This window comes from Rhodnius prolixus, unplaced genomic scaffold (genome assembly GCF_049639745.1).
Source record: "Rhodnius prolixus isolate KJV_2025 unplaced genomic scaffold, Rpr scaffold_16, whole genome shotgun sequence".
NCBI classification, from domain to species: domain Eukaryota; kingdom Metazoa; phylum Arthropoda; class Insecta; order Hemiptera; family Reduviidae; genus Rhodnius; species Rhodnius prolixus.
In genome coordinates this window covers 989,424-1,277,781 of record NW_027411616.1, presented here as the reverse complement: position 1 = coordinate 1,277,781, position 288,358 = coordinate 989,424, and the positions used below count along the sequence as shown (strand labels likewise).

The 288,358-nt window shown below is 33.1% G+C and overlaps 7 protein-coding genes and 3 long non-coding RNA genes across 34 annotated transcripts in view; 5 read left to right on the top strand and 5 right to left on the bottom strand.

Annotated features, from left to right (window-relative positions):
* Positions 1-12,353, top strand: part of Rilpl (Rab interacting lysosomal protein like) — a 15,292-nt gene extending 2,939 nt beyond the window's left edge. The window contains exons 3-7 of one of the 2 annotated variants that reach the window (XM_074134547.1): positions 1-84; positions 413-616; positions 6,597-6,769; positions 9,046-9,168; positions 9,919-12,353. The exon at positions 1-84 is cut by the window's left edge and continues 44 nt beyond it. In XM_074134547.1, coding sequence (XP_073990648.1) covers positions 1-84; positions 413-616; positions 6,597-6,769; positions 9,046-9,168; positions 9,919-10,042 — 708 coding nt within the window. In that variant the 3' untranslated portion in view covers positions 10,043-12,353. Of the gene's footprint in view, positions 85-412; positions 617-6,596; positions 6,770-9,033; positions 9,169-9,918 lie in introns of both variants that reach the window. The other variant, XM_074134546.1, reaches the window with a different exon arrangement.
* A 10,192-nt stretch (positions 12,354-22,545) lies between these two features.
* Positions 22,546-26,942, bottom strand: LOC141457504 (uncharacterized). The gene is made up of 2 exons (XR_012460397.1): positions 22,902-26,942; positions 22,546-22,826 (listed from the first exon to the last, which is right to left on the bottom strand). It is a non-coding gene; the product is annotated as an uncharacterized lncRNA (long non-coding RNA).
* Positions 26,943-49,492: 22,550 nt separating this feature from the next.
* LOC141457502 (uncharacterized) lies at positions 49,493-56,550 on the top strand. Its single transcript, XR_012460395.1, has 3 exons — positions 49,493-49,641; positions 49,729-49,909; positions 55,864-56,550. It is a non-coding gene; the product is annotated as an uncharacterized lncRNA (long non-coding RNA).
* Positions 51,090-99,869, bottom strand: LOC141457500 (uncharacterized). Of its 9 annotated transcripts, none has more exons than XM_074134586.1 (9): positions 98,459-98,642; positions 98,256-98,352; positions 95,153-95,195; positions 76,064-76,154; positions 72,368-72,571; positions 67,683-67,824; positions 64,797-64,996; positions 62,668-62,820; positions 51,090-53,619 (listed from the first exon to the last, which is right to left on the bottom strand). In XM_074134586.1, exons 3-9 carry the CDS (start codon positions 95,184-95,186, stop codon positions 51,939-51,941), a joined length of 2,505 nt encoding a protein of 834 aa, XP_073990687.1. In that variant the 5' UTR covers positions 95,187-95,195; positions 98,256-98,352; positions 98,459-98,642; the 3' UTR covers positions 51,090-51,938. The 9 variants fall into 9 exon arrangements, with proteins under 9 accessions (XP_073990687.1, XP_073990686.1, XP_073990688.1 ...); XM_074134585.1 differs by having other exon boundaries at positions 98,275-98,352; XM_074134587.1 differs by lacking the exons at positions 98,256-98,352; positions 98,459-98,642 and adding exons at positions 82,630-82,732; positions 96,972-97,120.
* On the top strand, positions 65,522-67,815 carry LOC141457503 (uncharacterized). The gene is made up of 2 exons (XR_012460396.1): positions 65,522-65,622; positions 66,123-67,815. It is a non-coding gene; the product is annotated as an uncharacterized lncRNA (long non-coding RNA).
* Positions 99,870-101,384: 1,515 nt separating the features above from the next.
* Positions 101,385-185,232, bottom strand: LOC141457498 (uncharacterized). Of its 13 annotated transcripts, XM_074134573.1 has the most exons (28): positions 184,883-185,223; positions 175,345-175,503; positions 174,543-174,770; positions 174,251-174,453; positions 173,649-173,810; positions 172,229-172,428; positions 170,489-170,703; positions 168,412-168,546; positions 163,309-163,539; positions 162,780-162,986; positions 161,096-161,306; positions 160,835-161,013; positions 156,715-156,939; positions 155,464-155,739; positions 153,183-153,515; positions 152,127-152,360; positions 150,473-150,655; positions 139,538-139,837; positions 138,057-138,242; positions 136,124-136,294; positions 134,234-134,568; positions 130,910-131,049; positions 130,059-130,217; positions 126,041-126,281; positions 125,860-125,957; positions 125,344-125,547; positions 122,720-123,041; positions 101,385-102,361 (listed from the first exon to the last, which is right to left on the bottom strand). In XM_074134573.1, the coding sequence occupies exons 5-28, from the start codon at positions 173,660-173,662 to the stop codon at positions 102,358-102,360; spliced, it is 4,803 nt and encodes a 1,600-aa protein (XP_073990674.1). In that variant the 5' UTR covers positions 173,663-173,810; positions 174,251-174,453; positions 174,543-174,770; positions 175,345-175,503; positions 184,883-185,223; the 3' UTR covers positions 101,385-102,357. The 13 variants fall into 13 exon arrangements, 11 of the variants coding, with proteins under 11 accessions (XP_073990674.1, XP_073990672.1, XP_073990671.1 ...); XM_074134571.1 differs by having other exon boundaries at positions 174,251-174,770; XR_012460393.1 differs by lacking the exons at positions 174,251-174,453; positions 174,543-174,770; positions 175,345-175,503 and having other exon boundaries at positions 101,385-101,885; positions 102,240-102,361.
* Positions 185,233-193,366: 8,134 nt separating this feature from the next.
* Positions 193,367-222,266, top strand: LOC141457487 (E3 ubiquitin-protein ligase TRIM71-like). 2 transcript variants are annotated; one of them, XM_074134550.1, is made up of 8 exons: positions 193,367-193,546; positions 194,851-194,968; positions 195,121-195,521; positions 197,104-197,581; positions 203,139-203,437; positions 203,533-203,758; positions 205,428-205,771; positions 209,569-222,266. In XM_074134550.1, exons 3-8 carry the CDS (start codon positions 195,147-195,149, stop codon positions 209,572-209,574), a joined length of 1,728 nt encoding a protein of 575 aa, XP_073990651.1. In that variant the 5' UTR covers positions 193,367-193,546; positions 194,851-194,968; positions 195,121-195,146; the 3' UTR covers positions 209,575-222,266. The 2 variants fall into 2 exon arrangements, with proteins under 2 accessions (XP_073990651.1, XP_073990650.1); XM_074134549.1 differs by lacking the exon at positions 209,569-222,266 and adding an exon at positions 206,382-209,556.
* A 2,095-nt stretch (positions 222,267-224,361) lies between these two features.
* SH3PX1 (sorting nexin 33-like protein SH3PX1) lies at positions 224,362-248,388 on the top strand. The gene is made up of 11 exons (XM_074134554.1): positions 224,362-224,520; positions 226,133-226,297; positions 227,645-227,771; positions 230,718-231,007; positions 231,140-231,254; positions 231,394-231,481; positions 232,166-232,312; positions 241,798-241,979; positions 245,049-245,221; positions 246,366-246,572; positions 247,973-248,388. Exons 1-11 carry the CDS (start codon positions 224,506-224,508, stop codon positions 248,015-248,017), a joined length of 1,554 nt encoding a protein of 517 aa, XP_073990655.1. The 5' UTR covers positions 224,362-224,505; the 3' UTR covers positions 248,018-248,388.
* A 711-nt stretch (positions 248,389-249,099) lies between these two features.
* On the bottom strand, positions 249,100-282,412 carry PRAS40 (Proline-rich Akt substrate 40 kDa). 3 transcript variants are annotated; one of them, XM_074134566.1, is made up of 8 exons: positions 282,077-282,412; positions 275,301-275,468; positions 269,405-269,501; positions 267,009-267,162; positions 258,211-258,298; positions 254,297-254,429; positions 249,396-249,515; positions 249,100-249,324 (listed from the first exon to the last, which is right to left on the bottom strand). In XM_074134566.1, exons 1-8 carry the CDS (start codon positions 282,173-282,175, stop codon positions 249,305-249,307), a joined length of 879 nt encoding a protein of 292 aa, XP_073990667.1. In that variant the 5' UTR covers positions 282,176-282,412; the 3' UTR covers positions 249,100-249,304. The 3 variants fall into 3 exon arrangements, with proteins under 3 accessions (XP_073990667.1, XP_073990665.1, XP_073990664.1); XM_074134564.1 differs by having other exon boundaries at positions 249,100-249,304; XM_074134563.1 differs by having other exon boundaries at positions 249,100-249,304; positions 249,382-249,515; positions 282,077-282,411.
* A 5,655-nt stretch (positions 282,413-288,067) lies between these two features.
* The window catches only part of LOC141457491 (NADH dehydrogenase [ubiquinone] 1 alpha subcomplex subunit 9, mitochondrial-like), a 12,190-nt gene continuing 11,899 nt past the window's right edge, over positions 288,068-288,358 (bottom strand). Inside the window, exon 7 of the mRNA XM_074134560.1 lies at positions 288,068-288,358. This exon is cut by the window's right edge and continues 269 nt beyond it. The gene's annotated coding sequence lies outside the window, so the exon portion shown is untranslated.

Below are 288,358 nucleotides of genomic sequence, written 5' to 3'. Positions count from 1 at the left end.
TCTCGTGCATCTATTGACAAATTAAGAGATCAGTTGAAACTGAAAGATAGGGAAGTGAATGCAAAAATAACTGAAATTGAAAATGTAAGTAGAGAAAGTTTAATAAATAATAAGTTGTTGAAATTTAAAATCTTTTGACTAGTTCCTTATTAAAAGTTTGGTTATGCGTATCACCAAATATGATGAGCTTGAGATTGTTGATATTTCAGTGGCTTAATGAAGCCACAACATTCTGATGGTGACATAACTTTTTTATGATTTATAAGATGTGGCTATTTAAAGCTCGTAAATACCTGTTAAGGATTTATTTTTGTGTATTAGACATCTTTTTATGATTATTTTTACCAATTTGTTCCCAACTTGAAAACTTTATTACATATTATTTATTAAATATCCTTCGTTTTATTACTAGCTTTCAGATCAAGTTGACAGAGTAATGGGTATTAATAAAGAACTCCGCAAGAAATTAAGAATATCACAGGGGCAAGTAAGAAATCTTATTGATGAAAGAGCTGATTTTCTGACACAATTGCAAGATCAACAGCATCAGTTAAGTTCGTTGCGACAGAGGCTAGGCATTGCTGAGAAAGAAAATGAGGATTTAGCGCAGTCTCAGGTGTGTGTTCAATAAATATTTTTGTCAAACAGTGGCAGATATTAGAGGAGGCGAATAGAAAATAACTACTGTAAATTTCTCACACAAATGCATTAAATAAAATTAAGGAAGCGAACCCAAAACCACAATACATGTTGGCTTGACGGTCTGCGCTTCTATACCCGCTGCTGTTTTTATTATAATTTTCTTTTTATACTGATTAAAAGTAAGAAGTTTTGTGTCAGATATTTTACTTACAAACAGGTAAATAAATTGATATCCTTGAAAGTAAAACAATGAAGTACATATTAGCGAACAAAATTTATTTACAAAAAATAAAAGAAGGAAGCACAAACATGAGTCTCCATTAATTCTTTGTCATCGCCCACGAGTACCGTTTCTAGTCAAAATCCATCTGCCGGAAGTAGTATTTAAGTTATAGTTTCACTATCGAACTCAATTATTGATTGGGAATATACGTACATGTATTGAGGTCACTTGAATAAATGAATTAAAAAAAGGAAAAGAAAAGAGAATGTAACACGTGTTTACATTAAAACTGTCCGGTAGGACAGTTGTACGAGGGTCGTTTGAAAAGTCCGTGCAAAGTCAGAGAGATAGCACTACTAGCGCGTATCGAGGTTATGTTTAGTTAGTAGCATCTCTTGGAAGAACACACACCAAGTTTCAGCCAGATTGCTCTATTTCTTTGTGTTTGGCATTAGTTTGAATCGAGGAAGTCGAGTGATTTTCAAAAAATGGACGAAAAAGAATTTCGTGTGTTGATTAAACACTACTTTATGTAAGGCAAAACGCCTCAGGAGACTAAAGAGAAGCTTGATAAACATTATGGTGAGTCTGCACCTTCGATTAGAACAGTTTATAAGTGGTTTCAAAATTTTCGGAGTGGCCATATGGGCACAAGTGACGCTGAACGTTCTGGACGCCCTGTTGAAATTACTACTCCAGAAATCATTGATAAAATCCATGATATGGTGATGGATGACAGAAGAGTGAAGGTGCGTGAGATTGCTAGTGCTGTGGGCATCTCGAATGAACGGGTACATAATATTTTGCATCAACATTTGGACATGACAAAGCTATCCGCAAGATGGGTGCCGCGATTGCTCACGCTTGACCAAAAACGAAATCGTGTGAAGTGTTGCAAGGACGGTTTGCAGCTGTTCCAGAAGAATCCGCAGGACTTTAAGCGTCGTTTCGTCACTGTGGATGAAACATGGATACATCACTACACTCCTGAGGCCAAAGAACAATCTAAACAATGGGTTACCAAGGGGGAATCTGCGCCAAAAAAGGCGAAGACCGTTCCTTCGGCCGGAAAGATTATGGCGACTGTCTTTTGGGATTCGCAAGGAATAATCCTCATCGACTATCTGGAAAAGGGTAAAACTATTACAGGTGCATATTATTCATAGTTATTGGACCGTTTGAAAACCGAGCTGCAAGAAAAACGCCCACGATTGACCCACAAAAAAGTCTTTTTCCATCACGACAACGCACCAGCTCACACCTCAGCAGTTGTGGTCGCAAAATTAATGGAAATAGGGTTCCAACTCGTTTCACATCCCCCCTATTCTCCAGACTTGGCTCCCTCGGACTACTATTTGTTCCCCAATATGAAAAAATGGCTGGCGGGAAAAGATTTTATTCAAACGAGGAGGTGATTGCAGAAACGAATGGCTATTTTTCAGACTTGGACAAATCCTATTATTCGGAAGGGATCAACAAACTAGAGCAGCGTTGGACGAAGTGTATAAGCCTAAAAGGAGACTATGTTGAAAAATAAAAAAGGTTTACCCCAAAAAATTAAGTAGTTTTTATTTTTGCACGGACTTTTCAAACGACCCTCGTATAAGGGTTGATCGTCAAAAACTGCACGAAAAAGTGTAACGTTGAAAAACACCCAACTTTGACAATTTTTTTCTCTTTTTCTATAATAGATAAAATTCCCAAATTTTCTTTATAATGTAGGGCAAATCCTCCTTTATGACTGTAATTTTTTTGCAACCACCCAGATCTAATAGATTTCGAGATAAAAGATGTAAGGTTCTTGTTCTTCTTGTTGTTGTTACCTTTTTTGTAAACTGCGTAGCGCCTAAACGCGTGAACCGATTTTCATGAATGAGGTATCATTCGATTCGGAATTTTATGTAGATGTGCCTTTTGGGGGTCTCGATGCTGTACATCGAATGGGAAAGGAGTTAGCCCCCTTTATGTAAGGCCCCCTCTAAAATTATTATTACTAATTACTCTGTAAATCTGGGCCCGATTTTGATAAAATTTGGTAGGATGATAGGGTTAGGGCTCCCCTATGTAACATTAAAGCGACGATCTGCTCTTACACTAGTTAAGGGGAAGTACAGCAATCGTTTCAAATTATTGACAAGTGAACCGATTTTCATGAATGAAGTGTCATTCGAATCGAAATTTTGAACAGATTTACACTTTAAAAGTCTCGACGCTATGCTTCATATGGAGGGGAGTTTGCCCCACCCAAGTAAGGCCCTTTCTAAAACTATTATTACCAATATTTCTATAACGCTTAGTCCGATTTTGATAAAATTGAGCACGAAGAAGTGATTAAAGCTCCTCTACGTGGCAGTGAAGTGCTATCATGCTCTTGCACCTACTAAGAGGAAGTACTGCAATCGTTAAAATTATCAATGGGTGAACCTATTTACATTAATGAATTGTCGTTCGATTCAAAATCTTTGCCTCTTTGCCTCTTAGGGAGAAGTACTGTAATCGCAGTTTATTTTTCTTACTTCTCTTAAAAGGAAGTACTGAAATTGCAGTTAAATTTTACTTTTTACGTACAAATACCTTCCTATGTTATTCAAAACGCTTTTTCAAAAATATTGTTATTGAGGATGATTTGGGGGAAAGCAACTATAATCATTCTTTAAAAAGATCTCTCCAGTGGTAGTTACGGTTCCGACTTAACACCTTATCAGATTATAATGATGGAATAGCTTATTCCAAATTTTAAAAAAATCTGTAAAGCAGATATGTAACTTTGTAAAATAGACAAAAAGGAAAATCTATCCAAAAGGTACAAAAATCTCCTTAACAAAAACTTACAGTTTAAAATGTTAAGTATAAGGGTTGATTAAACGCCAAAAGGTACACAAATCAGCTAGTACCCAACATTTCATTCATGCTTAGTTGATATAATTTAAGTAATTTTGCTGCATTAACTTTTCCTTCACATTTTTTAGAATTTATTAGATGTCACAGACCCTTATGCTGGCCAGTTCATTCATAATATTTTTTGTTATAATTATGATATCTTCGTTATTAAATAGGTACTTTATTTTAACTCTATTCCAAATTATTCTTCGGATTTATCTTTAATATGCCCTTTATTCAGAGTAGTCACATACACATGCATGTTAAACTTGAAAAAGACAAAATTAGAGTCGGCTACTGTTTAAATTTGAATCACGGATTTAAAAGAATATTTCAGTCTTAAATTCGTCTTACCGAAATATTCGTGAGCACAAATAACACACAGTTAATAACAAGTAGATAATTCAACAACAATTATTGATTTCTCAATTGTAATTTAATTTAATCCCCCTAATTTTACTTATAGTAAAATACTGGAATAATTAGCTGTCTTAAAAGTATGCATATCTTATTTATTTTATATTACATACCTGTATACACAACATTGTGAGAAGAACAGCTACATTGAGAGTGTAATTGAAGAAAACTATATTATTTGCGATAAAGCCAGATTATTACCTGTTATTATAAACGTTTGACTACTACATAAAATAACAATTAATTTAATCGAAGAACGAACTTAAACAGACGATTTTTATTAAAAATAAAATAAATAAATAAAATAAACAAAATCATTGATGTATGTTGATGTAAGCATTTTTTAAAAAAAGTTTTTGAATTTTTTAGCCTCATAATTTTTTTTATTTTTATAACGTTTTTTTTTTAACCTGTAATTAATAGTTTGATTATTATAGATAAATAGATATTACAATGAATCTACAGTGCTACTTGAACAAATATTTTGTAGATGAAAATGGCCAGCGTACATCTATGACATCTGTGACATCTAATAAATTCTAAAAAATGTGAAGGAAAAGTTAATGCAGCAAAATTACTTAAATTATATCAACTAAGCATGAATGAAATGTTGGGTACTAGCTGATTTGTGTTCCTTTTGGCGTTTAATCAACCCTTATACTTAACATTTTAAACTGTAAGTTTTTGTTAAGGAGTAGATATTTGGTTTAGAGATCTAAACGTCTTGAAAACGAAAAATATTAAAAAGCTTTTCTGTTTCTAATGTTTTTAGCTTTACGCGTAAATAGCTCTCATGATCTTTTAACCTCGAATACTGTATACGTACTTTGAGGCCTTTCTTTAGACGTCCCAGTAAACTTGATTTTTTGGTAGTAATAGGAGAAGTTTATTTTTCCTCTCCTGAAAAAAGACAATTCAGCTGTGATGTGCTGTGTGATATATAATTTTACATGTAGATTTAAAAAGTTTTGGTGTAGCAGACATGAGCGTGGACTTTTTATAAGTGGGAAAGTTCGAGACCCGCGTGCAACTATATAATATTTGTAACAATAATAATTATTATTTTAATACAATATTTTTATTGGTTAGAAAAATGTTAATAGTAACGTATGTGCTTCTGCCTTCGTCCAGATACCTAATGTAGTAGATGGACGTTAAGCTTGCGTAAAAAATAGGTTTTACACTAGTTAACATTTCACCTAGCAGATTTAACGTTTTAATTATCTTACAGCGAGTTTGTAAAATTTTGGTAAATGAGGAAGGTGAAATATTCTAGGTCTGGCTTTGAAAAACTGTTTTTAGTTCAAAACTGCATTTATTTTTCTACGTTTTCGCCTTTTAATTCAATGCATTTATCCCATGTTTTTCCAGTCTTGAAGGTTTTCAAAATACCCATACACGGCTCTCATTCCTCTTCATTTGACTCGATACGTTTTCCGCTTTAAAGTTCTTTGGATTTGGGAATAGATAAGAGGCAGAACGTCCTGGTGCGAGTCCTGGTATAAGTTAATGTTTTTCTTTTGAAATCTACTCAAACCTCTTCTCCCGAAGACGTAAGTTGGTTCAGAAGATTGCGGGTACTCGCCAGTTTTATTTTACTTTTGCCAAAGTAATCAGTAAAACGAATTAATTTTGCTTCCCAAAAAACACTGGCCATGATCATTCCGGCAGAAATTAGACCTCTATTTTTTGTTTCACCTATTACTTTGATTGCTGTTTCGTTTTTGACGGGTAGTGGTGGACCTCGTCTTCTTCACAGAAACAAATAGGACACTAAGTCAGTTCGCTTTTTCTTAAAGAGGTTCAAACATCTCTGCGAAATTAATATCTTTATTTTCTCATTTGTTTTTCGGTCAACTTTTAGCAAATGCAGCACCTCTAACTGAAAGTTTTCTTGAACTTAATTCTTGTACAATGTACCTTACCCATTCTGCTCTGTGCCTAAGTGTCATCTACTTTATACACCTTCAATCGACGATCCTTGAATTGTGCACCTTATACACCTATGAGTTTTTATCCGTAGTTGTAGTTTTGAGCCGTCCTTCACGTCGATCATTTTTAAGAAGAGTACAACTATTTCTAAAAGTAGTCGGCTGATTCTCCACTGTTCGTTATAAACTTCCAAAAATTTTTACGGAATGATATTCTAGGTTAACCATATCAGCAAAATACATACAACTCCTTAAAAAAGTCGTGTTGGAAAAACTATTGTCACATTATGTTGACCACCAATGTTCGTTGTGGCTATACGTGTGTCAATATAATAAAAATACTTTTCCGTTGATAGTAATACCACCTCCAATCTCTGACCGAGAACTATATGCATGTGTAATTTATGTGCCTAATATTTTGTAATGGGTTCTCCTTTAGATTTATTGTGATATGATATAGTGTGTTATGGTTTGCAAGTTAGTGAATATTGCGCATATTATAGGTGGATAAAATTGATTTAAAAAATAAAGCTGTGTTTGACTTGGACGATCCTAACAGACCTAGATTCACTACAGAAGAACTGAAAGAAATTTTGAGGGAACGAAACGAATATAAAGCTCGGATAAGTGAACTTGAAGAAGAGCTCCAATTATATAGGCCTAAAGATAGTACCATGTAAGACAAATTTACTGTTTTTTAATTGATTTTTATTTATGTATTTTTTTTATTAACTTAAGTTATGTTCTCTGCATGTATATAAACCTTAGTTCTTGTTTGACATTGGTTCCCGTTTAGTGAAGGCTCAAAAAATGTATAAATTTGGTGCCATACGTATACATACCCTTTACAAATATATTTATATCAAAGTGCTGAACTTCAAGTTCATACTTATATTTATAAATACGTTCTCTGTAATTTGATCACTTTTCCGCTCAATTAACAATTGAATTTGTATTTCATTACCATCACGAAATATTTCAACGAATCTTTCTCACTAGAAATGTTTACTTTTTTCGAGGTCCGCTTCGGGAAAATCTTGATCTTTGAGCTAATCTTGCTCATTCTCTTCATCTAGCTTATTATTTTATTCATTTGTTAGTTATCAAATTTGCGGCGTGCCTGATGCAGGCAAACAGGCGGCGCGTGATCTTGGGTTCCTTTCGAGAGAACGAAACTCTAGCCCATGTGCAGGGAAGCTGGCCCAACAACATACTGCTTGTGACTTGCTGGCACCAAAACGTTAAAGAACTATTTTTAAATTGCAAATAAACATTTCTAAATAACATAAATAATAAATAACATAACGAATAACTATAAACTATAACTATAACAATAAACTGTTAACGAAAACCTCAAACTGACATTTATTTACAAATGAAAGAAGATTTTTTTTATTAAGTTGTAAATCATTACACAATAGACATTTAATGGAAATTAAATACCGATAACACGTCTCCTGTATCCGTTTAGAAAACCGTTTTAGTAAAATTAAATAAGGCCGGCAGTTTTTTGCGTTAGACTCCTTCCTAAAGTCCAGTGCTCAAGCAAATTAATTTAAACCATGTTCGACGAAAATCTTTCAGAAATACGCCCTATTCTTCTGACATGTTATTCAGGGATCACTTGTGTCGCCCGTTTGTCTCGTGGCAGTGTAATTTGCCTTTGGTTATGTCCGACATTAAACTTTATTTTCGTTCTTTATATTTTTATTGTTAAGATCAGCTATTTATAAATGTTATGAAACGTAAATTCCTCGTTTCTTTTATATATTTATTAAAACTCTGACTTCATGTTTTTTTGAGCCTTCTTTCTCTGTTTCATATGAATAAACTTTCTTCACATCAAATTAAATTACATACACATTTCTGACAAACCATTAAAAAAAAAATTATATAAAATAAAAAAATTAATAACATGCTACCTGGTGTAAAAATATTTTCTGTTTTTTTTCTAACATGTAATCTGAGGGGGTGAAAATGCAGAAAGTCCCTATAGGACTTAGTTTGGCCGCTATTTTAATAGAGAGAGCAGAATTCGCCAGAGAATTTTTATCCCAAACTTTTATTTTTTATTTTACCGCGTAAAATGAAAGCAATACTTATAAGTCAAACAATTTTGTATTTAAAAGACTAAAGAACTTTTATTTTGTTAAAAGTAACCTCCACTATAACAAATATAACCACAGTTAATTTTTCTTTCTTAGATTTTTACGTATTGACACTATTCAAAGATAAAAATGCACAAAAATCCTTCGTTCTTGCTGATTGATAACTTCCAAAATTTGATTAATGAGATTGACTCTTTCCTGAATTGTTTTTTTAAAGTAGTTCGACCTAATTTAATTCTCCTTAGCATGTTTAAAATTAAGCCGTTTCCTGCACAAAACAATTAACTCCACTTTTTTAAATCGTTTAAATTCAATTGTCAAAGCACTTGGTTCAGTTATAGCTTTTTATATTAATAATAAATTTCCCAAATAATAAATATCAACACCAAAGCCATTTTGATTATCTCTGTGCTCTAATGTAAATCGTTGCAATAATTCAACTCAAATTCGTTAATGCTATATGTAAGTATTTATGCTTATGTGATATAATTTTAAGTGTAGATTTAAAAAGTTTTGGTGTAGCGTACATGTGCGTGGACTTGTAATTGGGAAAGTTTGAGACCCGCTAAGCTATTAGCGCACCAAGTTTACAGCAAATCGCTTGACTGGAATAAGTGACGTTTATCCTTTCAGTAAACTGTTATTGCTGTGTAATTCAGGTTACATATCTGTGTAATGTTAACGTCAACTTTATTTAGTGTTAATGCCAGCCAAAGAAATTCTGTCACTGAGAATTAGTCAACTTTATTTAGTGTTAATGCCAGCCAAAGAAATTCTGTCACTGAGAATTAGATTCGTGCATTGCACTAAAAAAATTCGCAGCAGAATTTAGTTTTTGTTTTAGGTGTACTGAAGAAGAAGTTGATGTTGAGGAGTACGACGAAGATGATGCGCCAGTACAAGGACCTTTACCTAACGAACCGAATGATGCACCTTGGCGTAAATCTGAATCTCGCATAAGAAAGCTGTAAGTAGTTTTGACATCTCTTATCCTAACAAGAGCTAGTATGGCAACCGTGGAAAATTTTCAATTTTTGGTTATCACCAGAAATACATAAATGTTTTGGGGCGTTACAATAGCGGAGCGGTTAGAAGCGAGGACAACCATCAAATGAGTGTTGCTGCGCTTACATTGGTCTTAGTCGATTTTTCCTTTTATGACAACAAAACATGTCTTTTAAAGTTAAGGTGGCCAATCAAACAAAAAATACTATTTCTATGAAAAAGCCAAAAGGCTACGCTATACAGTGTAGAGTTCAATTTATTTAATTTTTCGAAATGTTCAAATCCGATAAATAAATAAAAATATGGTGTGCATGGCTGACTGAATTAGTTTGAATTGCCCATAGACCATTTTGAAACTATAAGGAAAACAGCTTTTCTCCCTTAAATTTAATTTAATTGAAAGAAATTAGCAATAATTGTAGAAATAGATTGAAGCTTTGTATCTGTAGCTTCTAAAAAAATATAGATTAAGGCAATTAAATTAATAAAAAGGATCTTTCTAAAGTAGTCTAAATGATATAATATTATTTAATTAAAAAATTCTCAATATACCTTATCTTATTCAACGGAACACACTACAACTGTATAAATATGAAGCACAACCTGGCAGTGACACACAAAAAGATATGATGTATAAAAAATATATGGATTTTTATTACTGAATATACGTATATGTATATACATATATATATATATATTTTTTTTTTTTCAGATTCCGAAAGTTATTTAATGAGACCAACGTAAATATCCTTGGGTCAAGTCCCAAGAGAAGTTTGTCATCATTTTCCAAAATGACACTTGCTAGTTCTGCAAACACTGCTGATACATCTTTATAATAGAATTAAGCTGTGGATCATTTTTCCGTTAAAAACACAAAAATGAAGTGAAATAAAAAAGAAAATTAAGGGGAATAACATATTGCATCAAGAAAAATTTATTTTTATATTGTCAACATTTTACAACAGGGATCAGCGTTTCTAATTTTCTTTAATCAAAAAAACAGAAACAAAACTACTCAACAACAAACCAATTGATCTAATTTAAATATCATTGAAATTGAGCTTTTGATTAATATTAAGATGATTCAGCAGTCTCACAGTACCACTCATAGTGTTTATTCGTTCTTATAAAATAATATTGTCTTAGAGGAGGAAGGATGATCGGCAGTGGCCAGAGCAAGTTCTTGTAAAAACGTGTTAGAATGTGTTGAAGGACATCAATAATACCCAAAACTTGGGTAACCAATTAAAATTCTGTAAAATTAAATTCTTCTCTTGCCATTGCCAAAAATCCTGTCTTCTATTTAATTAAGGGCCTAGTAAATTTGAACCATATTAGTGGTGATATATTTCATTTTCATCAGATTGGCTCTTAGAATTTTATGAAGCGGTTTCTTGTAACATAAACCTAATATTGTATAAGTAATGCAAAATGTCGAACAGATTTATTGTCTTCTTCAGGGTTTTCATGAGCAAAGGTATAACTGAAGCGAATTGACTGTAAAATAGTAAATCCACAGCAAGCACAGTTAAACATTACCGATTATTACAAGTGTTGATAATGTTGCAACCAAAGCATAGGCATTGAGGCACCCTCAAAAACGAAATTTTAACAAGGCGGTTAAAACACGTAATGTCCGTTTTTAAATAGTAAGTCAATGTTTATTTAACTTTTAACATTTTTGCGTCCGTGTAGGCATAACAGCCAAGCAACACAAACAATGTATACACTGTTCATAGCGCCTTCAGAGAATACGGGTTTGGTACGGCGTTGTGAGCTTCCTCAGTAGCTTAGTTACAACAGTTACTAATTTACAACAAGAGTTCTCACCTCTGGCAGGAAGTTTAGGCATCAGTCAGGTGATATTCTAATTTGCTATTCAATCTCTTTCTATAGGGCTTGAGTGGTTGCCATATGTTGTAGCAGGATATTGCATTGGCGGAGGAGTGTCTGGCACCAGGGAGCAGTTATCCCTTAGTTGCCTACGTGGTCTCCAGGATTGGAAGTCAGTATACCCTCAGAACTTATTAGTCAAGGATACGTTTTTTTATTTTTAGAGAGAGCGTTACGGGTAGTGCTGTATTTGACTCCAGGGAAATGTGTTATGCCTAACGGACAGCAGGTTACGGGTAGTGCTGTATTTGACTCCAGGGAAATGTGTTATGCGGGTTCTCTAAAACTTTACTGGAGAACCTGGGTAAGATGCCTCATCTGATTTATCATCATTGTTTCCTTAACTTCTTGATAAAGTTTATCGTCATTATGTCCTTAATATATATTATCCAACGACGAGTTTGGTTGAGCTAAGTTTCTGTATAATTTCTAATATTTAACCAATTTAAATAAATTTTACTAACCTTGAACACTTATAAATCTTCCTTTAATTGCACGCGCAGTATTATAACATGGAAAGCACAGTAAAATCTATTTTGCATTTATAGGAATCCCACCAAATTCTATATTATGGCATATACCGACTAGTAAAAAAAGAAGGAAAAGAAAAGTTCAGCACTACTTATGATTTTTTATGTATAGGTCATTCAGCATAAAATAAATAAATCGTGTCTAACCGTCTAGAGTCTAAATGTGAAAACGAAAATGTCGAGCTGAAATCAACCCGGGATGTGTAAAAGCGAATAATAGTAGTTGTAATGTCCGTTAAAAGATCTGTTGTAATAAGAAATATTTACTTTTTAGAACGAATTTGGAAAATACTCATTTAAAATCCCCTTAAAATTAATAAACTGTTTTTTTTGTGTGTTAGCGAAACACGAAACCGATAAGTTAAATGTATATATAAATCATTTTCAGTTTAGGTTTTAACAAGAAACACGAAATTAAGATTTTGGTTGAATTAGGTCTTAAGAATTAGAATGTTTGGTAATAACACAGATCAAATAGATTTCCGAAAATGGGCAAAAACGGAGTTTTTAGAAATTATTTTTATTTTTCTTCTTGTTACTTTTTTTTTTTGTAAACAACATAGCGCCTAAACGCGTAAACTGATTTTCATGAAAGAGATGTCACTTGATTTGGAATTTAATGTAGATATGTCTTTTGAGAATTCGTTGCTGTACATCCTACATGCAGTATGTATGTAAGGCACCCTCTAAAACGTTTATTACTAATAACTTTGTAAATCTTGCCCGATTTTGATAAAATTTGGCAGAAGAAATGGTTAGATCTTCCCTACTTAAAAAAAAAGTGCATTATGCTCTTTAATTGGATATTTGGTTCTGAGAAATCCATGATATTGATGTCAAATGTATGTATGCGTGGGCATCTAGAACCACAAGGCATTAATAAAAAACCCTATACTTGTAGTAAATCGGCCTAATTATTCCCAAAATCCGAATAATTATTCATCACTAGGTATATAAATTTGTTCCAATGAAGGAAGAAAAAAAAAATCTATTCAAAAGGTTCAAAAATGTCCTTAACAAAAACTTAAAAAGTCAAGTATAAGGGTTGTTTAAACAACAAAACAACAAAAGGTACACAAATCATCAAGTACCCAATATTTCATTTCTGCCATTAGTAACGTTCGAAAAAACTTGTTCATTCAAATTTTTATATTAACCATTTTATCATTTGGGTAAAAAAAAAAGCATTAGCCTACATACAGTAAAGAAATTACTATTATTAATTTATTTTTTGGTATTTAAGACGCGTCAACTGCTATTGTTAATGGCAACAGATTTAAGTGCAAGTTTAGTGCAACAGTAGGAAGTAAACATCGTCGGTTTTAGTTCATTCTGCAGATTGCTACTTCCATTCATTTAGTGATTAACCGTTCAAATTAATATGTAATTTAGTTTGTTAATATTAAATTTAAATGTAGTTTTCTAGAAAATTATATTCCAAATGTAGGTGTTCTCCCCACAAAATTTTGTATACAGGGTGTATACGGAGGAGTGGTCGAAACTTCGGGAGGTGATTCTGCAGCTCAAATGCAACAAAAAATATTCTATTTATTCTGGCCCGATTCTCAATAGTGTCCAAGATATTTGCATTTTTAACTTTTCCGTCGATAATCGCGTTTTTCGCCATAAAAACGGCCGTAACTTTTCTATCCTTTATCCTAAAACAAATCTGCTTATTCTAAACGAAAGAGCATTAAATTTCCTATAAATCTGCTTGGTACAGAGCCTCAAAACGATTCTTATAACAATGAAATTTTTACTTGAATGTCTAAAAATTTCGTTCTCGATGATTTTTGTTAAAATTTTCAACTGCATTTTCTCAATGGTTAATAAATCAAGGAATCACATAATTTCAGAAAAAGTTGCGCATTTATTGAGCTTCAAGATCATATAGATTTTTTTGGTTTTTAATAAAACCCTACCCGGAACAGAGGGGTGTAAATGCAGAAAACTGGGATTTTGCAAACTGACTTTTCATTACTAATTTACTCAAATGTCAATTTTTACCATTTTAGTAACATTTTAGTTTAGAACAATTATTATTTTATAAAACGGAAGTAAAAAATAAAGTAGCAATAAAACACAGAAGTGAAAAAGTACAATAAGCAGGTGCCCAGTTAAAATTGCTACAAAAATCGTTCGAACTATTCAAACAAGGAAGTGGGAAAGAATTTTAGCAAATTTTTAGTTTCTTGACTACAATTGTTTGTGCAACATATTTTAACGACATAATGGAGGTTTTTTTTCATCAAAGTTAATTAATAATAATTCAAAACTAATCAATTTTTGGAGAAGGAACAAAAAGAATATAACCATTTTATTTTTGAATTATTATTAATTAACTTTGATAAAAAAAACCTCCATTATGTCATTAAAATAAGTTGCAGAAACAATTGTAGTCAACTACTGCATTTTATTGCTACTTTATTTTTTACTTCCGTTTTATTAAATAAAAATTGTGAAAAACTAAAATGGCTACTTTTCTTTTTGTTCCTTCTCCAAAAATTGACATTTGAGTAAATTAGTAATGAAAAGTCAGTTTGCAAAATCCCAGTTTTCTGCATTTACACCCCTCTGTTCCGGGTAGGGTTTTATTAAAAACCAAAAAAATCCATATGATCTTGAAGCTCAATAAATGCGCAACTTTTTCTGAAATTATGTGACTCCTTGATTCATTAATCATTGAGAAAATGCAACTGAAAATTTTAACAAAAATCATCGAGAACGAAATTTTTAGACATTCAAGTAACAATTTCATTGTTATAAGAATCGTTTTGAGGCTCTGTACCAAGCAGATTTATAGGAAATTTAATGCTCTTTCGTTTAGAATAAGCAGATTTGTTTTAGGATAAAGGATAGAAAAGTTACGGCCGTTTTTATGGCGAAAAACGCGATTATCGACGGAAAAGTTAAAAATGCAAATATCTTGGACACTATTGAGAATCGGGCCAGAATAAATAGAATATTTTTTGTTGCATTTGAGCTGCAGAATCACCTCCCGAAGTTTCGACCACTCCTCCGTATACACCCTGTATATCAAGTTGTTTAATTCATTGAAAACTCTTTTAGATGGGCCAGTAATCAATTTTTAAAGTAGATTGTCTTAAAATAAGGAAATCAAAGGTTACAAATTACCTTTTAAACATTTACTTCTGATCTCACTGAAATATTTGAGAAAATCTTAGGAAATATTTCAAACAAGTGCTATTTTTATAATCGAAGGTTAATTTGCTTAGTTTCAAATAGGGTACAATAGAAAATTTTGTAAAACTAAGTCTAGCAGATCAGGGAAGTTTATTTATAAGATACCTAGTTGTATTGGTTAATTCTAGATTCCGATATAAGGATTATCTGTTAGTGGGTTCAAAGGGTTGTTAAGGCTTCTTCACATTCTTATCTTTTTCAACAGTTATGTGTGAAATTGTAATTTGGAGTAAATACAAACTATATGAATTTTTGTTTAAGTACTTGTTTGAAATATTTCCTAACATTTTGCTAAGCAATTCTGTGAGATCAGAAGTAAATGTTTAAAAGACAATTTGTAACCTTTGACTTCCTTATTTTAAGACAATCTACTTTAAAAATTGACTACTGGCCCATCTAAAAGAGTTTTCAATGAATTAAACAACTTGATAAACTAACACTGTTAAGTGCTCGTGAACACGTTTTCTTGCAAAACAAACGTAATTTCTCACACAAAGATAAAAGGAATCCTGGAAAATGATATACCGTTTGAAAGCCCATTAAACAAGGAAACTTTTATGAAAAGTACTAGCACCTAGGTCTGATAATGATCACATAAGGGCCTAATGAGTTTTCTTAAAAATTTCGATTACTTTTATTTTTCCAGCATTCGGAGGAAGATTGAGGCTGTTTGGAGAATTACTTATGCTTCGAAATTGTATCAATTTTTACAAAATTTATCTGTCTTTCTAACCGTGTTATCAGAAACGAATTCGGACTAAAACTTTCTAAGTAATAACATTTTTATTGGAAAAAAGTAATGATTTAAAAAAAAAAATTAAAGTGACGTCACTCAAGAACAGTGGAAAATATGAAGTTGGCCAATACGTCATTGAACTCCACTTTAGATGTACTACACACAGTAGGCCTATGGACATTAGTTACTGGTTCAACCTGTAAATTTATAAATATATAAAAGTTATATATATGTAGCATAATATAGATGTAGATTTATATATTTTTCGGATACTCGATTAAAGACCTATACTAATTATTTGATTACAACTAGTATTATTCTTTATAAGTTACATTTAACTATAATTTAGATTAGAATGATTACTACAATTACTTATTCATTTGTTAGTAACTGTGTGTAAATAGTGCTTTCATTTTCTTCTGTAAGACTGAAATGTCGTTTTAAATTACGACAATTACAAAGCAACTCTTAACTTTTTTTTATAGTAATGTGCGAATGTGAGTGATGATTATTCAGAATAAAGAGCTTTATGAAGATAAATCAGAAAAATAATTTGGAATAGAGTACATATTTATTACAATTTATGAAGATGTAATATATTTTATCATTATTCTATGGCCAGCATAAACTCATGAGACATTTAATCAATTCTAAACAAATTAATGATAATTTAATATACTTTAATGATATCAATTTTTATAAAATTTGAGTAAAATATGTAGGCTGTTTTGAATGTTTTTATATGACTGAAATTACGGGCTGAAGTATGAATGAAATGTTGGGTTTTTCTGACTTGGGAACCTTTTGTCGTTTAATTAACCCTTATACTAAACATTTTAAACTGTAAGTTTTTGTTAAGAAGATTATCTGATTAGTACTAACGCAATATCTTGATGAAATTCCTTGTGTGATGAAATTGGCGTAAAACTAAATAATCATGTTTTAGTATAACAATGTCATCTCATTACTTTATCTTAAAATTAATTTAGAGACTGACTTTTTATTAGTGAACATTTCTCTAACGTTGCAACTACCAATGTAGCTAAACTCGTAGTTCTTCAAACACAATAGAATTAGCGATAAGAAATTCGTTATACTAAATTTAATTACATAAAAGATGTTAGTATGTTTTATCATTTAATTTAATTAACACTTTGAATGCTTTTTTAATTCTTAAGAAATGGTTAGAAAGAATACCTTTAATTGAGGATTATTTTTAAATCCTTTTTCAGTTCGGGCTTAGAACGATTGAGTGATGTGGGGTAAGTCGAGATCCAAATCTCATATTTGACAAAAGCTTTATATATTGGAGATATACAGTCAACCCTCCTATAACGCGGTACTCTCTGAACGCGGTTTCCATATAACGCGGAGCTGAAATTACGACAGCCCTCCTATAACGCGGTACTCTTACAGCGCGGTTTCCGTTCAGTTCTTTCCGTGCACCCAATGAATGATTTTTACTGGATATGTTTATATAAACATTCAAGCTTATCTCTTAGCCGTTTACGACATCGGTTTCAGTCGTCTCAGAGCTCTTTCACAGTACGTTTCGTTGGTGACCAATTCTTTCTAAAAATTTTTTGCTGGCACTGTTCTAGCGACAGCGAAGGCGAAGAAGCGCAGAATCGCTCCGTGGCACTCAAACGGTTTATTTGTGGTTTATAATTAGACAATATTACACAATACTGCAAGTAATATTCTTCTTCAGCGAAGCGAGGCGAGTGCAAGTGCAAATTGCCGAGTGTGAGGAAAATACTTTACACTCGAGTTAAATATTATATTTTTTCTGCAACCATTAGGGTTATTAACTAAAAAAAAAAAACTAAACAGGAATCACTAGAATCCATTTTAAATTTCTATAAGGTAACACTATAACCTTTTTAACTGTTATAATTAAAAATATCTAATAGTTTATTAAAATATTATTTTTATTTCTATATTCCTTTCAATTTTTGTTTCATTTTTTTTTTTATCATTTCCTTATATGAACTCTTCAATTCAATAAAAATATATTATAATTTATCTTGTCTTTTGTATTTATTGGTCTCCATATAACGCGGTACGAATGATGTGATTTGTACCAATTCTGAGTTACTTATAGCACGGTTTCCATACAACGCGCTACGAATTAGCCTGGTTTGTACAGTTAAATCCGAGTTTCTTATAGCGCGGTTTCCATATAACGCGGTACGCACTCACCACGTTATAGGAGGGTTGACTGTATATCCATTATCGTGCCTTGGGAAGGGATGCTAGGAAAAAAAGTGGAGAGGGAAATTCTTTTTCTGGCCTTCTGCAAACCCTTTAGCGACATTAGCTTTAACTCCCTTATTCTCTATAGCGTTGCACAATCGTTAATATGTATAAGAGCTGCAAATAAAGGAGTTCTGATTTTATGGTTTCGAGTGCAGAAAAAAGCAAAATTATAAAAGAGATCACGCGTTATAACATACGTACCTATGGGTCAACGTTATATTTGCTAGTAATTTAAGGTGAAAGAAAAAAAAATCTGCATGTAAAATTATCTGGAATAAGCAACTTGTAAATAGGCCGGCCCCTGTTGATGATAGATTTAACAAATATATACATATTTAATAATAATGACTATTTAAAAAAAAAACGGTAATTGATAGTTCTGTTAATGACCGTAAATAATATCACATTTCGGCAAAATTTCCTTCTTTAGGATCTGTACAAAATAAGTATACAAATATGGAAAGATGAGTGGTAACATTATTTTTGGTTCTTTCTGCCTGGCGTTTTGTGCCTTGAAGGACTTTGCTTCCTCGATGTCATTTTACCAATCATATCGAAGTTTTTGACAGCTCTTCTCTTCTTTCTTTTATAATATTTTTAGACTACGATCTGTCAAGCCATCTCACCCTCCTAGCTTTATTGGTTCGATTGGATGACAGAGAAAGAGTCGTTTCCCTTGTTACTCCTTAGCTACTTCTGCCTTCCATATTTACAAGGCTAAATTTGCTCTGATCTGTTTACATTCATCTCATTCTGTGGCATTCATCTCATCACAAATGGTGCCATTAAGTCTTCCAAATTTTCCCCTCTAAACAGGTTCTTTTTAAGAGCCCAAGTTTAACACCGACACACCATCATTGTCTTAAAATCTACTTATGGAGTAACAACTTAGAATAACAATATTGAAGTGATCAGAAACCTCCTGTTCCTATCTGAAATCCTCGCCTTTATTTCTTTCTTTAGTGGCAACTTTGTCATTCGTAACAAGCGACTCGAAGAATTTAAGATTTTCGTCTTGCATGCAGCGTTGACTTGTGTAACTTGTAGTTTCTCACAGTGGTCTGTCTTGATTCATTAAATATTTAGTTTGTGAGCTGCTTACTTCCATAGTGAGCTTATTTGCTGCTGATTAGTTTTTCAAAAGTACCTGCAATTACTGCGATGTATTAAGCATATAAAATAACTGATTTAACCTACTGATGGTGCTATTGGGACTGGTATGTGGGTATGTAAGTATTGCTTTTAACACTTTTTTTAAAAATTAAATTGATATTAGGGCGTAGATCTCTCTGCCTTCACATGAAATGAATTGGTTTGTTTTTTACTCTCGGAAATTTATACAAGGTTAAAAAAAAATGTGGGAGTTGGATACTTCTTATTTTTACATTCGGAACTGTGTTTTGTTGGATGAAATTTCAGAAGATATCGTATGAATTCGTGCCGAAGACATAATCCAACAAAGTAAGAGTTTATAATTTAACAAAAATTGTTAAATAAAATTACTGCTTTTTATTTATTATTAATAAAATTTTATAGAATCTGCGATTTTTATTTTTTTTCTTTATTTATTTTATATCAAATTTAGTTATTATCTTATTCAAAGTGTAAATTAACAAAAATATAAACTTCCTTCTTAATATAGTATAATGTAAATAATTTAAAATTGTGATAATACCTAGTAGTGAAAGTAAATGTTTTCAAATTGTTTATGCTACCTAAATTTATTATAATTTACTTATTTTAATGTTAAAATGTAAATAATAAGCATTAATATTGCAATTAGATAAATATTAACTGAGTTATTAAAATGAATTAATAAATTACTAGTACTACTTATTGTGATTTGATGTGCAATTTGTCTGAATTAAATATGCACCTCTGAAATAAATAATCCATTGTAACATTTCTTTGGTGAAATATACATACATATATAGATATGTACATATATATTTGTTTTAGTTTGTGTTTAAATTATATAATTCTTATATCATTTATAAGAATGTGAGTCCCAATTGATTGTTTGATTTACAAATTTTGAATTTCTGTCAGTCAGCAAATGTGGTTTTATAGATTGTACGTAGGTATGTTGTCATCATACGCTAGTTTTTATGCGAATGGCTAATTTTGAATAATTGATTTCGTCTTAGTAAATTTTTTTTTTCATCCGGGAGAGAGGAAGACTACGGGTTGACAACTAGAGATGGAGATCTAGATCTCAGTACTAGGAGTAGGAGCATGAACTCAGTGGCAACAAAAGCGGGTCATTGTGTGGATTCGGCTAATTACTTAAAATCAAGAAATGAGACATATTAAAAAGAAGTCTTTAATAACATACATATAAGTTAACATTACAGTCTTTGGGGCAGCTACATGGGCCCAGAGAGACTTTGGATGGCGTATTCTCTGCCCATGATGAATGATGACAAAAAACAGTTCATCCTTCGTTCATATTTATAAATTGCAAACATTACAATTATATATTACATATTAAAAATTAGAACGAAGAATAATTGAATCAAATATATATTTAAAAAATGAGATGAGTAAGTAAATTAGACAATTTGTACGAGGTAATAGTAAAGTCAATCGGTATGAAAAGACTGTCTTCCAAAATACAATAAACAATAAAAGTATATTACTATAAATAACATGCCAGATTTTCATCATTCCGTTGTAGAGTTGTTGGTTACTACCTTGAGAACTTCCAAATCGTGGCATCTAAAGTACCCACATCTCACACCGCGCATTTTTTTCATTTTGGGGTACTTTAAATTGTTTGTTCTGTCATAGACGCATTACTGCTGCTGTGGTGATCATTGACAGGAAAATATTGAAATATACGTATATACACTATTTATTTATTTATTTATTGTTATAGTGGTCTTGTTTGCACATTAACCAATTACCGTATATACACTAAATTGGACTGTTATTTTGGACTTTTGACAGATGTTCTGTGTTGCAAAAATAGTATGATTTTTTGTTGTTTTCTCTTTTCTCAACTGTAATCTTTGAAAGATAAAGTGTTTTCAAAATGAATGAATAATTTATAGTAGTCGACATATTTACATTTGAACAAACTTTCCTAGTGAAAATACTATTGGCTGACATCGTGTGCTTAAATAATATAGAAAAATATTACTTTTTCCGACCTGTTAAATGTTTAGTGGACAGGTTAGATCAAAGTAAGTACATCAGAGATAGATTGCTTTTTAGATTAAATATAATGTCCTAATTAAGTCACGGATCTCAAAAGGTTTGGCGAAAATCCAGTGCAAAATCTCACACTGATTACTAAGGCTTTCTGATTTTTTGAAAACAGCTGCAACCATTTTCTTAAAATTTAGTATAATAAGTACACACAAAAAAACATTTTTTTAATTTTTGACATTTCTTTCGTCTCCTCCCGAAAAATAGACACTAAAAACTAGAATACTAGACCAGAATACTAATTTTTTTGGTATTCTAGGGTGCCCCTGAGAAGGATCTTGGGCTTGAGGTTGATTGCCGTACAAGTTTAGTTAGTAGCGCGGACGATAGATCTAATCTTATCCAGAAACTTTAATATGATCCCGTAACCTATATTAATCGTTTAAGTTAGATTTAAAATTGAATTAAGAAAAAGTTGTGTGGGTTTTTAAAACAAAATTAGAAGTTTTTGGCTCCGTAAAGACTAGAATCCAACAGTTGTCTATAATTGAAAAAATATTTGAGCACAGATTGATAAAATTTATTGAAGACTCAGATACAAAAAGGATGGCCGTTAATGTGAAAAAATTCTTACTGCTACCACTATGCAATTGAAAGGCCAATTAGACTTTTTTGTAGTAAATCCCATCTCAAAAAAGAATTGCAAGTTGCTAAAGTATCGTTTAAAATTAGATCATTGTATTACGAGAAAAATAAGTATTTGAGCACTTTCCTTTTTAAACAACCCTTTTTTCATAAAATAATACTTTTTTAATTACTTAAGTGATTTGGTTTTTTATTACATCTTTTTTTATTGACTATTTACTAAAGTTAGACGCATCTACACTTGTTTTCACAGCAGACGTTATTTCAAGTTTATTAGGAGAAAACTCATTTCCAAAATTTAATTCCGCTTACTCAAAATTCAAGTAAAATTGTAAACCAACTTCATTGCGGGGCTTCAAAAGTGTATTTTCAAATAAAAATGAATATTAGGAATGATTAATTTAGATCTAGAAATTGCATTTCAACAGTGAATTTTATGCTATTTGGAGAGTGCAATTTCTCTACAGTAAGTACACATGCAAATCTAAAAATCCCACTCCAAAAAAGAGGTTAAAACTGACAAATTTAAGTATCCATTACATACATAATTAGAAAAGTTATTTTAATGTTGTAACAAAATATGAAAATAAAACGTTAATAGTCGGAAAATTTATTTATTTAATTATTTATTTTTTAACTGTTCTGAGATGTACTAGTGCAATTTTAAATTTTGTAATTTTTTGAAATACAATACATTTGTGGACCAAAATGGATCTGACATGGAGAAGGCGACAGTTGAATAAGTCACACTTTACTGAAATCTCAGTTTACTTTGTTTTAAATTATTAAAAGAAAAAAGATGTAATGAACACAAATGATATTTTACTTTCTCTTATAAGTCTAACTTAGCACCCATCCTTTGCAGAGCCATTATCGCGTTCACCGCTTTTATCCATCTTCTCTTCACGACGTATCTTTTCAGTTTTGTTTTACTAAGAGCAGTCTCAGCAGCTTCTTCTTTTAACCATTTATGCAATAATGCCTCTTTTCCTGACATTCTTGTTCTATAAACAGATAGAAATGATTATTCTCTTGTGTATTGCAATAGTGTTAATGAAAATGAGACGTAGTGAAATCAACTGCACTTACTGACATCTAATAAATCATGCAAGTCAGCGTGACAAGCGATGACTGGCTTAATTGCAAAGAAATACATCAATTTTTGCTAATAAAAAAAAAATTTAAGTGATAATAGATTGAATCCTAGAAAAATAAAACGACTGTGAACGGCTATAGAAAATCATAACACAAATTTTTCAAAGAGTAAAATTAACATACTTTATTTAACAAAATGTAAAGTGATTTTTAAAACAATAGTCGAAAATATAATATTAAAATACAAGTAAATTACAAGAACTACTGCGTTAACAACAAAATCGAAAACTTAATAAATAAAATGAATACACTGTACAAATGTAATATATGTGTCAGTGTTGGCATGAGTTGCACATAAATATATGAAATCTAAGGATTTGTTAAGACAAAAACCAAGTTTAAGAAGTCAAATATATGAGTTAATTTAACGACAACAAGCACACAAAATTATCAAATCCTTAATTTTATTCATATATCAGTCAGTTAAAAACGTTCGAAAAAGCTTGTGTTTTATTTGAATTTGTTCCTAATTTTTTCTCTATTCTTCTGAACTAATCCTCTTACTACTAATGGGGCTTTCCTAGTACTTCAACTTTGAAGTATAAATTCGCTTTTGAATATATTCCTGAATACTTCCTGAAGATATTAACAACATATTCAAATCCATTGTAGTTTTGGAAACAATTGATATCATTTAAATAATTTTGCTGCATAACCTTTTGAATAATATTTTTTAGAATTTATTGCATGTTAAAGACCCTAAAGCTTGCCATTTTCAACTGTTAAATATTTGTATTTAGTGAAGAGTAGTACTCGCAAATTAACTTAGATTGATTATTAAAGGGATTAAACTGTAAATGCGCATTTTTTTTATGAAACTAAAAAATAAACAAAAACTTTTTAAAAAATGCGAACACCAACATGCATTAACAAGATTATTTATTTATTTATTTATTATGTACATTAAATTCCAGTGCTAATTTAGTACTGCAGTATGAAGCTAGATATCGCCGATTTAAGTTCTTGCTTTAATTAAATTGAGAAGATGCTACATTTAATCAAGTAGTTAAGCGTTGAAAATTAAGGTTAAATAATAATTATCACACTTTCTCTATTTTGCCTTATTAATTTATTTACTTATTTACGGTTGCCCTATTACAAATGATACGTATATATAATTGATAATAATCAAGGTTATAAAATGAAATGGCTAAAATACAATTAACATTTTTGCACTATGTCCTTTGCGAGCACCAAAATTTAGTGTTACACAATTTTGACAAAAATCCAGACTATAATATATTATATTACAGAAAAAAGATATTTAAGAATAAATATACATATATGATGCTAAAAATACAGGAATAAAACTCAGGTCAGTCACAAAAAAATTATATTTTAGATCAGTGTTTCGTACTTAAGATATCCAAGTTTTACTAATTTAGATCAAGTTTTTGAAATACTTGCATACAACTTGCAAAATACCGAAATTTGTATAGCTGTTTACAGTTTGTGTGGTATGAGGTATGAAACTAAATTTCATGTAATTAATAGAGAAAAATAAAAATTTTATTATTAAAACATTAAACATTAATATAGTTTCTTTGATATAATCTTAATCAGATTATGCACATAATTAATTACACATTTTACGTATATTTTAAAATTAATTTATTTTTTGATGTACGTTCGTTTGATTGTTTTTATATGTAACGTAGTCTGTAAAGACGTGCATACTTTTATGATGAACAATTATTATTAAAGTACTTACTAATTACTTCATTATCCAGCTTCTTTACATAGAATTATTACAAGTACCTACTCAATTTAAGTGACTACATAAATGATAATTTAGGTAAGTAATAGCAGATGATTATAAGTAATTTTTTATTTGTTATCAACTATATAATTTGTGCTCTCGTATCCTGTTGTGAAAGGAAACTAGGATAGATATTTTGTTACAAGTCCGTGATTCAAATTACGAAAGTGCCGACCAATTCCAATTTTTTTTTTTTTTTTTTCTATTATAATGTATGTGTGTAAGGCGATTATTTAGAATAGAAAGCACAATATAAATTAGTCAAAAGAATAATTTGGAATAGAGGTCAACTCTACGATCATATTACTTCTTTAAAAAGAAGGGGGTAAGAAAATTATATTTACATTAATTTGACTTAAAAGGGTAAAAGAAATTACACTGTGACTGTATTTACACAGTACTTCTTCTTAAAAGAGGTAAGAGATAGTGAACTCTTCTAGTACACTATTTCCCATCAAATTGCATCGATGTCATTACTTTTGAAATTATGGAAAAAATTAAGAGTTAGGTAGGTGGATGTCAACCATAAGTGCATCTGTACAGACCGGTTCTCTCGAATTTTATGTAATTTTTTTCCAGACTGCCACCATCATATGAACTCGGATAAGATGTATGTTAGGTCTAGCCGTCACTTTGGCGAAATGTTTTTCTGGAATATCGATACAGAGCAATGAGCGACAGTATTCAGTCATTACAGTAAACAGGTATCATCATGTCATCTTCTTAGACTCATTCTACATTTCAAGAAAATTTAATTATTTAAATTGAGACTTGGTATCAACTTAAGAATGACCTGGTTCACTAATCGAAAAAAAGAACATTTTGGCCTAAAATCCAAAATAATATCCAAAAAATTACATAAAGTATACATTGCTTCTCTCCCAATCGTGAAGCACGTATTGATAAAGAATTTTGTTCTCGTACACTTTGTTTTTCTCATTTATAAAGTGTTGTTATTTTGTGCACAGATCTAAAAAGGTAGAAGATATAAAGGGTTGAAAATTTTTTGGGTCATGAAATTCTGTAAAATTATGGCCGTTTTATATCTCCCACTGTGAAGCACGTATTGATATGGATTTTTTTTCTATTATACACTTTGTTTTTCTCAATTATAAACTAAAGTTATTTTGTGCACAGATCTATAAATGTAGAAGATATAAAGAGTTGAAAATTTTTTGGGTCACGAAATCCTGTAAAATTATGGCCGTTCTATATCTCCCACTGTGAAGCACGTATTTATAAAGAATTTTGTTCTCTTGTACACTTTGTTTTTGTCATTAATAAAGTGTAGTTATTTTGTGCACAGATCTATAAATGTAGAAGATATAAAGGGATGAAAATTTTTTGGGTCATGAAATTCTGTAAAATTATGGCTGTTCTATTTCTCCCACTGTGAAGCACGTATTCATATGAAATTTTGTTCTCTTGTACACTTTGTTTTACTCAATTATAAACTATAGTTATTTTGTGCACAGATCTAAAAAGGTAGAACATATAAAGGGTTGAAAATTTTTTGGGTCATGAAATTCTGTAAAATTATGGCCGTTCTATATCTCCCACTGCAAAGCACGTATTGATCCTTAACAAAAACTTACAGTTTAAAAAGTTAAGTATAAGGGTTGATTAAACGCCAAAAGGTACACAAATCAGCGAGTACCCAACATTTCATTAATACTTCATTAATAGTTAAGTAATTCTACTGCATTAATTTTCATTAATAAGTTATTTTTTAGAATTTATTAGATGTCACAGACCCTTATGCTGGCCATTTTCGTCTACAAAATATATGTTCAAGTAGCACTGTAGATTGACTGTAATATCTAGTTATCTATAATAATGAAACTATTAATTACAGGTTAAAAAGAAAAACGTTATAAAAAATAAAAAAAAAATTATGAGGCTAAAAAATTCAAAACTTTTTTTTATAAAAAACTTACATTAATGATTTAGTTTATTTTATTTATTTATTTTTATTTTTAAATAGAAATCATCGGTTTAAGTTCATTCTTTGATTAAAGTAATTGTTATTTTATGAAGTAGCCAAACGATTATAACAACAGGTAATAATTATCTGGCTTTATCGCAAATATTATAGTTTTCTTCAATTACATTCTCAATCTAGGTATTCATCCCACAATGTTGTATATAATATCGGTAAGACGAATTCAAGACAGTAGCCGACTCTAACTTTGTCTTTTTCTACTTTAACATGCATGTACATATTTATGTGATTTATCATAATTATAACAAAAAAATATTATAAATGAAGTGGCCAGCATAAGGGTCTGTGACATCTAATAAATTCTAAAAAATAACTTATTAATGAAAATTAATGCAGTAGAATTACTTAACTATTAATGAAGTATTAATGAAATGTTGGGTACTCGCTGATTTGTGTACCTTTTGGCGTTTAATCAACCCTTATACTTAACTTTTTAAACTGTAAGTTTTTGTTAAGGAGATTATTGTACCTTTTGGATAGATTTTCCTTTTTGTTTATTTTACAAAGTTACATATCTTCTTTACAGATTTTTTTAAAATTTGGAATAAACAATTCTATCATTATAATCTGATAAGGTGTTAAGTCGGAACCGTAACTACCAATGGAGAGATCTTTTTAAAGAATGATTATAGTTGCGTTCCCCCGAACCATCCTCAATAACAATTTTTTTGAAAAAGCGTTTTGAATAACATAGGAAGGTATTTGTACGTAAATAGCAAAATTAAACTGCGATTTCAGTACTTCCTTTTAAGAGGAGTAAGAAAAATAAACTACGATTGCAGTACTTCTTCCTAAAAGGCAAAGAGGCAAAGATCTTTTAATCGAACGACAATTCATTGATTTAAATCGGTTCACTCATTGATAATTTAAATGATTGCAGTACTTCCTCTTAGTAGGTGCAAGAGCATCAGCAACGTAGAGGAGCTTTAACCACTTATTCGAGCTGAATTTGATCAAAATCGGACTAAGCGTTATAGAAATATTGGTAATAATAGTTTTAGAAAGGGCCTTATTTGGGTGGGGCAAACTCCCCTCCTTATGAGGCACGGCGTCGAGACTTTTAAAGTGCAAATCTGTACAAAATTTCGATTCGAATGACCCTTCATTCATGCAAATCGGTTCACGTGTCGATAATTTGCAACGATTGCTATACTTCCCCTTAACAAGTGTAAGAGCAGATCGTCGCTTTAATGTTACGTAGGGGAGCCCTAACCCTATCATCCTACCAAATTTTATCAAAATCGGACCAAGATTTACAGAGTAATTAGTAATAATAATTTTGGAGGGGGCCTTACATAAAGGGGGCTAACTCCTCTCCCATTCGATGTACAGAGTCGAGACCCCCAAAAGGCACATCTACATAAAATTCCGAATCGAATGACACCTCATTCATGAAAATCGGTTCGCGCGTTTAGGCGCTACGTTGTTTACAAAAAAGGTAACAAGAAGAAGAAGAAGAAGAAGAAGAACAAGAAGAAGAAGAAGAAGAACAAGAACAAGAACATTTTTTGAAAAAGCCGTTTTTGCTCATTTTTGGCAACTTTTTTCTCGAAACCTATTAGATCTGGGTTGTTGCAAAAAAATTACAGCTATAAAGGAGGGTTTGCCCTATAATTTAAAGAAAATTTGGGAATTTTATCTTTTATAGGAAAAGAGAAAAAAATTGTCAAAGTTGGGTGTTTTTCAACGTTACGCTTTTTCGTGCAGTTTTTGATGATCAACCCTTATACAACTGTCCTACCGGACAGTTTTAATAAAGAATTTTGTTCTCTTGTACACTTTGTTTTTCTCAATGATAAACTATAGTTATTTTGTGCACAGATCTAAAAAGGTAGAAGATATAAAGGGTTGAAAATTTTTTGGGTCATGAAATTCTGTAAAATTATGGCCGTTCTATATCTCCCACTGCGAAGCACGTATTGATAAAGAATTTTGTTCTCTTGTACACTTTGTTTTTCTCAATGATAAACTATAGTTATTTTGTGCACAGATCTAAAAAGGTAGAAGATATTAAGGGTTGAAAATTTTGTGGGTCATAAAATTCTGTAAAATTGTGGCCGTTCTATATCTCCCACTGCGAAGCACGTATTGATAAAGGATTTTGTTCTCTTGTACACTTTGTTTTTCTCAATGATAAACTATAGTTATTTTGTGCACAGATCTAAAAAGGTAGAAGATATAAAAGGTTGAAAAATTTTTGGGACATGAAATTCTGTAAAATTATGGCCGTTCTATATCTCCCACTGTGAACCACGTATTGATATGGAACTTTTTTCTCTGGTACACTTTGTTTTTCTCAATGATAAACTATAGTTATTTTGGGAATAGATCTAAAAAGGTAGAAGATATTAAGGGTTGAAAATTTTTTGGGTCATGAAATTCTGTAAAATTGTGGCCGTTTTATATCTCCCACTGTGAAGCACGTATTGATAAAGAATTTTGTTCTTGTACACTTTGTTTTTCTCATTTATAAAGTGTTGTTATTTTGTGCACAGATCAAAAAAGGTAGAAGATATAAAGGGTAGAAAATTTTTTGGGTCATGAAATTCTGTAAAATTGTGGCCGTTCTATATCTCCCACTGCGAAGCACGTATTGATAAAGAATTTTGTTCTCTTGTTCACTTTGTTTTTCTCAATGATAAACTATAGTTATTTTGTGCACAGATATATAAATGTAGAAAATATAAAGGGATGAAAATTTTTTGGGTCATGAAATCCTGTAAAATTATGGCCGTTCTATATCTCCCACTGCGAAGCACGTATTGATAAAGGATTTTGTTCTCTTGTACACTTTGTTTTTCTCAATGATAAACTATAGTTATTTTGTGCACAGATCTAAAAAGGTAGAAGATATAAAAGGTTGAAAATTTTTTGGGTCATGAAATTCTGTAAAATTATGGCCGTTCTATATCTCCCACTGTGAACCACGTATTGATATGGAACTTTTTTCTCTGGTACACTTTGTTTTTCTCAATGATAAACTATAGTTATTTTGGGAACAGATCTAAAAAGGTAGAAAATATTAAGGGTTGAAAATTTTTTGGGTCATGAAATTCTGTAAAATTGTGGCCGTTTTATATCTCCCACTGTAAAGCACGTATTGATAAAGAATTTTGTTCTCGTACACTTTGTTTTTCTCATTTATAAAGTGTTGTTATTTTGTGCACAGATCTAAAAAGGTAGAAGATATAAAGGGTTGAAAATTTTTTGGGTCATGAAATTCTGTAAAATTGTGGCCGTTCTATATCTCCCACTGCTAAGCACGTATTGATAAAGAATTTTGTTCTCTTGTACACTTTGTTTTTCTCAATGATAAACTATAGTTATTTTGTGCACAGATCTAAAAAGGTAGAAGATATAAAGGGTTGAAAATTTTTTGGGTCATGAAATTCTGTAAAATTGTGGCCGTTCTATATCTCCCACTGCTAAGCACGTATTGATAAAGAATTTTGTTCTCTTGTACACTTTGTTTTTCTCAATGATAAACTATAGTTATTTTGTGCACAGATCTATAAATGTAGAAAATATAAAGGGATGAAAATTTTTTGGGTCATGAAATCCTGTAAAATTATGGCCGTTCTATATCTCCCACTGCGAAGCACGTATTGATAAAGGATTTTGTTCTCTTGTACACTTTGTTTTTCTCAATGATAAACTATAGTTATTTTGTGCACAGATCTAAAAAGGTAGAAGATATAAAAAGTTGAAAATTTTTTGGGTCATGAAATTCTGTAAAATTATGGCCGTTCTATATCTCCCACTGTGAACCACGTATTGATATGGAACTTTTTTCTCTGGTACACTTTGTTTTTCTCAATGATAAACTATAGTTATTTTGGGAAAAGATCTAAAAAGGTATAAGATATTAAGGGTTGAAAATTTTTTGGGTCATGAAATTCTGTAAAATTGTGGTCGTTTTATATCTCCCACTGTGAAGCACGTATTGATAAAGAATTTTGTTCTCGTACACTTTGTTTTTCTCATTTATAAAGTGTTGTTATTTTGTGCACAGATCTATAATGGTAGAAGATATAAAGGGTTGAAAATTTTTTGGGTCATGAAATTCTGTAAAATTATGGCCGTTCTATATCTCCCACTGTGAAGCACGTATTCATATGAAATTTTTTTCCCTTGTACACTTTGTTTTACTCAATTATAAACTATAGTTATTTTGTGCACAAATCTATAAATGTAGAAAATATAAAGGGATGAAAATTTTTTGGGTCATGAAATTCTGTAAAATTATGGCCGTTCTATATCTCCCACTGTGAACCACGTATTGATATGGAACTTTTTTCTCTGGTACACTTTGTTTTTCTCAATGATAAACTATAGTTATTTTGGGAAAAGATCTAAAAAGGTATAAGATATTAAGGGTTGAAAATTTTTTGGGTCATGAAATTCTGTAAAATTATGGCTGTTCTATTTCTCCCACTGTGAAGCACGTATTCATATGAAATTTTGTTCTCTTGTACACTTTGTTTTACTCAATTATAAACTATAGTTATTTTGTGCACAGATCTATAATGGTAGAAGATATAAAGGGTTGAAAATTTTTTGGGTCATGAAATTCTGTAAAATTATGGCCGTTCTATATCTCCCACTGTGAAGCACGTATTCATATGAAATTTTTTTCCCTTGTACACTTTGTTTTACTCAATTATAAACTATAGTTATTTTGTGCACAAATCTATAAATGTAGAAAATATAAAGGGATGAAAATTTTTTGGGTCATGAAATTCTGTAAAATTATGGCCGTTCTATATCTCCCACTGCGAAGCACGTGTTGATAAAGGATTTTGTTCTCTTGTACACTTTGTTTTTCTCAATGATAAACTATAGTTATTTTGTGCACAGATCTAAAAAGGTAGAAGATATAAAAAGTTGAAAATTTTTTGGGTCATGAAATTCTGTAAAATTATGGCCGTTCTATATCTCCCACTGTGAACCACGTATTGATATGGAACTTTTTTCTCTGGTACACTTTGTTTTTCTCAATGATAAACTATAGTTATTTTGGGAAAAGATCTAAAAAGGTATAAGATATTAAGGGTTGAAAATTTTTTGGGTCATGAAATTCTGTAAAATTGTGGTCGTTTTATATCTCCCACTGTGAAGCACGTATTGATAAAGAATTTTGTTCTCGTACACTTTGTTTTTCTCATTTATAAAGTGTTGTTATTTTGTGCACAGATCTATAATGGTAGAAGATATAAAGGGTTGAAAATTTTTTGGGTCATGAAATTCTGTAAAATTATGGCCGTTCTATATCTCCCACTGTGAAGCACGTATTCATATGAAATTTTTTTCCCTTGTACACTTTGTTTTACTCAATTATAAACTATAGTTATTTTGTGCACAAATCTATAAATGTAGAAAATATAAAGGGATGAAAATTTTTTGGGTCATGAAATCCTGTAAAATTATGGCCGTTCTATATCTCCCACTGTGAAGCACGTATTGATAATGAATTTTGTTCTCTTGTTCACTTTGTTTTTGTCATATATAAAGTGTAGTTATTTTGTGCACAGATCTAAAAAGGTAGAAGATATAAAGGGTTGAAAATTTTTTGGGTCATGAAATTCTGTAAAATTGTGGCCGTTCTATATCTCCCACTGTGAAGCACGTATTCAAAAAGAATTTTGTTCTCTTGTACACTTTGTTTTTGTCATTTATAAAGTGTAGTTATTTTGTGCACAGATATATAAATGTAGAAAATATAAAGGGATGAAAATTTTTTGGGTCATGAAATCCTGTAAAATTATGGCCGTTCTATATCTCCCACTGCGAAGCACGTATTGATAAAGGATTTTGTTCTCTTGTACACTTTGTTTTTCTCAATGATAAACTATAGTTATTTTGTGCACAGATCTAAATAGGTAGAAGATATAAAAGGTTGAAAATTTTTTGGGTCATGAAATTCTGTAAAATTATGGCCGTTCTATATCTCCCACTGTGAACCACGTATTGATATGGAACTTTTTTCTCTGGTACACTTTGTTTTTCTCAATGATAAACTATAGTTATTTTGGGAAAAGATCTAAAAAGGTATAAGATATTAAGGGTTGAAAATTTTTTGGGTCATGAAATTCTGTAAAATTGTGGTCGTTTTATATCTCCCACTGTGAAGCACGTATTGATAAAGAATTTTGTTCTCGTACACTTTGTTTTTCTCATTTATAAAGTGTTGTTATTTTGTGCACAGATCTATAATGGTAGAAGATATAAAGGGTTGAAAATTTTTTGGGTCATGAAATTCTGTAAAATTATGGCCGTTCTATATCTCCCACTGTGAAGCACGTATTCATATGAAATTTTTTTCCCTTGTACACTTTGTTTTACTCAATTATAAACTATAGTTATTTTGTGCACAAATCTATAAATGTAGAAAATATAAAGGGATGAAAATTTTTTGGGTCATGAAATCCTGTAAAATTATGGCCGTTCTATATCTCCCACTGTGAAGCACGTATTGATAATGAATTTTGTTCTCTAGTTCACTTTGTTTTTGTCATATATAAAGTGTAGTTATTTTGTGCACAGATCTAAAAAGGTAGAAGATATAAAGGGTTGAAAATTTTTTGGGTCATGAAATTCTGTAAAATTGTGGCCGTTCTATATCTCCCACTGTGAAGCACGTATTCAAAAAGAATTTTGTTCTCTTGTACACTTTGTTTTTGTCATTTATAAAGTGTAGTTATTTTGTGCACAGATATATAAATGTAGAAAATATAAAGGGAGAAAATTTTTTGGGTCATGAAATCCTGTAAAATTATGGCCGTTCTATATCTCCCACTGCGAAGCACGTATTGATAAAGGATTTTGTTCTCTTGTACACTTTGTTTTTCTCAATGATAAACTATAGTTATTTTGTGCACAGATCTAAAAAGGTAGAAGATATAAAAGGTTGAAAATTTTTTGGGTCATGAAATTCTGTAAAATTATAGCCGTTCTATATCTCCCACTGTGAACCACGTATTGATATGGAACTTTTTTCTCTGGTACACTTTGTTTTTCTCAATGATAAACTATAGTTGTTTTGGGAACAGATCTAAAAAGGTAGAAAATATTAAGGGTTGAAAATTTTTTGGGTCATGAAATTCTGTAAAATTGTGGCCGTTTTATATCTCCCACTGTAAAGCACGTATTGATAAAGAATTTTGTTCTCGTACACTTTGTTTTTCTCATTTATAAAGTGTTGTTATTTTGTGCACAGATCTAAAAAGGTAGAAGATATAAAGGGTTGAAAATTTTTTGGGTCATGAAATTCTGTAAAATTGTGGCCGTTCTATATCTCCCACTGCTAAGCACGTATTGATAAAGAATTTTGTTCTCTTGTACACTTTGTTTTTCTCAATGATAAACTATAGTTATTTTGTGCACAGATCTATAAATGTAGAAAATATAAAGGGATGAATATTTTTTGGGTCATGAAATCCTGTAAAATTATGGCCGTTCTATATCTCCCACTGCGAAGCACGTATTGATAAAGGATTTTGTTCTCTTGTACACTTTGTTTTTCTCAATGATAAACTATAGTTATTTTGTGCACAGATCTAAAAAGGTAGAAGATATAAAAAGTTGAAAATTTTTTGGGTCATGAAATTCTGTAAAATTATGGCCGTTCTATATCTCCCACTGTGAACCACGTATTGATATGGAACTTTTTTCTCTGGTACACTTTGTTTTTCTCAATGATAAACTATAGTTATTTTGGGAAAAGATCTAAAAAGGTATAAGATATTAAGGGTTGAAAATTTTTTGGGTCATGAAATTCTGTAAAATTGTGGTCGTTTTATATCTCCCACTGTGAAGCACGTATTGATAAAGAATTTTGTTCTCGTACACTTTGTTTTTCTCATTTATAAAGTGTTGTTATTTTGTGCACAGATCTATAATGGTAGAAGATATAAAGGGTTGAAAATTTTTTGGGTCATGAAATTCTGTAAAATTATGGCCGTTCTATATCTCCCACTGTGAAGCACGTATTCATATGAAATTTTTTTCCCTTGTACACTTTGTTTTACTCAATTATAAACTATAGTTATTTTGTGCACAAATCTATAAATGTAGAAAATATAAAGGGATGAAAATTTTTTGGGTCATGAAATCCTGTAAAATTATGGCCGTTCTATATCTCCCACTGTGAAGCACGTATTGATAATGAATTTCGTTCTCTTGTTCACTTTGTTTTTGTCATATATAAAGTGGTTATTTTGTGCACAGATCTAAAAAGGTAGAAGATATAAAGGGTTGAAAATTTTTTGGGTCATGAAATTCTGTAAAATTGTGGCCGTTCTATATCTCCCACTGTGAAGCACGTATTCAAAAAGAATTTTGTTCTCTTGTACACTTTGTTTTTGTCATTTATAAAGTGTAGTTATTTTGTGCACAGATCTATAAATGTAAAAAGTATAAAGGGGTGAAAATTTTTTGGGTCATGAAATCCTGTAATATTATGGCCGTTCTATATCTCCCACTGTGAAGCACGTATTGATAAAGAATTTTGTTCTCTTGTACACTTTGTTTTTCTCAATTATAAACTATAGTTATTTTGTGCACAGATCTATAAATGTAGAAGATATAAAGGGTTGACAATTTTTTGGGTCACGAAATACTGTAAAATTATGGCCGTTCTATAGCTCCCACTGTGAACCACGTATTGACATGAAATTTTTTTCTCTTGTACACTTTGTTTTTCTCAATTATAAACTATAGTTATTTTGTGCAAAGATCTATAAATGTAGAAGATATAAAGGGTTGGCAATTTTTTGGGTCATGAAATTCTGTAAAATTATGGCAGTTCTATTTCTCCCACTGTGAACCACGTATTGATAGGGAACTTTTTTCTCTTGTACACTTTGTTTTTCTCAATTATAAACTATAGTTATTTTGTGCACAGATCTTTTAATGTAGATGATATAAAGGGTTGAAAATTTTTTGGGTCATGAAATTCTGTAAAATTATGGCCGTTCCCACTGTGAACCACGTATTGATATGGAATTTTGTTCTCTTGCACACTTTGTTTTTCTCAATTATAAACTATAGTTATTTTGTGCACAGATCTATTAATGTAGAAGATATTAAGGGTTGAAAATTTTTTGGGTCATGAAATTCTGTAAAATTGTGGCCCTTCTATATCTCCCACTGTGAACCACGTATGATATGGAATTTTGTTCTCTTGTAAACTTTGTTTTACTCAATTATAAACTATAGTTATTTTGTGCACAGATCTATAAATGTAAAAGATATAAAGGGTTGAAAATTTTTTGGGTCATGAAATTTTGTAAAATTATGGCCGTTCCCACTGTGAACCACGTATTGATATGGAATTTTGTTCTCTTGCACACTTTGTTTTTCTCAATTATAAACTATAGTTATTTTGTGCACAGATCTATTAATGTAGAAGATATTAAGGGTTGAAAATTTTTTGGGTCATGAAATTCTGTAAAATTGTGGCCGTTCTATATCTCCCACTGTGAACCACGTATTGATATGGAATTTTGTTCTCTTGTACACTTTGTTTTACTCAATTATAAACTATAGTTATTTTGTGCACAGATCTATAAATGTAGAAGATATAAAGGGTTGAAAATTTTTTGGGTCATGAAATTCTGTAAAATTATGGCCGTTCTATAGCTCCCACTGTCAACCACGTATTGGTATGGAACTTTTTTCTCTTGTAAACTTTGTTTTTCTCAATTATAAACTATAGTTATTTTGTGCACAGATCTATAAATGTAGAAGATATAAAGGGATGAAAATTTTTTGGGTCATGAAATTCTGTAAAATTATTGCCGTTCTATAGCTCCCACTGTGAACCACGTATTGATATGGAATTTTTTCTCTTGTACACTTTGTTTTTCTGAATTATAAACTATAGTTATTTTGTGCACAGATCTATAAATGTAGAAGATATAAAGGGTTGAAAATTTTATGGGTCGCGAAATGCTGTAAAATTATGGCCGTTCTATAGCTCCCACTGTGAACCACGTATTGATATGGAATTTTGTTCTCTTGCAGACTTTGTTTTTCTCAATTATAAACTATAGTTATTTTGTGCACAGATCTATTAATGTAGAATATATTAAGGGTTGAATATTTTTTGGGTCATGAAATTCTGTAAAATTGTGGCCGTTCTATATCTCCCACTGTGAAGCACGTATTGATAAAGAATTTTGTTCTCTTGTACACTTTGTTTTTCTCATTTATAAAGTGTAGTTATTTTGTGCAAAGATCTAAAAAGGTAGAAGATATAAAGTGTTGATAACTTTTTTGGTCATGAAATTCTGTAAAATTATGGCCATTCTATAGCTCCCACTGTGAACCACGTATTGATATGGAACTTTTTTCTCTTGTACACCTTGTTTTTCTCAATGATAAACTATGGTTATTTTGTGCACAGATCTAAAAAGATAGAAGATATAAAGGGTTGAAAATTTTTTGGGTTTGAAATTCTGTAAAATTATGCCCGTTCTATATCTCCCACTGTGAACCACGTATTGATATGGAACTTTTTTCTCTTGTACACTTTGTTTTTCTCAATGATAAACTATAGTTATTTTGTGCACTGATCTAAAAAGGTAGAAGATATAAAGGGTTGAAAAATTTTTGGGTCATGAAATTCTGTAAAATTATGGCCGTTCTATATCTCCCATTGTGAAGCACGTATTGATATGGATTTTTTTTCTCTACACTTTATTTTTCTCAATTATAAACTAAAGTTATTTTGTGCACAGATCTATAAATGTAGAAGATATAAAGGGTTGAAAATTTTTTGGGTCACGAAATCCTGTAAAATTATGGCCGTTCTATATCTCCCATTGTGAACCACATATTGGTATGGAATTTTTTTCTCTTATACACTTTGTTTTTCTCAATTATAAAGTAAAGTTATTTTGTGCACAGATCTATAAATGTAGATGATATATAGGGTTGAAAATTTTTTGGGTCATGAAATTCTGTAAAATTATGGCCTTTCCCACTGTGAACCACGTATTGATCAAGAATTTTGTTCTCGCATACTTTGTTTTTCTCAATTATAAACTATAGTTATTTTGTGCACAGATCTATTAATGTAAAATATATTAAGGGTTGAAAATTTTTTAGGTCATGAAATTCTGTAAAATTGTGGCCGTTCTATATCTCCCACTGTGAACCACGTATTGATATGGAATTTTGTTCTCTTGTACACTTTGTTTTACTCAATTATAAACTATAGTTATTTTGTGCACAGGTCTATAAATGGAAAAGATATAAAGGGTTGAAAATTTTTTGGGTCATGACATTCTGTAAAATTATGGCCGTTCTATAGCTCCCACTGTGAACCACGTGTTGATATGGAACTTTTTTCTTTCGTACACTTTGTTTTTCTCATTTATCAAGTGTTTTTATTTTGTGCACAGATCTATAATGGTAGAAGATATAAAGGGTTGAAAATTTTTTGGGTCATGAAATTCTGTAAAATTATGGCCGTTCTATATCTCCCACTGTAAAGCACGTATTGATATGGAATTTCTTTCTCTAGTAATCTTTGTTTTTCTCAATTATAAACTATAGTTATTTTGTGCACAGATCTAAAAAGATAGAAGATATAACGGGTTGAAAATTTTTTGGGTCATGACATTCTGTAAAATTATGGCCGTTCTATAGCTCCCACTGTGAACCACGTATTGATATGGAACTTTTTTCTTTCGTACACTTTGTTTTTCTCATTTATCAAGTGTTGTTATTTTGTGCACAGATCTATAATGGTAGAAGATATAAAGGGTTGAAAAATTTTTGGGTCATGAAATTCTGTAAAATTATGGCCGTTCTATATCTCCCACTGTGTAGCACGTATTGATATGGAATTTCTTACTCTTGTAATCTTTGTTTTTCTCAATTATAAACTATAGTTATTTTGGGCACAGATCTAAAAAGGTAGAAGATATAAAGGGTTGAAAATTTTTTGGGTCATGAAATTCTGTAAAATTATGGCCGTTCTATATCTCCCACAATGAAGCACGTATTGATATGGATTTTTTTTCTATTATACACTTTGTTTTTCTCAATTATAAAGTAAAGTTATTTTGTGCACAGATCTATAAATGTAGAAGATATAAAGGGTTGAAAATTTTTTAGGTCATGAAATTCTGTAAAATTATGGCCGTTCTATATCTCCCACTGAGAACCACGTATTCGTATGAAATTTTTTTCTCTTGTACACTTTGTTTTACTCAATTATAAACTATAGTTATTTTGGGCACAGATCTAAAAAGGTAGAAGATATAAAGGGTTGAAAGTTTTTTGGGTCATGAAATTCTGTAAAATTATGGCCGTTCTATATCCCTACTGTGAAGCACGTATTGATATGGATTTTTTTTCTCTTATACACTTTGTTTTTCTCAATTATAAAGTAAAGTTATTTTGTGCACAGATCTTTAAATGTAGATGATATAAAGGGTTGAAAATTTTTTGGGTCATGAAATTCTGTAAAATTATGGGCTTTCCCACTGTGAACTACGTATTGATCAAGAATTTTGTTCTCGCACACTTTGTTTTTCTCAATTATAAACTATAGTTATTTTGTGCACAGATCTATTAATGTAAAATATATTAAGGGTTGAAAATTTTTTGGGTCATGAAATTCTGTAAAATTGTGGCCGTTCTATATCTCCCACTGTGAACCACGTATTGATATGGAATTTTGTTCTCTTGTACACTTCGTTTTACTCAATTATAAACTATAGTTATTTTGTGCACAGGTCTAAAAAGGTAGAAGATATAAAGGGTTGAAAATTTTTTGGGTCGTGAAATTCTGTAAAATTGTGGCCGTTCTATATCTCCCACTGTGAAGCACGTATTGATAATGAATTTTGTTCTCTTGTACACTTTGTTTTTCTCAATGATAAACTATAGTTATTTTGGGAACAGATCTAAAAAGGTAGAAAATATTAAGGGTTGAAAATTTTTTGGGTCATGAAATTCTGTAAAATTGTGGCCGTTTTATATCTCCCACTGTAAAGCACGTATTGATAAAGAATTTTGTTCTCGTACACTTTGTTTTTCTCATTTATAAAGTGTTGTTATTTTGTGCACAGATCTAAAAAGGTAGAAGATATAAAGGGTTGAAAATTTTTTGGGTCATGAAATTCTGTAAAATTGTGGCCGTTCTATATCTCCCACTGCTAAGCACGTATTGATAAAGAATTTTGTTCTCTTGTACACTTTGTTTTTCTCAATGATAAACTATAGTTATTTTGTGCACAGATCTAAAAAGGTAGAAGATATAAAGGGTTGAAAATTTTTAGGGTCATGAAATTCTGTAAAATTGTGGCCGTTCTATATCTCCCACTGCTAAGCACGTATTGATAAAGAATTTTGTTCTCTTGTACACTTTGTTTTTCTCAATGATAAACTATAGTTATTTTGTGCACAGATCTATAAATGTAGAAAATATAAAGGGATGAATATTTTTTGGGTCATGAAATCCTGTAAAATTATGGCCGTTCTATATCTCCCACTGCGAAGCACGTATTGATAAAGGATTTTGTTCTCTTGTACACTTTGTTTTTCTCAATGATAAACTATAGTTATTTTGTGCACAGATCTAAAAAGGTAGAAGATATAAAAAGTTGAAAATTTTTTGGGTCATGAAATTCTGTAAAATTATGGCCGTTCTATATCTCCCACTGTGAACCACGTATTGATATGGAACTTTTTTCTCTGGTACACTTTGTTTTTCTCAATGATAAACTATAGTTATTTTGGGAAAAGATCTAAAAAGGTATAAGATATTAAGGGTTGAAAATTTTTTGGGTCATGAAATTCTGTAAAATTGTGGTCGTTTTATATCTCCCACTGTGAAGCACGTATTGATAAAGAATTTTGTTCTCGTACACTTTGTTTTTCTCATTTATAAAGTGTTGTTATTTTGTGCACAGATCTATAATGGTAGAAGATATAAAGGGTTGAAAATTTTTTGGGTCATGAAATTCTGTAAAATTATGGCCGTTCTATATCTCCCACTGTGAAGCACGTATTCATATGAAATTTTTTTCCCTTGTACACTTTGTTTTACTCAATTATAAACTATAGTTATTTTGTGCACAAATCTATAAATGTAGAAAATATAAAGGGATGAAAATTTTTTGGGTCATGAAATCCTGTAAAATTATGGCCGTTCTATATCTCCCACTGTGAAGCACGTAATGATAATGAATTTCGTTCTCTTGTTCACTTTGTTTTTGTCATATATAAAGTGGTTATTTTGTGCACAGATCTAAAAAGGTAGAAGATATAAAGGGTTGAAAATTTTTTGGGTCATGAAATTCTGTAAAATTGTGGCCGTTCTATATCTCCCACTGTGAAGCACGTATTCAAAAAGAATTTTGTTCTCTTGTACACTTTGTTTTTGTCATTTATAAAGTGTAGTTATTTTGTGCACAGATCTATAAATGTAAAAAGTATAAAGGGGTGAAAATTTTTTGGGTCATGAAATCCTGTAATATTATGGCCGTTCTATATCTCCCACTGTGAAGCACGTATTGATAAAGAATTTTGTTCTCTTGTACACTTTGTTTTTCTCAATTATAAACTATAGTTATTTTGTGCACAGATCTATAAATGTAGAAGATATAAAGGGTTGACAATTTTTTGGGTCACGAAATACTGTAAAATTATGGCCGTTCTATAGCTCCCACTGTGAACCACGTATTGACATGAAATTTTTTTCTCTTGTACACTTTGTTTTTCTCAATTATAAACTATAGTTATTTTGTGCAAAGATCTATAAATGTAGAAGATATAAAGGGTTGGCAATTTTTTGGGTCATGAAATTCTGTAAAATTATGGCAGTTCTATTTCTCCCACTGTGAACCACGTATTGATAGGGAACTTTTTTCTCTTGTACACTTTGTTTTTCTCAATTATAAACTATAGTTATTTTGTGCACAGATCTTTTAATGTAGATGATATAAAGGGTTGAAAATTTTTTGGGTCATGAAATTCTGTAAAATTATGGCCGTTCCCACTGTGAACCACGTATTGATATGGAATTTTGTTCTCTTGCACACTTTGTTTTTCTCAATTATAAACTATAGTTATTTTGTGCACAGATCTATTAATGTAGAAGATATTAAGGGTTGAAAATTTTTTGGGTCATGAAATTCTGTAAAATTGTGGCCGTTCTATATCTCCCACTGTGAACCACGTATGATATGGAATTTTGTGCTCTTGTAAACTTTGTTTTACTCAATTATAAACTATAGTTATTTTGTGCACAGATCTATAAATGTAAAAGATATAAAGGGTTGAAAATTTTTTGGGTCATGAAATTTTGTAAAATTATGGCCGTTCCCACTGTGAACCACGTATTGATATGGAATTTTGTTCTCTTGCACACTTTGTTTTTCTCAATTATAAACTATAGTTATTTTGTGCACAGATCTATTAATGTAGAAGATATTAAGGGTTGAAAATTTTTTGGGTCATGAAATTCTGTAAAATTGTGGCCGTTCTATATCTCCCACTGTGAACCACGTATTGATATGGAATTTTGTTCTCTTGTACACTTTGTTTTACTCAATTATAAACTATAGTTATTTTGTGCACAGATCTATAAATGTAGAAGATATAAAGGGTTGAAAATTTTTTGGGTCATGAAATTCTGTAAAATTATGGCCGTTCTATAGCTCCCACTGTCAACCACGTATTGGTATGGAACTTTTTTCTCTTGTAAACTTTGTTTTTCTCAATTATAAACTATAGTTATTTTGTGCACAGATCTATAAATGTAGAAGATATAAAGGGATGAAAATTTTTTGGGTCATGAAATTCTGTAAAATTATTGCCGTTCTATAGCTCCCACTGTGAACCACGTATTGATATGGAATTTTTTCTCTTGTACACTTTGTTTTTCTGAATTATAAACTATAGTTATTTTGTGCACAGATCTATAAATGTAGAAGATATAAAGGGTTGAAAATTTTATGGGTCGCGAAATGCTGTAAAATTATGGCCGTTCTATAGCTCCCACTGTGAACCACGTATTGATATGGAATTTTGTTCTCTTGCAGACTTTGTTTTTCTCAATTATAAACTATAGTTATTTTGTGCACAGATCTATTAATGTAGAATATATTAAGGGTTGAATATTTTTTGGGTCATGAAATTCTGTAAAATTGTGGCCGTTCTATATCTCCCACTGTGAAGCACGTATTGATAAAGAATTTTGTTCTCTTGTACACTTTGTTTTTCTCATTTATAAACTATAGTTATTTTGTGCACTGATCTAAAAAGGTAGAAGATATAAAGGGTTGAAAAATTTTTGGGTCATGAAATTCTGTAAAATTATGGCCGTTCTATATCTCCCATTGTGAAGCACGTATTGATATGGATTTTTTTTCTCTACACTTTATTTTTCTCAATTATAAACTAAAGTTATTTTGTGCACAGATCTATAAATGTAGAAGATATAAAGGGTTGAAAATTTTTTGGGTCACGAAATCCTGTAAAATTATGGCCGTTCTATATCTCCCATTGTGAACCACATATTGGTATGGAATTTTTTTTTCTTATACACTTTGTTTTTCTCAATTATAAAGTAAAGTTATTTTGTGCACAGATCTATAAATGTAGATGATATATAGGGTTGAAAATTTTTTGGGTCATGAAATTCTGTAAAATTATGGCCGTTCTATATCTCCCACTGTAAAGCACGTATTGATATGGAATTTCTTTCTCTAGTAATCTTTGTTTTTCTCAATTATAAACTATAGTTATTTTGTGCACAGATCTAAAAAGATAGAAGATATAACGGGTTGAAAATTTTTTGGGTCATGACATTCTGTAAAATTATGGCCGTTCTATAGCTCCCACTGTGAACCACGTATTGATATGGAACTTTTTTCTTTCGTACACTTTGTTTTTCTCATTTATCAAGTGTTGTTATTTTGTGCACAGATCTATAATGGTAGAAGATATAAAGGGTTGAAAAATTTTTGGGTCATGAAATTCTGTAAAATTATGGCCGTTCTATATCTCCCACTGTGTAGCACGTATTGATATGGAATTTCTTACTCTTGTAATCTTTGTTTTTCTCAATTATAAACTATAGTTATTTTGGGCACAGATCTAAAAAGGTAGAAGATATAAAGGGTTGAAAATTTTTTGGGTCATGAAATTCTGTAAAATTATGGCCGTTCTATATCTCCCACAATGAAGCACGTATTCGTATGAAATTTTTTTCTCTTGTACACTTTGTTTTACTCAATTATAAACTATAGTTATTTTGGGCACAGATCTAAAAAGGTAGAAGATATAAAGGGTTGAAAGTTTTTTGGGTCATGAAATTCTGTAAAATTTTTGGCCGTTCTATATCCCTACTGTGAAGCACGTATTGATATGGATTTTTTTTCTCTTATACACTTTGTTTTTCTCAATTATAAAGTAAAGTTATTTTGTGCACAGATCTTTAAATGTAGATGATATAAAGGGTTGAAAATTTTTTGGGTCATGAAATTCTGTAAAATTATGGCCTTTCCCACTGTGAACTACGTATTGATCAAGAATTTTGTTCTCGCACACTTTGTTTTTCTCAATTATAAACTATAGTTATTTTGTGCACAGATCTATTAATGTAAAATATATTAAGGGTTGAAAATTTTTTGGGTCATGAAATTCTGTAAAATTGTGGCCGTTCTATATCTCCCACTGTGAACCACGTATTGATATGGAATTTTGTTCTCTTGTACACTTCGTTTTACTCAATTATAAACTATAGTTATTTTGTGCACAGGTCTATAAATGTAAAAGATATAAAGGGTTGAAAATTTTTTGGGTCATGACATTCTGTAAAATTATGGCCGTTCTATAGCTCCCACTGTGAACCACGTATTGATATGGAACTTTTTTCTTTCGTACACTTTGTTTTTCTCATTTATCAAGTGTTGTTATTTTGTGCACAGATCTATAATGGTAGAAGATATAAAGGGTTGAAAAATTTTTGGGTCATGAAATTCTGTAAAATTATGGCCGTTCTATATCTCCCACTGTGTAGCACGTATTGATATGGAATTTCTTACTCTTGTAATCTTTGTTTTTCTCAATGATAAACTATAGTTATTTTGGGCACAGATCTAAAAAGGTAGAAGATATAAAGGGTTGAAAATTTTTTGGGTCATGAAATTCTGTAAAATTATGGCCGTTCTATATCTCCCACAATGAAGCACGTATTGATATGGATTTTTTTTCTATTATACACTTTGTTTTTCTCAATTATAAAGTAAAGTTATTTTGTGCACAGATCTATAAATGTAGAAGATATAAAGGGTTGAAAATTTTTTAGGTCATGAAATTCTGTAAAATTATAGTCGTTCTATAGCTCCCACTGTGAACCACGTATTGATATGGAACTTTTTTCTCTGGTACACTTTGTTTTTCTCAATGATAAACTATAGTTATTTTGGGCACAGATCTAAAAAGGTAGAAGATATAAAGGGTTGAAAATTTTTTGGGTCATGAAATTCTGCAAAATTGTGGCCGTTTTATATCTCCCACTGTGAAGCACGTATTGATAAAGAATTTTGTTCTCGTACACTTTGTTTTTCTCATTTATAAAGTGTTGTTATTTTGTGCACAGATCTAAAATGGTAGAAGATATAAAGGGTTGAAAACTTTTTGGGTCATGAAATTCTGTAAAATTATGGCCGTTCTATATCTCCCACTGTGAAGCACGTATTGATATGGAATTTCTTACTCTTGTAATCTTTGTTTTTCTCAATTATAAACTATAGTTATTTTGTGCACAGATCTATAAATGTAGAAGATATAAAGGGTTGAAAATTTTTTGGGTCATGAAATTCTGTAAAATTATGGCCGTTCTATAGCTCCCACTGTCAACCACGTATTGGTATGGAACTTTTTTCTCTTGTAAACTTTGTTTTTCTCAATTATAAACTATAGTTAATTTGTGCACAGATCTATAAATGTAGAAGATATAAAGGGATGAAAATTTTTTGGGTCATGAAATTCTGTAAAATTATTGCCGTTCTATAGCTCCCACTGTGAACCACGTATTGATATGGAATTTTTTCTCTTGTACACTTTGTTTTTCTGAATTATAAACTATAGTTATTTTGTGCACAGATCTATAAATGTAGAGGATATAAAGGGTTGAAAATTTTATGGGTCGCGAAATGCTGTAAAATTATGGCCGTTCTATAGCTCCCACTGTGAACCACGTATTGATATGGAATTTTGTTCTCTTGCAGACTTTGTTTTTCTCAATTATAAACTATAGTTATTTTGTGCACAGATCTATTAATGTAGAATATATTAAGGGTTGAATATTTTTTGGGTCATGAAATTCTGTAAAATTGTGGTTGTTCTATATCTCCCACTGTGAAGCACGTATTGATAAAGAATTTTGTTCTCTTGTACACTTTGTTTTTCTCATTTATAAAGTGTAGTTATTTTGTGCAAAGATCTAAAAAGGTAGAAGATATAAAGTGTTGAAAACTTTTTTGGTCATGAAATTCTGTAAAATTATGGCCATTCTATAGCTCCCACTGTGAACCACGTATTGATATGGAACTTTTTTCTCTTGTACACCTTGTTTTTCTCAATGATAAACTATGGTTATTTTGTGCACAGATCTAAAAAGATAGAAGATATAAAGGGTTGAAAATTTTTTGGGTTTGAAATTCTGTAAAATTATGCCCGTTCTATATCTCCCACTGTGAACCACGTATTGATATGGAACTTTTTTCTCTTGTACACTTTGTTTTTCTCAATGATAAACTATAGTTATTTTGTGCACTGATCTAAAAAGGTAGAAGATATAGAACTGCCACAATTTTACAGAATTTCATGACCCAAAAAATTTTCAATCCTTTATATCTTCTACATTTATAGATCTGTGCACAAAATAACGATAAAGGGTTGAAAAATTTTTGGGTCATGAAATTCTGTAAAATTATGGCCGTTCTATATCTCCCATTGTGAAGCACGTATTGATATGGATTTTTTTTCTCTACACTTTATTTTTCTCAATTATAAACTAAAGTTATTTTGTGCACAGATCTATAAATGTAGAAGATATAAAGGGTTGAAAATTTTTTGGGTCACGAAATCCTGTAAAATTATGGCCGTTCTATATCTCCCATTGTGAACCACATATTGGTATGGAATTTTTTTCTCTTGTACACTTTGTTTTACTCAATTATAAACTATCGTTATTTTGTGCACAGATCTATAAATGTAGAAGATATAAAGGGTTGAAAATTTTTTGGGTCATGAAATTCTGTAAAATTGTGGCAGTTCTATATCTCCCACTGTGAAGCACGTATTGACTCCTTAAGAAAAACTTACAGTTTAAAATGTTAAGTATAAGGGTTGATTAAACGCCAAAGTGCACACAAATCAGCAGGTAACCAACATTTCATTCATACTTCATTAATATTTAAGTAATTTTACTGCAATAACTTTTTATTAAATTTTTTAGAATTTATTAGATGTCGCTGACCCTTATGCTGGCCATTTTGTCTATAAAATATATGTTTAAGTAGCACTGTAGATTGACTGCAACATCTAGTTATTTATAATAATCAAACTGTTAATTACAGGTAAGACGAATTCAAGACTGAAATATTGTTTTAAATCCTCCGTGATTGAAATTTAAAAAGTGGCCGACTCTAACTTTGTTTTTTTCTACTTTAACATGCATGTATATGTGACTACTCAGAATAATTCATCACTCATTTTATCATAATTATAATAAAAAAATATTATGAATGAAATGGCCAGCATAAGGGTCTGCGACATCTAATGAATTCTAAAAAATTTAATAAAAAGTTAATGCAGTAAAATTACGTAAATATTAATGAAGTATGAATGAAATGTTGGTTACCTGCTGATTTGAGTGCATTTTGGAGTTTAATCAACCCTTATACTTAACATTTTAAACTGTAAGTTTTTGTTAAGGAGATTTTTGTACCTTTTGGATAGATTTATTTATAGTTTTATAGAGGGTTGCAAACAATAACATATTTACACAGCATAAACATTTATGAATATATCCTCCCTCTCCTGGCTCTGCGTATAGTTAGCCTTTAGATCCTGAAACATAAGTAACTCCGACGGACCCCTCATCCTTTGTCACCTGGGCTTGGGACCGGCTTGGCGGACTTAGTCCGTCAGTTAGTTTAGTCACATATAAAAATAAAACTACAACGCATATATAATATAATAAAGTAAGAGCAGACCATCGCTTTACTGTTATGCAGGGGAGCCCTAACCCTTTCATCCTCCCAAATTTTATTAATTCGAGCTAAGATTTACAGAGTTATCAGTAATAATAATATTGGAGGGGGCCTTACATACATTGGGCGAACTCCCCTCCCAAATATGCACAGCGTCGAGACCTCTAAAATGCAAATCTACATAAAATTTTGAATAATATGACACTTCATTCATGAAAATCGGTTTACGCGTTGATAATTTGAAACGATTGCTATACTTCCCCTTAACAAGTGTAAGAGCAGACCGTCGCTTTATTGTTACAAAGGGGAGCCTTAACCCTACCATCCTACCAAACTTTATCAAAATCAGGCCAAGATTTACAGAGTAATTAGTAATTATAATTTTGGAAGGGGCCTTACATAAAGGGGGCTAACTCCCCTCTCATTCGATGCACAGCGTCGAGACCCCCAAAAGGCACATCTACATAAAATTCCGAATTGAATGACACCTCATTCATGAAAATCGGTTCGCGCGTTTAGGCGGTACGCAGTTTACAAAAAAGGTAACAACAACAACAACAAGAACAACAACAATTTTTGAAAATGTTGTTTTTCGCAATTTTCACATTGCTTTTCTCGAAAACTAATAAATCTATGTTATTACGAAAAAAATTACAGTTATAAAGGAGGATTTGCACTATATTTTAAAAAAAATTTGGGAATTTTATGTTTTATAGAAAAAGAGAAAAAAAATGCCAAAGTTGGGTATTTTTCAGCATTACGCTTTTTCGTGCAGTTTTTGACGATTTGATAATTGTTGTTGAATAATCTACTTGTTATTAACTGTGTGTTATTTGTGCTCACAAATATTTCGGTAAGACGAATTCAAGACAGTAGCCTACTCTAACTTTGTCTTTTTCTACTTTAACATGCGAACCGATTTTCATGAATGAGGTGTCATTCGATTCAATATTTTATGTAGATGTGCCTTTTGGGGGTCTCGATACTGTACATCGAATGGGAGAGGAGTTAGCCCCCTTTATGTAAGGCCCCCTCCAAAATTATTATTACTAATTACTCTGTAAATCTTGGCCCGATTTTGATAAAATTTGGTAGGATGATAGGGTTAGGGCTCCCCTACGTAACATTAAAGCGGCGATCAGCTCTTACACTTGTTAAGGGGAAGTATAGGAATCGTTTCAAATTATCGACACGTGAACCGATTTTCATGAATGAAGTGTCATTCGAATCGAAATTTTGTACAGATTTGCACTTTAAAAGTCTCGACACCTAAAATAAAAACCACACCTCCCCATTTGAAAAAATGAAGTTGGTGCCTGTATCTCGCTTCTGGAATCACCGAAAAAAATTTACAAATTAAATTTGTATAAAACTAAGGGAACTCGTATTTTTTAGTTTTTTTCTAGCTATCTTAGTTTCCGAGAAAAAGTCGTTATCCATATAGCTTGGGACACCCTGTATATGAGATATGCCCATTTCAAAGAGCAGCCATTGAAATCTAAAAGCAGAAGGCATGGCTGGATGTGGACGTAGTCGCCATGATTTTTTTTAGCTTCTGATTGGCCAATGCAACCGCCCATATTTTACAACTCTTTCCCTGCATTCTCTCGTAGGTATATGATTAGTTATCACATTAAACAATATAAGTTTCGCATAAAAAGCATTTAAATGTAATTTTTATTAATTTATTTTATTTATGTTTAAGATTTATAGATAATAAGAAGATTTATATATTTTAAGGAAAAAGAAATTTACTTTAATGTGGATTAGAAGTCCACCAAGTTTTGATGTTAATATAGTGGACATGTTTTACTGAAAACTGATTTCCTAAACATTATTGACTAAACGTGAGTTTAAGAGGTATTGTTCATTGGCACTTCATGTATTTATTTATTGTACATACTTATAATAATGATTATTTATCTTATCTATCTCTCTGTTTAAAAGGTGAATGGTTGTTCTGTACTGTCATACCCGAGCAGTAAGCAATTCGGATAGTATCTTTGTGGGAAAATACCACAAATTTTGCAATAAAACGATCTTCCAGAGATCATGAACCTGTTTTCACATCTAAAGGTGAAGAGACCAACGGGATAGCCTCTTTTTCCCAAACTCTACAAAAGCAAAGGTATGGTATGGTCCTCGTAATGAAGATATATCTTGTAAAACCATAATACTCAGCAAGGAATTTAACCAGGAATCTGTAAATCGCCTATGAAGACTTAGCAATTTCTTAATACTTAAAACAAAATTTTGTATCTGCCCACTCAACTCGGCGCTACGAACGACAAAGAATGAAAGAATTATGGCGTAGTTAGTCCGGTGGAATGTTAATTGCAGAAATTACAATAGATCGTAATACTCGCTCAAACTAGGAAGATAGAAATAAAGAAATAATAATGTTTTATAACATATCTTGATCGAAATTTGATTTACTCTTATGTTTCAAAGTCTCGGGTATTAAGTAGCGGCAGGCGGCACTTGTGCACAGCTGCTTTAATGGCACTTCAGCGGCTGAACTCCTCATTTTTCTTTTTCTTTCTTCCTCTTGTCATACAAGAGGAAGTATTGCAATCCTGTCATATTTTCGGTTTTGAGTTTTAAAAAAGTATTTACTTTAAAAATAAACAAAAATCGCTGCACCGTTTTTGTACACCTATTAATTTTAATAACTGAGGTTTCATGAAATAATGGAAGAAAAAGAGGGTTGTGAATGCTTCATATCAGACTTTAAAAATCTAAAAAAATTTCTTCATCTTAGAATTTTTACTTAAATTAATATTAACCACTCCCAATAAGCAACTTTTAATGTTTTAAGCCTCCATTGAATTTTAGCTTCATAGACATCCTGAAAAAATATTGGAGCCACCTCAAACTTCACCCAAAAGTACAAAAAGGTATTCCAACTCAGCTTCTTCAGATGTTGCTCAAAATGTACAAAGCCTCATCAAGATATTTATTAGCAGAAGTAACCTCTTTTGCTTGTTTAATGCATCCTCAGGATCACCTCAAGGTCCAGTCCTAGGTGTCCTGAACTAATGTTCACCCTGTTTTTGATCGTGGGAGGCTTCTTCAGGATAATGCTCTCTTAACTTCCTTCTTATTTCACAGCTCTTTCCAAAGAAGAATTCCTATGGGATCGCTTGTCCCACAAAAGTGGTTTGTTACATTAAGAAGGTTGTAACGCTTTCTCTTGTACCATCCACCCAACATGCTGGGGCACTGCGGCACTAATTTTAAATTTTGAATCTTTAAATAATTAATTGTCTTCAATGATAAATTAAAACTGGGTGACGAAGAAAAACACATTAAAATTTGCATGCTTTTATTTATGAATTATTATAAACCTCCAATCTTAAGGCATAAGTACTAAAAATTCTTTTGTTGAGAAACTAGCCTTCACTTGTTTAATGAAGCATAAACTAGACTAACCTTATTAATTCTTTTTTTTTCAGGTTTTACTTTCATACAATTATATTCAATAAAAATGTACAAAATAATACAATTTGGAATTTTAGGCATTCCAGATTAATGATTTGCTTTTTTTCTTACGGTTATTTTCTTAGTTTCTATTAATGAAAACCTACTATATATTACAAAAATTCATTACATCAAAGCATAGTTTTTTTTAAAAGCGTCTGTAAACCACAGCACCAAATGAGAAATGATCCAAGAAGTCCCAAAGGCCTTATTTAACATCCTACCTCTATATGAGGAAAACTGGACTTGGATCTAGAAGCAAGGCTTACAAATCAGTCTCCCTTGAAAAAACTGACATTATTCTGAATAATGTACGAGATCTACTCGACCTAATTCCAAACTGGAATGGAGTCATTGAAAGCAAAAGAGACAAAGCCGTTTTTCCATTTTTGTCTTGCATACAAAATGCATCAGCAAAATTACTGGCTTCTATACAGCTCGGATATGATCGATTTAAATCGAAGTTTGAATATAAATGGTTGCAAGGCATACGTAAAATGAGAAAATGGTCCACGTTGAACTAAAATATTTAAAAACAATTTCTCTTTAAAATTGACTTTGCACAGATCTTTTTAAATGAGGATTATTTAAAACTTAGTACAACTAAAGAACATAATACAGGAACCATTTGAAACGGATAATATTAATCAAAAACATTTTTATAATTTTCGATCAACTTATTCATTTTCAGTACTGTTGGTCCTGATTGGGTAATTAGATTTATTAAGTGATATCTCTTCTACAGTACTTGAATGTTTCTGCTCATTAAGAACGTCTGTAATGTTTGCACTGTAATTTGTTGGGCATACAAAACGCCCAATATCGAAATTTACAGGAGTACCTAAAGGTACATCTCTATGCGTGCTAGTAAATTTAAATTTTCTTCTAACATTTGTTATTTCTGTTTCCTTTGATTTTTCTTGCATTTCACTAAACCATGGTGGTGTTGATTTTAATTTAGGTTTTAAGAAAATATCTTGTAGATTACTATTAATACTAGATTGAAGTGACAAACTGCGTTCTGTATTTGTTTTCGTCGCCTCTTTTGTATCAGTCAAGTGCCTATCGGTACTTAAAGTTGGATTCTGTAGTAAAGTTTTACTAATATTTTCTGCATTTTTCCACTTATCATTAATACTTATTCTAGGTGGTAAAGCCATTAACTTTTTACAGCCACTGTCATAACTTTTTATAGCATTAGAAATATCCGTGGTGCTGGAAGATTCTTTTCCCATGGCACTTTGAGAAATTGTTATAAAATTTTCATTTTCAAATAGATTATACGATAGAAAATTCTTTTTATTACCTACATTTCTATCATATTTTATTACTGTATTTTTTATTGAAGAACTATTCTCAGATATATTAGTTGGTTTATTATTAAAATTGTTACTGCTTAATTCGTTACCAAATCTCTCCTTTTTTTTCATAATTGTTATTAATACTTCAGGCCATTTAATGTCTTTATTTTCATCTTTTATTACAGTTCCTTGATTTTTATCCATACTGAAAGGAAATGGTGTTTCACATTCTTTATTATTAAGTAATGTTATTGCTCTATTCTCGCCAAATACTGGTGGTATTACAATTCTATGTTTAACACCACCATTTAGGTTGCCTGATTGTGACTGTGTAGTATTATTGGTTGAAGATGAATTTGATGGTAAATTTGATAGACTTTTTATTGATTCATTAAGTGATCTTTGATGTATTAAGCTAGTTTTTTCAGCATCAGTGAAATTTTTACTAACTGCTATTTGATTCTCTAGTATGGCTTCCAAAGAACTAATATTCGTTTTGCTATCAGTTTCATTTAATTCTGAACTATTAATATTTTCGACCAGTTTTTTTACAATAACTTGCGAGTTAGTTGTGGGAAAGAAATTATTTTCTTGTGTTTGTAATAAATTGATTGGTTTCCCTAATGGTGTTAAAGTCATTTTATATCTAACAGGTTTTTCAATATTCATGTCATTGGTATAATTAATATCATTGAATGAATTACTATTTTCTATTAAATTTTCATTATTTTGTATGGTAATTTGTGATCTTATAGAATGTTTCATATTATCATTTGAACTATTTCTTGAACTATTAATTAATGAATCTTTCCTAAATGGTCTTAATATATTTTGATTGATATTTCTTTTATCTGATTCAATAATCTGCAGTATTGGATCCATTCTGTTTTTATCTTCTGCTTTATTTATGAAATTGATACCATTGTGTGGTGTGAAGTTTTCTACATATGTTCTTAAATTTTCTTTAGCTGGTTCTAAACACTGTATTTGCAGTTTTGGTGCTACCTTCTTCTGAAGCCATGGATGGGCCAAACATTGGCTGGCTGTCATCCGATATCTGGAAAAACATTTTTTTTTTATAAGTTGGTTTGGTTGGAAAGATAATAAAATATGTGCTTTGTTTAATTTTTCTAAAGCTTGGTAGGACCTAAAAATTCATTTAACAATGAAAATGGAATGATAAGAGCAATGATGATACAAGAACAGGATAATTAACCAGACCACATTATTCGAAATTATCGAATCTAAAAATCGATGCGACACCAAAAATTTTAATCAGAGGGGTACTAAAGTAAAGTAACTGCCTATTTTTGCAGGCGGGCTGTACGTCCAACTCCAATATGTCGTGGATGGAGGCGATTAGCAAACATACTTTTACTGTAAATTTCTTTTATTAACCATTAAATAAAATCCAAGGCCTAAGACCGGGAACCGAACCCAGTATCACAATACATATTAGCTTCGCAGGTCTCACCTCTAACAGCTCGGCTAACATGGCGCCTCAGAGAGGTAGTCTAGTACCCCGTAAGTAGTTTTCGCTATCAGCCCTCAACTAACTAACAAAGATTTTCTCATTAGACTACATGAACATTGCTCGAGAGCTCTAGGGAACCAAATCCTCAATTATCACACCAAAATGAAGAGCCACACTTCACTTCGCTAAGTATGGGTTTCGGAGAGATTTTTGCTTGTGCCATCCTAATGATCCTGGCAGTTATTTTTCTTACTACCCGTTCAAATCTATCTCATAATCTATCTGTTTAAGCAATTATAGAATCTAATCTAGAGAAGATAATTCATTCACTTAAACCCAGCATTCTAGACTGTCAGGAGATGAATTGACTCTTCTCCAACTTTCAACATAAATAGGCGAGACCATCATTCTAAGCCTAGCTACTTATGGTGATGAAATCTATAATCATAGTTGGCTAGACAAGTCTTGGCCTTTCTCTTCAGGGAATGTTTTCCAGAGCACAATACTATTGATACCCACCTAGTTTATAAGCTCCTCTTGTCCCGAAAAAAGATGTTTTTTCCTTACAGGCGAGTAAATCATGGCGATCTCCATTTAGGAGAGTTAAACCCATTAGTGAAAATGGACTAGCCACCTCTTTAAAGATTTTGGAGTCCCTGTGTGAATCCAAGTGCAACCCTTACATTGACAGCTCCAACATTCTTACAATACGTAAGTATAAGACGGCTACAATAACTGATTTAAGCATCGTACACTTGTTTACATTAACATTTAGGGCTCTTCAACACAATACATTCTATCACAATAAACCAAACATGGATGAAAACTGTTAATCGATTTCTATATTCGACCAAGTTAAATTTTACGGCACTACAAGTGAGTTAATAATACTTTTTGCAAAAAAAAAAATTTGTTACATTATTAAAATACCAAAAAATTAATATCTTATTGAAAACAAATAAATAAATAAGGAGAAAATAGTGCATGCACATATAAATTGCTTGTTGAATATAATTTGTAACACTCCTGCGGAATTAAAACAAATCTTTTAACTGAAGATGTTAAAATCAGTCAAACGAAAAAAAACTTAAAGAAAAATAATTTTTATTTAGAGGAAATACAGTGATTAAATTATCTGTAAAATGATGTTATTTTTTGGAGTAACGTTTTATTTTATCTATGACCGTCATACAATTAGGCCTGAATTAAGATACATATGTAGCAGGTTACAATCGAATGACACTAAAAATACGTCCCTGTTCTTAAGGTTTCCAAGCATAGCTAGAAAACTGTCTTATTAATGAAACAGAGGACTGTAGAATAGAATACTTATTTAATGCCCATCTAGACTAATTAAAATACATATAATTAAAAGTGCACAAGATGTGCTGCATTCTAAAACATCGAATAAATTAAAAATAGATTAGAAAATAAAATTTAACAATTTTGTACAAGGACTTAAGTTTAAAAAAAATAAATAAATAAAAGAAAGAAGTTTAAAATAATAAAATGAACTTATTTTCTAAAATAAAAGAGGAAAATAAAAGGTTATACAGTCTATTCTTAAAGGAACAGAATGTACATATATCGCCAATAGACAGCCGTAGGAAATTCGAAAATTTCTGCTAGCTACAGTAATGAATGGGCCTTAGGTTACTAAGGTAATGCGGGGTGTGAATATAACGAGGCCAGTCCTAGTCAGTCGTACAATGGCAGTAGAAACGAGAAAGAAATTATACCGAAGAAATATTTTTATTTTTACAGTTCAACCAATGGTATGATTTGAAAACATGGAGAAATGTGTTTTTAATTTTTTTTTAATTTAAGGTGCGACAACATCTAAGGTCATTTGGTGCCCGGACTTTTTCCTGTACACTACTGGCTTCTAGACAGTGTTCTCTCGTTGCAGACCAGACCAGTGAGTTGTAAGAAGCTCCTAGGAAAAGAAACCCTAAGGGCCAGCAGCTGGATTGGAATCCGGGATCTACGCGTTTGAATCCATTATACCTTCTAACCATAGAGCTAATCCCTTCCCAGGAGAAATGTGTTGGTCTTTTTAAGATGGAAAATAAAACAAATGCAAGTATTCAGAGAGTTTATTGTTCTGGTGATAGTGGAAAACTAGCAGAAGTCTAGATGAGGAAGAAATATTCGAGTGCAGAGATTAGCAATTTCAGAGATCTGTACAGTATTTGCGTATTATATATTAACTGGTATAAAGTTTGGATAGCGTCAACTCTAAGTCAGAAGTCTGGGAGAGATCTATCAACCTACACAACTCGCTGCTGATGTACGATGTTCGCTTTATTTAAAAAAGTATCATAATTCGATTTAAAAATTATAAGAGAAAATCGAAGGGCACCAGTGGCCAGACACAAACTGACACCTGCGCGTCCAGAGCGCTACTATTTTCTTCCTTTTTCCTTTTTATAAAATCCTTTCCTTTTTATAGAAAAGAGATACAAATAGATTATTATTATTATGATAATAATTTGCTGGTGGTTATAATGAGAACAAAACAATAGATGAACTGGGAGTTTCTAATTAGAGAGTCAAGTTCCCTTCTAATAGTTTGCCTATATATGCATATACAGGAAGTTTAGGCTTACGCAGCCATCTTAAGCCTAAATCAATGATTCAACAATGTTTTAACCCCCCCCCCCCCACCATAGCAACCTTCTAGTATTATTCTGACTGGTTTTACGAGATCTGTTTTTACCTTCTGAGACTGCATTGCAGAAAGAATTAATGTATTGAGTGACAGTTATTTGTATATGTAAAAGTAAATTCCCTTCATCTGCTCAACCAATCTCTGAAGTTGGATTTAAATTCGAAACCAGTGAGAATGAAAGAAAATAACCATGCTAAGTTACACTAAATACCTGTCATGTACCCAATAATCGCAATTCTTCTAAGCCTAGATTCTTCAGAACATTCGTGTGTCCAGTGTCTCCTAACGAAACCTGTCAACTCGCGCAGCCTTTAGTTGCTCAGACAGATGCATGATCTTCTCCGAACATAGTTGGGAAGTTTTATCCTACCTCAGTTCGAAGAGGGTTCCCCTACAGAGTACTCTTGGTTTCCTGTCTTCTTTAAGTCGTTTTCTCAACCTTATTAGATCACCTCAAAGACTACATACTAATTCGTATTAACTGAAAAGTAAAAAGTTGTTCACTGAAAAGCCCTTTCAAAACCAGTGGAGCACACTGGTCACTATATTATGCGAGAACAAGGTACTGATCAAAGTTATAACCTTAAGCTTAATTTTTTTTTTTAATGATTTAAGGCGCGTCAACATCTAAGGTTATTGGCGCCTGGAGCATTTTTCAGTGCACTGCCGGCCTCCAGACAGTGTTCTCTCGTTACAGACAGCACTATCCATCACCGGACAGTGAGCTGTAAGCAGCTCCTAGGAAGAGGAAATCTAAGGGTCAGCAGCTGAATTCGAACTCGGGACCTCCGCGTGGGAGTCCAGTACGCTAACCGCATAGCTAATCCCTTCCCCCCTTTAGCTTAATAAAATTCATTTTACCGGTCTCTAATCTCAATTCAGGATAGGATTTTTCTCTCATTATGCAGGTGCTTTTTACCGAAAGGAAGTAGTTTAAACAATTATATTATTTTACTCCTTATCAAAAAGTTTAAAAAGTCAAGCATAAGGGTTGATTCATTCAAACATTGAATCTGAACAGAGAAATTATTATTAAATTAAACATTAATGATCAGGTGCTTCTGACCACTTAATAAATAAGTAAAATCTTAAAAAAATCACTTCAATAGCAAAAAAACATACTTATGTACTCATGATGTTATACGAGTATATGACGATCAACCCTTACACAACTGTCCTACCGGACAGTTTTAATATACGAGGGTCGTTTGAAAAGTAAAATATTATGTACCCGTTCATTCGAGATGCCCACAGCACTAGCAATCTCACGCACCTTCACTCTTCTGTCATCCATCACCATATCATGGATTTTATCAATGATTTCTGGAGTAGTAACCTCAACAGGGCGTCCAGAACGTTCAGCGTCACTTGTGCCCATATGGCCACTCCGAAAATTTTTAAACCACTTATAAACTGTTCTAATCGAAGGTGCAGAGTCACCATAATGTTTATCAAGCTTCTCTTTAGTCTCCTCAGGCGTTTTGCCTTTCATAAAGTAGTGTTTAATCAACACACGAAATTCTTTTTCGTCCATTTTTTGAAAATCACTCGATTTCCTCGATTCAAACGAATGCCAAACACAAAGAAATAGACCGATCTGGCTGAAACTTGGTGTGTGTTCTTCCAAGAGATGCTACTAACTAAACATAACCTCGATACGCGCCAGTGGTGCTATCTCTCGGACTTTGCACGGACTTTTCAAACGACCCTCGTATGTATAATGTTTTAGTGAGGTTTGCTTTGCTGTGTTTGTGTGTTAGGTGCGGAATAACTTGAAACAGCTTGTTCGAGTTATTGTCAATTTGGCCGTTCGTAATGTAAAAGAATGGCCCTCACCTGGAGCTAGTACTGTACCTTAAGTTATATGGTGAAAGGCAATATAAAGATGACATGGAAAAGAAGAGATTTTGAAAGCTGCATATTACTTATCATGACTTATGGCAATCAAACATGGCCCCTTACAAAAGCCTAGGAAGCCAATATTAATGTGTGTCAGAGAGGGTTAAGCTGAGCATGATGAGCATTAAAAGAACACACTGGATAGCAACAAGAGATCAGGGTTTTCCAGAATGCAGTTAAAACGGCAATTGTCAGGATGTGTGGTAAGAAGCAATGATGCAGTTACCGTGTGGTTCCCGTAGGCAAACAAATGGAACAGATGTAGGCAGTTCAAGAGATGAATGTAGGTGGATTGTAGAGAAAAGGAGACAGACATCAAAGCAATGCCCAGCCCAGAAAGGCTGAGCACCACGGGAACCTATCTCCGCAAGGAAGACCAACTTAGTGAAGTCTGGAACTGAAGTGTCGTAGATCAGATCCAGTAAATATTTGTATAATTTTGAATAATAAGGGTTTATTCATTTATTTTTATTATTTTTTGTAGAAGTACGTATTATTTTTCAATGATAATTTGTTTGTTCAGTTGTTGTACCCATAAACTGTGAATATTGAGAGCTAATAAATAAATTATGTTTTTGTGAATGGTTTGTGTTTGCACATTTTGTTTATCTTAGAAATATACAAACACAAACCTATACATATAAATATGAACGACCAAATTACCTATAACTCGGACATGCTGTTTAAGACATTCCATGCCAAACATACAAAAACACACAAAAAAACATGAATTTACGAGCATGTAGCTGTTTTTTTAATTTTTTTTTTTTTTTAGGCTTTCACTAATTTATAAAGTGATAAGAACCGCATGTTCACCAATATTTAATTTAACAAGAATCATTTCCCAGTACAAATTCAGTATATCCTGCTTAAATTCGCCGCCCTTTCGTATAAAAAAGGTTTCATTAAATGTAATTAGCTATTTTTACAAAAATGTTTTTCTGTTCATTAATATGTATTTTACATAACACTATCCATGTAACATCCAACATTCAGTCGGCAAGTGTAGTGTGAGACGGAAACATATTTGAGGAAGTGAGATTCTCTGCACCAAACTGATAAATCAACCTCTGATGATGAATAAAAGTTTGAAACTGGTCAGGAATATTAAATAGATGCGTGCTACGACAAATTAAATCGCCGATATTATCCAGCACTACTGATCTAATACGTTTTCGTAGATGTACATATTTGTGTATATTGATTTTTAACATTCTACTAAATTTAAAATATTCAATTTTTATTTTGTTTAGTTATGTTTATTACTTAACAAAGTAAATTTGGTTCATAAGACATATTTTTGATACTGCAAGGCAAAAGGTTCTTTTATAGCAAAATAAACTCATACCACAATGTATTCTTTCGACAAGAAAATCAAAGAAAGAAAGAATCAAATAAATACGAGAATAATGAAATTTCCCTTAGTGATATTAAAACTGATCTCTAAAATTGCAAAAAAATCAGTTCCAATGATTTTATTTTTATTCGAATCAAATTTTTTCTTTTTAATACCAAACAAATGCTTGAAAATATTTATCTTGGCCTATACACATATTCTGTTTTATCCTGAAATATTATTAATTATTATTGGGAATATTATAAATGTTTAATAGCCAAAATAACTAAGCAAGCAAATCGTTTTAAGCCAAAGAGTTAAACTGGGACACAGCAAAACACAAAGAAAGTAATGAATTAAGAACACATAAGTTTGAAATACTTACCAAAAGATAATTTAAAAGAACGCTCTAAGAATACTCTTATTTATTTTCTCCTTTCATACGTAGTAGTGTACATAATTCACTTACTGCATCATTACCCGGTTCATCAAGCCCCCAATTATAATCAAGATGTATAATAAAAAATTATTTGAAATTGAATAATCATTTTGACCTAATCGTTATGTATTGCAGCAACTTAATATATTCATACATAAACCTTACATTTTTTAGGTCTAGTGTCAGTTATTTTAGGTAAGTAATTTTGCCTGTTAGATAGGTTTTTCATACTGTATTGGTAAATGGCTACGTGATAACTAGTCAAAGTGAATATTATTTGCCTAAAAGCTTTTTCCAGGGATGAATGTGGTTTTTTATGAAGTTCTTTTACCTATGTACCAAAATATTTTATATGATTTTCATATTTTACGTTATTACATAAGATTTCTTAAGACCTCTTCAGTTCTAGTTTTCTCGAAAAGTTGAGTTGTCAGATTTATGAAGCATAAATGTATTTTTGTATATGCCTAAAATAGTCATGTATGGGATCTTCCAGAGATCTAAGGATCAGTACTTTTTCTTTTTTTGCCAACAGACTCAAATAAATCATACGTGCCATAAATCTGACAAGACTTATAGGCAAATTCTATTTGCCTAAAATAACTATTTGCTTACAACACCTGTTGTAATATACATAGATATAAATATATATACATATCCTATTACAAAATATGGAACATCAAAATGTACTGAGTCATACGGAGTCTTCGAGGATATTCGCAAGTAGTTTTACATTTATTATGTTTACGTTCACAGAGGAATGTTCATTAGGATAGCTATAATTAATTAGTTTCAAGCAGCACCAATAAGCACGAAAATTTGATAAATAAGCAAAAAATGTATTTTTATAAAAACTAAAAAAACGTCTAGGAAATAGGTGATAACTATATAAATGACAAGTGTATCTGGAAGCGTACTTTGTCAATCAATCCTACGGACAGTTTTACCACTCCAATAAGGTGAGAATGGTAAAAAAAGTGTTGTGATCACCATTTACTTACTCTTATAAGGATATATTGTTTGAAATCCGAATTTTCACTAATTACTATATGAACTTCTATCACTTTGATTCAAAAAACATTTCCAAGAAATATTGAATGGAAAAATTCGTTCAGGAAAATAATTTTTGTTTAGGTTTCTTATTTGCCGTGAGAATAAAATGTACTTGTATAATATTAATAGTATCTCTTCAATATTAATTTAGTTGATCAATAGTATTTGAGGAAGTTTTATTGATGAAAGAATCAAGGAAAAATTCCGAGCCTTAAGGAAATTTAAAAAGTAGATTGTGAGTCAAGTAATTGGAAGCTCAAGCTGAAGAGGATGTATCAAATAATTGGTAGAAAGTTACTAGTACTACGAGTATTTTATAATCAATCGTACTTTATAATCAATTCTCTTATTGAACTTCACTACATAGTTTGAAGGCTAGATATCGCGACCTTTATTATAAAACAAAGTTTTTTTGTGCTACAAGAAGTTAATTTTTAAAAGATAATAAATAAGCCAAGGGCAAAGGCTTTCTCGGAGCTTGTAATGCCAGTAAGTTTTAATGCTTGTAAATAATCTATTATGGTTTATTTTCTGATATATTTGAATTATCATCTACAGTAAATAAATAAAATATTGAAATTTATAAGAAAATGACATATCTAAGGAAAATTCAATTTTATAAACATTATTTTCTAATATTGTATTATTTTAATAGATTTCAAAATATATCTAAAGTGATTGTTGTAAACCATCTTTAAGCTAGTTATTGGATCTTCTTGCTGACGCTATTCTAGGGTTCAACCAAAAAAAGACCGCTCTAGTTTCTACTTTAGTGAAGTCCGGTAATTAGCTGGACCTAAGAAATATTCTATAAGGCGGAAGTAAAAGACTCCTTTCAGTTTTTAAAGTTTTTAAGTTTTAAAGTTTTTTTTAAGAAAAAAGATGTTTCTGCCAGAACGTTCCATTACATTTGCACTAAAAAGTTACCCAAATACCCATTTTTTTTTCCTCTACTATAAATATTTGTATGTATAAATACAGAATACAGAATAAATTTGTTCGCGATGGACCGGAAATGTTTACGCTAGTTCACTTTAGAATGTATTCACAATTGTACAGACTTTTTAAAAATAAGAAATAAACCATTAAGGAAACTACCATTATGTAAATTAGCAATAATATTTAAAATCAATAGTATTGTTCTCTTTTCAAGGCATAACGTTTTAGAATAGGGTCCTGTGTTTGTAATAAATAAATAGAAAAAAATTATCTATCTACTGACTAAAGACTTACGCTTGGCTCTTCGTCAACAGTTTAGCGATGAAATCTTTTGCCTCAGCAGAAATATCATCGAACGCCTCATCATCGAAGTCATACAATGCTAATGTAACATTTGACATAGTCTGGATGTCTGTTTCTCCCATGAACGGTGAAAGACCAGATAATCTGTAAAAATAAAAACAGAAATAGTGATAACAGAAATTAGTATGCGTACCAGTTTTAAAATATTACTTCCATTGTTTGCTAGGCTTAGCATACTTGTCGTTTTGGCCGGGACTCACCGTTTTGAAGGCTCCTAGCGACCCAGCAAAGTGTATCATTTTGGTTATTTAATATAAATCGAAATGTATCAAATATATTGGCTGGACGATTTACGCACAATTTGATTAAAAAATCATTTATAAAATAAATTTTCAGCGTGCTAGGTAAGTGTGCACCCGTGGAAAGGATATTTTCGATATCCTGAAAAGGAGGTAGATCGGTTGAATCTACAATTAAGGCTTTATTAGGCTGCAAATTCAATTGAGATCTGTCTTGAACTAAATTCTTCGACGCAGTTAAAATGAAAAATTATATGAATCAACAACTTTTTCATAACATGTCACGTCATGTATCTTCTTTATTTAAAAAAAAAAAAGTAGGAAAATACTATTAATTAAGTACAGTTTTACCAATCAGGTTAAGTTATGTTCACTGCATAATAGAAACGAGAAAGAAGATATTTTCCATTTTATATCCATATGCACTATTTTAAAAGAATTTCGGTTGAAATATATATATGTAAAAAAAAAGCATATGGACTTACTGTGAATTTAAGGACTTATTAAATAGTAAGGATTCGGACAGTCTGGGAAGTTTGCTAAGACAGCATGGAAGTACGGTATTCTCTGGTGCAGGAATTTAATTATTGAGTAATAGATTATTATTTTCTTTTTTGTTTCTTTGTTTTGTTTTTTTGAAAAAAGTTGTGTACATAAAGTATAATATTGGAAGGAGACTACTACCTCCGACGGATCAGTGAGGTATGTCTAAAATAAAGAATGTATTTTGTTTTTCATTTGTTTTGTAAGAGTATTCGAATAAAGACGAAGTATTATTATTATACTATTGATGCTAATTTTTTTATGTTTGCTTTATCACTTCAATTTATCACTGGCTGTTTGTTAAGTTTGGAAGAACAGTATATTTGGCAGCTCAGGTTTTAGACATAGTCTATCTGTTATCTTTCCGAGTCGCGATGGTGTTGTCCTGCTTCTGTAAATACTAGCTTTTCTATAAATGTGTATTGTTCTGTCCATAAACTTTTATTGTGAGTACTTTCAGCTATCTGCGTAAGTCCACAAGTATCTAAGTATACATGTATAAAAGAGTCTAGAGCAATGAGGTTGCGACGTGTCTGTCTGTCTCTCCTAATTGTCCCAGTTTGAGAAAGAAAATATGGTAAATACTAATTGCAAGCCCTACTAAAATCTAGAACAATTTATTAAAAAGAAGTGCACAATTTGCTTTTAATCCACTATCGCACGTCTGGCCAAAAATTGGAAAGGTGGATTTCATGTTGGTTCCTCCTATGAGATCCCTTACGATTTGGAAGGGCGTCGCACCCAAGACTTCCACTTTGTGCGGGGTGATTATTATTCTCTCACTCTGCTGCCAGCGTAATAGTGTATTAAGAAATACTACTTGAAAGATAAGGGAAGCATTTGTGTATTTTCCAAAATTCAACTAATGTTCTCTTATTATGGATACAGTTTCTTTTACAAATTATTTGTTGGCAAATTATATCGAAGTTAATGTCCTATAATTAATTAGGAGGATAGAATATTGCAGACCAGTATAAATAAAGACGCGTCAACATTTGAAGTCATTAGTAACCGGAGATCTTCAGTGCACCTCCGCATAGTGTTCTCTTGTTGAATATAACAACCATAACCAGGCAGAGGGCTGTTACATGCTTCTTAAGATGCCAGCAGTTGTACTCGAAACCGGTATCGGCGTGAGAGCCCAGTGCTCTCACTAAGCTAATCATTTCTTTTTTAATTTAGTCATTTAAATAGTTCTTAAAGGTCCTAAACAAAAGCTACAAACTCTCATAACATGACATCAAAACGCAACCATTGAAAGAGCAAGCAACTACTTACAGGACGTAGCAGATGACGCCCACAGACCACATGTCAGTGGCAAATGAGATCTGATCAAAGTTGACAACCTCGGGCGCAACAAATTCTGGCGTGCCAAAGAGTACTTGTAATTTTTTATCTGGTTCATATTTACGGGCTAGTCCAAAATCAATTATCTTGATACGGTTTCCAGTTTTAGTTAAGCATAAAATATTTTCTGGCTGGAAAAAAATGATTAGTATTAGGGTGTAACAAAATATTTTTTCCCATTTTAATTTTGTTCTAGTTACAAACTAGTTTATCAAAAGTTAATTATTAGGTACACCATTTAAGATTTTTTTTTTATTGGTTTATAAAAGAATCAATGCGATTTAAAAAATGGTTCAGTTGAATCCAGAAATTTAGGAGATTTTGCGTCACAATTATGTAACGGCGCTTCTTCACTTCGAGTCCCGCTTGTAGCTACTTTTTATTTGTTGGAAGAAGAAGAGTAAAATAAGAGTTCCTGCCCACAAAACAAAACCTAATTTGGTACTACCCAGTTGAACGTTTAGCATAGTAGACATTTTTTATTAAACTTAGAATGTTATTCCTTTGTGACGTTTGTTTGAAACAATTTTCCGAAAGTAATTATTTTCGTGTGTTTTGAGAGCGATAGCTGAGATTTGAAAACATACTTACGAAATTATTGGTGGTGGGAGGTTGTATAACCTCCAGATAACTTATCTGCCAGATTAATTGTAGCAGGCCCTCCCACACACATTCAGTAAAATTCATTATTAGTAGACGATTGTCATTGATTAGAAGATACAATTACCATTATATCAACGGGACAAGAGAAAGTAACGTGAGTGTTAACATCAGAGTTATTTGTCAGCGAACCACCTGTTTTGGCTGTAAAATATCCTTCTTTAGTTAATCAAAAAAGGTGTATTGCTCTTTTTGAATACACACACGTTCCTCACTAATAGAATATTTGAATATTAAGCTTCTCCCTCACCCAGTTCGCACCCTAGTTCTGGCTTCCTCTGAATTGCCAATTCATCCATCATTACTTAGAAAGGTGAAAACGGGACGTATGCAGATTTTTCTTTCAAAAATAGCTACTGGAATGCCATCACGTTGATGGCTCAAGATGGGTCCAAAGTACAGAAAATGATGGTCTTCTAACTTCCTGCAATTAGCTTAATTGCTGAATAAGACTCACATAAGACTGATTTATTAGAAGAAGCCTCACAGACTGTGCCCCAAGTAATGTTATTAAAACTGTCCAGTTGGACAGCTATGTAAGATTCATCACCGAAATTTTATTTAAAGTTGTAAAATAATGTCTAATTTTTCTGGCAGGCTTCCCAAGACATGCGAATGAAATACGGTGTAAAAACAGAGACTGTTAAATTAGGAAGCAACCATTAAGTTTGAAAGCACTTCAAGGACAGGATTGATCAATCTCAGTAAGAAAGAAGAAACAGCATCTCGTATCCAGTTTAATTGCATTGCCATCGCTGGGCTGCGGTACCTCTGGCAACCTGAGACTAGAGTAGATCATATCGCAAAAACAGTTAGTGTAAAAGGCCTTGAAGACTTTGCACATTAGACCTTCAGGGAGATAGCATCTTTTTTTTATAACCAGTCCCATGTTTACCTTAAGTACAAAAAAATGATTTAAAGTTAGAACTGCTTATTTGGTTGTGAATGCGTCAGCATAACGCAGAAACTAAAAATCGTAAAAAGTTGAAATGCTATTTTTGGTTTAGGCTCCACATGGAGAGCCGACAATATGTTATGTTTTTAGACAAAATCAGTCAACCGTTACTTTACTTTACTAATTACAATAGATCATGCAGTTGTTTGAGCATTTCACTTCTGAGAATTGCAACGTGAAGAAACTTTTATTTGAAACCTATTTCAGAAAAATTTTGAAGTAAGAAAAAAATATAAGCAGTAGAATTTCTAAAATCTATGTTTTTGCCCATTTTCGGTCATGTTTTCTTAAAATTTGTTTGGCCAGCTTGTTCCAAAAAAATTATACATAGTTAAGAATAAGAATATTCCCTTTTGTTTAAAAAAAAAAAATGGGAAATTTATTTTTAACAGAAAAAAAAGGAAAAATTATCAAATTTGGGTGTTTTTGAAAAATGTTGAACTTTACCCTTTATCGTGCAGTTTTTGGCAACCAGCCCTTTTACAACCTAACAAGTATAAGACTACAACCTAACTTAAAAATTTTACCGAACAGTGTTGATATGTTCCTAATTCTGAGCTGAGTGACGTGGGGCAGGCTATTACGGCTTTTTTTAGTCGATCCTGTGCCCACGGCCTTCATTGTCTTTTACTATGATTTCCTGACAAGATCGTCATAAAGAATTTTATATGTGCAAAGAGTTGTACTAAGTACTAGCTAAAGTAGCCGGCGTTCCTCGAGGGTTTTAGAAAACTAAAGAACATAACTATTCACTTACTCATTACATTCGTCAATTTCTATGAGAAAATCTGCAGTGGCCTCGCATTACTTTCTGTTTTCTATTCTGTTTTTAACTTTCTTTTTTTTCAAATTAGAAAATAATTTCTATATAATGCTTAACAACTAAAAATTACACCGAAATGACACTTTAGGGGGAAGCCTACCACATCACCCGCAGAACTGCCTTAAACCAATTTTCTAACATAATTATTTATATAAATTCATTTTATTTTATGAATTTAAGTAACATATTTACAAAATATAATGCAAATCGTAGCAGCTGTGTACAAGAAAATCCTAAAAAAAGTGAATTACTAAATTAGCACCAAGCTTGTGGTCGTAAACGAAATATAAAGTTCATTTTTTATGTCGAGTGTAGCACATACCATTTCAAAGCCATGTGAGTTTTCAGGCAAGACCAGGTTATATCTTAATAGCTTTACCTTAAGATCTAGGTGGAGTATATTCTTGCGATGTATAAACTCTACTCCTTCGCAAATTTGACGCATAAATATTGTGCAAGCTTTTTCTGTCAGTATGAAATCATCGTCGATGACGCGTTCAAACAATTCACCTCCTTCTATCCTGAAACATTTGTTAAATAATTTCTAGTAACCCCTTGAAATGAGTTACTACACAATTCAGAATAATAATCATAATAGCGATTTAATAAAACAATATCCACTCCCTCCTCTCTAAGAATAGATCGATGAAACAAGAGGCGATGTGCGAAAAAATATTCTACAACAAAGGGCGCCAGCCTACCTACTAAGCAAAGCTCTGAGAGTCGAAACTAAAATTGCATTTTAAATTTGTCGTTCCAGTTCGAATGGCATCAAAAGAATGAAAAAGAGTTTTGGGACGTTAATCACCATCGCAACTATTGGCCCGCTCAAAACAAACAGTTTAATCAATTAGAAAGCTTGACTGCAATTGAGTTATTGAACAATGAGTAAACAGATATTCAATAACGTTTCAAAGCGATCCTCTCTAAATAGCAACAATAGAACCTTATTTTAATTACTAACTCTGAACTTAATTAGAGGACAAACACGTCAAACGGTACAGCTATAAAGGCATTACAAATTACACCAATGCTCAGCTTTTTAAACTTTGCGTTAAATATAATTCATTCATTTATTCAGTTTCAAAGATCTCAAATCATTTAAGTACTGTTAACTATTATCCACATTCTTCACTCTGTTTATAAAAACTCTAATCTGTTTATATAAAAAAAATCTAATAAACTGAAAAGAATGTAAAATAAATTCGTTCTTAATGTAGATTTAAGGGTTAAAGATAATAATAGTAATAACGCCCGAAAGAATTGAAATTAGAGGCAAACAAATTAGTTTTCTTAATTCAAGGTAACTGTCGAATTTCAAAATCCGCATTTTATTAATGACTGAAGCTATTCATTTATTTAATTTCTTTTTATACTTAAAATAAGAATATTGCAACAAAATACTAGTTTTTGAACAAAGAAATTAAATTAACTTCTTAACGTAGCTCATTTATACTGAATGAAACTTGGTTTTACAAAATATGGAAATTAAAAATGTGGACGAATCTATTAAAACATCCGCATTACAAAACTTCAGAAATTAGGAAAGCAACAGAGGTGATACCTTCATGCGATCAGCCAAAGTAAACTAAATTCGCACTTTCTTAAAAATAGAAATGTTACTTATTAATTTATGGATTACAAATTATTAATATTATATTATACGTCTTATTAAATTCAAACTGAACTTGGTGGCAAATAAATCGTTATTGATATAGTTTTCTGCTGGTACAAATGATGGTGAAATTTTTGGGAACACCATCATTTATTAAAAATAATTGCAGGAAAAGTTTTCGTTGATTTATGGCCAAAACAAAGCTTAAAATATTTAAGGAAAAATTTGTTTTCAAGAATGTTGTGAAAATGAAAAATATAACACAAAATGTATTATTAAATCTTATTGTCACAATTTGTCTGAATCTTATTTTAAAATAGACACGCTTGTAAATACAGAAATCAGTTTTAAAATTTATATAATATGAATTTTACAATTCAATACTGCATGATTGACTAAATAGATTTAATTATTTTGCGTTTTTTTTTGTCTTTATTATAATTCAGTACACATCTATACAATACAAAATAATCAAACTTGAACTAAAAAAAAAAACTCTTTTTAAACAATTTTTATAGACATATATAAAAGCATAATTATTTTATATTAAATAAAAAAGAAAAATGGAAAAAAAATATGACTATAAAGACAGCTACCGTGGTCACTGACCGTTGGGGGAGTCGAATTTACAATAGACAAAAAATAAATAATAATAATATTAATAATAATAAGGATGATATTACAATAATAATATGCCAATATATAATACATGCTGTTGCAATAACTGTAACCATAATAATTCAATAAAAAATAAATTAATAAAACAATAATTCAGCTATTTTTCTAAATTCATACTCCCAGGAGATAAAATTTGAGTATACTGGCACAATATATCGTACATGCAATCATTAATCAGTTGAACTTGTATAACATCACAGCAGGATAAACTAGTGAATTTCACTAACCTATTGATTTTATCTCTTAACACCAAACACAAGCCCACCGAGAGCTCTTCCAGTTGTGGCAGTTCTCGATGCTGCAACCCATTTTAGTGAAAACTCCGGAAAAAAACAGCTGAAGTAGCCCACATCTTTCTCCTCTACAAAAGTTTCGAAAAGTAAAAAAAAACATGGAAATTGTTCAAATAATTCACAAAATTTCGATCAGATAAAGCTTTTTTCAATCCATGAATGTTGTAAGCCACAATTTTCCCCCCTTCAAGAACGGATGATTGCTATGTCTTCAGCCGTGTCGGTGTTTCTTGTTGAACTTGTTTTTTATCATGATTACCGGATGAAGTTTGAGGCTTATATGAGAGACGCTCTAAGTTTGATTTTATGTTTTCAGTCCTCTCAGTTTTATTTTTTTTACTTGAAGCAATATCTGTAACCTTCACTTCCTGTTGTTGCGCCATAGGGGGTGAAGTAGACAACAAACGCTTTTTATTTGCATTTTTGGAGTAAACATCATCCTTAATGATGAGTTTATCATACTCTAACCACGTCTTTTTACCTCACGCTCTTTTCTAGCCTCTAACACTTGGGGCCACAAGTGTTTCCTCTTTTCTCTCACCTCCTTTGCAAAATCATTTGAAATAAGCACTTTCAGACCTTTTAATTTAAGGATGTTTCGCATAACAAGGAGCTTATTACGAAAAGTTGCAAATCCTACAAGGACAGGCGTGTTGTTTTTATCTCCTCGGCCTAATCGCCTAATAAAATCGATGTCATTAACTGCAATGTCAACTTCAAGTTTTTCTTTAAATAGATCGCATATGTATCTCTCCATTTCCCAATAATCTGAGAAATCCTCATTAACATCATAAATTACAATATATTTTTTCCCTCACCTCTCTGTCTACATCTCTAATTTTCGTTTCTACATCTTTAACTTTAACGTCTAAGAAAGAAATGTGTTCTTTTATCTCTTCAATAATATTCGATATAGTTTCCTCAAAATCTTTTTTTAACTCAAGACGAAAATTTTTAAATTCTTCTGCAATCGACATAATTGCTGTTACTATTATTTATTATATGGTTTCTAGTATTTTTAAAATCAGTTTATATGTAACTTATGGATAGAAATAGCCAAATAAATTTCTCTTACTGTTTGTTAATGTTTGCAAATAGCGAAGTCCAAGTAACTATGATGTTCAATTCTCTATCCCTACTACCACCAAATTTAATCTTGATTGTTACTTGCTCAAATCTGTTTACTAAAATTAATAAATGAATAATTACTCACAAATTAAAAACTGTCCGGTAGATTTTGTTGAAAATTATATCAATAACCAGAACTATAACAACAATATTTCTACAAATTTTCAAATCAGTACGATTCCTTTAAACCACTTTTTAAAGAACAAACAGCAAGACACGACGTTACACCTTCAACAGTACAAACACGACTCCTATTTTGCCGTTAAGAAAAGTGTACAAAATCAGATGTCATATTGTCAGGTACACTTCCATTTTTAATGTGAAAGATTTTTTTTCTAAGAATTGAAAATTATTATCCTCAAATTACTACTGATATTCACATAAGTTTATATTAAATAGGTAAAAGATAAGATTTTATTTTGACTTTGAAATTGAATGACATCGCTCCAAAACGGCGCCCGAAAAACTACAAACCCAACGGTGTGTCTTCATATTTACATTAAATGATCTCAGAGCCAATTTTGCTTTAGATGAAACGCAGAGTTTCCAGGCAGGGTGGAAATTGATAATGAAAACTAAACGAAAAGGGAGGGGTGGTAAGCCTGGAGTGAAATTTTCTATACCGACTGGTAACCAGATGTAAATCGAAAGGAATATTGATGTCCTTATGGCAGGTAAGATAAGAGCTATAAAAGGAAGTGTCAGTGAATTGGAGGAGGATTTTGGATTGGGAAATCTGAGTGCAACGGGATTAAGAAAGGTTGGTTGAACTACATAGTAAGTAGACATAGATCGTATAATTGCTTTGTAAATAAGTTTTTGGTTTTAAAATGATAGTTTTAAGTGTTTTTCAGTAAACGTTACAGTAGTTTTAGTGTTGCAATGTGCGTCGGTGAAGGGAGTTAATCGGCGTTCTAAATAGAATCCCAGGTTTCGTATTTTTTTCTATATACGTGATGGGGTTTCGCTTTATAACGATAGAAGCAATTAAACTTCTTAAAGTAAAAGAGATACAGTTACCTTAACAAATATCAACCAAAATTATAGCTATGCTATTGATGGACAAAATCGTTATGTGACCTCAGACAGCACACTTCAGGATGATGACTCTTAGCTCCGCCTCCGAGGATTCATAACTCCTTCTGCAGGTATAGGAGCCACGACTTGTTTTTATGTATTTCCGATTGGATGCCGGGCTAGTTTTAGCTAAATATGTTAGTATGATTTAAATCAATAGTGATTATCAGTACGACTTCTCTCACAAATGGTTAGATGAGTTATTGAACAGATGCAGAAAAAATAAAAAATATTAGAAGATTTATGAATACCTGAAAAACATTTAAAACTTACAATTCTAGAATGACACACATAATGTTGTCTGCTTCAAAAGCGTCATAAAGTTGAATGAGCCGTGGATGTTGGAGTGTTCTCATAATCTCAACCTCGCGTTCCACATTCTTCCGATCCTGTCTTCTTTCTATTGGAATAAATTTAGCTGCCAACGTTAATTTGCTGCCTTTCTCTCGACACTTAAATACAGTGCCAAATTTTCCCCTGTAAAAGAAAATACTTATAAAATTTATTATAATAAAACGGAAAGTATGGAAACGATTCGCCAGTTTTTCCAGAATCAGAAGAAACTCAGCCATAAATTGATATAACTAAGTCATATCAGTTCGTCGAAATTTGGAACCAGTAATTAACGTTTTAAAAAATTCTAATTATTATCTAGTGTGGACAGTGATAGTAAGTTTTTTCCATTCCGGATTTAGGAAAATGTTTGACTGTATCGATAGTTATCGTCTAAAAGTAGGCTCGTTAATGTTTTGCCTCATAGCATTACGGGTTCAACATCTACATTCTAAGCTTGCTGTCTACTTCATATTCCGAAAGGACTTCATCAGAAGTTACGGGCGCTCAATATACGGAATACAATCCAAACTATGAAATTTACAATTAAAATACTACAATTACTATTAAATTTACATAGATCTGTAGGTACTGTTTTAATTATTCGTTAATAATTCGATTAAGGACACTTATGAGGTCGGCTCTTCTCTAAAGTGCCATTGCAGTACAGTGCATGCTCACTTCATCTTAAGGATTAAATATGATGGTACGATTCCAAGAAGAAATTACTCAACCCAAATTTTCTCTTTTCTGGGCAGATTTTTCTGCTTTTAGATTTTTTTCGTATATATGTATATGACTTTTACATATTTCAATAATTTACTCAAGAAAAATTGTTTTAAAGAGAAAGGGTAGACTTCAAAATTAAATTTTTAGCGTAATGTAACGGGTTAACAAGTTGTATGTATGAGCTAGAATATTGAGAATTATAGTTGGAGAAAAACTGACAGATTTTTACTTTTTTATAATACAACGCAAGAAGAAATGCTGTACTACTCGTATTCCAAATTTAGAAAATTGAGTTTCCAAAAAAGTGTTTCTACAAATAGGTCTGCAGGTTTGTGCGAGACTGTGTCTATGAAGTGGATAAAATCAGCATAACTCAAAAACAAAAAATTACAGAAATTATAAAATTGATATTTGATTTAGGCGCCGATAGAGATCACGGCAATAAACGTTTAAACAAAAGCAGTCAATCGGAAGTGCCACTTCTGATATATCTGAATAACTGATTTTTCAGTTATTTTATATTTTCTCGAAAATGGCTGCTTTAAATTTTTTCAATCTTGGAAGCCATATTGCGTCAAATAGTCCTATAATTTTTATTTCGAACATTTGGCCATTAAAATTCGATTAAGCACATTTCTTGGAGAGGAAGTGTTAGGACTCCCCTCTAAAGTACTATTTCAGTGAAACTCATAGACTTGTCACTATTAGGATGAAATATTTAACACAAATTCCAAATTTCAAAAAATCGACTTGCTGTTCGAATTAGTTAGAGGATAGATTTTCTAGTTTTTTTTTTTTGTTTTTCTTAATTAGTTCCTTTCAGTAAGCACGTATATTTAACTCGATTCTTTTTTTAGTACAAATTTTAAGTTGCTATAAAATTCATTTGCCTAGTATAATGTAGTATGAGAAAGCCGGTAACTATTTGTAAAAGATTTGTTTTGTTTTTTTTAAATTCTGTAATTAAATTAGAAATGTAGGGAATGGTATTGTCAGATTCTGTACTAATATTTATATGGTTAAAATTTATTTAAAGAATATATCTCCGAGAATACAGAAAGGAATAATGGAAATAAAAGTGTTATCGGGTAGGATTATGTTACAGCTATGTAACCAATGGTTGTTTGAGTGTTATGTTCCAATTAAAAAACTTTATTTATAAGTGAGCATGTTATAAAAATAGATCTATCGCATTAGTTAGTATTAATTTTATTCATTGTGCGCAAGTTGTAGTACTCTTGCACCAGCTAATCCGTAAAGGTTACCATCTGTTTCTACTAGTAGCGTATCCCGAATGATGATTTGAGCTTTGAAATCATATTATTTACAAACATTTTAATAGCAAAGTTCTACAACTTTATAAAACTGAAATTAACTGAATTTAAATGAGAATCAATTGCCACATAGAAAATGCACTAACATAAATGCCGGCGTAATCAACTCCTTAAACGTACAAAAAAAATTGGATGAATGAACAGTTAGCTGTTTAACTGGTATAAATAATAGCAGTGTACTAGTTACTATCGCTTATGAAATATAGAAGGTTAAATTTAAGAGGTTTTCAAATTCATTCAAATTTCAAACCTTTATATCTCTTTTGGTATTTACTAGATTTCAATAACTTCTATACCGAATTGTAAAGAAAATTTATCTATATAAATGGTATAAATTATAATGTTTTAGTGATAATATTAATGAAATATAGAAGGTTAAATCCTTTTATTTTGTTCAATGAATTCTATATCGAATCCTAGACAAAACATAGCTGTATAAGTGGTATAAATTGCAATGTTTTAGTCATGATAGGTCATGAGAAGGATAAATTTTAGAGATTTTCAAATTCGTTAAAATATTAAACCTTTATAACTCTTTCTATTTATCAGATTCAAATGAATTCTTTACCGAATCGTAGAGAAACGTTAGCTGTATAACTGGTATAAATTTCAATGTTCTAGAGATTATCTTTTAGGAGATATAGAAGGTTAAATTTTGGAGGTTTTCAAAACCTTTATAACTCTTTTTTTATTTATCTGATTTCAATGAGATCTTTACCGAATTTCTCTCTACAATGAGTAATCTACAATGAAGCTGCTAGAAAGAGAAGATCTATGGGTCAGCAGCTGGATTCGAACCCTGGTCCTCCGCGTGGAAATCCAATACGCTAATATTGGACTTCTACAAAAATCTCAAGTTTATTTTCCGGTAGTTATTGGGGAGTTTTTTTATTATTATAATTATTATTATTAGTTACTTTATAGCGATTAGTGTTTCCTAGATTTTGATTGTACATTCCATTAGAGAGAAAAGCTAAAAGTATTAAATGCTAGAGTAATTTTCAATGGCACATAGTCTCTCTGAACTCGAGAACATAACACTCTGAAGTCGAGAAAATATAGTTGAGAATTGGAGGTTATGCAACATTAATCGTTCACCGATTCGGTTTTCGAGTTAAAGAAAGTTACCTGGCCTTTTGAACTCGTTATGTTCTGTCATTATTATTATTAAAGAAAGTACTAACCGCCATGTGGTAACCGAAAAACAAATGAGCAATACTTGGAGAGACAGGGTTCAACGATATAATTCAATGATTTAGTTTAAAAGAGAGAACACTATCCTTCAATATGAGACAAGATTAAGAGGCTGCCAATGGACGTATTGTGGGAGGTATGATGAAGAATACGTGTATCACCAGTCGAGCATCATAAACTGGACTAAAAACTTTTATTTTAGCAAGCTGGTTTATCTGGTCCACTTCTCAGGTAATGAAGTGAATAACGCTGCCTCTGCATCGTAATCCTCCTCTAATTATCTTTAATAAGAGGAGCTGGCCGAAGCACGGGGTTCTGGAGCTGAAAGTCCGATGCTACGGTTCTAGAAAAGTCAGATTATAAAAGGTGTGAGAATTACCTGCCAAGTTCAGCTTCTAAGTCGTAGTACTTTTTTACATCCTCTCCTTTTTTAATTTTGACATCTCTGTAAGGGAAACTAGCCTCTAATTCTGAAACAAAAGGAAAAATAAGTGTTAAATATACTACCTATATACATGGTAATTATCGTTAATATTCAACGTACTGTTCTACAAAGAATGGGTCGGGAAAATTTGTTAAAACGGCAGTGAGTTTTTTTATACTCAATCGCATTTCGTTCTGTTCACCACCAGTGATACCAAATATTTTGTATTAGATACCCTTTTTACTTTTCACCATTATCTTATGAAAATGTTAAATGATCGAGTTGAAATAAATTTCGGGCAGTTTTGATTGTCTACTTTTAACAAGGCTGTAACACCACAGTTAACGATTCCGAAATTAAAGAAATAAGAAGTGAATGAATTTTTGAACAGGTCTGTCCAAAAATCGCAGTCAGGACGATATAAGCCTCGAAAGTAAGTTTCTTACAAGACATGCTGCCACTAGCTGAAGAAACGCTTAGTTACACTAGAAATCTTTTAAATGAATTAGGCGTGTTTCAAGCAACTATGATAAAAGCAGGCATGGTTCATAGAAACTACCGGAGAAGTGATTAAGCTCCAGCATCGAGCGTCGATGTATCATCAACTTGCCTAATTTAAAACGGTTTTTCGAAACCGAGTGATATGGAATTCATCATAAAAACTATTAATAGGGTCTTTGCGTTTTTTCTTTTTCTTAGTTGAATGAATAGTTCATACATTCAGAGCATGTAACGCACATCATCACAGATTTCACTTTTCCATAAGTAAAATTATGAAGTCAAGTTTTGATTGTTTTGATTTTAAAATGAAAAATAATTGAATTAAAAATGAAATTGAAGCATTATTTTAAAGAGATTATATAGCAATATATGCAGCTTGATTATAAAGTTAAGGAAGCTAATAATTTGTGAATTCATGCTGCACATTATTGAGTTAAAATATTATAGGGACGGAGATATGAGGCTTGAATGTAAGGCAAGGACGTGGCATCTACAGTCCCAACACCGCCCAATTTGCACCATTCAAATAACCCAACATTTCATCTTCCGATAAGTACTGTGCACCAAAGAACCTCAATCTTATCATTTTAAGAGTTATACAACGTCCCAAGAAATGGAAAACATCTTCGACTTCTTTAAGGTCACACATAGAGAAATTGTAATTTCCCCTAACAATTGTTATGGTTTGAAATTCAAATTGAGGGCTTCAGCACTTACTTTAATCAAACTACTGACTTGCGACCTCTCCAGTCCCAGATTCAAATAATCCACTTCCAGGGACAGTCTCTTATATATATTGTGGTAAATACCATTGGAGGCTCGTAGTTTGCTAGTCGACTGGTAATAGGGCATTAATTCTTCCCTTATAACTAAGGAACGGATTTTTATGTATTTAAAAATGCCAAATATTTAATTAAAATATGCATTTATTTTCGTCAATTATGTGGAAAATATGTGATTTTCTTAAAATATTTTCTGGAATATTTAAGTAAAATGGACTTTTTTTTTAATGAAAATGGATTTTTTTTTGGGGGGGGGGGGGTGTAAGTTATAATTATTTATACAAGAAAAGAACATTTTTACAATTTATAATAATTTATTAGGAACAAAATAATTTGTTTTTACAAGTTATAATGATTTATACAACAAAGAACATTTTTACTATTTATAAAAAGATGTTAAATTTTCAATTTTGAAAACTTCACTCTTCGAAATTGTTTGCAACCACATGATATTTCAAATGTTGGAACGTAAAGTGACGACGATCTGGGCGTAAGATGGACTTGTAACGACTAAAAGATCGTTCAACATCTACAGATGTTATAGGTGCCTCGCTGAAAGAAGTTATCTCGTTGGTTGTAAAGGGTACACGATGTTCTGAGGTGACTTCTGTTCCACTGATAATATCAGAAATCTGGCAGATGGTCTCCCACCCTTTGTTCTTGCTCAGTACTTCTACCAGTTTTGATCTGATCAGATCTCCCTTACTCCCAGGTATCCCTTCCACCTTTTCGGTGACTTTTTTAACGTTGGACACGTTTTCTGCCAGTCGAACATTTTGAGACTCAAGTTGGGTAATGGCTTGTGCAAGAAATACGCAATTGTCAGAAATGAATGCAAGGTCGTTCCTTAAATTAGGTTTCTCGAATAAAGACTTGGCTGTATTTATCGCTACTGCTTCGTCTTCGAGATGTGAAAGGACATTCTTGATTTTATTGTAGTTTTCATAGTAATACTGAGCTGCTTCCAGCCAAGTACCCCATCTTGTCAATATTGGTTTTTGTGGAAGGCACAAGTCTGGATAGAGATCTTTTAGCATTTTAATGCGACTTGGTGCTTTTAAGAACACTTTTTTAACCGAGGAGATTAAGGAATCTACGTCACTGAACAAAGATCGGACAGTTTCTGCTATTCGATGCAAGGCATGAGCAATACACGTCACATGAATTATCTTAGGATAAAATACCTGAATAGATTGCCCAGCCTTGACCATGTTGGGGGCAGCATCAGAGAGAAACAAAAGAACTTTTTCGTTCAAAACTCCACTGGGCCATAGGATATGCATTGAGGCATCGAAGAATCGTGAAATGGTGGAATGATTGCATTTTTCGAGAACCTCATTGTTCAAAAGGAATGGCTTTGAATCCACGTCAGCATCACTGTCAAGTTTTCCAATAACTGCATTGGCAATATACCTGCCCTCAACGTCAGCGGTTTCATCAATTGACACCCAAATCGGTCCATCTTTGATATGTTCTCGAATTTTGGTTAGTGTAGCTTTATAGATACGAGTATCTTCCAGGTAGTTTTTCCGCAGAGAGCTCTCGTCAGGCATTTTTTTCCCAATATAGGTCTCTAAGAATCCTTTGAAATGACGATTTTTAAATTTGTGGAAAGGGATATCTGCTCTAACCAAAGCCCCACACAAATCTGTACTCTGTGCAGTAAGAGTAGACTTACTTGATGATGGAGATGTAAGGAAGGCTTGATAGGACGTCCTCTCTTTCTTTCTGTTTTTATTCTCTATGTGCGATCCGGTGGCAATATGTTGGGTGACTTGGGAACGTTGAGAGCAAGAAACGTGCAGTACAAAATGTCTCCATCACTTCGAAAAAGTTCTGCTGGAAACTCGCGAAGATATTTAGCAACCAGTTGTTTGTTTGAGGCCGATGTTCGTGGCATTTCACCCAAAAAAGAATACACTAAGTGACCGAACGAAATGAATTGGACACTTCAACGAACGAGCTGAAAGAACAGACAACGTCAGACAACTTCAAAGAACTAACAAGTGCCCGTCACTGTTTAGCAGCATTCTGTGTAAATTACAATAACCATTGTACCCACTGTGATTCACAGCCCTACAGTCTGGGTTCATAGTTCCTGTCAACCACCTCCCAATTATGAAAATATGCCCAAAATGAAAAATATGAAAAAATATGTACATATTTTGATTAAATATGTAGAAATATTTATTTATTTTAATCAAATATGTATAAATATGCGATAACATCCAAATATGTGGAAATATGTGAAATAAAAGTAGACTCAAACGGCTTAAAAAGTGTCAGTATAAATACTTCTAGTTGAAAAACGTCTGTAAATTGCCTAGAAAAAAATATGTAAATACATACGAATCCGTTCCCTACATAACATTCATTTCTTTTTCCAGCTGTTCGACTGAAACACAAATTTCGCTATATAAACACATCCCAATTTATTAGCCAAATTCATCCATTCCCTGTACCACAGTATTTTCTTTTTAACTATTTCTTTGGCTATTAAAGAGGTAATTTAGTATTTTATTATGTATTTTAAATGAAGACCAAATGTGAAGACATGAATAGGCACACATTTAGCCTCTAAATATATCCGGGATATTCTTAGGAAGTCTGAAGAGTTTTTTAATAAAGGTCCTTTGAACTGTTTCTATTTTATCTACGAAACGATAACTCCAGAATTGGCAACCATAAGTTAACACAGACCGCATCACCGAATTAAACAAGCCATATTTAGAAGAAAGGAGAATAAGATCATTTAGAAATAAATTAGACCAAACAGAGTTAATCCCCAATAAAGCATGTCGAGAGCATTCAATAAAGTGGGAAGTCAATGAGAGAGTTGACGATAGCATTATTCCTAAATATTTATAAGTGCAAACCACTTTAACTGGCTGGCCATTAAATTTCCAACACTCTATTACCTAGCCTCCCTCCACCCTTCCTAAAAACCATAATATTGGACTTGGCAAGATTTACCGTCAGATTCCACATTTTAACATACTCCTCCACATCTTTTATCACATAACGAAGGGCTGCCAAACTTGTCCGCTAAAACAACTATGTCGTCTGCATAAAGTAATAATTTTACTTTATAACCCTGAAGCCTAATTCCTCCACTAATATAATCTCTCAGATACCCATTTGGTTATTTCCCCCACACTTGTAATTTCTCTTTTTAAATTTATTAATTTGCAACCAAAATTCATTCGCATTATTGACCTCCTTAATAGCGATAGCAGCCTGGTTGTAATAAGTTTTCCGCTTATGCTCACAGAGATTTTTATATTTTACTTTTTCCATCATATATTTATCTTTTACTAACCTTGACTCTGTTATTCTAAATAAATTTAATAATCTAAAAATTCTATGTCTCATCTAAAGCACTCCCTATCATACCAAGGCTGGATTGGTTTAAAAGAATCCCCAAAAGACTGCATATTCCTGGCGCTTGCTCTTACAGCTTGTTTTACTACATTTAAGTCAACTCTCTCTATATTTACTAATCTCTCTTCAACAGTATTTCTGTAAGTCTCCAAACTACAATTTTTCCAAATTAACCTGGCATCAATGGTAAAAGACTCTCTATCAGCTCCTATAAATCTATTTTCAAATTCAACTTTATTGGCATATGATCAGACCAAAATTCATTAATTACATAGAAGTCTTTAATTTTACCAACGCCTAATCAATTACAGAGCAACCCCTTGGTCCAATGTAAGTACATTCTCCACATTCATCTTCAGATGTCCTCCCATTTATAATTAAAAACCTGTGCTCATCAGCAAAGTCAAGAACAACTTTAACCTCAGAATTAAGCTTTTTGTTTCTTGAACTTCTCTTTTCATCACAATTTTCAAAATTTAACAACCCCTCATCAAAACATTGGTATTCTCCTACTCTAGCATTCCAATCGCCTAATAATAAGAACTGCAAATTATTATTTTCATTTACAAAATCAGTAAGGGAACTCACTGTTTCTTTCCAGTTACTCGGACCTAGATAAATTGGCAAAAGGTATATTTTATTTATTTTATTAGTTTTAATTTCTACTAAATCAATATTATTGTTTACAAATTTACATAAACCTTTAGAGATAAGTTCCCTTTTACAACAGATCAACAAACCCCCAACTTCGCAACTATAATTTGAAACTCTTGTTGCTGATACCCACACTAAATTACAATCTAGAAAATAATTAGAAATAAAATTTACATCTTTATCTTCAATAAACGTTTCGCAAAAACAAAGAATATCATAATTTCGAACAAAACTAATGAAAAAGCTATCTTTATCTTTATTTTTTATACCACAAATATTATAACTTAAAATATTCAGAAATTTTTTACTTACAGTAGAATCATTAGGAATTGAAACAGTTTGACAGACAGCCGTTAGCTGCTACTTAGCATCAGTACTCGTATCTCGAGAAGTAGTAGGCCGGTCTGGAACAAACCCGGATGCCGATGCATTCAACAGCTCCTTTCTTTTCTTCACTCCTCTTCGTCCCCCAATAGGGCTTTTCATCCTTGTATAAGCAATGTCTACTCTGATCTTCACACAGTTTTCCATAATATCCCAATAATAAGCTTTATCGTCCATAAATAGAGTATCATTTCTCACTTATATTCTCTTATTTCGTTCCTGCTGAAGCTTTTCCCTTTTAAATTGAAAAAGTTTCTGCTGCTTAAATCTCATTGCCTAAGAATAATCTTTATTAACCAAATACCCTGTATCTCTGAGCTTCTTTGTATTATTTAGTATATTGCGAACAGTATTATTTTTATTAAATATAACTTTTATTAGCTTTTTCTTTTTACTGGACACATTGATGGTGACTGCTTGATCAATACCATTGCAGGCTACATCAACTCCCAGTACTTCGGAATTGAAGTTACTAACAATTTCTACATTTGAGCTTTTTAAGTCATCAAGGGCTGAAAATATTAAATTATTTCTTCTTGAAAAAGTCTCTAAAGAATCTAGGCGCTTTTCCAACAAATCATTTCTAGACACCAAATCCTGAACTGTACTTTTTAGGTTATTATTTTCTACTTGCAAAACTTGAATATAAGTCTTCAACTCATTAATATCCTCCTTACGAGTTAAATTTTTAGCGTCAATTCGAGAGCTAAACTTTTGAAGTAAATTCTTCATTGAGATTTTACCAACTTATAATTCATCAACCATTATAACAACTGCCTCATCAACTAAACTAGCTTTTCTATGTTTAAACTTTTCTACCTTTAATTCTGGAGAGGACTTTTATCACTTTTGATGAAAGGTGTGTAGTTTTTCTACCCAAACACTCCAAAACAGTTGGTAATGCCTGGTCAGTTTGCTCTTCCTGAAAAAGTTTGAGTAAAGATTAATGCCCTGCGTGGGGCGGAACTTTGAGTGGTGCATATTGATATGGTTTTTCAGTATTGACTAAAATAGTATGACCAAATTTCTAAGTGGCATTATAGCATTGGATATTCTTAATCCTTAAGTAATTATAAATTGGACGCCTGGTTGGCACCTCCCGCCAATTTTATCATCACTCCAACTAAATCAAATAATACTATTTATTTGTACCCCTTACTTGCCTAAAGCTATATTTCTTTCGGCATTTAATAAATTTGACCTAGGCTAGCACAGGTTCACAAGGTCTTTGGGACTCCGGTTGAAAGCTTTATGCGATTCTGGAGTTTAGACGGCAAGTCAACCCTCACTTACTCGTTAGTGTGGACTGGTAACGTAGTGTTTTTGATGCCGCGGCCAACGGGGCTCTGACGGGTCGGTGTGTCTCCCCTACCGGCTTCCCTTTACCCTTTCCTTGTTTCCCTTCTTCTCTTTTCCTTTCCCGCCTTAGTCTGGTCCTCGCTTGCGCAGTGCTCGTCTCCGGCGTTGCTGTTGTCGGGTCACCTTCTGGGTGGATGGCTCGGGTATGGCTCCACTTGTTGGATCTAGATTAGGCCTCCTCTGGTTGGTGCTTGGTGGGGTCGCTAGAGTCTGTGAGGCCTGCCTTGTACGGTTTCCTCTCCCTTTTGGCCTGCCATGGTTGCGGCTTCGTCGGTTTCAGGGTTTCTTCGTGAGTAGGCGGAACGTGAAGGCGTGCTGGGCTCATTGGATAGCGGTTTGCCTCCTTTTGGAGGATCCGTTCCTGGTGATCCTGGCCGTCCTGATCGGTATGTGAGGACTGGCATGGGATTCCTGGGTGGCAGCGACTATCGTGAAATCGGCACATCTCTCGGGTCCCCGTCCTACCTTCTGCCAGAGGGTACCGAAGATAAAACTGGGGGGCGCCCTGGGCTGGATGGAAGGAAGGGGCCCGTTGCTACGTAACCAGGTAGAGATGGCTGCCCTGCTCAAAATGCGAAAATCCCTCATTTCGAGTAGCTCCAGGTGGTGTCTGGGTGGGGTCCTGCTCGTTAAGGGAGGGGGCTCTTCTGAGGCCACTGGGCTCGGGGTTCGGTGTTTTTCCCCGGTGGAACGGAGTGCTGCTATTTGGAGTTCCTTTATTCTGTCTTATCCCTTCCATGGATTTTTCTTTTTTCAAATATAATGGATGACTTCGGTAAAAGTGATAATTGTTCAAACGCATTAAACCCCCGTGAAGCGGCTGTGCCCGCTAATATAACCCATCCCTCCGGATCGGAGGGAAATAGTAAACGGCGTAATAAACGCTTTCGGCGACGGGAGCGCCAAAGAATTGCTAAAACTTTGGGTGCGCTGGATTTCAGTGGGGATAATCCCGCTGACGAACCTGCTGTCGGTGTGAGCCTTCAGCAGCGGGTGGTCAGCGGGAAACGGCCCAGGTCGGAGGGTAGTTCCCCATTGGTTGCGGTTAAAAAACCGAAGGAGGCTGCTGTCTCTACGGCAGGCCCCTCTAATACACGTCCATCTTATGGGCAGGTTGCGGCGTCAGACTCCATTGTTCGGGTCCTTTGCAGGGATAGCGGCTCGGAGCTGACCAAGGGAGATCTCGATTACTTAGTTAATGCGGTTGATCTCGCTATTCTTAAAACGGATGGCTCGGTTTTTCCGAGAATCCGTTCTAATATATTGAGGCATGGGTGTGTCCGGTTCGCATGTGCGGACAAGGAGACACTTGATTGGCTCAAACCAGTTCTGAAGGGAATTGGTCCACGGGTGGAGGGTCACCCTGGTTATTGTGTGATCGGACCTGGGGATCAACCCCTTTGAAGAAATTCTATAGCTGGCTACCGCAGGATGTTCATCCAAATACGGTACTGGAATTAGTTGCTAAATGTAACCGGGGTATGGAGCGAAGAAAGTTTTATATTCGCTCTGTTATTCCCGGCAAGAAGGGCAAAACAGTTCTCGTTGGAGTGGAGCCCGATATGGTGGAGTTACTCCAACGGGAAAATTTTAAACTTTTGCTGGATCTGGAAAACAGATCCACTTTAAGGAAAAACGTTCGCGACCGGTTGTTGGTGAAGGGGGAATGCGGCTGGGGGTCCAGATGATCAGCAGCCCCCAGTTGCGCCCATACCTGATTCCACTCCGGCAGCTACTGTTCCTGACCTTACCCCTGTCCCAATACTTCCTACACCCCTTCCTCCATCCCGTCCTTCTACCCTGGTGTTTATTCCACCACCACCCCTTAATCAAATCTCCTCGGAGGCGTCTGGTGAGGACCGAGCGGTTGGTGAAACATCCAGTGCTGTTCGGGTTCCCAGTGCTTACATGGAGTTTATTTGTGACGAGAGTCTTGACCTTCGGGCGGACTCTCGACTTTCTGCTGGAATGGGAGCATGCCCCGGGATAGGGCCGGATAGATCTGGCAGCGGTCCTGAGGATGTTTATCCAGCAGAATAAAAAAAAAAAATTGTTGAATTTTTACCAGCTGAATCTGCACCGTTCGAGGGCTGCGTCATATAACCTGGCGGCGGTCCTGGGTGATGCGGATCCTTTTATTGCCATGTTGCAGGAGTCCTGGACTAGAGAAGAGAAGGTGTTAGGTAAACCAGCCGGTACCAGAGTTTTTGCGCAGCATGGTGCTGGTATACGACCTCGCGCAGCAATTATTGTGACGCGTGTTTTGCATATTAGGTGCCTGGCTGAGTTTTCTTCGGAGGATTCAACCGCGGTTTTGGTAAGTAACTTACATAGTTTCTTTTCACCTAGTTTTAGTGTCCTTGTAGCGCCTGTGTATTTTCCTCATGATGATGAGTCTCCCCTTTGGTGGTTAGAAGACTTATACAGTACTGTAGTGAACGTAGGTTGCCCCTTGTCCTGGGTTGGGATGCGAATGCGCATCACTCAGCGTGGGGTAGCTCTGACGTTAATTCTAGAGGTGAAGCTCTGTTAGAGAACCTCATGAGCACCAACTTGGTATGGTGCAATCGTGGACATAAGCCCACCTTTGTTACCAGAAGTAGACGGGAGGTCCTGGATTTGACTTTGGTCTCTACTGATATTGTTGACTTGGTCTCTGGGTGGGATGTCTCAGATATTCCCTCATTGTCAGACCATTGTTTAATAAAATTTTCCCTTCGTGGGGAGGTTGAACTACCTGTGGTTGAACAACCTTGGCCCATCAAACAGACCAATTGGGAAAGTTTTCGATTGAGTCTTGCCTCTACTATTGGAAACCTGAAGGTGGAGGTGGGCACTGAGGTCCGAACCGATATGATTGACTCGGACTGTCAGCGAATAACTGAAGCCTTAATTACTGCATTTCATAGCGCCTGTTCTTTACGGACTGGTTTTAGTACTAAGCGTACTTGTGCTTGGTGGTCGCCTCGGCTGGCCCAATTGCGTAGTCAAGCAAGGCTGGCGCAGAGCCGTGCTATGCGTACCCAGTCTTTGACTGCCTGGGTATACGTATAGAAGTGCTCAGAGCCTATTTAAATCTGAGATCAGAAGAGCTAAGCAGCTCCCCTGGAAAAATTTGTGTAGTCCGTTGGATGGTATTCAGCCTTTGGCTAAGCTTCAGCGGATTTTAAAAAAGGACTCGTGTTCCTCTTTGGGACCGATTGAAATAACCCCTGGTCGATTTACCTCTACACCGGCGGAGACACTTGAAGCCATGCTTAATAGCATGGTGTCTGAAGAGGACTCATCCTCGACGTCCTTTTCGTGCGATCTTTCGGTTGACCGCTCGGCTGCTGTTGATTTAGCGGAACGAGTGTTTGACCGGGGTCGCGTGTGACATGCGCTGAGTATGTTTAAACCATATAAGTCCCCTGGGGCGGATGGGATATATCCCATCATGCTTCAGCAGGGACGAGAACTTTTGATTGAACCACTTCTTGGAGTGTTCAAGAATTCCTACGTGCAGGGTTATATCCCTTTTCGTTGGCGCAAGGTGAAGGGCGTTTTTATCCCCAAACCTGCTAAAGATACTTATCAGAAACCTAGCTCTTATAGGATGATTTCTTTAACCTCCTTTCAATTTAAGTTGATGGAGAGGTTAGTGCTGTGGTATCTTTTGGAGCTGCCTGCACCAGATGGTTGTCTTCTACCCAACCAGTTTGGTTTTAGGGTCGGGGGCTCTACGGAAGCGGCGCTGTACCAGTTGGTTACCAGGCTGGAAAACACTATTATCAATGGTGAATATGCAATGGGACTCTTCTTGGATATAGAGGGTACATTTGATAATGTATCCTTGGTGTCCATCAGAGATGCTTTGCTCAATTTTGGCGCTGCAGCTGCGGCAGTGAATTGGATATGCCATATGGCGTTCGGTAGGTTATTGTCTGTGGAGTGCCTTGGTGTGGTCCGAGAACGAAGGTTGTTCAGGGGATGTCCTCAAGGTGGGATTTTATCCCCCTTTTTATGGAACCTGGTAATGGATGGCCTTCTTAACGGTCTTGCCGGTCGTCCGGGATATGCTCAGGCGTATGCAGATGACCTGGTGGTACTTCATGTGGGGAAGGAACTCGGTACCCTTCTCGACCTTTCGCAGCAGAGCCTTTGCTTTGTGGGCTGAGGGAAATGGACTGAGATTCAGTGCTTCTAAGACCCAGGTAGTATTATTCACCTGGAATTGAAAACGCCCGCAGCGTGGTCTTACGCTTTACGGAGAGGAAATCCAGTTTTGCTCAAGAGAGAAATATCTTGGAGTGATCCTGGATTCTAGATTATCTTGGACTCCGCATGTCAAGGAACGTGCGAATAAGGCCACCTCAGCACTCATGCAGTGTCGCAGGGTGGTTGGCAAGAGATGGGGAATTTCCCCTAAGCACATCTATTGGATGTATGCGGCCGTAGTGCGTCCTATTTTAGCCTATTGCTGTATTGTCTTGTTGAATGCTACTCGTCAGAAGACGCTTTGTAATGTTTTGCAACGCGTCCAGCGGCTAGCATGTTTATTGATTACCGGAGCATTGCAGAGTACTCCTACTGCCGCTCTGGAATTTATGTTACGGCTTCCTCCCTTGGATATTTTTCTTAGAGGGGAGGCTTTGATGGTCGCGCGTAGACTTGAGAGTGTCGGCACGTGGGCATCTACGAACTTTCTCGGTCGGAAAGGCAGGCTAGTCATGCTGATCTGGTTCGAGAGGATAAAAAGCAAATTGTAGTGCTCTCCATGCCGGGGGACTTCATCCCTGCGACTCTGGACTTCCGTAGGAATTATGGGGTTCAGATACTCGCAAGGGAGGAGGCTTGTGCTTCGGCTGTCGAGTTATCAACAAACGCCATTTCTGTTTTTACGGATGGGTCATTGATGGATAGGGCAGGTGTTGGTCTCTGCATCTGGGGACCCCAGTTTGGGCTCAGCTGGGAACGCACCTGCCTTGACCTTGGTAATTATGCATCTGTTTTTCAGGCGGAGTTGGCCGCCATTGAGATGGCAGCTACTTTACTCCGCTGGAAGGGATTTGCCGATACTGATATTAGGTTCTTCACGGATAGCCAGGCTGCAATTAAAGCTCTGGCCTCTCCTAGTAAGAATCAAATCTCGGTTAATTCTTGCCATGTTGCTCTCAATTTGTTAGGAGCTCTGAATACTATTTCGGTTGCTTGGTCCCCTGGTCATTCTGGGATTCCGGGTAACAAACTTGCTGATGAAACAGCAAAAGAAGAAGCTGCGTTGATAACAATAAACGCATGCAGAATATTTTTGGTGATAAATCAAATTCGAAAATCTGAATGGCTGTATTAAGAATAGTATGATCGTGATGTAGTATTAGAGGAAGGTTTGACATTAATTGCAAATGAACAGAGACTCGACTGAAATAAAAGGTTGGCAAGTAATCAATTCGCACCCACGATCTCTGGATGTCGCCACGTATATTAGGAATTAATTTGGCGCCCTTTCTAGACTAATGGCAGATCTGGCTCAGTTCTTAACTCTATATTAATTAAACCAATTTTAAATCACACGACTTTCTTTTATGGCGGAATTCCTCGCTAGACGAAGAGGACTAATGTTTCTTCAGGAACCCTGGCGTCCCAGCGGGAACTTAGCAATACTTAAACGGTCATATCCTAACTATCACAGAATCACAGACTCCTGCACTGATTAATCACTGATTTCTGATTAATCTACACGCTGTCAGCAAGTGCAGCGCGAGTCGGAAACATAAGTGAAGTATAACTATTTAAACCAAACTGGTTTATCTACCTCTGATCAAGGATGGAAATCCGAATCCGGTCTGGGATACAATAAACATCGTGCTGCGACCGATAAAATCTAAGATATTATCCAGCATTACGGACCTAACCACATTTTCAATAATATCTATCTATACTATTTTATGATTATAAAATCATACCTCTGTTTTCTCATTCATTTTTATATGCATCACTCACCACTATGATGTGGCTGTCAAGAAGCCTGGATCGCCCGAATAGTATCTCGCCCTGTTGGAATAATACATAGTAAACTTATGCGAGGGGCTAATTCGTCCGTTTTTGGAGCACCTCTCCTGCTTCATCTGTTTTGTAAGTCTGAAGCGACCCTGGTAAAGCCACGCTTTTTTGGCAGCACTACTGTGGCACATTACTATCCTGTAAATGACTCAGGCCTCTAAGGAGGCCATGAGAACCCTCTCGGGCCAGGCAGGCTACTCCACTTTTGTTCCGAATGCTCGGACACCAGTCAATGTGTACCAATACTCATCAAAATGTCCATGCAGGCAATATTGCAAAACCTCGAATTAATTTTGTAAGACTTGATAGCCGCCTGGCAGTCTGAGAAAATTAGGACTCAGATTATCCTTCTCTTATAATCTCAGCATCACAAATACGTATATTGCAGCTAACTTTGTTTGAAAGAGGAGGCCATTTGCGCTAGGACTAATGATGTATCTTGAATTAGCGTCGTACTCATTCCTCACCCCTCCTTCTTTCAAGGAGAATTCATATAGTCATAAGATTGAAGTAATTATTTATTATTGTTTATTTTGTTGCTTTAAGAAAACAAGTCGCCTAAATTATTTTGTAAACATATTCTCAGAAACAATTCATTAAGAAAGTGATTGAGCTGTAGTTTAAATGAAAGAATAGTTTTAAAAAGAAAAGGTAATGACTCAATTTTGTTTCCACACCGAAATAAATTTAAACTTTCTGTTAAACACTTTTCTTAAAACTCAGGTTTTTAGCCCTAACGTATTTATTACTCATAAATGTAACATACATGTTTAGTGCAATTCAGTGAATGTCACTTCAGAGGAAAGAAATATTGTGACGGCAGGTGCCTCTGAAGAAGTGACTAGTCCGTGAAGAAGTTTCAGCAACATGAAGTGACTAGCTCACTTCCTCCACCTGAATACTAGGTGAAAGAAAAAAAAGAAGACAAGGCAATATTTTTGAACTGAAATGATATACTCATTAGATTTCAAAGGCCATGATGCCAATTAATTATTTGTTTGTAAATATAAGAGCGCCTTGAGCGCCAGTTTGTGATTCGCTTGCCTTGCCAGGCATTTTAAACACTTAGAGCTGAAATTTTTGGCAATGTGGGCTCTATAAGACGTTATTTTGAATTATTAGTGTGGTCAGTAAATCTTGAACACAAGACCGGTCTAAACATCCCACTTATTCAGTCCTCATTAAAGCAAAAATTTTATGTAATAGACCCATACCTCTTTGTTCTACTCTATAATTCCTTTGATAATTAGCAAATTTTTCCGTAATCTTTGATAACGAAATTAGTATTTGGTAGCATTAATACAAACCTGCAGTGACCAATCACAACTTTTTCTCTTATTCACTGCTCTATTAAATTTTCTTCTAACTCTGAAAATAATAACAAAAGAATATTTCTATTTCAACGTCATTCAAGTATATTATCGTCTCAAAAAAAGTCATTCTAAATAATTATTAGAGAAGATTTAAGTGGAAGTAATCAGATGTCAAAAACAAAAACAAAATAAAACACGTTGGTGTATGTATTTTTAATTTTAACGTCAAAACAATTATATTTTTCATTAACCTTTTTTTTATTTTTATTTAAACCTGTGCATGAATAGCTTCTTTCACAATCTAAATTAAATGGGCGCTAGTCATTACTGAACAAATATTTTATGCATGACAATGGCTTATTTGTGTACCTTTTGGCCTTTAATCAACCCTTATACTTAACTTCCTAATTGGTAGTTTGACGTAAAGCCCGACTGAAAAAATAGACAATTACTTTACTTTACTATACTTAACTTTTAAAACTGTAAGTTTTTGTTAAAGGGGATTTTTGTACCTTTTAGATAGATATTTCTTTTTGTTCCTTGGTTGAAACCAATTTATACATCCAATGATTTTTTAAATTTATGGGTATCGGGAATAATTAGTTGGAAGATCTAGGATGGAAAAAAAACTAACACAAGTTAAGGGGGAATGGTAAAAAGTTGGTGGGTAGAAGAAGGTGAGTGGAGAAGTGTGGAATTAAGTGATGAATAATTACAACCCATTAAGAGGGATAATAGAAAGAAAATTGCAATTACCAGTACCTTCCAATAAGAGCAGTAAGATAAATTTTGATAAAACTACTTCCACTTAAGGGATGTAAGAGAAAACATGCTGTGCTCACAATATCTTCTAAAGAGGGGAAAGAAAAAGGATGACACTTAAATTTCACACATTCTAAATTCTTCTTCTTGCTAATTTGATCAAAGACGGGCCAAGATTTACAGAATTATTATTAATAACCGTTTAAAAGGGGGCTTCATTTACATGGGGCAAACTCCCCTCCTAAGTATACGATATACTATCGAGACCCCAAAAAACCGTATCTACCGTATCTAAAATTTCTAATTGAAAGACAATTCATTCATTAAAATCAGTTCGTTCAGTGATAATTTGAACGATTGCAGAACTTCCTCTTAGTAGGTGTAAGAGCATGATGGCACCTTAGAGTCACGCAGGGAAGCTTTAAACACTTCTTCGTGCGAAATTTTAGCGTTGTAGAAAGATTAGTAATAATAGTTTTAGAGAGGGTCTGACCAGCGTAGGGCAAACTCGTCTACTAAAGACACACAGAGTCGAAACCTATAAAATGCAAATCTACTTCACTTTTTAAACCAAATAACACTTCATTGAAGAATATACGTGCACGAAACGATAATTTTAAATGATTGCAAAACTTCCCCTTAGTAGGTGTAAAAGCAGAACCTAGTTTAATGGTACGCAGGAGAGCTCCAACCCTTTCATCCTGCCAAATTTTATCAAAATCGGGCTTAGATTTACAGTCATTAGTAATAATAATTTTGGAGGGGGCGTCATAAACATTGGGCTAACTCCTCTCCCATTCGACGTACAGCGTCGTGACGCTCAAAAGGCAGATTTTCTGAAAATACCGTTAGCAACTTATTTATCGAAATCTATTTAATCTATGTTGCTGCAACAAAATTACAGTTATAAAGGAGGATTAGCCCTACATTGTAAAGAAAATTTGGGAATTTTATCTTTTATAGAAAAAGAGAAAAAAATTGTCAAAGTTGGGTGTTTTTCAACGTTACGGTTTTGCTTGCAGTTTTTACGATCAACCCTTATACAACTGGCCAACTGGACAGTTTTCATATCCTTTAACTAAGTAAATAGCCTCCTTACATAAGGAGAACCCTCTTGGAGAATTGCGCGCTTCTCACGTGGTAGGCCTGTAGGGTGCGTTCCACTAAGCGCTCACAACGATCACGCTCACGACCGCGGTTTTGCCCGTTCCACTTGCTTATGAACGTTACAATCGAAAACCCAAGTGGAATGGTCTATGGGCGTTTTAACCGTTCATGTAAACATTACAAATGGTGGCCTCGAAAATAAGTTAGAAGCTTGAAGAGGTTATTTTTTAATTTTAACCCCGTTTATAAGCAGTTTATTAATAAACTTTATTAATTATTTGTAAAGTTGACTTATGTTAAAAATATATATAAATTCAATTTTTTATATTACATTTTAGTAGAGTATTTATAAAATTTACATTTAAATAAAATTAAAATGTCTTTTGTGGCAACAGTTGGATATTTATTATTAATGCTTTAGAAAGTTCTTTATCTAGTTGCGATGAAGAGTGGAATGCAATTTTACAAAATCGCATTGATGAAAAGCGAAAACTTAGGCCACGTATTATTAGCTATCAGTGTAATTGATCTTTATTCAGTGAAGAATTTAAGTTATTTCAGGAAAATGATTTTGTGTTAATCAGTGATTTAGTATGTAAAGGGATAAGTAATTATTTATTTATTTTTTATAGACTTTCGAGAAACACATTCTATTATTTACATGAAATAATACTTTCACTTACATGAGATAATTTTTTCGGTCGCCATCTTGTTTTAAAAATTGCGCCAATTTCTGAACGCCCACTTCGACCCAGCTCTTAAGGTGGGGTGTTGTGGGCTTCGCGTGAGCGAAAATAGTGACGTCATTAGTGACGTTTTCGCTACGACCACAACGACCGCGGTCGCCAAGTGGAACGCCTGAAGGTATGTTTTGATCGTTGTGAGCGCTTAGTGGAACGCACCCTTTATTTAATCTGCATTACCGTAATATTTGACCTGAGCTAGAACATTGAAACAGCCTTAATGTTAAGTTTAAACTGTATTGTTGTTCATTCTTTTTGGTGACTGATCCAGTCCATGAACAGACAAGATAGAAGACACACCAACCCTGAAATGTAATAGTATTACTTTCTAAACTAGCCCTGAAGATGACCTAGTCCCTAGGTCGAAAGCTCGGCAAAATAAATTTTACCAGACTGAAATGGCAGTTATTTTTTCAATCCCATTTAAACTGTATGTAAGTAAAATATCGATAATTACTCTGATTCGAGTGGCGTCTAAAAAATTTCCGGCATTATACATAAATGATAAGAAATATAAGTTTAATCTAGATAAAAATTGCATAATTTGTAAATCATTTTTATTTGAACTGCCTACCTCTAGCATCTTTACGTGAAAAGTGGCTGCCTAAATATTTGACTCATTCTGTCAGATATGAAAATCTTTTAGATGTAAACTCCAGAGAAAAAATGAATATTTTTATTTACACTATTCAGGTATACGTGTGCTCTTTGTACATAATCATTAAATTAGAAGTTAATTCAATGTTCTTTTTCTGTTATTTTAATTTTAGAAACTGTAAATTTCTAGTTATTTTATCAGACTAAGTAGTTGTTCTTTTTGTTTTATATTATTCGTTATTAAATTATGCCGAATAAACAATACTCATTTCCCACATTTTCTACATGAAGATAACTCCGCAGGCACAGTTATAACAGTGCGTAATTGGAGAGTTTATAGTCTGCAGCGCAAGTAAACCTGTCCCTGACGTATTTGAAAGTATTTTAACGAGTCTGGTAGGTTTAAGAGTAACTAGTGTTAAAATTGAATGTAAGAATTGAATGAATGGGTTTTCTATTGAAGGTCCTACTACATGTTGCTAAGGTCCAGTGCCTTAGAGTAACCTATGTATACTTTAAATAACAGTCATTTTCCATTTTTCCTTACATGTTTTTCATTTCATGCTTTCTTCACAACCAAGTAAGTTAAGAAAGACAGAGGTTCCATTAAAACCTCAGTTCAGTTTTTGTTGTCCATTATAGCCATAATAGATATCAAACTCGAACTGCATTTACTTCTAATAATTGATCTCAAATAATTTTCAAAAAACAACCTAATTGTGTCTCTTAAACTTGAGCTATTGACGTAAAAAATATATATAACTAACAAGGCAAGAAAGCATCAAAACACATATCCTCAACTGATTTACGAAATTTCCATAGTACAAAATCGGTAATATTTTCTTACTGTATTTATCTTCGTCTTTCTATAAATACATGCGTTGGCTGGTCTCAAGCAAATAATTTACTTAATTGCCCATACAATGAAAACTGCACGAAGCTGAGACAACTCACAGTCTTCGGTGTAGTTCGTGAATGTGGTTTGGATTTTTTAAAAATTGTTTGTGGAAGATTGTATCGGACGAAAGCTGCATGTGTAAGCGGCAAACAAACGAACATAACAAAATCAATGTTTCCTTTTTCGAAAAATATTTTGGTTAGACTCAACATTGGACCTTAGTAGCAAGCTACATCGCCAGAGGAAAAGTTATGAGGTTTCAGAGCAAGGTTTTCCTTGAAAGGTCTGCGCCCCTTGGTGCGGAAACCTAATTTAAATTATCCATAATTTTTTTTTTTTAAATGTTTTATTATTTACAATGAAACTACGAAGTATTTACAGAAGTACCAATAAAGAAATTCTAGCTCCTACACAGTCTTAGTATTATCACACAGGCTAAAAAGGAAGTAAAATATCCATAAATTTCGCAAAGGAGCGAGAGCCCTAGTCTTATTATCATTACTATTATTTTGAGATCTTACCTCCTATTGGGTCATTTTCATCAACTTTTATCATATCTGCCACCTGCAACAGTAAGAATACATTGTATAAATAATCCGGTATCTGGTGTCATTGGACTATTGGAAGTATAACAAAAAATAACCTGCAATAAACCTTTTAAAAACTACAGAGAGCCACTTAAACTGTTAGACTATGCACATTTTTTTTACCTATACAATATTTGAAGCTGTTAGTTCAATTGTGAACTTTTTTTAAATAGCATGGCTAAAAAATATTAGTAACTTCGAGTCTCTTACTAGGAAAAACACTGTACGATATCCAGTGCTCTTACGCGTACCTGTCTGCAAAAATGTAATACTGCGAAGAAAGTAAGCCCGGTGGCCATCATGTAACGGTCATGAGGCTTTATGAAAAGCGTTGAATTATATTTAACTCCACAAGGATTCATGCACTTACTACACAAAAAGTATTGTCTAATTACTTAATTAACTTACACAATAATAATCAAGGGGGTCGTCAGGAGGGGGCTGGCTAATTGGAGCAGAATGCTTCTCCAGAGAGTTTATGGCGAATTGATAATAAGAAAAAGAAGAAAAATAGAACCTGCGAAAAAAAAACAGTGGAAAAAAAATAAGGGCGCTGAAATTAAAAAAAAAAATATTCTTTTCAAATTTTCCAAAATAAGTTATAACATAATAATAAAAAAAAAAACACTTAACCAGCTAACTAATCAACTTTCCCGTACTCATTACCACTACTCACCCTCGCGATCTATCCAATACGATCAAAGTATATTTCTAAACCTTATATCAATGGAATTTCTGAAGAAATATTTACAATTTATGGGAAATCCTGTGTGCAAGAGGTCAACAACAACACTAATTAAAAGACGACACATAAACTGTTATTTTTTTAACATAAAATACAAAATAAATTGTAATAATTCTAATACCACGCGTCAGCAAGGCATTTTAATATTTAAACGAAAGATTATATTAATATATTTTGTTAAATACAAAAATCTAAAGTCCCAAAGTTCTATTCTCGGGTCCCTTCAAATTATCATTTACTCATCAAATATCCCACAAAACAACATCTGTCGCGGATGACACGTAATCCTTTCTCCGATTTCTGATCCCGTTATCTCTCACTGTTCACTCCAGTCTTGTTGCAATAATCCGATGACTTGTCTCCGAAAATTGAAAATCAAATTAAATGAAAATAATTGCAAACTTTTCAATACAGGCAGCAAACACAGAGTATTCTTCTTTGGATGTTCCTTAATAAAATACTTTGAGTTGTAGCGAAAGAACGCTTTGCGTTGTTTATTCATTTCAGAAGCCCCACACAAACAAAAAATAGTAGCAAAAAGCAACAGAACATTATTCTCGGAAATGTTACAATAATTTCTATAATGGATTTTCTAGATTGCAATTTTTGTGAGAATGGCAATAAGGAAGGAATTAGCTATGCGGTTAGCGTATTGGATTCCCACGCAGAGGTCCCGGGTTCGAATCCAGCTGCTGGCCTTTAGATTTTCTCTTCCTAGGAACTGCTTACAGCTCACTGTCTAGTGTTGTTCAGTGTTGTCGGAACGAGAGAACTTCTGTCCGGAGGCTGGCAGTGCCCTGAAAAAGCTCGGGGCGACAATAACCTCACGGGTGTAGATCTATCAATTTTATTTGAAATATTTGTTCGTGCTTTTGTGCGAATACTCGAACTAACATAATTTAACCTGCTTCAAAATACATGTTTGGAGAAAATGTTGGCTTTCTCTCTCGCGAAGTGAGCGTGATGTGTTTAGAAAGTGAGAGCTGTAATTCAAGTAAATGTACTCACCCAAATATTTGCAGGTAGCCTCAGCAAATCTAAACACAACTAGCAACCGAACACTGACTGGCTGCGCTGGTTCGTTATTCAAGACAGATATAGCACTGGCCTCTGTATCAATATGACGTCACTAGTTCACACGGAGTTATTCCTAATGCCAGTACATCTTACATAGGCACCCAACACAAAATGTTTAGTTCCTCATAGTGAAAAAACAAGAAAAAAAACATTAACATTACAATGGGAGTGCAGTTGGTACTGTCGCAGATTTAGTAGGAGATAAAAGAATGAAACTATGCTTTTCAAGATCACTTTTCCCGGGAAAATTATTCAATAAATTTGAATAATTATAGTATAAACTTGTTTATTCAGGACGGAGTGGAAAGTTCATGTGGATAATAATGACTATGTACGATAGACCTGCCTTAATTTGAAAACTGATAACTAAAGCACAGATGTCCTGCAAGGGGAGGGTTTATTTTTGTATACATGGTGTACACGGAGGAGTGGTCGAAACTTCGAGAAGTATTCAACAGCTCAAAAGCAACAAAAAATATTCTCTTCACTTTGGCCCGATTCTCAATAGTGTCCAAGATATTTGCATTTTTAACTTTTCCGTCGATATTCGCGTTTTTCACCATAAAAACGGCCGTTACTTTTCTATCCTTTATCCTACAAAAAATCTGCTTATTTCAAACGAAAGAGCATTAAATTTCCTATAAATTTGCTCAATACCGAGCCTCAAAACGTTTCTTATAAACAATGAAATTTTTACTTTAATGTTTAAAAAATTCGTTCTCGATGATTTTTGTTAAAATTTTCAACTGCATTTTTTCAATTATTAATGAATCATGGACTTACATAAATTCAGAAAAAGTTGCGCATTTATTGAGCTTCAAGATCATATGGATTTTTTTGGTTTTTAATAAAACCCTTCCCCGAACTGAGGGGTGTAAATGAAGAAAACTGGGATTTTGCGTAACCGACTTTTCACTACTAATTTACTCAAATGTCAATTTTTGGAGAAGGAACAAATAGAAAAGTAACCATTTTAGTTTTTAGCAATTATTATTTAATAAAACGGAAGCAAAAAAAAAACGCAGTAGTTGACTACAATTGTTTGTTAACTTATTTTAATGACATAATCGAGGTTTTTTTGAACAAAGGTAGTTAGTAATAATTCAAAAATAAAGTGGTTTTTATTTATTCATGCATTTATTATTATTTTTAATTCAAGGCGCATCAACATCTAAGGTTACTGGCGAAGCTTTTTCAAACATATTATCTAAGAACCTTCAGTAAAGATGGCAACCTGTCTAGGAAGGTGGGACTTCACTTTTTCTCAAGGCAGTCCCAGTCAGATTACTTCTTCGGCAGAATTATTATTACACTGTTATCAAGCCGTAAATGGTGTAATTAAGTGTTGAAACAAAATAATTTAAATAAATTTGAAAATTCAATTTTAATACTTCAATGTACAAATGAAATTTTTGTACCTTTTCGTTTTGTCTAGTTTTTAGAATATTTCGTACGTTTTAATAATTATAACGCTTTCATACTTCCTCCTTCGAAAAAGTTAGTATATCATTGTGTTAACAGAATAAGGGAATTAAGAAAATTATAATTAGTATGTATTAAAGAGCTAATATTTTTTAGAGTGTGGTCTAGGTGACCGACACTGGGTCCAAGCTCTTCTATGAATAGATGGCCAGATTTGAGGGTGGGGACTTGGCTGATTATCTATCCAAGGTCCGCTACTACAGCCAGCTAGAGGAAGTTGGCAATCGGCCCTCTAGAGCGCCATTGTCAAGGCTCTTGTTTATTGTCTCAATTAAATCTACACTCACATCATTATGTAGCAGCTTACACTTCACGCAAAATATGTAATGTGCTTACATGATTTCAGTTTTTGAGTTGAGCTTACCATACACTACTTTTACGAAATTCAGGAACCTCAAAAACCAATTAATTATGTGACTCCCCTTACAAGGAATAAGAAATTTATTTATTTATTTTTAATAAATAACATTACAACAAAAAAATAAATTTAGTCTTTACAGAATATTACGGAAAAAAGAAAGTTTTTAATATTTGATAAGGTAAAATTATTTTATCCTTTTTTTGTTCTTGGCCTGTCTCATGGTCACTCGTTCGTCTGAGGGTGAGAATGCAATCGAACTTTCTAAGACTAAACACATTCGTTAGTCACTGGGCTTTATCTTTAAATTTTAGTTCTTTTCCATTATTTGACATGAACATTTTTCAGGAACTAATACTTTTTAATAAATTTTAAACAAACATTATAAATAGGGGTTGCATACACTTGCAAGGTACTAAAGCCACCAGATTCATCACACTGCAGAATTTCTTTACAATGTCTAGCGAGCAAATGATAGTTTCAAGTGTACTTATACTTACTCAGGTGTACTTTGTAATTATACGAATTTCGAAGAAACCCAGTGGTTGGTATTAGAAAAAATCTCAACAAACTAAAGACCGATTTGGTAGGTTTACTAACTGTGGAGATTCTAACTTGAATTGAAATATCAGAATAACCTGCAAAACAGTTTTTTTACAGCGAAGTCAGATGTTCTAAAATCTGAAAATCTCCTATTTAAGAAAACCTTCTACAATTTCTTAAAAACAATAACACTATGGGTGCGTTCCACTTGGCGACCACAACGACCACGACCACGACCGCGATTTTGGCCGTTCCACTTGCTTGTGAGCGTTGCGATCGAAAACCCAAGTGGAACGGACTGTGGGCGTTTTAACCGTTCATGTAAACATTGCATATGGCGGCCTCGAAAATAAGTTAGAAGCTTGAAGAGGTTATTTTTTAATTTAAACCCCATTTATAAGCAGTTATAATAAACTTTATTAATTATTAGTAAAGTTGACTTATATTAAAAGAATATATATAATTCAATTTTTTATATTACATTTTAGTGGAGTATTTATAAAATGTACGTTTAAATAAAATTAAAATGTCTTTTGTGGCAACAGTTGGATATTTATTAATAATGCTTTAGAAAGTTCTTTATCTAGTTCCGATTAGAGTGGAATGTAATTTTACAAAATCGCAATGATAAAAAGCGAAAACTTAGGCCACGTATTATTAGCTATCAGAGTAATTGATCTTTATTCAAATGAAGAATTTAAAAGTTATTTCAGGTAAATGATTTTGTGTTATTCAGTGATTTAGTGTGTAAAGGGATAAGTAATTATTTATTTATTTATTTTTTGTAGACTTTCGAGTAACACATTCTATTATTTACATGAAATAATACTTTCATTTACATGAGATAATTTTTTCGGTCGCCATATTTTGTTTTAAAAATTGCGCCAACTCTGAACGCCCACTTCGACCCAGCTCTATAGATGGGGCGTTGTGGTCGTTGTGTGGGCGAAAATAGTGACGTCATTAGTGACGTTTTCGCCACGACCACAACGACCGCGGTCGCCAAGTGGAACGCCTGAAAGCATGTTTTGGTCGTTGTGGTCGCCAAGTGGAACGCACCCTAAATCAAACATTGAAATTGTCCTCAAATAACAAAAAATATCCTGTCAGGGTTGCCAAAAAAGTTTAGCTCTCCAATCAAACTACCCGCTTTATCTTGGATACCAGGTTCATATAATTTAGAAATTAATTTTTTTTTCAAATAAAACTGATTGTTACTATTAAATTTAGATGGAAACAGGAAAAATAAAATAAATTATCACTAATCGTTTAAATTAACTTTTGATGAATGTCCTTTAAAAATACAAGCTTGTATAACAAGCTTAAATAAATAAAAATAAAAAAGCCTTTGAAAACCCTTTTTTATCGTATTTTGTGATGCAGCAATGAACTGCCTGAAAAAAAAAATGTTATTTTTCTCCTCAACAAAGTAACTCTCAACTGGACTGATATGTTATTAAAAAGTTGTTGATTTATATCACTCGCTAGCATGAGCTTTTTAAAAAAAATCTTCATTTTAACTTCGTCGAAAAGTTAGTCCAACTGAGTTCACAGTTAAGTTTGCAAGCAGTAAAGCTTTTACTGTTGATTCAACCAACCTAACATTCTACTGACACTCTGTTACTCGTTACAGAGAATATCCTTTCGAAGTTAATAGAGTTTCAAGTATTTATTTGGAAGTTTTAGATCTTCATTAAATAACCGGGACAAAATGATCATCTGGTCAGGTCGTCGAGACAGCATATTCAAATTGGAACAGCAGTTCCAGTCAAAACGGGACATACCTAAAGTGAGCCTACTTATACTTGAAGTTACTGAGCAGATTAAACTTAAAACTTGTCTTCCATATTTAGCAAGATCCAGATATTCAGCAACATTGCAGCGCATCTTATTCACCCACAGCTTCTTTCAAGAAAACCAGGAAAAACATTTAATAGAACATATACATATACAGTTATGAATACTTTCATAATGAACTATATATTTTATGTACAAAATACAAATATACAATATAAGAATTTTACTGAATAATTAACATGTTAAAAAAAATTAAAAATTATGTTTTTATTTTTAAGAAAAAAGTTTTTTTTTTGTCAAATTAATATTATTTATACATATTATTTTAATTCTATATAATTTTTTGTATCCATGCACTTTTCAAAATGAACCAACATATTTTTAACATTTTTTAATTAAGTACATTAAAAAGAAGACATTTTGGTAAAATACAACTTTTTTACATTTATCATTTATATTATCATTATTATTTTATTGCATCAGCTCAGTTACACAATTCTTTAAAAACAAAATACTTAATACATTCGGGCGTAAAAAAAATAACACCTTTTTTTATTTTATTGCGACAACTGATTAAAAATAACTTTCTCTAATTTCTTGTTTTCTTTTATCACATCCAAGGTATATTCATTTATATTTTGTTTCTTTAAAGTTTAATTCATCTTCTGTAAAGAACTGTTTAAATTAGAAATAAATACATGATTCCCTCTTTAAAAAATAAATAAATAAATAAATAAAGTCTCCAACCACTTTTTACTTAAAAGTTATAATACATACACCTTAAGAGTGCGCCCAAGCGGCAATGTTGGAAAAATTCAGTAGTAAACGAGTTATATATAGCAAGTTTGTCGCATTGCAGCCCAAGAAACGTACAAGGAGTATGTTCTTCCGGGTACAACTTGAGAGAGAAGTAACTTAAGAAGGCCCTTTCGGTTCCAAGCATTAGGGAGAATAACGAATGAGATACGAGAACGTTTCATAGAGCAAGGGGAAGTTTCGAGACCACTTGAAGTACTTACTATAAGATCATCCAAATCGCACTGCAGAGATCGTTAAGTACAGGTAGCAAATTAAATGAAGAACAGGTTCCCTTCGGACCCACAAGGAGACGAAGAAGGTTGAAAGCACCGCTTTAGCTTACCTGCAAGTAGAATTGAACCTATCATTCAACATCGAATATTTTGAAATAGTTATTGGGGCCAGAGAAATAATGGAAGAAAAGCCTTTTTCTCAGATGAGTTCTGTGCCTGCCTTAGTCAACAAATATATGGTCAAGAATGCGAAAAGATCTGAAGAAGGCCAAATGAGATTCATCCCTTCACTTTTCCCCCTAGAATATCTATTTAAGGCAGATCGGTAACAGTAATACCTCAAAGAAGTAGGGATTTAGTTTTCTTTGCACCCGAGTGTATCATTTACTCTTTTATTCCTAGTTTACTTACTAAAAGTATGGGAAGAAATCTTGTAAAAACATTTTTATATTTCGCACGCACCCGACCCACTTCATTATTAAATAATTTTTTTATTCGTTATGATAATGTACAACAGCAAACTAACGGATTTATTCCGTTTTATTTACTTATTAATTATATCTATCTTTTAAAATTATTACTGTACATAAAACGATATTAACATACGTTAACTTAATTTGTCATTTGATACTATCTCTTTAACTTTCCACGAAAAAAGTATTTTATTTTTTCAATCAAACGTATCAATTATTTTTCTTAATCTTCTATAAGGTTCATTTATATATATATAAATATATATATATATATATATATATATATATAGGGTGTTCATTTTAAGACGGCTCAAATGCATTTCATGCTTAAACGGTTGATCTGAGCGAAAAATGGTAGAGGAAAAATTTGTTGCCCGTCACCTCTAGTTTCAGAATATGTGACTTGATTTTAGATTCCTGCCCGCATACGCGGCTGACGCGCGACCAAAAGTGAGGGTTCGCAGTTGACCCCCATTTTCATATACATAATTTTAAAGAGTATAAAAAGTTATGAAAGAAACCGGAAACCCCAATTTCGCAAGCCAGGTTAGCCAGGAGGTTATCAACTGCTCTCTGTATCTGAGGAAGCACCTTTGAAGGCACAGTACATGCTTCACAAGTTGAGTAAAGTGCATTATTTGATAAATTAAGGAATGAGTTTGATCCTTTACATGAAAGATATTGATCACTTAAATATGTGGCGGAAGGTTTCCTCTTTTTTTGGGTAATTAAACGCAACTCTCCCAAAATTACCAAATAATTATTAAACCTTCTTGTTTGTAACAGATGTAAAATTAATTTTTAGCCATTTTGTGTATGCTTGAGAACATCTAAAGCTCTTAACATTTGATTTTTCTTAGAAAACTCACTCGGACAACGACTTATTTACCGATATTAAGAAAAATACTAGCTTTATTGCCTTGGCAATATTTTTAGTAGAAAGGGGACGAAAAAATACATAAAAATGATCTATCACGTGCTCTTCTTTCTCTTTGATAACAAGTTAAAAAATTGAAATACGATTAGAAAATACCAGGTTTTGAAATGGCCTAGCACCTTTAATTTTGAAGATATCAAATTGGGGTTTCCGGTTTATTGTGTATATGAAAATGGGGGTCAACTGCGAACCCTCACTTTTGGTCGCGCGTCAGCCGCGTATGCGGGCAGGAATCTAAAATCAAGTCACATATTCTGAAACTAGAGGTGACGGGCAACAAATTTTTCCTCTACCATTTTTCGCTTAGATCAACTGTTTAAGCATGAAATGCATTTGAGCCGTCTTAAAATGAACACCCTGTATATATATATGTATATATATATATATAATATAATATAATATAATATATTATTTATATATATTTATATTATTTATATATAATTTATTATATATATATAAATATATATATATTTATATATATATATATTATTTATATATAATTTATTATATATATATATAAATATATATATATATATATAAATATATATACACTGCTCCACAAAAAAAGTGGCGCACTTTAAAAATGCGTTATTTTTTCTCTGTAACTTTTTTGTTCTACATTTTATTTTAGTTAGCAAATATAAGAAGTATAAAGTTACGGGAGGGCTAAAATAAAATAAAAAATGATCTAAAAGAAATAAAAACCTTTAATTTAACAAAAAAGTACTTCTCAGCAAAAAAAGAATTTGAAAAAAAAATTATTTCTTCCGATTAAAAATAGAGAAAAAGAATTTTAGTAACGTGTATTGCTCGCATTACTGCATCCAATCTCCTCGGCATACTCCTCATTAAATTTCTAACGAAATCTTGTGTTAATTCCTCCCACATCTCCACCAGAGCACCTCGCAATTCTTCTAAGCTCCTGGGAGGATTATTTCTCCATCTTAATCGCCTACCGAGCTCATCCCAAAGATTTTCAATTGGATTTAAATCCGGGCTGCGTGCTGGTCATCTCACAACACGAATGCCAGTATCGTGGAGATATTGAACACAGGCGGCAGTGTGTGATCGGGCATTATCTTGCATAAAAATAAAATTTTCCCCAATAAATGGTGCATAGGGTATCACATATTGCTGCAAAATTTCCCTCACATACAAATCTGCATTCAAGATTGCCCAGTTGAACACGTGGAGCTCAGTTTAAGCCCCCATAGAAATCCCAGCCCACACCATCACTGAACCACCTCCGAATGGTAGTCTACCAGAAATATTGCACGGAGCGTAGCGCTCCCCAGGCCTTCGGTAAACTCGTCGCCTCCCATCAGGTGCGTAGAGAGCAAAACGGGACTCGTCTGAAAAGAGAACGTTTCTACAATCGTTCTCAGACAGTTGCGGTGTTCCCTAGCGAACTCTAGACGGGCTCTCCGATGGTCTACGTTGAGCAATGGTCCTGTGGCTTGCTTCCTAGGGCGTAAATTCATTTCAGTGAGCCATCTTCGTATGTTTCGGCACTGACTGAAACTCCACGAACAGTAAGCAGTGTTTGAGCTGTTTCAGAAGCAGTTGATGTACCATTTCTTAGAGTGTGAATTCTAATAAATCGGTCATCAAGTGCTTCTGTGGCTCTTGGTCGACCCGAACCTTGTCTGCGAGTGCAGAGGCCTGTCTCCCGGTAACGATGGATGGCTCTACGGTCGGTGGTCTCAGGCAACCCTAACGTTCGTGCTGCGTACCGCTGACTCCGTCCATCTTCAACTAATGCAATAATACGGGCCACTTGCTCTGCAGTAATCACCATTTTCTGAGAATTTGCAATGCTTTCAGCTTGAAAAAAGTCGAAACGCAACTGTAGAGGTCAATAAATTTATTTATGTTGAGGTAAAGTTCATGTTGTTGTTTACACAAAAAGACCGAAGGGGATTAAACGAGAAATTGCTTCTCTATTTACAAGAAGAGCCTTGTTTCGATTAATTGTTCCCTGACAGTTTATGAAAATACTTAAAACTAATAATCTTTCCCCAAAATGTGATAAAACAAAAAATAAACGCTTTTTTCAAAGTGCGCCACTTTTTTTGTATATATATAAGAACAACTGATTAAATATATATATATAATTTTTTTAATTTCTGAAGTTCGATGCATGAGGATGTATATTTATTATCATTATTTTAATTTAAAGTGCGCCAGCATCTGAGCCATTGGTGCCGGCTTCTGGACAGTATTCTCTCAAACAAAATTAGTTTTTTTTAATGAATTAAGGCGCGTCAACATTTGAGGCTATTGGCGCCGGAAGCTTTTTTCAATGTTCAGCCGGTCTCCGGACAGTGAGCTGTAAGAGTTCCTAGGAAGAGAAAATCTAAGTGCCAGCATCTGGATTCGAACCCTGAATCTGCTGGAGGGAATCCAGTACGCTAACCACTCAGCTAATCCCTTACCTCAAACAGAATAAGTTAAAATTAACATAATTAACTGTAAAGACCCTAACAACAAGCACATGATGGTGGTCATTTTTGTAAACTCTATCCGTTGCTAGGACAGAAAAGGGCGCGTAAATATTCTGTTAAAAGTTTTAAAACTAATTTTCTTTAATCTCTATTAAGGAGCATAAGTGAAAAAAAAATGAAAATTAGTGAACATAAACTAGAATAGAATAGCGCTTTTTTATTAACAACCTAGCAACAATAGGGCTAACAGAAACGTCCACCAGCGTGTGCTGCTTGTTGGGTCCTATTCTACACTTTAACCAATTAACAAATATTTAACTTACTGTAAGTAAATTTGGTAATCTCTTACTGTTGTAGAGAGGAAGTATTGCGAAATCGCGTCGAAGTTGCGAATATATTTAAAACGTTTTAATTTCCCTCATATAACGTTTAGGCTAAATATTGGTCCTGCCGTTAGCCTAGATTCCACACAATATATCAAGGACATACATATGTTCTTTAAAAATTCAAACCATCTTAAATTAACTATTTCTATAAAATCGTTTTCAATCAAAGTGATAGAAAACATGTTGTAATTAATGTAACTTTAATGGAAATTTATACGATACGTTTTCGAAAGGATTTACAAAATAAAATAAAATAAATAATTTGCAAACCTGCAACATGTACTGAAGATTCGCACTTTACATTATTAATTTTCTTCAATTTTGGCATTCAATAAATATTTTTAATATAAACACACCTAACAGATTAAACTGTGCAACACGGTATTTTTAATTACTTCTTGCTTAGTCGTAGCAGTTCCATATGAGTCCCCACCTGCATCAATTTCCTCGGAAAATTTACCAATAAAAGCGACAATTCCGGCTCAAGAGTACTTATTTTATTATATTATGCTAAAGGAATCTCCAATATGTGGTTCCTACGATTTTCGTCGTTTTTCAGAGAAAAAAACAAATTCATTTTCAGAGAAAAGTACATAAAAATTTGACGTAATCGCAATACTACCTTAACTTATTAGTAAGAGAAAGAAAAATATACATTTTTTTTTTTTTTTTTAGGAATAATTTATGCAATACCAATATTAAAAGATATTTTAAATATCTTAAAATAACAATATTAAAATAAAATTAAATTAAAAACTTTTTTTCCTTTAGACAACTTTTTCACATAAAATATACACTCTAAAATTTATTTACATACAACTGCTACTGTTTAACAATCTTCTATGGAGTTTTGATCATATGTGGCTAAGTTTACCATTTATCCAAAAAATAAAATCCAACAATCACATCTAATAAATTCAAATATAAATAAAAATACTAATGTTTTAATTATATTGATCAACACAAAAAATAAAATCAAAAAAATGGGTTCCAGTGTACATTATAATTATCACTAAATACTTAAAAGTTCTTATTAATCGTATGCATTCTTTTACAAAGATATATGTATTATGTATTTATTTATATTTTTATTTTAACCTTATTATTTCTCAGATTCTGTGTTTCAATAATCTTCTTTGATTTTTCAAATATTTATTTGATTTTTTGTATTTTTTATTAAATTAGGAAGTACAATTTGAGATAACCCGTAATAAATTACACTTCAAACATTAACAGTGTCTCGAAAATATTAAAATCTTTCTTTGTTAATGCATGTCTTGGAAGAACATCACTTAAGGACATGAAACATCGAAATAGAAATCGTCTAATAATTGATTAATCAATCCGCACTTTCCAACTGTGCACGTACTGTAAGATTCAAATTCTTTTCTTACTCTAAGGCATGTCAGTTTAATTACTTACACTAAACAAAGAAATAAAACAAAAAACAAGGAGTGTATGACATAATTACCTTAATTATTTTTTTCAATATTTAATTTAAAAAATTTATAAGATTTAAATATGATTTATGTGGAAAAAAAACTTTTGATGTAAACCACTCACACGACTAACCCTTGCGGCAATTCTCACAGTATTACTGGAAAAGTCTGATAATTTATAATTGGAAAAGTGTGGAAAGGTATAACGTTGCTAAGAATACAAAAAATGCTTTCCTCTTCTGCAATGTTGTTAAAGATACTATTCACTTGGAGGTAAATAAAAACAGAATTTCAATCGTGAAGAAATAAGTTTACAAAAATATGAACTTACGTGTTACATTATATCATTGAAACTCATATATTTCTAGAAAAACTGATGGAAGGTTCTGGAGAATCCGTGAAATAAGATTCAGTGAAATAATTTATTCCAATATATATGTACAGGGTGATCCATTTTAAACCGCACCAATCTCTAATAACTTTTTAAGAAATTGGAAATCCGGAAAATCCCATTAAATAAACTATACGTTTTTTTGTCTACTTTTCAAATTTTTCACCCCCGATGCTGCATCTTCATTTTTAGCGGAGTTACGGCCAAAAAACCATTTGGGGTTTCATAAGGATCACTGGTTTTGACAATGATTATGAATACTACATTAAAAAATTGTGGAAAATGACGTTGACCCCGTTTCAATATCCCTAATATTTGTTGAGATATTTAAGATCAAAGTTTCCATTTTATCTATTCGTGATCGGTTTTCAATATTAATTTTCCACCAGAAATACACGTTTTGGGAGGTCCTCTAACTACAAAAAATGTTATTTGTGACGCAAAGAACAAAAATAATAATAATTGAAGAGTTTAAAAAATGTAGTGTGATGTAATGGTTGTGGGTGAATCAGAATAAATGTTTTATCTTCAAATAAAAACAACTATCATATCATTTTAATATACCCTGTATGCAAGATTTCTTGACCTATCATTACGGTAAGAATATCTTGCCAGGGTGTTGGTCTAGTAGTCATGAGCGTGGCTTTGCTAGTGAAAGACCCTCAGTTCGAATCCCACGTACGCAGTCATTCACAATATTTAATATATCATAATACTTTTTTTAATAAAATGTCACACGCGGGATTCGAACTGGGGACCTTCCACTTACAAAGCCACGCTCTTGACCACTAGATCAACCCCACCTATCCTTGGCAAGATATTCTTACCGTAATCATAGATCAAGAAGTCTTGCATACGGGGTTCATTAAAATGATGTGATGATTTCTTTTATTTGATGATAAAACATATTTATTCTGATTCTCCCACAACCATTACATTACACATTTATTTAAATCTTCAATGTTCTTTGCGTCACAATTGGCTTCTTTGCAGTCAGAGAACCTCCCTGGTGGAAAATTAATATTGAAAACCGATCACGAATAGATAAAATGGTAACTTTTACAAATATTAGGGATATCTAAACGGGGTTAACGTCATTTTTCACAATTTTTTATGTAGATTTCATAATCATTGTCGAAACCAGTGGTCCTTATGAACCCCAAATGGTTTTTTGGCCATAACTCCGCTGAAAATGAAGATATAGAAAGTAGACCAAAAAAAACATAATTTAATGGGTTTTTCCGGATTTCCGGAAAAGTTATTAGCGATTGGTGCGTTTTAAATGGACCACCCAATATCTAAATCTATATATATATTTGATGGATATATGTAGTGTATTATACGAGGGTGGTTTGAAAAGTTCTCGGAATCACCGCTAGATGTCTGTGCTAGAGCAACGAGGTTCCCGCGCAATAATCACACATCCTTTGTGAGTGAACACGTGGCGCGTCAGTGCTCTTGCTGCAGGAGAGTGGTAGTGACGACTCTTTGTTGTTGTTCCCGCGTAGTGATTTGTGACAATGGAAAAAACTGAGATTCGAGCAGTGATTAAGTACTTTGTAAAGAAAGGTATGAAAGCAAAGGAAATTCATGCCGACTTTCAGAACACACTGGGGGACTCTGCTCCTTCATATTCAACTGTTGCCAAGTGGACCAGCGAGTTTAAATTTGGTCGGGAGAGCTTAGATGATGATCGCGTAGTGGATGGCCAAAAAGTACTACTACCCCAGAATTTATCACAAAAGTGCACAAAAAGGTCATGGAGGATCGTCGACTGAAAGTGCGAGAGATTGCTGAAGCTGTAGGGATGTCATCTGAACGGATATATCACATTTTAACCGAAGAATTGGGAATGAAAAAATTATCCGCAAGATGGGTGCCGCGGCTCTTGACATTGGACCATAAACGTACCAGATTGGAAATGTTCGAACAAAGTCTGGCCCGTTTTCAGCGCAACCAACAAGAGTTTTTGCGCCGGTTTGTGACTACAGATGAAACTTGGGTCCACTACTGTACCCCAGAGACAAAACATCAGTGGAAACATGCTGAGTCACCACCACCAAAGAAAGCAAAGGCAGTACGGCCAGAAAGGTCATGGCCTTAGTTTTCTGGGATGCAAAAGGCATTCTGCTGATAGATTATCTTCCTACTGGCCAAACAATTACGGGGCAATACTATGCAAACCTCCTAGACCAGGAAAAGATACGCGAAAAGAGGCCTGGTTTGGTTAGGAAAAAAGTCATCTTTCATCAGGACAACGCCCGCCCGCACACAAGTGTTATTGCCATGGCAAAACTTCATGAACTGAGGTACGAATTGTTGCCACATCCACCTTATTTGGCACCATCAGACTTTCATCTCTTCCCCAAGCTGAAAATTTTCCTCGGTGGACGGAGATTTCCTACAACGGAAGAACTGACAGCCGAATTGGAGAGGTATTTTGCAGGCCTGGAGGAATCTCATTTTCGAGATGGGATCAAGGCATTGGAACATCGCTGGACCAAATGCATTAGTCTACAGGGAGACTATGTTGAAAAGTAAAAGCAGTTCCACCGAGGTAAGACATTTCTTTCTAGTACATTCCGAGAACTTTTCAAACCACCCTCGTATGTGTATAAACGTTTTTGCTAATGCTAGTTTGAAAACCTCATGTGAACTAGTTTTATGTAATCCTACCAATTTTTCTCAAGTGCTTTTATAGTTTTAAAAGAAATGTTTGAGGAAATTGTTAAATAGAAAAGTAGTAAATGTAGTAAGAGTAAATTTGCGAATGTATTACACAACAGTTCTGCTTTCCTTACCTAAAAGCAGAGTTCACGTTCAAGAAACAAACCTAGGATATTGTGATAGGGGGCTAGTACAGACATCTAGGTTATTATGATAGGGGGCTAGTACAGGGAATCTAGTCGAAAATCTTAAGTAGACTAGGAATTTTTAAGATATATTTCTTATCTTAATTGAAACCATTGCGTAGAGAAATGCTACTTTTAGCAGAATTAAACTTCTAAACAGTCTTAATTTGAACAAATAATCTAGTTCAACATAATATTTCAACTATTAATTGGAACATTAAAATTAATATGGATATTAACTCTTTGATGGATAAACAAATTGTTTTTTAAAAAAAAAATTTTTAAAAAAATTGAAACATGTTGTGTCCTTAATGTCAAATTAGTAAAACTAAATTATAAAAACTGAGAAAAAACAAATCTCAATATAGAGGTTAGCGAACCCACTAGGCTTCTAGCCGGCTGCAGAGAGCTGAGACCATCTAAAGAATAAAATGTTTAAACATAAAGCTCCAACCCTATCCACTACGTAAATGTTTCTATGTACTATTAATTCCTGTATTAGATAATAAATTTCATATCCTACTTCAGTACATAACAGGAAAAAAATTGTTTGAAGGACTTTTAGAGTGAAGCTTCCCTTTTTTCCCGAGTGAATAACCCAGTCGCTGTTGGTCTCGTTCAAGTCCAACCTGAGGTTCTTCCTGCCAACACCTGCGCCACACTTTCGTGGGACCCAAACATGGCCAAGAACAGGTGGACGAACGCAAAGGATAATCTTCGGGGATAATTCTCTGGGAACTTATGCTCCCAATATCTCAGCTAGAATTACAGTCTTACTCGAACAGTACTTCGTCAAGATGTGAGAGCGACTTCTTTTCCTCGGTTTAAGGTGCAGTTTAACTGCATCAAGTATACCTCAACTCCACATCACAACCTACATCTCATATACTTCATTCACACTCTCGAATGTTTGCCATGAACTTGTGTCGTGGGGAAATGAATTCCTGGTGATTGAGGGTGCAGGTTTCGCTATAGGCAAGGACTTGCTGCACAACACGTCTCTTAAGGTTCCGGGTTCCGTAAACAGGAAACCAGAACCTTACCCAGTTCTTATCAATCAACTAGCGTATAGCTCGCATAGGTTACATCACTAAATTGTGGGCCTAGGCTTACAATTCCTTAAAGTATTTTCTGGTGTTTATTCAAAGCGTCTCACTTGATGCGCTGGTTTTTACCAGCCTGTTAAAATTAGAACACTTTTGACTGGATTCTACGACTTTTTGAGCCCACCTGGGAGAGAAGGCACTTCAAGCCTATGAGGTTGTCTTAGGTTCTCATACTGACAAGGATGTGATTCCTGAAGACAAATATATCAGCTATGACTGCTGAAATCTCTTGCCATTCAAAATAAACTTGATGTAAGCCGGCAAGGAAACGTATGGCGGCAGGAAATTTGAGCTCGATATTTATTTTTTTCCTCCTCATTTTTTCTAAATGCTCGCCTCCTGTCTGGTTAGTCATGAAAGGTATCTTATTTCTTCCATACACTCATCTCTAAAATAGCTGACAATCCAGTAGCAAAGATGCAACAACCAACAATGTAATTGCATTGCTAATTTCCATATGTATGTTCCATTAATTCCAAAATCTTACTCCTACATTGATTAAGTTCAAGGCTTAAGTGATGCTAATAGCAGGGTTATTTTAATAGGTGATTAGGGCATTCCTAGATCATGTATTTGTCTCAGTAAAGATGTGTACGGTTCTGTTCGGTTAGTTTTTTGTTTGTTTTTTTTTTTTCAAGGATTCGGTGGTGGCGAGGGCTGGTGTGGAGATCGGTCGACGGGCCTTGATGTAGTGGTGGCTCGGCCTACCATTTTAGAAGTATCCCTCTTCAGATAGTGACGGACTTCTTCGGTTAGGTTTTCAGATGGTTAGCAACATATCTATATGATTTAAGGATTTAAAGCAAAGGTTCATCACGTGGGCGCTGTTATAGACTAATTGGAAGGCTTGAATTTGGAGGTTGTGAACCACTTTTTATCCTGGATTAGAAGGCACGTTACAATTTTATACTTGCTTTAAGGAATATTAGTAACCTGGTTAATGAGGAAGATCAGCACTGGAGCTCATATCTCTGGCTATATGATAAGGTTTTCTTGGGAATAGATTTAATGTCATTGGAATATTACAGGAACATCAAACGGATTGGTACTTCTACTCTAGACTTCTAAATGTTGAATTCATTGTCCGACAAGGTGCTTTAGGGGCCGTACTTAAATTACGTAACGCAATTTAAAGAGCTTTTTAATCCCTCCCCCCCCGATGTAACAGATCGTAACAAAATGTCAACCTCCCCTCCCCCCCTAGCCAAATGTACGTAATTTTTTGTTATGGAATATCGTCATTGCATAGTATTTAATTAAAATCAAACATATATTTTTTATTTATTACTTATTTAATTACATTATCACTTAGTATGAAGGTTGGCTATAGTAGAATTTGGCGCGAAAAATATCGTTAGTATTTTTCCATTAATGACCAAAAAATTATAGATTCAATTGGAAAAATTACGTACAAGCATTAAAAAAACCCCTCCCCCGAACCATAACGAATGGTAACAATCGAGCCTTACCCCCCTCCCCCCTTGCGTTCGTTACGTAATTTAAGTACGGCCCCTTAGGTACACTACTGAATTGAAAAAGGAGGCTGGAACTTTCTATGAGCACATTATGAGATGAGTTGTTCGTCCAGCTCAGTTGGTGATAGTAGCAATCCCTGGTTGCCTTCTTTTTTGGAGTAGGTGAGGAATCAAATTAGAAGCTCCCTTAAGAAACCTCTCCGAAAAGCCAAAAGTGAGTCATAGGAAAAACTCAATTTTTAGAAAAAGGCTCTTAAACACGCTCTTATTTTATTTTAAAATAGTTTTTTAACTTTTAATTAATTTTATCATTCTTTTTATTATTCACTATTAGATTCTACATTACATAGAACGGGATTTTCTTGTTCGCCATTATAAACATAAATATGTATTTATTTCCAATTCAAAGTAATATTACTGTATAAAATTGCAGGACATTTAAATTAATCCAAATTTTAAAAACTCCCAGATCGTACCTTTAAAGCCAAAAAATATGTATGACTTAGCAAGTGGGAAAATTTTAAAACTTTCATAGCAACCGGCATCATTAAACATTTAGTAAAACAAAGAACGGTTATAAACACAAAATCGTATTTTTTTATAATAGGGAGTGGAACACATCAGATTGTTAAGATAGTAAGGTTATGATATAAAACCTAATATTCCTTGCCAAAGAATTATTATTAGGTATTTTTGTGCTTTTATTTGAATGTGAACTGTTCGTATGAAAATTTAAAAAATTATACTTGAAATTTAATATTTCTACGTAATTAACCTTGTATGGCTTAATTTTTCCACAGAGATATGATGTGTATGAAGAGATATTACTTGACGATCTCGAAAAATTACGGAAGTACTCTATAAAAAATATTTTTAGAATACCCTAAAGAATCTAAATACTTGATGACTAGTACACCTACTCTGTTTAAGGTTTCTGTTTCGCAGGAATTGGAACAAGCTGTATCTGAATCTGAGTAAAGTACCGAAACTCAGAGAATCCTAAATTAATTAATTTATAAACATTCATATTTCGTTTTTTTAATTGAGAGAAAAAAGTTATGTTTTGTGTTAGCAGTCAATAAAAAGTTACATAATCCTAACTATGTCTAAGACTATGTCAACAAAAATTTACAATGACCCTTTGAAATTTATTAAAACATGCAACGAATGTCATGTTTATGGTAGGCCAATAAAGATACGGGAATTAAACCAAAAGGTTAAGAAAATGGCGCTATTCATGAATTGACCGCAAAGAGCAACGTTACAAAAATTGAGATAGAAAAATGCAAGGAAGGAAGTTTCCATTTCATCCACATCGCGAACAGTTGTGTGCAATAAAAAATTTCAACGGTTTGGGATGCATGAACTTTTTGCTTCTCTTGCGAAGGATCAGTGGGACCTAAACTGTCTAGTTTACTAGCTAAATGTGGGGATGCGGCTTCATATGTATCGGTGAAGTATTTCAAAACATTTATTTGATGGTTCAAAGCGTTTCTGAACTAATTTTCTAAGACATACCACAAATCTTCTTTCGGGCCTTACATTACCATTTTTTGACATCAAGTATCAGCATTAATTTTCGCAAAAAACAAAACAAAATCTTAAAAAAAAGCACGCAATAATTTAAGAGAAAATAAATTCAGCAAGAACCGCTTATGACATTTTATTAAAAAACAGTATTATGATGTAATGGGTTGGGGAAAAATAAATCCATTATTTTCTCGGTAGATGGCTGTAGTGACCGATATCTCGTAAAGTATCGATCAAACAATTTCAAGTTTATGCTCGTTGTCAAGCTGACACTTCACACTAAAAAAATTCTTTTGCTGTTTTTTGTTTGTTCCATTCATTTGTGCGTTACAGGGTGTTAACAATGGAAGTCAACAAAGAGAAAATTCGGTACATTTTACAGTTTTTCTTTGATAAAGGCGAAAATGCAAGCCAGGCCGCTGAAATTGTGAATGGTGTTTATGGTGCCGATACTGTAACAGCTAATTATGTGCAATTTTGGTTTCGTCGATTCCGTTCAGGCATTTTTGATGTTAAAGTGCACCTCGCACAGGCAGGCCCGTCGTCGAAAATGTCGATAAAATCACAGAAATAATCGAAGTTGACCGGCATGTTAGTCGTAGCATCGCCCAGAAGCTAAAGATCGACCATAAAACAGTTTTAAACCATTTGCGCAAAGCTGGATTTGAAAAGAAGCTCGATGTTTGGATGCCACACCAATTAAAACCAAAAAAACATGATGGATCGAATTTCCATCTGCGAAGCCTTGGCCAAACGGAATGAAATCGACCCACATTTCTTAAACGGATGGTGACTGGGGATGAGAAATGGGTCACATACCACAATACTGTGCGAAAACGATCGTGGTCAAAGCGTGGTGAAGCAGCTCAAACGGTGGCCAAACCAGGACTAACGGCCAGGAAGGTTCTACTGTGTATTTGGTGGGACTTGAAAGGAATCATGAGTTGTTTCCGTATGACCAAACACTAAATTCAGATCTCTACTGTCAACAACTGGACCGTTTGAAGCTAGCGATTGACCAGAAACGACCAGAATTGGCCAACAGAAGAATTGTTGTGTTCCATCAGGACAACGCAAGGCCGCACACGTCTGTAGTGATTTGCCAGAAACTCCGGGAGCTTGGTTGGGAAGTTTTAATGCACCCACCATATAGTCCGGACCTGGCTCCAAGCGATTACTACCGTTTTCTCGCATTGCAAAACTTCCTGAGTGATAAGAAATTGGGATCAAGAGAAGATTGTGAAAATCGATTACTAGATTTTTCCGCCAATAAGGACCAAGACTTCTATGAGAGAAGCATTATGAAGCTACCTTTAAAATGGCAACAAATTATACAACAAAATGGTGCATATATTTGACCTAAATCGGACAATCCGAAACATCTTAAGTAAAGTTTTGAATTTCACGTAAAAATAATGGATTTCTTTTTCCCCAACCATTATTAAGATTTATGAATGACAGCATACGCGGGATTCGAACTGGGGATCTCCCACTTACAAAGTCCACCGTACTTGATCACTAGACCTACACCCGCCCCTCCATGCCAAGATATTCTTACCGTAATCACAGGACAAGAAGTTTTGCATACGGGGTACATTAACATGATGTGATAAATGCTTTTATTTGATGATAGAAAAAATGTATTCTGATTCTCCCACAACCATTACATTACACTACATTCAAAACCTCAAAACGTTTTTTATAAACAATGAAATATTTACTTTAATGTCTAAAAAATTTGTTCACGAAGATTTTTGTTAAAATTTTCAACTGTATTTTTTCAATGATTAATGAATCAAGGGATCTCACCCAATTAAAGAAAAAGTTGTGCATTTATTGAGCTTCAAGATTATTTGGATTTTTGTTTTTAATAAAACTATACCCAGAACAGAGGGATGTAAATGCAGAAAACTGGGAAGTTTCGTAACCGACTTTTCACTGAAACGCAAATAATTAATTTACTCGTATGTCAATTTTTGGAGAAGAAACTATTAAGAATCGGGCTAAAGTGAATTGAATATTTTTTGCTGCTGAATCACCTCCCGAAGTTTCTGGCCTCTTCTCCGTGTACACCCTTTATATGAAGAATTAGAATATTTCTGTTTTTCCATTTATAAAATAAATGATAATGATATAATTGTATTAAAGTTGAATATTACATGTTAATGTAAATTCATTAGCCTAGTTCATAAGTGATAAAATGAAATATAACAGCAAATTTATTTAGCATCGGCTTTAAGGAGCGTTTTCCGCACTATATCTTCCTAGTATACGAGCTAGTATCGATACAAACTTGGTTGGTGCATAGCTCTGATAAAATTGAGACCATCGACGCCAGTTTCTTGCATGTGGTGTTTGGAGCAAAGGCAGAGCGAAGCGATTGACGGGTGTATAAAAGTGGGTTTTATTATAGAGTGCAATTATGCCAATGTAAGTATTTACTGTCACATAAAAATGTGTGCAGGAAAAAGACCATCATATACAGAAATACTAATCCAAGCGTTTACGAGATCATAGAAAGGGAGGTTTTTACGCGATTTTTTAATACCTACCATAGTAACGAAAAAAATTATAAAAACCTACACCAGAGAGTGATGGGTATGAGGGTACCATTCTGCAGCTTTACCAAAAAATATAGACCCCCCAATTACCTGAGAAATACAGTGTGAATGTTTGTAATGATTCAATCCCGCTTTTGCTGATATAATGGTTTCTTTACTTTAAATACATAATTGTTGCTTTAAATTTTTTTTAACAAAATGTCTTCACCACTTCACAACAAATCAAAATTTCAATTAAAGAGAAAATATTAAGCAATATTCACGAGACAAAAAAACAGTACATATAAAATATCTCTACATAAAGATTATTTGGTATGCATAGTTACCAAATAATATAATAAAAGTTTTATATATATATATATTTATATTATTTACTACATACATCATTCACGTGGTAACTGCCAAACAGTAATCTTACAAAATCGCCGAGACGAAATTATTTTTGGCAAATTCTACTGTTTGAAAAAATTCTAATAAAAAAATACTAATTAGCACAGCCTACCAATCTTTTTGGATATTGCAAAATAGTCTTCTTATATTTATTTATTAACTTTTTTAATGACTTTATTTAAATTTACTTATTAATACTTCTAAAAGGGGAAACACTGAAATATTTGAGGATAACATACAAATTAAAAAATATAATAGGTCACTCGGTAAATAAAAAAAAAATAATGAAAAAAAAATAAATAAAAAAAAAATCGATTATAACTTCTAATGCATAAATCTCTTTTACATTTATTAATCACACTCTTATCTCTTATTAATTATTGATAAGAAATAGTACAGTGGTGTTTAATAGCAGTTTCTCAGCGCCAAGAAAACATTTACCAATCCAGGTAGATTAGTACCTTAAAAATAAAATATATTGTACCTACAATATAATTATTACGATATATTCTGTTTTAAATTAACTTGTCACAATGTGTAAGTGAAAAATTCGTATCACAGTGATCACAAATACCCTCTAGACTCAGTAGAAATATGGTCCAACCTGGTTGTTTGACCCGCTATCGACGTTTAACTGCCAAATCAGCTGAGATGATTAGGAGGATATCTGCAGCTTACGGAAGCTACCAAGTCGCCAATTTGTCCTAGAAAACGGGAGTTGAGGACATGTGTGGCAGAGGAAACACAGAATGAAATAGGTGGGAGAGTGGTAAGGTAAAAAAAACATACAAGAAAACAGTAACAATAGTTTTGCTGTTAAAAATGTATCTAGTACAGGGCGTTTGTCACAAAGCAGCTTAAAGTACAGTAAGGATTGTGAAACGCTAAAGAAAAATGAAGATGTAGCAGCAGATGCCCCAGTTCAAACATTAGGGAGATTAACGAACGAGCTTCCAATATTGTTTTATCGTACATAGGAATGCTTCCGAGGCCACTAATAAAAACTGCTGTAAAGATCACACCAATTCCTTCTGAGCTTTGTGGAGTTCAGTTGCACAAAGCCCGCATTTTAAAATATTGAGCCAATGAATATTTGAGCCCATGGAGGTCTCAAGCAGTCCTGAACTTCTCATTTAACATCAAATACCAAGATTTGTTTGCTCTTTAGAGTCCAACAATGAGGAGCCTCTTTTTCAGATGATTCCGATTTTTCTTTCACCATATCAGCGCATAAAGTTTTAGAAAAGGCTAGGTCATTTTCTCTATTCAAGGCAATATCTCGAACAAGCAGGATGCTCCGTTTATTACTATTATTTTTTTTATTATTATTATTATTATTATTATTATTATTATTATCATTGTTAATATTATTATTACTAGCACATCAATATCTGCAATATTTGGCACCCGGAGCCCTAAGTACCTCTGAACACCTCTTTCTTTATCTATTCCTACTCTTGTTACAGACATTGTTCATCACTGGAAAGAACCCTGAAGAGGCTCGTAGAAAGAGAAAATCTAAAGGCCAGCTTGGACACAAACCCGGGACCTCCTCATGGGAGTACAGTAATCCCGGGATTAATCTCTTAGCTAATCCTAATTTGTACACTTAAGGATTTCATTATTATGTGTCACTTTTGTATCCGAGTGAAACAATAAACGTATTAAAAGGAAAAAAATGAATAATTTTATGCAACTATTCTAAATTAATGAAATAATTATAATAAATTTAAAAAAAAAACAATACCTCTGCAATATCAGTCAAATCCCCTGACAAACACGTGGGTGTTTCTCCATCAACAGATTAAAAGTTTTATTTTTAAATTTGTATTATCATTGAATGGATAGCAAGATAATTAAAAGGTAAACTGAGGTTTGTTCAAAAATGACAGCTAGTCAAATTCTTCTTGAATACTTTAAAATAACAAAATTTATATTTATAAAATACATACATACCCCAGGAACTCACACTGTCTAAATCCACGTAAATTTTATCTCAATCAATCTATTTGTGATACCCTCTGTCATACACTAGTATTGGCTAGTTGGATAACTTACTAATCAATCTATGTAACAGCATGATTAAAAAAACCGAATGAAGTAAAAGTACCAGACTTTCACCCTATGACTGAAGCTATTGCTCGCCAATAAAAGTCAACTTAAAAAGTATCACATTTAAATAAAGAGATGGCTAGCACGTTCATGAACTTAAAAAACAAAGGGTTCTTGAGCAATAAATTCAATCTTCCTCTTGTAAACGCGAAAGTCAAATTATACTCCCAGTGCACAACAAAAACAAAAAATAGCACCTTGGTTATTGAGATTATCAGATTAATAACTTCCTCCAAGTTTTTATTTATTTTTTTCCCATGAGTCACTTCAGCGTTCACTATAACTATATTGACTAAATTTAATTTTGCTCTTATTTTGGATTTATAAATCAGACAACCTTCTTAGTTTATTCTTAACAGAGGAGTGACTACATCAGAGATGACACCTTATATGAATAAAATTAATACATGACTGACTTAGCGGAGTCAAGAACCTGCTACTTCAAGCATTTCTTTTCATATTGCAATTCAACTTCCTTCTCTGGAAGGCTTCATAATATCTTACTCCCATGTACTAGGCCAGTCTTGCTTACTGACCAGTTTAGACTCCATTCTTGATAGATGACCGTCCTATCTCAGCCGGTTTGATTATTCCAATTCTGGGTTACATTTAGGCTAACCATAATGTTCGGATTCCTCGCTCTGTCTCTTCTTTCTTTACTCTTTAGTTTTGTTAACGAACCTCGACCTAATCTCACTTTTAGACATTATTGTCCAGGATTCAGATGAGGTTAGAGTAGAAGTAAACTTCGATGTATAGTCAGACATCTTCGTTTGCTCAGAAACTTCTCAACAATTTACTATTTGCCCTCACTAAGAAGTTAAAGTGATCTTTGTAGCAGTTTTGAAATCGGTCACAAAGCGTTTCATCTGAGATAAATTCGAATATTATGGCTAGTCCGAATAGATCACGGCTTTAGTTTGCTCTTCGACATCTGCAACCAACTGTTACTCTTACCACTAGTACGCTTCTTAAAAATTATTATTTCTTTAGTAAGTTCTACACTTCACTTTCAATTTTAATTATTTTTTCCACTTTTTTGCTCGGAATTATTTTAATTAATTTATATATAATATAGTTTTAAGTAGTATACTCAATATTACTTTGTGCTTTATAACTTAATTTATAAATACTGTATTCTTCAGTTTGCTGCCTTTATTACTGATATTTACCTTGACTTAAATACATGTGTATTTAATCTACTTATTTTTTTTTATCCCGCTTTTCTCGGTTACACTAGACTGGGGCTGGAAATGGTAATGGCCAATCGGGAATGTTTTTCAGACCTGTCTAAAAATAGAGCTTTTAATTATTTGGTTTTGGCTGATTTATTACTCTATCATACTCTAGACCTAAAAACAAGACCACGGGCATTAGTCATGACATCATTGGGACGTAGCGTTCATAGAGAAAAAAGTAAATTTCACAGATGAGTTCCTTTATTTTAAGTTTATCTTCAGCCAACAACAAATTGACTACAAAGGTTTGGAGTAATGGAATTTTTTTTGCGCCAGTTTTTTATTTTAAATAATTTTTGTCCTCCTCTGCCATTAGAGTACGCTGCTGAAAGGCATCCAAAAATAAAGAAAGAAAATTGTGGACCAATGTTCTCAAACTTTCATTATGTGTGTTCCAAAAAAAGTTCTGATGGAAATTTAAATTAAATAATTTTTAATGAAAATTAATGAGAATTTCAATATTCTCAACGGAATGCTATATGTAAACCATTAGTACCGATTAGATTAGTCTTATAAATACACGCATTTATGAGTCATCATTTCAAATTTATTTATCTCATAAGATGACTGTAGAATTTGTTTCATTTCTGTAATGAAGCATTTTAATCGAAACTTTGTTTTTGTTTTATTATTTTTGTCATTTCAGAATTATAACAGAATAATGGTAAAAAATTGTTAATATTTTCTAATTTTTAAAGAAGTACACATAGCCATAATTTACATTTTATCTTAATTATTATTTTAACATTTTCATTGTTTACGATTCATATAATTTCATTTATTTTTGCTAATTTCCATCCCAATTTCAAAACAAAAAAGTTATATCGAATATACCTAACATTATAGTGATTTTTGACCAGTTTTAGTATAAAAACAAGACAAAAAGTTTTTAGTCAGATTTTTAAATTTTTCAAAGTTTTTTCCTTAAAAAAAAATTAAAACATCTGTCAAGTCAGTAACTTACATGTATGGTAATAGTTTAACTATTTGCCTTAAAATGAACTGGCCAAATAAATAATTCACTTGTTTAAGAATATATATATATTCACAATAAAAAATATTCTGTTATTCATTTTTAGTATTGCCGCAAAATATTATTAAATAACAAAATTAATTGGTAGTAAATATAACTACCTTTTTCTATTAATAGGCTGCTGTTGCCTGATATTCGATTGTGTAGTTGTGTTGCTATTTTTTATTTTTTGACCAATGTCTGTTGCTTTCCCAGCTATTGGTGTTGTCGAAGTAATTGTTGTACAGTGACTCACCTGTGTGGCTGCTATATAATTCTGACTAATATTATGATCTATGTTTTCCTCTTGGTGTTGATGTAGTTCATTACCACTACTTCTACCCGTACTTGTAATAGTTTTTATAGTTTCTCTTCTTGCCGGTAAACCATTAGCATACTGACATTCTCGTTTTAATGGTGGACAACTGCTTTTTAAAGATGTTCCTACAAAGGAAGCAAACATTAGGTTTTGACAGTATTATCTTACGAATAATTACGAGGTCAAACATTTACAAAATTTAGATTTTTATTGACATTAGATTGTATTCACGTAGCACGCTTGTTTTTCCAATCTTCATCAATCATAAGGAATACATGAGGGAGGTTACGTTGTTTTTTGTTGTGTGCATAACTATGTGTAATAGTTTTGGGGTCAATCGTACACATATAAACGATTATATATTATTATAATATCATCAATTTCATTATTATTAATTATATAACGGTTATATATACAAAGAAAAATAAAGAGAACAAAAAATTAAATAAAAATAATCAGAAAAAAAAATTAATTTAATCCTCTTCTAAGTCAGGTTTGTGGGCACTAACCGAAAAACACCATTTTACTGACAATAATATACTTCCTTAGACAATTACCTCCTTCTTTAAACTCCTTTATACCTTTTATAATACCAAAAAATAAACTAAAAACAACTTTTGAAAAATGCACAGTCAAATTGTCCTTTCCGCCATTATTCTCAACTGACTACACTACTACACACTGTTACGTAATCGACAGTCGCCTCATCGATACCGCCGTCAAATCGATGTGTGCACCGATCCAAGTATTTAATTATGCAGGGGATGCCATCACAGAATTCTATTTTACAGATAAGCCGTTCAGCGGGTCATTCCCTCGAACGTTAGATCCTCCCCGTTTTTCATATTGCTTCACTTGTACTGGTTGCCTTGACAACTTCACCGTCACACCGACCCTTTCCCTTGACCTTAACAACCTTAGGCCCTAAAAACAAGCTGTCTAATTTGGGCGATTGACCACACTGGGTCCTCCGCATCGCCACTACATTTCCTACCTTGTAAATAGTTGTTGTTTTTCTCTTCCGGTAGTAAGAATCTGCGCCAAAAAAGGCGAAGACCGTTCCTTCGGCCGGAAAGATTATGGCGACTGTCTTTTGGGATTCGCAAGGAATAATCCTCATCGACTATCTGGAAAAGGGTAAAACTATTACAGGTGCATATTATTCATCGTTATTGGACCGTTTGAAAACCGAGCTGCAAGAAAAACGCCCACGATTGGCCCACAAAAAAGTCCTTTTCCATCACGACAACGCACCAGCTCACACCTCAGCAGTTGTGGTCGCAAAATTAATGGAAATAGGGTTCCAACTCGTTTCACATCCCCCCTATTCTCCAGACTTGGCTCCCTCGGACTACTATTTGTTCCCTATATGAAGAAATGGCTGGCGGGAAAAAGATTTTATTTAAACGAGGAGGTGATTGCAGAAACGAATGGCTATTTTTCAGACTTGGACAAATCCTATTATTCGGAAGGGATCAACAAACTAGAGCAGCGTTGGACGAAGTGTATAAGCCTAAAAGGAGACTATGTCGAAAAATAAAAAAGGTTTACCCCAAAAAATTAAGTAGTTTTTATTTTTGCACGGACTTTTCAAACGACCCTCGTATTGTTACCGATTGAAATCGGCAACATTAAAATAATTGTAAAATTTCCAATAAAATACATTTAAATTAAATAAATAGCGAATGTATGCCTAATTTATATTTAAAAGAACATAGCATCATAATATTTTTAGTTTTATTATTAGTAGTGAAGTGGCACCGATATCAATTAACAGTCAAATGTTTAACAAAAGAAAAGTGTCAAAACAAACAAACAAAAACGTCGTCCTGGTACGATGAGAGGAGATTAGCGACGAGTAGCGCTGAGAACATCTCTTATTACATAGCGTCTTATTACATTAGGAATTACTTTTGATTTTACATAAATAGGTAACTATTACACGTGCCTAATTTATTTTGATAACCACTTGATATATTTCTGGTTGAAATTACTTCTTTTTTCTTGCTTATTTATTATAATTTGCAAAATTTGGGTTCTCTTTTTTTTTCATCCTCTCTTATATCCGTAGGTTCGCTATAGTACGGAACCGGAATAAACATTAATTTTCTTATATAATTATTATTAGTTTTTTTTAATTTCTACCCACCCCGTCACCACTTTAGCTAGGCCGTGGACATGATAATATAACAATATTATATGAAAAATGAGTACTTTACAATAAGTATGCATATTTCATCAGTTAGACAGAGGTGATTAAGTTTCAACACTGTGAGTACTTCTATTGAATGATTAGACAAACTTGTAAGTTATTTCAGTTTGTAAATTGATTATTACAAGGATTCAATCTCAGGCTTTAGAAAGGATATACACACTTTTCACAAGGCTGCTGGATATCCAATTAGATTAAATAAAAATTAATATTACCTTTTTCTGAAGAAGAATCATCTAAGTCTGTATCATCGGAATCTGTAGCATAGAGACCTATTTTGCGTTTGCGCGTAATTTGAGACAGAGGAGTTATGGTTGCTGAGCCACTGGTATTCACTCCATGTCCATGCTGTGATCGGCCATTTTCACCAATGCCTGGCCACCAGTCGCACTCGCTTCCCGTTTCTGATTCTTCCTCCCCTGTAGCACAAATAAAACCATGTCGTAAAACTTCCTCTGGCTGCAATTCTTTGTATAATTTTTGAGAATGACAAATTTTGCGTCAAACATTTAGTTTTCTTCAAATTATTAATAAGGATGGTTGGAATACGGTTGATTTTCTTTGATTTAAAAAGAACTAAGCATATTAATACCCTACAGTATAACAGCCAGTCACGCCCCATAACTTGCAAAATGAATTAGGGAAGAAAGAAGATGGCATTGGATAAGAACGTTTGAATCAGCTTGCGCAGTGTGGAATTATTAATAAAGAAGTAAAAACTATTTAAATACCTGGATCACCGTTTAGGGGTGTGCTTGGACATGACGAATCTGATTCCTGTCGCTTTCCTAACAACCTGCTAGTCATACCTCTCTTTTTCCACTGGTACCTACAAGATCAGTAAACCATTTTTATTATTATTTTCAAAACTTTAAAAATATCAAAAAAATATTGAAATTACAATAAAAATACCTAGGAGTAGGAGAAGAATCTCGACTAGAACTGGAATACATTTCATGGAGAGAATCTCTGGAAAGAGGATCAGTATCTAGCAGCAGTTCAGCTTCTGGAAACAGATCTGACGTACTAGGTTTATCTACTCCAAGGTCTTCACATTCCTCAGAAAGTGATTTCTGTAGTCGAAGATCCCTAGATTTCCTCCATGAATCAGGTGTTACGGCAGATGATACCGGAGTTGGAAGGCGTCGGCCTACTGAGAAATTACCAAAATTGTTCAATTATATAAGCAAATAGCACTCCAATGAAGATGACAATGGTTAAAAGCCGTCTTCCAAAAATAAATAAATTTAAAAAAAAAAACTTTTCCGTCAGGTACATACAATGGGTAGACCAATTTTCTTCATTCTTAACAGTCTAAGAATAATAGTAACGGTAGGAAAGAGATTAGCTATGCGGTTAGCGAATTGGATCCTCACACGGAGATCCCGGTTTCGAATCCAGCTGTTGGCCCTTAGATTTTCCCTTCCTAGGAGCTTCTCATAGCTCACTGCCCGGTGTAATGGGCAATGCTTTCTGTAACGAGAGAACACTGCCAGGAGGCTAACAGTGCACTGAAAATGCTCCCGGCGCCAAAAACAGATGTTGACGCGCCTTAATCATATATAACAAAACATAATAAACACCTTAATATTCAATAAATGCTACATCTTTACCTTATACTGACGACTTTTAAAAATAAGCTAATTACCAGATATCAAATAAAAAAAATTCCATAATTCAATTTAAACAAGTAATCAAGTTCCTAAAGCTTAACCTTTAGCTTCACATCAATTTGGGACTTGAACTGTTTACGGGCACACATTTTCTCCAATCTAAAATACATCTGGTTATTTCAGAAAATTGGCCCTCTGTACTTGTCTTGTTACCGAGATATGTATATGACATTTTCCACTCTCTTTATCTGGTTATTATTCACAATCATTTTTCGGTGTACAGCTAAAAGAGATGAGTTGGATTTTGGACGGGTTTTCAGTCAAGCCTATCAGTTCACATTGACGTACGTATTTACTCCTTAGCCATTTCTTTCAATTCTCTTGCATCTGTTGATATCAAAAGATCATTGCACTCCATTAATAAGAATTATATTTGTCTATTAATTCTTCAGTAATTAGATAAATAAGAACTGAAGATTGGCCATTAGATGTTTGGTCATTGTATTGACCAATATTATGATATTATACTTCTACTGTATGCAGATGATCTTATTCTGTTGGCGGACTCTCAAGTTGGTCTTAGGAAAAAAATTAATATATTAAATAACTTTTTTGTTTTAAACTCACTCAATGTTAACCCTTTCAAGTCTAAGGTTTTATTTTTTCCTAAAGGTCCAGCTAGTAATCGAAAAGAGCATTTTGCCTACGGTGAGGAAGAATTTCAGTTGGTAGATAAATTTAATTATTTAGGAATAGAGTTTAGTAAATCTTCCTTATTGGCTGAAGTCACAAGTTGCTCAGTTAGCAAAATGAATATAGTCTAAGAATAATAGTAACGGTAGGAAAGAGATTAGCTATGAGGTTAGCATACTGGACTCCCACGCGGAGGTCCCGGGTTCGATTCCAGCAGCTGACCCTTAGATTTTCTCTTCCTAGGAGCTTCTTACAGCTCACTGTCCGGTGATGGACAGTGTTGTCTGTAACTAGAGAACACTGTCCGGAGGCCGGCAGTGCACTGGAAAAAGCTCCGGGCGCTAATAACCTCAGCTGTTGATGCGCCCAAAAAAAACAAAAAAAAATAACCGTTTAAAAGGGGGCTTCATTTACGTGGGGCAAACTCCCCTCCTAAGTATACGATATACTATCGAGACTCCAAAAAACCGTATCTACCGTATCTAAAATTTCTAATTGAAAGACAATTCATTCATTAAAATCAGTTCGTACAGTGATAATTTGAACGATTGCAGAACTTCCTCTTAGTAGGTGTAAGAGCATGATGGCACCTTAGAGTCACGCAGGGAAGCTTTAAACACTTCTTCTTGCTAAATTTTAGCAAAATCGGACTAAGCGTTGTAGAAAGATTAGTAATAATAGTTTTAGAGAGGGCCTGGCCTGCGTCTACTAAGATACACAGCGTCGAGACCTCTAAAAATGCAAATCTACTTCACTTTTCAAACCAAATAACTCTTCATTGGAGAATATACGTGCACGAAACGATAATTTTAAATGATTGCAAAACTTCCCTTCAGTAGGCGTAAAAGCAGAACGTAGCTTTAATGGTACGTAGGAGAGCTCCAACCCTTTCATCCTGCCAAATTTTATCAAAATCGGGCTTAGATTTACAGTCATTAGTAATAATAATTTTGGAGGGGGCGTCACGTACTTGGGGTTGACTCCTCTCCTATTCGATGTACAGCGCCGTGACTCCAAAAAAACTCAAATGTACATAAAATTTCGAATCGAACGACACGTCATTAATGAATATCGGTTCGGGCGTTTAGGCGCTAAGTTGTTTACAAAAAACGTAAGAAGAACAGCAACAAGAACATTTTCTGAAAATGCCTAATTTTTGCCCATTTTCAGCAACTTATTTTTCAAAATCTATTAGATCTAGGTTGTTGCTATAAAATTACAGTCATAAAGGAGGGTTTGACTTGTATTTTAAAGAAAATTTGGGAATTTTATCTTTTACAAAGAAAGAGAAAACAATTTTCAAAGTTGGGTGTTTTTCAACGTTATGGTTTTTCATGCAGTTTTTGACAATCAACCCTTATACAACTGTTCTACCGGACAGTTTTAATATACAACAGATGTGTAACTCGACTCTTTGTATGGGTTATGTAACTTAAACAAATAAACATAGTAGTAGTATATTTTTCTATTCATGCTTTAATAATGAGATAAATAAGAACGGAAGATTGGCCGTTGGATGTTTGATTTGTTGATTGATTGATGTTTGATTACATTATCAGACTCTCTAAATTCAAATTTATTTTTTCAATTTACCCGCATTTTTCTAAATTGATTTCCCTCACTATTTGGGCTTTTTTAATACTGTAACTTTCGTCTTCAATGTTTTCATAAATCCTTGCAGAAGCTATTAAAACACGTAAAATCTATTGTACTTTTAGACATTTTATTGTAATTGATATCTTTTAAGAAGTTTTACTACATTAAATGTTCATTAATATCTTTTAGAATGTATTGCGTTCATAGATAATTATGCTGGCTGTTTTTATTTATAAAAGATTTTTTGCTACTATTTATAAAATATAAAAAATAGTAGAGGGCAGCTTCAAAAAATGTTTTAATTCTGAATCATTATCTCATACACGTCCAAATTAAAAGTTAAAAAAAAGAGAAAATTAGTCCAAGTGACTAATAATTCAAGCCGTAATAGTAATTCAGTGTCTTCTCTTTAATTGGCAACCTGGCCGAGCAAACGCGGAGTAAAAGAAATTACGCTATGATTACAGTATTTCTTTTTAAAAGAGGTAAGGCAGAGTAAACCCTGTACTGCCCAATAAAAAAAGCAACAGAAATTTATTGTGAATAGAGGGATGAGAGAAACTAAACCGCGACTAGACTACAGTACACATTTATTTTTAATAGGATCATATTAATATATTTTGAATCGAATGGTGCCTCATTCATTTAAATCAGTTCATGCGTTAGGGGCTATGTTGTTCACAAAAAAAAGTAACAATTTATGATTCCTGTTTTTTTTTTCTTTTTTTCATTTTTATCGAAACCTACAAGATCTGTGTTACGAAAAACGAAAAATATGACCTTTATTTTATAGAAAATTGAGGATTTTATATTTATAGAATAAGAGGAACAAATTGTCAAAGCTGGGTGTTTTTCAACCACATGCTTTTTCGAGCAGTTTTTGATTTTAACCCTTAACCACTGTCCTTCCAGACTAGTTTTAATCCACTGCTAGATAGTTCAGTAGTGTGACTCTGGGTCGTAATTTTCCGCTCCCTCACATGATATATCACATCCACTATTGAAAAGCAAAAATTTAGATTAACTACCTGTAGGAGTAGATTTAACACTTAAAACAGTCGCTGAAGGAGGTGTAGAAGTCATAGAATGCCAAACTCCATCAGTTTTTTCGTTATTTAAAGATGGTTTGACCTTAATTACTGATTCCAAGTTAATAAACTTCCCTACATTATCTTTTGTGCCACATCCTGAAAATAAACAATTTTCAATCACGTAAAAAATAATAGTAGTAGTGAAACATTTGTACAAGACTTTCACTTTCTGAAATTCACAGGTTTTTCAGACATTTTGTGTATACTTTGAATTTTTCCAAAAGCTGTAATATAAATTCACTGTAATAAAACAGTACTTTGAGAAAATTGAGTCGTGAAAAGTTCCTAGAACTCTTGGACTGAAAGAAAACTGCTGGGGTAAACCCCCCTTTACCGTCCATGAAAATCTGAAAAAAATAAAATAAACAAGTCGCTCTTCGGACAACTAACTTTTTTCTAACTCAGAATGTTGCCAATTCTTTTGATTCGTAAAATTTTCTGAAATGAAAATTTACTGGAAATCCTAACTTCATCCTCCCTCAACAAGGTAATAAAATTTCTCGAAAAAATGTTCAATTAAATTGATAGACCTTTCGAACTGACGCCCACAACGTTTAAATAAAGCCGAAGCCGTATTTGACCCACACTCCACAAAGTTATCTCGCAGCCTCTAAAGAAAATATTAAATTTTAAATTTTTGTCAATTTCGTTTTGTGAGTTACATTGATTAGAAACCCGGTGAGGGGACCTTAAAATAAGTACTTCCGGTGAAAAACCAAATTTTAAAATATTTCCAGCAGTAACAGAAAGTAATACAAGAATAATACTCGTAGAATTTTTCATCTTACCTTTGTCGGAAGTCGCAACATCTTCTTTTCTTTCCAAAGAACCCTGATCATCTCCCACTTTAATTTCTCTGAGTATGTGTAACCATGGTTGTTTTTGAACTCCTCGTTCGTCGACTATTTCTCCGCTTCTATTTACATACCTGTTTTAAATAAAATACAATAAATGACATTATTGTTAGATATTCATAAGTTAAGATATAAAATGGCATTCCGTATACATTTTTTACTTTACTTATGTAGTTTAATAACCTAAGAAAGGTGGACTAAGTAACCAGGATTGTTATAAAGCTCTCCACAAGATGGGAAAATCGCTTTCAGAATATTAGAATCACTTCATCGTTTCTGTGTGTTAGTCGCATTTTTATTACACTTACATTAAAGGTACAACGAGTATTTGTTTGGTCTTACAGCACCCATTCTCCCGAGCATTATCGTAAAATTCGTACATATAGATTGTTATTAAACTTGTGGCAGTTCAGACAGTAAGAGAACAAAAACTGCTATAAAAAAACATGACAGATAAACAACCGCACCGTCTTCACAGAAAATTCACTGACGGAACACACTTTCTTCTCAGAAGAAAAGTACTAATGATGTTTGTATCACGAGCAATTGCATAAATTTGATGCTACCATTCACGGTCTTAGATATAGGCAGTGATCACAGACCTGTAGGAGCAAGGGTGAAGGACAACAAATTTTCAAGGAAAAGCATTAGAAATAAAAAATACCAACCTAGTTCCTCCTTTATAAGTTTGAATAAAGAGGAGTTCGAAGCCAAATTGAGTGAAGGATTGCAAATGAAGTCAGATAGTAAAATAGGAAGTAAATTAAATGATTTCAACAAGGCATTGTTAGAAGCAACAGATATTCTAGAAGGTGTAAGATGTAAGGATTTTAAGTGAAGGAAACTACCTAATAGGGTAAAAAGAATGTTTGAAAAAAGAAGGAAAATGAAGAAAACGAAAACTGAATGCGTTAAGTATACAGAACTCTGCAAAGCTACTCGTATTAGGAAAGAACTGTCAATATAGTTGCTGGAAAACAGAATAAACAATATAGTGGAGGCATTGCAGGGTTCAGGTAAACTAAAGTGTAAGAGAAGCATTAAAAATAATCTACTTAGTATTAATAGTAAGAACGGAGAAGAGCTTAGAGGGAATCATCTTATTCTAGGAAGGAATAAAGAATATTTTGCTTATCTCTACAAAGACGAAGATGTTAATTATTCAGCAGCGGTGTTAAAGCCGGAAATTAAACAGGAATTGGAACCCAAAATAACTGAAATAGAATATGCAATAAAATCTATGAAACATGGCAAAGCAGCACGGGTGAATGACGTCCCAGCTGAAGTAATTAAAGCAGGAGGCAAAATAGTATTGTCTTCCTAATTCAGTTTTATAATGAATGTCTAGAGAAGGCAGTGGTACCTAGCCATTGGGCTAAACTAATAATACCATTCAAGAACGGCGGTAGAAAAGATTTAGCCAACTATAAACAAATAAGTCTTCTTTCTACAACACATAAAATATTTATGAATATTTTATTTAACAGGCTGAACAGTAAATAGACCGCTACTTCACAATAAAACAAGCCGGTTTTAGACCAAAGTTCTCTACCGTGTATCACACATTTAATTCATAAATCAAAGGTTTACAATTTTCCCTTATACCTACTTTTTATAGATTTCCGTAAGGCTTTTGATTGTGTGAAAATTGAGAGAATTATCAAATTCATTAAAGGAGAAAAACACTGACTACAAAATAGTTAAATTATTTAAGATTTATACAAAAATGCAAAAGCCATAGATGAGGCAACGGGATTTAAGTTCCCCGAAATTGTTTGCTTTGCTTCTTCAGGGTGTTTTTAATTATTTGGATTGGACTGGTAAAGGAATTCGAGTGGATGGTTCTTGGTTGAATCACTTAGACTTAGCAGATGAAACCTTTTTAGTTATCTAAATTGGAAGAAAAAGAGAATTAAGAAATTAATGCATCAATGATAAGTTTGACTGTAAACCCGTCCAAAACTCAACTCATCTCTTTTAGCTGTCCACCGGAAAACATGATTGTAAATAACATCCAGATAAAGAGAGTGGATGTCATACATTTCCATCACAAAATAAGTACAGAAGGTCAGTTTCCTGAAATAACCAGAAGATGTATTTTAGGTAGGAGAAAATGTATGCCCTTAAACTCTTCTTCAAATCCCAAGTTAATGTGAAGCCAAAGGTTAAGCTTTGGGAAAAACTTGTATTGCCCGTATTGTATGTCTGGAGACTTTCGATACGAGAACAATGAATAAATTGATAGCTGTACGAACAATGGTATATGCTGGACATAACAAAGCGGCATCGGAAAAGGAACATTTGGGTTAGAATCATAACGGAAATGACGGACATAATAGAGAGTTGAGAGAATTGAGATAATAGAGAGAATTGAGAGTGGCGAGAAGGAAGTGGAAATGGGTAGGACACATTATGTGAGGAGAGGTAAGGTGGGCGAAGATGCTAATAGAGTGGACTCCTAGGTTGTGGGAAAAAGGAAGAGGACGTCCAACTACCGTTTGGGATAAGGAAATGAAAAAGATTTGCTGTGAAGCAACCTGGCCTAGGGTAGCTAGAGGCAGAACAGAGTGGAAGTGAATGACGAAGTGTTTTGCGGAGTATGGGCAAACGAATCCCATAAATTAAATTCAAATTAAAAGGCTTATTATTTGACATGAAAGGTTTTGTTTTACTTGTGTTGAAAGTAAAAAAGATAACATCATTCACTTCATGCTGGAATGTTCTTTCTATAATAAGTTATGAACGAGAATGTTAAATAGGTATTTTATTATTCCCCCCCCCCAAGTTTGGAAGTAATGGGGAGTGCCTATTTCTTCTCATAAATGTTATTACTAGCAAAGGCTAAACTCTAGCTATAGAAATGTATATTATAAGCAACAATACAAATAAATAAATATTTGTTTAATGTATATATAGATTGGTTATTGTACTTAATTGTTTATTGTAAGAAACATAAATTTTTTGAATTACAACTTCTTAAAACTTCAGTTAAGGCTGATTTTGTGTAAATAATAAAAATAATAATATTATTAACATTAATAATTTAAATAAAAAAGGAGCAAAAAAATAATGTTAATTTCTGTATGAAGAACAAGTTTGTATAATTTTCTTAAACACAAATAAAGGTTTATTATTATTCACGTTCTAAGAGTAAGTACAAGAAACTTCAGGACAGATTCATTTAAATACATCTACATTTATAACAATTGCCTTTTTTATTAAAGAAAAAAGTGAATAATATGAGAAATTGCCACTTACTTTATTTCACTATGATTTAAATTGCTATGCGTTTGTAAAGCTTGATCCTGCGTAAAAACATGGTCATGATGACTAGTCATTGTGGAAGAAGACGTTCTATTGCTTCCACAAGTAGCTGCAGTGGCTGTAGTTCTCTGTAGAAGACTAACAGTTGCTCCTGAAGAGGTTACACTAACACCAGCGTTATTTGATGTGCCATGTCCACTAGTATTCACTAAGATAGTATTATTATCTAATACTAATGATTCTCCATCTAGTGTGAACGATTGAGAACCACCAGGAAGTACTACGCCGCCAGTTCCAGTTATGCCAGATACTTGTACAGGTACTTTAACCTATTTAATACAAAAAATAGAGAGTTTGGCATTAGCAGTGGTTGAGTGAACATCGACTCTGTGTTATTTTTTTTTTTTTAATAGTAGAATTTGTGCTATTTAAATGAAAAAATTTGCAAACCATTAGTTTAAATAGGGAAATTTTATTTAGCAAAGTTTGAAGATTTTCTATTGAATAGTTTGTTAATAATTAGAATTAAAATCATTTTAATTAATAAAATTCAGTAGCTAACAGTGAACCAGGGTCTGGTGGAGGGGCAAAAGTGTTTATCTGAACTTTAGATAGCAAAAATAAATACTCTGACTACAATACTTAGCTTTATTTTGTCTGTTTCCTTTCTATTGTATGGATTTGAAATTTGTATTATATTTTAAAATATTGAGTCTTATTGAAGTGCACTTTTCCAGCTGTAATACATATTAGAGGTAGATGTGGCTGATTCTACTCAAGATGCATATGTTATAGGAGGAACTTCTCATCCGATTGTCAAAGTAGAATACCAAAGTAAGAAGACAGTAATAGACATACTGGGAAGTAGAAGGAAACTGAAGGGCACAAGATACTAGATTGATAAAGATTATACTTGGGATACAAGGATGAAGAGAAAGAAATTACTGATGCTCAGAAAAGAAGTACTAAAGAAAAATCCGAAGTTAAATGTGCGATGATACGTTGCTGATTGAGGGAAAGAAGTTCAAGTTGGATGCAGGTGAAGGGTTGAGGGGGTGCTGTGAAGAGGATGAGAACTGGCTGCAGAAGTTAAGAAATGCAAAGTGAGATGATAAAACAAAAATATATTAAATATATTTAAATAAAAAAAATTAAATTATTTATACAATATAAATACGCTAAGCAAGCGGAAGAATATAGAAAATTGTTAGCTGACCAAATTAACTATAATTAATTTTTTATTTTACTGTTAAACCTAACTGTTGACAACTGCTTACATTGATATCGTCATTCAAAACATTTACATGTACTGGTACAACTACTTTCTTTTGTACTTCGGCCTTAAATAGTTCTGTTTTTTGGTATAATTATTTAGTATAATAATAATTTAGTATAATAATTCTTTCTCAAATAATTTTGGTTTCTATATAAATATATATACATATATAATAGATTTATTTTGTTATTAATTAATGAAAGTAAGAGAAGTAAAAGGAGAAAAAAATAATAAAATAAATCGCACCTTTGCTCTAAAGTAAAAGAACTTTTTCCTGTTTAGATTTGTTAATCATTAAAATTGTTTAGTTTTATTTTCACTTGGTTAAGCGAAACTCTTTGCAGACGGCTAGTAAGCCATTGCCTATCATGCTTAAGTTAAAGAAAACGAAGGCGTTTTCGCTAAACCGCAAAAACAGTGAAACACATTATCAGTAGAAGGAGCTGATGACCTAACCAGTCGAAGCGCAAAAAAAAATCAGTAAAAAAAAATGCAATTTTTTTTTTCTTCTTGCCACATTCTACATATTGTCACATTATAACTCGGTTGCCGAACAAAAGTTACTTTTTATTAAAAACAATAAATAAATTTAAATAAAACAAACTCACTTGTTTTACTGTAGTTTTGTTAAGACACATTTGCCTCAAGAGTACAGCGCCACCAGTTGATGCAGCTATTAGTGGAGAATTTCCAGGTACAGTAACCTGATGAACTCGGTACATTTTAGGTACTTTCGCAACCACGAAGGGTCTACCATCAGTCGGCACAGGAAAAATTACCTTAAATCAGAAAGCAAAATTCTGGTGAGTAACAAGCCTTTAGTGTTCATAATTTTATTTCTGATTTAATTTTGATTTTTGATGTTATTTTATTTTATTATCTTAATTTCTTTTTATTTGCCCACTAATAAATCTGTTAATTTCTATGTTTTCTTCAATCCTAGTTAAGTTAATATTTGATTTGGAATTATTTGAATTTTTTTTTCAGTTACTTTGTTATTAATTAAAACATTACATCTTAATAAATAAAATGTTATTTAATTTTAATATTATTTATAAATTAGTAGTAACCCAACGGTTAATTACTAAGTAAGTAGCACTTTCACCGTGGCTTGACATTTAATTTTAAGTAGGGCGATACTTCCCGTCAGGGAAATATCTAGTCTATCTATTTATCTTCGCGGTATAAATAGGGTATGCAGATGATGTGGCTGCTCTAATTTCGGCGCGGGTCCTCAATGTAGCCCAGCCGAAGTTAAATCAGGTTATGCGCAGGGTAAATCGGTGGATGGCGGCACGCGAATTGACACTGGCATTGGCGAAGACAAAGTCGTAATGCTCGCCAAGAGGCGGATTGGGACGGGCTTACCATTGAAGGTGGGAAAAGAGACGATTGTCTCTCTAGACACCGTCCAGTATTTAGGAGTGACCTTGGATGCCAAATAAAATTTCGGCAAGCAACTGCAGAAGCCGCTGATAAGGCGTCGGAATGAGTTGGAAAGTTAAGCAGGTTGCTGACCAACGTAGGGGGCCCGGGGGCTCATACCCGTAAGTTGCTAATGGGAATGGCGCACTCCATACTGTTATACGGGGCTGAGATTTGGGCGGACGCGCTCCAGAAGGAAGTATATAGAGAGAGGCTGGCGCGGGTCCCGAGAGTTGGCGCGTTGCGGATTGCCTCTGCTTACCGAACAAGCTCTGAATCAGTCATTTTGGTGATCGCGGGAGTTACCCCCGTCGCGCTATTAGCTAGTGAAAGGAAGCGGCTCTTCGAAAGAAGATGGGAAGCTGATAGGACAGCAGCCGCCCGAGAAGAGCGAGAGCGAACTATGGCTGCGTGGCAAGCTGCGTGGATGGAGGAAACCCGTGGCAGGTGGACGGTAGCCCTGCTCCCAAATGTCACAAGTTGGGTTGGTAGGGGTTTTGGCGAAGTAGATTACTACTTCACCCAGCTTCTCTACGGGCACGGTTACTTCCGGGAGTTTCTCCGGAAGATAGGGAAGCGGTCAGAGGAAAACTGCCCCCACTGCGTAGGAATGAGAGACGACGCTCATCACACATTTTTTGTGTGCGAAAGATGGGGCGTGCCAGAAGGAATTTGGAAAGAAGAGTGGGCGAATGGGTTTCCGAGCGCTTCCAAAGCATAATGCTCTCTGGCAGGGCGCAGTGGAATGCTGTGGCAATTTTCACAAGGGAAGTACTAACCCTCAAAAGGCGAGATCTGGATGGAGAGGAGGCTAACTCCTAGGGGGTAAGGAACAGGAGCCTAGCCTGAAGTAGTGCTATACAAATCCAGGCTAGGCCTGGCAGTAGGGGGCTAATTTAGCCGGTAGGCCGCGAGGGAGTCCGGCACAATGTGCGTAACCTGCATTTCACCCCTCTTTAAAAAAAAAAATTATTATTATTGTTTATTTATTTAATTATCTATTTATTTATTTGCCATTAAGACTAAAGCACAGAGTGAAATTCGTGGAATATTTACATGAGTGATACATTAATAATATTAAATGAGCAAATACATGGTAGATATGGAGTGTGCTACCTGTTTAAGGTTTGCAGCCGCTGGAAGGGAAAGGGTCAGAGGCACAGTTGCTGGCGTTCCCACGACAAGCTGTTTACCAGACAACACTTTTGTCGCCTGCTCAACATTTAGTACAGACCCGGCGTGCAGACTCTCCTGAACAAGTAATCTTCCAGTCACAGTTTGCTGTTTTTCTATTTGTTGATTCTAGCACAAATATTCAAGATTTAAAATAATAGCAAGAGTAGGAGACAGGCAGTTTTACTTAAAACGATCCAATGCCAATATTAATTGTAAACACGTTAATTTAATAAACTATAATTCAAACTTGAATGTCACAGAATATGAAACTGACCGACTAGAACCTTAATTATGAAAAATTTATCGGTTTAAATTATTATTATTTTTCAGAACGTGCCAACGCAATGTGGAAAAACAATAGTAACTTAATTGACAAGTGTATAGTACTTCACCCCTCGAGTTAATTTTTTAATTTTTATTTATGAATTTGTTTGGCAGCCTCGTCAAATTAATTCTTTAATTATTTAATTTACATATAAACCCTTCTGTACATACGAGTACTGTTACATTAATTGTAATTTCCCAATTACATTAATGCTATTACATAAAAAAGAACGATATATGTCTCTAAACGTTTTTCAACTTAAAGGTAAGTAAGGAGTGTTCACGGATTCGTTTTCTTTCAATTTATTTTTATTTTATATATGTTGTAATCACCTTTTTCTCAGCAAGTTCATAGTGATTTTGTTATAACAAAACATTTTTAGTTTAGTTTGTCAAAAGTTGTCCATATTGACTATTAAGTAAACTTGCAATCCTTCCTACAAAACCTTTAGCAAGAAATCTAACGGAATATGAGTTAGTTACGACCAAGACATTACTTCGACTTGTTAAGTTTATGAGAGTAGCCCACAGCTCCAAAAAAGAGCTTCCACATAAGTTCAGGAGTATGATTCTTATTTGAGCCCTGCAAAGCTGCCATATCCGAAAGGGTTATTAATTATTAGATATTAATCTTTTGATGCAAGCTATTAGGATACATAAATTGTAATAAGTATAAATATATATATTAGTACATATATAAGTACAGAGTAACATTTATTTTGGTCGTACGATTGGCAGTTATTTTATGTTCTGTAAAAATATAGACTTCGGTAAACTTACAGACTAATTACGTTTTACTGCTATCAGTCAATCCCCAAGGTCACAAAACAAGTGATAATTTCTTTTCTATCATTATTTTTAGGATAAAAACAAATTTTCAAATATTTAATCGATAAATATTTTTCATAAATTCGAAAATTTGTCTTCAGTTTCACTTAATTTATTTCTTAGCAAAGGGCCAACCTATTTAACATTCTTTCACCAGGGGATAAAAGTGTAACCTGATGCACTACTTTTAATTTCTTATTTGTTGCATATACTTAACGGTTGCAAGATAATAAAATAAAAATGTAAGATAAACAGAAAATGGCTCTGACCTGTGGTTGACAAGTTTGTCTAACTGCAGACTGATGCTGACTGCTATTAGAAGGTGATTGTTGTATTGTTTGCGTTGTAACTTCCTTAGAATCGGTTGAAGATTCACAGGTCTCTGATGAAACGTCTTCCGCCTGGAGGTGAGCCGGAAGAGAAATATCATCAGTATGACGAATTGGCGCAGGAGTTGCTGGTGGTTCAGTTGAACTGTCTTCACTTCCGAGTGTCCTAACATCTTCGCAACAACCATCGATAGGACTTGCGTCCACAGAACAACATCCAGTACTCTTCTTGCTTCCCTTCTTTAAAAATATACAAATTATGTACAATAATCATTTTTTAATTATTAATTATAATGAAGGCTATATCGAGGTAAAAATTAAGAAATCTAAAGTAGTACACTAACACGTCATTCTCTTACTGCAAGGCACAAATTCCACAATTACAAAACGCCTTCAAACTGAGTTGACTATGATACAATCGTAATTTGAAAAAAATGACTTCTCAGAAAAGTAAAAATATTTAAAAAAATCAGGCAGAAATTCAATGTTTTCGAAAAAAAATTATAAAGAACCAAGTACCAACACTTTTCCCCATTTTTCGCTTTTAAGTGACTGAAATCGTTAGGACGAAAAAGGACTAAAAATTACTACCTACGTACCATTAAAACGACACTTATTAAGGGAAAGTTTTGCAATCATTTAAAATTATCGTTTCGTGAACCTATTTTCTTGAATGAAGTGTTATTTGATTCAAAAAGTAAAGCAGATTTGTATTTTTGACGCTGTGTATCTTTAGTAGACGAGTTTTCCCCACGCTGGTCAGGCCCTCTCCAAAACTATTATTACTAATCTTTCTACAACGCTAAATCCTTTGCTAAAATTTAGCACGAAGAAGTGGCACTCCCTACGTCACTCTAAAGTGCCATCATGCTCTTAACCTACTAAGGGGAAGTACAGCAAGTCATCAACACTTGAACCGATTTTCATGAATGAAGTATCAATTCTAAATTTTGGGTTAAATATTTTTTGGGTTATTCTAAGATTTACTTTAGGGGTCTCGACGTTAAACTCGTACAAGCTACAGGAGAGGAGTTAGGTTCACCAATTATTATTATTAATTAAAACTGTCCGGTATAACTCTATAAATCTGGCCCGATGTTGTTAAAATTTGGCAGAAAGAAGGGATTAGGGATTCCCTATTTAACATTAAAGTGTCATCCTGCTCTTACACCTTCTAAGGAGAGAGATTGCAAACGTTTATAATTTTCGTACCGATTTTTAGGAATTAAATTTCATATTATTTGTTTTAAGATTGAATTTATAGATTTATATTTTAGGTGTTGTTGTTACAGAAGCTGTATTATATACCTAACATTAGGCATTAGCCTCACGTAAGTTGGATCTCCTCAAATACTACCGTCAAAATAACAATTAACGCTGTCACTCATAGCCCGTTCTGATAAATTACTCAGTTTAAAGAGGGTAGTATTTCTTTATTTCAATGCAAATGCAACTGATCAAAGTTTTAACTCGAATTTTCATCTGAAATTACCCTTTTAAGAACCCTTGAATCTGAAAAAGTAGTTTTTAAGCAATGATTTATATTTTTGAGTGATATTAAGGTTTGAAGAAAATTTCTAAAAGAGTGAATTTTATAACATTTTTCTATTTATCACAATTTATCAAAAATTATTTATCATCATTTATCCAACAATTTTTTTTTGACTTTGTAAATTATTAATCCATCTAAATACCTATGTTTTCTTTGACTCATCTTCCAGAAAAATTAGTTTGCGGTACGCAGAGAATAGCAACTTGAAGCCTACTTCCAACAATACAACAATATCAAGTAATATTAAATACATTGCTATTATTCAAAATGTAAAGAAAATCAGTTAACCGTTAATGGAACTTTACTAAAGAATAAACTTTTCATGTTATTGTTTAAATTTCGTGAGAAAAATGTATTTTAAAAAATTGTAATTAACTAAAAAAATTTCGTTGTTTTTAACGATAAGTTTATGCAAGTTTTCAGTTAAAAAAAAAAAATTATTATGAAAATTAAGAACTAGTCAGTTATAGAGCTAACATTTCATAACATTTTGGTAAAGCTTTCATTATAATCGAGTGAATAGGAGAAGAGATATAAAGGTTTGAAATTTCGATGGAAATGAAACCCTTCGAAATTTAACCCCCGATATCTCAGTACCTATAATAATGAAAACAATGCACTTTATCTCAGTTATAAAGTAATCTATTCTTAACAATTTGGTAAAGGTTTCATTGGATTCGAATGAAGAGGAGAAGATATATATAAACCTTTAAAATTTCGTTAAAAATGAAATCTTTTAAACTTTAACTTCAGATATTAAAACTGTCCGGTAGGACAGTTGTATAAGGGTTGACCATCAAAAACTGCACGAAAAAGCGTAACGTTGAAAAACACCCAACTTTGACAATTTTTTTCTCTTTTTCTATAAAAGATAAAATTCCCAAATTTTCTTTAAATCTTGCTCCAAACCCTCCTTTATAACTGTAATTTTTTTGCAACCACCCAGATCTAATAGATTTCGAGAAAAAAGTTGCCGAAAATGAGCAAAAACGGCTTTTTCAAAAAATGTTCTTGTTGTTGTTGTTGTTGTTGTTGTTGTTGTTGTTGTTGTTGTTGTTGTTGTTGTTGTTGTTGTTGTTGTTGTTGTTGTTGTTGTTGTTGTTGTTGTTGTTGTTGTTGTTGTTGTTGTTGTTGTTGTTGTTGTTGTTGTTGTTGTTGTTGTTGTTGTTGTTGTTGTTGTTGTTGTTGTTGTTGTTGTTGTTGTTGTTGTTGTTGTTGTTGTTGTTGTTGTTGTTGTTGTTGTTGTTGTTGTTGTTGTTGTTGTTGTTGTTGTTGTTGTTGTTGTTGTTGTTGTTGTTGTTGTTGTTGTTGTTGTTGTTGTTGTTGTTGTTGTTGTTGTTGTTGTTGTTGTTGTTGTTGTTGTTGTTGTTGTTGTTGTTGTTGTTGTTGTTGTTGTTGTTGTTGTTGTTGTTGTTGTTGTTGTTGTTGTTGTTGTTGTTGTTGTTGTTGTTGTTGTTGTTGTTGTTGTTGTTGTTGTTGTTGTTGTTGTTGTTGTTGTTGTTGTTGTTGTTGTTGTTGTTGTTGTTGTTGTTGTTGTTGTTGTTGTTGTTGTTGTTGTTGTTGTTGTTGTTGTTGTTGTTGTTGTTGTTGTTGTTGTTGTTGTTGTTGTTGTTGTTGTTGTTGTTGTTGTTGTTGTTGTTGTTGTTGTTGTTGTTGTTGTTGTTGTTGTTGTTGTTGTTGTTGTTGTTGTTGTTGTTGTTGTTGTTGTTGTTGTTGTTGTTGTTGTTGTTGTTGTTGTTGTTGTTGTTGTTGTTGTTGTTGTTGTTGTTGTTGTTGTTGTTGTTGTTGTTGTTGTTGTTGTTGTTGTTGTTGTTGTTGTTGTTGTTGTTGTTGTTGTTGTTGTTGTTGTTGTTGTTGTTGTTGTTGTTGTTGTTGTTGTTGTTGTTGTTGTTGTTGTTGTTGTTGTTGTTGTTGTTGTTGTTGTTGTTGTTGTTGTTGTTGTTGTTGTTGTTGTTGTTGTTGTTGTTGTTGTTGTTGTTGTTGTTGTTGTTGTTGTTGTTGTTGTTGTTGTTGTTGTTGTTGTTGTTGTTGTTGTTGTTGTTGTTGTTGTTGTTGTTGTTGTTGTTGTTGTTGTTGTTGTTGTTGTTGTTGTTGTTGTTGTTGTTGTTGTTGTTGTTGTTGTTGTTGTTGTTGTTGTTGTTGTTGTTGTTGTTGTTGTTGTTGTTGTTGTTGTTGTTGTTGTTGTTGTTGTTGTTGTTGTTGTTGTTGTTGTTGTTGTTGTTGTTGTTGTTGTTGTTGTTGTTGTTGTTGTTGTTGTTGTTGTTGTTGTTGTTGTTGTTGTTGTTGTTGTTGTTGTTGTTGTTGTTGTTGTTGTTGTTGTTGTTGTTGTTGTTGTTGTTGTTGTTGTTGTTGTTGTTGTTGTTGTTGTTGTTGTTGTTGTTGTTGTTGTTGTTGTTGTTGTTGTTGTTGTTGTTGTTGTTGTTGTTGTTGTTGTTGTTGTTGTTGTTGTTGTTGTTGTTGTTGTTGTTGTTGTTGTTGTTGTTGTTGTTGTTGTTGTTGTTGTTGTTGTTGTTGTTGTTGTTGTTGTTGTTGTTGCTGTTGTTGTTGTTGTTGTTGTTGTTGTTGTTGTTGTTGTTGTTGTTGTTGTTGTTGTTGTTGCTGTTGTTGTTGTTGTTGTTGTTGTTGTTGTTGTTGTTGTTGTTGTTGTTGTTGTTGTTGTTGTTGTTGTTGTTGTTGTTGTTGTTGTTGTTGTTGTTGTTGTTGTTGTTGTTGTTGTTACCTTTTTTGTAAACAACGTAGCGCCTAAACGCGTGAACCGATTTTCATGAATGAGGTGTCATTCGATTCAGTATTTTATGTAGATGTGCCTTTTGGGGGTCCCGACGCTGTACATCGAATGGGTGAGGAGTTAGCCCCCTTTATGTAAGGCCCCCTCCAAAATTATTATTACTAATTACTCTGTAAATCTTGGCCCGATTTTGATAAAATTTGGTAGGATGATAGGGTTAGGGCTCCCCTACGTAACATTAATGCGGCGATCAGCTCTTACACTTGTTAAGAGGAAGTATAGCAATCGTTTCAAATTATCGACACGTGAACCGATTTTTATGAATGAAGTGTCATTCGAATCGAAATTTTATACAGATTTGCACTTTAAAAGTCTCGGCACCGTGCCTCATAAGGAGGGGTGTTTGCCCCACCCAAATAAGGCCCTTTCTAAAACTATTATTACCAATATTTCTATAACGCTTAGTCCGATTTTGATAAAATTCAGCTCGAATAAGTGGTTATAGCTCCTCTACGTTGCTGATTCTCTTGCTCCTACTAAGAGGAAGTACTGCAATCGTTTAAATTATCAATGAGTGAACCGATTTAAATCAATGAATTGTTCGATTAAAAAATCTTTGCCTCTTTGCCTTTTAGGGAGAAGTACTGCAATCCTAGTTTATTTTTCTTACTCCTCTTAAAAGGAAGTACTGAAATCGCAGTTTAATTTTGCTATTTACGTACAAATTCCTTCCTATGTTATTCAAAACGCTTTCTCAAAAAAATTGTTATTGAGGATGGTTTGGGAGCCGAAACTACAATCATTCTTTAAAAAGATCTCTCCAGTGGTAGTTAACACCTTATCAGGTTATAATGATTGAATTGCTTATTCCAAATTTTAAAAAAATCTGTAAAGAAGATATGTAACTTTGTAAAATAGACAAAAAGGAAAATCATCCAAAAGGTACAAAAATCTCCTTAACAAAAACTTACAGTTTAAAATGTTAAGTATAAGGGTTGATTAAACGCCAAAAGGTACACAAATCAGCCAGTACCCAACATTTCATTAATACTTCATTAATATTTAAGTAATTCTACTGCATTAATTTTCATTAATAAGTTATTTTTTAGAATTTATTAGATGTCACAGACCCTTATGCTGGCCACTTCATTTATATTATTTTTTTGTTATAATTATGATAAATCACATATACGTACATGCATGTTAAAGTAAAGATAAAGTTAGAGTAGGCTACTGTCTTGAATTCGTCTTACCGAAATATTCGTGAGCACAATTAACACACAGTTAATAACAAGTAGATTATTAAACAATAATTATTCATTTCTCTATTGTAATTTAATTTAGTCCCCCTAATTTTACTTATAGTAAAATACTGGAATAATTAGCTGTCCTAAATATATGCATATCTTATTTACTTTATATTACATATATACAACATTGTGGGAAGAACACCTAGATGGAGAATGTAATTGAAGAAAACTATATTATTTGCGATAAAGCCAGATAATTATTACCTATTATTATAAAAGTTTGACTACTTCATACAATAACAATTACTTTAATCGAAGAATGAACTTAAACCGACGATTTTTATTTAAGAAATAAAAATAAATAAATAAAATAAACAAAATCATTGATGTAAGTTGGTGTAAGCATTTTTTTAAACAAGGTTTTGAATTTTTTAGCCTCATATTTTTATTTTATTTTTTATAACGTTTTTCTTTTTAACCTGTAATTAATAGTTTGATTATTATAAATAACTAGATATTACAGTCAATCTACAGTGCTACTTGAACATATATTTTGTAGACGAAAATGGCCAGCATAAGGGTCTGTGACATCTAATAAATTCTAAAAAATAACTTATTAATGAAAATTAATGCAGTAGAATTACTTAAATATTAATGAAGTATTAATGAAATGTTGGGTACTGGCTGATTTGTGTACCTTTTGGCGTTTAATCAACCCTTATACTTAACATTTTAAACTGTAAGTTTTTGTTAAGGAGTCTCAATAACTGCAATCAAAAAAACAATGCAATTCATATCAATTATAGAGATAACTAATCTTAAAATTTTAGTAAAGGTTACATTGAAATTGAGTTTGTACCTTTTGGATAGATTTTCTTTCTTGTCTATTTTGCAAAGTTACATATCTGCTTTACAGATTTTTTTTAAAATTTGGAATAAGCAATTCTATCATTATAACCTGATAAGGTGTTAAGTCGGAACCGTAACTACCACTGCAGAGATCTTTTTAAAGAATGATTGTAGTTGCGGTCCTCAAACCATCCTCAATAACAATTTTTTGAGAAAGCGTTTTGAATAAAATAGGAAGGTATTTGTACGTAAATAGCAAAATTAAACTGCGATTTCAGTACTTCCTTTTAAGAGGAGCAAGAAAAATAAACTGCGATTACAGTACTTCTCCCTAAAAGGCAAAGATTTTGAATCGAACGACAATTCGTTGATGTAAATCAGTTCATTCATTGATAATTTTAACGATTGCAGAACTTCCTCTTAATAGGTGTAAGAGCATGATGGTACTTTAGAGTCACGTAGGGAAGCATTAACCGCTTCTTCGCGCTAAATTTCAGCAAAATCGGACAATGCGTTGTAGAAAGATTAGTAATAATAGTTTTAGAGAGGGCCTAACCTGCGTGGGGCAAACTCCTCTACTAACGATAACAGCGTCGAGACCTATAAAATTGCAAATCTACAACACTTTTTGAACCAAGTAACACTTCATTCATGAAAATCGGTTCACATGTCGATAATTTGAAACGATTGCTATACTTCCCCTTAACAAGTGTAAGAGCAGATCGTCGCTTTATTGTTACGTAAGGGAGCCCTAACCCTTTCACCCTGCCAAATTTTATCAAAATCGTGCTATGATTTACAGAGTTATTAGTAACTATTATTTTAGAGGGGGCCTCACATACATGGGGCTAACTCCTCTCCCATTCAATGTATATAGACGAGACCCCTTAAAGGCACATCTACATAAAATTCCGAATAGAATGATACCTCATTCATGAAAATCGGTTCGCGCGTTTAGGCGCTACGCAGTTTACAAAAAAGGTAACAACAACAAGAAGAAGAAGAACAAGAACATTTTTTGAAAAAGCCGTTTTTGCTCATTTTCGGCAACTTTTTTCTCGAAACCTATTAGATTTGGGTTGTTGCAAAAAATTTACAGTTATAAAGGAGGGTTTGCCCTATAATTTAAAGAAAATTTGAGAATTTTATAGAAAAAGAGAAAAAAATTTGTCAAAGTTGGGTGTTTTTCAACGTTACGCTTTTTCGTGCAGTTTTTGACGATCACCCCTTAGGGTGAAGGGACCAGTAATTGACTGCTTAAGAAAAAATTCGAGTTTAAGATAGAATAACTTCCGTTATTTTGGCTCCAGGTGAAGGTTGTAAAATTGTACCACTCCAGTAGGATGTATTTTATTTTATTAATATTTTAAAAGCAGTAAATTCGATCTTTATGTCAACCAAAAATGATTTTTTTTGGAAGTATGTCAATGACCCAGTACGCGTCTTTGGGTTCGAGTTGTTGGTGCTTTCTAGTGAACCAAATTTCTCCTACGCTTCCCTTCTTTTGGAGCGCTTCGCTAATATTTCTGATTGACATACCGAATTTTCGGTGGAACCAGAACCAGTGTTTGACATGGGGTGGGACCAGTAATTGACATACAAATATATTCATGAAACGACATAAGGTATGCATTCAAAATCACTTTTAAATCTAAATAAATCACTTAAATCACCTAAATCACTTTTTCAATTGGATTTATAACAAAAATTAGTCTTATTCATAATTAATTACAATCAGTTTTTAAATAGGCAAACCTAAATATTCTAATATTTTTTCAACTTTACCCTTTTTTATGCAGTTTTTGACGATCAACCTTACACAACTGTCCTATCGGACAATTTTAATTAAGTCCAAACCAAGACAGGTAATTTGAAGAACAGCCCTTACTTTCAATAGTACCAAGGAGATATTAGCTAAAATGCTTGTTAGATCGTACACAATGTCTGTCGGCTCGCTTTTATCTCTTTCTCTCAACTCTTCCGCTCTCTTATCCTTTCAAGTTTCCGCTAAATATTTTGTTACTTAAACCTTTTTTTGGGAACTTTTTTGGTTCTCACTTTACCAAACTACCCTCTCTACTTCCGATTAGACTATGTGGTCACATCCTTGTTTCATTCATTCCGCCTATAACGCTGCTACCGATGGCATCTACGCGTCTTTGGGTTCGAGTTGTTGGTGCTTTCTAGTGAACCAAATTTCTCCTACGTTTCCCTTCTTTTGGAGCGCTTCGCTAATATTTTCCACAATCTGTGCTGCCAGTGTCATTTGCTTCGAAACCAAACTATCTGAATGTAATTCATTCTTACTTTCTGCATCTATTCAGTATTTTATTGTTTATTATTACGGAGTTACCTCTTGGGTACATGTATATATACATTGTGTGCACGTTCATCGCGTCCCGCCACAGGTTGTAAGCATTCGCACTTTAACAGTAATAAATAAATGAAACGTCAATGAAGAAACAACTAGATTAAAAAATAATATCTGTTATTGACTCTTTAACTTGGAAAGGATAGGTATTAATATACACATACCTACAAATAAACCACTGATATTCACATAACTAGGTAACCAATTGACAAAAATATGTGTTATTAAAATAGGCACACCATAAAAGAAAAAATGAATGAAAAAACAAAATATTCTTTCGGAATACATAGGAAATGAACATCATAATATATCTTATGTAATTGATAATTAGCCACTTGAAATCACAAGCCATTTGAAAACCTCACACATCAACGGTTTTATTAAATTGGTAACGTTCTCCATAAAGTAGTACAGGGCGATCCAACCTTCACCTATTTGGGAATTAAAAATGGCTTTCATACCGATTTCATTTTTTTTTAATACAGTTTAGCCTATTTAGCCTATGGGATGCTATATATTCGTCTTCGGTCAACATGTCTGTTAATTGGTAAATACAATAGATCTTACAATCTTTTTTATGTTATTAATGTGTAACATCACAAGGTCACCAACTCTCCACGTGTTTGATTTCGCACCTGGTACTTCTCTTGAGGGAGCTTCATTTTTCCCCTGGCCGTTTTATTTGATGGAATTCTATGGTTCAGCCATTTCCTCCCTTTCTTCTTTGTCATGTGGCTAGGACCCAAAACTGAGGGAGAATGAGAGATTTTCCAACTCCGATAAGTGGGCGTCGTTTTTATCAATCACGTAGGCCTCGGAAGCTGTTCGGCGATCTCGATTATTCCAGTTTGTTGTTCATACATTGTTGTTCTCTACAGAATAATCATTCTGCATGCCCTCTTGAAATAAGGCGTACATTTGCTAATTCATTAATTTAAACATATTTTGTTGGAAGTTTTACTATTTATTTTATGTTGCCGATTTTTATCAATGATTTTATTTTACAATGTATTGAATTTTTAATTATAATAAAATTTATCAACCTATCTTATCATTTTCCCAGGAAGTCAATCACTGGTCTCAAACAAAAAAGCTGTAGGACTAGTAATTGACATACATGTCAATTACATGATTTGGAACTTTTAATACAAATAACCTTCCACTGATACCAAGGAACCTTCCAATAATTAATATTTTTCTGGAACTGCTGCCCAAAGGCTTCTCAACAACGAAATTGAAAGAATCACCACTAAAAACGGCTCATATCCCTTATAATACCAGTTTATTTCTGGTATGTCAATTACTGGTGCCCAGTCAATTACTGGTCACTTCACCCTATATGTTACAACTGTCCTACCGGACAGTTTTAATTATTATTACTAATAACCCTGTAAATCTTAGCCCGATTTTGACAGAATTTGGCAGTGTGAAATAGTTAGGGCTCCCCTACGTCCATTTAAGGACATTGTACTCTTACACTTATTAGAAGGAAATTTTGCAATATATATATTTTTTTTTATGATTTAAGGCGCGTTAACATCTAAGGTTATTGGCGCCCGGAGCTTTTTTCAGTGCACTGCCGGCCTCCGGACAGTGTTCTCTCGTTACAGACAACACTGTCCATCACCGGACAGTGAGCTGTAAGAAGCTCCTAGGAAGAGAAAATCTAAGAGTTAGCAGCTGGATTCGAACCCGGGACCTCCGCGTGGGAATCGAGTACGCTAACCACATAGCTAAACCCTCCTCTCCTTAATATTATTATTATTATTATTTTTGTAACAACTTAAAAGATTTCAGTCGAAATCTTAGAAAGCAAAGAATCCCCAAAAATTAATTTTTAGGGAAAAAATTTCATTGTTTTCAAATAAAAATGATCGATTTCATTTTATTATATAGTTAAAGTATTAAAGCTCAAATAAACGATTGAACCTATTTTCGATACAAATAAAAAAATATAAAACTCAGAATCTATCAATATTAAATCGTGCTAGTTAAACACCAGGAGACTATGAAGGGTTTTAAACTCTTTTACTTCTTAAATTTAAAAGAATAACGATTTAAATTTCATTTTCTACTTAAAGCTATACTTCGTAATAACTGGACCATTAAAGGAAATAAAAATCACCTTTCTTTTAGAAGACTGCGCTGGATTAGTCGGTGGATTTGAACGCCTCCTTGGAGCAGGTTTATTCTTTAGTTCTGGCGAATTGCGAAGTTGTTCTGCATATTTATCTAAAATTGCATAGATTCTTTGTGTGGTTTGCTCATCTTCTTGAGGCTTTTGCTGAGGCTTACTTAAAGCTGAAACCTAACATAAAAACAAAAACAAAATAAGAATACATTTTTTAAATAACTTATTAATAAAGATTAAAAAAAAAAGATAAGCGCCTCTTGAGAGAAGTTTAATATACCGAGTGACCAGGAACATTGCCTCTACCGATGAGTAATTTCGTGAATACATTGCAATAGTATCAAATTTTAGATTTTGAGTTTTTACCGGAAATGTCCATTTTTAAGTTAGGTTCTCTGAGTGAAAAAATTAATTAAAAAAATAAAATAAAAGTAAAAATTATAAGATGTTCCAATTTAAATACCTGTTTAATTTTACATCCTAATTTACTTGCATACTAATTAGTTTCATTTAATATTCTAATTAAGCTGAAATTTCAGTCACTTTTCTTTCTTACCCAATAGGACATATTTCTCTTTCATTCTGGTGCGGAAATATGAAAGCCCTACAAGGAGCTCTATCACGCCCCAACAATTTGTCTGTCTGTCTATGGAGACGATGGTCAGCATAACTCAAAAACGAAAAATCGCTGAACGTTCAAATTCTTTATTGGTTTAGTGCCACTATGGAACCTGACAATACTTTTGGATAAAATTAACTCACTTGAAGCTTTCATTATAGCTTTCAAAACTAATTTGATGATGTTTTTTATGATGTAGTTGAAAATCGAAAGTCAATTTTCTGCTCTAACCTTAACCAATCTATTAACATACATGTGAATCCAAAAAAGAACAGAATTCATGTAAAAGTATGAAATGATTGACACAATCAATCATATTACACGACCCAAAAAAAAGTTTGTTGTTTTCTCAGATTTTAAGGCGGACTTTGATTGCATCCGTGCATATTCTTTCCATATTCTTAAGCTATTCACGTGGGCTTCTATCAAAAGTCATAAGGGTTATTCAGGCCTTACACTTCGCATCTGATTTTTGGTATTTTAAAGATAAAGCAAAAAATTAATTTTTAACTTAAGCAACATTCCCTTACATGTGCATGCATGTTATTTTTGCCAGTTACGTTTATATTTACCTAGTAAATAAAAACTTGGGAATAAAGAAATAAAGAGATTTGACACAAGGAAACTAACAAATTTTAAATTTCAATATCTTGTGAATGGCTTCAACAGAAAAACAGATATCTTCGTGCTAAATGAGCTAGGGTATTTCAAAATTTATCTAAAAGTACAAGCGTGCAAGAAGCTAATAATAACACAAATCGCATTCCCTCGAAATTCCACAAAATAAGAAAGTTACAGGGATGGACATCTTGAACATATGTTTGCAGGAAGATGGAGACTGAGAGAGAGAAGAAAGAAGAGCTGATAACAATTTCGCATTATCAGAAGAACCCTTCCACAAAAAAAAAAAAAAAAAATCCAATTTTAAAGTTTTATTTGATACATTAACAATTTTTACTTTCTCTCACAACCATTATATGAGCAAGTATAAATCAAAATCAAAAATTCCATATTTGATATTTATAATACCTTAAGTGTTGTAGTTGCAGTCGTTGTAATTGGTGACGTTTTGCAAATAGAACTAGATTTGGCCTTTGGCTTATTAATTTTTAATTTGTGTGATGGTGTAGGTGAAGGAGAACTCTGTCTGCTGCTACAACTCTGTACAACTACAACTGGCGTTGCCGACATCTTCTGCACATTTCCAGTTGTTTGTACAGCTTGTACAGTTGTCGAACCACCTTTGCTCACCAGTGTGACAACCTGAGAAACACGAGATATTTCATAATACACACAAGGTATAACTAGTTAGAATAATAAACATTTTTATCTATCTATCTAGAATGCAAAATTTTATAGCTTGCACAAATCCATCTTGGAACTCTGGATGATCAAGATAATTAAGTAAATTAAAATACAAACAAATTAAAAAAAAAAAGAAATGTTCACATAGCCAAGAATATAACAACACATTAATACTAAACTACACTAAACTGCTCTCCTTCAGAGAATCGAAAACGGCCACCACGCTATAATCAAAGCGCAGAAAGCAATTCTGCTAGCTCTTCGTATTTTTTTCATATTACAAAAAGGAAAAAACCAACTACCCTTAAGGCAAAACCTTACCCATCCCCTTGGTTATTCAATAGAAAACATAGTTCTGTGGAGCGCACTGGACTACGGCAGAACTTTCTTATGTAACCAGGATGGATGCGGGTTTTTGAGATAAAACCCACAAGAGTTATAAATATGTACAATTACGAATATATTAGTTACAAAAGTAAAGCAAAAAGTAAAAATATAGTACGTATGTCACGGTAATCTGTCCACGTCTTCCGCTTGAGCGCTTGCAATCTTGGGTGTGCCTAGCCAAAGTTCCAGCCTACTCAAGCCACGCCACTAGGCCTTACTACCGTGTGTTCAGCTTCAGGCTAAGCCCACTCACTCCATAACTCTAGGACGCTTATACCCTCCAGCTCGATACATCTTCACGCTTACACTAACAGCCTCGATTGCTAATTGTCTAGCGCGACATTTGTTTTCATTTCTTATTTCAACAAATTAATTATTAATGTAATGATTTACCCTTTCAGTAATTTCGATAGGAGTAGTGAATTCTGTAGACGTGTGAGCAGGAGTAGTCTCTTTTGGTGAAGTTGGTGTAGACACTGTGGAGGTTTGTTGGTGATTGTTCGAGTTATGTCCTTGTCCCATCGTCTTATGGACGATGGTCGCCTGGTGTGAAACCTGTGTCTGCTGGTTGTGTGACTGCACCGAGAGGACATCCTGTGTCACAGAAGAAGGTTGTGCAGCACCAGGCTTCTTAACACAACGCTCTTTCATCTGTGACGTATTAGTAACGTGTTCAAGTACTGATTCAAACTCTCGCAACTGTTCGAGTGTACTAGAACAAACATTCTGAAAAGAAATAAATAATCATAAAAATAATAAAAGAAATGCATAAATACATCAATTCCAAATTTCAATCTACGGAAATTTCAACAAAGGATGCAAAAACCGGAAGAACTTGGTTATTAATGTTATCGGCTGATTAGAAACATTCTCTGTTTAATTATTGTCATTTATTGAGATTATCATTGATTATATAAATTAGAATAATACTTGGGGTAAAAAAAAAGTGTGTTTTCGGCTGTTTTACTTTACTGAGTATTCAAGACTTAACAATAAGATTAACAATCGTTTATCAATGTAAAATCTATTGCTATTATTCACTTCATCTACCACGTGCCAGTAATTTAAATTATTTTTGGTACATAAATCGAAGATAAAGTGTTCAACACTACTAGCTTTCACTCCCTCTCTCTTGTAAAATGTTTACCCACAACAAATGACCCATGGTCCGGAATAAGAGAAAGACCGAAAGAGCAAAGTCTGGGAAACAAAATGGGTGATGAAGACATTCAAACTCCCGCTTTTTAATTTTTGAATTAGGCTTAAGTGTAGCTCATGCATTATCATGCTTCTGAAGAACTTTTTCATCATTGACTAAAGAGGGGTTCCTTATACTCTGAATAGCATTTTCTCCATAAAATGTTGCTAAATTCAGATATGATAGCTTGCCTTTAGGAACAATTCCTTGTAAGTTCTTCCATACTTAAAGCATTACTTTTTTTTTTTTAGGGGGCGGTCCCCGAGCGCTAGCTCACACCCGAAAGAATTTAAAGCATTACTCTGAGTTACAAGAAAAGCAGATGGCCAGGCAAACCAATGGTTTTTGAGTGTTTAGGCTGTTACAAATATAAAAAAGAATTTCATCCAACAGACAATTTGCTTTTTAAATATAATCATCTGGAGTTTTAATAAGAGTTTGCTTCCTCTTTGTGATTTGCTTTACTGACAATTCGTGGGGGATAGACCGACAGCTTTTATGCAGAGCAAGCTCTCCTAATTGCCTGCATATTTTCACGAATATCAACTTCTTCAGCATTTCTTAAAACAGTTGGGATGCATAGAGATCCGTAATTTGTTTTACTTTTAAGGCACATTCCTCCCCCCCCCCCCCGAAATTTTTAAACTAATAATGTGAAGCACGAACAAGAAAATGTATTCGCTCCCTCAACTTTACACTTTTAAGTGCAACTATTGCTGAATAGCAGCTACACATACTGAAAAGTGGATAGTATTGATGACTAAAGTTCAAAATTATACGCTGTTTATACAGACAGTTCATTCAAATAAAAAGAAAAATGCAAAAACTTTAATGTACCCAACTGTAGTGAGACTTCTTCCTATTATTAAAGGGAATTATTAGGATGTAGGAAGAAAGAGGGGGTTGAAACAAATTCAATATGGCTTAATTTGAATGAAAAATATCTTCCATTGCTTCTAAAGATAACAGTGATTTAATCAAGCACAGAAGACAATAGCTCGCTAAGACATTGCACGCACGTTTGACTCATTGTAACCCAAGTATGGTTTTAAGGATTGTATAACGCTTGAAGAAGTAAAGGAAATAAATGGCTAAGGGTGTTACTTCTCGGGGAGGAAAAACCAAGGCCTGTGAGCTTTATCCAGGAGTCGCTCTCCGGAATTAAGAGTCTGATTAAACGGACGGATCTGGAGGGCGAGCTCTAAAGCTGGGGAGCCACAATAGATCCAAAGGGGTCGCAGTGGCGTAGGCCTTGAGGCCGCCCTAATTTAATCTATTCTATTAATCTATTCTAAAGGAAATAATGACAGAAAGCCCGGGTAACACATGAGGGAAATCTCCCTTAAGATGTTCATCTTTAAGTCTTTCCAAGGAAATAATCGATAATGGCAATATCATAAATCAGTAAGATATTTTTATGGTTGGTTTGGTTGTTTTTTGCATCTCAGTATATGAAGCATGTTTAAACTAACTAACCGTTTGATCAGTTCGATCAATTTTATTGCTGATACTACTAGTGGAGGAAGATGCAGCCCGTGCTTGATTCATGGCCAGTACAACAGCTCTTGCCGGAAGAGGTATTGTGACTAATGAAGATGGACTGCTAGAACCAGTTTGTAAGTTTTCAGATCTCACTAATTTGGTACCACCACTTGTTTGTACTGGAGCAGGCCTCTTCGCTTTTTGTACTTGCGAAGCAGGTACGTGAACTTTGCTAGTACTTTCTCTAACAATGACCTCTCCTCCTTTCTCCTGAAAAAAATTAATAAATAATAACTAATAAAGTTTCAATAATAAATAAAGAACCATAAAAAGCTACTTTTTCATATGTTTAATGAATGAGGCATGTTAAATATCTCAAAACTAAAGCTCGCTTTTATTTGGAATTCGTTTAATTATCATCACCATAATGTAGCACTAAGACTACTGATGAAATCATTAACCCGAAAGGATACATAATACGTCTAAGTTTTAATGATATGTATGTACCTAAATTTCCCAGGTCTCGGAAAAATGTTTCTAATAAAAATTATAAGGTTCTTATTCCAATTACCCTATCAAATTTTGTAGAATATCGGTAGAAACATTTTCGAGAAAATTGTATAAATATAATAATAATAATAATAATAATATAATAATAATAATTATTATTATCAAGAAACATTATAATGTATGATTAATGATGAAAAGATATATGTATCTCTCAACACTTCCTTCAAGTTAGCTAAAATTTATAATTTTAATCTTACTCTTTTTTTATGTGTCAGTACAGAAATTTCCAAACTAACAATACCTGTGCCAATTACTATTCCATGTTTACTGTTCTATTTTTTACTTCCACCTTCTTTCTTCACAGCTCTACGCTCAGCTTAAGACCCCCAGGTAAGCCATTTTGTATTACAGAAGTAAGTTATACTTCTCACGCACGTTAAACTGTATTTATTTAGTTGCATTCTTATTTGAAGTTCGATTTACGATTTATCGCTTTACTTTACGCCTCGAGTATTCACGATGATTCAACTTAAATAAATTATTAGTGCACTGACTTTAAAAAAAAAAACAGCGAGCTTGTTCGAGTAAATTTTTTTTATGGATCGGTTTAAAAAAAAGTAGCATAGTGAAATATATTTAAAACAAATCCCTTAGTTTCTGCTAATATTTGTGACGTCTAGATTATCTATGGAAGATGAATTGAATTCTAAAAGAGATATCAATTTAATTAATTACCTGTTTTTTCAAGTTGGTAATATTTTTGATTGGAGCGGTTTGTAGTGCTGCAGCTAAAAGAGCGCTCATGTTGCTTCTTATTACGGAATCTTTTTTATTTTCTTCAGAAACTTTCTGTCCGTGAACAATTAGATCTGAGGAACCTTTAAGTATAGCTACTGGCTTCCCTTGTAGTAGTGAATTATTAGATATAGAAATCGGTACTTTACAAGTAAATATCACACCCTAAAAAAATACATTACATTTGTAAAGGTGAAGTATAAGCTTGGAATAGATTCTTCCAAGCATCAAAAAAAAGTCTAAAAAAGAGAAAGTTTTCTCAAAGGCAACATCGATGTTTATAAACCATTTTTCTAACACACTCAAATGAGTATTGTACCCTAACAAAAAAGGTTACAAGAGCTATCCCCAGGCAATGGAGGTGAGGTACCTGAAAAAGTTGCTGTAATGACTAGAAAAGCAGCACCACCAGCCATAGTAACCATTAAGAAAAATCTATTTCTCTGGTAAAGACATGAGGTCAGAAGTAAGAGAGAGAATGCAGGAAAGAGAAAGAAAATGGAAGAAAAAAAAGATCTAACAATAAATAGGAATGAATAGAAGAGAACATGAAAGGCCTCTATCCTGTTCTTGAAGGTAACAAAGGAGTAGATGATGATTAACTATGCAAAAAATCTATGTTTATTGGTAATTAGAAGAAGATTTACCCAAGCAAAAATTTCGACTAAAATAAAGTTGTAACTTTAACTAAATTGCATCATTATAGTTTAAGTTCCATTAGTTTTACTTTGTTAATCTTTTGTTCTTTGAATCATTTATACTCCAAGCGGGTAATTATAATTAGCCCAGCGTTGGAGGCCCCGTTACCTCGGGACAACTGGTTTATTTCCTAGTCAGGAATATTTACCTAACTAGGAGAAACCTACGTGGTTGAAAAGGCACTTCTGGCAGACAGTCAAAACATTGAGAGGCAAAAGAAGCAAACCAGTTAGAAATGTCAAGAGATGTGGAAGGAAGGATAGTGTCGAATAGCAAAGAGATCCTGGACACTTGGAAAAGATATTTCGCAGGTAGATTTAGGGGCGATTGCCCGTTGGTGTAAGAACTCCGTTTAGAGATGGCGTTGACTCAGAGATCCAAGATGATGACGAACCGATTTGGGAAGAGAATGTGGAGTTTGCACTGGAAATTATTAAACCTGGGAAAGCTTCAGGAATAGTCAATATTGATCCGGAGCTGATTAAATATGGAGGACCGGAGTTACTTAAAAAACAGCATACATTATTTCTAAGAATATGGGAAGGTAAAAGAATTCTTAAAGAATGGGAATATAATGTCATTATCCCCATACATAAAAAAGGTAATGCAAGTGAATGTGAAAACTACCGTCCAATATGCCTATCTTCTGTCGTATATAAGATGTATACTCGAATATTGGAGCGCAAATTATGCCAGCTAGTTGAGAAAGATATGGAAGAAGAACAAGCGGCTTATAGACCAGGGAGACAAACTCATGATCATATTTTCTCCCGATCTTTGAAAAAGCCTGGGATAAAGGTAAAGATTTGTACCTAGCACTTTTGGATTTAGAAGCAGCTTTTGATTCGGCACTAAGAGAAGAATTATGGAATAAATTGAGAGTCAAGAACGTCCCTACAAACTTATTGAAGGCCATTAAGTCAGTATACCAGGAATCCAAAGTAGTTGTACGACTGAACGGGGAAGTATCGGGTCCATTTAATGTAGAGAGGGGTGTGAAGCAGGGTGACAGCTAAGGCCCTCTGCTTTTTAATCTTTTCATGGACGAGATACATCAAGTGTTAAAAGAAGAACACCCCAAGTAAAGGTAGGTAACTGGAGAATGAGGCCGATATATGCTCAATCGTTTCTCTACGCGGACGATGTAGTACTGTTAGCGAGTTCCAAAGAGAATCTGCAGCATTCAGTAGTTGAATGGAATGAAGTGCTCAAATCGAAAGGAATGGTGCTGAACGAGAGTAAAAGCAAGGTAATGCACGTTGGAAGGACACAGGAATCAATCCGGGTGGAGTGTAAAGGGGCATTCATGGAACAGGTAGAGGAGTTTAGGTACCTTGGAATCTTGTTTAGCCGGGATGGCAGAATTGATTGAGGTGCTGAATCGGGTGGGTGTGTCCAATAAAGCCTACGGTCTGATCAGGAATACTGTGGTCGGTAAAAGAGAGGTCAGCAAAAAAGTCTTCAAGACCGTCTACTTACCTCTTCTTCAGTATGGGGCAGAATCGAGGACTACGCTGGATAAGCATGCAAGCCGGGTTACAGCTGCCGAAATGAGATTTCTCCGCCGGGTCGAAGGGAAAACTAAGCGTGATAAAATTAGAAATGAAACAATAAGGAGCAGTTTAGAGGTACAACCCTTCGTAACCAAGTTGGAGAATCGGCAGTTGGGGTGGTTTGGCCACGTCTGCAGGAGAAGAGAAGAGGAGAAGATTAGGTGCTTGATGGAGGCCAAATCTGAAGGTCGCAGACCAAGATTGGGCTATTTGGATTACATCGGGCGATTGGCACAAAAGCGAGGTCAGACTAGGTCTTCTATCCAAAAATTGGCAAACAACAGAAAAGAGTACATCCGTTGGTTAAAGGCCTAAGTTATCTAAAGCTCGACGCTGAAAGGCATAAGAGCGAAAACAAAGAAGAAGAAGAAGATTCTATTTACAGGATGAGATAATTGGTACTGTGGGGACTCTTTATTATCCAGCAACAACATACACAAAATACCACATATTAAAAATTGTTCAGTTTATAAGATAATAGCCGTTCTTAACCAGCAGTTGATGGCTTCTGAGCAATCTTAATTTTTAATCAGTTAGAAATAAGAAATCTTTACGGCAACGTTTCGAACTGTTGTTAGTACATGTGAGTTGTGTTTTGGCTTCGTTACTGTTCACCCGTGTGCTGTTGTAGTTGATTTCTAAGTGGTTTCTAGGCTGATTTAATTCACAATTTTTGGCAGACGTATTTATTAACAGATATTCTGTGCACTTACGAAATTTAGTGAAATTCTGACAAACAGTTTTCAAGATATTAATTTTAATTAATTTTCATATTAATAAAATTATCAGTGGACTGTAGGATCTTGGTGGTGGGGAGACAGTGACAGTGTTTATTTGAGAAGAGGTTTTTGTTTGTCTGTCTCTCTCTATACTAAAGTTCAAGTTAGTATCATCTTTTTAGATTTATAACCATCTGCTTACTGAAGATATTCATATATATACATTATATTATCTTTTCTACTAAAATGGGCACTAACTATAGTAATGATAAGTTTGATATACTTCTTGGAAAAATTTGCCACATAAATCAAACTCTAAATACTATTCGGCAAAGGTTTTCTGAGTTAAAAATGGAAAATCAAGGACTCTCAACCAGTATTAGTAGTTTAAAGACTGAAATCAAATCTGATTTTAGCAGTCTGAAAAGTGATTTGAGAATTTTAAACGTTAAAGAGCGATAAATTAAGGTAAGAAAATTTGGTGTTTGCAAAAAAATTAATCTATTTTAACTCTTTAATCGTTGATTATGAACAGTTTCGTTATGGTAATAGAGTCAGATTAACCAACATTCCTCACTCTGAAAATGAAAATGTCTTCTGTATTCTGCTTTCAGGTTACATCCAAAATGAGTGAACTATGTTAGAGATAACAAATTCAGAAATGTAAGCAAAAAATGTAATTAAGATAGCACTAAATAAGGTGTGGTCAGCCATTTATACAAAGTAGAAAGAGTAAGGAAATAGGGTGTTCGGGAGGCTAACTGATGGAAATGTGTGGAGGATTTGAATCTCAAATCTTACTTCATGCCTTATGCTTTTGCAGGCATAAACGGAACTATTCTTCTGGAGGAGAACCTTTAAAAACACCACGTTAGCTTCAGAATAATATATTGATATATAACGTACTTGACTTTCAGAAAGAACTTTGTTGTACTTTTGTGTTATTTAATTGTATTACTTTTGTGTTATTATTTTGTATTAATTTTGTATACTTGTATTTTCCTTAAACATTGTTGTTACGCCAAACTCTTTTGTATGGGTCTAGACCCCGAATGCATACAAATAAAATAATAATAATAAATAACGTACTTGACTTTGGCTAGCCACTTCCGGTGTTTCCTTTGTCATTGGTTGAGGTTGAGGGCGCTGCTGTGTGGTCGACTGTATCCCTACTTTTGCGGATTCTGCTTCCTTAAGCACGGTTTGCACTGCTTTAGACAATGTGCTGTCCTCTTTTTCTGAAGCTGTAACTACTACTACACTTTCGCCTGCAGTAGCAAAGTTAACACAATTCATTGTTTAGGTTTACAAGGAATGAGAGTTTGAGTAATTTGAGAAATAAATATTTGCCTCTTGTTGTCCTTTCTGAGATAGCTGTCCCAAACTGAGATCCACTATCATTATTTCCAGTTCCAGATACAACAACTCCCGTGCCGCCATCTATTCCTTGATATAATTGTCTCCCAAATGCATGCTGGAATTTTGGAAGGCTGGCCATTGAACTTTCATTTAATATACTGAGTTCACGTTCTTTCTTTTTTTTTAGAATTTTTATAACATCCTGAAAAGATAATAAGAGTTTAAGTATCTAAACTTTGTATAAGATCGAAGGGAAAGCAAGAGGTGTTTTCCCGAGGTAGCAGGCCCACCCACTTCTCTGATCTAGGCGCCCATCTCTGCCTTACAACGCAATCACTCAGCAGACAGTCGAGAAGCTATCAAAGAATAGATACGTCGCAGGAAGAATGGTACGTGGAATCCCCAAACCAAAAGCAAGCAAAAACGTTCATAAAAGGTACACGCCTAAGCTTACTGCGGTATTATTGCATCAAGGCCATTTGGATGATCGTAGGTCTCTTGACAGAAAAACAAAAGTAAGGGCCTTCCAAAAGATAGTCTGAATAGGTTTTGTCAGAAAGAAGAGGTAGTAGAGAAATGGTTAGTATGACTCAAAGTTCAACTTTTCGGAGAAAAAAAACAACATGTTTTCATACTTTACCCAGCTGCTCGCTACCTAGTCTAGAAAGGACTGGAAGAGGAGCTCGACCTAACTGGTGGGTGTCACAATAGACCCTCTGGGATGCAAAGGCGTAGGTTCTCTGGCCAACTCATTGGGAATCTAATATTAACTAGCTAACAAACCAAAATAGTAATAATAATAATAATCATACTCTTACTGCATTAATTACAAATTAATATAGGATGAAATTTATTCAAAAATTTAGTTTAATGATATTAAAGAAAATTTTTAAATTGAAGTCGAATATTTATTTAATTATTTCGTTTACTTGGGTAACCAATTCAATTAACTCCATCAAATAAAAGTAAAGTGATATACAGCGTCACTATCTCTTACCATTTGAGAATACACGATTTGCAAATGGCCAAACGCAAAAAATTACTATTTTATATGCTTCTTTATTATTATTCCCAACGTTTTGGTATACACTGCTTAGGGGGGCAAATACGCCAGTATTTAAAAACGAAAATTTTGAACCGTATAAATTTGTTCAAAAAGTGTTTATGATTATTACTTTCGCAGAATCCAAACATACCTATCCGATTAAAAAAAAAAACTATCCGATTAAAAAAAATAATAACTTACGGAGTAAAAATTTGAGAATTTTTAAAGAAGCGCGATGTCCCAGAAACCTTCGTTAAAATCGATTTTTGTGAAAAGAATATTTAATACTCAATAATTTACACAGGTAGGGATACTAGGGATACTTGGCTAACTAGTTTTTGGAAAATGCGGAAAATTTAGTTGTTTCCTTTAAGAAATTGGTACTTCTAGTCAAGCCATTTCCAGGATAGGAATGCAAAAAATTATAAATTACACATATTACATAAATTATTATTTATTATTGGCGCCCGGAGCTTTTTTCAGTGCACTGCCGGCCAATAACCCTAGATGTTGACGCGCCTTAAATCATAAAATAAAAAGAATATGAAAAAATTATTTATTATAATAATAAATTTATATTATTATAATACATTTATTGCCTTTTACTAAAATACTGTTTTTAAAACATACCTGACTGTAAGAAACAGCATTATTACTATCTGCAGCCGAAATTACGCTATCTAATGCATGTTCGGTCGAGTAGTATTGCTCCATTCCCCGTCCCTCTTTCATTATCAATCTATAAACAGTTTTCTCATCTTGTTCAGATTCCGTATGTTCTTTAGTTTTAAATGGCTGGCCTACCTTTTGTATGTGGGGAGAGACTTGTGAACTTTCCTGAGGATAAATGCAACTTAAAGTGAGTATTTTTATAAAATGTGTGAATATTATAATTTTTTTCTTCTTAACTTAGCATATAAATAAAGACGTTGGCGCCTGTAGTCTTCTTCTCAGTGCACTACCGATTTCCTTTTAGGGATGCTAACATCAAAGAACAAAGAGATGTGGCTCCTAGAAAGAGGAAATCTAAGTGGAGCAAGAATGAACTTAAATTCAACGCTCGCTGGCTATAAATCCATGCACACTGCGCTGCGTACTGAGCTAATTCCTCCCATTAATAACAATAATAATTACCATTTTTGTGACGAAGAATACCTACCTGAATTGTTTGCGAATCGTCCGCTTTACTAAGCGTATCTGACACTTGTTCGGCAACTGATCCACAATTTTGATGCACTAAAGAACGATTATCAAGAATATCATGACCACTGCTATTGCTATCCCCTACATCAGGGCCCGAGACCACTGAAACCGGAGTCAGAATACTGGTTGGACCAGGCGTTATTGGTACTGGGGGTTGGGGATTCGCAACAGCACTGCTTCCAGAAACCTTAACAAACATAATGTATAAATAAGCAAATATATGATGAAACATTTTATTCTCTGAACACAATTATATTGCCTAAAAATCAAAGCCTTCTTATTAAAAAAAGATGCCGTACTTCAATCCTTCAATAAATCTAGCAATTCATGTAGTATTTGACATTAACATTCCCCCCCCCAACAAAAACATCGTGGGGATATATTGCATCGGATACACACATAAATAACAAAACGTTATCTTAGTAGTACTTAGATATTTAAATGAAAATAATCTGACAAATGTAATTCAATAAAATAAAATAAGATCTTTATCTTAAGATACTTATTTATAATATATTTAGTTATGAATTATTTCCCTAGCTCTTAATTACCTTAAAATCGAACTAAATAGGAGAAGTGGGAGAGCAAAGTAGTTTGCAAGATTCTATCAATGTATTAAAAATTTGAAAAAACTTTTGAAGCATTTAAAATGAGATGATAAATACATTTGCTGTGAGTGAGCCAGTGAGCTTATATTTACTATATAATCCTGGGAAAATTCATAAGGGTTTTAAAAAAGTTGTATGATGAGGCAAAAATGACTATAATAGAGGGAGGGATGAAATTCAAAGAAATTGAGATAACGCGAGGTGTGTTACAAGGGGAAGTATTGAGCCCTCTGCTGTTCTCACTATTTTTAAGTGATATAGTCAAATTTTTTTAAGATAACGGCGTGAGGGGAGTCAATATTAAGACAAATAAAGAGTTATTAATGCTCCTTTATGCGGACGACATAGTTATCTTAGGTTCGTCTTGGAGGGATACCCAATATAAACTTAATGTTTTACAAAAATATTGCGATGAGAACTGTCTCGAGGTAAATATCTCAAAAACTGTTGTGGTACCTTTCAGTAAAACGAGCTCAATAAAAAATATTAAAGCTTTATACTATAATAAAGAATTGGTACAATTAAAATCTTCTTTTGTTTATTTAGGGGTTCCATTTTCGTCCAGCGGCAAGTTTCGCCGGGCATCGGAATATTTTGCTGCTAAAAGTAAAGTCGCTATCCCACAGGTTTTGAAAGTTCTAGCGAAATGTAAGTGCAATACATGTAAACCAAAAATTTTGCTATTCAATTCACTTGTTTCATCAGTTTCATTATATTGTTCTGAAATATGGGCTCTCCCTTACACGGATATTATTGAAAAAATTCAAATTAGATTCTTTAAGATATTATTAAATTTGCCGCTTCATACCCCCGATCTCTATATTAGGTTAGAAACTTGTCAGGTACATTTGAAGTCTATTGTATTTAAAAGAGCTTTGAAATGGTGGCTAAAATTACTAATGGAACCTGAGGAGAGCGACTTGAGATTATGTTTTGCAAGACTGATTGCTTTAATGCAAAGTAAAAATGTACCATATAATTGGGCTAAGTTTTTGTACAGCTCTTTAACAACTATTGGGGCACAAGATCTTTGGATAGCACAGAATTCTAATTTGTTAAAAGAACAATTCAAAAATTTATTGACGAGATTTAATAATAACTGTATAAGTGTAGATATAGACAAAGCGCTGACCTCCTCCTACAACCTTTATTTTAAAAATAGTTTACCCCCATTAACCGCAGAAAGCACATATCTTGTAAATAAAGTTCACATTAATAAAATCAAGTTAATAGCCCAAATTCGTCTGGCCTCGAAAAAATACCCATCTATCTGTATACAAGGGCATAAATTTAAATTTGACATAAAAAGGAAATGTATATTATATTAAAACTGTCCGGTAGGACAGTTGTATAAGGGTTGATGATCAAAAACTGCACGAAAAAGCGTAACGTTGAAAAACACCCAACTTTGACACTTTTTTTCTCTTTTTCTATAAAAGATAAAATTCCCAAATTTTCTTTAAAATAAAGGGCAAATCCTCCTTTATAACTGTAATTTTTTTGCAACAACCCAGATCTTATAGGTTTCGAGAAAAAAGTTGCCGAAAATGAGCAAAAACGGCTTTTTCAAAAAATGTTCTTGTTCTTGTTGTTGTTCTTGTTACCTTTTTTGTAAACAACGTAGCGCCTAAACGCGTGAACCGATTTTCATGAATGAGGTGTCATTCGATTCGGAATTATACGTAGATGTGCCTTTTGGGGGTTTCGACGCTGTACATCGAATAGGAGAGGAGTTATCCCCCTTTATGTAAGGCCCCCTCTAAAATTATTATTACTAATTACTCTGTAAATCTTGGCCCGATTTTGATAAAATTTGGTAGGATGATAGAGTTAAAGCTCCTCTACGTAACATTAAAGCGGTGATCAGCTCTTACACTTGTTAAGGGAAAGTATAGTAATCGTTTCAAATTATCGACACGAGAACCGATTGTCATGAATGAAGTGTCATTCGAATAGAAATTTTGTACAGATTTGCACTTAAAAGTCGGAACGCTGTGCCTCATAAGGAGGGGAGTTTGCCTCACCCAAGTAAGGCCCTTTCTAAAACTACAGTAGAACCTCGCATAACGAGCACCTCTCTTAACGAGTAATTCGCATAACGAGTAAAACAAATTGATTCTTATAGCGAGCGATGTTTCGCATAACGATAGTTTTCTAATGACATTTCGCTGACTGCGCAGTTTTCGCTGACTCATCGAAAACTGCGCATTCTTCGATTAGTCATTCCTGTTTACGCATATGCGTTTCATATTCTCCACGTATCTAATGCATTGATACAGTCGAAACCGAACTTCACCGAATGAGTGGTATATAGGGGAAGTCCATATAGTGACATTTGTGTTTAAATATTATTGTGTATATTTTGTTATCCCTCTAACAAAATGGCTTCGAAAAGAATTAAAATAACGTTAGAATTGAAACGTAAAATCATTGAGAAACGAGAAAATGGTGTAAGTGTGGCTGATCTAGCAATTATCCCCTTTTATTTTAATTTATATGAAAAAAATTGTTTCGCTTAACGAGTATTTCGCGTAACGAGTAAGGTTCTGGAACGAATTATGCTCGTTAAGCGAGGTTCGACTGTATTATTACCAATATTTCTATAACGCTTAGTCCGATTTTGATAAAATTCAGCTCGAATAAGTTGTTAAAGTTCCTCTACTTGGCTGTGAAGTGCCAGTAGCTCTTGCACCTACTAAGAGGAAATACTGCAATCGTTTAAATTATCAATGAGTGAACCGATTTAAATCAATGAATTGTCGTTCGATTAAAAAATCTTTGCCTCTTTGCCTAGAAGTACTGCAATCGCAGTTCATTTTTCTTACTTCTCTTAAAAGGAAGTACTGAAAACGCAATTTAATTTTGCTATTTACTTACAAATTCCTTCCTATGTTATTCAAAACGCTTTTTCAAAAAAAATTGTTATTGAGCATGGTTTGGGGTACCGCAACTATAATCATTCTTTAAAAAGATCTATCAAGTGGTAGTTACGGTTCCGACTTAACACCTTATCAGGTTATAATGACAGAATTGCTTATTCCAAATTTAAAAAAATCTGTAAAGCAGATATGTAACTTTGCAAAATAGACAAAAAGGAAAATCTATCCAAAAGGTACAAAAATCTCCTTAGCAAAAACTTACAGTTTAAAATGTTAAGTATAAGGGTTGATTAAACGCCAAAAGGTACACAAATCAGCAAGTACCCAACTTCATTAATTCATTAATATTTAAGTAATTTTACTGCATTAATATTCATTAATATTTTTTAGAATTTATTAGATGTCACAGACCCTTATGCTGGCCACTTCATTTATAATATTTTTTTTCTTATAATTATGATAAATCATATATACGTACATGCATGTTAAAGTAGAAAAATACAAAGTTAGAGTCGGCTACTGTCTTGAATTCGTCTTACCGAAATATTCGTGAGCACAAATAAGACACAGTTATTTTTAATTTTTTATAACGTTTTTCTTTTTAACCTGTAATTAACAGTTTGATTATTATAAATAACTAGATATTACAGTCAATCTACAGCGCTACTTGAACATATATTTTGTAGACGAAAATGGCCAGCATATGGGTCTGTGACATCTAATAAATTCTAAAAAATATTAATGAATATTTATGCAGTAAAATTACGTAAATATTAATGAATTAATGAAGTTGGGTACTTGCTGATTTGTGTACCTTTTGGCGTTTAATCAACCCTTATACTTAACATTTTAAACTGTAAGTTTTTGTTAAGGATTATGTAATCTGGAATCAGATGATTTAGTCCACTTCTTTCTAGCGTGCCCATCTCTTAACTCCCTTCGGGAGAAATATATAAATAGATATATAATTGGTTGTGGTGAGCCTTTTTTGATATTGTTAACAGTGGACACTTTAGAAAAAATTAGTAATATCTTTTATTTTACTGTACAAGCTCTCCACTTAAGGGATTCTCTCCAAATTAGTTAAATAAGCAAAAATTTAATATTATGTACTAGTTATCCAAGAGTGTATTTTTTTTTTTTTGTTTTTTTTATGCATAAGTTGTAACTTTTCTTTTATTTATTCTTAGTTCCTAGTTTTAGTTTAACCCAGAATTGTATATTATGTTTATTTGTTTATATATTAGAAAGAGAGGGAGAGTGAGAAAGAAAAAATGAGATTATAATATTATATGGAATTTTCTATTATATTTATAAAAGTTATGTACTTATTCTTTATGTTTATAATTTATACAGTTTTAGTTTATTTCTTTTGTTGGGTCAAATTTCACTGTTATATACAATTGTATTTAAACAGTTATCAATAAATAAATAAATATAATCCTGGGAAATAAATTGCTGTACACCGTGAGCAACAACAATTTTTAGATTATTTAAGGGCCAGAGTAAAAATATGCTAAGAACCATTGATCTACGATTATACTCAGTACATAATACAGAAATAGAACTTACCTGCACAACGTTGACTGTAGCTGCTTGTACTTGGGGAACCAACATATCCAAAGAAGTTAAACCAGGTACTACCTTCGCCAAGTCCATCTGAGAGTCCCTTTCGCCCTCACCGACCTTGGTCAGTATCTCAGCACCCTGGTTAGAATAAATTCATACTTAAAAAAAATAGATAAATACTCACATAAATTTCTGTTATTACAATCCTCGAGTTGGTGACTTATAACACGCCTCAAAATGCTCGAAAACGGATTGTCCCCAAAAAATGATTAAATACAAACTATCGATATAAATACGAAGATTAGAGAAAATTCAGAGGAAGTTTTAGAAATAATTTGATTAACGTGAAAAATCCTCTGAACAATGTGACATTTCCGGCAGTTTAGAAATTTCCTTCGAACTCGGAATTTAATCAATACTTTTAACCGCCCTTTAAAACATAAAACACGCAGGAGTCGTACTAAAATGATACTTTAAAGGGAAGAACAGCCCCCTCTCCAAAAGGCTCTTTAATCGATTGTCCTGAAAAAAATTATCAAAAAAAAGTTGTTGACCAACACTATTGAAACGAGAATAGACAATGTAAGGAAAATAGTTAAAACTACTTTTTAAAAAATCGTTAAGTAAATAACCCATTCAGTAAAATAGTACTCCCGGTAGTGGACTTACCATCAGCTGTGAATATTATCAACACATTTAACCCTCCTTTATACATTATTATTATTATTATTATTATTATTATTATTTATTTATTTTATAGGACAGAAAACCAAACATTCACTCAAATGGTCCTTTAAAGGAAAGCCTATTAACAGCACACCATGAAACTGTCAGGGGTCTCAACTTACCACCTCTTCATCGTCTTCTGACAAGTTTAAAGGGCAAGGTGATACAAATTATATATTCGTGGCCCAGATTCTTATCGCACCATAGAATGTCCGGCCTTGTACTAGCAACACTGTAGCCCTTTAAGGGCCACTCTATTCCAATACTTCTGTTGTCGACGGTACCCCAATCCAAAAGGAACCCTGGCCTCACCAAAAACTTTCAGCCTTTATCTTTTCTTTCCTTATACTCTCTTTCCACACCAATCTAGATGAGGTATTCCTGAAAGACATTCAGACATCGCAAACGTGGACTACCCAGCTCCACCTGGGTTACAGAGAGAAGTCTCCTATGAATTCTCTCATCCTCCATTTCAAATTATAATTTAATATACATATTAATTTAATCAATTCATAAATTCAGAATACAATTTAGTCCAGTGACTTATTGAATTTTTTCCCCAGAAATTTTTAATACGGCTCTCTTGCACCTACTGTATGTAATGTAGTGCCGAATAATTCTTTTAAAAACTGCAGCTTACAAGATTACGAATCCCTTTCAGTGACTCTCTCTCTCTCAAACACACATACACACACAAAATTCATTTCACTAAATTAGACTAAGTTTTCTGTTCCTACCAGTTTTCACTTGATGTCTGTTTTTATTGAAGCAAATAAAAATTTACATCTTTATTTCACAGGAAATTTATAACTTACATCTATATTCAATTCCTTTTTTGTATATTTTACATTACATAATTGTACAAACTTCTCCGTTTATGCTAACAGATATCCTATTAAATTGAACCTTTTGCTCCTTATTTAAACTATAACAGTCCGACCAATGTTTACGCTGGTAATGACTAAAATAGAAATGCATGTGTGCCTTTATCAGATAAGAGCAAAATCTTTTTTCTTACTTGGCCAAACTGGACACGCAAACCTAGTAGAGCCGCTGAGACTTACTAAGTCATTGGTGAAACTGTATGTATGAATTTATACATTAAAATTAACTATACGATCGAATATCTCAAATAAATAATTCATTAAGTCGAGTATAAAACAGATTTCAAAAGCTACATCTTTCAAACCTAATGCAGAATTAGTTTTGATACTACTCTTATATTTTAATGAACTGAAGATGACCCAATAATCTTTTTTGTGTACAACAGATGGAGAAGAACTTCTATTCTATTTTTTGTCAACCAACAAAAACCAAAGACTTCTAAAAGTCCAGGAAAAGTTATGAAACATACCTTATCAACAATATCATTGGTTTGAATGGAACAGAAGACAGAAATAAGCGAGTCAAAAATGTAGGTCCCTTGGTGACCAGTGAAAGTCTGGGCCGAGATTAAATATTGGAGGAATGTATCGGTAACAGTTATTGTTGCCTTCTTTTTTCTGCATTTACCTAGTAGTGTTTCCAGAAGAAATTCTTCTTGAGGCACCTTCCTCAACCAAACACACACTGCACAAACCACAAATAAATATCATAGAATAATAATTTGAAAGACTAAAGTTGGGACAAACAAAAAGAAAAACAGTCATAAACATTGAGCATAAAGGAAAGTGCAATCGTCAAAGACGTATTATAGAATACTTATTTAAATCTTGGCGCGCAGAATACCTGGGCACTGAGATAGAGGACTATAGGGCCGCTAAGATTAACACAAACTTATTGGGCCAGGATTCACCTGTGGCGAGCCTAGGGCTGTGACTAAATGGCTCTTTCAAGACGCGTAATGTCATTTACCAAAGCTGGCTGAAAAGGTTCATTAGGAGATTCTCATTAAGTAAAACGATAGATTTACTCACCCAAGCTACGCGTGAAGCTCCGATTAGTTCATCACGTTTTAATTCGCGAACCCTGCCTGCACGTTGTGCTCATTGACGACACCGCCCCAGAAGTAGAAATGAACTACCCGCAAAGACTTATTTGAATATTTCATTAATTCAAAAAACTAATCAAAAAAGTCACTCAATAAATGAAGAAACAAATATTATTCACCTTGATCACATAGCCTATAATTATACATCTACAACTGAATTCTGGTGTAAATAATTGTTCTCCACAGTTTTCTTGAAAAACAAGTAGTAAGTACCTTATGAGAAACGTACGTAAATAATGCTTTAAAATAAATTTAACCTGTTCAATCTTAAGTTTATTTGAAGAACTCTCTCTACCTCGCAATCTCTAAAATTATTAGACTTAAGAGACTTAACAGAACAATAATTAAACACAAGATATAATGATGTTATAAAAAAAAATTTTGAAGATATAAATTCAATACGCTTTAAAAACCCATCCACATACGTCTGATGATAAAAAATACTATTCTCACTCTCTTGAAACAGATAATAAGTCACCTCCAAATAGTGAGTGAGCTGTTTTGCCGAAACATGACTGTATCTATTATTTGTGCGAATAAGCAGTGTACAGCTGCTGAAAGCACTAGGGTGCTGTTTGTGAAATCGAATAAAGGTGGACAGCGTTCATGTCAAAAATTTGATGTGACGCTGTTGATACGGCTTTACAGGAGATGCTGTAGAATCAAACCAAACACAAACACTCTTGCAGGAACAGCCATTAACGACACTGTTAGTTACCATCTCAACATTGAGGATAACGTAAAACATTGGCACAAGTTCCTTACCAGAGAATATAATTACTTAATAACTACTCTGACGTTAACATTGGACTGGAGTTTGATTCCGAACCAAAGGAATGAATGATAATAGCGAAGAATCCAACAGCAGACAGAAAGACAGTTTACCAGTACCATTGGCTATTTTTTAACAAAAATTTCATAAAAGATACAAAACATTCAAATAAACCTCAAAATAAAATAATAAACCTTTTTACAACGTAAGTATTCCGGATGTATGACCACATACATAATGTTAAATAAATGGCTACAAATATTCATATATCTGTTACTTAGAGAAAAAGGACAAATTTTATCCTCAAATTATACAACATTTTTATGACTCACCATTTTCATTGGAGATACTGCCAATGTTAAGGAATTCCAAAAGACTTTTGTTTTCCCAATGTTGTTCGAGGACTTGCTGTAGCTTGCAGCACCTCCCAGACAATGTGGAAAATGTCCAGTAATAAAGTGACGCACAATGTTTCAAATTCAAAAAGATGCTTTGGCTTAGCCATTCGTAATCTAATACAAGGAGTGTTATTCTGAAATTGTAAAAGAAAGTGGTTAAACTCATTCTCATATTAACGATGAAAGAATGAATAGTAGATATTCCAAAGGAAAATGGGTGCAGAAGTAATCAAAAAGTTCAAACTTTCTCGGAAGGTGTAGTGAAACAATTAAGTGATATGTGAAAACTTAAACACTAACACTTTATTAAACAGATCTTCATATGTCATTAATTTGTTGAGAATTATTTCATTTTATATTAGTTATAAACAAATATATACAGGGTGACCAGAGTTATATGCTCCACCCCCTTTTTTTTTAAGGCGAAAAATTTCGAAAAAATAAAAAACACATATTTAATCATTTTTAGCCTAGTTTATTTTCAGTGATTGACCCATTTTTTTAAACCCCTGTATCTCGAGATAGAGCATCCAACTTTGTTTTTTCAAATGGAACGTTATATTTTTTTGCATATTTTTAAAGTATTTGAGCTCCTAAAGAAAACAAAAAAAAAATTTTGAAATCGGTTAGGTTTTTCAAAAGTTATGATGGTTTAAAATATGAAAAACAAATTTCAGTTTATTGTCAAAATTACGTTATTTTTTTTAAAGAATCTGTTCAAACTGGGCACCATCAACGGATAGGCAAGCCGAAGCACTAGACTCCCACGCTCTGTAGCAGCACTTATGGTGGCAAAGTCAAGATCTAGGCAGGCTAGAGTTATTCGACGTTTCAGACTATCTACTGAAGACACGGGATTAAGGTTACTGTACACTTTATTTTTTAGATATCTCCACTAAAAATAGTCCATTGGGGTTAAGTCCAGAGATCGAGGTGGCCATTGGATGGGACAATGAGTCCCTAAGCACTTTTCATGGAAATTTCTGTCCAGGTAACCTCGAACCACTCTCGCCGGTTCTGTGCCGGGCAACCATCAGACTAAAAATGATTAAATACGTGTTTTTTATTTTTTCGAAATTTCCTGCCGTTTTGTTTTGTTTTCATTTTAATAAATACCATGAAAATAAATTGAACTATTGAAACATAATGAAACTCAATTATTAAAAGATTTAATAAAAGCACTGACAGAATTTGTCGCACGACTGTGCAAGGATCAAAATAATAGTACCAATGTACAATTGTATTTACAATACAAATAAAAAAACTAGATCTTTAGGAGAATAAGTACCAACATGTTATTATAATGAAAGCTAATTATTATTATTACAAGGATTATAAAAAGTAATGTTCTTACATGGAGGCGTACATCGTCTGACTCCCTGAAATCTTGAATGTACTTATTACAATTTACAACTATATGTTAATAAATATTTGGCAACTTAAGAAAACATTATGTATCCACCTTGATCCCATTAATATGAATAGTTAATTCACATTCAAAAAGTCGTCAGGTGTCCTGAAATTTAAGATGACACTTTAATTAAAATATACAAGAACATACAAATTTAGGGTAAAAATAAATACTGTTGACAAATATAAGCAGAATATACTTTTGCTTTTCATTTCTTATAATTTTGTTTAGAAATGTAATAATGCCTGGAGTGTAGGAAATTAAAGGAAATTTAACTGTCTGTAGTTTAAATATTTCATTGTCATATACTATAAGAATTGTCATATACGCATTTTTATAGATGGAAGGAGAAAGCAGGTGTCCGAACACCCAATGTTCACTACTACCTCTCGCCGTACCAGTATAGATTCTAAGGCGCAGATACAAATATCCTGTCTGCGTTATATTTATATAATTACATATAACAGCTAATTATGTACTACGTAGAACTGCTTCACTGAAACAAATTCGAAAACTTAAATTGTGAATAAGACAATATCTCTTACCATCTTACCATAAATACCCTCAACGAAATAGTGTGACGTTTCAATAGGTCTCAAGCCCAGGAAACGCTGAATGATCAGTCTAACTTACAAATGAGGTATTCACTATAAAGGCGCGGCCACTAGCACTTGAAGTAATATTTTCTAATTCAGCTTCGTAGGTCTTCAAATTACTTTTATCGGCAAACAAAAATTTCGCCTTTCAGCTGAATGAAGTTTCAATAATTTTTAATAAGGAAGTTCTTAAGCCATCATACTTTTATGCTGCTCTTTTACCAGAAACGGAGGTACCTACTTTTTCTCAGACCGAAAACAAGGCATTTCTGATTTACAATACAGGCTCTCAAAAATCACTTGAAAATTGTCATTTTTATTCTTTTGATGATCAAGAGAGCGTAATCAGCTAACTCAATGGCATTCTGCAGAAGCCTTCTAGCACTGCTGTCGCTCATCAGCCGTGGCAAATAATAGGCGGAGTATCCGACCTTATGGTATTGGACCACAGCTATCCTGGCGTCAAGGTCTGTATAACAATGCACTGGATTAGTGGTTTAATGGCAGATCCGATATTATCAAGAAGTTTAGAAAGATACTGTTTAGTAATTTTTAAGTCCAACGGGTGTGGATTTCAGGCTAAACGTTTATCCCTGTCACATTCAGCTTTTACAGTCAGTAGTGAATTTAGGTAAACTCTATCAGAGGAATGGTTCGCCTTAAGAAGAACAATTTGAAATTTAAAGCATTAATCGTATGTCCAGTTTTTATTTGTTACAAAAGACTAAACTTACATTTCTTATGGAGTTTAAACAGGGTAATCCTGACAATAACGATTCTATTTCTCGTGGTACTTATTTATTACTAATTTTTCAGTAATTTATCAGATTTATTCATAAATTTATGCCTGTAATCTCTTTATTAAATTTAATTCTGAATACAATTCTTAGGCGTTAATTGTAACATAATAAACGAACAAAATTTCCGCAAGCCTTAATTTTCAGTATCAAACAATCATTGATAAGATCACGCAAAATTTCAAGTGGAAAATTGCAAGTGTCCCCAAGGAAGATTTTTTAACTGTAAATTCTAGAATATTTTACCATGGCAAGAATTTCCATCAAGATGTGACCATATGCTCTAATCCGCAGATTTGAGGTCTTGAACTTCCAGCAGGCCATTTTGTACCACTAATAAACGCGCAACGATCAACCGTAGTCCTTCTTGGGCGAACCTTGCTTAGAAAGAATAGCTGAATGTTACTGAAATAAACAATGATTTCTGTAAGGCTTTGATTTTTAATTTCTTACTTAAAAAAACTAATTAATCAAATGTCTCGGATGGTGCTTTCTTTTAACTCTAACCGTTTCTGTGCTGTTTGCATGTAAATGGATACATTTATCTTTCATGGTGATTTTTTTTTCTTTAGAAAACTAAGTTTTTCTCTAAATATCGTGTGATTAATTCAGAGAACTCTGGAACCTAATTTGAATTAGAGCAGTTGCGTTAAGTATCTGTCCTATAATTCTCCAATAGGCACGAAACATCCCCAGATCGCTTTTAATCTGTTTAGAACAAAAACAAAATAGTAATCTTTTTTTCTAGTTTGACGGATAAATGTCCCTTTTTGTACTTTATCTTACTTCTATTTGGAAGAGCAATAATAGCAATGATGAGCAGATGTTCATAGGAAATTCGGAAATTCATGTTTCGAGGTTCCCGAACACGGAAAAGGTGTGTGTGATTTCTAAATACTAAAACTCGCTGAAAGCTGATGCTTGCCATCTGATTATAATATTAGCGCTTCTGGAACCAAGGTTTCACCCGGGATCCGTCCACTGAAATTCGACTTTATCGTTTATTTTTTATTAAATGTCTCCAAAACGTTTCTTTAAATTTGGTTATTATTTACTACCAGAATAAAATGTCTAACTGTTATTTGAAACTGTTAGAAACTTTTTCTTAAAAATAAAATGTGGAGTTCCGGAGAAGTGCTTTATTAAACTTTCCTTTAAAATGCGTTTTTAAAACAACTGACTAACCACTTAAATAATGTAAACGAACATGAAATATATTGCCAGAATTCAAAGATTAAAAGATTTATTTCTAACATTTTCCAAAAAAATTTATTTGAAGTGGTCTGTGAAAAAAATGTGACTGAGCATAAATGATTTCGTGTTAAGAGGTATGTACTCTTGACTACTGCACTATGTCTTCGCGGCTCTACAACTCCAGTAGAACCAGGTCCTCTTTCAATGAGACTTTTCCATGGCTGTCGATCTTTTGCAGTTGCTATCCAATTACCTTTTACTCTTCCAACTATCCAATGTGCTAATTTGCCCATCCAATAACCTCCTTAGCTTGTCAATTTTCCATGACCTTACCTAGCTCAAACTGCTTAATTTTACATAAAGAAAAACGTCCAACTCGCCAAATAAACTTCCCGGTTTTGCTTTCTTTCGAACGTATATCTTCCTTTCACAAGACCAAAAATTATATTTTTTTCTGCAACCATGTATGAATGTTCTCATTACTCAATTAAAATCAGCTGTGTAATGCCCAACTTTACCTCACTAGTGGGGGAAAATTCCCATTAGTGTCACTTTCCTCACTAGTGAATGAAAAAACTTTATTGTGCTTTCTTGATATAAGAAGTTTTGTTATTAAATATTTTCTGTAAAACTTTAATAAGCTTTTTTAAATTTATTTTATCTAAATAATTAAAAAACGAATATTAAAAAAAATAAATAAAAATTGAAAGGAATATAGAAATAAAAATAATATTTTAATAAATAATTGGATATTTTTAATTATAACAGTTAAAAAGGTTATAGTGTTACCTTATAGAAATTTAAAATGGATTCTAGTGATTCCTGTTTAGTTTTTTTTTTTTAATTAATAACCCTAATGGTTGCAGAAAAAATATAATAATATAAAAATATAATAACTCGAGTGTAAAGTATTTTCCTCCTCGTGTGAGGAAAAGTACTACTTTCCACACTTGTTAAATAAATAACTATTTTTGGAAAAAAGAAATTATTTCTGTTTCTTTTGGAAGTCGTCTGTTAATCTCTTGTGAAACATTTGAGTTGACGTGAGAGCCAAGGTGCGGTAAACAATTCACTTTCCGATATACATATGATTTGCAAGTTCTTTTACGGGGGGGGAGGGAGGTCTTGCACCTTTAACGTACATTTACTTAGTTTTCGCCTCGTTTTATAGGAGGCATACTGCAAACGCTGCTTCTGAAGCGAGATGAAAGCATTTCAGCTCAGAAGGAGATCGTGTGCTATATATGTATATGAGCTATATGAATTATATATGAGCCGTTCTCTGCACAACTTGATTAAATCCATAAAAAAAAAGTGGAGAAATGCGTTAAAATAATGACATTGTTTTTTATAATTCTGTTTAAAATATAAATTTAGCGCCTGCTTAGTTTTGAGTTGAATAATTTCAATGATTTACATTAGAGCACGGAATTAATCAAAACGGCTTCTGAAATAAATTATTTATTATTCAATGGCCAAAAAATGGGGTTTTAATCTTTATTATTAGGGAAATTTATTATAAATATAAAAAACTATGGCTGTACAATGTGGTTTGACAAACTTAAAATTTTTAGTGCAGTAAACGGCTCATATGTACATCGTCCGCAAACTGATGTTTCATCAGGCCAAATTACTAAGGAAGCAAGCAAGAACACTGTCTTGTCCCAACCCTTTATTTTGAATGTAGGAGAAACATCAGATAGAACTCGTACTACACATGAGACTCCTTCATTTTCACTTAAACTTGCCTAATAAGCATGGAGTATCAAGGCCTAATTCCTACCTTAACAAAAACTTACAGTTTAAAAAGTTAAGTATAAGGGTTGATTAAACGCCAAAAGGTACACAAATCAGCATGTACCCAACATTTCATTCAAGCTTAGTTGATATAATTTAAGTAATTTTGCTGCATTAACTTTTCCTTCACATTTTTTAGAATTTATTAGATGTCACAGACCCTTATGCTGGCCAGTTCGTTCATAATATTATTTGGTTATAATTATGATAAAATGTATATTATATCTTCGTTTTTAAATAGGTACTTTATTTTAACTCTATTCCAAATTATTCTTCTGATTTATCTTTAATATGCCCTTTATTCTGAAGTTGTACATATACATGCATGTTAAAGTAGAAAAAGACAAAGTTAGAGTCGGCTACTGTTTAAATTTGAATCACGGAGGATTTAAAACAATATTTCAGACTTGAATTCGTCTTACCGAAATATTCGTGAGCACAAATAACACACAGTTAATAACAAGTAGATTATTCAACAACAATTATTCATTTCTCAATTGTAATTTAATTTTACTTATAGTAAAATACTGGAATAATTAGCTGTCCTAAAAGTATGCAATACTTATTTATTTTATATTACATAACATATATATAACATTGTGAGAAGAACAGCTACATTGAGAGTGTGATTGAAGAAAACTATATTATTTGCGATAGAGCCAGATAATTATTACCTATTATTATAAATGTTTGACTACTACATAAAATAACAATTACTTTAATCGAAGAATGAACTTAAATCGACGATTTTTATTAAAAATAAAATAATCGAAATCATTGATGTATGTTGGTGTAAGCATTTTTTTAAAAAAGTTTTTAAATTTTGTAGCCTCGTAATTTTTTTTATTTTTTATAACGTTTTCTTTTTAACCTGTAATTAATAGTTTGATTATTATAGATTAATAGATATTAAAGTCAATCTACAGTGCTACTTGAACAAATATTTTGTAGATGAAAATGGCCAGCATAAGGGTCTGTGACATCTAATAAATTCTAAAAAATGTGAAGGAAAAGTTAATGCAGCAAAATTACTTAAATTATATCAACTAAGCTTGAATGAAATGTTGGGTACATGCTGATTTGTGTACCTTTTGGCGTTTAATCAACCCTTATACTTAACTTTTTAAACTGTAAGTTTTTGTTAAGGAGATTTTTGTACATTTTGGATAGATTTTCATTTTTGTCTATTTTGCTAAGTTACATATCTGCTTTACTGTTTTTTTTAAATTTGGAATAAGCAATTCTATCATTATAACCTGATAAGGTGTTAAGTAGGAACCGTAACTACCACTGGAGAGATCTTTTTAAAGAATGATTATAGTTGCGGTCCCCAAACCATCCTCAACAACAATTTTTTTGAGAAAGCCTTTTTATATAAAATAGGAAGGTATTTGTACGGAAAAAGCAAATTTAAACTGCGATTTCAGACCTTCCTTTTAAGAGGAGTAAGAAAAATAAACGGGCGATTACAGTACTTCTCTCTAAAAGGCAAAGAGGCAAAGATTTTGAATCGAACGACAATTCATTAATGTAAATAGGTTCACCCATTGATAATTTTAACGATTGCAGTACTTCCTCTTAGTAGGTGTAAGAGCATGATGGCACTTCACAGCCATGTAGAGGAGCTTTAATCACTTCTTCGTGCTAAATTTTATCAAAATCGGACAAAGCGTTATAGAAATATTGGTAATAATAGTTTTAGAAACGGCCTTACTTGGGTGGGGCAAACTCCCCTCCATATGAGGCATAGCGACGAGACTTTTAAAGTGCAAATCTGTACAAAATTTCGATTCGAATGACACTTCATTCATGAAAATCAGTTCACGTGTCGATAATTTGAAACGATTGCTATACTTCCCCTTAACTAGTGTAAGAGCAGATCGTCGCTTTAATGTTACATAGGGGAGCCCTAACCCTATCATCCTACCAAATTTTATCAAAATCGGGCCAAGATTTACAGAGTAATTAGTAATAATAATTTTGGAGGGGGCCTTACATAAAGGGGGCTAACTCCTCTCCCATTCGATGTACAGGGTCGAGACCCCCAAAAGGCACATCTACATAAAATTCCGAATCGAATGACACCTCATTCATGAAAATCGGTTCACGCGTTTAGGCGCTACGTAGTTTACAAAAAAGGTAACAACAAGAAGAAGAAGAAGAAGAAGAAGAAGAAGAAGAAGAAGAAGAAGAAGAAGAAGAACAAGAAGAAGAACAACAACAATTTCTGAAAATGCCGTTTTTGCTCATTTTCGGCAACTTTTTTCTCGAAATCTATTAGGTCTGGGTGGTTGCAAAAAAATTTCAGTTATAAAGGAGGGTTTGCTCTATATTTTAAAGAAAATTTGGGAATTTTATCTTTTATAGAAAAAGAGAAAAAAATTGTCAAAGTTGGGTGTTTTTTAACGTTACGCTTTTTCGTGCACTTTTTGACGATCAACCCTTATACAACTGTCCTACCGGACAGTTTTAATATCTCCTTCCATAGCACAATACAGTTCTATACATTCGCAGGCATTTTTGAAGTCAATGAAGAACTGTTGACTTGGCATTTAAAATTTCATCTTTTAATTTATGCAGACAGAAAAAAATCATGTCCACTGTAACCCCTTCCTATACCTCGCCTGACAGTTACCAGTTACTTGATCAAAACAGGCTATTAGAAGATTTTTTTTTTAAGCGCAAGTAAGTAACGAGAAGTCTCATTTCAATAGATCACCATTTTAGTGATGATTGTTGGTTATTGCAAAAACAGCGTCCGCAATAATAAAGTAGTTTTTTACAATAAAAATTAAACACTACTCTTCTCATGCACACTCTGAAAACCACTTCTACGGACTTAGGGTGGCTAAAGAGGTGTACTTACGGTGAACATACAATTTCAAAAATTAATGCTCGAAATTGCTTCCTATTTTACAATTGGAGCATATAACTGAAATCTGAAATCTCAAAACCAGTACTGGCTATAAAACGGAGAGCTCGACCAAATAATCATACTCCTAATTTATAATGTAATAAATAATTTGTTGACTAAGTTTTTTTTTTATTTAATTAGTTTTGTTTTCTTCATGCTTTTGGAAAATGTATCCAGTCTATCTCGAATGGGAATATCAAACTCTGTTCTTTTGCCTCAGTCTTGGTCGCTTAAAATACCGATTTTACGAAATTTCAAACATAGTACTCGATTATATCCAAACAAGAATGCGCCTTCAACAATTTTCAAATTGTATATACATGCCACGAACGAGCTCTTGCTCTTGGTTTAGGCATGAATAGAAAAACATATTTTGCAGCCAAGGCATGTTGGCTCCCAAGATAATGTGAAATGGCCAAGAGCTTAGCAAGCCTCTCTTTATAGGATAGTTTTTTTTGTTTTTTTTTTGGAGGGAAAAGAAACCAGACTCTACCGCAGAAGCTCTGAAAGACGGAAGAAATGCAACAACATTGCTCTGGAGAAATCTCATAAGACTTTCTGTTGCGTGTACCAAACTTAGCAAGTACAGGCTGGGAACGATGATAGATTTCCTCAATGGGCTCTGTTAACTCAGAGGGTTTCACAAGAAGAATCTGAGACTAGAACGTGATGGCTGCTTTAGATTGTGTGACGACATGCAGAAAATTTAATACCCCCAAGGAAATATCCAGGGAAGATGCTAACCATTTTAAGAGATTAGGCTTGGCCAGGAAGGAGCAAAATAAACCTCTTTTATTATACTCCTCCTTCGCCCACAATAAAAGAAAGTAACTACTTGTGTTCAGCGTATCCATACTAAAATCTTTAGCTCACCATCACTCACACCAAATTACTAATTGTACACTCTTTAGACTTTAATTTCAGGTTCGAAGAAAAATATTTATAATATCTAGATTTCTTCTAACCACAATGCGCCTATACAATAATGCATTATCTGTACCGGAACATACCATCTAGGAGAGCCGCAATCGATATTTTTACTCACAGTTATACTGTGCCAAATGGCTTTGCATAAACTACTCCTTCCACACATCTAAGATGAAAAGACTATCAATGTAAAGATTTGGATCTACGACTCTAGAAGCAAACTTCAGCGCACCAAACCACGGAACACCTGAATTCATTAAAAGAGACCTCGATTCTTGCTTCATTTTTTCGATTATTTTTAGCAAACCTATGATTCTTTGACAGAGAAGAACTAAGAAAGCAATAGCAGGTCAAGGAATCCCAATAAAGCTGAAAGCAATAAATAAATGAAATAAGAAAATAAAATAAAACTGAAAGCACAAAGCAGGAATTAAACGTAAGAACACAAATAACCTAGAAAGACGCAAAACACTTGGTGAAAGCACAAAATTTCCTCTCAGTTAGTTTCAGTGATAAGTGATTGAGTCACAGTTCCACTTGCGCGGGCAATATTTAAGATGTTTTTAACAAGGTCATAATAAACTATAATAATTCTATAATAATTGTAATTGTATTTACATACGGAAGTGAGACATGGACATAGGAAAGAGACTGCTGCTTGAAATACGGGAGAGGAAGTTCTTAAAGAAGAAAGCCCTCATTTTGAAAACGGAGAGAGGAAGTCGGTGCCAGTTGTATAGCGGAGAACAGGCTCAAGTAAATAAAGGTCACTTCTTTGTTGTATGAAGAGAGAATTGGGAAAGATTGATTTCTCAAGAGGCTCCTTTATAGTCGACCTGATAGGGCTCCTAAGTAAACGTCGGTCATTTCCGGTTTTCGATAACACCAGTTAGGCATCTTAGTCTGCGAATGCAGAACTAGCATTATAGTAATGTCTAATAACACATAACGCCAAATAGGTCTCGGGTTAAATTCAAAGAGTAAATGTGCCATAAGTGCACGTTTAGAACTGGAAAACACGGCTTCATTTCTTGCCAAATACTGTCGCAGTTTAAAAGTCGTCTATAAACCTTGTTTGGAGATTCTGAGGATTAAAAATTACTTGGCAGAAGCAAGTCACAATTTTCTTAACAGAAGACCGTCGACATTTTTTAAACTTAGAAACCAACCGATGGCCTGAAAACCTAATAAGTGAAAATTTCTGGGATTGAAACTCGGGTTTAACACACCCCTAAGCAAACTCTAGCTCACCATCACCGATTGTACACTTCGCTAGGCGACAGTTTTTGAGCGCAATTGTTGACACCCTAGGGAGCCACAAACATGTACATGTAGATTTGGCATTACTGGCCCATCAGCATGTCAAAGACCCAAAAAATGTTAATTTTAAAAGATTCAGGTGCCTGTTCTAATGTAGCTAATTCTATAAAGACCATATCTTGGTTTAAATTCTTTTCTCACGGAAGAATAAAATTTCTGAGGATTGTTATAACTAAAAATGTTTGGACTGTTTTGTCAAGTTTTTTAAATGATTAAGAAATACTTAGTAAAGGATCAAACTGAGGAGGCACAGCACATGCTGCACAAGTTGAGTAAAGTGCATTATTTGATAAATTAAGGAATAAGTTTGATCCTTTACATGAAAGATATTGATCACTTAAAGGTTCCCAATTTTTTTGTAATTAAATGCAACTCTCCCAAAATTACCAAATAATTACTAAACCTTCTTGTTTGTAACAGATGTAAAATTAGTTTTTAGCCATTTTGTGTATGCTTGAGAACATCTAAAGCTCTTACCATTTGATTTTTCTTAGAAAAATCACTCGGAAAACTACTTATTTCCTGATATTAAGAAAAATATTAGCTTTAAAGCCTTGGCAATATTTTTAGTAGAAAGGGGATGAAAAAAATACATAAAAATGGCCTATCGCGTGCTCTTCTTTCTCTTTGATAACAAGTTAAAAAATTGAAATATGATTAATAAATACCAGATTTTGAAATGGCCTAACACCTTTAATTTTGAAGATGTCGAATTGCGGTTCCCGGTTTCTTTCATAACTTTTTATACTCTTTAAAACTGTGTATATGAAAATGGGGGTCAACTGCGAACCCTCACTTTTGGTCGCGCGTCAGCCGCGTATGCGGGCAGGAATCTAAAATCAAGTCACATATTCTGAAACTAGAGGTGACGGGCGACAACTTTATCCTCTACCATTTTTTGCTCAGATGAACAGTTTAAGCATGAAATGCAATTGAGCCGTCTTATAATGAACACCCTGTATACTTATGTAAAGAAGCAACATTAACGCTCTAACGAAAAGGAGGGATCTGTGTGCCTTACTCAAATGAGGATCAGAGACCTTTGTATTTTGTTTTAATCACTGCAGTAAGAAGTTTGTAAATATTTATGCTGAAAGCAATTACTTGATGTAAGAGAAAAAACAATATATACACAAGAAAATTAAACAAATTCAACAACAAAGCGGAGTAGCAATTTTAGGACTGAATTATGACATTCGAAGGTGGCAACGGTATTTAGGTAAAATCAACGATAAATGATACACGTTAAAATTGTTCACTTAAAATGAAAAAATATTCCACTTTTATTCCACAATAGCGGAAGGCATCAAATTAATAACATGAACTTATAATATTAAAATTATTACTAAAACTAACAATACTTTAAAGCATGTTTGTTTTTTTTCTAAGCATACTTTCTCAGTAAATGGTATTTCATAACTAAGTAATTTTTTAATAATTGTTTCATACAATCAACTGGGAAATTATAAGACTGAACGAGCAAACTAAGTATATGCAAATCTTAGATTTAAGGGATACTACTAAAATGAAAACATTAGGGTAGTATAATTCATAGGGAGATATTGGCATGTTAACGTAGATTAGCGTTTAATCACTGCTGTTTTAAATAATGATATTTTTTTAAAAACTTACATTATCTGAACGTCGTATCTGACCAAAGTACTGAATGAAGTAATTAATTAGGCTTATTTACAAGCCAAACTATTCCCAACCAATGGCCGCTGATTGTGCACCACTCTAAATGTGACAGGTTTGCTGAGGCTCTGATATTCTAAAAAACCGCGGGCTGATATTTAAAAATATTTATTTTTAATAAATAAAACAATCAATTTTTTTGAATACTTAAAGATATCACATAAATTGAAAACTTTTATGATTAACCAGGGAAGGTTTTAAGATAAGTTTTGAAAAAAAAGAACTTCAAAGCTAAACATACAGCTTGTAAGCGCCATGATTGCCCCCGTGCGGGATACAGGTTCAGCTAACGGCCACCAAAACAATGTTACCCCAAAAATAAAAACAAATTATTTATTTCAAGACATTTTGAACTTTAAAAACGTATATAACCAATTTAAAAAAAAAAGTTATTTTTAAAAATTTGCCTTAGACAACTTTAATTGAATTAATTTTACTATCGGGAGGGGAATTAGCTAAATTTAATTAAATACTACAATAGGTTAATTTCAATGTATAGAATGTAGTATATGAATGTTTTTAATTTTTACTTTTATTTAAAGGTCTTCCAGCTCATTGTAGGGGGTGTGTACATAAAAGTATAGCTGTAAATGACTAAAAGAAGAAGGAAACATAACCAATATCTTCTAAAAATTAAAGGATTAGAAAAAATTACAGCTAGCATATAAGATTGTTAAAGGAATGAATGTTTAGAATAAAGTATGTAATTTATTTGTGTGAATGTGAAGCGAATAGGATTGAATTGTTAACAAAATATATAGGCATTTGTGATTAGAGACCTGTAAATGATTTTAGAGAGAAAAGGCAATTTCACTTCCACTTTTGGTTACTACTTCAAGGTGTTTTCGTGAGATGTATCAAGAGATGTGACTAATACTCCTTAAAAATTATAATTAATAGTACATATATAGATATGATGTAATGTATAAGTGATAATGTTTCTTAATGATCTATATACATACTCATGTGGAGCACACATAAAGGAGCGTACATTGAAAAGTTTAGTTTCCCTTATCGCACAAACTGATGAATCAACTAAATTAATCTTTAACTCGTATAAAGGGTGCAATGTAGTCTATAAGAGTTCAAGACCCCCTTCTAATCTGATGAACTTGGAGAGAGATATTAAGCCTAAATTATGTACCATGTTCAAAATTATAAAAATTTAGCTGATATTGTCTCATAAACTTATTAAACTTTTGACTTTATTAAAACCGTCCGGTAGGACAGTTGTATAAGGGTTGAACGTCAAAAACTGCTCAAAAAGCATAACGTTGAAAAACACCCAACTTTGACATTTATTACATGCATGTGGAGACTGATGTAATAACTGTTTAAGATTTCATAATGGTCTGATCTGGCCTGGAGCTGTTTTCAGTGCACTACCAGCCTCCGGACAGTGTTCTCTCGTTACAGACAACATTGTCCATCATCTGACAGTAAGCTGTAAGAATCTTCTAACAGAGAAATCTAAGAGCCAGCAGTTGGATTCGAACCCAGGATCTCCGCGATAGAATCCAGTATTCACTAACCACTCAGCTGATCTCTTCCCAATTATTAAAACTGTCCGGTAGGACAGTTGTATAAGGGTTGATCGTTAAAAACTGCACGAAAATGCGTAATGTTGAAAAACACCAAACTTTGACAATTTTTTTCTCTCTTTCTATGAAAGATAAAATTCCCAAATTTTCTTTAAAATTTAAGGCAAATCCTCTTTTATAACTTTATTTTTTTTGCAACAACATAGATTAAATCGATTTCGAGAAATAAATTGCCAAAACAAGCAAAAACGGCATTTTCAGAAAATGTTCTTCTTGTTCTTGTTCTTCTGTTACCTTTTTTGTAAACAACGTAGCGCCTAAACGCGTGAACCGATTTTCATCAATGAGGTGTCATTCGATTCGGAATTTTATGTAGATGTGCCTTTAAGGGGTCTCGTCTATATACGAGGGTCGTTTGAAAAGTCCGTGCTAAGTCAGAGAGATAGCACCACTGGCGCGTATCGAGGTTATGTTTAGTTAGTAGCATCTCTTGGAAGAACACACACCAAGTTTCAGCCAGATCGGTCTATTTCTTTGTGTTTGGCATTCGTTTGAATCGAGGAAGTCGAGTGATTTTCAAAAAATGGACGAAAAAGAATTTCGTGTGTTGATTAAACACTACTTTATGAAAGGCAAAACGCCTCAGGAGACTAAAGAGAAGCTTGATAAACATTATGGTGACTCTGCACCTTCGATTAGAACAGTTTATAAGTGGTTTCAAAATTTTCGGAGAGGCCATATGGGCACAAGTGACGCTGATCGTTCAGGACGCCCTGTTGAGGTTACTACTCCAGGAATCATTGATAAAATCCATGATATGGTGATGGATGACAAAAGAGTGAAGGTGCGTGAGATTGCTAGTGCTGTGGGTATCTCGAATGAACGGGTACATAATATTTTGCATCAACATTTGGACATGACAAAGCTATCCGCAAGATGGGTGCCGCGATTGCTCACGCTTGACCAAAAACGAAATCGTGTGGAGTGTTGCAAGGACGGTTTGCAGCTGTTCCAGAAGAATCCGCAGGACTTTAAGCGTCGTTTCGTCACTGTGGATGAAACATGGATACATCACTACACTCCTGAGACCAAAGAACAATCTAAACAATGGGTTACCAAGGGGGAATCTGCGCCAAAAAAGGCGAAGACCGTTCCTTCGGCCGGAAAGATTATGGCGACTGTCTTTTGGGATTCGCAAGGAATAATCCTCATCGACTATCTGGAAAAGGGTAAAACTATTACAGGTGCATATTATTCATCGTTATTGGACCGTTTGAAAACCGAGCTGCAAGAAAAACGCCCACGATTGGCCCACAAAAAAGTCCTTTTCCATCACGACAACGCACCAGCTCACACTTCAGCAGTTGTGGTCGCAAAATTAATGGAAATAGGGTTCCAACTCGTTTCACATCCCCCCTATTCTCCAGACTTGGCTCCCTCGGACTACTATTTGTTCCCCAATATGAAGATATGGCTGGCGGGAAAAAGATTTTATTCAAACGAGGAGGTGATTGCAGAAACGAATGGCTATTTTTCAGACTTGGACAAATCCTATTATTCGGAAGGGATCAACAAACTAGAGCAGCGTTGGACGAAGTGTATCGTATAAGCCTAAAAGGAGACTATGTTGAAAAATAAAAAAGGTTTACCCCAAAAAATTAAGTTTTTATTTTTGCACGGACTTTTCAAACGACCCTCGTACATAGAATGGGAGAGGAGTTAACCCCATGTATGTGAGGCTCCCTCTAAAATAATAGTTACTAATAACTCTGTAAATCATAGCACGATTTTGATAAAATTTGGCAGGGTGAAAGGGTTAGAGCTCCCCATCGTAACATTAAAGTGACGTTCTGCTCTTACATACTAAGGGGAAATTTTGCAATCATTTAAAATTATCGTTTCGTGAACCTATTTTCTTCAATGAAGTGTTACTTGGTTCAAAAAGTGTTGTAGATTTGCAATTTTATAGGTCTCGACGCTGTTATCGTTAGTAGAGGAGTTTGCCCCACGCAGGTTAGGCCCTCTCTAAAACTATTATTACTAATCTTTCTACAACCCATTGTCCGATCTTGCTGAAATTTAGCGCGAAGAAGCGGTTAATGCTTCCCTACGTGACTCTAAAGTACCATCATGCTCTTATACCTATTAAGAGGAAGTTCTGCAATCGTTAAAATTATCGACGTACGAACTGATTTTAATGAATTAATTGTCTTTAAATTTGAAATTTTAGGTCTCGATGGTACATACGTAAGAAGGGAGTTAGCCCCAGGTAAATAAAGCACATTTTTAATTTATACAATTCCCTTTTAAACAGTTATTAATAATAATTATATAAATCTTCGCCTGTCTTTGATCAAATTAGTCAAGAAGAATTTAGATTGCGTGACATTTAAGTGTCATCCTGCTCTTACACTTACTAAATGGAAGTATTTGCAATCATGCAGTATTCGCAGTTAAAATTCTCTTTGTCCGTTTGCAAAGATAGACAATAGTAGTCTCCATAAACAGATAAAATATAAACATAATCTATGGAGTAGTTTTCGAGATATTTGAAGTTAAAGATTTCACTTTATAGAACGGAAACAGATTTTAACCCAAAATATTTTGTTTTCTGCTCGATTGATTTTTACTAACATTTACGCAATTATAGACAATAGTAGTCTCCATACACAGGTAAAATATAAACAAAATCTATCGAGCTGTTTTCGAGATATTTGAAGTTAAAATTTTAACTTTATAGAACGGAAACAGACTTTAACTATACATATCTCGTATTCTGCTCGATACATTTTTACTAAAATTTACACAATTATAGACAATAGTAGTCTCCATATACAGGTGAAGTATAAAGATAATCTATTGAGTAGTTTTCGAAATATTTCAAGTTAATCTGTCACATTATAGAACGGAAACCAATTTTAGCCCCAAAATATCTCGTTTTCTGCTCGAAAGGTTTTTACTAAAATTGATACAATTATAGACAATAGTAGTCTCCACATACAGGTCAAATATAAACAAAATCTATCGAGTAGTTTTCGAAATATTTGAAGTTAAACATTTCACTTTATAGAACGGAAACCAATTTTAACCCAAAATATCTCGTTTTCTGCTCGAAAGGGTTTTACGAAAATTCATACAATTATAGGCAATAGTGGTCGCCATATACAGGTAAAATATAAAAAATATCTATCGAGTAGTTTTCGAGATATTTGAAGTTAAAATTATCACTTTATAGAACGGAAGCAATCTTTAACCCTAAATATCTCGTTTTCTGCACGATAGGTTTTTATTAAAATTTATACAATTATAGAAAATAGATGTCTCCATATACAGATAAAATATAAACAAAATCTATCGAGTAATTTTCGAAATATTTGAAGTTAAAGATTTCACTTTATAGAACGGTAACAATCTTTAACCCTAAATATCTCGTTTTCTGCGCGATAGGTTTTTACTAAAATTGATACAATTATAATAATAATTATATTATTTATTGCTTTTTAAGTTTACTCTTTACAAGCAAGGAGTAATAATGCTGAACTCAAAGTATTGAAAATAGATAATGGAATGCGAACAGCGCATGTACAATATAATAATAAAACATACAAAATTAAAGTAATTGCTTAAAAAATACAGAAAATACAAACAAAAGTAGGACACTTGATTATCTAAGTAAATCGAAATTAAGTAGATTTGATTAATTTGGAAATAAATAAACAAAAAAAAAAAAAAATACATAAGCCGCCTAGCAAAAAGAAAAAGTAAATTTATGCATATACACAAATGAATGTTAAATGACATTATATACACGCACAAAAAACATATTAACACTTAAGTTTGAGACCATTCATTGTAAACAAGAAGAGGTTATTCATTTTTCTTAAAGTCAAAGTGTTCAATAAATTTTCAATTTTTTCAGTTACAGTCATAGAATCATTTATGAAACAGGAAATGTATTTAGTTCTGAGCAATCTAAAAAGAAATGAGACAATGTATCGAACTGTTGTGAATCACAGAGCAGACAGTAACTCTCTGGAGAAAATTTATAGCGCATATCACCACATGATACCTTAGAGCACTTTTTACAAGCCAGTCTTATCTGAGCCATCAACCTTAATTTGTTGATATTGCACTTCAAATTGAGATAACTTTCTCCAGATCCACAGGAGCTAATATTTCTATAATATAAATTATATCTACTATTTAAAACAAGGTCAACATCAATTGAAGATAAGTGGTTTTTCAGCTTGGCAAGTACATCACATCTGCTTTTTCGCAGAAAAGAAACATCTTGCTTAAGCCATACATCCTCAGCTCCAATGAGATAAAAAAACGATTTAAATTCAGATACCCAATTGAAAGGTATTGAAGAGAAATTAGCTAGTTGGTGCAATCTCAGATAGCAAATTCTAGGAATGCAATTATTGATACAATTGTTGCAATTGATACAATTATAGAAAATAGAAGTCTCCATATACAGGTAAAATATAAACAAAATCTATCGAGTAGTTTTCGAGATATTTGAAGTTAAAGATTTCACTTTATAGAACGGAAACAAACATTAACTCTAACAAACAGCTTGTATTGCTAGCTCAGAAGGAAGTTTATTGGCATGTCGGGGTGCCTGTTAAGTACAGAAAGAATACTACATTTACGAGGGTCGTTTGAAAAGTCCGTGCAAAAATAAATACTTAATTTTTTGGGGTAAACCTTTTTTATTTTTCAACATAGTCTCCTTTTAGGCTTATACGATACACTTCGTCCAACGCTGCTCTAGTTTGTTGATCCCTTCCGAATAATAGGATTTGTCCAAGTCTGAAAAATAGCCATTCGTTTCTGCAATCACCTCCTCGTTTGAATAAAATCTTTTTCCCGCCAGCCATATCTTCATATTGGGGAACAAATAGTAGTCCGAGGGAGCCAAGTCTGGAGAATAGGGGGGATGTGAAACGAGTTGGAACCCTATTTCCATTAATTTTGCGACCACAACTGCTGAAGTGTGAGCTGGTGCGTTGTCGTGATGGAAAAGGACTTTTTTGTGGGCCAATCGTGGGCGTTTTTCTTGCAGCTCGGTTTTCAAACGGTCCAATAACGATGAATAATATACACCTATAATAGTTTTACCCTTTTCCAGATAGTCGATGAGGATTATTCCTTGCGAATCCCAAAAGACAGTCGCCATAATCTTTCCGGCCGAAGGAACGGTCTTCGCCTTTTTTGGCGCAGATTCCCCCTTGGTAACCCATTGTTTAGATTGTTCTTTGGTCTCAGGAGTGTAGTGATGTATCCATGTTTCATCCACAGTGACGAAACGACGCTTAAAGTCCTACGGATTCTTCTGGAACAGCTGCAAACCGTCCTTGCAACACTTCACACGATTTCGTTTTTGGTCAAGCGTGAGCAATAGCGGCACCCATCTTGCGGATAGCTTTGTCATGTCCAAATGTTGATGCAAAATATTATGTACCCGTTCATTCGAGATGCCCACAGTACTAGCAATCTCACGCACCTTCATTCTTCTGTCATCCATCACCATATCATGGATTTTATCAATGATTTCTGGAGTAGTAACCTCAACAGGGCGTCCAGAACGTTCAGCGTCACTTGTGCCCATATGGCCACTCCGAAAATTTTGAAACCACTTATAAACTGTTCTAATCGAAGGTGCAGAGTCACCATAATGTTTATCAAGATTCTCTTTAGTCTCCTGAGGCGTTTTGCCTTTCATAAAGTAGTGTTTAATCAACACACGAAATTCTTTTTCGTCCATTTTTTGAAAATCACTCGACTTCCTCGATTCAAACGAATGCCAAACACAAAGAAATAGACCGATCTGGCTGAAACTTGGTGTGTGTTCTTCCAAGAGATGCTACTAACTAAACATAACCTCGATACGCGCCAGTGGTGCTATCTCTCTGACTTTGCACGGACTTTTCAAACGACCCTCGTATAATACCAGGAATGGGTTTTGTTATAATCGAATAGAATGCAGTTTGGGTAACATAATACATTTGTTGGCACGTCTAATCCTTTTCCATCCTTGTCCACCAATAAGAGATCGACTTGCACTGGAAGCTAGTAGTGCTATGAAAGTTATACCCTATAAGGATATTTTAAGATAAGGTCTCTCTTCTCGAAGTTTAACGGTTCGTAAGAAAGTTTGCACCCTAACTTGTTATGAATAAAATGTGCAACTATGGATATCCATTCTAGCCATTCAAGATGTAATGTGGACTTGACTATGAGGTGCCAAACCTGTCCTCCTGGACTCGTCCGCCCAACTCGTTTACACCTGTGTTAGCTTTCAAATCAAGTCGATTCTCTTCTGTAGAAATTGTTTAGGAGTGGCAAACGAAGTAGGTTAACTAGTTCGTCACAAGTATGAAGTATGGATTTAGTTGCACTTAGATCGGAACCAAATCAGTGCGGTTCTAATGGGCAGTTCGCTAGCAGACTTAAACAATTCTTCCTTCGTGACGTTCCTAGAAATTATCTGGTCTTCTTCCGCCGCTAGGAATACACTAGAGATTGCTCTCTATCATCCCGTGAAAAGGAGATACCCCATTCATACAGGGGGAGATACTCAGAAATGAACGGTGTAGGTTGCATCATATTCCTGATATGAAAATGTGGTTTAATTTGATATAAGAAAGTTTGTTTTTATGTCTCTCAATCCTGCTGCTTAGGAAGAAATAACGGGGTTTGGTTTGAATTGTTATACTCCAACGCCACCGCACATTATAAACTGAGCATATAATTTTTTATTTTATGTATTGCATTACTAAAGAAATAGATTATAATTATCGCTTGAAATGTGCTTAAGGGATATTTGAAGAATCAGTGTTGCCATCTTCAGGCTGGTTTTGTATTGGACAGTTCTGGTTGTTTTATGTTTTTACTACCTACGGATTGGTGCTAACGCTTTAGGAGCAGGAATAGAGTACAAAATTAAAACTGTAGTGAATTTAAGTTTTAATAAGCAAAATGAACGAATTATAATTAAAAGTGATTTTTAATTGTTTTAAATAAATTATCTGATTTCTTCTTACTATACATTTTTGTAAGTAACTCATTAATACAATTATTGTTTTAACTGTTATGGACGTTAAAACAAATCAATAGTAGTAATTTGGTTGTTACGTAGCTATTCATAAAACTTGATGTTATTTTATTCGTTTTGAATTTTGTTTGTTTGTTTTAATCAAATTACTGCTATAAAATTATTTACCATGGCTGCCAGAATAAGAACATTCCACAATGGTTGGGTACATTTTGATCTAATTAAAAAGAAAGATAAATTTTTTTCAACGAAAGAAAATTTGTAGGACCATTAATTGTTCAAACAAAAGTATGGCGTAAAGTACATAAAAGTTGTGAAATACAACTCTCTCTTACTACTGTTGACTTTTTTTTTTTAACTTACGATTTTTACTTACGAGTATTGTTGCCTTTAATATCAGGTTAGTCAATGGTTTCCAGATTTTACCGTCTTGCTCTTAGTTTTTGAACAGTTAAAATTGATGTAGATTATTCTTTCATTATGTACGCAGAGTTCTCAGAATTCATTAGGAGCTACCGGATTTCGATAAGATTGGTAAGGATGTTGTTTTTCAAAAGGTGCCATCACATTGTGGATATGCGATATATGGTAACGAAAAGACGGAGCGCTAGGCGCGGATTGGAACTGACTAACCCTGGCCAGAATTTACTATGTCTTTAACAAGAAAATTTTCTTTGAGGAATTGAGAAGACACTATGAGGGCAAGCGTTGTGCTGTCGATTTTGGCTCAAAGAAACGACTTTCACTAAACTTATTAAGTGCCTTGCAGTAGCATGCTTTAGGCTTATCGCTGATTATAACACCAGCATCATCTCCTTAGTATTGACCTATCTGATTCGTGCAAATAATCAGAAGGACATTTTGTGACCTTCTGGCGTTTAATCAACCCTTGTACTTAACTTTTTAACTGTAAGCTTTTGTTCAGGAGATTTTAAAGGAACCTGCTCAAGTGTACCCAAAATTCGCACTTGGTAAATATTTAAACTCGAACTGTTAATTTTATGAAATTATTTCATATTTTTTTCCTTTAGAGTCTTTATTACATTATTTAAATGCTATTGATCTTCGTACTATTCAATAACTACTGTAGTAAATTTTTCAGAAGCTTCAAATAAAGGGCGCAAATTTTATTCGCAACATAGAGCACCAATAAGTGAAAGTACTTACTTAATTGAAAGTACTTACAAAGGCCATTACCGAAAATCCCTCTCCATTTGATCTGATTTTTTTAGTTGTTAAATTTTTGATTTTTAACAAATTGGACTGCTGTGTGAGAATTTATTTTGTTAATGCTCATGTTACAGCTTTGTACCTGAATTTTTCTTAATTGAATCAACTGGTGCCACCCGCTGCAAGAGTGCAAGCAGGAAAATATATGTAGATTTACCTCTCCATTATTGTAATACGTGCTACTGTAACATGGTAATGATACTTTATCTCTTTTCTATTGTCGTAATGAAAATGAAACGATCCTTTTTAACTTTGTAACATTGCGGTAAGAGAAAGTAAACAGTATTTCACACACTGTTGATTTATATCTTACTTTTTCTGCACCTTTTACTTTTTATTTGTAGGTATAAAGGGAAAAAAAATTGACGAAATGGTATCGTATGTCAATTCACTTGGGTCATTCGAGCCTGAAGACTTCGTTACAGACATGCTCAGTGAGAGGTCCACATATCAGCCAGCATGTTCTCGTGGCGTTGGATGTAGCCGAGCTACTACCCGTTGTTATGACTGTGAAGAATTATTGTGTGACTCCTGTGTGAGAGCACATCAAATTTTCAATTTAACTAAAGATCATTTAATAGTACATATTAGAGCAGGCAGTCCTGTCCATTTCTCACCAATAAGTATACCTTGCGATTCACACACTACAGAATTCCTAAAATTGTACTGTGATATATGTTGCATACCAGTTTGTCGAGATTGTACTGTAGGAGACCATAGGGGACATACTTTTTCGTATCTTCAGGTAATGAATTTTGTTGTTTCTTTTTAAATAATTACTAAATGACTGTTTTTCAATTAACTAAATAAAAAATCTATTTTTTATTAATGATGGAAATATCGCCCGTTGTAGGTGGGCAACTTGTTTTCATCGAAAATTGCAGGTGGAATGAAATAATCGTACCCTGACACGAGCTGGACCAGATTAAACGATATAACGAACAAATAATCATTACTTTAAAAAAAACTTTATTGAATTGCTAAATTATTAATTGAGAATTATTAAATAGAAATCAATTATAGATAGGAACTGATTTGAAATATTTATTTTTATTGTTATGATAAAGTAAATGAAGGTAACAAAATCTTTAGTGTAAGGAGTCAAATTTAGTCTCTCTAATTAATAAGTTTATCAAAAGAATGATTCAATTCACTATCCGCTGTTTGTAGAAGTGCTCTAAATTTTCATCCGTTATTCGTGATCTAATTCTCCACTTTTTATTCTGCATTAAAAAAACTAATTTCGCACAGGTACGTACATCTAAAGAATATTACATGAATTACATATATCCAAAGAATATTGAATTTTTCTGGCATTATACAGAATAATTACAAATATTTATGGAATTAACGAGGCATTAAAGTCTGTTTTCCAGCTAACCTATTCTTTAATATTAAATGTAATTGTAATATTTATTCTGCTGATTACAATATGGTGCAATATTGACAATAAAATTAAGTGGCAAGCTTAGTGAAGATGGTTCTTTTGGATTTTAAGCGAAATATTTAAGATTATGGTGATGTAGTCGACACAGATTAAAACGTCCGGTAGGACAGTTGTATAAGGGTTTTTTTATTTATATGCATTTACACAGACCGGATTCTAAATCGTCGCAGACCCGATGTGGCATTTCTCTAATGTGACTCTTAGCTGTATAATACAGGCTGCTGTCCACCCCCTGATCACATTATGTTAGACTGTTCTAATTCTTTGCTGATAGCATTCCTTAAATTTAAAAAAAAAATAATAAGTCCTGCTCTCCCGTCTTAACTTGGGTGAAATTTTTGATGTTCACCGAAAGAGAAGAGTATAAGAACAAAAATTAATAGAAAATTTAAAAGTTATAATTTTTGAATTACAATTTATTTTGAAATTTTTCGACAAATATTGCATTTTTAAGGAAGTTAATGTGTGAGTTACAATACATTATTCCCTGAGAAAGACATAGATTTTTTTGAATTGCATAAACGCTATAATTTTCAATTTTTAAACATTATACATCCCAGTATAAAAATAAAAAGCTGATGTCGTTAGATTAGGTGTTATAAAACTTCAAAAAGAAGAGAAAGCGAAAGAAGGAACCTGAAAACTTAAGATAGATAAAAGATAGTTATTTTTAGGAAAATATTTAATTAAATAATTATGCAGGTATTAGTGAGTACCTCTATGCCCAAAGGCTTGTTTACAATACTCACCAGTCTGGGCGAATGTTTACCATTCTATGTATTTCTAAACGCTGCTTTAAATTGTGCTGCAATTAATTAAGCGTTTTTTTAAATTTATATATAAATATGAAAATTAAATTAATTGCAATTTTAAATTTCAGGACGCTGTGGAATCCGCTAGGAACTCGAGCATACGCCTTTTATCTGAAGCAAAAATTAGTTCTCAAGCTTTGAAGGAATCACTTATACTTTCACAAAAAGTACTGGAATCACTTACAATTCGTGTACATGCAGTAGCCCAAGATATTCACGACCATATAAAAAAGTTTCAAGATACTTTGGTTGAAAGAGAACAAGTCCTTCTTTTGAAACTGGAAAAAATAAGACTGTCGAAAACAAAAGCTATAGAGCAACAAGTTGATAGAATTAAGGCAATGTTGACAAGTGTTACGCATACTTCGGAAATGCTATCGGAAATTATTGAATCAGAAAATTCTATTGAGATTTTAAATGCTAAAGAATGTGCTTTTGCTGAATTTAGAAGAATGAGATCATTGAGAAAAGCTATAACTCCAGTTGATGATAAAGTCCTGTTTACTCCACCAGATTCAGCTGTGTTAGTTGCCCTTTCTAACATAGGTAAGTGATTTATAAATACATAATAATTTTAAAGTTACTTAACAAAATAAAAGCATCTAGTGCGAATTCTTATCAGATTTTCTCTTCTTCTTTTTGATATTTTCTTCATTTTTATTCGATTTTTTATAAAGGAGTTTCCCTATCATTGAGGTTTCTTCGCCAATAAACCTTATCCACAGCATCCCTCTCCGCCAATCCATAGCCTCTTGTCTTCATCGACTATAGACTTCCAAGTAAGTTTCGGTATTCCTCTCCTTTTAACGAAAAATTATAAGTATAACATAACAATTATAAAACCATACCTTTGGAAAAAATGAAATTTGTATCATATATCTGACGTGGAGAAGGAAAGTGTGCATGTTAGCGGGATCACAGCTTGTATAATTATATAAGAAATAATTAAGGATGTTCTTAGACAGCTTTTATGGTTTGTATAAACTATAAAGAATGCCATTTGTATATTTCAATTGTGTCAGCTGTTAGAAGCCCCACACTTGGCAACAGTAAGAAAGCATTGAACACCAAACAAGCTTGAAAACTAAGTATTCCACCACTCGATGATCTTTAAGGCTGTTTATAAAAATTGTAAAGAGCTAAGGGCTCATCTTACATCCCTGTTAGACTCCAGACAAGGTAAAAAATTGATGAGAACAGCCTTCACTTCTCAGTACTGATCAATAAGTCCTATTTGTATGCAGTGACTTCGTATATTAATAAGAAGTTCACAGAAAGTCCTTGGAGCCATTTTTTAGAAAATAGCAAAAAAGTGAACAATCCATGGAGTAAAGATCCACTTTGTGATATGTCACCTTTCTCAGAAGTGCCGTTAGTCGAATTTTCTGGGAAAAAGGTTTCCAATAAAAGTTGTCTTTTTAATCACTTTACGAGGGTCGTTCGAAAAGTCCGTGCAAAAATAAAAACTACTTAATTTTTTGGGGTAAACCTTTTTTATTTTTCAACATAGTCTCCTTTTAGGCTTATACACTTCGTCCAACGCTGCTCTAGTTTGTTGATCCCTTCCGAATAATAGGATTTGTCCAAGTCTGAAACATAGCCATTCGTTTCTGCAATCACCTCCTCGTTTGAATAAAATCTTTTTCCCGCCAGCCATTTCTTCATATTGGGGAACAAATAGTAGTCCGAGGGAGCCAAGTCTGGAGAATAGGGGGGGGATGTGAAACGAGTTGGAACCCTATTTCCATTAATTTTGCGACCACAACTGCTGAGGTGTGAGCTGGTGCGTTGTCGTGATGGAAAAGGACTTTTTTGTGGGCAAATCGTGGGCGTTTTTCTTGCAGCTCGGTTTTTCTTGCAACGGTCCAATAACGATGAATAATATGCACCTGTAATAGTTTTACCCTTTTCCAGATAGTCGATGAGGATTATTCCTTGCGAATCCCAAAAGACAGTCGCCATAATCTTTCCGGCCGAAGGAACGGTCTTCGCCTTTTTTGGCGCAGATTCCCCCTTGGTAACCCATTGTTTAGATTGTTCTTTGGTCTCAGGAGTGTAGTGATGTATCCATGTTTCATCCACAGTGACGAAACGACGCTTCAAGTCCTGCGGATTCTTCTGGAACAGCTGCAAACCGTCCTTGCAACACTTCACACGATTTCGTTTTTGGTCAAGCGTGAGCAATAGCGGCACCCATCTTGCGGATAGCTTTGTCATGTCCAAATGTTGATGCAAAATATTATGTACCCGTTCATTCGAGATGCCCACAGCACTAGCAATCTCACGCACCTTCACTCTTCTGTCATCCATCACCATATCATGGATTTTATCAATGATTTCTGCAGTAGTAACCTCAACAGGGCGTCCAGAACGTTCAGAGCGTCACTTGTGCCCATATGGCCACTCCGAAAATTTTGAAACCACTTATAAACTGTTCTAATCGAAGGTGCAGAGTCACCATAATGTTTATCAAGCTTCTCTTTAGTCTCCTGAGGCGTTTTGCCTTTCATAAAGTAGTGTTTAATCAACACACGAAATTCTTTTTCGTCCATTTTTTGAAAATCACTCGACTTCCTCGATTCAAACGAATGCCAAACACAAAGAAATAGACCGATCTGGCTGAAACTTGGTGTGTGTTCTTCCAAGAGATGCTACTAACTAAACATAACCTCGATACGCGCCAGTGGTGCTATCTCTCTGACTTTGCACGGACTTTTCAAACGACCCTCGTACAATGTTTCCGTAAATTTTCAGAGATTGGCTTTGAGAAAATCTCCGAATTCTGAAAAATGTATTCAATTAAGTTTCAGGAAGATATTTGTTCTGTAATTTAGAAATTTAGCTTTATGTTTCTAATAAACATTATGTAGGTGACAGGTAAGCAGTACCATAAATAGTAACGGCACTTTAGGAGAAATGCAATTACCGTTCGTCTGGACGTGTTTCAACTAAAAGTTATAGATTTACGCACTGCAATTAGTAAGTTTAGATAAAATCTTATAAAACTAAGAAAACGTAGTAATATTTACGGTTGACCGATTATGACCAAAACTTATGACATTCTCTGTTAGCAGCTTAGCTAAATATCCAATTAGAACTTTATGGGATTATCGTCATTACCCTGTGGAAGAATATACATATATATATATATATATATATATATATATATATGTATATATACTCATACATATATACATATATATTTTCACAAGTGAGGTGAACTTATTGAAGGTAAATATCAGCAAGACTTATGCAGTGGTCTTTTCGTAGGGTGGAAATTTATCAAATGTAAAGCAATTATGTTATGGAGAGAATAATATAAATTTTTATAATAACTTCACTTTTTCCCTTTTTCTCCATCCGCAAGGTTTACCAAGGCGGGTAAATATTTTCTTTCAAAGAATGTAGCTGCTACGGCTTCGGTTATGTCCTTGCTAAAGTCATGTAAGAGTGATAGTTGGGAAACTAAGCTTGCTTTGTATGATTCCATCTCTGAGAGTGTGCTTTTGTATTTGGTGGAAATCTGGGGTTGTAATTTCAGTGATGTAATAGAAAGAGGGCAACTGAGATTTTTAAAATTACTGCTGCATCTTCCAAGAAATGCACCTGATTGTTTTGTATGTATTGAAACGGAAAGGATACATACTGGTTTTAAGATTTTTAAAAGAGTATTAGGCTGGTGGTTAAGACTACTAGCAATGCCTGATTGTCGCCTCCCCAAACTATGCTATTTGAGGTTGAAGGAATTGGATGGTAGTTGTAATATACCATACAACTGGTGAATTCTCTGAAACATTTCCTCTCTTCGATCGGTGCTGAGGACATGTGGGCTAGTCAGAGCGTAGCTGTGGCTCGTGAAGAACTCCGCCGATTATTAGACTCGTTCAAGAACAATTTGCTGTCTAAAGATATCGAGTCAGTTCTGAATAGTCGTTATAATCCGGTTTACAGACACTTAAGTAATTTAAACTTGGGAGAACTTTACTTTACTTATTATATTCATATTGAAAAATTGAGATTAATGGCTCAACTTCGTCTAAGTTACAAAAAAAAAACCAAAAAAAACAGTAAAGTATATTTCAATCGGAGGCGCCACGGTAGCCGAGCGGTTAGAGGCGAGACCTGCATTGTGGTACTGGGTTCGATTCCCGGTCTTAGGCCTTGGATTTTATTTAATGATTAATAAAAGAAATTTACAGTAAAGTATGTTTGCTAGTCGCCTCCGTCCACGAAACCTAATTGGTAGTTGGACGTTAAGCCAACAAAGCAGACGATTACTTTACTTTATATTTCAATCGGCAAAGATTTGATTTTATTGTGATAAGGTATGTCAACTGTGCTCGTTACACACCTGATGGCATTGCTCATGCCATCGCAAGGTGTCCTACTCTTTCAACATATAGAGATCCACTTATTCAAAAATATTGTGGTGCTGGTGGACAATTATAATGAAATTTTTATAAATCTTCTTTCTTTTTCGGAGCCAGATCTTCACATTAAGTTAAATGATGTCTTTGTTTTCTGTCTAAATATTTTTAAATTTAGAAGTATTTTTTTTTTGTTAGTATTTAATGTCTTTCTAAGTATCATTTTATTTGTTTTTTTACTATTCTTGCCTTTTTTATTTGTATTATTTTTATGATTTTGTTTTTTGCTAAGTTATCTTGGATTTATTCATTGTTTAAATAGGAGGATTCGAAGTTTTTATTAATTAAGATCATTGAAGTATTTTTTAGTTTGTTTTGTTTTATTGGTACATAGTGTATTTTGGTTTATCTTTTGCCGTATGAGTTTACTTTTTTATGTTAAAATTTAAATTTTATTATTTTTTATTTTTTCTTCTTTTTAATAATTATGTACATATTCCATTTACTCATTAATTTTTTTTTATTTGTCGAGGTCCATCTCCAACTGTATACCGTATATGGGTTAAACCAGTTGTAAAAATTAAAAATAAAAATATATACTTACAAAATTGTACATAGTGACAAAATTGTAAAAACCAACTTATTCGGACTCAAGGGACTTCAAAACTGATATTGCAGATCAAATAATTGCCTTACTATTACAATTAGTTCTAAAATTGTACAGGATATGAAGCAGATCATTCCAGCAAAAAACCACCAATTCCAAAAACTTGTTTTCAACAAGATGTCAAATGCCCCCCTTATCAGAAGTCTTACTAAAATTAGTGAAAAAAAAATCAACTGAGGGAAGAAATGGTTGATAACGTATGATTGAGAAGTAAAGTGGTTTTTGTAGATAACCTTTCACAAATCCGTATTTATTCGTAGTTATTTGTGTGCAACCTACACTATTCTTAGAAACTTCGGCTTTACAAATCTGATGTGTAATTATTGGAAATAGAATAATTGTATCAGTCTTAGAATGAGATTAAATTGCAAAATTCAAGGCAATTTATTACACACAGAACAGTTGGATTTCCAAATACTGTCGTGGCCTTTAATGATCATCGGACTCGTTTGTAAGGTGTCAGGTTAATAAGATGTTAAATGTTATAAGTGTAATGTGATGTCGTATTATATTAATATAAGCAGATATATTTTAATTACACTGTTCATGACATAAAATAAAGACAAATTAATTTATTCAATAATAAAGTTCAACACTTCGAAAATGAAGGTTAAAATATTAATACCGACTTCAATTTTTGACACCAGAGGAGTCTTAAACGTCGAACATCCAAGAAAATTTATTTTTCACCCCAGTGATCAGAAGCTGCGTATTGTTCTGTAAAGGCTCTGCAGTTTATCCGGTAACCTACTATGTCCATTTCCAGATTATTTATTTACTTATTTATCGTGATTTCGTTTATTTCATAGCTAAGAAATACACTCACATTCTATACGGATATACGCCTCCTGCCTCTGTGTGGCCTCTGGTAGCAGAAATATCTGAATCTGTTCCTTAGAAAAATATTGTCAATAGACACTTGACCCTATTCTACCCTCCGAAATCACAGGAGTTGAATATTATAATACACTATAAGGGAAAGTCGTGCTTATTTTGACTTTCCTAAGAAACAAAAATTGATCATTTTTTTGTGTTGAAAAATCAATAAGCTGGATCATTGTTTGTGCAGGAGACGTATCAGCTCTTCCACAGCCGATTGGAGATGGAATCCGTATGTCTCGGCTGACTTCTCCTCTTCCACCTCCAACTTTGCCTTTCTCGCCGGAAATCGATCATAATCTCAGTAATCACTGTTCAAAATTATCCATAACTCCAAGGATTTATAAAAGTTTTTCAGAGACGTGCTTTCCACAATTGATAATTGGTTCAGAAGGTGAAAAAGATGGACAGTTATGTAGGCCCTGGGGAGTAACATCTGATCACGAAGGCAATATCATTGTTGCTGATCGTAGTAACAATAGAATACAGGTTTGGAGTTAAACTTTGAAGAATTCTACTGTGATCATCAACTGAATACCTCCAGAAACACAATTTTTATTTATTCATGTTTGTTTTATTTTTAGGTGTTCAGAAGTGATGGTACTTTTGTTAGAAAATTTGGATCACATGGCTCAGAACCAGGTTTTCTAGACAGACCAGCCGGTGTTGCCGTAGACCCATTAGGACGTATCGTTGTCACAGATAAGGATAATCACAGAGTCCAAGTATTTACTGCAGAAGGCCAATTTGTTTTCACCTTTGGTGAAAAAGGTTCTAAGGTTGGCCAGTTTAACTATCCATGGGATATAGGTGAGGAAAAGTTGTACTATTCTCGTAATTTTCATAGAAAGTGCTTTAGTTACTTGCTTTAAAATTCGCTGTTACTGTGACTCCTTAGTTGTATAATATAATTATACATTATATTATGTATAATATAACTATAAGTTATAATGAACATTGGAAGAAACTAAATCGGGTATCAAAGCTTGTGTTTTACAAATTAGTATTCTATACAGGGTGATCCATTCAAAACGCACCAATCGCTAATAACTTTTTAGGAAAGCGAAATATGGAAAAAACCCATGAAGTAAACTATATGTTTTTTTTTGTCTAGTTTTCAAATTTTGCACCCTCGATGCTGTATCTTTATTTTTGGCGGAGTTACGGCTAAAAACCCGATTAGGGTTTCATAAGAACCACTGGTTTGGACAATGATTATGAAAACTACATTAAAAACTGTGGAAAATGACGCTAACCCCGTTTCGATATCCCCAATATTAGTCGAGATATTTAAGATCAAAGTTACAATTTTATCTATTCGTGAACGGTTTTCGATAATAATTTTCCACCAGAAGTACACGTTTTGGGAGGTCCTCTGGCTGCAAAAAATGTTATTTGCGACGCAAAGAACAAAAATAATAATAATTGAAGATTTTAAAATATGAAGTGTAATGTAATGCGAGAATCATGATAAACTTGTTTTATGTTCAAATAAAAGTAACCATCACATCATTTTAATGCACCCAGTATGCAAGACTTCTGGAACTGTGATTACGGTAAGAATATCTTGCCAGGGATGGTCGGGTGTTGGTCTAGTGGTCAAGAGCGTAGCTTTGTAAGTGGGAGATCCCCAGTTCGAATCCCGCGTATGCAGTCATTCTTATTACTTAAAAAATCATAATACTTTTTTTAATAAAGTGTAGTCATACGCGGGATTCGAACTGGGGATCTCCCACTTACAAAGCAACGCTCTTGACCACTAGACGAACATCCGCCCATCCCTGGCAGATATTCTTACCGTAATCACAGTTCAAGAAGTCTTGCATACGGAGTACATTAAAATGATGTGATGGTTGCTTTTATTTGATGATAAAACAAATTTATCCTGATTCACCCACAACCATTACACTATACTACATGTTTTTAAATCTTCAATTGTGATTATTTTTTGCAGTCAGAGGACCTCCCAAAACATGTATTTCTGCTGGAAAATTAATATCGTAAACCGTTCACGAGTTGATAAAATAGTAACTTTGATCTTAAATATCTCGACTAATATTAGGGATATCGAAACGAGGTTAACGTCATTTTTCACAGGGTTTTATGTAGTTTTCATAATCATTATCAAAATCAGTGGTCCTTATAAAACCCCAATCGGGTTTTTGGCCGTAACTCCGCCAAAAATGAAGATACAGCACGGGGGTAGAACATTTTAAAACTAGACAAAAAAAAAACCATATAGTTTACTTCGTGGGTTTTTTCGAAATTCCGCTTTCCTAAAAGGTTATTAGCGATTGGTGCGTTTTAAATGGATCACCCGTATGTGTGGACTTTTTGGGAATCCATGTCACTTTATGATATAAACTTGAAATGCTAACCAAATAGATATAAATCTAACAAAGTCATTTGAAACATTATTCTGGGAAAATAATTTTTTGAGATTTCGTAAGAATGAGCTTTATTATTATTTTTATTTTAGCTGTCGACGCTAGAGGAAGGATTGCTGTGTCTGATACAAGGAATCATAGAGTACAATTGTTCACTCTTGATGGTACATTTTTGTGCAAATATGGGTTCGAAAATACTGCTAACATGGTAAAACATTTCGATTCACCCCGAGGAGTGTGTTTTGGAACAAATGGATGCGTTATAGTTACTGATTTTAATAATCATCGTCTAGTTGTAATTGATGCCAACTTTAAGAATGCTAGATTTTTAGGAACTGAAGGTTCCGGTCCAAAGCAGTTTCTAAGGCCACAAGGAGTTGCTATTGACCAACAAGGCAATATAGTTGTGGCTGATTCTCGCAACAATAGAATTCAAGTGAGTTTATTAATTTTATTTATTTATTTTTTATGGTTGCTAAAGGTTTGGGTCTCCTTACTTTATAATTATAATTGTCCTTTTAACTCAGCAGCGTGATTTTTAACCTCCTCCTTCAAATATGTCCAGAATCTCAAACCAATCCTGTCACCAGCTAATTCTGGACATTAATGAAGGTTCTCGTATCAATCTATCACTATTTCGTTTTAATGACCCTACATACTCCGTATTAATAAATTATCTTATTACTTTTACATTTAATACATATATTGATAATAATAATAATAATAATAATAATAGTGAAATCATTACTTTCATTTGAAAGGTGACAATAACCTCAAATGTTGACACGCATTAAATTAAAAAAAAAAGTATTGGGGTCAAAATTTTGAGTGTTTAGAATACTATCACTAATCCGATAGTGTGACTTATTTAAGGTTACATTATCATTCTTTTGCGGTTTTCCGGAAAAAATTAATTAAGGGTTCCTTCGAACATTTTATACATAATTACACTAAACACACTATTTGTTCATAAATATTAAGGGGAAACATTGATTTCTTTATATGTATTTTTTTTAACAACCCAATTTGTTCTGTTAATTGAGCAGGTATTTGAAGAAAGTGGAAGTTTCATTTGTCAGTTTGGCACTGCTGGTAAAGAACCTGGTCAGCTTGATAGACCTAGTGGAATTTGTACCACTCCAGATGGCAGAATCGCTGTTGTAGATTTTGGTAATAATAGAATCCAAGTTTTCTAAAAGGATTTAAATATCTGATAGCACACAATATTTATTTATTTTATAATTTTCATTTAAAAGCTAGAATTTGCAGACGTACCGAGTTTATATAATTTTATTTAGATTATAAAGACATTTTCGGGGAGCAGGATATTATTATTATTATTTTAGGATTACTCGTCAAGATGAATCACAAACGGTTCGATATTTTATAATTATGGTTAACTTAAGTAAAATTTTAATATAGCAAGTTTTTTGTTTTAATTGAGTAAATAATAATATAAATAAAGATGATTGGACCAAAAAAAATTACTCACCATGACAACAAATTGATTGCAATAATTTATATTTATAAATAAATTGCAATAATATTTAGAGTTTTTATTTTTCAAAAAAAAATACGGTTTATGCGCCCACACTTTTGCGAAGGGCTCTTGTTATTAACCCATGGTGCATTACTTAAAAACATGCTTATCTTGTAGGCACTTTTATTAGTGTTAGAAAATAACTTTAAAAAGTGGGGGGAAACATTTCGTTTATAAAACGTTTTAAAGTTTTAAAAGTCCAATATATTTTTAAAATTATATTGAATTTCTTTTTTTAAAAAACAAAAAAAAACTTTTAGCTGCATATTTAAAATAAGTGTTAGTGATCAAAATTTGAAAATCTTCTTAAAATGTGAAAGTTTAAAGAAATCAAGTTTCCAGGAAATGTTAATAGATTCTTTTACCAAACATGTTAACTTTGATAAAAATAATATAAAATTCATGGAAAAAAGAGAAAGATGATTATGCCCGTCAGTTTGCTCTAATGGTAACTTCATATCATATTGCTTCCCTCGGACGAAATGCACAAATCAGCATTAATATAATTTATTATTATTATTATTATTTGGCGCATCAACAGCTGAGGTTATTAGCGTCCGGAGCTTTTTTCAGGGCACTGCCGGCCTCCGGACCGTGTTCTCTTTTTACAGACAACACTGTCCATCACCAGACAGTGAGCTGTAAGAAGCTCCTAGGATGTTTTTATTTTGTTTTTAATTTAAGGCGCAATTACATCTGAGGTTACAGGCACCCGGAATTTTTTTCCCAATCTCGTTTTCTCGTTATAAACAACACTGTCATCACCAGAGAGTGAGCTGTAAGAAGCTCCTAGGAAGAGAAAATCTGAGGGCTGGATTCGAACCTGGGATCTCCGCGTAGGAATCCAATACACTAACTACATACCTAATCCATTCCGTGTTATTATTATTTATTAATGGCATTTGCGTTAACCTTGCAGCAAGTTACTCTTTTTTTGTGGTGGAAAATTTTACAAAATAGTGCTTGCACCTTAGTCTGCCTCGCATTTCAATTAAGAAAAAAGTAGGTAGTACACTTTTACAATTAACCCTTTAAAGGCACGAAACTCCAGATTTCCTTCCCTTAATTTAAGAAGCCCTCTTACTGAAGACCAGAGAAAGCAGTACAATGCTTTTGGTTATTTAAAAAAAATCTATTTGTCTCATATCTACATATTTATAGTTTCTCTTTTCGAACTAACGAGTACTTATGAAGTTATTCCTTACTCATTACTAGAAGGTAAAGAAACTGTTATAATAATAAACTATACCTGATGAACTGAAGTGATAAACTTACTTTATTAATTAATTAATTAAACACTTAAATGAAAGCTGACAATAGCAGTACTATATTCGTACATTTGAAATGATTGAATTGAATTTAGAAATACTCTTTCTAGCCCTAATAATGATTTTTAGGTTTAATTAAATTTGTTAAGGAAAAAAAGTTTGTTTTACTTTTCTAAAATAAACAAATATTTTATTGAGGAAAGAAAGTTCAGATATGTGTACTTGTAAATGTGTACACAAGTATGTACTTGTGTTTGTAGTGGGAAAGCACATTCATCTATCCGTAACGTGGTGAGCATGTACTTATCTGCCCTCACCAGTACCAAATTTTTCCGTAACGCCCAAACATAGTTTATTACTAGATATTAAACTCCAGTTTTCAAGGACACTCGTAAAGCTTTTTTTTATCACCAATAACTTTTGATATCAGCCAGTAATTATTAAGTACTAAGCATTATTAAGAGGAGAAAAATTTTATTGAGCCCTCCAGAAAGATCTTGGATGGCCCTACTCCACAATATGCTTTATGGTTTCTATTGCAGTATGTGCAGGTTGAAGTTTCATTCATACCTATTCTATTTAAATGTTATCTACATAAACCTATTGCAGTATGTGCAGATTGAGGTTTCATTAATACCTATTCTATTTAAATGAGATCTACATAAACAGGTTACTTATAAGTCGGCAGAAGGTTTTACAGGCAAATTTTGAGCTAGGACGGTCCTCAAAACAAGGTCTATTCCCTACTTCATTCAAAATTGTTTTGTAGGAGCTACCAGTGTTCGATTCGATGTATCTACTTTGCTACTGACTCATATGCCTGTGCTGCAAGCTCTCTTAAACCAGTGGCGCACGTTTTTATGGCCAGTAATTTCCATTCACTGCCACCTCATTCTCCAGTCAAACCTAATGTGTACTTTGGAACTGGATTCGATTTCCGGTCTAGACCTGGGATTTTATTTAATTGTTAATAAAAGGAATTAATAGTCAAACTATATTTACTATCCACCTTCGTCCATTACACTTAATCGGTATGTATATATTATATATACTCAATATACGGTTTAATAGAGAGCGTCAAAGCTTTTTTGGGTGTAAAAAAAGCTAGGTGAATGTTTGTAGTGAAAGTTTTCCTTTCTAAATTCCATAATGAGACTAGGAAGTAACTCCAACTTTTCAAGTCTCTATGTATTTCCTTGTATGCAATCCAATTTTATGAGTAGAACTATCTGTTCCATATATTTTTTTTCAAGATAAAGTTTTTTCGGAAGAAAGTTAGTATATTCAATATTCTATCATTTGTAACTTTGTGAATTTCCTTTCATGGGTATGTTTCAGCATTGTCCAATAAAAAAAATAAATCTATATTTGTCCCAATCAGCTTGTAATGTTCCATTTGTCAATGTGATTCATTACTATTTGTAGGAGTGAATTTTAGTAGTTGGCACTTATGAGATAATGATTTGGACTTATGGGTCTGGCAACATTTCCCATCCTACAGTATCTACCAGAACTGAAGAACAGATGGTAATGTGAAAAGAAAAAACCTCTGATTATCTTAAGTTATTAACATATTTGGGCGAACCATCATTCAGGTTATTATTTTCTGTGGCCGTTAAATGATTATATTAATCTTAATTCATTAAGGTTATTAATAGATTATAAAGCCGCAATAACAACCCCCAAGCATAACGATAACAATGTGAGTTAAAATATATGAAAAACCAACAATAAGCCTGTACCATTCTTTATTTTGAATATTGTTCTGTGGTACTCAATATTAATGTTTTTTTTATCACTATTACTATTTTTATAGTAACAGCGACCGGTATTACTTTTTTAATTTTATAGTAATTAGTCATGAATTTGTATTATATTTTTGTGACCGTAAACTATTTAGCAAGGATTTGGTCAAAATAAAAACCAGCAACTCAGTGTTTGCACCTACGTTTCGACAAATTTACTGTCTTCCTCAGGGCCTGGATATTACAAATACATAACACACAATTATACTGTTGTTACACATAGGAACAAAAGTACATAAAACTGTTAGAAATTATATCAATCACAATTCGTTAGACTTACGTTGTTATGTGAGTTGATTGAGTTACAGAAAAAACTGAACTTACGTTAACCGAATCTTCGTCAGTTTAATCCTAACTAATACGGTAATTAGTAACTCCATTATTATAGGGGATGCTATTTTTTTTATTAATATGGATTCGCTTCTTCTGCCATCATTTCTGTGTGCTCTGACTGTAGTACCCTGGGACAGAAACATAATGTCTGGTTAAACCCTGTTTCCAAGGTAATAGCTTCATCTGTGTTTTTAGTAAATACTCTTGACAGATTTAATTGTCAATAGCCTGTAGAGCATTCCACTGAATAATAATCGTTTAATTTTAAATTAATTATTTATATGTTTTATTACTGTATGAATTCTTAATTTAATAGCAGATGTAAACTGTTAAAATAATAAAAGAAACATATTTAAAACTAAACTAAATGTACAGACGATTGATTTTGACTTGACTTATAAGGTCGTAAGGATAAGGTTGATATTTCTAATGGTAAACAGCGGGGATAAGCTCCGGGCGCCAATGAACTTAGATATCGACGCACCTTTAATTAAAGAAAGAAAGAAAAAAAAAACAGTGGATATGTAAACATAAACATTAAGGTCTTATTGAAACATTGAAATAAATAATAGTTTTCGTTAAATTGTGTCAGTTCAGTTTATTATTGGCTGATGTACCAATTTTATAACACTTTCTAACTACGTACGATAATAAAATTATATGTAATGTAAAATAGTAATACGTATAATGTATAATTTTTTTTTTTATTGATGTTATTTCGTTTTCATTTAATTTTGAGTTGAGATTTAAAAAAAAAAATGCTAATGACAAGACAGACAGCTTCACTCACATGGTCAATTTTCAGTTTGTTTTCGGATTTTTAAAGATGTATAATAGCATGTCAAAGTGGTTGAAGATTAAAATTTATTAGGGTAATTATTTTATCAAATTCAATTTCATATTCTTTTAGCATTTCCTGATGTTCTTTCGTTATTTATTTTGCGTGAGTTACTTTTTTTTTTTTGTTATCTGTTTGAGAAAGAGATTGGAGGAAAATGACGGTTTTCCTTTAAGTCCGGATGGGATGCTAAAATAAAATTGAGGATTTCGAGGAATTTATGGTTCCACCAGGCACCGAACGTAATGCAAAATTGAAAAATGAAATGAAAATTGTTAGGCAAATTGAACCCTATATACGTTACTAAAACTGTGTCTGATTATAAATAAATACCCTTTTCAATTTTATCTTTTCTGTTGAAATGTTTTCTCTTTTAATGTTTCTAATAACTTTGGAGGCCTCAATAACTATTTCTTCTTAAGATAGTTCCAAGAATAATCCGCGAATTATCCTTGTTGTTCCTACAGAAAAAAAAAGAAAGTATGCCATTATTAAGTTTCTTTTTTTAAAGAAAAAAGAACTGTGGATTATAATAATTGATTGGTCTTAAGTCCATTATTGAGTTCTATTTTAACTTTTTTTCGCCCAATAGTTAAACTTGTATTACCCTCCGTATATGCTTGATTTTAATCTACCCAAAGTCTTGGGGTAGACTCCGTATATATACAAAATGAGGCGGCTTATCAATACGTTCGTATAGACGACCTGGCCTCTGTTCTATTTTATCATTATTCCCAGTTTCAATTTCCATATTAATTTCATCAGTCGTCCTTCAAAAACATTAAAACTTAACATTTAACAGTTATTCCCATTATTTAGATTTTTGGTTTCTTTGTGGACCCACATCAGAGGGACCTCTCAAATCTTCGGATTCGCTTAGTATGATTTTATTTGATGCATAAGCAGAAAATAAAATATTGAAAAAAAATTATAATAGTATAATTATACAGGGTGTTCAGCATAAGATTACCGTTACTTAGGGAGGCAATTCTGGGCATCATTTGCAACAGAAAATCCTATATAAACTATGGCTCGATTCCGCTTCGTTTTATAGATATTTCAAATTTTATGTTTTTTCAAGAAATCACTACTTTTTAGCAAACAGTTGTATATATTTCTCAAACTACTACAGTTAAAGCAATTTCAACACGCTCATTAGAAAAAAGGTTGAATTTCCTTTTGAATAATCTAATTTATATTTCAAAATAATAATATTAGGTATTTCACTTTGCGGCCCAAACTTAAGAAATAGCAAGTTTCTAATTTTTTCCAAAAACTATGACTTCATTTTTCTCAAATATATTATATAGGTTTAAAACGTGCACTACTCATAAAAAACATCTACATCACCTTCCGAAAGATATACTATGCATAGTGGTTATTTTAAAAATTGATGCCGAAATTTCTTATTTATTGCAAAAAATAGACGTCAAAACAGCGCCGGCATTATGAAAGGAATTCACCTACCATAAGAATATATTGATCAGAATCATCAAATCCACTACTATTTTTTGCAAACGTGAAATTTAATAATTTATTTATTTAAGAACTATTTTCATAAATATAAAACTTACATTATAAATATTGAAATAAAATAAAAATAAGAAAATGTTATATAAGGTTAAATGAGGGTTAGGTACCGATTTCGAAGGAAATGATTTTCGATCAACGAGTTTAGAACTGTGTGCTATAATAATAATAATAAGTCTTTATTAAAAAGTTTTAAATAATAATAAACTTTGAAATACAAATACAAAAGCATAAACATATTCATGGTCCTTAGACCGTCTGAAGAGTCAACTCAGGCTTCAAAAAATACTTTATATAAATAAATAATAATACTTCTTGCTAAGGAGAAAAAACTACAAAAAAACACAAAAGAAAGAGTTACAATGAAGCATGTAATCCATATGCAATAATGTAAAGAACAATAATAACAGAGGTGAAAAATAAACATAAATCACAAACTTATAAAAGGGCACCCTTGAATAAAGTAAATAAATGAAAAACAAATAAAACCATGAAGTTTATACTTAATCGACATGAAATATTTTAAGTATGATAATAATTATTGCTAATTTATAAATTATTTAATAGTTCGATATTAGGAGGAATCTATATGTTGCCAAGCTTCTTTGTAAAATTTGATCAGACTTAGATAATCCTTCCCGTCCAAATATTTAATAAATTCATCAAAATTTAGACTACGCTTTTTAAAAAATTTTAGACGGAACTCACTCAGAATAGGGCGGATTGCTATAAAATGAAACACAGTTTCTCTAACTCTCAGATTACAGAGAGAGCACAATTTTACTTCTTTAGTAAAAGAATAACCATTTGAATACATAAGCTCGCCTCTGGCCTTGACAATCCACCCTACAGACTGCGCATCAAGATCACTGCAAAAAAAATTGATGTTAGAATTTAAGTTTTTATAGAGGGTATGGTGCTGACTAAATGACGATTTTATTCTATAACTGTTAATAATGCTTGTTTTAACCTTATTGAGAATTTCATTTAGTTTAGTATTGCCATAAAGTCATCTAGATTAATTTCGTATTCAATGTTCAATTTACCCCAATCCATTAAGTTTATTCTCTATAATTCTTTTTGACAGAATAAAGGGATACCTTAGAAGCGGGCATACACTTTTTTATATGCTTCAAGTGAAGTTTCAGAGTGTATACAAAAGTCGGTGATAGATTGTTTTCTAAATAAATAATGAAATTTGGGGTATTATAGGTCAGACTGAAACACTTTTTAACAAAATATCTAAAGATTATTTCAACATTAGAATACAATTGGTAGCCCCAAACCTGTGCTCCGTATGTTACTATTGATCTAGACAGTACATTAAAGACTTGAATCTTGGAAGAGAAAAGGATATTTTTATTCAGTAATAGTTTGCTGACCGCATTTAACGCAAATTTGGCTTTTTCAGCTTTTTCTTTGAAATGCTTCTCTAATGAAAGATTAGAAGATAGTGTCATACCAAGATATTTTTAGTTATTCACCACTTCAATTTGCTCATTTTTAAAAATCAGTTTTCACTCCTAGCTGGCCGACCACCATTTCTAAAAACGAGTATCTTTGATTTATCTAAGTTGACGACCAAATTCCATTCAACACAGTAATCTTCCAGAGAGCGAATCATTTTTTGCCACACGATGCTATCTGAGATCATCTGCGTATGCTAAAACCTTTATAACAGTGCGTCCGATTTGAATCCCCCCATTCATACAATTTATGACATCATTTATAAAAAACGAGAATAACAGAGGACTCAATACACAGCCCTGTTTGTCACTAGTCTGCGTTTTAAAGCACTCAGTCTGTCCATTGTAACACCAAATTGAACTGTACGTATCGGCATACAGATTCCTTAAGGTCTTAATCATTTTAGTAGAAACCCCTAATTCGCTGAGTTTGTAAAATATAGCATACCTATCAATACGGTCAAATAAAGTACAAATAGTTAATTAAAAAAATATGCTAAATAATGTGAATAAAACACAGATTTTCTTGAACTATTTAGTAGTTTGAGAAATATAGACAACTGTTTGCTAAAAAGTAGTGATACCTTAAAAAAACATAAAATTTGAAATATCTATAAAACGGAACGGAATCGAGCCATAGTTTACATAGTATTTTTTGTTGCAAATGATGCCCAGAATCGCCTCCCTAAGTAACGGTAGTCTTATGCTGAATATCCTGTATATTCAGATGACGAAAATATCCAAACAAACCATCTCTCGAGAAAAAAATTAATAAATTAAGAAGAAAATATTCCTAAATTAATTTTTAAAAAAATCTAAAACCTAAAGTAAAATTTACTGTATTTACGGCATTGTCTTTTGCACACGTCTTACTTCTAAGAAAATCTAACGCATACGTTTCTTTAACAAAACGTAAAGATACATTTTTTAAAACATTAAAAATACATCACAAAAAGTCTGTATCCATGGCTGGCTCCCACCATGCTAACCTGTCATTCAGCACCATTACCGAAACTTAATTTTGTCCTGTCCTAATTTCTCGTATTAAAACTTTGCCTTAGAAACACCCTTATGTGTCCCGACAGTGTTTCTCATACTCCCGTTGCCCCGGTATCCATTAATTTTCAATTTCTCTTTCAATATCTAAATTCTTTTCGCTGGCAGCGTTATATCCAGTTTCCTAAAAGAGCTTCACATTACTACATAGTAAGGGCATTTAGACATTTCCTGCATCCACCTCTGGGCCATCGAAGAAATATATATATTTTTTTAAAACCAATGGTCCCCGAAACGTAAAGCACCAATAAAATGTTTTTTACAAATACTTTGGCCATTCCTGAACATCCTTCCTCTTGTGATTTAAAGCCAGACAATAACGAATCTATACATTCACATCAAACAATATCATCACAATAATATCTAAAAAAATTTGGATGGCCCGAAACACTTCTGTATTTTTTATTTTATTTACTTTTGATACTGAAAAAATCAGTTTACGCTTTGTTTTCGGTTTATTTATTTAGTTTTTTTTCTTTGAAAATATTAAGTGATTTGTTTAAAAATATTTTTCTATTTTGTTCACTTTCTTTATATCACTTGATTTTACAAGTATTTAATACTTGAGAATACTAAAAAGTAAAATAAAATCCCGCTCAAATGTTTGTTTTAAATATTTAAAATAAGAAAAATAAAATTGTAAATTGCAAATGCATGTATGACCAACTATTATTTTTAATTAATTCAATTGTATTATTAATTAATTTAATTGTATATAAATTTGTAAGGATGCATTTTTTTAACATGTTTATTATCGAAACAAAAATTGAAAAAAAAAGGCATCACTCGGTAAGTAGTAAAAACAAAACTTTTTATAGGATATTTTACGGGTATATATTAATTAATTTTGGAAATCGATAAGACTGAATTTGTTAATTGTAATTAATGAGACTGACAACTTAGGTTAAAATTTAGAAAAAGATTTGTGTTCTTAAGGTTTATTGAAAATAAATGAATAATGAAAACCTTGAACTTAAAAGTAATACTATAAATATAACATATAAATTATATTGAAGGTACTAAAAAAATTAAATAATATAGTATAATTTTTTAAATGGAATAAAGAGAGTAAACGTAAATGAAAATATTATGGTAGTACTAAAGTATCCAAAAAATTTGAGAAGACTGAAAGTTTTTGTGATTTTTTTCATTTTCAATCAAGTTATTTTGAGATTCCATGTTTATTGTATTTGTTATTTGTAGCATAAGAGTAAATGAAATTACTTTTTTAAGATGTAAGTGATTTTAATCTTCTTTTTTTTTTAAATGTTTTTGTAATATATTTGTGAGATTAGATTTAAAAACAGCTGTACAAGAAACAATCTCCCACTAGAGAATATTTTCGGATTTGATCAAAAATTGTTACTATTTTGATTTCGGTGGTAATTTATGTAGATCATTTCAAAAGAATTGTTTACATTTTAAACTTGAAACACTTCTAATCTGATTAATTTTTCTGAGGTGCTTCACGAATAAAAATTGTAAAATGATACGATGAAAAGTGGAAGCTACAATACTGTTGTTATATTCATCAGATTTTTCTGAACATTCATTTCTGCTTGAATCTATCTTTAGGATGTTCAGAGAACGTATTGAATTTAACGTAATATGAATCAGTGTCATTTACAGCAGTGAGAAAAGCTAGAAGATTGGCGGTTAATGTTTTAATGTTCTCAAGTTGTTAAAACGACAAAGAAAAGCTGAAAATTCAGTTTGTCAATAAACATTTGTTTATTCCAATGTCCAGTGGAAATCTGTGGTTCTTCTAGCATTCATTGTAGTACTTCCTTCAGAATTCGATTGCACAGTTCATCATTTACACAAAAGAATAAGAAATTGTAGTAGAAACAACAAATCCTTGCTAACGAAGATTACTAGAGAAGACCCCTGATCAAGATACTTCTAAATACTTGGTGTAAGTGTGGAAGTCAAAAAGTTTATACAATCAACTAATGCTTCTTCCCCAAGAATTTTTATTTCTTAAATTTGATGTATTTAAAAATTAATATTATGAAAGCCGCTTAAGATGGTTCAAATATAAAAAGACATTTTTCTAATAGAAAATATTAATAGTACATTTTGTTTTTTCAAAAAATTGGTTAATTCTTTGCTTTATTTTTATTTACATTATTGCAAACATAATTAAAATTGAGAAGTATGTGAACTTTTTAAAGTTGCAAAATAGTTTAATTTTCGTTTACTTATCCGAGGGGTTGTAAGCTAATATAAAATAATAATTTTATTGACAGTTGATAATTTTTTAAGAGTAGGTTGAATTCATTTATTTTTAGTTAGTTATGCTGTTGTTAATAATGATCAGAACTCTCAAATTTGACAGGCTCACATTTTTTGTTAATAAATTGATATGCCCAGTAACAAATGTTTAATTACCCACGTTAATGTATTTGTTACTTTTTGTTCCATATATACGTTTTTCAAAGACAGAATCCCGGTCTAGATTTAGAATAATGTGGGAAGAGATTATTGCTGCCTGTTTCGAAAGCCGGGTATTCGAAATAACTGCTACAATCCATGTGACATTTTTACCAGAAGGTTGCTCTGTTACAGTTAAAATGCATTTAGACAGTAATAGAACACTTACTCTTTTACATAACAAATCCCTGACGTTTCAAACGCTTATCGTGAAACACTATTGAAAAGTACATAAAAAATGAGCTATGCTCCTTGTCCATGTGGTAACTTTCGTTTAAAACAAGTACCTTATAAAGCCTCTTATTAGTCACATTCAAAAGCTTTTAGATGAGGTATTTCGTTTTGCCCAGTTTATATTTGATCTGGATGTCTTAAATAAAAATTTTCTACAACTCTTTTTCACAAAATAAGCAATTATTCCAACTTTTGTATAGTTTAATTCTTGAAAGGTTCTTGTAACAAATGTTTAGTTGATTTAATTGGTTTCTCAAATACAGTAAGTATCAGTAAGTATGTATCAGTAAGTTCACCATATTTTTTCTTCATTAATGTCTTGAGTTCTAGTTTGTTAGGGTGTAATCAAATAGCAAGTAATAAAACCATTATTAAGGCGTACACTCAACAAAGAAATAAGTTTCTTGTAATTAAGATTGCCTTAAACAAAAAGAATAAAAGACTTGAATAGTTATATAATTTTTATTAAAATAAATTGGTATTATAATTAAATAATGAGTTAAAAAAAAAAAAAAAACAATATTATCTGTCTCAAAGAAAAAATTATATTTATAAAGTTCTGTACTAGATTGTGTTCATTTTTATTATTTTATTTTTATTTACAAAGTGAGAATATCACAAATTGAGAGTCAATATTTTTAAAAATATAAAAAAACAGTCTGTTTTGCCTGATTGTTGCTTTTAGAAATTTTCATCAGAAAATATTTTTTGTGAATAAAAGAAATATTTCTGGATATATTTAGTGAAAGAAAAATATCGTGGATATTTTAGTTGTTGTTATTATTATTATGATTATTATTATTATGATTATTATTATTATGATTATTATTATTATGATTATTATTATTATGATTATTATTATTATGATTATTATTATTATGATTATTATTATTATGATTATTATTATTATGATTATTATTATTATGATTATTATTATTATGATTATTATTATTATGATTATTATTATTATGATTATTATTATTATGATTATTATTATTATGATTATTATTATTATTATTATTTAGTTAATGGGTTATCTTGGGTCCCTATGGCTTGTTTGCAGAGAAATATTCAGGAATGTAATTGTTTAAGGCTTTGAAAAACGCCCTTTCTTCGCGATATCTTTGCCTGTTCCATTTCGTAATCGTAGGAAGGTATATTCTTCATAATATTCATTTTCCAATTTTGCTCAGAGTACTTTCATTCTCATCATTTCCTTTTACCCTACCAGAAAATGTCACTCGACCAATTCATTTCTTCTGTAAACCTCCATTGTTACCTGTGTTCTTATCCTTCGTTCATTGTGCCCACACTTTAAAAATTTATTGGACCTTCCTTGTTAATACTTTTGCCTATACCGTACCGTCCTTCGCTATCCTCTATTCTTTCATCGTACACCTTTGTTGTGTATTTCCTTTCACTTTATATTTAAATCTTTGTGCAATTCGAACCAAAATCATAACCTATGTCTTTTACCCCAGTAGAATCCGACTGGGACCCAGAGGGACATACAAACCAACGTAAACGTCTTCCTTCCTTTCACTGGTTGTACTCCCAGATTGGTCCTTATTGAGAGTTTTCCATTAAGCCTTGACCTCTTAACCTTACTCGTATGTTTTAGGAGTCAGTCAAATGTCTTTAATTTTTATTTTCAAGACTGTGATAAGTTATAAGTATGGGGAGAAACGTATACCCACACACTGACAGTTTGGTTTTCTACTAACTTGGCTGCTGTTGAGATCTGATTTCATTGAGTATTGTGCCGGGATCCCTTTCATAAACCCTCATATTCACCAAACTAGATTTACCCTAAGTATTTAATGCATGGGACATGGTCACATATTTCTCTCTAATCTTAACTCTTTAATAGTTGTATGCAGTATTTTTTCTCTTTCTCATTTAATCTCTTTTACTGGTTCTGGATAGTGGGGAAGGTAGATTGATTACAATAAATGCGAGACAGTGAGTTCATAACAACTCTTTCTTAATTATACGTTTAACTAAAGACTGACAGGATTTTTACCACATTAATGTACAATCTGTGTCTGAGATACAGATTGCTGTAAACCAATTGTAATTCTTGTTTGCCAAATAAAATGTTGAATTTCTTAATATGGTAAAAATCATATCAGTCTTAAGTTAAACGTATAGTAAAGAAAGATTGTTATGAGCTTATGTCTCATGTTAAATGGAACTGTAACTTATGATCTTTTATTTAAGTATGTAGTTTTCCAGAAAATTAAAGCTATACTTTTGTAATTGGTATGAGCAAAAAAAGATGAAAGAGAATCTTGTACCATTTTAGGAAATTTTCCTTTAGAGTATCCGCCTTTGGCTAGCTTTATTAGTTTCCAGAAACATCATAGGCTCTAAAATTATAATAGTAATAATGAATTACCTAAGTCAGCCTATGATTGTCTCGATTTTTATATTTAAGCTTTCATTCACTAAAATCCAGTCTAAATACTGCGACTAAGTGATTCATTGCACAAAGTGCTAAAATTAATTTTTTGACAATACAAGCTGGCATTTATTGTAAAAAGGAAAGTATATTAAGACAAAATTAGGATTTTTCAATTCAGCGCAGCTGACTTTTTTTTACTCAGCTATTTTTAATATATAGCTTGAATAAATAAGATTTTACTCACAGATGTAATATAAGTGGGACAATATTTTTATAACTAGTTTTTTTTTGGCTAGGGCTTTTATTGTGAAGAGTTTTTATTGCTAATATAAGTTCCAAATTACAAAAGATTATTTAATGATGTGCATTAAAACAAAAAGAATGTAAATACTGATAAGAAATTACTTAAGAGTTGTCTGCACAGTCTGTTTTTCTAAGTGAATTATTTATCTCATTTTGATCAGGGGAAAAAATGGAACTGAACTAAAAATTCATAGTTAAAAATGTGAGGTCTACTGGAAACTTATTTGCGCAAGTTAGCAAATTGTTTGGATTTCCTAAAAGAACGTTTTTTAAAAATGTGGTTCTATTAGTGCTTTGCTGGATAATATCGGTGATTTTATTCGTCATAGCACGCATGTTTATTGTATCTCAGAACCTTTTTAGGAATTTCATTCATTATCAGAGATAAATTTATCAGTTTGGTATTGAAAAATCGTCTCTTTATGTTTCCGTCTCGCAATATACTTGCTGATTGAGAGAGAGGATACTCGGTGTATTGTGTTTAATACAAAATGTTAGTGAATCATAAAACATTTTGTAAAAATAATAAAATAAAGTCTTATAGTAAGAATTCAAATTAAAGAATAAAGCCCGAACAGGATTTCATTTTAATTCTATTGTACAGTACTCTGGGATTGAGCTTCTTCCACAACCATTTTCCCTCATTCTTAATCCGCCTTCTTTAAATAATACTCTCAGTTGAGATAACATGAATTTAGTGCCATCAAGGCTCTGAGTAATCAGAACCATGTCTTTTGAAAGTAACAGTGAAGATACTGTATCTTATCCAAATTAGAAAGCAAGTTTTATTTGGTTGAAAAAAATATCAGACTGAGCAAAATCACATTGACTTCCAGCTTTCCATTTAAAAGAAAATTAATTGTTTTTTATAGAATTCACATGCTTGGTTTTGAATAATTTAAGTGATCTAGATGTTTTTTATTTTAAGTGTTCATATTAAGACTGTGGAGATAATGTTAACTGTTAAAAAATCTACTTGTTTAATTCAAAATTACTCAACATATTAAAATTTAAAGATTAAAATGAAATAATATAGTGCCATTATTTTATAACTTGTAATTTATAAGTATCTCAAAAAATATCAAGTATAATTATATCAAGAAAACAAAACTAAAAAAATTTATCATTTTTAATTTGTTACCAAAATTTTCCTTTTTTTCATATAATCTTTTTAGAGTTGTTATTTAAAATAAAAAATAAAAGTGTGTTTTCTGATGAATTATTGCAATGATGAATATTAAGAAACATTCTAATTTAAAAATCATGTTTCAGAAATATGTTTATGATTATATGTTTTTAGTAAACAAAAGTTCCTTTTAATTTTAAGTTTTAAGAGATATGTGAAGAAATAACTAAGAAAATTATTATTTGTCTAACAAACTGTTAATGCAACAAAGTTTTTTATTTTGTGTTTATTTTATTTTTTATCTTTTTTACGTTTTGTGTACTTAGGTTTTTGGATGAAAATGAACACTTTTCTGAATATGTATGTATAAAATAAATTTAAACAAGCTAAATTCTAATATGAAAATATTTTTGTTTAATTTTTCTGTTTTTATTATCACAATTATGCAGGATTACTTTTTGAATTACTGTGCCAACTTGTTTATATATTAATGATAATTAATAAAGTTTGTAAACAAACAATTATATAGGTTCTTTACTTTAAAGATATGACAATTTTATAACAATTATTTTTTAAATAAAATTACTTTTTTTCATTTTTTTTTTCATTCCTTTAATTTTAGTTACAGGAAGTTTTGCACTTGTGTAAATTTTTGAATCGGGTTTTCACCGTAAATTCATGTTTGGAGATTCCTGATATGAAAAAATGTTTTAGCACCTTATTTGTGAGTTAAGAAAGAATATCTCATAATTTTGGTTAGAATATCTCGCGAATTAAAAACCACAAAACAGCAGAATGCTGACTTAGAATTATGATTTGAAACCATTTTTGCTACAACTTCTTGATTCTTAGTAAAAAAAAAAGTAAAGTAATTGCCTATTTTTTCAGGCGGGCTTTACGTCCAACTACCAATTAGGTGTCGTGGATGGAGGCGACTAGCAAACATACTTGACTATAAATTTCTTTTATTAACAACTAAATAAAATCCAAGGCTTAAGACCGGGAATCGAACCAAGTACCACAATTAGCTTTACAAGTCTCGCCTCTGGTTAGCGGTTGATCGGATACTGTGGCGCCTGATTCTTAGTATCAATTATCTATTTATTTCGTTAGAATTCCGAATTTTTCTATCAATTATCTCTGCACGATTTTTTAGCCACATAAGCTGCATTTTCAAGAAACGTTGGTTTTTGAGTAATAAAGGGAATCTAAGTCCAGGTAGTCTGGTTTATCGGAGTGCAGTTGGAATCGCAACACATTACGAAAAACACTTAAGGCACGGCACACATCATTTTCAATTGGTACACCAGAATCACTGCTTCCCAGACAGACGGTTATCACTCCTTAAATTTAGTCTCTTATATGAAGAAGTTGATATTAATGGGATTAAGGATCTCATGGCTTCCAGACAAATGTGCGCTGCGTTGTATTGGAGTCTGTCTAAAATAGATATTAAGATCGGAAAGCATTATTTTTTTTTTTTTTTTTTTTTTTTTTTTTTTTTTTTTTTTTTTTTAGGGGTTTTCTTCAAGTATGAGGGTCCCTCAGACCAAATGCTTTTGTGTCTTACAAACTGTTATTAATATAAACTAAATGAACAACAACAATACTATCAATATATACAAACAAACCTACTGAACGCCATCTCTAATAAATTAAATAAATATTACAAATAAATTAAAAAAAAAACAAAAAATTGTAAAAACAAGGATCATCCATCCAACAAAAAACCAACTATACCGGAACAATCATTGATCAATAGCGCGTCTCCATTGGTCCCTATTAATTGCATCCTCCTCGCAGAGTCCCTTATCAATCATCATCTCTTCCACACCATTCCTCCAGTTATTTCTGGGTCTACCCCTTTTCCGGCGGCCTGGAGGGTTCCATTCTAGGACTGCTTTGGGTACCCTGCTCTCTGGCATTCTTTTCAGATGGCCGAACCAAGCAAGTTTCCTGCGAACAATCTCTTCGGAAAGCATCTTTTTATAAATATTGCAAACGCTAATGTATTTCATGAAATTAGATTTCAATAGCGTTGTTTTGGATCAGTATAATACTTAAGATTTTCGACATATCAAAGCAATTGTTTGTTCTTTTTGTAGGTTTGAATTAAGTACTTAATTGATTTATTGCTTACAATTAAACTCCTGTAAGACAATTGAATAAGGGTTTTCATTATTCACACATTGCACTTTAGCTTGACCAGCAGATGCTAGTTGGATGGACAGATATATTGTGTACTAGTTCCAAGAAGTACTTTTCCTGTCCTACAAGCTTCAAGGGGCGTCTTCCCTTGGTTAGTGAAAAGAGGGGTATCCCTTGGAAAAACCGCTTGGTCTTCGCTAGTGGAACAATGTACATGTCCTAGAGCAAAGATCCAACTTTAATGTTGTTTAACCTTGCAAAATGTTGTCAAGAGTTGCTTATATTTTAATCCTAATACAAAAATTAGTCTTGGCATAGTACAAAATTTTAAGAAAGAAAAATGTGAACTTTGACAGTGATGTAATGGAATTTAAAAAGGTTGAGAACCAAAATGTGATCGTTTGCTCAACATTTTTATAAATATTTTATTTTTCAATTCTTAAATTTAGCAACCAATTTGTGATAAAGTGGATAATTTCAATACATGATTGCGATAATTTCATGATCGGAGGTTGGCATCGCCGCTCAACAGGTTTAAAACAAACCTCTCTGTTTATGTTGTTGATAATTAGTGTACTTCGTGTGTGGTTGAAATATGAGTGTGATTATTACTTATCAGTCATTAAGGTGTTAATTTATTTACAAAAAAAAAATTGCTATCAGACTTTTTGGCGATCTAAAGAATAATGGCCAATGTGAAAGTGGGTACTTATGATTTGCATATTAGTAATATCTAAATTTTATAATTTTTTAAACAGTTGGCATTTTTTTTAAAATTAAATATGGTTCATTTATATTGTAAAATTTAGTAGGTAAGTTAAGATGTTGACTTTCATTTAGTTTATTAATTATGGTTCATTTGTTTTTCGTAATACACCCAATTTGATCTTTTATTAATATTGAAGAATTAATTTTGTGCTGAAAACATCTAAGCGGATCATATTGTAAGAAAAGTGTAGTATAAAAGGTATTTAATTTTTTTTTCAAACATGGAGAGAAAATTAGTTAATTATATCCATAGTTCAAACAAATGAGATTGTGAGCTTTTTATATTTTAAAAATAGTTTTCTTCTAATTCTTTGAAAAAATTATTTTGTCGAACATCTATTTAAAATGTAGTGTTTCAACAACTGATTATTTTTATGTCATATCATTAATAGAAATAAAATAAAAAAATAATCATTGACTGCTGTGTTATAAGTATAAATTATTCGCAAAATTTAAATTATATACAATTTCATTGTTACAAAAAAAAAGTTTTATTATTTCTCTTAACTTATCAGATCCAATAGCGTTTTCTGAGGAAGTAACTGTACATTCATTACCTTTTATAAATATAATGAGATTTTCATTTACACGGTCAACATTGCTGTTTTAATGAGTCTGAATTGTGATTCTTAACTTTATTATTCTGCTTTTGATTATTTCCTTTGAACAATGATAATTCATAAGATTGACTAGACTAAAATAAAATTATAAGAAAGGCTAATTGGATTCATGAATACTGATTCTATTTCTCATTGTCAGAAAGAGTAATGACGTCACCTATTAAGTTCGTTGGATGGTCAATTAATGTGTCATAGTATATCTAACGCAAAGAACTTTCAATAATTCTTAAGTTCTAACTATTCTCTACATTTTTTACTGAGGAAAAATATTGTCATCATTCTAAATTCGTGAAGTAGAATTTTCAAAGGAAATACATTTTTAAGAATTTACTAAAAAAATGTGTGTTTTTTTGAAAGCAGTAATATAATACTTAGCATTTCAAAAACGAAAAATCGCTAGAGACTTAATCTTGATTTTCGGTTTGGATTTCGATACTAAATCCGCCAGCGTGGAAGTACTGAATGTTTTTTTCGTGGTTTTCTCTAAATCCTAATAAGGGAGATACACTATTCCCTTTCCTGAAGGCTAGTTATATTTCTTAAAAATTATAAGTATAGTTGAGAATTGCAGTAAAAAAAAGTATGTCACACTAAAGATTTGTTTTTTAATTATTAATAAAAACCAGTTAATAACTGGTGGTTAATGTTTCTGTCTCGCATTGTAGGATTATGTGGATTTTAGGATTCTAGTACAGCTATTCCTTAGCGTATGTCACAACAAAATCTAAAGTAAAGGCATTTTAAAGAGTAGTGGATCTCTTTGCAGCTACTCCCTGTGTAGTTTCCTTTAAGATTTGTGGATTTATGTCACAAATTGAACCTAAAATTGTTTCAGTAGTAGTGTAGGTTAACTACTTAATCTTTGGAGCTGAATGTTCCTAAATCCATTTAGAATAATTATATATTTTGGTTCATTTTTTTTCAGCAAGTGCAAGTGTTGTATGATTTTTCTGGTGAACCTGATTCAGCAGAACTTACGGTGCATGCAGGAGATATATTAACAGTAACTAGGGAAGATGTAGGCGAAGGGTGGTGGGAAGGTACGAATCATTGTGGACAAACCGGTCTCTTTCCTGCTGCATATGTAGAGGTACTCATTATTTTTAATTATTAAACATCTTGTTATTACTAGATAAAACCCGGCAATGAATTAAGTTCCAGACCTAAAATGGCGTAGGGCTCTTTGCCTTTAAATGGTACAGAAGGAATAAAATAAAATAATCTCATCCTTGCAGAAATACTGAACTGTTAAAAATAAGAAAAACTCTATTTTTAAATATAACAATCATTTTGGGAAAAAACAATATCATCTTGAAGGAAAATTAAACAGAATCAACAAAAATATCCTGCCCTACCCTACCTAACTTAAAAGGGGCCTATTCACGTTGTAATTAAAGCGCCTTGATCTTTCGATTGTACGAGTCATTATATCTCACAAATCGTTCGGACAATGCTAGCTTTTCTTTTTACGAATACGCCTATACAATACTCATTACAGCGAATTTTTTTTTTATTTTACTTTATTGTGCTTTCGAAAAAACCCGCAATTGTTCCAGAATTTCTATTACTTATTATTACATATTATTCCGTCTCTTTTTACATGTTTGAATAATCCTTTAATTTCCTATCTTTCAAACAATTTTTTTGCCTCTAAGTTCTCTGGATTCCTCCTAAAATTGTTTACATAATAGGAATATTTTTCTTTCATTAATATAAAACCTTATTAGGTCTCAAAATCTCCATTTTAATTTGGCTTTGTATAACTAATTTTAATGATGTATCGTGAGCCGTACACTCACACTAAAACAAAAATAATTTAGCTACTTCGAATTCAATTGAGTTCTGTGCGCTGTTCAAAATCTACAACTAGTCTTAAATTATCATGTAGTATTAAGAATTAAAACTTTGTACAGCTCAGGACAAAGATGAAAATTGTCAAAGCTAAATTGGAAGTTTTGTTCTTGATAATGATTGGCTCACAGTCGTAATGTCGTTATAAATGATTGTAAAAGATTGTATATTAGCCTCGTTTATGGTGAAGGGAGAGTGCAGATAGTGGCTGGAACAGAGAATATTTTAAAACAGGAGAAGTAATTTAAAGATATACTAAATGGTCTGATTATTCTGAGAAACGTGCAATAGTATCAAATCTCGCTAGATGATGCTAAATCGTCCTCAAAAGATGACTTCGATGGAATGTTATAATCCATGAAAGAAAGTAAATCTCTACAAAGCAACAGTATACATTTCGAAATGCTGAAGCATGGTGGAGAAATTAAGGCTATTCAGGGTTCGTGATTAATGAAATATACTCACCCAAAACAAGAAAGGTTTAAAGTAGCATTTAAAGCATTACTAATTAAAGAATAGGTGCAAGTGACAGGTCGCGATATACAAAAAAAAAAAATTATAAATTTGATTTAACTCTCATTTCCAGCCATACGAGCAGACAGATTTTTGGGAAGAAGAATGGGATGACGACTGGGAATGCTCGCCAACACCTCCTTCAATTCCGTCACGTGATCCGTTACATACTACTCATGAGACGAATCCTGAAGGGCAAGGTGAGGATATTAACTGTCTTAATTGGTTCAATAAATAGGAGGTAAACGCAGAATACATCATATTATTATCTTTTATTAAAGATAATTTATAGTGTACTCATTTCTGAATGCCTAGGCCTTCTTACCTGCAGTTGTGTAATATATTCTTCGACAGTGCTGTGTTTCTTTGTAAGGGAGAGACAGCACTGCCCCTCGTAATTTACAGAACCCAATTAAGATAAATTTTTGTGAAAGGGTGTTTCAAATATAAGTGTTAGTTTTATATCCTTACAGTTAAAGTTTAGAAATTGTTTTAGGCGATTTCGAGAAAATATCCAAAGACTCAGAATTTTTCTCTCTTTCAACTAGGTAGATGATAAGGGTTTTACAAGCAGACTCCAACATTGTGATTCCGTACAGCTCGTTGTCAAGGGAAATTCAGTGCCCATTTGGAGGTATCTCGCACTTGTCAAGCCTTCGAAATAGCAGAGGTCTCTTTCTCACTCGCTCTCTTTTCACTTTTTGCTGGTAGCACAGTTCTTATCTTGTGGGTTAAAAATTTGTTTTTTAGTGTGATTTGTGGAAGTTATAAGTGCAAGCTTTTTTGTATGTCGTATTAATAGAAAGTTTTGTTTTGGTGCTAGTCATCAAAATAATTCTTGTTGAACCTATTAAGTTATTTGAGAAAAAAAATCACCTCATTTTCTAACGGGTTAGCACATTTATTAACGTAAGAAGCCTTACTCTGTTCAATCTGTGAACGCCCTCTTAAAACTTTAAACTTCTGCTCTTTTGATAAGTGATGATGGTAAATGATGTTCTGACGCACGGCTCCCAAATCACACTCGCACAGTGTTTAAAGTGTAACTTATTATACCATTTAGACTGTTTTAGACTCACTATTGACGATAGGACAACTTTCAAAGAATTAAATAAGCTCTGGAAGTGTATCATAATAGGCAGGTACGAAATGCACAAATTGATTCTACATCTGCATCATCTTGCACTGCAAAGGTACTAAGTTCAAACAATTAGATTTTATCTTTAAATAATACACTGAAGGGTATACGAATAAATGCTACTGTTTTAAATGCATTCATTGAAAATAAAAAAATACTCAAAATGCTGATATAATTAAATCGCTAAACGAATGTCATGCTTGTATTCGAGAGAATACATCTCCAGTTACTTGTTTACTGTTCAAAGTTAACTCCATAACAGCTCTGGTTGATAGCTTTACAAATAAGAAGAAGGCTGAAAGTGAGATCTCTGAGTTATAGTCAACTGTTGAGTTACTTAAAACAAGCAGAAGTTAGCAAAAAAGTTAAAATACCTAACATAGCGTATTTGCGATACAAAAACTAAGAAGATTTATTGAATAAAATAAACATTGTTGTAGATATCGATGCGCATGAAGTCGAAGTGGTTTACAGAGTTAGACCTACCGCCACTTCTCCTCGAACTGCCTCCATCATTGCTACTTTCCTGAGGCAAAGTGCCAGCTACAGTCCGATTGTTGAAAGGAAAGTTAAGAGAGACTTCTCTGATAGGCTAATTGCTGGAATTCTCAGTAAAAGTTTTTTATCTATAACATATGTATAATATAGGGTGTCTATTGTCTATTTTTTATAGATTCATAAAGTATACAGTGTATTATGTATAGAATAGCATATCGAGTAAATGGCTTCCAAGGCTTCGCTGGCACATTCGTACTCTTTTGTTAAAATTTTCCATGACCGTTTTGCACAAATGTGACTGAATTTCGGTGATGCAGCGCTCAATTTTCTCCTTCAAGGCGTGGGTGGCCGGCATAAATCTTATACTTAAAAAAAAAATTCCAACGGCGTTAAATCACATGATCTGGGCGGCCAATTCTGATCTCCAAAGCGGGAAGTTACACGACTAGGCAATGCAGTAATTGAATTTTGTCTTAGCTGTATTGCATTTGGCCAGGTCTTGTTGAAACCACATATCCATATCTTGCAATTTATGCTCAAAAAATTGGATTGTCATGTCGCGTTAGCGAGCAACATTAACTGTTATTGCCTTACCAGCCGCATTTTCGAAGAAGAATGGTCCAATAATGCCTCCAGCCCAAACAATGTTACGTTTTGTATTCATTTGTTTTTCAACAATCACTCATGGATTTTTTGAACCCCAAATGCCCCAGTTTTGTTGATTAACCAAGCCATCAAAGCTAGGTTAAAATGAGCCTCATGGCTGTAGCTGCAACACCTTCATAATTTTTAAAATATTGTTTAACAATGAAAATGCGTAGTTTTTTGTGTAACCCTCCAGTTTTAATTACCCTGAACTGTCAGCTTTTTCGCTGTCTGTTTGTCCGTTCGCAACAGTGTACCGCACAAATAGCACAAGGTTCATCTCGCGTGAATTCTGAGATACCCCTTATTCATTCATTAACTACGTCCTTCAAAAAGTTGCACACTGAACATTCACATTCAAACATTCATTCAATCATTTCATTGTAATTTAACTTATTTGATTGCTATGTTAACTGTCAATCGTTACTGACACACCTAAACGATTTTCGTTACTTTTTTTTCTAAGATTTCTTACAAATTGTAGTAATGTTTTAAGGCTTGGTAGAAATCGCAAATCAGTGATTTGGTATACTAATGATACTAGCAGTCAATCTAATTGGGCATCCGTCAATTTTGGTCCAGTGAATTTTGGTATAGAAGGTATATAGTTTGCTCCATAGCAGAAAAGGCAGTGGGACGTGCGAAAATCACATCAAGATGGGAAGTTATCCCTCCAGAAGAAAGTTATGTAGAACTACCATTCCTGTTGTCTGCGAATGTAACTGACAATATTATCATTGATATTTAAATGTAGCGAGGCCTTTCATGCTACTTTTTCCCAATTCTTTAATATAAAATAATTGAATTAATGTATTAAATTTGATTTTTTTTTAAGAAATAATAAAATCAAATTTCTTGTTAACAGGCAAACCGCCGGATGAATCAGCCATGGCGCCTGTATTTGGTAGGAAAAATTTCAATAGATATTCCACTTTTGTTAGAACTGGAGGTAAAGATTATATTCTCGGTGGTTCACAAAGATATGACGCACCTGAGGCAGAGAAGGTGCAAATAGTCGACGCATTAGACGGTAGCGGTGGGTACCAATGGGCGCCAACAACCTCTCCATCATATTACTGTGTCGTTGCACAACCAAAGAAAGAATCTAAATTTAAAGGAATTAAGAGCTTTATAGCTTACCAGATTACTCCTTCGGTATGTTAATAATTAATAAAGGAAATAATTTCATTATTTTTTCCGTATCAATTAGACAAAAAAACTATTTGTCAATACCTAAACTAACAAAACGAAGTTGCAAAAATCTATTTTTTTATTCTTGTTTTTTAGTTTAATAATATACAAGTTTCTAGAAGGTATAAACATTTTGATTGGTTACATGAACGTCTTGAAGAGAAATATAGTCTGATACCCATACCTCCTTTACCAGAGAAACAAATTTCAGGTAAACTCCACTTTACCCTCACTCAATAATTTCAAATAGCAATTTATAAGTTGGTGGCATTTTTTGCATAAGAACGTATGTTGGCTGATATAGTTATTTCATTATTAATAACTATATTAATAGTTATTTCATTTAACAGGAAGATATGAAGAGCATTTTATTGCTCGCCGAAAAAACCAGTTACAAGCTTTTGTAGATTGTGTATGTCGTCATCCCATATTATCAAGGTAGGTTTAATATATGTTTACATTTATATACGTATATATTGCTTAATGAACTTTTTAACATAATCAATCTTATTAAGGTAACAACCAAGAATTACGATTTAATCGATTTACGAACCGACTAATTAGCTACAATCAGTAATTCTACTCTAATAATTACTGATCTTAAAATTTTTATTAATTTATATTTTGTAGTAAAATTGGACTATTTAGTGTTAGATGTTTTGTAAAATGGTTGTAAGCAAAATTTTGTTGTTAAAGAAATCTTCTACTTCTTTCTTGCCTCTCTCCAATCGCACGCAGAGCTTGTGACCACCACATACCATTTCAATCTTTCAATAAGTCAGCGAATTTTTTTTTTTACCCCCTCCTATCATGTTGGAATGAAAATTTTACATTTCTTGGATCTTCCTTTCGTTCTGACTGCCCCCATAATTTAACCTTCCCATTTTTAGGTAAAACAGTTGGTTTAGGTATTAACAGTTGGTAAATGATGTATTCACTTATTTTAACCATCTCTCCTGCAGCCTATTGCAAGCAAATTGATAAAAAAAAAAATTTAAAATAAGTGGTGAATTTATTAGTAAACTGATTCCAAAATTAAAAATGTATTAAAACAAATTTTCTCTTTATTATTTGTATTTTGAATAATACATCAGCATATATATTATTTAACTTTGTATATAGATCTCCAGTTTGGGAACATTTTATTACTTGTACAGATGATAAAATGTGGAAAGCCGGCAAACGTAAAGCAGAAAAGGATGAATTTGTTGGTGCTATTTATTTTTATGCAATTGATGCTCCAGATGGAACCATCAATCAGTGCATTTTGTAAGTTATTTTTTAACACTTTAGTTAAATTGTTCTTTCCATTTATTTTTAATTTTTGTTACAAAATTTTCTTGTAAAATATTACTGAAAAGCGTGTAATGTTGCAAATGATTCAGTTGGTTTGAAAAAATCCTAACAATAATGAATGAGAAATCAAACAAATAGATATTATTCTATAAGTATGAATTTCTAATTGGTCAGCTGATACACATTCTGGACCCTAATGGAGTTCAGGGTCCAGCATTATGCTGTCAGTGATTCTAAACTGATTTATGTGAGGCGAGAAGGGTTACAGTTAAGTACAGTAACCTTAATCCCGTGGCTTCAGTCGATGATCTGAAACGTCGAATAACTCTAGCCTGCCTAGATCTTGACTTCGCCACCATAAGTGCTGCTACAAGCAAAGCGTGGGAGTCCAGAGTTTTGGCTTGCCTATCCGTTGATTGTGCCCAGTTTGAACAAATTCTTTAAAAAAAATAACGTAATTTTGACAGTAAACTGAAATTTGTTTTTCATATTTTAAATTACCATAACTACTGTGTCCATAGGCCTACTGTGTGTAGTCATCTAAAGTGGAGTTCAATGACTTCATATTTACCATAACTTTTGAAAAACCTAACTGATTTCAAAAAAATTTTTATTATTTTTTTAGGAGCTCAAATACTAAAAAAATATGCAACAAAAAATATAACGTTCCATTTTAAAAAAAAGTTGGATTCTGTATCTCGAGGGGTTTAAAAAATAGGTCAGGCACTAAAAATAAACTAGACTAAAAATGATTAAATACGTGTTTTTTATTTTTTCGAAATTTCCCACCGTTTAAAAAAAAAGTGGGTGGAGCATATAACTCTGGTCACCCTATATATATATATATATAGGGTGTCCCAAGCTATATAAGCTATATGGATAACGACTTTTTCTCGGAAACTAATATAGCTAGAAAAAAACTAAAAAATCGTGTTCCCTTAGTTTTTTGTTAGAAATCCAAATTACTTTGTAAATTTTTTTCGGTGCTTCCAGAAGCGAGATACAGGCACCAACTTCATTTTTTCAAATGGGAAGGTGCAGTTTTTATTTCAGAAATAGATTCCTCTATTTTTTTAAGAAAAATTTACTTGAACGGTTTTTTTCTGTGAGCGATATTTTAGAAGTTATGAATGAAAACATGATTCTTATAAGAAATGTCAAAATGATAATATTATAACGGGTTTTTGATTGAATAAGAAGAAAAGTACTATTTTATTATAAATTTTACTCCTCATTAATATTACAGATCATGCTCGAAATGGCCTCCACCATTAGAGATGCATAGACATGCACTTTCCTGCCAAAGAAATAGATTCGGCTTTAACCGACTTACAAGTATCTATTATTCTCTGCTTTAGTTCATCTACAGATGCCATCCCGGCTTGATTCTGATACACCTAGATTTAGAAATGGTTTTAGGAAAGCAGAAATAAGGAAAAAAGAAAAAAGTTATGAATAATCACCTTGTTTTTCAGGTATCCCCAAAGGAAATAGTCCATAGGTGTCAAATCCGGTAAACGAGGTGGACACTGAATTCCCCCCGTGTCGATATAACATGCCCATCAAATTGCCTACCGAGATATCTCTTTACATTCCTGATGGTGTTATATCGATACGGGGGGCGATTCAGTGACACCTCTCTCACCGGATTTGACACCTATGAACTATTTCCTTTGGGGATACCTGAAAAACAAGGTGATTATTCATAACTTTTTTCTTTCTTTCCTTATTTCTGCTTACCTAAAACCATTTCTAAATCTAGGTGTATCAGAATCAAGCCGGGATGGCATCTGTAGATGAACTAAAGCAGAGAATAATAGATACTTGTAAGTCGGTTAAAGCCGAATCTATTTCTTTGGCAGGAAAGTGCATGTCTATGCATCTCTAATGGTGGAGGCCATTTCGAGCATGATCTGTAATATTAATGAGGAGTAAAATTTATAATAAAATAGTACTCTTCTTCTTATTCAATCAAAAAACCGTTATAATATTATCATTTTGACATTTCTTATAAGAATCATGTTTTCATTCATAACTTCTAAAATATCGCTCACAGAAAAAAACCGTTCAAGTAAATTTTTCTTAAAAAAATATAGAGGAATCTATTTCTGAAATAAAAACCGCACCTTCCCATTTGAAAAAATCAAGTTGGTGCCTGTATCTCGCTTCTGGAAGCACCGAAAAAAAATTACAAAGTAAATTTGGATTTCTAACAAAAAACTAAGGGAACACGTATTTTTTAGTTTTTTTCTAGCTATCTTAGTTTCCGAGAAAAAGTCGTTATCCATATAGCTTGGGACACCCTGTGTATATATATATATATGGAATGGAAATCCGTGGAGGCACCCCCGGATAAATTTATTTAGTTAAATACTATTCCATGGCAATATTTATATTGATGGCAATGGGAAAAGATATTGTTTTGTCTAAATTATTTCCAGGCGTTAAATATATTATCATATTGAATGTGTGTTTAAGACGGAAAAGGTGTAAAGGCGATTGAAATATATTATTATATCATCAGTGATTCCTTGTTTTTCTTTCTTTATCTCTTGTTAATTATTATCTACTCTCTTCTTTCCTACATCAGAAGTGGGATATCACTCGTGCGTCCGGTGAAGTAAGAAACTTTTGTTGAGAACTGTTCTGTTGATCTGTTTTGTTGTGGACTTTAAGGTTTGTTTGTTTATATACGTTATTGTTAATTTAGAATGGTGGCCTTAGGTGATATTGTTAATGTGGCAGCCAACATTGCCAATGGGCGCATTTCGGCAGTGAAAGCCCTTCATGTTGCCATTTTTGATGCTGTAGCCGACGCAAGATGGGTAAGACGGAATTTAAAAGCGTTTGAAGGATTTCATTTTGATGAGAATTCCGAGGGATTCGAAAGGAAGGCCAGACATATTAGTGAGAAATTCTCTCTTGCCGATTTATTAGCGATTTGTAATATTTTAGATCTTGACTATGATGGGGATGCGGATGCCATCAGCAAGCGAATCTGCCAGTTTCTCACAAAGATAAAAGAAGTGGCTATAACCGGCGAGAAAAATGATGAGGAGGGAGAATTACCTGCGGTTATTGAAGCCGAAGCTGATGTTAGACCTTATTCAGTAAGCGGTGAGCAACCATACCACAGAGTATTCAACAGACCTGAGTTGACTCTATCCTTTAGAGACTTGGAGGAGTCCATTCGCACGTTCAGTGCCCACGACAATTATCCAGTGGGGAAATGGATCTCCGATTTCGAGGAGGTAGTCGAAATGGCAGGTCTAAATGACTTTCAAAAACTAACGTTCGCAAGGAGGTCACTCCGGGGTCTTGCTAAGCTACAAGTTCAGTCGGAGAAAGGAATAACCACCTGGGCAAAATTAAAAGAACTCCTTATGAGGGAATACGGCCGAAAAGTAAACAGCGCAGACCTTCATCAGATGTTGCGAACTAGAAGGAAGAAAAGAGATGAGCTGGTGCAGGAATATGCTTTGGTAATGAAGGAGATAGCCTCTAGAGGTGACCTTGAAGAGGAAGTATTAATCCAGTATACTATAAATGGCATACCGGACGAAGGATTTAATAAAGCTATTTTGTATGGCGCCAAAACTTACCAGGAGTTTAAGGAGAAGTTAGAAATTTACTGTGCTATAAAGAGATTTTCTAATTACAATTCGAGCGTAGCTAACGGAGGAAGAGAATACCCTAGGAAAGGCGGACACCAGGCGACCGACCCGAAAACCGATTATGAGATGGGGAAAAAAGCAAATGAATTAGTTTGTTGTTATAATTGTGGTCGAAAGGGGCATAAATCCAATAGCTGTCCGTCCCAAGATCAAGGATCAAAATGCTATCGATGCAATCGCTTCGGACACATCGCTACAGCATGCAATGTTGATCGCCTATCTCAAAAAAGGGAGAGTTCTAAGCAGAATTCCGAGATCTCTGAGGCGAACGCCAGGACAATCAACGATGATTTTTCAGATGGGGCGATGATGAAAGTAGTGAAGATCACCAATGTAGAACTGCAAGCTCTTGTAGATACCGCAGTGACGTCAATTTGATAGGATCAGAGGCCTATTTTAAAATGGCGGATAAAGTTAAATTGACTGCAAAAAAAATGAAGTTGAGGGGTCTAGGTGGCAGTATTGAGACGTATGGAGCATTTGAGACCGAATTTCATATTGATGGAGAAAAATACCAATCCAAATTTAACGTTGTGCCTAGTAGCTGTCTGAAAGTTGACCTTGTATTAGGTAAGGAATTTTTTGTCTCAAGAGGTGGTTACCATTGTGAAAGGAGAGGTGAAATTTATTGCCGCCGAAACGATTCCCAGCGTTTTGCAAATTGATTTGCTGGGCAACGAAGAAGTGTCTATCGAGAAAAGTGGAGCAGAAGAAACCAAAAGAGGAAAGAAAATAGAAACACGAAATAGGAAGAAGACCGCTAGAAAAAGTCAACGGCGAAGAGAAAAGGAGCGAGCTTTGCGTGAAGAAGAACGACGACGTCATGAAGAAAGAGATCGACAGAGAATAATAGAAATGAGACAGCGGGATGACGCTTTAAGATTAGAAAGGGAAAGAGAGAAGATTAGAATAGAAAGAGAGAGATTGGAACGGGAAAGATTAGGACCCGAGAGAGAAGAGTTGGGAGCTTCAGCAAAAACAAATATTGAACAAGGGCAAGAAGAAAAGAGGCGTACTTGAGACCGGAAGAGGAAACAGGCTACTGTTCACAAGGTTAGAGAAAGAGTGGCGGTGCGGAGGACCCAATTCGGTCAAACGTCCAAACTTGGACAGTTTGGTACTAGGGCCTTATAGGTTTATTAAAATCGAAGGGAAAGATCGATACGATGGTGAAGGAGAAGAGGATGGCGAAGTGGATGACGGAGACGTTGAGGATGGTGAAAACGATGCAGAAGAAGGTGAAGAAATGGAAGTAGATGGGGTAAAAGGAGAAAGGAGTAGATTGAGGCTGGTATGTGCAAGACCGATCGTTCGAGGCGAACGATTCGCAGGACGGCCGATCTGTGGAATGGAAATCCGTGGAGGCACCCCCGGATAAATTTATTTAGTTAAATACTATTCCATGGCAATATTTATATTGATGGCAATGGGAAAAGATATTGTTTTGTCTAAATTATTTTCAGGCGTTAAATATATTATCATATTGAATGTGTGTTTAAGACGGAAAAGGTGTAAAGGCGATTGAAATATATTATTGTATCATCAGTGATTCCTTGTTTTTCTTTCTTTATTTCTTGTTAATTATTATCTACTCTCTTCTTTCCTACATATATATATACGAGGGGGTACCCAAAAAAAACCGGAATTATTTTTTAAAAGCTATTTATTTACAAATTTTTTACAGAACAACCTTATCCCGTTCAAAATACTCTCCATTACAACTAATACATTTGTTCCACCGGTGCTTTCACTGTTCGAAACATTTTTTTGTAGTCATCTTTAGAAATGGCTGACAGCTCCTTCTTCGTTTTTTTCTTGACCTCTTCAATGTTGTAAAATCGGTGACCTTTCATGCCCTTTTTCATGCGTGGAAATAAGAAAAAGTCGCACGGAGCCAGGTCAGGCGAGTAAGGTGCGTGGGGCAGCGGAACCATGCCATTTTTAGCCAAAAACTGTGTAACAGAGATGGCTGTGTGTGCAGGTGCATTGTCGTGGTGGAAGAACCAGTCTCCTGTTTGCCACAAATCGGGTCTTTTTTGGCGAACACTGTTGCGCAATCTTTTCAAAACTTCCAAATACAAGGTTTGATTGACGGTCTGACCTGGGGGGACAAACTCTGAATGGACTACGCCTTTGGCATCAAAAAAGCAAATCAGCATTGTTTTGATGTTTGACTTGACTTGACGACATTTTTAAACCGAGTAAACCACTCGTATACTTGAGTTTTTCCCATAGCGTCATCTTTGTAAGCTGTTTTCAACATTAAAACACTTTCAGCAGCATTTTTGCCGAGTAGAAAACAAAATTTCAGAGCTGCACGTTGTTCACTTAAACTTGCCATCATAAAAAACGAAAAAAGAACAAAACAGCGCTGGTAAAAACAATCACTGCAGATGAACAGAACAAGCCAGGCAGACAACACAGGCAGGACTGAACTGGCAAGGAATTGCGCTATACACGTCTAGCGGCAGAAATGCGTACTACATAAGCTCCATGCGCGGCAACGCAATTCCGGTTATTTTTGGGTACCCCCTCGTACATATATATTCCGTCCACGACACCTAGTAAATGGTAGTTGGACGTTAAGCCCCGCCTGAAAAAAAATAGGCGATTAGTTTACTTTACTTACTATATAGATATATATTTATATATATATATATATATATATATATATATAGATAGATAGATAGATAGATAGATAGATAGATAGATAGATAGATAGATAGATAGATAGATAGATAGATAGATAGGGTGAATCAGTAAGTAATGTCCTTAGGCCTACTGTGTACACACAGTACATCAAAAGTGGAATTCAATGACATATTGGCCAACTTCATATTTTCTATTGTTTTTTAGTGACGTCACTTAATTTTTTTTTTTCTAAAAACATTACTTTTTTGCAATAAAAATGTTATTACTCAGGAAGTTTTATTCTGAATTCGATTATGATGACACGGATAGAAAGACAGATAAATTTTCTAAAAATTGATACCATTTCGAATCATATGTTATTCTCCAAACAGCCTCAATCTTCCTCCGGATACTGGAAATATAAAAGTAATCGACATTTTTAAGAAAACTCATTAGGCTCGTATGTGATCATTATCCGACCTAGGTGCTGGCACTTTTTATAAAAGTTTCCTTGTTTAATGGGCTTTCAAACGGTATATAATTTTCCTGGTTTCCTTTTATCTTCGTACGAGAAATTACGTTTGCTTTGCAAGAATAAGTGTTCACGAGCACTCAACAGTGTTAGTTTATCAAGTTGATTATTCATTGAAAAATCTTTTAGATGGACCAGTAGTCAATTTTTAAAGTAGATTGTCTTAAAATAAAAAAGTCAAAGGTTACAAATTGCAATTTAAAAATTTACTTCTGGTCTTTTTGAAATATTTGACAAAATGTTAGGAAATATTTTTAAAAAGTACTGTTTTTATAATCGAAGGTTAATTTGCTTAGTTTCAAATAAGGTACAATAGAAAATTTTGAAAGACCAAGTCTAACAGATAAGGGAAGTTTATTTATAAGATACCTAGTTGTATTGGTTAATACCTAATTCAGATTTAAGGATCATCTATTTTTTGGTTCAAAGGGTTGTTAAAGCTTATTCACATTCTTATCTTTTTCAACAGTCTCAGTTGCCACTGGAGAGATCTTTTAAAAGAATACTTAGATTTGCGGCCACCAAAAAATCGACAAAAACAATTTTCTTAGAAAAACGATTCTAATAAAATTGGGAGGTATTTGTTGGTAAAAAGCAAATTTAAACTGCGATTTCAGTACTTCCTTTTAACAGCAGCAGTGAGAAAAATTAAAGGGCGATTAATGTATTTCTCCCTAAAAGGCAAAGACAAATTAAACTTCAAATACGAACGATTGCAATACTTCCCTTAAGTAGCTGTAAGAGTAGGATGGCCCTTTAAGTCACGCAGTAAAAATCGAACCACTTCTTCCTGCCAAATTTTATCAAAATTAGTCGTAGATACTGGTTATTAAGACAGGCCTTACTTAAGTGGGGCAGACTCCGTTTCTCAGTTGATGACGTCGAGTTCCACGAATCGAATGACAATTAATTGACTTAAATCGATTCACGCGTCGATAATTTGAACGATTGCAGTACTTCCTCTTAGCAGGTATAAGAGCATGATGACACTTGAGCGTCACGTAGGGAAGTATCAACCATCCCTACGTCCTACATTTAATCAAAATCGGGTTAAGATTTATAGAGTTATTAGTATGAATTGTTTTACGAGGCATTATTCACGTGGTGCGAACTCCTCTCCTAAAAATGCACAGCGACGAGACTTCCACAATGCGAACCTACATAAAATTTCGATTAGAATGACACATCATTCTGAAAATCGGTCCACGCGTCGATAATTTGAAACGATTGCTATACTTCCTCTTAACAGAAGAGGAGAGCAGATCGCCGCTTTAATTTTACGTAGGGGAGCTCTAACCCTATCATCTTACCAAATTTTATCAAAATCGGGCCAAAATTTACAGAGTAATTAGTAATCATAATTTTGGAGGGGGCCTTACATACATGGAACTAACTCCTCTCCCATTCTATATACAGCGTCGAGACCTCCAAAAGGCACATCTACATAAAATTCCGAATCGAATGACACCTCATTCATGAAAATCGGTCGGCGTATTTAGGCGCTACGTTATTTACAAAACAGGTAACAAGAAGAACAAGAACATTTTCTGAAAATGCCTTTTTTGCCCATTTTCGGCAACTTTTTTCTTAAAATCTATTTCATTTACGTACTTGCAAAAAAAATACTCTTAGAAAAGAATATTTGTCCTATATTTAAAAGAAAATTTGGGAATTTTATATTTTATAGAAAAAGAGAACAAAATTGTCAAAGTTCGGTGTTTTTCAACGTTAGGCAAAGTGCAGTTTTTGATGATCAATCCTTATACAACTGTCCTACTGGACCGTTTTAATTATTTTTTTATTTCCGGCTCATCGTATTACTATTATTATTATTTTGCTCTCAGTTAAAAAACTCTTGAATATCATAGAAGTTAAGAAATAATTTATTTTCCAAAAAATCGAGTTCACCCTAGAATAATTGTTTTAACCTCTGCTATATATATTTGTATTCATGGATCAGTAAAATGAAGAATCACATTAAGCTCTCAATCTTTATGTTCTATCTAGGATTCATAATGGTTAAATGATCATAATATGTTGGTCAAAGTCCGTTTTGCGTGTAATGCAACTTCATTGACTGAATTTTAAATTTATCGCGATTTTCATGCAAATAGTTCCGTCAGGTTTTTATGCTCTCTTCTTAAACAGTTAGTACAACATACAGATCTATCTCCTAGATAACCTTAAGTAATCATAGAATTTCAACTTTGAAGAAAATAAGTTGAAAATACAGTTGCATTTCTAACTGTAATGAAAGGTTCGTTTTTTTTAGTACACTTGAAATCGGACGAATATTTTCATTTGAATTAGAATATAAACTGCCTATATTATTACTATCGCCTTTATTTGTAACATTTTGTCAGAAAAAAATAATTTTTGGAGTGTTGTGGGGTGTAATTATTCAGTTCGAAACATCAATCGATGGCAGCGCCGCATGATTGGGCATGTATGAAGGTCCATTTAAACTGAAAGATTAATTTGTGGCAGCTAACAACATGGCCAGTTTTTTTACTGTACGTTCAGTAAATTTCAATGTTAAGAGAAATGTGGCCAATTAGCATTGTAATTATTTCAATGAAAGAAGAATCATCTGTTTATATTTATTTATTTTATCATTTCAGAGAACAAGAAACTATTAGCTGCGCAAAATTTGTCCAAAATATGGATAGTGCTGTGAAACATTTGATGGAAACTGCGGCTGATCAAACAAAAAAACATCAGGGGCCTTATAAAAGAGAATTTCAAAAAATTGGGCAAGCATTTTATGCCTTAGGTCAGGCAATGGGTACAGAACTACCTAAAGGTATGTTCCATTTTAATTAATTATCAACACTCTTTTATTTAATGTTATAAATAATTAAATTACAAATGTGCATGTAACAATATTTATTTATTTATTATGTATTTATTGTTACTTGTTTATAACACAATTGTAACAAGCGGTTGACTCGAGCATTTACAAAAAAAAGTACTCCATATATAAAAAAAGAGAATAAAAACCACTCAAATGAATTCGCTTTTACAAATGAATAACCTACTAGATTAATAAAAACAAATTTCTCACCTTTAAAAAATTGATTGCAAAAAAATACATGCATTTCACTTTGTATAGTGTGTCGAAACATAACAGGTTCTCCAATATAATTCCAGGTTGTATAGATGAAGAAAAGTTTATGTTCTACATATGTAAATACTTGGACCTTAAAACATCTAACAAATTAGGAAATGAATTAAATCATCTTTAATGTTTCCACATAGCGGGCAGGGCAATTCTGTATTAAACTTACAGACCTTACTGAGGATGTAGAGTTAAGGCTTCTCAGATAATAATCTTTAGGCAACTGTGATCATACCAATGTGCCATTTAAAGTGTACATAATAAGCACCCAATCCAAAGCTGCTAATATTTCTGCGGAAAGTGTTCAATCTGGCGTTTAACAGGAGTTCAACATCCTTACTAATAAGATTATCGTTAAATCTTGCCGTACTATCAGACAGTTTACCATGGTGTATGTACTGTTTTTCCTGATATCATCGGAGCCAGTAATCCAAAACTGCTTTCACAGATCAGCGGTCCAGAAGAAACGTCTGCTAGGGCTATCAATATTGTTAAGCAACGCGGCATAACGGATGCATGGAAATTTATTTTCAGGCATGGCTAAAATTTTTTGCTATAAAGAGATGGTTTGTTTAAAAATCTTTGAAATTATATGAGTATGTCCATCTTCCAGGGGTGAGTTGGTTTCCTCCGCGTGGTGCCCCTGGATGTTGTGTACGCAGTAACTGAACGACCAACAGGTTTCAACCTGATAGCATGCTGGGAGAATGCTGTCTCAGGAAGCAGTACTCCAGAACAGCCCGAGGTTCAAAGAAACGCACATGACAGCCTGAGGTCATAGGAGCATCCCTACCATCAGCATCGGAGGCTCGGGCTAATAACCAGCTCCTCTTAAATTAAATTTATTAAACGCATCAAGAATGATAGAGCTGGAAGAATTTTAAGGGATATGATTTGGCGAGGACAAAGGACACAAAGAGTCGGTACGTGGAATGTAAGAGGAATTACAGGAAAAGAAACAGAATTAGTCAATAGATTTAAACACAATAACCTTAACTGGCTAATAACTGACTGAAACGAAGAAGAAAGAATGTAATGTAATTAACATAGAGAACAATTATGTTCTCTTGTATTCAGATGTTAAAAAGACTCTTAGAGCGAAAGCAGGAGTGGGATTTATGTTCCATAATAAGTACACCTCGAATTTAAAAAGTTGGCTGTTTAAAAACGGAAGGCTTATGGCTGTGTATTTGAAGGGTTGGGGAGGAGGAGATTTATATTATTATTGCTTATGCACCTAACGAAGATGCCCTAGCCTAAGAAAAAGATGAATTCTTCTCAGATTTGCAATCTTTAATCGATGAAAGCAGAGGAAATTGTATAGTGGTGGTAGACGTTAATGGCAGAGTTGGGAACGACGATACAGGCTGGTTTGGATGCTTGGGAAAGCACGGGGAGGCTGTGAGAAATAATAGAGAGAATCTTGGATCTCTGTGTTGCTAATGATTTAATTGTGGCCAACTCAATGTACCCACACAAAAATATACACAAATATACCAGGGAAGAGCCAGCAAGAAAAGAAAAATCAATTATTGATTACTTCTTGGTAAGTAGAAGAATGAGGAAAGATATCAGGAATGTTAGAGTAAAGCGAGGATATGAGATCGGAAATGACCACTATCTGCTCTAAATGGTTTAGACAGCCAGAATAAATCAGGATAGTAAAAGAAGGAAAAGAAATAGGAGTAAAAAGACAAAAGTTAATAACTATGAATTAAAGAGACAGCACATAAGATCTGAATTTCAGAAAAGAGTAGAGTACAATGTAAAAGTAAAGAACAGCAGTTGGGCAGTAGCGGATATAGAAAAATGTTGGGTCACTTATAAGAATATTGCACTAGAAGCAGCAGAGCAAGTGAGCGGAAAGACTAAAGTAGGGGTTAAAAAGAAAACAACGGCCTGGAGGAATGAACAAATTAAGAGAGAGGTGTGGAGACTTTAAAAAAATCATTAAGTCTTACTAAAAACGCACATTGGGTTATTAAGGCTATTTGAGGTGACTGTCACAAAAAGTTAGTGCAAAACTCTATTGAATCACTGAGAGAGCCTATCATCATAAAAGCAACAGAATCAGCTCTGGAAGTTTTGCAGTCACATTTATGACTAAATTGAATTTAAATCTGTTATCTGTAACATTGGAACTTTTTTTTTTTTTGTCTTATATAGTGATCGTTCTTCTCTCCGAGAATATGGTAAACAGAAAGCGCATCCAAAAGAGGCATACGCACAATGCACTCTTTCAGTCATGAGATTTTCTTTGTCAAACTAATTAATCACTTTTAAGAGTCTGAAAAAAAGTTTGTTTTGTTTTTTTAATTTATCTTTTTACGGACAGAAAACTTTACTAAAACACAAAAAACCAACACCGGACAGTTAGATGTTAGAAGCTCCTGGGAAGAGAATACATAGAATTAAATCTTATTGTAAAAAAAATATGGTCAATATTTATTTTGAGAGCCTTTGCTGTGTTGGGGTATTCATACTAGCGAAAAACTATTTTTTTAAACGCGCTAATATCTAATTACGAAATTTTGACGCGGACGAAGGCTAGAGCAAATTCTTTAGAACTAATGTTCTTTCTAAAAATATAAATTTGGCAGGGTATTCATAGGTAACCTGCAGTTAAAAGCCCCATGCTTAACATCATTTTTCCATGCTCGCCCCATAGTCCAGATCTAAATTAAGAAAAATGCCTTTTGATGTTCATCTCAATTTAACCTCCCTCATTATTTACAGTCAGCTTTAAATTTATAGGAATTATTCATGAAAAGTTGACATCAGCTGTAAAAACAATAGGAGATTCTTATAATGACATAGGGAAAATGTTTGAAGAACAGCCTAAACTGGATTGGGAACCTCTTGGCGATATGCTTCATGTCTACAAAGGCCTCCTGTCTTCTATGCCGGACATACTAAATCTTCATAAGGTTAGTTTAGTAAAATACACTGTTCACAAATTGAAGTGGACCACCTAAAAAGTTTCTATAATTTAATTTTGATAAAAATCTATTTATTCTTTGTTCTAGTCAGGACTTTTATCGTTTTTATCGTATTTATTATATTCATTCCTATATAACAAAAATTGAAGTAAACTAAAGATTTTATATGAAAGTAGTATTTTTGCTTACAATTAACCTTCATTCAACAAATTCAAACATTTCTTAGTTTATTGCAAGCTAGTTCTTCATTCAATAGCAACATCTCAGCAGTCGAGATGTTGAGAGTCAATTAATTATTAAAATATCCAGCCCATTCTATCTTTAAATAAAATATTCTTCTTGCTGTATGAAGAGAAAGCATTAAGCTTCCTTCTGTTTTCTCTCACTCTCTCTGCTATTGAAAAATAAATACTTGTATAACAATTGAAGTACACGGACTTCTATTTCGGTGAAACACGCTGCTCATCCGAACTAATATTGTTTCGTGAGGTACATATGTGACTTTTAAATTTAAAAAAAGACAGTGCTTCAAATTAACAATTTTATTATCCTAGGGAACTTTGAGGTGCGGCCAATAAACATTTTTTGTCAAATTTATTTTTTTTTAAACCAACGTTTCGGCGAATTTATTGCCTTCTGGGTATTATAAATCAGTTATGATGATGTAGCTAAACATATAACTTTACAAATTTGTAATATTCTGATGAAGGCAATAAATTTGCCGATACGTCTGTATAAAAATAAAAATAAAAAAATTGACTAAAAAATGTTATTGACCCCACCTCAAAATTCGCTAGGATAATCTATTAACAACGGTCGTAAACCAAACCATCATTCTAACAATTTCATTGTTGCATCAGATTGCAAACTCAGGGTTCACGTTATAAGTACAGTTTTACGAATTATCAAAGTAAATGCAATATGAACTCAAACCGTAAAGCAACTGCAAATAACATTGCCAAAAAAAATTCTGTACACAATTTAAGGCCAAAATGGTTTAAAACACATTTCCTGTATGAATTTAAATTTTGAGGCAGTTTTATATTTTATAAAACGAAGTTTTCGTCTCTCCTAAGTGTAATTTATCCCTTTGTTTTTTATTTTATTTTATTTTTTGTGGTTTATTTGTTAGAAAGCATTGCAAACAAAAAGAGAATGTCAAAAAATAGCTTTTGGACAAAAACTGACACCAAATCAGCTAGAAGGAGTCAACAGAAGAACTGACATAGTCTCATATGCACTACTAGCAGAAATAAATCATTTCTATCATGAAAGGGCAGAGGAAGTATCTAAAGCATTAAAAAATTATATTTCACAACAGCTAGAGTTTTACAGAAAGGTTAGTAGATATATATATATATATATATATATATATACATGTACAATTAATTGTGCCAAACTTTGTGTTGACTTATTTTTTGTTTTAATGAATATTGCACAAGGCACAGTGCAATGTTTGCACAGGTGCTATGTTTCTCTACTGCAACTGTTGGCAGGAAGAGATTAACTCAGCTGTAGCTCGCTGGATCGGCAGTCAAGGTGTTCTAATTAACTAAGTGCTGCTTAGGAGCCTCTACAGCTCACAGTCGTTTCCAAGAAGATTCCTGAGAAATGACCTGTAAGCTGGTTATTATGCCAGTACTGTTCTAAAGAGAATCGAATCTAGGTAACCAAGTGGATTTGCCACATTACCGATTCAATTATTCTTTACTAGACTCTATGGCAGACCTAAAGCAATCTTTCCAATCTGAAGAGCTACTTGCAAATTTCTAAAATGTTGGCGATCTACTACAGTTATTTGGAGAGACGAGTTTTTTCCTCAAAATATTTCTTTGATAAATTAGCATTTATTTTACCGCTAAACCACCCTTACTATCTCTTCGTTCTGGACAAAAATGTTTGGTTTCAAGAGGAGTGGCACTCTTTTACTTTTCACCCTATCGTATAAAAAGGACAGATGTGTTTTAAATGTATTCGTTCAAAAAATCTTTTGTAGTCGTTCCAGTACTCTCAATACAATTTCTTTGTTGAAATTCTCTTGCAATACTAGTATTGCACACTAATTAAAAAACTTAATCATTGCTACCGATACAATTTTGGTATTAAAACTTCTCTGTATTGAATTAAAATTTATTTTTTAAACCTTTTTTTTTATTCAGCAGAATTTTTGTTTCAATTTTTATGTCGCTTATTTAATGCTGTCAGGATCTCTCTCAACAGTCTAACGCAAATAATACTTAAATAATCGACGAGCCGAATCTCCTCCATCATTACTTATATTTATTTTTTTTTTATTTTGTGTAGAAAGAATATTAATTTTTATTCCTCCCTGAAGTAATTATTGTTTTAAAGTAGAAATATTGATACTGTTCTAGCGTTGAGTGAAAGAGAAGGGTGTGATTTTCACGCGTTTTTGGTAGTTACTCTTTTTTAGAAACCAAAGCATGGCTAGTTAACTATGCTGAGTTGCTGTTAATACAGCTTTCTAATCAGTGTGAAGGACCTGTGTAGGTTTGAAAATGAGAGTCATCAAGTCTTAAAGGGACAGGTGATTAAAGATATACATAACATATAAAAAAAGAATTCCCTGTATGTACGGAAAGTGATGATCTTTAATCACCCGACCTCGTTAAGTATAACATATATAGGTAGACTTCTTTAATTTGGCGTAGTACAACTGTAGTGTTGGTATAATTTAGTTTATTACTAATAATGTTATTTTCTCTTTTTTAATTTTAGATAACAGACAAACTTGAGAATGCATTGAAAGCACTAGAAGTTTAGCGACAGTTTCTCGCCGAAGTATTGTGATGCATGACACACACATACACACACACGCATATATATATATATATATATATATATATATGTAAAACAACAAATATTGTATTATATTTAATGCACATTACAAAAAAAAAGAAAAAAGAAATCGTATATATTACTAGTAAAACTAATATGACGTGCTTTTGGGTAAATAAATTATAAATGTTTATAAATGTATGAAATAAAAACCTTAAGTAATAATTGGCTGCCTTTTCATGTTTGTTGGCAATTTATAAATACTATGAAGAGGCGTTCTTCACATGCATTTTTACCAATTATTTAGATAGATGAAGTTTATAAATAAATACTGATTTCAGATATCAATTAATCAATTTCAATGATAATTAACAAAATCCTTTATTTTATGGAACACTAGATTATCAACTAGTAGGTGCTAAAGGCTTCACGACTTATTCTCAGCAGTAAAACCGATAATGCTATCCTTCTGCCTTCTACTCCAAGGCTTTTACTGTCATTTTTCTTAACCTTTATTTTTGATCACAGGTTACAAAAATTATAGAATTCATTTTTTTGGCGAGTAGTGAATTGTAATTATTGAGGAAGAAAAAACTTTTGGATATGATCACTCTAAATGTTCAAGTATTTCTATTTCCCAAAAAGTGGCATTTCATTTCACTATTTAATGCATTTCATTACTTTCATTAAATTATGTGTGCTAGATGTGGTGGGTATTATAAACTGTGTCTATTATTAGTAATACTTTTTCAATCAATACATTCAGTAAGAAACGTTACTGAATTATTAACTAAGATATGTTCATACATCTGGCATTTGTATGGAAAGATTAGATGGGATGATGTTACAAGGTCCTTCAGCAAAACTTGCATAAAAATTCTTGTCTTCATACTTCAGAGTTTGCGCGCCACTTGGTGTTGAGAAATTGATTTCCTAAAACACTGCTACGCGCGTTTTGAATCTAACTATCTTAACTTTCCTAAAATGTCCAGCTTGTGGTAAGGCCATGTGGCCGCCAGTATTTCAGATTTTGATTACTTGGGACACAAGATGAAAAAGAAATTAACTAACCCAAAGGAAATGTGTATTTATTAGTTCTTGAACTTAAAAATAGAAAACTTTTTTAGAGCAATAAAGAACCAAAATTTAACTGACTAATTACAAATGATTTCTGAATCTTGGCCGTGGGAGTTCACCAAACACAGAATCTCCATGAACACTTTTTGCAAGAGCTCTTATACTTGCAGCTATATCTGTAGGTACTGGCGGAGACTAAAACAAATTAAAAAATACTAAATTGTTTATAATTTTAATTTCAATTTTCAATTTAATCACTGTTAAATAAATACCCCATTAGACTTGCCATCGTAGGCCAGATCTTTCATGTATTGAGGAACTGGAATTGGAAGTGACCTTGCTAAATTTGCAGCACTAGTTTTCCTAAATTGTACCATTTTTGAATTGTCATCCTCATCTTCTGTGGCTGTGAACAAAATATAAAAGCCGAAAGTATTATAATTCTGTCAATTAAAACATAGACATCTGAAATCTAGTGTGAAAAAACGGTTTCCCAATAATTCTTAAGATTTCCCTTCTTCTAATATGTGTTTTCCCAACAAGCTCTGAACTGTCAAGTTGTACACTTCGTCTGTTGCTACTGTAGGTATCTCCCTAGTAGCGGTGCTCTCAATGTGAACCATGTAGTAAGAAGGATTAGTAAGTAACTAAGGAATTCATCTTAGGAATTAACTAATCGTTACCTTCGTGTAGTTGGTGAAACTCACATTATCCATTCTGTCAAGCCAGACATCTTTATTTCCCTTACCGCTTTTCCATTTTCTACATTTGCACCTCTGTCATGGTCTCGCATTATACTACCCCGCCTTCATTGCATTAAATGCCTACGATCACTTGACAAAAGAGCAAGAAAGAAGAAGAAGAAAAAAAATCTCTCTTTAGAAAGCTTCTTTCATTTTATTTCCAGCTTCGCCAATACGTTTCTTATCCCAGCTCATCAACGAACACAAGGTAAACTCCTTTCTTATAACTTATATTGTCATTTCTGCAGACCTTAACTTAAAGCTTATTTACCATTTTCTTGTACGGCACATTTAAAAGTTTATCGACTGCATTTTACAAACTTCGGAAGAATCACGACGTTTTACTTCGTTATATTAGGCAAATTTTATAACCTTAAATGCTAACTACTACATCTTAGATAGCAATACTCCACCAAAGGTGCTAGGAACTCATCCATTGTGTTGTACCGCTGTTTGCTGACTTGGAATTGTTGGAAATGTGGAAATTCACTGGATTGTGCATCCAGTATTTTGAAACCAACCATGGGTTAAATTCTTTTACCTCCAGATGTTAATAACACTTTTTTGGAAAAGTAGAAGTTCAAGTTAGGAAATTACTCCTTAACAAAAACTTACAGTTTTAAAAGTTAAGTAAAAGTATAAGGGTTGATTAAACGCCAAAAGGTACACAAATCAGCAAATACCCAACATTTCATTCATACTTCTAGTATTTATTGTTTTTAAAATGTATTACATGTCACAGACCCTTGCGTTGGCCTTTTATCACCAATAAATATTTTTCTGTTAGAATAATAAAAGATGTATCTCATCATCATCATAGTATTATAAAGGCATTTCATTTTAACCCTATTCCAAATTATTCTTGTGATTTATCTTTATTCTGAATAATCACCCATTCACTTGCTGCACATTAAAAAGAAAAAGAGAAAGTTGGAGTTGGACTTTTACTGTTGTAATTTGAATCACGGAGTTACAACGAAATTTTTGTCTTGAATTCGTTTACGTGAGCAAAAATTACAGTTGTAAAGAAGTTTTATAACCAACTAAAAATATGCATATCTATTTTATATACACATATATAACATTGTCGGGAGAATACCTAGATTAACAATGTAATTGAAGAAAACTACATTAACATTTAATATCAACAAACTAGATTAATTATTAATTACATATTATTTTTAACGGGTAACTATTAGAAAAAGTAAAGTACCAATCAGTTTGATTGAACACTGAACTTAAAACAGACAATGTTTACTTCCTTCTGCTGCGCTAAACTTGCACTTAAATCAGTTGTCAAAAACAAAATAAAATAAAGTCGGTATGTACGTTGGTATATGCATTTTTAATTTTTAACTTCAAAACAATTACATTTTTCATTAACGTTTTTTATTTATTTTTTTTATTTAAACCTGTGCATGAATAGCTCCTATTACAATATAAATTAAATGGGCGCTAGTCATTACTGAACAAATATTTTGTATTTGAAAATGGCCAGCATGTCTTTTTTGGGGGGGGGGGGTGTAAGGTGCGCAACAACAAGGGTCCTTTGCACATAAACTATACTGTAGAATAGACACTTTACTACACAGCCTAACCTACACCTAGTCAATCTGATCGAAACAAACCTAACGGTTGGCCTAACTCCTATTTCCTTCTAACCTAACTAACTAATGTTGGGGTGGAGTACTCGATATTCCTCGCACCCCATAGGCATAATATATGTATGTGACATCTAATATATTCTAGAAAAAAAAAATACTAGAAGTATGAATGAAATGTTGGGTACTTGCTGATTTGTGTACGTTTTGGGTTTAATCAACCCCTATACTTAACGTTTTAAACCAAGGATGAGCAACACGCGGCCCGCTAAGCATTTCTAAAATTGAATTTGATCTAATATTGATCAGCTTGTATCGAAAAAACAGTGCCAAATTTCTCATTAAAAATTTCAAGTAAATTCGTTTTTCTGTTCTTTTCTTGATTGTTTTTATCTTGCATTAAAATTTGTATATGAAATATTTACTTTTTTTTTTAATTTTATATTTTTTTATTCTAATATTTATTATAAATAAAGTTTCGTAAATTATTAATAAGAGTTAATCTATGTGCGGCCCGCCAAATAAATTAAAATTTTAATTGGCCCATTGATTAAAAAGATTGCTCACCCCTGTTTTAAACTGTAAGTTTTTGTTAAGGAGATTTTTGTACCTTTTGGATAGATTTTTCTTTTTGTTCTTTGGTTGGAACAAATTTATACATCCAATGATTTTTTAAATATATGGGCATCGGGAATAATTAGTTTGAAAAAAAAAACTGACACCTGTTATGAGGGAATGATAACAAGTTGGTGGGAAGAAGACGGAGAGTGGAGAAATGTTATGGAATTAAGTGATGAATAATTACAACCCATTAAGAGGGATAAAAAAAGAAAATTGTAATTACCAGTACCTTCCAATAAAAGAAAAAAAATAAATTTTAATAACACTACTTCTATTTAAGGGATGTAAGAGAAAACAAGCTGTGATCACAATAACTTCTTAAGAGGGGAAATAAAAATGATTTGCAATTACGCTTCTTATCCGTAAACGGACAAAGAGAATACTGCGAATACGGCATGGTTGCAAATACTTCCCCTCAGTAGGTGTAAGTGCAGGATGACACTTAAATGTCACACATTCTAAATTCTCCTTCTTGCTAATTTGATTAAAGACGGGCGAAGATTTACAGAGTTATTATTAATAACCGCTTAAAAGGGGGCTACACATAAGTGGGCCAAACTCCCTTCCAAAGTGCATACCATAGAGGCCCCAAAAAGTCGAATCTACTGTATCTAAAATTTCAAATTGAGAGACCATTCATTTGAATCAGTTCGTACGTCGATAATCTGAACGATTGCAGAACTTCCTCTTAGTAAGTGTTAAAGCATAATGGCACTTTAAAGTCACATAGGGAAGCTTTAACCGCTTCTTCGTGCTAAATTTTAGCAAAATCGGACTAAGCGTTCTAAAAGGATTAGTAATAATAGTTTTAGAGAGGACCTGCGTCTACTAAAGATACACAGCGTTGAGACCTCTAAAAAAGCAAATCTACATCACTTTTTAAACCAAATAACACTTCATTCAAGAAAATAGGTTCACGAAACGATAATTTGAAATGATTGCAAAACTTCTCCTTAGTGGGTGTAAGAGGAGAACGTCGCTTTAAAGGTACGTAGAGGAGCTCAACCCTTTTATCTTGCCATATTTTATCAAAATCGGGCTAAGATTTACAGAATTATTAGTAATATCGTAATAATTTAGGAGGGGTCCTCATTTACATGGAGCTAACTCCTCTTCCATACGATGTACAGCGTCGTGACCCCAAAAGGCACATCTACATAAAATTCCGAATCGAATGACACCTCATTTATTCCAATCGGCTCGCGCGTTTAGGCGCTACGTAGTTTACAAAAAAGGTAAACAAGAAGAACAAGATCATTTTTTGAAAATGCCGTTTTTGCCCATTTTCGGCAACTTTTTTCTCAAAATCTATTACATCTGGGTTGTTACAAAAAAATTATAGTTGTAAAGGGGGATTTGACCTATATTATAAAGAAAATTTAGGAATTTTATCTTTTATAGAAAAAAGAAAAAATTGTCTTAGTTAGTTGTTTTTCAACGTTACGCTTTTTCGTGCTAACAGAAAGGGCTATTTAGAGAATAGGTTTCTAAGTGTTTCTACATTTTTCCAAAATGACTTATTGATATTTATAATTCAACCTGAATTTTTTTTTTTAAAAAATGAAAATTTTGGGGGGGCTGAAAGAGAAAATAATTTTCCGAAGCAAATTATTTTTGCGAGTTTTGTAGGCGATAGTTATGGTAATTTGAAAACATACTTTTAATTTTGACAGTGATGCCTTTAGAACATTTTTTTTTAATTATTAACGAAAGATACCATTAGAATTGTGGTAACTGAAGTAAGTGAAAGTATGTCACCCCAGATATGTTTAATTTAAATAAGGTGCATCAACATCTGTAGGTCATTGGCGCCGGATCATTTTTCAGGACCTAACCGTTTTGCTGTTACTGTGGAAATAATACAGTAAAACTATATTTCATGCGTACTTCTATGGAAATAAATAAGCCAAATTGAACAAAACAGTTTAATGTAGAATACTACTTGGATATATAATTTAATACAAATCAATTAAAGCGCGGATATTAAGTTAATGTCGCAATCCATTCCCTGCGATAAAGTGCTCTTTCTGCATGCAATCTTTTTTTTTTAAACTCGATATCGTAAATCTTACTCTTAAATTAAGTACCTTGAAAATGGATATTAGAATGTCAAGAGAAATCAAAGTAAGATAATTTATTTTAAAAAATCTACTCATTAAAAATAACTAGTTCAGTATATTTGAAAACAAAATTATCGAGTTCAAAAATGAAAATAAACTTACTATCAGAGGGAATGTCCGGATATTCTTTGGCATACAAAGGATTTTCAAAATCCTCTAATGGAAATATAATTGTATCCACACCGTAGTCGCTTATTATCATCTTCTCAGTTATTGATTTATTATTACTAATGACCTGCAAAGTTGAAAAAAGTACAAGCAAATTAATTGCAAAGGAACTGCTTATGAAATTATTTCCTACATAAAAAAAAAAGACCACAACAAATCAAAGTGATAACAGCTTACTTTTGATACTTTTTCAACCCAGTAAACTAACTTACCAGAAGTTAGAGCACTGAACAATTATGTTAAACAGGTACTTTAATTTAAGAGGCTAAGTGCCTATGATTTGGCGATGATGATGTGGTGCTTCTTTAAATTAAAAAAGAAAAAAAATACCGTCTTCTGTTGTTTCATTATTTCTTTACATGTAGACCCACCAGGATTATACCATTTGTGGACGGACAGGTGGGTCGAAACGTAGAGAAATAATTGTTTTCTGAAATAAAACAAAAACAGAGTAATTTTTTTTTTTTTTTTGAACATCAAATATTCACTTGTAACAGAATCAAATATTCTCTTATGTAATAGAATGGGTGTATACTGAACTTATGCATCCCTAAACTGTTATGTATTCGTGCGTTTGAGGTGTGGCTTGGGTGACTAGAGATCTCTACACTTGCACTTTTCACATAATTTTATGACACGCAGTATAAAATCTGTTTTTGAAATATAGAATAGAACAGAATAGTAGATGGGACGGAACCTACGCCCCACGGCACCGCAGCCACAAGAGACTTATTGTGCCAACCTGTTCTTAGGTCTAGTATATGAACCCTCCCCTGCTAAAGAGGTTGAGGACTTTCCAGTTCTTTTTGCGCTACTATCTCCTTTGGTCTCAAAGTTCGAAGGTTTCCATATGGAAATAATTAAGTCTGATTTATTTATTCTCAAAATTTTACATTTTATAACTAAATAGATTCTGAGTCATACTTCTCGAAAAGTTTTTTTTTTAATCATAATTACTCAAGGACAGTGGTTGCCAAACCTCGGCCCGCAAGTCACATGCGGCTCTTTGACCCTTTGAATGTAACTCTTCCTCAAAATACCTAACAATTTAATTTTATCAAAACATAATATCGGTAAGATATCAAGGTTTATTCAACGTACGTATAGTTTAACTAAGACTTAAAACATTATGTAAAGTTTATTAAGTTAATTTTAAGGAGCGTTGTGGAGTGAAAGATGATGTAGTATTGAGGATCGAGAAAGGTATGCTGTGATGGTTTGGAAGTAGAGAGAGGATGAGCGAAAGGAGATAGAAGAAACAAGTATACAAGCCGAGTGTGGATGGGTGAGTTGGAAGGGGTGGATCTCAGGAAATAATTATAATGATCTCAATTAATTTAATACATAACTGGCCATTTTTTTTTATTAGTATTATGGTTGGAGAAATTATTTAAAAAGAAAAAAAAGAAAAAAAAAATAAATTAGGAAGTGAAGAATCTAAGAAAAAAGTTAATTTTTACTATGAACCAAATAAATTGTTATAACTTAAGATTAAATACAGAACATTAGCCTTGATCAATTAATTGGTATTACAAAATTAATTGTGGTGAGGTCAAGTTCATGGTAACAATTGGAAAATATTATCAGAAAGCCAAACGTGGATTTAAGCAGAAAAGAATTTGTAGGACACTTTTGTCCTGAATCCCTTGAGGCAATATAAACAGTCAAAACATTCAAAATAGTTTATGCCGCGTCGTTAAAAAAAAGTAGAATTTCGTTTTAACCCTAAACAAAATTTTTATTTATCTTTATTAAACCATTTCTGAATAACCATCACAATCACATCAACATAGATAAAGAGAAATTACTTCTACCGTAGTATACTTAACTACCATGATAATAGTACTATCGTAATTGAATCACAGACTTAAAACAATTATGAATTTTTCATCGAGTAAATTACGAGAGCACAAATTGCACGCAGTGAACAACAAATTAATAATCATTCAAGTCTAACTAATAAATTAATGTAGACCATATTATTTAATAATAATCTTTAAAATAAAAAATTTAAACTTAATAAAGTAAACTAATCAACGAAATGTAAATAACAATTTTTAATGCTTAACCAAGGAGCAACGGTAGCCGAGAAGCCCAGAGACGAGGCCTGTAAGATATACTTACTGTGTGTGCTAAGTGGTAGTGGGTTATATTTCCGATCTCAGCCTTGGGTATTACTAAGAGAATTTAGTTGTAAGTGCAATTAGCCTCTAACTAGGAATAGCAACCCAAATCTAAGCGCCATCAGTTAGCTGCCGCCTTCAATCAAAGATAAAGTAAAAAAAAAGAGACATACTCGTGGTATGAATATGGATCTTAAACTCCTTGTCGAGTGCTATACAAAAATATTTTATGAATGAAAATGGCCAGTTCAAAAACGAATGTTAAAATATTTAGAAAGCCTAAATTGTACTAAGGAGAAGTCAGTTCAAAAGAAGGCAAATACATAAGCTATTTTGAAAGTTTCTAAATGGCTGAAATTATGACCTGAGGTATGAATGAAATGTTGGGTACTTGTGTACCACTTATCGTTTAATCAACCCTTATATTTGAACTTTTTAAACTGAAAGTTTTAATCAAGTTTTTGAATAACTTATTTTGTTCTTGGCTGTTATGTCAATAATACTTTTACATTTAATGACATGTAAAAATTCGGATATTAGAAATAATTGGGCTGATTTACGCCGGACATAGAGGGTTACAATGTTTTTTACAATGTCTTGTGGTTCTACGCACTAAATTGAATAACGTTCGACATCATTGCCACAGATTACCCAGAATCCCTTACTTAGACATTTAAATAGGTTTTGTAACATTTCTTGGCACCGTAATCTGTCTTCTCTATGTGAGTGTAGAAAATAACAATTAATTACCATCCCAGCACCGAAAAAACTGGTTTTGGAGTGGCAAAATATTAAAACGAGTCAGCGACATCGAATACGTAGTGAACCGTTCGCAATCAGCGTTACATAATGTAATTGAACAAGTAATGGATTAATTAGTGAGACTGTACGACAACATTCCTAAAATAAATATTTGACGAAAAATATGTTTTGGTATAAATTAAAATTGATATTAAACTTATTTATGGAGAGTTTTATTGTAATGTTTAGAAAAAAGTAATAATACAACCAGTGAAACCTAAGAGTTTTAACAATGGAAATATTTTAGCATATCGTATATGAGTCCCATGAAAAAAAGCATTACAATATCTTGTTGTCCACCAATGCTAGAAACATCAGAGCCTGCCAAATTTGTCGGTCATTCATCGACCGGGTTTAACTTCAGCTCCAGTTGTCTATTTACAACTACGAGTAACGCAGTGCAAAAAAGACAATGAGGAATGCGTCGATAAGAGTTCCTCACCAGATTTTTTTTTCTCAAGAAAGATAAAGTAATAACAGAAAATGTGTGAGAGTTCCGTACATTATCAATATAACCACAGCTAATAAGCTAATAAAACAATACAATGTACTGCACCTAAAATCTAACTCGCAATATATTACAATGTAACATAAGGCATGCAGTATTGACAGCAACCTGGGCTAGTAACTTTTCTATTCACTCACATACATACTCACAAAATGAATTTCATACTCCAAACACATTTCTGAAGATCATGCCAAGAAAAACATTAAAAGGAAGTTTTAGTGGATTAATGTTGACGCATGCAATTTTAAAGTTGCTGAGTTACGCACAGTAAAAAATTAGCCAGCAACTGAACCAGTTAGTGATTTTTTTAACTCACAGCGGTGAACTAATAAGGCGATATACTACCTTGGAAAAGTATTTTATTCATAACGAATGCTTTTTCCAAATATCATACAATTTTTTATTTATCTAAATACCTTTTTGGGAGTGGTTTCAACTTCAATTTTTGCATCATTATTTGCATTGTTGTTCACCATCTGATTATCACTTGCTGCCGTTATAACCCTAAACAAAATATAAATGCAAATCTAATGGCGTGTACTGATGCTTAAAAACACGATCTAATATAAATCTTTAGATTAGACTGCGTAGGATGAATCTGTACTTATTATATCTCATTCAAATATTTAGAGCAATAAGATGCACATACTTTTAGATTGACTACGTCTTACAGGATATCAGTGGCGTGGCTTTAATGGAAGCAATGTAGTGCATCCTTTCCTGAATTGGACTTCAAAAAAAAATTTGTTTATCTTAAAACTAAAAAAGTTTTACAAAATTAAACAATGGAACATCTGCCATTTTTAACTCAGGATGCACTAAGAATTTCTGCTTATGGTAATGTTAGAAATCATTCAGGCATTTCTGCACATCGTCCTGCCAGCCACTCTTGCAAATAATTGTGTTTTTGAAAGTAGACGTAGCGGCTGCTTAGTCAAGGTTAAAACGCATTCTCTGGTGCTAAGGATTAACGAAACAGAGAAGAAGCTTTTGATAATTTTAAAATTGATGATTCAGCGACCCCAGTAGATTTCAATTTTATTGTTTTTCAAGGTTATTTCAAGCAGTTTTTTCAAATTCGACGTATAGGGTGTATTTATTTAAATATTCAGGGCTGTAACAATTTTATACAATGATTCAGAAAATTAATTAATCTTTGAAAAGAATTAAAACTAATCTTTTAAAACTAGTGCCAGTCAAAATAAAATAAAAAAAAAGGCCGTAAAGAGAAAATGAAACCGTAATAAAGACAGAGAACAATTTTCAAAGAGCCAAATATTGGTAGAATTCCTCTTAAAATAATGTGTAATTAATTGTACAAACATTGCTACTTTATTTTAAAATACTTCGAAAATGTAAACACTTTCTCTATTTCATTGGAAAATAGTAAGTGAGCGTCAAGAACCAGATATTTTGCGAAGAGCTGGCAGACAAGACAAATTCACAATCAATTTAATTACTTTTACTTTTATTTTTTCAATTTAATTTATGCCCTAGAAGGAATAGCAACCCAAATCTAAGCGCCATCAGTTAGCCGCCGCCTTCAAACAAAGGTAAAGTAAAAGAAAAGAGACATACTCGTGGTATGAATATGGATCTTCAACTCCTTTTAAAAAATCTAACTGCCATGGGCTTCCATAAAAAGAACAGAGACTTGTGATAAGAAATGGATTCAGAAAACTAGATAGGAGGTGAATAGTTAAGCTGCGGTCAACCGCAATAAATTTCATGATCTTTTTAACTTTTCATGATGGACATTTTCGATCTTTAAAGCCCTGCGTTATCTTTAATGGCCCTGCGTTACTCAGGTTTGGTCAATCGCAAATCACATTTTGTTCCAGCAAGTTTACGCTCGGACAAACATTTTCCGACAGTCTAAAGAAAATATTTGAAGACTTATGAAATTTTACTTCTTTTATATCCACTCAATTGTCCAAATTTCGCACCATCTGGTTACCGTTTGTTTCCGTCTAAGGCCGTTTTCTTTGAAAAAGAATATTTAATAACTTCACCGAAGTTAAGACTGGAATGGATGCAGGTTTGTTTTTTCTCGTGTTATTATTACAAGGAGAGGTCTCATCAAGGACTTCAGTAGCAGGCAGAATCATGACTTAACGATATCAGTGACGTATCCAGAGCTGGCTGCAAGAATGTTTCCGTATGTCTATCACAATCTACAATATTATATTTTAAAATTTTTAGAGATGTTATAACCCTTTACTCTATCGAAGCAAAGTAAATGTCGCATTACAAGTAGTAACAATAAACTCACTCGAGGTCCCAAACGAATGATTAATTTCAAATTATTTAAAGAACTTCCTGCATATTTTTATGAATGAATTAGGCTTGCATCTAAGATAAAAATCTGGTGTGAAAGATTCACATGGCTCTCTTTTACAGTAATTAGCAAAATCCTGTTTGGCTTATTGTAACTGTAACTTTTGTCAAATCAGTATGTAATGAAAAAAAATTGGTGGATCTACCCGTATGTAGTGTTCCATATGCTCATTAGCGAAAATCTTAGCGGTCGTTTGCGATAAAATGGCAGAAAACTGACAAAAAATCATTCAGTAAAGTACATCATAGGGTCAACCTACTTCTTAGAATTCGGAATTTCGTCTAAACATTTCCTTCTTATTACTAAAACAGATTTTAGGACCGACAGTAAATGAAACGGTATTTAACGAGATCCTAACATAAGAGAAACCTTTTCCTTTAAAACCACTCTAAAATGAATTATCTTGAAAAGTGTTTCAATAAATGTTATAGAACTGTTATTTAATGTGCATACAAAGTTGAAAGAAAATAAGAGTGTCATTATCACTTCGCAAAATATTCAGAAAAATAGTACTTCTCCTGGAATCTTTTTGTTTTTAAAATTCTGAATCTTGGCAACGAATTTGTTTAGGTTAATATTATACAAGAGTTAGAATATACATCCGTTCAGGACACCTGATCAGTAGTTGGCCGTAAAGCCCGCCTGAAAAAAATGAGTACTACTTTTTTTTTTTTAAATTTCCCAACTTTTATCGATCATCGTTATTGTCCAACCCAACCAGCATCTTATTTATCGGTCTTTTCTTATTTTTCTTCTTTCTGGCCAGACTTCATTCTTGTAGCCATTTAAAAATTTTAGGCTTTTTGTATCCTGTACCCTAAGCCTTTTTAATTCTTAAAGACTTAAAGTTAGCTGGGTAAACTGAAAATTCAGATTCTCATTCGATATTTCGAATTCGCCAACTTCCACTCTCACTTTCTTTTCATTTAACTTTTTCCCAAAACACTAAGCTAGTAGTGGTGAGTATTACCGCATTTATTTCGACTTCCTTATCATTCTTTTCCGTCACTAACTTTCTGAGGTATTTTAAACTCTTGCATGCACCAATGAAAGAGTACCTATTAATAAATTACTTTTTTTTCCCCTACTACCTTCGTTTCTAGATATATTGTTTCATCAGAAAAAGACTTAAGTCAGTACTTACTATATCCGATATAACGGAAAAGTGCGGGCTGACAAAACCACGGCATTCGTATGTTACTTTATTGAAATTTAAAAATATCGATCAAGAAATGAGATATAACGTAGTAAGGTTAGGGGGAAAAACAAGTGATGAGAACTTCAATATACAGGGTGACCAGAGTTATATGCTCCACCCACTTTTTTTTTAAACGGCGGGAAATTTCGAAAAAATAAAAAACACGTATTTAATCATTTTTAGTCTAGTTTATTTTTAGTGATTGACCCATTTTTTTAAACCTCTGTGTCTTGAGATACAGCATCCAACTTTGTTTTTTCAAATGGAACGTTATTTTTTTTTTTTTTCATATTTTTATAGTATTTGAGCTCCTAAAAAAAACAAAATAAATTTTTTGAAATCGGTTAGGTTTTTCAAAAGTTATGGTAATTTAAAATATGAAAAACAAATTTCAGTTTACTGTCAAAATTACGTTATTTGTTTTAAAGAATCTGTTCAAACTGGGCACAATCAACGTATAGGCAAGTCAAAACTCTGGACTCCCACGCTTTGCTTGTAGCAGCACTTATGGTGGCGAAGTCAAGATCTAGGCAGGCTAGAGTTATTCGACGTTCAGGTTGTTTTTTCTACAAACATTTGGTATGGAGTTTTAGGAAATCAACTAATCGGCCCATACTTCTACAGAGAGAACTTAACTGGTGCAAGGTATCTAACTTTTTTTAAGAGACATTTTGCCAGTTCTGCTTGAAGATGTTCCTCTACAACGTCGGATAGATATGTATATTCAACAAGATGGTTGCCCGACACATAATGCGAGAGTTGTTCGAGGTTACCTGGACAGAAATTTCCATGAAAAGAGCATAGGAACTCATTGTCCGATCCAATGGCCACCTCGATCTCCGGACTTAACCCCAATGGACTATTTTTTGTGGGGATATCTAAAAAATAAAGTGTTCAGTAACTTTTATCCCTTGGCTTCAGTCGATGATCTGAAACGTCGAATAACTCTAGCCTGCCTAGATCTTGACTTCGCCACCATAAGTGCTGCTACAAGCAAAGCGTGGGAGTCCAGAGTTTTGACTTGCCTATACGTTGATTGTGCCCAGTTTGAACAGATTCTTTAAAAAAAATAACGTAATTTTGACAGTAAACTGAAATTTGTTTTTCATATTTTAAATTACCATAGCTACTGTGTCCATAGGCCTACTGTGTGTAGTACATCTAAAGTGGAGTTAAATGACGTATTGGCCAACTTCATATTTACCATAACTTTTGAAAAACCTAACTGATTTCAAAATTTTTTTTATTGTTTTTTTAGGAGCTCAAATACTATAAAAAATATGCAACAAAAAATATAACGTTCCATTTAAAAAAAAAAGTTGGATGCTGTATCTCGAGGGGTTTAAAAAAAAGGTCAGGCACTAAAAATAAACTAGACTAAAAATGATTAAATACGTGTTTTTTATTTTTTCGAAATTTCCCACCGTTTTAAAAAAAAAAGTGGGTGGAGCATATAACTCTGGTCACCATATATATATATATATATATATATATATATATATATACTTAAAAATGTCGATTACTTTTATTTTTCCAGCATTCGGAGGAAGATTGAGGCTGTTTGGAGAATAACTTATGCTTCAAAATGGTATCAATTTTTAGAAAATTTATCTGTCTTTCTAACCGTGTTATCAGAATAGAATTCGGAATAAAACTTCCTGAGTAATAACATTTTTATTGGAAAAAAGTAAAGATTTTGGAAAAAAATTTAAAGTGACGTCACTCAAGAACGGTGGAAAATATGAAGTTGGCCAATACGTCATTGAACTCCACTTTAGATGTACTACACACAGTAGGCCTATGGACAATACTTACTGGTTCACCCTATATAATAACTGTCCGGTAGTATCCCACGTATGTAGTCATTCATAATACTGTAACGAAGTTGACCTGGGCGGAGAAGAAAGGCCTAGATTGTTCTAGAGGTTGAACGACCAAAGTCAGTAACAGGCCGCCACTGCATAAACAAAAGGGGCGGTATCTACTTGTGGCAGAAAAGAAAGGCCTAGATTGTTCTAGGGGTTAAGCGACAAAAGCCGGTAACAGGCCACCACTGTGTAGACAAAAGGGCCGGTCTTTATTGAACTAGAAAGGAAAGGGCTAGATTGTTCAAAGAGTTAGTGACCTGTGTAAAAGCCAGCTAAGAGAAAGGCCTCAGTTGGGGTGGTGGCATATGTGTTTCCCAGCCAGTGATTGACAGGTAGGAGCGCGACAGAGAGTAGGAGGAGGGCGGCCCCAACTGAGGTGGTGGCAGTATGTTTTCTCCAGCCAATGAACGTCAGGAGGGCGTGGAAACTTATGCTCAGAGAGTTGGAGGAGGGCAGTCCCAGTTGGAGGGAGGCACCCAGTTAAAAGGAGGCAGACACAGCTGGAGAAGTTAGTTTCAAACGAGTTTCAATTGAGTTTTCAATTGAGTTTCTAGTCAGTGTTAATCGAGTTTTCAATTGAGTTTTAAGAGTTTTTAAGCAGTTTCAATCAAGTTTTTAATCAAGTTTTAAGGAGTTCTTAACGAGTTGTTAATCAGTTAGTTTTGGAGTTAGTCTTGGAGAGTCAGTGTTGAGACATAGTTAGAGAGAGTCAGTGTTGTGGAGTGCTTCAGTGGTAGCTAGTTGGGAAATTAGTCAGTTGATGAGTAGAGCTGTTTTAGTGCAGCTGAGACTAGTGCAATTCGGTGCAGTGCGGACCAGTGGTCAGTCGGGGAACAGTTTTGTGGCGTTACGAAGTGAGTAAGTAACAGTAAACTGTTGTGACTGTTGTAAATGGTGACTGTAATGAATAGCGTTAGTTGCTAGTAAATGTTAATGTTAGTTAATGTTAATGTGTGAATAAATCAGGTTATTACTTACAAACTTTAGCGAGTTTTATTATTTAATCAAACCCACATATTTAATAACTAGTGGCAGGCATTAGTTGTGAAAGTAAAGTTTTTTTATTTTGGGAAAAACTTTACAATACTTAATACACCACAAATGCTTTTTTTAATAAAATGTAATCATTCGCGGTATTCGAACTGAGGATCTTCCACTTACAAAGCCACGCTCTTGACCACTAAATCAACTCCCGCCTCTTCCTGACGAGATATTCTTACCGTAATCATAGGTCAAGAAGTCTTGCACACGGCGTACATTAACATGATGTGATGTCACTTTTATTTAATGTTAATACAAATTTATCCTGATTCACCCACAACCATTACACTACATTTTTTAAAATATTCAATTATTATTATTTTTGTTCTTTGCGTCACAAATAACATTTTTTGCAGTCAGAGAACCTTCTGAAACGTGTATTTCTGGTGGAAAATTAATATTGAAAACTGATCAGGAATAGATAAAATTGTAACTTTGGTCTTAAATATCTCGACAAATATTACGGATATCGAAAGGGGGTCAACGTCATTTTTTACAAATTTTTTTTTATGCAGTTTTCATAGTCATTGTCAAAACCAGTGGTCCTTATGAAACCTCGATCAGTTTTTTGGCCGTAACTCCGCCAAAAATGAAGATACAGCATCGGGGGTAGAAAATTTGAAAACTAAACCAAAAAAAAAGCATAGTTTATTTTATTGGTTTTTCCAAATTTCCGCTTCCCTAAGTTATGAGTGTTACTTGCGAGTGTTACAATCGAAAACCCCAGTGGAATGATCTATGGGCGTTTTAACCATTCATGTAAACATTACAAATGGCGACCTCGAAAATAAGTCAGAAGCTTGAAGAGGTTGTTTTTTAATTTTAACCCCGTTTATATGCAGTTTTAATAAACGTTATTAATTATTGGTAAAGTTGACTTATATAAAATATATATATAATTCAATTTTTATATTACATTTTCGTGAAGTATTTATAAAATGTACGTTTAAAAAAAATTAAAATGTATTTTGTGGCAACAGTAGGATATTTATAATGCAACGTAATAATGCTTTAGAAAGTTCTTTATCTAGTTCCGATGAAAAGTGGAACGCAATATTTCAAAATCGCAATAGTGAAAAGCGAAAACTTAAGCCACGTATTATTATCTATTAAAGTGTAAATTGGTCGTAATTCAGTGATTTAGTATGTAAAGGGAGAAGTAATTTTTCATTTTATTATTATTTTTAGACTTTCGAGAAACACATTCAATTATTTATATGAGGTAATACTTTCACTTACATGATATAATTTTTTCGGTCGCCAACTTTGCTTTTAAAAATTGCGCCAAATTTCTGATCGCCCACTTCGACCCAGCTATTAAGGTGGGGCGTAGTGAGCTTCGCGTGAGCGAAAATAATGACGTCATTAGTGACGTTTTCGCCACGACCACAACGACCGCTGTCGTCAAGTGGAACGCACCTCCTGTATATAATATAATCATTGACTCGTGGTTCCAATTTAGAGGGTCGCTACTTGAATGCCTTAATCCCTTATCGTGACAACAGAAATGTTCTTCAAAAATTGTTTCTCTTCATTTTGTCTGAAGATTTCAAATAAGTAAACAATATTTACTTTCTGCAGGTTTCACCAGAAATGCAAATTTTATTGCCCTTTGAAAAAAAATTGTTTTGATGTGATGAACACTGCTTGTTTTTCGAGCGAATAAGCATTGATAGTATACCCCCAAATCAAAAGATCGCAGAAAGGTTGACTTGGTTGGAACTTCCGGTATAATTCCAGCCCCAGTATAATCCGCCAATTGGAAATGCAACTGTTCAGAGCGGTTGTATCCAAAAAAGATCAAACTATATTTTTTACAACTTAGTGTACTGAGTATATGAGTAAAGGTTTATCTAAAGATAAATTGTGAAGTGTCACTTTGTACAATCTATCTTAATATCGTATAAATTACTCATTTTTGGCAACTTTTTTCTCGAAATCTATTAGATCTGGGTTGTTGCAAAAACCTACCGGACAGTTTTAATGTGTAATCTCTCAAGATTTAAAGCACAGAAAGAACAATAAAGTTTTAAAAATATCAGTTAACACTTCGCTAACTTAATGATTAGATTGTTAAAAGTTCTGGGGAACGGTTCCAACCGTTTTTCTCAAAATTGAGATACCAATTACGCAGCTATAAACCTATTTTTTTTTTTTTTTTTTTTAACTATTTTTGCAGGGAGCTCTAGAAAGTCTAAAAGTTCGGTTTGTCGATTACAAATGTTAAAGGGGGTGAGGAAGGGCACTACTTGAAATGTAGTCCTAATCATAAATCATTGCTTGAAACTTATAACTATAATTTCCAAAAATATGTAGTGCACTTGTCCGTTAAGTAAATTATTTAATTAATAAGTTGTTCACACCAGGTTTTGTTATCTCATATTAATACACATTTTTTACACAAGCATTGCTGCTTTGTGGGCAAAATCGTTAACATTAACAACATCCCTTATAATTGGAAATATTGAGTATTGAAATCCTTAATTTTAATTGAAATAAGGTATAACAAAATTTTTAAAAAAACAAAAACAGGCGAATGATATCGGTGTACATCTATGCATATTCGAAGCACATAAAAACTGTTTTAGGATTTGAAATCATTAGTCAAAATAGAAAGTCCAAACAAACAATTTTTGGAAGATACTTTTCTACCTATTATGTTTTCAAGATTAGAATCGCATACAAGATACGAACCAAGAATTACCTTTTATAAAGAAAATAAATAACATATAAGAAATAATAAATTATTTATAATTTATATAAATTTACCTATTAATAATTAAATCGTCTTTAAGGGCTCGAAGCCTATGGTTTTCTAATTCTGCGTACTGTTGATCGGTATAATTTTTTATTCGTTCCTCGGTACGTTGGGCTTCTTCTCTTAACCAGTTAGCAGCAATCTCGTGCAATCTATGTTCATACACTGTTTAAAAAGACAAGAAAAATTCAATATTATTCCATATTAATATTATTCAATTTTTAAATGTAATAATGAATGTATTGCTTTCAAGTTACCACCATAGCAAGGGGCTGAGCATACAAAACTGATAACATAATAAAAAAATTTAATTTGACAATGCATTAGTACTGGGTTCTTTGAAATCCTGTAAAATATGGTTGCAGGAGAATTACTAGAATGTAAAAAAAAGTGTGTCCTATAATCTTCAATCGTAGTTCGTACCGTTTGCCAACTGTGTTTACCAAAGGCTTATTATCAACCAATCCTCTTACCTTTAGTAAAAACGTTTACGATGCACAGCTTTTGAAAAGATCTACGCGATGCGATTTTCAAAATGAACGGGCAAGTAAAAGGTTTTAAATTTTGATCGCCGTACAATGAAATCATAGATCCAATCATTAATATTAACCAGGAGCTTTTAAACTAACTACATTTTGTTATGTGGATGTAGTTAAAAAAAGTTTTACTCAAGTTTTTTAAGAAACACATTTATTTCATTAAAAACATATCTTAGAAGTTTCTGGGATGGAACTTACAAAAATTGTTTATTGATATATTCCGTTTTTAACCTGTAATATTTGTCACGTAAGATACAGATTATTTTAAATACGACCTTCGAAATACGATTAAATAACCTGTGGTCATGGTCACTTAATGATTTAATAGGCTTATTTTAGATACTTATTCATTTTTTAAAAAACAATCGTATAATCGACATGGAAGTCGTTCTTTATTGTACTTTTAATAAACAAGGAAAAGAGAATAAATAATAAGTTTGTAAATTTTATAGATAAAATAAAAAGTAAAATAATGCCAGTTTTTCACACGGGATCAGGTTCAACTACCAAAATAGGTGTCATAATGAAGGAGACTAGCAAACATACTTTACAATAAGTTCTCATATTATTCATTCAATAAAATCTATGGCCGGGTAGGCCGGTAATCAAACCTAGTTCCACAATACATCATAGCTTTGCAGGCCTCGCCTGCCTTTAACCGCTCGGTTTAACGCCTAGCAAAAAAAAAATCAAATTAAATCAAATTATGTATGTACCATGCACCCCAGCTATCTAAATAGTTGCGAGGGCTACTTTAGGTGATCACAACAGTCACACGACATTTTCTTAATGTAATCATTTTAATATTGCCTAATTTTGCGACAATTTACTGATTAGCTATAGTGTAAAGGAGGCGAATGACTAACGTATTTTACTTAAATCGCCTATAACCTTCGTTACCGCGGCGCATAACACAAGTGTAGATAGTAAGATTGTTCTCTCGTAGAAAGAGGGCGCAGATCCATGTTGCCCTGTAGTGCAACACATCTTAATAACAAATACAAATCAACCATACAGAGTTTCCAGAAGTCCATCCCCCAAAATCCTACTAAAATATAATCGTACTACAAGGTAACAGATTTTTTGTTTAAATTTAGAATTCCAGTAATACTTTTAATGCTACTTATCTAAATAGCAAGAAAGGGGCTTTTTAGAGAAAACCTTAAATATAACAGTTCCTCAAGAGAACATCATAACACCATAAATGGCTCAAAATTGTATTGTTACCAAGAAAAATTTCAGAGGACTTAAAGCAGAGTCTCAAATGAATTGGCAGGATTGTAGATGGCAGAAGAATTCATGGCAGAATTCTACCTATCAGAACTCTCCAAATTGTCAAGAAAAAAACAATCAAAATAAACAAGCAAAGGAAAGCTACAACATAATACATATAGCGTACTCAGTGATCCCACACAAAGTGGGTCAAAAAGTGTGGATAATAGATTCGAAATATTCCGAAAAAAAATACCTAAACTTTGCAAAAAGGAGAAGGAAAAGAGAAGAAGAAAAAAAAAGGAGAAAGAATATTTGCGGTGGTAATATTTAGGTTCAATGTACACAGAGTTAAGAGAAATAATTAAGTTACTTTATGAGGATTCATGACGTCTCAGATCCTCTACTACTCTCAACAACCAATGTTATCATAAAAGTAAATCTTCTTATTTGAACAAAAAAATCTGCAACCTATATTTATATCAAAACAACGATTAAACGTTAGGTAAATATTTCATGAAAGAAGAACATTGTAGTAAGTACCGCGAAGGTCACTAATTAATACAGATTTTAGTGGAAAGTGTCAATTTTAAAAATTCTGAACTTTTAAATCTAAAGTTAAGTAATATGCATAGGAGTATTAAGAATAGACTTACTATCTTCAGTGATGGAGTCATCTTGCCTCAAAACTATTTTAAACGCAGGTGAATAGTTTTCGCTAAGAGTTAAATTTGAAATCTCTCCAGCATCACTCTGAAAAACAAATTTTCTTATACCTCACATTTCAATGAATTCTTCACCGAACAAGAAAAGTTAGCTCTCTCTAAAAAAGACATTAATTGAAAATGTTCTAGATATAATAGGCAATTCTAGATATACAAAGTTAAAGTTTGGTAGATTTTAAATTCCTACAAATTTTAAATTTTTATATCTCATTTTGTATTGTTCAAATTTCAAAAAATTCTTCACTGAATTGTAGACAAAAGTTAGATCAATAACTATCACAAACTTCATTGTTTTAGTGATAGTTGATAATGAGATATAGGAGGTTAAATTTAGAAGGTTTTCAAATCTCAAACCAATGTATCTCTTACGCTTTCTTCAGATTTCAATGTATTCTTTACCGAATCGCAAAGAAAATCATGTTTTATAAGAAGTATAATTTGCAATCTTCTAGTTATAATAAATAATTAGGCATAGAAGGTGGTAAACTTTTGGAGGTTTTCTAATCGTTCAAATTTCAAACCTCTATATATCCGTTCGTATTGTTCCGATTTTAATGAAATCTTTGCCGATTATAGAGAAAATTTAGCTCTATCACTGATATAAATCGCAATATCGTAGTAATAATAGTTATTGAAATACAGAAGGTAAAATTATGGAGGTTTTGTAAATTGTCATATTTCCGACCTCTATATTTCTCTTCGTCTTGTTTCGATTTTAATGAATTCTTTACTGAATTGTAGAGAAAAGCTTCTTCTATATCTGGTATAAATAGCAAGGTTTTAATGATAAAAGTTAATGAGATATAAAAGGTTTTATTGTAAAGCTTTGTAAATCATTGAAATTTCAAACGTCTTTAGCTCTATTCGTATTGTTCAGAATTTAATGAATTCTTTACTGAATTGTAGGGAAAAGTTTGCTCTATATCTGGTAAAAATAACAAGGTTTTAACAATAGTTATTGCGATTTAGAAGGTTAAATTTTGAAGGTTTAGTAAATCGTTCATATTTCAGACCTCTCTATTTCTCTTCGTGTTCACATTTTAATGAATTCTTAACAGAATTGTAGAGAAAAGTTAGCTCTATAACTGGTACAATTAGCAATGTTTTAGTGATAATAGTTAATTTTTTTTTTTTTTTTTTTTAATGATTTAAGGCGCATCAACATCTAAGGTTATTGGCGCCCGGAGCTTTTTTCAGTGCACTGCCGGCCTCCGGACAGTGTTCTCTCGTTACAGACAACATTGTCCATCACCATACAGTGAGCTGTAAGAAGCTCCTAGGAAGAGAAAATCTAAGGGTCAGCAGCTGGATTCGAACCCGGGACCTCCGCGTGGGAGTCCAGTATGCTAACCTCATAGCTAATCCCTTCCCTAATATAATAGTTAATTAGATATAGAATGTCAAATTTAGAAGGTTCTGTAAATCATTCAAATTTCAAACGTCTATAGCTCTATTCGTATTGTTCCGATTTTATTGTATTCTTAACAGAAGTGTAGAGAAAAGTTAGCTCTATAACTTGTATAATTAGCAATATTTTAGTGATAATAGATATTAAGATCGTAATTTCAGCCACTTAGCACGATAAAGATTGCAGTTTTTTATTCGAATTTTATATCAAATGATATTTTTTAATTAATTTTACTGCATTTAATTTTCATTAATACCGTTTAAAATTTATATGTGAGGAACATCTGAAATGGAGCATGGAAACTGTGTCCAGAACAGATGTTGAACCCAGACATGCCGATAACCGGCCCAGGGTCGACCTTATCTGTTATACTCGTATGGCCAATGGAAGAAATAATGCACCTCCATTGCCCATTTCTCGCAAGTCTGTACATACTGGCCCTTACCTCTCCCTGAAAACATACTGTAGCGGAGGTAGTCCTAGCAGTACCTCCAGCGAGGCAGTAGGGGCACTTCTAAAGGCTCCCGAAATTAACAGGCAGGCCAGTCTCTGCACCCTTGCTAGAGCCTTAATGACCGTCTGTTGTCCAAGTAACAATTAATTTAATCGAAGAACGAACTTAAACCGACGATTTTTACTTCCTAGTGCTGGAATAAACTTGCAGTCAAATCTGATATATAAAAAATATCGTTCATATATGTTGTAAAATGCATTTTTTAAAAAACCTGTGCATTAATAGTTTAATACCTCCTCCTATTACAATCAATCTAAGTTAAACGGAAAGCTACTGTTAACTGAACTAATATTTTCTAGATGAAAATGGCCAGCATAACATGACATGCAATAAATTCTAAACAATATTATTGAAAATTTAGAGCAGTAAAATTAGTTTGACACATCGATTGTTACAAAATTTTATTTCAACACAAAAGGCTTTAACGTACATTTCTAAGTGGCTGAACTTTCGAGGTGAAGTATGAATGAAATGTTGGGTACTTAAAGATTTGTGTTCCTATTGTAGTTTTAACAACCCTTATACTTAACTTTTTAAACTTAAGTTTTTGATATGGAGATTTTTGTACGTTTTGTTTTGACTTGTCGTTTTGTTCCTTCTGTGGAACAAATTTATATATCTAATGTTAAATAAATATTAGGATATCTAGAATAATTAGACTGATTTACGACGGGAACAGGAGGTAAAATATTTTTATTGCATTTTATTGTAGTTCTAGACGCCCACGCATACATACATTTGACAACAATGTTATAGATAAATAGCAATTTTATGTCAATAATTAAACTGCGATTTCAGTATTTCTTTTTAAGAAAGGTAATAAAAATTATACTGCGATTACAATGGTAATAATAATAATAATAATAATAATAATAATAATAATAATAATAATGCTTTCTGAAAAAAATGCAACTTTCAAATCTCAAAATGCAACTTTGTTTTCGAAATCTATTAAATCCGCGTTGTCGCAATAAAAATGGCAGTTATTATCGAGGATATGCCCTACATTTTTAAGTTAGGAATTTCAATATTTTATAGAAAAATAAAAGAAAACTGTCTTAGCTGGGTGTTGTTCAATGTTACGCATTTTCGTGCGGTTTTTGACGATCTACGCTAATACAACTGTCTTAGCTGACAGTTTTAATTAAAAAACACAAAATGTGATGTGTAAAACATACTCTTACAGAAATTATGGATATTCTAAATTAATAAGAAATTTCCAATGTTTACTAGATATATGCTAGCTTCAGGATTTAAATTAATTCAATAAAATAAAACCGACACTTCAAAAAAGTGAGGCGTTAAAACTACTCATAAATCGGTTAAAATAATTATTTTTCGAATAAAATACACGCGTGGTGTAATCACAAGTTAACTAGCAGATAAATCTATTCAAAAAGAAGCATTTTCATGGCAACAGATTACCTTTCCATTCGTAATTTTGGAAACCCATTTTTACTAGAGCCGTACATTTTACTGAAAGAGAGCTTGATCTCTTCTGAAACGAATTTTTCCGGAAAAATGTAATACATACATATAAGAGTGAGACATTTATTTTGAAAGTTGCCAAGTCCATTATCCCAAAAAAATCAAGCGAGCTATGTACGAGGGTCGTTTGAAAAGTCCGTGCAAAAATAAAAACTACTTAATTTTTTGGGGTAAACCTTTTTTATTTTTCAACATAGTCTCCTTTTAGGCTTATACGATACACTTCGTCCAACGCTGCTCTAGTTTGTTGATCCCTTCCGAATAATAGGATTTGTCCAAGTCTGAAAAATAGCCATTCGTTTCTGCAATCACCTCCTCGTTTGAATAAAATCTTTTTCCCGCCAGCCATATCTTCATATTGGGGAACAAATAGTAGTCCGAGGGAGCCAAGTCTGGAGAATAGGGGGGATGTGAAACGAGTTGGAACCCTATTTCCATTAATTTTGCGACCACAACTGCTGAAGTGTGAGCTGGTGCGTTGTCGTGATGGAAAAGGACTTTTTTGTGGGCCAATCGTGGGCGTTTTTCTTGCAGCTCGGTTTTCAAACGGTCCAATAACGATGAATAATATGCACCTGTAATAGTTTTACCCTTTTCCAGATAGTCGATGAGGATTATTCCTTGCGAATCCCAAAAGACAGTCGCCATAATCTTTCCGGCCGAAGGAACGGTCTTCGCCTTTTTTGGCGCAGATTCCCTCTTGGTAACCCATTGTTTAGATTGTTCTTTGGTCTCAGGAGTGTAGTGATGTATCCATGTTTCATCCACAGTGACGAAACGACGCTTAAAGTCCTGCGGATTCTTCTGGAACAGCTGCAAACCGTCCTTGCAACACTCCACACGATTTCGTTTTTGGTCAAGCGTGAGCAATCGCGGCACCCATCTTGCGGATAGCTTTGTCATGTCCAAATGTTGATGCAAAATATTATGTACCCGTTCATTCGAGATACCCACAGCACTAGCAATCTCACGCACCTTCACTCTTCTGTCATCCATCACCATATCATGGATTTTATCAATGATTCCTGGAGTAGTAACCTCAACAGGGCGTCCAGAACGATCAGCGTCACTTGTGCCCATATGGCCACTCCGAAAATTTTGAAACCACTTATAAACTGTTCTAATCGAAGGTGCAGAGTCACCATAATGTTTATCAAGCTTCTCTTTAGTCACCTGAGGCGTTTTGCCTTTCATAAAGTAGTGTTTAATCAACACACGAAATTCTTTTTCGTCCATTTTTTGAAAATCACTCGACTTCCTCGATTCAAACGAATGCCAAACACAAAGAAATAGACCGATCTGGCTGAAACTTGGTGTGTGTTCTTCCAAGAGATGCTACTAACTAAACATAACCTCGATACGCGCCAGTGGTGCTATCTCTCTGACTTTGCACGGACTTTTCAAACGACCCTCGTATTTTCCTAGATTCCGACGTTATCTTTTCATTTTGAAGCAAATTGTAACTAAGAAATTTAAATTCTCTAAGATTTTGTAAAACGAAAATTTGCTGGTTAATGAAATAATAAAAATGTTTATTGCGAAAGTAACTTATTTCAGAGTATGAGAGTTTCATATGGATATGGAGAATAGCATACAATAAAACTTTAAGAGATCACAGCTTTGTTTTATTACCAAATTAGTGTTGTTTGATTCCATTAAATATATAATTTGAATATAATTTTAGCATTGATGCACCTACAAAGCACCTCTGTATTAGCGATTGCAACGTACGATTAGAATTAATGTACCAGTAGTTGTATAATTTCTTTTAGAATAACTTATTTATAAAACGCAGTTAGTTAAAACTCAAGAAATTAATGTCTCGCGTCTCGCAACCGTAATATTCAATCTCGGAAAAATCCAATATGAATTAAAAAAAAAACAATGCACTGCGGCCACAATATCTTAACACAACCAAGCAAGTAAAAGAGATTACCAATGAGGAAAACGTTGATAATTGTAACCACTGTACGAAAAACGAGACCAATCAAAATGCCTATATACAACGAATTAATGGATTTAATACATAGTACAACACCTGAATGCCATAATTTGTAAGCCCCATAAATATTTCAAAACTCGATAAATAGATACTGTTACTGTTCCATCTTTTAAAAATGTTACTTATTTCAATAGGAACATTACTTGCTTGATTCTGAAGGTCTTTAGCTTATAAAATGAAACAAAAAGTCTATAAGGAGAATTTTATTTGAAGTTATAGTTATTTTCTATTTATATAATTCTCTATATCATGCACAGTTAAGTAAGTTCTATTATATAAAGGCGCTTTTCTCAACTTTATTGATAGAATGACTCTTTAACGTTCTAAGTTAATGTGATAATGTCTGCATTGAATAAACATTAACTGTGTTCATTCGAAATAAGCAGCATTACAATAAACAAGAAATAAAACTTACCACAAGGTTTTTATTCACAACTAAAGGATAATTTGATTCTTTTCTTGAAGCGTATACAAATAAACCACAATTCATGCATGTGTAAACTCTCCACTGGCCGCTAAGTTTCTCCTTTAATAAATTCGCTAACCTTGATGTAATTTTTATCACTTCCACTTCCGCAGCATCCTTTAAAGCAAGCACAAAAAAAAATTAAAAACACATTCTAAATAAAATAAAAGTAAATAAGATTGTTGAGAACCTCAACTACAAATAACAAAATTTGGAGCAAACACTTTCTCTTATAATTCCAATTATTCATTTACAAGTACTAATGGTACAGTGGAAAAGAGTACTTCCTCAACAAAGCAATGCAACACTCAGAAGACACATAAAATTTTACAGTCACAGATTTGAATTCTGAGATTTCGCCACATCCAGCGTACAGCCTAGAGCTGACATCCTCTGATTATTACCACTCATGGTTCGAGATCCTCATTTTATGAGCTAAATCATTTACAAATATGGAGAAAGTAAAAACTGTATGGTTATATTTCTATTACTTCTAAAGAAAAGTGAATATAATTCATTTAAAAAAAGCAAATGTCAAAGGGTCAGCATCAATGGTTAATTAATAGAAGTATCAACAGAACGTAATCACAGTATTTCGAGCAGTAAGCGAATAAACATAAGTGTATTTCTTGTATTACAAGGCTTTTGTTTGACCAAACTGTAAAGTCGCAGATCAATTTCAAAGCTATTGGTCTTCACCTGAGTTGGCTTTACCCTGCGACCAGTTGCAAGAGTAGTATGGTGAGACGGAAACACAGTTGAAGTCAAACTCTCAATACTACACTGATTAATCAACTTCTGATGAAGAATGAAAGTCCGAAGCCGATAGGGATTTAAAAGACTTACCTATTACCACGGCCAGAATCCAACACTGCGGATTAACTACATTTCCAACTAAGAAAACTAGTTCGAGCGTCAAACGCGGAATATTAGCGCCATTTTGGTTCTCACTAACAGTACTTATGAAGTAATTCCAAACAATACTATATGTATAATCTGAAGTGAACACTCACACGACTTCCTTTACACTGTGACCAATCTTGAAACATAACTATTGACGAACTATCAAATTTGAACTTCCTACTATTTGTGGTTTTAGAGTTTAGAGATTGATTGTATTTGAAGAACTACAGCACTACACCTCTTATGCCAGCCAGGCAAGAGGGTAGGAAAAAACTGTAATTCATTTTCCGCCTTTCAAAGAATCAATTTTTCTTCACATATCAAATATTCACTCGCGTTGTTTGAAAGTTTACGAAAATTGTTGGCAGCGTTTGGAGAAAGTATCAAAAAATTAAAATAAAATAAAAAACATTCTAAACAAATGTAACATTGGAACTTCTAGATGGGAGATTTTGATTTCAATAAAGTGAAAACCACTGTGTAACAATACTTCCGGTCAAGGGAAATTCTTCGTTTCTATCAGGAAAAGTTACTATCAGGACCCAAGGAGGTACTCAAACCAAATACGAGGGTCGTTTGAAAAGTCCGTGCAAAGTCAGAGAGATAGCACCACTGGCGCGTATCGAGGTTATGTTTAGTTAGTAGCATCTCTTGGAAGAACACACACCAAGTTTCAGCCAGATCGGTCTATTTCTTTGTGTTTGGCATTCGTTTGAATCGAGGAAGTCGAGTGATTTTCAAAAAATGGACGAAAAAGAATTTCGTGTGTTGATTAAACACTACTTTATGAAAGGCAAAACGCCTCAGGAGACTAAAGAGAAGCTTGATAAACATTATGGTGACTCTGCACCTTCGATTAGAACAGTTTATAAGTGGTTTCAAAATTTTCGGAGTGGCCATATGGGCACAAGTGACGCTGATCGTTCTGGACGCCCTGTTGAGGTTACTACTCCAGGAATCATTGATAAAATCCATGATATGGTGATGGATGACAGAAGAGTGAAGGTGCGTGAGATTGCTAGTGCTGTGGGTATCTCGAATGAACGGGTACATAATATTTTGCATCAACATTTGGACATGACAAAGCTATCCGCAAGATGGGTGCCGCGATTGCTCACGCTTGACCAAAAACGAAATCGTGTGGAGTGTTGCAAGGACGGTTTGCAGCTGTTCCAGAAGAATCCGCAGGACTTTAAGCGTCGTTTCGTCACTGTGGATGAAACATGGATACATCACTACACTCCTGAGACCAAAGAACAATCTAAACAATGGGTTACCAAGGGGGAATCTGCGCCAAAAAAGGCGAAGACCGTTCCTTCGGCCGGAAAGATTATGGCGACTGTCTTTTGGGATTCGCAAGGAATAATCCTCATCGACTATCTGGAAAAGGGTAAAACTATTACAGGTGCATATTATTCATCGTTATTGGACCGTTTGAAAACCGAGCTGCAAGAAAAACGCCCACGATTGGCCCACAAAAAAGTCCTTTTCCATCACGACAACGCACCAGCTCACACTTCAGCAGTTGTGGTCGCAAAATTAATGGAAATAGGGTTCCAACTCGTTTCACATCCCCCCTATTCTCCAGACTTGGCTCCCTCGGACTACTATTTGTTCCCCAATATGAAGATATGGCTGGCGGGAAAAAGATTTTATTCAAACGAGGAGGTGATTGCAGAAACGAATGGCTATTTTTCAGACTTGGACAAATCCTATTATTCGGAAGGGATCAACAAACTAGAGCAGCGTTGGACGAAGTGTATCGTATAAGCCTAAAAGGAGACTATGTTGAAAAATAAAAAAGGTTTACCCCAAAAAATTAAGTAGTTTTTATTTTTGCACGGACTTTTCAAACGACCCTTGTATAATGACTGAGTTTCCTAGGACTTTAAGCCTGTCCACACATACGCATCATGTAGTGAATAAGGTTGGTTCGGCCAGTTTTGCTGACATAATAGCGCTTCAACCCAATGAAACTTGCCTGGACTGTAGAATCAACTATCCGTAATTGGAAGCAAGGACGAGGATAAGGCTGAAAACGGTCGAAGAGAAACAACGTAACTGATCAGAACACTCATTCGACTTCCTCTTACTTCAGTTTAAGTAATTGCATTTCTTTAAACTTAGAATTTACACTGAAAAGCAGCCGACTGCAACATGTTATTGAAGCATTTCAAGATTTCATTTATACCCGGCTATCAGTCTATACATTATCTGAAATAACGCTTAAGTTGAAAGTTCAACCAATCCTCTCTTCTAGATTGCCCCTAATGAAACTTCACCAGGAAAATGTTTCAAATAAAAGTTGTGGAACTAAGACTGAGAAATAATAATACCATGTTTGATGATAACGTTGGCGCATTTTCGAATAAACTTAACAAAACTGGAAAATTAATTGATATGAATAAACAGCTTTTATTTTTGACATATTTTGAGAGTGGTTTTAAGGAGATTATTTAGAGTGGTGGGAACAGAAAAATGTTCGCATGAATAGGCGCAGCGAAACCATTCTAGAAACCACAAAAGGAATACCGTTTGCACCAAACGAACACGGAATACAATTCAAGCTTTTGTTCCGCACTCTAGTTTGCTTGTTCAATTTGTTTTCTTTGAATTTTTTTTTTAATCGTAATTTAAAACAAAATTATCTAACATTTCACCAAGATATATACCAAAGTTTGACGATGGGCGATCATTTCCGCTTTTGAATAACCTCGCCAATTATAAAATTCTCATTTTCGAACTATGCCGTCCCTCCTCCTAAAATTTCAAATTAAAAATCAAAAATTCAAATTTGCACAAAGCCAGCTTTTCATTTTATAGCTATTTTTCGCTTCTGAAAAGTTCATAATAGGGTTCATAATTCGCAGAGTATGTTGGACCGCCAAATGAAAATGATGATCCGTTAGAACAGCTAAACTGCTGACTTCCAATAACCGATTGTTATTTTGCAGTGCAACTAAATCCTATCAAGACTAAAAAAACATGAAGGAAAAGAAAAGTGGAAGTGCCGTCTTCGGGACTTATTTTCAAAATTAAATTTTAAAACAGATGTAAATAGATGTGAAAGTAGATTGCAGAAATTAGTCTGTATCTGTATGTATTACACATATCCCACAATTTCCGCCAAACCTCGGAACTGTTTCAGCAAGCTTTTAGAAATCACGTTTTCTTACATCTGTCTCCGTAAAATTAATTTTCTCTGGAAAACAACACGGATTCCCATCCGATCAAGCAACTGATTTTTGCTTCACTAAATACATTCTGGTGGGATGTGAAGAGTGGACACCTTTCATTTCGAAAGTTCTTTACTGTTGTCTCCTGTGGCTAGCTGCTCAAGAAACTTGCTCGGTTGGGGATTCACTATCCGCTACTCACTTTATTTTATCTATATGCAGGGAAGTACACACTTCGTCAAATGGAAAGGAGTTATTTCTTCAGTAGAGATAGATGTTTTTCGGGAGTTCCTTGAGGATCTAACTTGCAATCCTTACAATGTAATTATTGAATATTGCAAACTTTTTGGGAATAATGTCGTTAGAGGACCCTCAGACGTTACAAAAAAGATCTGAATTACCTGATTGATTGGTCGAAAAAGCACTGCTTGGTCCTGCAAATTAAGAAAGCGCGGCAATTACTTTCACTAGAAAGAAAAGCCCATATTTAGCCTCTTTCCTGTAAGAGATTCTCTTGTTAATAAGAGTTGAGGAACCTTGGAGTACTCATGGACCAGCGAGTCCAATAAGAGCACACTGATGATGTGAATAAGAAGGTAGCTAAATCTATGGGGTTTATGTTTAGGCGTTGCAGGAATATCAAGAATTCCAAAACTCTGAAACAGCAGGCGAAATAAAGCGGTTAGAAAAACTGTAAAATAAATATTTGCCCGCTTCCTCAAATGTTCAAGCAGTGCAATGACGAAGAAGTGAATTCGAATTCTCTTGAGGATATACGTCTGAGGTATGATCTGCATTTTCTTTTCAAGCTTCTAAACGACGAGGTTGATAGAGCCGACATGATATTCCATGTTCCGCCAGTCTGACTCAAATTCGTCGCAATGTTTAAAATTCCTCATATCTCTAGCACATTCAGCGAACAGAAAAGAGGTGGACAAGTGCTGTAAAAGGTGGAACAATTCAGTGAGCGAACAACTGGGCACGTTTGCATCCGATAAGAAGATTGGCATTTCTATTAAAAAAAAAAAAAAAAAAAAAAAAAAAACCACCCACTTTTATGCTGTAATCACTTGCGTTTGTACAGTTTGTCCCCTGTACTGTTTGTGACTTGATTTATATTTTTTCAACTATTTTGACTTTGGATTTGTTGGTAGATTTAAACAAATAAATAACACAAAATGAAAACGCAACTTTTCACAAAGATTTGTCAGTCGAACGGCTTGATATGCGCTTCACTTCAATTTTTAAGACAACTAACAAATTTAAATTCGCTGACGGTGGTTGATCAAAATTTATCCAAGGAACTGGGATTCAACACGAATTTTTTAGTAACTTTATTTTAAATGATTTATTATTTTTATTGCTACTATTATTTAAACAACAACTTCACTTATTAATTTATAAAACGTGTGCAGATTAGTAATGGAAGCTTGGTTCTTTATCAACACTTCAACAAATATTCTGGCCTACAGACTTCAGGTTGCGACACCTGCTGTCTGTAGGCTGAACATACCACCACTACATTTGAAATCAAAGTAATGTTCACCAGAATCCAAAAACAACTTCACCTGAAAAAATGCTCCAAAAAGAAGATAGAAACATATATAATTTACATAAGTATCATTTTTATTAGATGAATGTCGATCTTAAAATTGTATAAACCTATTTTTTAAAACCGCATTTCTGGTCAGCTGAATTTCCTCAAACTTGCAATTCTAAAATGTAATTTTTATGCACGCGGCGAAGTGGTAAATTTTTCTGAAAAGGTACTGTAGGAAGGAACTGATATCAGTTTTGTTATCACTAGCAGTTCCTCGACTAAATCAACTTCAATCCAGGAAAAGTTTTCAATTATTATCGATAAATGGTGGTAAATGGTGTACAATTTTAAAGAAAATGGCTTAATTAAATCGTAATTTCAACTTTTCGGCCTGAACCTTAATCTAATTTTTAATGATAAAGATACATAGAATACCAAGTTTGAAGTTTCTACGAATGTTTTGGTTCTGAGATATTTTCTCAGAAAAATGTTCTAGTGTAAACACTTGTAATTTATAAGTTATTGTTATTAAAAAATAACATTTTCCTTCTACATTTCACTTCTATTTAAACAATTTTTCTGTTATTTTACTGGGAGTAAGTGTAAGAAGAAAATGATTTAAAAACCCCTCAGTACTGAGCTCGAGATTTTCGGACTAAAAATTAATAAAAATACATAACTGCCTTGATTTAAAAAACTACAATTTCATTCCTCCTATAATCAACAAAAAATACTAGAAACATAATTAGAGGAAATACTGCAAACATAAGCTAGTAATGCAGACGAATCTTTCAGCGAAGTCATCAAAATTCAAAAACTGCCGTAATGTGTCTGAGGAATGTTAAGTTGTATTGTCAAGAAAAAAAAAACAAAAAAACAATTCTCAACTAAATTTCTAAAATAGAACAACACTAAAATTTTATAATATGCTTCTATTTCTTTGTCTAAATGATCTATTAAATCAAAAATGGATTAAAAAAAAAAAATTATAGCCAAAAACAAAATAGAAATCTAAATACATAATTTTGGAAAAATTAATAAATGTTCTTTTACAACTTAGCAACAAAATTAATTTTATTTTAAAATCATAAAGAAAAACCACTTACTTCATACAACCATTCTCCTGGGTAATTAGTAGAACTATCACCTTTAATTTCTCCAAAAATTTCAATACAAACATTTAAGCATCTGCAATAAAGCTTCATTTCTTTAGTTCGTTTTTCTTTACTTTTTATACCAGTCACTCTTAAAAATTATCAGATTATCTAATATTAAGCAACTATTTATTTGAGGCATTAAACATTACTATTAACTATAAGGAACTTTACAAAAAGCATAATCAATTAATGAAAACTGGTAATATTAATCATAGAAATTAACTCCTATCACCGTTGTATGTTTACAATTGCACATGCACATGTACAACCAGTGTTGCCGATGGGGTAAATCAGAATTACCCTCTCCACTAGGTTCAATTACCCGTTTTTACCCGATACTAAAACCAGCGTTACCAACTATATTTTATAAGCGGGATATATAAAAAACACTTTGTAAGCTTAAAGGGTTATAAACAGTATGTAAATAATAACTATGATTAAATTATTTTATTCTTTATTTTACAGCTTTTATGTATTAACATAATTAGTAGCAACATTTTTATAAATTTTATATTTAAAATTATTATAATAGTCATAACTAAACAGAAAATAAACTTTTAAACCTCTTTTTTGTCCCAAATGTTAGTATTTAACATTTCCTCATTTGGTTCAAAATTAATAATATCATTATCTTTGTATAAAAAATTTTTGGTGATTAAAATAGACTTTAATGTATTAGTTGACAAATTATTTCTGTGATCAGTTTTTATATTTTTTATGTCACTGAAAATTCTTTCAACAGATACATTAGAGAAGGGTAAAACAAGCAAAAAGTATATAACTTTTTTTAAATTTTTAAATTCAAGTTCACCATCAGCTTTTTTTATATTAAAAATTTTAGCCCAGTAATCCTCAGTGTCCAAATTTATATCGATATTAAAATCTTTTAACTACTGAACTGTTAGTAATATAAGTAGATTAAATATATAAAAATGTTATTGCTCTTTACAAAAGCTGAATTCAGTCTAGATCGAATTTGAAATTTTCGAAAAATTATTTCGTTTGAGTAAGATGATTACCCGATTTTACCCGTCAAAGTTCAATTACTTGCTTACTTACCCATTCAATGTTGAATTACCCGAAAAATGGGTAATTACCCGGACATTGGCAACACTGTGTACAACTGAAATAAAAAATATTAAATCAGTGTTGCTTCAATAATGAGCGATTAAAAAAAAAAAAAAATACTCAACTACTAGAAATTAATTTTAAATAATAGATGAACTGAAAAACATAACTTACAATACTAACTTTATTTCACTTATTTTAAATAATAAGAGACAAATTTCTTATGTACATTTCTTTTGCATCCTGTAGCGTAACTATAGTTAAGGGCCTCCTCCACTTTTATTCAACTATGTATCTGGAAATATCAATTTTAGAAACCTATTAGGATGGCAATACAAATTCTTTTTAAACTAGGTATTTTTATTTACATCAGTCGAGCTCTTAGCTACATATTGTAAGTTTATTATTAATAAAATGTTTCCAACAAATTTGGACCTTACTGTAAGTTCTTCATTGCTCTATAGTTCATGCAGAACCTTGGCCTCCTCAACCCTTGTCATTCCCCTCTCATCGCCCAATCTTTCTCTATCTTCTTATTCGCATGCTTATTAAGTCAAACACCTTTTTTCAAGGAAGGGGGAAAAGAAGTTGATAGATAGATAAAATTCTGTATTTAGGGAACACTTCTCATTACAGGGGTTCTAAACATTACGATATACAGTGACTCACAAAAGTTTTCATACACTCCGGTTAGCAGAAATAATGAGGCTATAATTTCAGGCGGGGCTTAACGTCCAACTACCAATTAGGTGTCGTGGACGGAGGTGACTAGCAAACATACTTTACCATAAATTTCTTTTATTAACTATCAAATAAAATCCAAGGCCTAAGACCGGGAATCGAACCCAGTACCACAATACATTAATGAGGCTATAATTTGGAAATTAATAATGTGAGGGAAATGTATTTTTTTCCAACTAAAACTTGTGACAAAGAATCCATTTAGAAAAAATACATTCACTGAAATTTTAAGCCACTAATAAATAAAACATAACAAAAAATTACCAATTTTACCTAACAAAAGTTTTCATTCAGGTCAGTGTTATGTCAATATTTTTACATGTATGACCTTTCCACCCTAACAAATCTTTATTGAATCGTAATCTAAGGAAAGACAAAGGTTAAAGTAAGTGAATAATGGCAAAAATATTTTATCAGTTGCTTTACTTAAGTGCGCAAATAAAGATGAGTCCGCGTGTAAAAACGTCTCCCTCGAAATAAGAAAATTAATAATTGAACATTAGGAAGAGAATGAAAGCTATGATCAATGAAATTCTCAATGTGCCGTTTTTTACAGTGCAATCCATAATTCAAAAATTTAAAAACACAAAAATAATTCATGACAAACGGTCGGCCTAAAATTTTAAGTTCCCGTTGCGAAAAACTCATATTACGGAAAATTAAGATAAATCCCAAATTAGTGCCCTTAAAATACGTTCAGAGATTAGACCTGAATTAAACATGTCTGTTAGTGCAGAAACAGTGAGGAGGGTTCTGCAGAATGCAGGATTCAATGCGGATATTAACATTAAAATAAAAACATTTATTAGAAATGAGAATAAAAAGAAATGAATTGACTTCCCAAATTTATACTTGGCAAAGGATGAAAAATTCTGGTTGAAGTGGTTTTCGATGTCGATAGCAATTTTAAACCTTTTGGGACGGACAGAGGAGGACTGGTTTGGAGAAGAGATAAAAAGGATCCCGAGATGAAGAATATTAGAACAACCGTCAAGCATGGTGATAGATCAGTTATAGACTGCGATTGTATGTCGTCCTCTGGTCCAGGTAATCTGCAGTTTATAGATGGGCTCATGGACCAGTGTGTGTATGCTGACATTTACAAAAAAAAATTTAAGGAAAGTGCAACCAGAATGGGTATTGTGGAAAACTTTAAATTTTTTCAGGACAACGACCCTAAGCATAAGGCGCGTAAAGTACGCAAATGGCTCCTTTATAATTGCGCTAAAGTACTTGATACTCCTCCCCAGTCCCCGGATATTAATGATATCGAAAATTTATGGGACTATCTGGAACAAAAAATTAGAAATTTCCTCATCAGCGTTTCGTTCCTTAAGGTAAAATTAAAACTAGAATGGGAAGCGATTCCAACAGATCACTCACATTAAACAAGTGATGAAAGTTTAGTGATGAAAACTTTTGTGAGACACTTTATATACAAAGTGACCAGAGTTATATGCTCCGCCCACTTTTTTTTTTAACGGCGGGAAATTTTGAAAAATTAAAAAACACGTATTCAATCATTTTTAGTCTAGTTTCTTTTCAGTGATTGACCCATTTTTTTAAGCCCCTGTGTCTCGAGATACGGCTTCCAACTTTTGTTTTTCAAATGGAACGTTATATTTTTATAGTATTTGAGCTCCTAAAAAAACTTTTTTTGAAATCGGTTAGTTTTTTCAAAAGTTATGGTAATTTAAAATATGAAAAATAAATTTCAGTTTACTGTCAAAATTACGTTATTTTTTTTTAAAGAATCTGTTCAAACTGGGCACAATCAACGGAAAGGCAAGCCAAAACACTGGACTCCCACGCTCTGTTTGTAGCAGCACTTATGGTGGCGAAGTCAAGATCTAGGAGAATAGAGTTATTCGACGTTCCAGATCTACGACTGAAACCACGGTATTAAGGTTACTGTACATTTTATTTTAGATATCCCCACAAAAAATAGTCCATTGGGGATACGTCCGGTGATCGAGATGGCCTGCACTAGATTAGAGCGATAAGTAAGTTTTCGGCTTATTCATTAGCTCTTCACAACCTGTTAATTCCAAAAGTTTATTGTGTAGTTCAAGAAAAGCTGTGTTTCATTCACATATTTTTTTAATTATCTAAAGAAAAACCACAGATCAAAACTCGTTAAACGAAAATCCTTTCTTTCGAAATTCGTACCTAACACTCATTTAAACTGATAACCATTTTCTTCTTTTTATTTTATTATTTATATTGTAATTTTTATATTTTATAATAAAGTTCTTAAATAAATTAATTATTAAATTACAAGTTTGCAAAATATCGTACTGGTTTGGATGATTCTGACCAACTATTTTCTTGTGGTAGTTGAATTCCTTTCATAATGCGGATGCTGTTTTGAGGCCTACTTTTTTGCAATTAATCAGAGATTTCTGCATCAATTTTTAAAATAACCACTACTCATGATATATGTTACCTTTCGAAAGGTGATTGTATCTAGATGTTTTTCATGAGGAGTGTACGTTTTAAACTTATATAATATTTTTGAGAAAAATGAAGTCAAAGTTTTTGGAAAAAATTAGGAACTTGCTATTTCTCATGTTAGGGCCTCAAAGTAAAATACTTAATATTATTATTTTGGAATATAAATTAGCTTATTTAATAGTAAATTTAACCTTCTTTCTAATGAGCTGATAGAAATCGCTTTAGCTTCAGTAGTTTGAGAAATATAGACAAATGTTTGCTAAAAAGTAGTGATATCTTGAAAAAACATCAAATTAAAAATATCTTTAAAACGGAGCAGAAACGGGCTATAGTTTTTATAGTATTTTTTGTCGCAAATGATGCCCAGAATCACCTCCCGAAGTTTCGACCATTCCTCCGTATACCCTGTATACCTATATCACTAAATAAACTTTAAAAATATGCAGATAAATAAACATAAATATGAAATTAAAAATTAAAATAAACAAGCTATTACAGCAATAGAAATTATAATCTTTGTTATTATTGTTACAATTATTAATTTTATTATTATTATTATTATTATTATTAGTCTTAAAAAACATCTTACTTCTTGCCGCAATCCTAGAGTGTCTACCACACGCAACAAAAAAAAATTATTAGTCTAAGTTTACTAAGTAGCATCCAAACGAAATATGAAGTTAAGGACTCACTGACATAATATTTTTAAGCTGTAGTGTACTCAGGCCATCTTCTAAAAATCACTTTTGGACTCAGGGACCTTAAATCGGACTTTTCCGGTGAAAATGCTATTTAAAAAACTTCCTATTAAGTTTTGCTACCTAAGTGAACGTCAAGTTACTGTTTAATAAAAATAAAATTAATTACTTAAATCACGGAAATGAACTTTGATAAAAAAAAAACAGATTATGGAAAAAGTTTTTAAAAAATTGTCAAAGCAGTTGTTAAGAAAATAAAAAAATGATTGAACAGCTGGCTGGTTAACGTTCTAAGGACACATATTCTTTATCAGAACCAATTACTCTAACAGAGCGAGCAATCCAATACATTTTCAGGAATGCTAGGAGTGGAGGAAAAATTGGATGATTCGGCTTGTGGCGAGGTTAAACCGGTGTTCGCTTGTTTGACATAACCGTACCATAAGGTGGGTATGAAGTTCGATTGGCCAACAACTACATTTTTTTTTGTCAATAAGTGTCACCAAAGTTAAGCATAGAAAATGGAATAGAAAAATTGAACAATTAGTTCATGAAGTTGGTTCAAAGGTTTTCTTTGATAAGTTGCTGTCAGGTCACTAAAGGGGAACTCCAACGAACGTTTTTTTTTTGTTTGTTTATTTTTATACTTTTCCTATTCTACGAGTGTACACTGCTAACTCACTTTCTCTCTCACACACACAGACACTATGTTTAAAAAAATACTTTTTAGGGATTGGGCGGACCTCAAAATAGATATTCATCTGAAAACTCTACATCGAAAATTTGTTGTGATCACAATACTTACACAAGTTTTAATTTTTTAAGTTTCGAATTGTGCTGACAGACACACTAATGTCAAAAACATACTTTTTCATAATAATAAGGTCGCTTAAACACAAGTTTTCCATGAAAATTCAAATTTGAAGATCTCAAATAATGTAGTACTTCTACCTAAGAAAAATTTCAAAGAAAGACTATGTTCATTATTATTATTATTTTGTTTATTTATTTTCATTTTTTAAAAAGAAAACTTTATTTCAAAAAACATTAATTTAAAGAAAAATCTACAAGGATTGCACTATTTAGAAATTATATTTGTACACATTTTTACAAATGATGAAGTAACTGAGTAACTATTTAATGAGCTTTTCACATTTTTACAGACCAACTGTTTTAATATAAATAATCAACTTCAAAATGTTACTACTTCTAATCATGAATAATGAAATTCGTTCAGTATATATTATAAAAGCATTCAAAAGATGGAGTT

What these genes read in the sequence shown, in the direction of transcription:
- LOC141457498 (XM_074134570.1), bottom strand. An exon ending in CTCAGAAAGGACAACAAGAG is followed by an intron (nt 161,014 to 161,095) that starts GCAAATATTTAT and finishes TTGCTACTGCAG; the next exon opens with GCGAAAGTGTAGTAGTAGTT. An exon ending in TTGATCGAACTGATCAAACG is followed by an intron (nt 153,516 to 155,463) that starts GTTAGTTAGTTT and finishes ATTTCTTTTCAG; the next exon opens with AATGTTTGTTCTAGTACACT.
- PRAS40 (XM_074134563.1), bottom strand. Translation starts at nt 282,175, where the DNA reads ATGAAGCTTTATTGCAGATGCTTAAATGTTTGTATTGAAATTTTTGGA. An exon ending in TTGTGAATAAAAACCTTGTG is followed by an intron (nt 269,502 to 275,300) that starts GTAAGTTTTATT and finishes TTTGTTTTTCAG; the next exon opens with AGTGATGCTGGAGAGATTTC. An exon ending in TGACTCCATCACTGAAGATA is followed by an intron (nt 267,163 to 269,404) that starts GTAAGTCTATTC and finishes CTTTTTAAACAG; the next exon opens with TGTATGAACATAGATTGCAC.
- LOC141457487 (XM_074134549.1), top strand. Translation starts at nt 195,147, where the DNA reads ATGGTATCGTATGTCAATTCACTTGGGTCATTCGAGCCTGAAGACTTC. An exon ending in GTAGTAACAATAGAATACAG is followed by an intron (nt 203,438 to 203,532) that starts GTTTGGAGTTAA and finishes TTTTATTTTTAG; the next exon opens with GTGTTCAGAAGTGATGGTAC. An exon ending in CTCGCAACAATAGAATTCAA is followed by an intron (nt 205,772 to 206,381) that starts GTGAGTTTATTA and finishes TTAATTGAGCAG; the next exon opens with GTATTTGAAGAAAGTGGAAG.
- SH3PX1 (XM_074134554.1), top strand. An exon ending in TTCCTGCTGCATATGTAGAG is followed by an intron (nt 226,298 to 227,644) that starts GTACTCATTATT and finishes TCTCATTTCCAG; the next exon opens with CCATACGAGCAGACAGATTT. An exon ending in AGCTAGAGTTTTACAGAAAG is followed by an intron (nt 246,573 to 247,972) that starts GTTAGTAGATAT and finishes TTTTAATTTTAG; the next exon opens with ATAACAGACAAACTTGAGAA.
- LOC141457500 (XM_074134583.1), bottom strand. Translation starts at nt 95,186, where the DNA reads ATGATAAAAGTTGATGAAAATGACCCAATAGGAG. An exon ending in ATGTGTGTCATTCTAGAATT is followed by an intron (nt 67,825 to 72,367) that starts GTAAGTTTTAAA and finishes CAAATGTTTCAG; the next exon opens with GATAGAAGGAGGTGAATTGT. An exon ending in GGCGTCATCTGCTACGTCCT is followed by an intron (nt 62,821 to 64,796) that starts GTAAGTAGTTGC and finishes TTATTTTTACAG; the next exon opens with ATTATCTGGTCTTTCACCGT.